The 252088-nt window shown below is 45.9% G+C and overlaps 1 protein-coding gene and 2 long non-coding RNA genes across 12 annotated transcripts; all 3 read right to left on the reverse strand.

Moving 5' to 3' along the window:
• Window positions 1–9308: 9308 nt before the first annotated feature.
• Window positions 9309–11045, reverse strand: LOC120755386 (uncharacterized). Of its 2 annotated transcripts, XR_005701749.1 has the most exons (5): window positions 10981–11045; window positions 10641–10788; window positions 10203–10282; window positions 9924–9980; window positions 9309–9650 (listed from the first exon to the last, which is right to left on the reverse strand). It is a non-coding gene; the product is annotated as an uncharacterized LOC120755386 (long non-coding RNA). The 2 variants fall into 2 exon arrangements; XR_005701748.2 differs by having other exon boundaries at window positions 10641–11030.
• A 56117-nt stretch (window positions 11046–67162) lies between these two features.
• On the reverse strand, window positions 67163–71206 carry LOC120755329 (uncharacterized). Its single transcript, XR_005701738.1, has 3 exons — window positions 70653–71206; window positions 69798–69967; window positions 67163–68070 (listed from the first exon to the last, which is right to left on the reverse strand). It is a non-coding gene; the product is annotated as an uncharacterized LOC120755329 (long non-coding RNA).
• A 19661-nt stretch (window positions 71207–90867) lies between these two features.
• IKZF2 (IKAROS family zinc finger 2) lies at window positions 90868–206270 on the reverse strand. Of its 9 annotated transcripts, none has more exons than XM_040070026.2 (8): window positions 206096–206270; window positions 203257–203305; window positions 202435–202539; window positions 144611–144877; window positions 134684–134851; window positions 111388–111525; window positions 103707–103850; window positions 90868–98775 (listed from the first exon to the last, which is right to left on the reverse strand). In XM_040070026.2, the coding sequence occupies exons 2-8, from the start codon at window positions 203288–203290 to the stop codon at window positions 98051–98053; spliced, it is 1581 nt and encodes a 526-aa protein (XP_039925960.1). In that variant the 5' UTR covers window positions 203291–203305; window positions 206096–206270; the 3' UTR covers window positions 90868–98050. The 9 variants fall into 9 exon arrangements, 8 of the variants coding, with proteins under 8 accessions (XP_039925960.1, XP_039925958.1, XP_039925961.1 ...); XM_040070024.1 differs by lacking the exon at window positions 206096–206270 and adding an exon at window positions 204904–204942; XM_040070027.1 differs by lacking the exon at window positions 206096–206270 and adding an exon at window positions 204641–204647.
• Between the last annotated feature and the right edge of the window lie 45818 nt (window positions 206271–252088).

The following is a 252088-nucleotide window of genomic DNA, read 5'->3' on the forward strand; positions in this document are numbered from 1 at the left end:
GAGAAGGCTGTGAAGAGGCAGGTTTGGCATCCACCTGGAGCTGTGGAGACCAAGCCAAGCACCTTTGGACAGTGGTGTGAGCAGAAGCATCTCGGTCCAGCTGCGAGCCCCTAAGCTCTCTTTGAGAGCTGTGAATTAAAAGGCTTTTGCACACACGCTTTTCACATCTTACCTGTCTGCTGTGTTTCAACTCTTGGCAATATGCATTTGCCTCTTGCTTACTGGATGCTGCTGTGGCCCAGAGGGTCAGCACAGAGCTGGGCTGTGTGGGCCAGGCAGCGTGGAGAGTCTTGGCTGATCTTGGTGTGTCCCTGGCCTCAGAAAAGCCTTGGAAGGTTTGCCTCCCAAGGCGGCCTGCTCTTTGGCTCTTCCTGTGCATCTTGGAGACAACAAGGTAGGCATTTCTGGCAGCTGGGCATTAGCAGGCCTTCAAATGGGGGCGTTGTTGTGGAGGAGGCCCAGCTGAGGTACCCAGAGAGGAGCCCAGCGCTCCTTGCTCCTCTCTGCTGACACGTGAGCGTTGTCTGGTTTGGGGATGACCCTGGCTGTGTGAGGGGGTGCTACGTGGACACGAGACAGCCGGTCCTGTCCTGCTGCGTCCCAGCAGGGCCTCGCAGCAGTCCTGCATCCACGTCAGGATGCTGGCCAAGGGAGGGCCTGGAAGCTGAAGCAGCTGCTTTTAAGCTTGCGCAGGTGCCTACAGGTCAAGGCCAATGGTGTTCCCTCAGGATACAGCAGTCCTGAGGGGTCTCCCTGATTCAAAGAAACCATCAGACCAATGCATTGTCCACCAAAAGCTCTTTTATTCAACTGTCAGGAGGGTAGGGGTCTGCACCCCACTAAGATGCTTCTCTGCCATGTATAAATTTCAACGGGTTTATGTAGGAATTCTGTCAACAATACCTTCCATCTGTCTTTGTTTTGAAAGACAGTTGTCTGCCAAGGAAAGCTAGAGCCTCCCTTGGAATGGAGAATGTAAACCCCCTTCCCTCCAAATTATGATAATTTTGCAATTAGGGGCTTTCAGGCAAAGAGATGGGAATAGGAGTAACAGTTCTTTACTAGGAATATTAAAAAAGGAAAATACAAATGTAGTAGTACAAAAAAACAAGCAAGGAAGCAAACAAAAATCCTGGAAAACCCTGACAGAGTCAGGGATACAACCGGACACCCTGTTGCGCAGGGTGTTGGAAGCAGTCCAAATAAATCCTCCTGGAGTAACAGATGTGGTTCTGGGGAGTAGAGATGGTCCTGTAGAAAGACCAGTGGTGACGAGATGGGTCTGGTCTTCCTCTGGGCATCCAGTGGAAAAACCGGATCCCTTGTGTCCTTCAGCCCCAGTTTTTATCTAGCTGGAACAACTGGCTCCTCCCCCACTGTGTGGAGCATCTCCCAATGGGATGATGGAATGTGTCATGTCACTGGTGGGCCCTAATGGCCCCTTATCAGAAGATGTCCCCCTGGAGGATGGAGGGGTGGTGAAGGAGATAAGAAACACTGCCCCACCTGGGTTTAATGGCTGGGCCATTATCAGAAGGCATCCGCCCCCCTCCCCCCTGGAGTTCCAAGAGAAGGATAAAACATCTCCCAAGAGACAGCTTTCAACGGATGAAACAGAATACACATTTTTAGGTCACATAACCCAAGACACCATCTTTACTCTGCTGAGGTGATTCGATGGGCAGGGGGTTAGAAATCCATTGTGTCAGATCCCTAGGCTTGAAGTTAATGTCCATGCACTGGACAGGAGCAATCTCAGCCCACCAAAGCAGCGCATCTTCCTCATCGCTTCCCTGCACAGGGCTGATTCGGTGCTCACCCTTAGGTCTTCTGGGAGGCTATGTCTAAAGCTTTTGGTCAAGTCACTCTCATGTCAAGTTAGGCTTGCCAGGTTGTTTTTTTATGCTAACTGGTGCTAAGCACTTGTGTATATCTGTGCTAAGTACTCCTTTACTCATGTGAATTGCTTGTGCTTACTCCTGTCAAACAAAGGCCCTGTGTCATTCTCCCCTTCTCTTTATCCTGGTGCAGATTCTTTCTCAAGATCCCATCGATACTCCAGGGTACACAAACCTCTTGTGCTGCTATTAGGTTCATGATGGTTAAGAGGAGGGTTAACATTCTTTCAATTAGAACTGGTTGGCTGAGGAAGCTAAAAATCTGAGTAGCTGTTGGTGATTCCAGATTTGTCCATCACAAGAAGACAACTGACTCATAATATTCTCTTTCTTTCTCTCTTTTGGTGATGATTTCGGTAATTTCTTTGATCTCTTAACCTGACTGTCCAGAAGGCTCTGTAAAAACTCCCTTGGTAAGTTCTTCAAACATCGGACATGACAAAAGGTTATCCTAAAAGCAACTACCCATCCTGATATTAGATTCTGTGTATACCTTCACATCTTTAATCCTCAAGTTTCATTGACACTACTAAATCATTTTCTTTTCAAACATGCATTTAATTTCGGTATAATACTGTGTAAGATTTGAGAATTTTGGTTTGATAAGTTTCTTCCATATAGAACTCACAGTGGTTCTTCCAGGTGGTTTTTGCTCTCAAAAGAAGAGGAAATAATAAGGTATTTTTGTCCTCTTCCACAAATCTTAGCATTTCAGTAATGGGATTTCCAAATCTAAAATTAAGTTTTGTTCTCGGTGCAAGCATATTGTTCAAGCACGGGAGCTGTTGACTATTTTGGTTTATCTGATGATTACAAAACCTATAGCAAACCAGACAGACTTACAATAAAGCTTAAAAGGTTCTTGAGAAAACACCAAAAGGAAACCTATTAAATATGCTTGTAAAAAGAGAGTCTCGCGCACATCATACTCATACCATATTCCTGATATTATTCACCTTGATTTCACCACCTTATGTCTGACTGGACACACTTTGTAATACCTCTCAATAAGTGCAATATAACACTTAGTTTTGTCACCTTCAATCTGATGATTATTCATAAATCCTTCAAAGGAAGAGTGGGCAGAAAAAAGCCCCTTGCAGAGCAAGACCCAAGGCATAGACTTCTAATTCCCTGTACTGTGCTATATATCCCCTGTAAATAATGTCAGCCTGCAAGGATAATCTTGTATGGAGTCTCAAAATTATAAATTGTAGAAAACAAATATATTATGTGGAAGTATGAAAACCTACAGTGAAAGTTTGAAACATGTCCAAAATAGAAAACACTGGGGTTGGGTGTTTGTTTGTGGGTTTTTTTTTTTGGTTTTGTTTTTTTTTGTTTGTTTGTTTGTTTGTTTTTTCATTTGACCTTTTCTATTGTATTTGTGCAATTCATGTTGTTATTATCCCTAGAAGTCTTTTCAATTCTTAATACTCCAAAGTCACAAATCAGAACATGAGATAAGTACACAGAAAATATAAAATTGTTGAATTCTACTCTCTATCTGCATAACATAAATATTTGGCACAAAGGACTTGTCATGGGTTAGTACAGTTTGGTTTTTTAGTTATAGAAAAATGTAGAATAATTCTCCAGGTCAGGACCTGGGAATTGCTTTGGAAGAGACACAGACCTATCAGAGAGTTAGCTGGAATATTGGCATCTGTTCTGACCACTGAAATTGTTAGCTGCGACTTTGGGAAGTACCATATAAAACCCTTGATTTCCTGTAGGTGGGTCCTTTTTCTTCTTTCTTTTGGCCAGAGAGAGACAGGTAGCATCGAGCTGGGCCTGCTGCTCCCCCCTTTTGGGGAGGAGCTGGCCTGAGGCCTGGCCAGATTCCATCGGCTCCCGGGTGAAGGGGTGAAGGAGAGGTTGCTGTTTTACAACAGCTACTTTCTTCAGACTTCTCTGGAGCAGGAAGAAATCTCTGCTGCGCCCCTGATAAGAGCTATGGGCACCATTTGGGCCGAAGCCACACCGATTTACAGCGAGGGGTGGGCTGAGAAGGCATTTAAGATCCTGCCTGGTTTTCTTTGTGATTCTGGACTGCCTGAGTGCTCCGATCTCTGATGTTTCTGTGAGTTCTTCCTCTCTCACCACTGCGGCCTTGAACATCTAACACCAGGAGCTACAGAGAAAGGAACAAAGACTCCAAGCAGATTTAACTCTTTCTTAGCAACATGAAGCTTCCAAAACTTAAATCTTTCTTAGCAACATGAAGCTTCCAAAATTTAGCCCTTCTCTAAGAGAGTAAAGAAAGACAGAGTAAACATAAAGAACAACAGGATGAAGTCAGTCAAGCAAGAGTGAAAAGACTGCTAGGACAGAAAGTTAAAAAGTTGGTTATTCTATTCTTAATTAAGCCATAGAAATGAACTCTATATTTAAATCATTCCTGTAAATCATACGAAAGATATGCATTTGAGGAACTAATTGTTTTAATTTATATGTAGATTTAAGCAAAGGCGTTTGTGATGAACTAATAACTGTCGGGGCTTTCCCCGTTTTTCAGGTGGTTTCAGAGTCTTTTGCCCCCCTGCACAGCTCTGAGCCAAACCAAAGGAAGAGACGAAGTCTTCAGGTTTAGATTTTTCAAGGTTGCATACTTCATTTATTGTTTCTTATCTTACAATTTTCTCAGTGTCCAGCAAGATGTTTGCAGCTGCATGGACTTCTCACGTCTCCCCCTGAGCTGGGTTGTCCTTATCTTTTATACTAATTGCTACATATTTTTTATTTACTATTTCTTACCCATGTCTATCGCTATTACTAAAAAGGTCATCTTTACTCTGACCCAATCCTCACTAACTACTTTGTGCCACGTCACTGCAGAAATGAAGTGAGGGAAGGAGAATGAAGAAGAAGGAGACAACGCCCCAAATTCTCCATCTTGCCCCCATTCACTTCAATGCTACGAATCTAAAATTACTGTTTTTTCACCCTGTGATAAGCTAAACTACTATTTTTCACACTCTTGTGGCCTGTAAACCCTCTCTCAGTGTAGGAAGTTTCTCCCGTGGACTGAGATCAAAGCCAGTGTCTCTCTGAGCTCTGGGCTGGGGTCCCAGACCCCCCTGTCCAGGTCCCTGACCCTCCAGGGCAACCAAAGGAGTGCCCTGGACTCCAACAAGTAACATCCTATAAGATGCATGAACAGAGATCAAGATGAGAAGCCCCCCACGCCAGTAAAGAAGTAAGAAGATATCTCTGTACCTTAAAGTAAAGAATCCTTTGCTTTAAAGTTATTCATCTTTAAAAAGTGACACCCCAGTATGCAAAAGTCTAAGACACATAACCCATAAGCAGCTTAGAAAACTGCTCCTAAAAATGTCACAAAAACAAGTTTCTCCAGGCAGTTTTTTTGTGACAGTTTAAAACCCACAAGAGAACTGTTCTAAGTTGTCAGTGAGATACACAACTCTAGAAGATACTCTTCCCCGAATGAATGGATAAAAGACTATTGTCAGATAGTGAAACTAACTAAAAATTACAAGTTTTGTCTCCTTATATTGTTTTGTAAAAATTTGAACAGTTCAAAAAAAGAGGGAAAAGGGTTTTTTGAAGTTTCATTCCATTTTAGGGTTTTCTTCCCAACTTTCTTTTTTTTCTATTCTTTTAGTATATGTTAATAAAACTATTTGTTCATTTTAAAGTTAAGCCTGCTTTGTTTTTCTCCTAGTCTCTCCCCCACAGAAAGAGTAAGTACCAAACCCAAAATTTAGTAGACGTAAAACCACTACAGGACTAAAGTTCATTAGGAGTTTAAAAATAGATCAAATTTGATCCATTACAGTCTTGCCATCTCTAGATTGCAGTGTAGCAAGTTGCTTTAAAAGACATTTTCTTGCTAAGAAATAAAGGCAATACCTCTGATATTTTAATACTTCAATTCCAACCATATTACAAGCATTTCCCAGTTATAGTCTTCTATAAACAGCTGTTCTGTGTTACACAGGTACTGCCTTTTCTTATAAATCTACACTCTGAATGACCCAGTTGGTGGCCCGGTGTGGGCGGTGGCCTACATGGTGTTGCCAGTCCCTTTCAGATGGAAGGCTGAAACATTAAACTTGAAGAATTAGGGATTTTAGGAAAGGTAAGATAATAAGTTGCTGAATTACCTGAAGTAGATAGGTAAGCTTTGTTGGCAGTTAACAGAAGCCGGATCTTAGATAAGGTATCCCGGATTTAGTAACTCATTGCTTGTCAGCTTTATGTTTATGGCGCTGTGCTTGTAACGAAAAACAAAATGTGGTAAATAGGACATAAGGTGGCTGCAGATTTCCTGCTTAAAGGACCCACTGAACACAGGAAACTGTAAGTTCTACCAAGGATTCCTTTGTCACGAATGCATTGAAAAGGTAGAAAGGTCAGGACAAGGAAGACTCATCTTACTTCCTCATTTTGGGTGACCCCTCCCCAGAATAGACCCCCGACTCATTTTAGGAAACAAAGTACCCATGCTTAATAGCCTTTTTGCCAATTAGCATAGGAAGCGAGGAATGAGAAGTTACAGGGGTATGAACATGTATTTGTATTTTGGGTATTCAACACTTCTGTAAATAAAAGGCTTTGTCATTACCTGTGAATTTTGCAGTGGGTGTTAGGGAAATAATCCCGCATGCTGCCCGGCCGTAATAAACATACACTTTCTAACTTTAAACTGTTAGAGAGTTTTTGTCTGTCACAGTTGGGTATCGATACTAGATCAATACCCATATTTCTTTAATAAGTCAAAGCAACTTCACTGAGATATGGACTTCCTTAATATTTGTAGCATTTTAGAATTTAAAAAATGCTGCTTCATTTAAAGGCCCCAAAAAGAATATTTTAAGATGACAAAAGCAAAAATAAAGACACTAATTTGGTTGAGCAGAGAAAGTGTTCGTGCAGTTGGACAACAGCTTGCAAGTTTATATGTCTAGGGGGACCTTGTTTAGAGACAAGGAGCACAATGTGACCTGTGCATCCCGGGCACCATAGTTAAGATCATACGCCTTTATTTAAAGGCATATGCTTTAAATGCTTTATTTGCAATCAGAAGGGAAGCGTATCTGGGCTTGTTGGGATGAACAGGTGCTTGCAAATAGACTGAGAGAGAAACTTAACAGCTTTTACCAAATAAAATTCCAGGGTTATAAAGACAAAGCACCAATTCTTTTCATTGCTTTAACGGATATTTCTTTGATGTGATTTGATGCGTTCTAAAGGTTTTGTTAAATTTGCTTCAAAGGGTTTTCAGAGTACTCCTACTGCAGGAGTAGCAGTGACATTTTACAGTTCCTTTCAACAATGCTTGGTTGTTTCTTTTGAACATAACTCCTAAAACTCCTTTCTTTAGAACATGATTTAATTTATACAAAGGAACGTTATTGTTTTAATCTGTAATATTGACTTTTGCAAAATAAATGCTCATAGAAGTGCTAATTTGACAAGCTGAAGTACTGCAGCATTCAAGAGGAAACCAAGGCCCAAAGCAGGATGCAGGTTTGTATTCACTTGTCTAATGAGGCACCATGAGGTAAAGTAAACTGAGATGTGAACCCCTTTCTATCGGATATTGTTGTCCATATTTAATTGAGCCAGCATCGTGTTCACCTCCTCTGAAAATGACAAGGATTATGTTAAAAGTTCATCTCTTACACTGATTTTACACTATGTTATCAATAGTGTGGCTTTACCAAAGGATTCTACAGATGCAGCTGAATAGTGTTGTTAGCATCCTACAAATCCATCATGACCAAGAGAAAGAAACCTTCACTAAAGAGGTCCAAAGGCTCTGGATGTGCGCCTTAAACCACCTATGAGACCCTTAGAGTGACAATTCACTTAAAACTTTACTCAAATACCTCGAGAAAAGACATTACTAGCACATGGATATATCATTCCTAAGTTGTGACTTATAAACCTAACTGAGACATGGGAGGTTTCCTTTAATAATTTTGAATTAGTTTAGTGAGTGGTACATTCAAAAGCAGATGTGTACCTCACTAAACACAAAATAGTTCCTCCAGCTCTGCAGTGTATTCCCCACTCAGTAATAGAAGAGGCCATCACAGACCCTGCACACAGCACTTTAAAACGTCTTCTTTTTAAACAGAAAAAGGAGGAATGCCTGGTGCTATCTATACCCTAAATCACTTGTCACACTTAGAAGGATTTTATATATTTACAGATAGGAGGACTTAAAGATTTTACTATATTTAAGGATATGAATTATAGACCTGGACTAAGACAAATTGTTTTCCTTGTTGTTTGGTTTTCCCAGGTTCTGAAGTTGAAATGTTTCTTGTTTATAGCGTTAAGTGCTAAGTTTGTAACTTCCAAGTAATAAGAGCGCAGCATGCCATTTTAAAAACTTGTTTTGGTGGTCCCACCTGACAGCTCCTGGGAGGGAATGTAACATCTTCCATGAGATGTGAGAAGCATCACTGGCTGGCAGAAGTGGAGTTATTCGAGCAGAAAGGGTTATTTGGGCAGAAAGGGTTATTCGAGCTAGGTTTATCATTTGAGTCATCGTGCTGTTAGGGCCAATTTTATCCATGCAGCTTCAGACCAGCCGCAGCTGTCACACCTTGAGAAGCACGTTCCTTGGGAGCAGCAAGGTCCTTTTCCGCAAAGGCGTTTCCCCAGACGTGTAGTTCTCCCGGGGAACACCAACACACTCTTAAGAAACCCTGGCAAGGCTGAATTACTTCTGGTCCTTTCAGGACAGACACTCCAGCTCTAGCTCATATTCCCCCAAGTGCGTTTCCAGGTGGAGGTTCAGAAGTGCAGCGCCAGGCCCTGAACAAACACAAGCTGCGCGCTGCCTCTTCACCTGCCTCAACTCCTGCCTGCGGTCACGGCAGCAAAACCAGGCTGTTGCCAGCCAGAGCCCAGAGCCCAGTTCCCACACCCAGGATCCCAGCACTGCCTGACAGTGCTGCGGGCATTGGCACGGTCACACGTCTGAGTCTTGGCCTCCATGCTGCTGCTTCGCTTGCCCTTCGGCACACCCAAGGCTCGCTGTTAAGCCCGGATGGTCTCTGGTTCTGCCCACTTCTTCACCCTGTGCAGGGATGGAGCACTGCTGAGCTTTCAGGAAGCTATTCTTGAAAGCTTCCAGCATTCCAAGCTCCTTTGCCCTTCATGGATGCTTGCCATGGAATCCCTCACAGCTGGGTTCAGAGCATACTCAAGCTGGCTCTTCCAAAATCCAGGGGCTTCAGGGTGCTCAGCAAGAATTTGAACTCCACAATGCTGTAGAACTGGACTTTCAGCAAAGGGACCTTTCCAGCCTGATCTGCCCTCCTTCCCCTGTGTCTGTGCACAGAACACGGAGCAGGATAGAACAGCAGGAGGGGCCGTTGTGTCCCAGGGCTCTGGATTTTCGCTGCTTCAGCCCCACAGAAAAGCAGGTAATGTGAAGAAGCCAAACTGTTTATTGATGGCAGGCAAAGCAAGGGGATGAGCCGGAGGGGAGAAAGGGGATGGGCAGGGTCTGAGGGCTGGAGGGAGGGAAGTATCCGCATAACAGGGAGAAGAGGCATGAAGTTATGAGAACTGTGCCCAGCATCAGCTGTTCCTGGAGCTCCAGCAGCACTGAGAGATGGCATCCTCTTCAGTGCCTCCTAGTGTGTTCTCGGGATGCTGGTTCACTGGATTCAGAAGATGTCCCTAATTCTTTAGCTCTTCGGGGAAACCAGGCTTGATTTTGCAGGTTAGAGCACGATGGGCTGGCATCTTGCCTCTGGGCTTGACGGGCTGGAAGAGAGAGCAACAAAGGCATGGTCAGAGCCCGGATCTGTGGGAATCCTAGGAGATTTTCCTGCCAGGGCCATCCCAACCAGAAGGGAGCAGGAGACATTGGGATCAGCCCTAAGCTGCTGGCCACAAATCCACCACGTGTCCCTGCAATCTCTGTGTGCTCTGCCCACACCGCCCCGTGTCTGCACAGGGAGCAGAGCCCCCCGCAGCCGGGCCAGGGCTTGCAGCTTCCCCCGGCAGCCCCGCTGACAGCCCGCTGCCCTCACTCACCTTTACAGACGAGCTGGGGCTGTTCCCGCTGCCTCCTCAGGCTCCGCCCGCACATTCCTGTGAACACAGAGCCTGTCAGGGCCCCAGCGGCACAGCTGCCGGCCCTGTGGCCACACGGCCTCCTGGCCCTGGCGCTTGCCGCCTGCTGCCGCCCAAGGGCACGGCTGCGAGAGGGCGGCAGCACCCCCGAGGCCAGGCGGGGCTCCAGGGCGCCGGGCCCGGACGCCGCTGCCGGGGCAGCATCCGGGGCCGGGGAGGGAGCTGGGGCTCGTGGCTCACCGATGAACCTGATGGCCGCCTCTCGCAGGGGCTCCTGTGGGTTCTCCTGGCGTCCATGCTCGGCCCCTGTTCTCTTGCAGCTGGAAAGAGGGGCAGGATGGAAGGGTTGGTGCGGGCTCAGCCCCCAGCCGGGCTCTTGCTGTGCCCAGCCCCGGCCTCCTGTGCCCGGGCCCTGAGGCCCGGCCAGCAGCCGCTGGCGCCGAGCTCTGGAGGGGGCAGAGAGCCGGGTGCTGCCCGGGCCCGCCTCGCCCATCGGCTCAGGGCCACGGGAGCCTGGAGAAGAGCCCGCACCGCCCGGGGAGCAGAGCAGCATGTGGGGCGCAGGCCGGTGCCCCTGGGTGCGGCACTGGGCAGGGGCCAGCTGCCAACCCCACACACTGAGCGCCAGGGCAGGGCAGGAGGCTTCTCCTGCTTGATGCTTCATCCAGGCCTCCTTACATTAGACTTATCACTCTTCAATGGCTGCTCCTTCAGCACCTGCTCGAGATCTCCCCTATTCAGAAACTTGGCCAAACAATGCAGTGTTTTCCGATGTCCAGGACCCGTGTGTTGTCATCGTCGAGATGGCCACAGCACTCGACTGCTTCTGTAAAAAGTTCAGGGGGCTCCAAGCATCAGTACCTTGTTATCTAAAACATTTCTATGTCACAGTCCCATGAGTAGCTCCACACAGCTCTGACTCTCTCCTTCTTCTACCTTCCTTCTGCATTTCCAGCTCACAGCTTCCTGTCCCTAGCACAGCCACCTAACCCTGTCTGTCCCTTATACAAAGTCTCACCCCTTCTGGCCCTTGCACAGCCTCCTGTGCCTTCCTCCTCAGAGCACAGACAGCAGACTCCCACTGACTTCTCCTAGCTAATTCACTCTTTTATCACACCCATAGCTGCGAGGGCAAGGCTGCTCCCACCCTTTGATAATTAACACAGCTGCAATGTATGGGAGGCAAGATTGCCTTTGGCACTATCTCTATCTGTCTTCCCACACCCTTAAGTCCCTCTGTTTTCTGAGCCTGCTGCCAATGCTCCCTCCCTGCCCTTCTGGGCACCGGGACTCTGTCACCTGGGCGCCCAGAGCTGCAAAGGGCATGGTAGTTGTCCTAGGGTAACTTAATGATGCTTGTATCCCCAATCGTCTGTTCTGTTTGTGCTGTATATTGAGTCCTGTACCTTTAAGACTAGTTCTAAGAGCAAGGAGAAGCGCGGAGTTTGTTTTGAGGAAACTGCCTGACTCCTCCACATTCTTCTGTGGACGGGGTGTTCGGCGGAGGCTTGGAGAGACTGCAAGACAGAGATCTATTTTGCTTTTAGTTAGTTTCAGCTAGCTAGGGCAGAGAAGTTCCCTGGACTGTTTTTTTTCTTTTTCTTGGAACTGTTTAAACCTGCTCTGGACTGAAAACCCAGGGGAGCACTGGGGGCTGCACCTGCGGCCCACCGGGGCCTGGACCTCGGCATTTTCCAGCAGCGCCGGAGAGACTGGGACTGAGGAGAGACTGAGAGAGAGCCGAGCTACACCCACGGCAAGGACTTTCTCAATTTGCCATCTCACTTCAGAAGGAGAGGTTTTATTGTTTCATATTATTCATTCTTTATACTTGTATGCACTTCATTTGTTTAGTAAAATAGTTTTTTCCACTTTTCTCCAAAGAGGTTTTTTTTTACCGGATCGGTTGGAGGGAGGGGCCACTTAGGTTTGCTTCCTTAGAGGGATCCTATACAAGGGTTTTCTCCCAAATTTGTCCCAAACCAGGACAGTAGTGTGACTCAGATGCCCCTGACACAGAGCTCTGATCCCACAGAGCTGCTGCAATGATGTGGAGAGCCAAAGGATCATTGGGACCAGCAGTGGAGAAAGTGCTGCCAACCTTGATCTGTGTGATGCAGTGCTGGCCACTGTGCAGCATCTGCACCTCCGATGAGGACAACAAGGAAGTTTTTGCCCTGGCTGTGAGTTTCTGGGCCTTTGCTCACCCCAGGTCAGCTCTGCGGGAACTCTCCCTCCTCTCCCTGCCTCAGGAGCCAGGATGAAACCTGGGCTAGGGGCAGGCTCAAGGGGCACCAGGCCCGCTGCTCCCCCTGCGTTTCCCCTCGGGCCCTGCCACATGGACACCTCGGCACTGAGTGCTGTCTCGGGCTGCTTCTTTTGCAGGCCACCCTGGCGGTGTGGGTGATTGTCCAGGTGCCTGAGTGCCACGAGGCGATGATTCTTTATTCCTCCTGCCTCTTTGTGGCTCTGCTCTTCCATGTGGTCATCACCACACAGCAGACACCTCCAGAGGAAGTAGTTAACTTCTGGAGAACATGCCAGGAGGAACATCACCTTCCCAGCGACTCCAACGGGTCTCAGTCCTCCTGGCCTTCCCATGCCACTGTGACCAGCACCCGTGCTCCCAGTGTGACTTGGGCCTTGTTCTGCCCACAGGTTTGCAGTGGGGAGACAGGCATGCCGCGTGGCGCTGAGCAGACGTGCCGCCGGCCGGAGGGCCGCGATGGCCGCTGAGGGGACGTGGGCGCGCCCTGAGGCAGACGGCAGGGGGAGGGCCGGGCGGGTCCCCGCTGCGCCGCCGCCGCCCGCTCCCCGCCGCAGGGGGGCGTTTCCCGCCCAGGCGCGGGCGGCCCCGGCCCGCCGGTGCCCTCAGCCACGGGGCGGGAACTCGAGCCCGCTGGGTCTGCCCCTCTGGGCCAGGCGCCGGGCCGCCTTCCAGAAGCGCACTGTGCTGCTCAGCGCTCTTGTCCTTTGGCACCACAGCCTCTTCCTAAACGGTGCTCATTTTTGTTCCCGAGGCTAGATGTACTAGTGCATCTGCTTTTTACATGTACTTCTCCCTGTCTGAAAAAGGTACAAGTTGTTTAGAGCACTAAGTGCCCAGATTGGTCCTGTCCACCTAGGAACGCAATTATTTGACCTCCCAAACCATGAAACCAAAGCCCAGCTTAGATGAAGAGCTGACACGTCATTGTGCCCTTCTCTGTGGGGGTAGCAGGTACCCCGTGTGTCACTGAGGGGGCACTGAGGGGATGTCAGGTGCCCTGTGTGTCACTGAGGAGACATAAGGCTCACCGAGGGACATTCAGGTGCCCATGTGTTCCATGCCCTGCGTGTGGCTGTGGGGATGTGACGGCCTGTGAGGGAGAGTTGGGTGCCCTGCATGTCACTGAAGAGACATGCCTCCCTCATGGCACCACCTCCCTCACCTCCCTCCCGGTGGTGTCCCGGCCTTGACGGTGTGGAAAACAAGGTTCACTTTCTTAGAAAAATGGATAAGTTTAAGAAAAATTTTAAAACAGACAGTTAGGAGGGACAAAAGCAAAATACAGTTTCTCAGCTGAGGATGCTTGGCACCTAGCCAGCAGCATACCTGTGAACAGAAAGTATGCTCCTTAAAAGTATCAGCATGTTGCACATTTATAAATTCACATGCATGATTCAAGCATTCCTTTTGAGTGTGAATCTCTTTGTTTGGTTTCACACACAAACACACACCCACCCACACACACACCCCCCAGTCATTTTATCTGGTAGATCCATCTCTGGGTGGCTCCATTCTGTCTGATAGCACAGGTCCCATCAATTCTTCTCCCGGGGTTTTGGTCATCTTCCTTTGGATAACAGAAGTTCAGTAGCTTTTTGGTCAGCAATCTTCATGCAGGAATGAAGGATGACTCCCCCTACCTTCTGGTTTTGACAGTTTAGATGTTACAAAAAAACAAAAAAAAAACCCCACAATCTTTTACTTTCCACTATGTTACAATCATTAAAAAAAACATACATTCATCACATTTCCAAACTCTATTAATAAAAGAAAATACAGTACAGTCTTCCCACATTATGCATACAGTATTCATTTTAATATTTGTGAAATTAGGATATTATCATCCCTTCCTAGAAAAGCCTTTACAAACCAAAGAAAGGCCTTTATTTTGCCTCTGTGTAGTGATATGTTTTTTAAAAAGTGACCCTCAAAGGATGACCTTAAGGCAAATGAGTTGCTGCTTTGAGATGGGCAGCAAACTTCCAAATCCTTCACATTCTCAGGCCATCCCTATTAAGTTGGGAAGTTTGCAACTTTTTGGAACACTTGACTTGAGCGATGGGAAGAAAAGCTTTCCTGAACTGAGGATTCTTAAATGCCAGATTCTTCCATGCCTTCACGGCAAAGATGTTTTTGTGCTGCAGGAAATGCAGCACAATGAGAAAATAATTCCAGCATGGAGTCAGAGCTTCTGACAGATACCAAGAGTTGCCAGCAGTTGCTGCAGGTGCTCCTGCCCACAGCCCCAGGAGAAGGAGCACAGCCCCCAAAGCACCTTGGCTTTGGCTCCCTCCGGCACAGAAGCCCCTCGGGGCACAGGTCTCTGGGGCAGGAGATGACAGCAGCGCTGCCGGGCCTCAGGATGGGTGGCAGGTCTGCTTGGGCGGGGACTCTGCCACACCCGCCGATTTCCGTGCTCCCCGGGCCCCAGGGGTCCGAGCAGCATTCCTGCCCCGGCCCACACGTGCCTCGTGTCTGTGTCACACCCGCGGGTTTAGGATGGCCACCAGCCAGGACGTGTCCCGAGGAGGCCGTGCCAGCTTCTGTGGAAGGCCCCGTGCCCTTCCCACGGCGGCTGCGTCGGCAGCCCTGGGGGCTCCTTCTGCTGCCCTGAGCCCGCAGAGCAGGGCAGCATTTGCTTATGGCTTGAGCCGCTCCTAAAGATCCTGTTGGGCTGTCTTGGACACCCGGGCTGAGGGAATCCTTTCAACCTGGGCCACTTTGGGTGGGCTGAGGGCAGCCCCAGTGCAGGTGGCAGCGTGTGCAAGGGCCCTTTGTGACACGGCGCAGCGTGGTCACCGTGGGAGGGAGTGGGACAGGGTGTCAAAGGGCCCTTTGTGACACGTGGTGACACAGGTGCTGACGGTGACGCAGCCACACCACAGTGCTCAGAGCACGTGACGGGACCAGACGGGATAGAGCGGTGTCGTGAGGAGCCCCCCCACAGCACCCTCGATTGTGTCTGACCCGGAGCTTTTTCGAGGCGTTATTCCTGCAGGTGACCTCGAGGCCAGACCACAGGGCTTGCTGACCCGTGGCCTTCCCGAGGCTTCTCTTCTGCAGGTGCCCTTGAGGGCAGACTGTGGGAATTGGTGCCCTGGAGCTTTTCCAAGGCATCTCCCATCCCTGCTGCCGGTGCTTTCGAGACCAGAGCACAATTCTTGACGAGGAGACTCCTGTCCTTGTGGCAGGAGCCCTTGAGACCAGAGTGCAAGACTTGTGGTCCTGTACTCTTCCCAGTACTTCAGACTTGCAGGTGCCTTCCAGGCACAACTGCAGGACTTGCTGACTCGGAGGTTTTCTGAGCCATCTCTCCTGCAAGTAGCCATAAATCCAGTCACTGACATGGAGCAGAGACCCCCAAGAGTGCCCAAGCTGGCCTGGCTGGAAGAGGAGGAAGAAGGCCCTGGAGCTGCCCAAGCACAGGAGACTGAAGAAGTGCAGCAGTTCCAGCCACTGCAGGAGGGTGAGTGGCAGAGCTGGGCCACAGGGCTGGTGTCTGCAGCCAGCTTGGCCACATTGCATTGCATCGCATCACATTGCATCCCATTGCATCCCATCCTATCCCATCCCTGGGGATATTCCCATGAACAGGGCAAAAAACGGATGGAAAACAAATGGAGCAGAGACCCCCAAGTGTGCCAAAGTTGGCCTGGGTGGAGGAGGAGGAAAAAGGCCCTGGACCTGCCCCAGCAATGGAGACTGAAGAGGTGCAGCCGTTTCAGCCACTGCAGGATGGTGAGTGGCAGACCTAGGTCACAGGGTTGATGGCTGCAGCAGGCTTGGTCCCATCCTATCCCATCCCATCCCATCCCATCCCATCCCATCCCATCCCATCCCATCCCATCCCATCCCATCCCATCCCATCCCATCCCATCCCATCCCATCCCATCCCCTAAGGACATACCTCTGGACAGGATGGAAGAGGGGCTGGGGCTGCCCCACGCAGCAGCCCTGCTCCATCCCCTGAGGCTTTCCAGGGCTGTCCCTGCCTGGGGAGCGCAGGGCAGGGCTCTGTTCTCCGGCCTCTCTCGCAGCCCCTCAGCTCTGTCTGTGCTTGCTCTTTGCCAGATGCAGCCATGGACTGGACACAAGAGCACAAACCCGCCCACGGCCGCTTCCGCAGAACAGCACAGGTACCTGCAGCCTTCCCCACCTGGGCTGGGCCTGCTGTCACTGCTCAGCCCAGCACCGTGCTTGGAGCACTCCATGGAACATCCCTGGCTTCTTGCCCTTCTCCTCCAGCTGGTTTGCAAATTGATTAAGAGCATTCGGCAGGAAAGGACCAGCATCATGGACACCAGGGTCATAGCTTACTCAGAGATTTTCAAACATGATATCCGTGCTGCCCTGCTGGATATGCTTGTGGAGATAGGTGTTTCCAGTCCAGAGCAAGTAAGCAGCCTGTGGCAAGGCTTCAATTCCCCAATGAGTGATGTGGCATCGCAAGCCATGCCTGCTGGTCCCTGTGAGGCTTTGAGGCCATTGCAGTGTGGTGGGAAGGGAAACACTTCTCTAGGGAAGCCGGGGACATTACTCCCTCTGGCAGCTTTCCAAGTCTCCCTGTGCCTTCTCCAGGTGCCCAACATGGTGAGGTACATCCACCAGTGGCTCATGGCCAATGAGTCTGCTGAGCGCAAGATGGACAAGACCCTGCTGGATCTCACTGACGCACAGCCCGATGACGTGGTGATGACTCTCCTGCGTGTGGCCCCATCGTGTGACAGGTATGGGGCCCATCTGCCCAGAGGGCTCAGGGCACCTCAGCCCATCATCCTGTACAGCCTGCCCCAGGTGTGTGACCAAAGGAGAATTCCGGGGCCCTCTGGCTGCTCCCTTTCCCAGCCCTGGCATGTCAGGCCCCGAGCCTGCTGCCATACTCCCTCCCTGCCCCTCAGGGGCATGACCCCACAGGGCTGGGCTGCCTGGCTGCTGCTGGCGAGGGGCAGTGGGCAGAGGCAGAGCTGGCAGCCACCTCAGCTCCCTGCTGCTGCCCAGGCCACAGCGCTGTGTCTGAGACTCCCCTGAGACCGAGTTCTGACCCCACAGAGCTGCTACGTCCATGTGGATGACGATCATGTCCGCACCCAAAACTGCAGAGAAGGTGCAGCAGATACTCCTTGATGTGCTGGGGAACTGGCCAGAGTACAGCACGTGCACCTCAGATGGGGACAAAAGGGATGTCTTTGCCCTGGCTGTGAGTTTCTGGAACTGGCCTCTGCTCACCCTAAACCCGCCTTTCCAGCAGCTCTCCACCCTCCTTCTCCCACCGCATCTCTCTGCCTCAGGCGCTGGGATGAAACCTGGCCTAGGGGCAGCTTCAGGGGCACCAGGCCTGGTGCTCCCCCTGCGTCTCCCCTGGCCTCTCCTGGCCACACCTTGGCAACGAGCACTGTCTTGGGATGTTTTGTCCTTTGCAGGCAACTGTGGTGATGTGGAAGATCCTCCAGGAGCCCTGCTGCCCACATGTACTGATAGTGTTTTTCCCTCAACTCTTTGTGCATCTGCTCTTCCAAGTGTTCTTCAGCACTTTGGATATGCCAGACGAGGTTGATACCCTGTGGAAGAGATGCCAGGAGCAACACAGCCTTGCCATCAGCCCCAACAGGTGCTCCATCCCAATCCTCCCATGCCTGCCACGTCCCCATGGTAGGAGCCAGTGCTCCCAGCGTGACCCAGGCTTTGCTCTGCACACAGGTTTGCAGTTCAGACCCTGAAGTCCCTGCTCTGCCTTGTCCAATGTGAGCATGTGGTGGTGTCAATGGAACGCAAGCGTGGCTGGGACACGCTGCTCTGTGTTGATACCCACCACTATGCCGTGGGTCTGCTGGCTAGGTGAGACCTCCTTCACTCCACTGCTTCTGGCATTTGTGCTCTGTGCTTGGGGTGCCCCACACATTGCTCATGGTCGTGGACCAGTAGGCCTTGTTACTAAGGGACAGCCAAGGAGACTGGAAAAGGCTGGAAGAGGGTGCCCAGGAGCAGCCACATCTCAAAGGGCCCAGGTCCCCTTGCAGGGCGGTGTGGAAAGACAAGAACTGTACGAGTCACTCCTAGGAGAGGCTCTGCCCTTGGCTCAGGGTCTAAGTGCCATTTTCCGCTTCCCAGAGAGATGGGCCATGCATCTATGCACCTGTGTAAAAGCATCTTATGCTGCCTCCTTGAGATGCTCAGCAAAGACACGCAATACTGGGATTTCCCTACGCTGGCGTTCCTTGTGGAGGTGAGCCTGAATTCCAGCGCTGCCTGGCTGAGCTGCCTCCCAGCTCTCTGCCCTCTCGTAGCCGCAGCTGCCTGGGACGGTGCCCGCACCCCGCGCTGCTGCTGCTGCTGCTGCCTGGGCCCGGCCCTGTGCGCTTCCTGGCTCCTGGCAGCCGGGTGCCCTGTCACTGCCCTGTGCCTTTCAGGTCCTCGAGTGCATGGACTTGAGTGGATGCAGTGACAGCATAATGAATGTCTTGTCACGGCACCTGCGGAGCCAGCGCACAGAGACGCGTCGCCAGGTTCTCAGGGCCCTCCTCCTGCTCAGAGATGATCCCTCATTGGTGAGAAGAGAGCAGCAGCTGAAGCCATGTGTGCAGTGTGGGGTTGGGGAATGCAGTCACTTGGGCTGGGCTGGGTTTTGGGCACTGAGGCAGCTGCTCCCAGCTCTCCTGACTCCCAGTTCAGCTGCCCAAGGGCTTTGGGACAAGCCTTTGGCTTCTGGGCCCTGCAGCAGAAGAGTGGCATTTCACAAACTCCTGTTCCGTACAGACCCAACGAATGTGGACCCTGACTAAAAGTTTTGTGGAGCTCCTGCAGGAAAATGATAGCGACGTGATCAGGATGACCATCTTCCTACTCAGCTATTTGTTTCTGGATAAGGACACCCCAATACCCAGTCCCATTGCCTTGACTCTGGCTGAAGTGCTCCTGCCACTCTTTGACAACGTAAGGCTCTGTGCCCCCAGCCACGGCCACTGGGTGCTGCCCCAACACTTTGTGCCCTGTGGATTTGCAGACCTGCACCAATGTGCAGAAGCACCCAATGCTGATGTGTTTTTTCCTTCCTTTTATACAGGATGATAGCCAGGTGCAGCTGCTCTCAATGTTTGTCTTTCGAACATTGATGTCATTTGTAGTAGAGGAAGGAAGAAAGCCCCTGAAGAGACCTGTGTGCCAGAGCCTGGTGCCACTGTTCTTCCACTGCCAAGATGAGAATCTGCTTGTGGCAGAGGTGAGGACTCGTGGGCTGTTGGTGTCCCCCTGGGAGGGGGCTCAGCTGCCTCCTGCTCTGCTGCCTCGTGGGCTGCAGCTTCCTCCAGCCTCGGCACAGGGACGCGGGTCCTGTGCCCTGAACTGTGGGGCCATCTTTGTGTCTCTGCTGTGCTCCAGGCTTCTCGGACAACACTGCTTCGTGCAGCCCAGTTCCTGAAGAAGCGGGATCTGGAAAAACCTGTGAAGAAGGAGAAACTCTGGAAGTTCGTTGAGGTCTTGGTAAGGACAGCCTGAAAGCCCCAGGCTCAGCCTGAAGAACCCCCTGACTGTGGTGCTCAGTGTGTGGGGTTGACAGCTGTACGCCTGCTCACTGCTGCACCCAGGGGACATACAGGTTCTTCTCCAGACTCCTGTGGCCACGAGCCGGGTGCCGATGGAGCCCTGGCCCAACGGGACCACACGTTGAGGCAGCACCGTGGCTGCCCGGGCAGCACTCGGCTCTCTGCCCCTCCAGAGCCCGGCACGAGCAGCTGCTGCTGGGCTTCAGGGCTGTGTGGGCACGGGAGGCTGGGGCTGGGCACAGCAAGAGCCCGGCCGAGGGGTTGAGCCCGTGCCAACCCTTCTATCCTGCCGCTCTCTCCAGCTGGCAGACGACAGGAGCCGAGCGGAAGAGCATGTGCGCCAGGCCCTGCCATACCTGGAGAGCCCCCAGGAGCCCCTGCGAGAGGCGGCCATCAGGTTCATCGGTGAGCCACGAGCCCCAGCTCCCTCCCCGGCCCGCCGTAGCTTGGCCCCAGCCCCGGATGCTGCCACGGCAGCGGCGTCCGGGCCCGGCGCCCTGGAGCCCCGCCTGGCCTCGGGGGTGCTGCCGCCCTCTCGCAGCCGTGCCCTTGGGCGGCAGCAGGCGGCAAGCGCCAGGGCCAGGAGGCCGTGTGGCCACAGGGCTGGCAGCTGTGCCGCCGGCAGGGAGCTGTGCTGCTGGCAGGGTCGTGACAGGCTCTGTGTTCACAGGGATGGCCGGGCAACACCTGAGAGGGCAGCAAGAAGAGCTCCAGCTGATGTGCAACGGTGAGTGAGGGCAGCAGGCTGTCAGCGGGGCTGCCGGGGGAAGCTGCAAGCCCTGGCCCGGCTGCGGGGGGCTCTGCTCCCTGTGCGGACGAGGGGCGGTGTGGGCAGAGCACACAGAGATTGCAGGGGCACATGTGGGATTTCTGGCCAGCACCTTCCATCTCATCCTTTTGGTCCCTGCTCCCTCCTGGCCATGGCAAGAGCAGGCTGGGATGGCCCTGGCTCAGGGGCTCTCTTCGGGTCCCTGCAGCTCAGGTATGTGACCTTGGCTCTGTTCCTTTCTCTTCTAGCCCTTGAACACCTTACAGAGGACATCAGCACTGTCGTGTCAGACCTGGCACTTCAAACACTCTATGTCCTCCGGGCACTCCAGAGTGGGCGATATTCTGTCTTCCAGAGGCTGCAAGATCAATTCCGCAGGGCATGGAAGATGCGGCCTCGTCTGTCAGGCTTTGGCTGGCTGCACTGCTGGAGGTCTGCTGAGAGCTGATCTGGGAGGCTCTGTCTGCTGGGGCCATCTGAGCCAGCAGCAATTATTCTTTCCTTTAAGAATTTTCTTTTTTCCATTTTTTATAGAATGTAAATATAGAATGTGTTATAAGACACTGACTCTCAGGAGATTTCTTTTGCGGCCCAGGGTCCCCAGTGTATCGGGAAAGAGGTGGAAAAATATTGCATGTGCTCAGAAAGCTGCCCAGGCATGCAGTGTTGAAGAGAAAATGGCCAGAAGCCCCTTGGCTTTTGGTAGTTCAGCTGAAGCCTTTGTGCTGGTGACAGGGTGGCTGAGCAGGGGCCAGAGTTGCTGGAATCCCTGCGAGACCAGTGCCTGGAGATGTCCACAAGCCCTATGCCAACCAGGAAGCGCCATCTGTGTCCTCCTGCCCGTGTGCTGCTGGCTGGATGGCGGAGGGCTCCGAGGTGCCTCTTGAACGGGCTCCTCTGGAGCTCCTGCGGGGCTGCGCCACTGCTGCCAGGCAGCTTGGCCGGGCTGGGGGAGACCCTGAGGGGCTGGGGCAGTGGGCCATACGTAGCCCCCAGGAAGCCGCCTTGTTGCTGCCACCCAGCTGCTCTGGTGCTTCCTCAGAGGGCAGTTGGAGGGACCCCCTGCAGTCAGCCATGGAACCCTGGTCCCGGCCTTTCAGAGGTGTGGGCTCAGGAGTTGCAGAGCTGGGTGTGTGCCCTCCCTGTCCTTAGGACTCGGGCCCCCAGCCCCTTAGGCCTTGAGCTTGACTGCCTGGCTGTTGAGTCCTGTTCCTGCTGCAGTGGGGGATGCTGAGCTCTGTGGCTTTAGGCAGGACTGAGTGAGAAGAGCAGCAGGTATGAGCCCAAGAAGGGCTACCGAAAGGCCCACTGGCTCAAGGGCATTCCTGGCATTCCAGGGGCAGGGGTGGAGCGGTGGGCATCTGCAGGGTGCCACGGCTGGCTTTGCGCTGGGCGGCTTTCCTGCGTGCAGGGCTGTGTCTTTGCTTTGCTGTCACTGGCCTTTTGCTGTTGTGCTCCTTTGGCTGCCTGGAGAGAGGGGCAGCCCTCTAAGGAGGGTGAAATCTGAGCGGGAAAGTCTCCAAATCCTGAGGGTGGAAGTGGAGCCCTCCCAGCCCTCAGCCCATGCTGTAAGCAGGCCAGAGCCTTTTCCCCAGCCCCGGTGGCTTTTTGCCTGCTGCTGGCCCCTGGCCAGCATAACCTGCTGGACTTGGGGTGAGTCACTGCGGGGCTGGCTGGTGCCCCTTGATTTGCTGGTGGGACAGGAGAGTCACTGAGGGAAAGGTGGGTGTCCCAAGTGATGCTGAAGGGACATGTGTGTCACTGAGCGGATCTCAGGTTCCCAGAGCAGGTTGCAGGTGCCTTCTGGGTCACTGAAAGGAAGGCAGATGCCCCGTGTGTGGCTGAGGTGTCATGGCAGTCTCTGAAAGCCAGGCACCTGCATGCCACTGAGGGGATCAGAGGGTCACCGAGGGGGAAGTGGGTGGCAGGTGCTCTGGATTCCACAGAGCGGTGACAGGGGCAGTCACCGACGGGAGGCGGGTGTCTGTCGTGTCCCCCAGGGCACGTCGGCTTGCTGAGGGAACGTGAGCGTCACTCGAGGGGGAGGCAGGCATGCCGCGTGGCGCTGAGCAGACGTGCCGCCGGCCGGAGGGCCGCGATGGCCGCTGAGGGGACGTGGGCGCGCCCTGAGGCAGACGGCAGGGGGAGGGCCGGGCGGGTCCCCGCTGCACCACCTGGGCAGCTTTCTGAGCATAAGCACCCTTTCCCCCCTCTTTTCCTATGCCCTGGGTAGCAAAAGAAATGTCTGTGCATTACAACACCTTCTATATTTATCTACTAAAGAAATAAGAAAAGAACAATCTTGAAGAAACAAAAAATCTGCACTGGCTCAGGTCATCCCAGCAGACAGAGCCTCCTGGATCAACTCTTTGCAGAGCTCCAGCAGCGCAGCCAGCCAAGGCCCAGCAGACGAGGCTGTGTTTTCCATGCTCTGAGCAGATGATCTTGGAGATTGTTGAAGATGGAATATTGAGCTCTCTCTAATGCGCGGAGGATGTAATCTCCAGGGTACTGATGGCAGGGCTGACGTCATCTGCCATGACTTCAAGGGCTGGAAGAGAAAGGATCTGAACCAAGGTCACATACCTGAGCTGCGGGGACCCGAGGAGAGCCCCCTGCCAGGGTCATCCCAGCCTGCTCTTGCCGTGGCCAGGAGGGAGCAGGGACAAAGGGGATCAGCCCAAAGCTGCTGGACACCAATGCGCCACGTGTCCCTGCAATCGCTGTGTGCTCTGCCCACGCCCTCCTCGTCCACACAGGGAGCAGAGCCCCCCGCAGCCGGGCCAGAGCTTGCGGCTTCCCCCGCCGGCCCCGCTGACAGCCCGCTGCCCTCACTCACCATTGCAGATGAGCTGGAGCTGCTCCCGCTGCCTCCTTAGGCTCCGCCCGCACATTCCTGTGAACACAGAGCCTGTCACGGTCCCAGGGGCACAGCTCCCTGCCAGCGGCACAGCTGCCGGCCCTGTGGCCACACGGCCTCCTGGCCCTGGCGCTTGCCGCCTGCTGCCGCCCAAGGGCACGGCTGCGAGAGGGCGGCAGCAGCCCCGAGGCCAGGCGGGGCTCCAGGCAGCAACTCGACTTTCGTCTGATTTCCACCCCCCACTCCCCCCTCGCCTTTTCTTCTTAGGGCATCACTCGATCCAAAATACAAAAACCTGGTGCAGCTCCGCTGCTCCTGGGGAGGGCGGCTCCGCCAACGGGAACGGCAGCTTATCGTCGTCCCCCTGCCCAGTGCGCGGAGTTAACACACAGGGGGCGGCCGGGCCGATTCCTCTTGAGCGAGGCGGCAGCGGGTGGCTGCGAGGGGAGCCAAGCGGAGAGCAGTTTGCTTGGTCCTTCCCCTGCGCCCCGCCCCGGCCTTCTCAAGACATCTTTGTTTACATTTCGCAAAAAGGTGCTTGTTTTAAGGTTTATCTATATTAAGTGCTGTTTCATTTGAAGTTATTCTAGGTTATATAAGTGCAAGGATGTGAAGCTTGCACCTTTGCAGGTAACACGGAAAAATTAGTAATAATTCTGTATAGTGTTGTCTCAGCTTTCTAAGATAGTTATTACTGATCTATTGATGGCATGATGTGACTTCCTTGCTTTTATAATAAGTATTATTTATGAGATAGTATTAATGTATATATAGCTGGCTTCTTCTAATATACTTTGTCATCTGTTTGTGTGTAATTATCTATAAGACAGGTGTCATTCCAGGATTTTTTCCTTGTTTTCTAGTTGTTCATGCTGGATTCTGCACTGGCTCAGTGATTTGCCCAGTGCTGTCTCATGATTAAGTGTTTTTCAGATTTCCAAGAAATGTTATCTGAGCTTTATAAGAAGCCTCCTCTACACTGCGGGATTGGGATGCAGTTCCAGTTCTGATCACAGATGACTCCGAGAGCTTGCTGAGTTCGAGGCACCCTTATCCTGACAGAATTCCATAGGAGACCAGTTATTAGGGGTTCATTTAGTCTTTATCCTGAGATTCTTAAGAACCCTGTTTTATACCTTGTTTAGGGTATTCTCTTCCAGTTTAAATTTGGGCAGTGGCCAGGCCTTAGCTGTTCCTGAATGAGAAAATTTGCCAATAGCCCCAGATGTTTTTTGCATCAAAAACTACATACGAGTTATTTGGCTCGGCAATTTGACCTATATATATAACAGCTGAACCAAATATTGGAGTGAACTTGGCACTCTTGCCTGGGAAAGGTGTCCAAGCCTTCACTGGAAGTCGGTTTATGAGCTGTTTGCAGTTTCTGGGCTGATGGTGCAGTTTTAGTACTTGATAGTTATTTAATTTTGTATTTGCTACTGATTGTGTTTATTACCTAAATAATTTCTGTTTACTAAAAGTTTTGTTTGCTACATGTATTAATAATGCAAAATGTATATTAGAGCTTTAGACAACAGATGAATTTGAACAAAGCAGCATTTATATTGGAAATTTGAAAAAAATTATTTATCAAATCCAAAATTGAATTGAGTAACAACGTAAGTCAACGTAAAGTCTTAATTGATTTAATAACTTGAGGAGAAGAGATGCCTGTGTTTATCATCAACAGGTTCAAGCAGTCAGATCAGACACCTTTGAGGGGTGAAAAAGGACACATTACATAGCCTTTGTGGCTAGAACAACAGAAGATTGACTGCAAGAGACAATCACGTGTCTTAAAATTATACAGACAACTTGACCACAAAAGCCCTGTGTCAGCATTGTAGTACTGTGTTTTCACTAACTTTATCCAGTTATTCCCTATTCCAGGATTTAAGAAGATATCCAGTGATGCCAAAGATCAACATCCTGGCACGATGGACTTTTCCCTGAGTTTCAATTATTTGGAGTCTAAATCAAAAATAATTTATCTTAATTTTCCTGAAGGGATGTAATTGTACCTCATGTAATATCTCCCGTGCCTTTGGTGTGCCTTGCACGTACCAAATGCTGTGGGTTTTACTTTGTGGTGATTGGGATCATGCAGATCTTTGGGAATTAGCTCCATCAAGTATATCCCTCCATTGATATTACTGTTTTCATCATTGATTCAGATTTGCATCCTACGGGTATCATTGGCCAATTGGGTGAACAACGGTCTGATCCTGAACAGCCTGCAATGGGTCTCTCTGCCCCTTAAAAATATATATATAATCTACAAAGCCCATACAGCTCACTCTGGCATTTTCACCACACTTCCTGCAACAGTAAAATAGTGTTAGTGCAAATACACAGATTTCCAAAAGCTTTAAAAGTGCTTTGGAGATTCAAAGTAAAAATACAAGACTTGGCCTGTACAATCTTGCAGCCTTTATCGAGGTAGACCTTCTGCTCCTTGGGTAAGTCAGTCATCTCATCAGCTGCTGCCTGAACAGTCCATAGCATGGCCATGGGCTGTCATTTCAGCCCCGACACACATCTTCACATGCCTTTGCTTTTAAAAAAAAACAAAAACAAAAAAACCCAAAATCACCCAGCACCCACGTTGTTTGAATTAACTGTTCATTTGATAATTAAATGCTGCTAATGGTGTTTGCAGTTAATGGCAGCTGATCCTGCAATAATTGTTCTTCCAATATAGCAGGAAGACTTTTAATGGAGCCTTGTAAACAGCGAACAGTGGTCCTTTGTAAAATGTGCTACAAATTTTCAGGGCAGATTGATTATCGCCTGCCCAGTCATAAATTATTGAAATTGATAAATTCAACCAATTTGTCATTGTGGGTGCCGCTGCAAGGACCACTATCTTTTTCTGATGGTTCAGAAAAACAGGGAAAAGCCATTGTTACCTGCAAGGATGAATCTCACTGGCAAATGCTAGAGGTTCACAAGTCAGGCTCAGCCCAATTGCTTGAATTGAGGGCTGTTGCCATGGCATTCTAACAATTTTTTCAAGTACCCCTGAATTTGGTCATTGAATCTGCTTATGTAGCAGACATAACCAAATGTTTGAATTATTCACTTCTGAAAGAGGTCAATAATTCAACTTTGTTTCAATTATTGAAAACTTTGTGGTGTGCAATTCAAGTCTATATATTACGTCCTGCATATTCGAAGTCACTCCAATTTACCAGGTTTCATAATAGAAGGTAGTCCCAGGGCTGACAAGTTAGATCCTAGATGGGTAGCACTTGAGACTGACAAAATTGTACAAGTCAAAGTGTTGCTGGATTTTCCATCAAAGTACACATACTCTGCAGAAGCAGTTTCACTTAACGCCAGCTGAGGCTTGTGACACTATCAGTTCTTGTGCTGACTGTCATGGCCTTCCTGCACCTTTACCAGCGGGGGTAAACCCTAGAGGCCTGAAAGCCCTGTGGCATTAGCAGACAGATGTCACTCATATTGCTGAATTTGGCTGACTTAAGTCTGTGCACGTGTTTTATTGAATTTTTTTCCTCTGCCATGTGGGCATCTGCTCATATTGGAGAAAAGGGGTTGTCACGTTATGGCCCATTGGGAGATGGTTTTTGCAATCTTGGGTACACCTTGCATGAAACTGATAATGGTCTCGCCTACATCTCGCAAAAGACGCAGCAGTTTCCATGGGTATAGGGAATGTCGTATGAATTTGGCATTTCGCATTCTCCAACTGGTTAAGCCAATGTTGAACACGCTCATGACATCCTAAAATTCTGTAAAATTGTGTTCTGTTTAAACTAAAAAAGGGGGGTGCCTGGAGAAATCCAGCACAGTCAGTTGGAAAAGGTTCTATATGCAATTGATCACCTTGCAGGGCCACAAAAATGCAAACAGTCTTGTCCTTCTAAATTACTTCCTTTTTTTTGCAGTCATCAAGCCAGGTGCACCTGCCTCGAGTGAAAATCTGGGTATGGGATCTAACCACTATGAGTGGGAGCTTATCACTTGCGGTTGCAGGTATGCCTCCACTTCCACAGATTCTGGAGCACGGTGGATACCCACAAGGTGTGTTTGCCCTGACCTGCGACACCAGAAGCAGAATGTGGCCATCAGGCAACATTCGAGTGATGATCAGGATGCTGATCATCACTCAGGCGATTTTTCTACAAGCAGAGAATGAGTATTCTGTCCTTTTTGCTTCTAGAGTAGGGTTGACAAGTTAGACTGCCATTTTTTGAGCAGACTGATGATGTTTTGTTTACTGTATTAGAGTTAATACTTGACTCCTTGCAAGGATGAACAGTGAGACTTGATGTTGGTGGATGGGTGTGATTGTGAAGAATTCGATAGCATGTGCCAGAGAATGTCCCTGACCATTCTAAGTCAGTGTCTGATTGAGGTCCAATCTAGTAACCAAGGGACCTCTTGTGCCATGTTTGTTCTTCCTGCAAGGGCCCTGCAGGAAATTACAAATGCCGCCTTCCGCCTTAAAAACAAAGAGGGTGAAATGTGGGAACTGACAGTGGTCAAAGAGGAATCTCTTAGGCATCAGGCAGCTTGTGAGAAAGTAAGTCAGATAGACTTTCCCAGGGATTGCTTTGGAGGAGCTGGGAGAAAACATTCCAAACAACTTCTAATCTTGCACCTGCTGTTCTAACTGACTTGTTTACTTGCAAGATGTTTACAGAGAGGCAATAGTCTGAAACAACCAGTAATATCCATTGTACCAAAATACTGTATAAAAGACAAACCTTTGCTATTACACCCTCCAAAAGTACGTAGAATACTGGTTTTGTTATTTCAGCCATCCCGAATGGCAACAATACACACCCCCCCCAGGTGCCTGATGTCAGTTTGTAGTAGGTGTTTGGCACTCCAAGGGCAGCCAGGGTTCCAACTCATGGCAGCTTGGATCTGGGAGAAATCCTGCTCCATTTGGAACTGTAGCATGTAGAAGCCTGGTGCCAGGCACAGGGCAGGCCCTAGGCATGAACAGTGGCCCTTTTCCTTGAGAAACTAAACTCACACCCCCAGATGCCTGATGTCAGTTTGTAGGAGGCATTGGGCCCTCCATGGGCAGCCTGGGTTCCACCTTGTGGAATTGGCATGTCGGGAAATACGTGGTTCTTCTTTCTTTTTCTAATGTTAGCCATAGCCTCAGAATGGATAGATGACATTTTATTGTGCATGCATATATCCATACTTAATTACTGGAGCCTAAGGAAGAACGTTATGTCTAATTCCCTGCCTGAGTGGCTTTATTGCACTTGAGGCACAAGCACACAGCTACAATACAGACACATCTAGAAGCCTTCCATACCCCTCAAGATCCTGAGGACATACAAATCCAGGGGAGAAATGGTCCCTGATCAAGGATTTCACAAACAAAGGAAAAATAAGGATAATGACTGGCGCAGACTAGGAGTTCCACACCAACATCTGTGACCAGAAGCAATATCAGAGCACCAGTGACCTGTAAATAGGAGATTTCCTCTACTCAGAAGATCCCCAAATGCAAAATACTGCTTTATTTCTAGGTTTGGGGCTTATTCATCTTCTGAAAGAACAACTTCCAGGGAAAGAAAAAGTAAAAAAATGAGGTGATAAAACAACAAAAAAGAAACAACAAACCCAAAGTGTGTTCTGGTGATTGCCCCAGACTATAATTTAGTCTTGTGCCTGCAAGTTTCAGGTTTTGTTCAGGTATATATTGATGTGGTGGAATGCTTCCCAGCAGTCCCCCAAAACATCCTCTGTAATAACAGAGAGATCATTTATTGGAGAGAATGAGCAGATTCTTGCATAAGCCTCTTTTGTATGAGAAGTTTCAAGGATATGAAAGCAGCAATTATTCTCACCTTGGCTAATGCAATTAGGAAATCCTGAAGTACTGAGAAAACTGTGGAGCAATTAGACTTTGAACACCAACTGTCTATGAATTGTCATTTGCCAGTGAGCTATAGTTAGATCGAATGAAATTGGAGATGATCTGAAAGCACTCAGAGGCAGTGGGGCAGGGTTTTCCCTGCAGTTAGTTACAGAGCTGGATCCAACCTCTGTCAACTGTGACCATGAGTTACAAGCACTTGGCCAGTTTTTTAGAGCACTAATCAGGTAATTTTTGCTCAGATAGAAACATTACATTATTTTAGTGATAACTGCAGAACTAATTCTACACCCGGTTCAAAGTTAAAATGTGTTAGGTAATAAGAAAAGGGCTGCTTAACTGAAATCTCTCATGCTGACTGCAGCTTTTGTGGAAGAAGAGGCTGGTTCTAACAAGAGGATCAAAATTTGAACAATCTTCCTTTGATATGAGGTAGAAGAAGCTCTTGCAGGATTACTGCAGCTTAAATATCATCATTAAGGTACAAAGCAGTCCTTGGATAAGTGCTGCATTGACTTTAAGGCAAAGATAGAGACTGCAGAAGAGCACAGGCAAGAGCATGTGTCCAGAAAACAAGACCTGGGAGTAGCGAGGGGAAGGTCAGACCGGAGGAAGAGGAGACAATATAAAAATCCCTTCTATTGACAGGAAGGAAATTACTTCTTCAAGATGCTCATGAATGTGGAAGTATCCAGAGGTTTAAGCTTACATCAAGAAAAAGATTGATGATGATGACAGGGAGAAATACCAGGTGTCTGGGGAGGGTGAGAAGCCTTCTTCAGATCCACCTCTGGTAGGAGTTTGATCTGACAGATCTTCCCTCAGCAGAGAGGGAGTCAGTGACCCCTGAGAAGGCTGTGATTTCAGCATCCTGTTTCTTGTGAGCATGATACTCTTGAATACTTTGAGGATTTTGTTGTTTCTCCCCACACTGCCCAGAGTAAATCAAACCACCTTCCCCTGAACCTACCAAACAGGACAGGGGTGACCTAATTGTGGCCTTCCAGTATCTGAAGGGAACTTAGAAGAAAAATGGAGCAAGACTATCTATGAGATCATATAGTGACAGAACAAGGGGGAATGGGTTCAAATTGAAAAAGAGTAGGTTTAAATTAGACATGAGGAAAAAATTTACTGTGAGGGTGGTGAGGCACAGGCTGCCCAGGGAAGCTATGGATGGCCCCATCCCTGAAAGTGTCCAAGCCCAGATTGGTCAAGGCTTGGAGAAATTTGGTCTTGCAGAAGGTGCTCATGCCCATGGCAGGGGGTGGAACAAGATGATCTTTAAGGTCCTTTCTAGCCCAAACCAATCTTTTTTTCCTGTGATTCTGACTGGTCAGGTATTAACAGGGTCCTAACAAAGAAGATGACTTCACAAGCAGCCAGGGTCATGGAAGTAACAGGTTCACGTTTTATTCCTGCACCCAGACCTCTCCTGGCCTATTGTGTCTCAGACTGGCTTTTATAGATTCACACAATTATCTGGGTTGGAAGGGACCTTGGAGATCATCTTGTTCCAACCCCCTACCATGGGCAGGGACACCTTCCACTAGACCAGGTTCCTCCAAGCCCCATCCAGCATTCAGTAACTCCTGCAGTTACCACTGGGCAGCCCTGCACTCAGCAGTCTGAGAAGCTGAACTCTTTCTCTTCTTACTACTAAGTTTCCCATCACTTACTCCTCCTATCGCACGGTCAAGCCTTCTCAGGCAATAAAGCATGGGGATAAAACTTCTGCCATGCTTCAACCCCTTTGAAAAAGAGCTTGTATCTACAGTGTAAAACAAACAGTATTTCAAAATAATTTTGAAAAGACAATTCAGTGAAAATCCGGATGAGTCCTGTCTCTCAGTTGGCTTAGTTATACTTGATTGCATTTGCTATAGTGTGGATGCAATTTCAGATTTTGCTGGGGAGGTTCAAAAGTACAACACTCCCTGTTCCAGGCTGCTCAGCTCAGCCCCTGAAAGGATACCCTGTCCAGAGGGGGACAGCTCAGCCAGAGATTGTCTCAGAATAGTTGTCACTCCACCTGCTCCGAGGTCTATAAGAATGGACAACTTGATGTGTGCTAACCCCAATTTTCTTTGGAATGAAAGCTTCCCTTAGTGAATGGAGAACTCAAAGTATGGGGATATCACTCCATCCAGACCTCCCATCCTGGGAGCTGCTGACACCGTGCTCCTTCCCCAGGATCTCGGTGATGACACAACTTGTGTAAGAACATTACTTCATCATTAGCAAGAGAGACCCAAGATGTCTGCAAGTTTGTCCTGGATAATCTCCCTCCTTAACAGCACACTGACACAGATATTGATTCACCTGTAGTTAAATATGTAAACTGTTTAATTTACAGCAAGGGATTTATCTGGGAAAGAAGGAAAATAATTTCATGCCCCATTGGTTTTCTGTGATCCTATTACACCAATGGATGACACTTCCTTTTTATCAGTCAAATATTAAGTAGGGGCTTAGGAGCTAGGGAGCAGAGAAGGGAATGCTCATAAACTCATGCCTAGGGAAGGATGAAGGATCTGGCCCAAGCTTAGTGTCAGTGCTAAATATCTTCTTCCTTTTCCCAGAAATCTGAGGATCTACAGATTACAGTCACCACAGCTGACAAATATATAGCATCCAAGCAAAAAAAGTGCTCCTCAAAGCACCTCCTTGTTCCTGCTCCCTGTGAGTGAGGGCTCCAGACACTTCCAGGGGGTCCTCCTCTGTTGCAGCAGACCTCTTGCTAGAGGGTAGAAATGAGCCAAGGCTCAGACTTCTTGTTTATCACAGCATGAAAAGGGCCCTGGTTTATTCCTCTTTCCAGCTCAGCCGTCCTGACTCCAGCCATCCACTGTCTGGCTGCAGCAAGCTCCCACTGTAGGTTTCCCCTGCAGCCTCTGACTGCTGGTTATTTCCTGCTAAACTCTGACTGCAGGGATCAGTTTGGAGACTCTGAGTGCAGGATTTTACCCAGCTGGACTGTGACTGCAGGTTCCAACAACAGGCTCTGACTGCACACCCAGACTGACCTCACAGGAATGAGTCTCTCTCCCCAGGAACTTTCTTCTTTACAATCCTCACATTCCTGCTCCTCAAGGTTCCTGCTCCTTCATAATGCCCCCTCACCAGCTAGCCCACTCCCTTTTATCACACTTATCTTTATTGGATACAGCTGTTACTCCTCAGGGGTGAGGCTGTATTGGGTAATTAACACAGCTGTTACTTACCAGGGGCCAGGTCACTTGTGTTCCCTTCTCCTACACCGCTCCACCTTCACGAAGCCACCATTGTGAGCAGACGGGCAGGAACAGAGCGGTGTGGAAGACAAAGGAAAGGCACTTCAGTAGTCTGAGCACTTCAGTAGTCTGAGGACTACCCACCTGCTCGAGTATCAAAGGCATGCTGCAGAGGGGAGGTGTGAGAGCTTTTCACAGGAGAGGCTGTCAAGATCTTTTTATAAATGGCGTTTGGCATGGAGAGGCTCTGAGAGGATTTGTCCTCCTGGGCATCTGTACAAACAGCTCAGTAGTCCGTTCCATGAGCAGCAAAACGGCTGATGTCTCCTCTTCCCTGCTTTAATGTGCTGCTGAAAGAGTTGGAAGCTAGTAACAGGTGAACCTGTACCAGGAGCTGGTCCCTCCCTGAGGACTTTCTCTGGGGAGTGTTTCTTCTGCCACCATTTTTTCGTAAGGCCTGGAGGAACCTCAAGAAGGGACAGAGATCAGCCAAAGAGATCAAAACTGCCCAGAGAATGACCAAGTGGTTTCATACAGACACAAGACTTCTCTTTGTTCACAAAAATCATAGCAGCAGCCGTGGCACAAATGCTGTACTCAACAGACAACCTCTCTTTGAAATTAGCTGATGTATTGTATGCTAACACAACACCATCTTGTGCATCGATTAGCAGAAAAAACAGCACCTAATAATGGGTCAGATAGGAAGATGTCAGGTTTTTAACTCATTTATGAGGTCTTCTTGCTGGTGATCTATGAACAACACAGGAAGGACTGATATTCCCCAAAAATATCCCAAACCAAAGTCAGTGAGAAAACCCTCACAGCCATGTAATGGCATGGCAGCACTGTGGGCAGGTGGCCTGGGTACAGTCCTGGCTTTCCTTACAGCCTGGGTGCAACTGGCACCTCCATTTCCACATGAAAGAGGGAAGCTGGCATCACAAACCACATTAAACCACAGCTGCTCTTTTTTTTCCCTGCAGGGATCTCTGCCAGTAGCCCCATTTCTCAGCTGGAGGTGACCTGGGGGATAATGCACATATCTCAACTGACTTTATTTCATTCCCCAATAACTTACGATGGATGAATTCCAGTTCTTGTGCAGGAGGAGCACTGTCCCAGCTGCAGCGGGCAGATCTGTCCCTTCAGGCTGAGGAATGAAGTTGAAGGCAGAAACTGCTGCTTCTGAATGCTGTCAACCCTTCAATCCAGGCTGTCTAGTTGGGATCCTAAGGAGGACAGGAGTGTAATCCCGCGCTGTATCAACTAATACACCTAAGCCACAGGAATTAACTATAATTTACAAGTCTTTAAAGAGCCACACAAGAGGCCAAGCCTTTCAAAAGCACCCGAGGCTGTTCTGAACAAAGCCTCATTGACTTTGGGCAGCCATTCTGCTGCTATGTGCTGCGGGTGTCTCCAAAAATCCTACTCAGAGACATAATGCCGCACAGTCCAGGCAGGAGCTGCTTTCTGCTCACGGTTACCTTCAGCACAGCAGTTGGATGCTGCAGGATTTTATGCAAAGGTTTTCCTTTATTTCTGACACATCTTGGAGCATGACCTCCCTCTGGCGAGCTCTGCAAGGAGGCATCGGTGTGGGCAAAGACAAGGCTTCAAAAAGAAATTAATCCACCACTGTTCCAAAACTGGGTGATTTGACGTGAATTCAGTACAAACATGGTGACAATTCGACCAGGGTTACCACTGAAGGGTCTCAAAAAAACCTGTTTGGTGGGCTGGTTTGGCACCTCACAGAGGCTGCCCTTGGGCAGTGGTGAGGCACCAGCCCAACCTGCTCTCAGACTTTGCCGCTGCCTCTCCACTAGAAACCTTGAATTTTGAGTCCCAGGGTGCAAGTCCGGAGGAATTTTGGTGTAGTCAGAGTGGTGAGGGACGGGTACTACTGCCCTTGTTTGGAATAAAATGCCGGTCTGTATCTTCAAAGTGGGTCTTCTGCCACAGTGATCCTCAGAAATGATGGAGCACTTGCACTAACAAACTTCTTGCAAAAAAAAAAAAAAAAGGAAATGTTGCTGGTGTACCTGATATCTGCAGGTATCTGCAGATGGAGGCACAGGTTCCCACAGAGCATTCAGGGGATATTCCATCGCTTTGCAGCAATGCCATAGTGAAAGAAAAAAGGAAAAATAGAGTGAAATATGCAAAACTTTCCTCTGTAGCCTTTTCACTCCCCCTCCTCATTTGCTGCTGCCAAAATCCTGCTTTGACTCCTTATCCTGTGGACAAAGTTCTTCCCTGTCTGTTGGCTCCACACCTCTCCCCCCGCCACTTCCCCAGGGGGAATACCAGGGGGACAAGGGGTTTTCTGCAGCCGAGCAGGAGGACAAAGGCCTTCCGAAGAGCAGCACAGCTCTCCTGGCAGGCACATGCAGCCATCACTGTGCAGCACAAGATGTCGTTGTTGCGCTACTTTTGTCCCTCCTGCCCATCCCTGCTTCCCTCCCTGGGAAAAAGCACCAAAAAGCACCAAAAAGCACCCCCTTTCCCACCCAAACCCCAGCAGGAGTGTTCCAGGTTGTTTCCGGGGGAGCACCCCACATCTCCTCACACCTCCCGACAGTTCTGGACAGGTTTTTCTTGCTAAAACACCAGCCTGGGAGAGAAGTATCCACGTTCTGCTCTCGCCACTTGTCCTCCTGTGTGAGCCTGAGCACGCAGGACTTGCAGCAGCAACATGAGACATGAGCTGCGTTGTGCACGGACTTTGTCCTGCCCGGAGCTTGAGAGCAGGACTCCCAACATAGAAAGACTGCTTGAATGCGATTGCTGGATGCTGTTTCATATGGAAAGCAGCATTTAGGAATAAAACCCCACCTGCCTCACTGCTGTAGCTGGAAGTCCATGATTGCGCAGCACCAGTGGGGAGGGACACATCAGTGCTCTTCCCAGCACCACACTGGAAATGGAGATTTTTAGAGATGTGGCTAGTTCTGTCTCTTCATCAGCCTCTGAACTTCATTGAGCCAGGAGGAGAAGGAGAAGAGGGCCAGCTGCAAAGGTCAGCAGCTGGCCCAAGCCCATAGAAGAGAAGACAAGACAGGATTGTTGCAAGGGCTTCAGCTGAACTTAAAATCTCCTGAAGCTGCCACAGGACCTTTCACATCCCACCTCGGGATAAAATCTCCAGTCTTTTTCCATGGTGTGAATTTAAGACACGGAAGTTCCATTTGGCAATGCCTAATTTAGCACAAGCTCTTTTGGGACTGCAGTGCCATACTGTAAATTACCAGACACTGGCCTTCTGCATGTGTGGCAGTGGCCATCCTTTCAAAATCTATTTGATTCCAGAGGCATTTCACACACTCCAGGACAAAAACTGTGCTGCTGTTTCACCATACCACTGCTGGTCTGACAATATTTGGGATATCTCTTGCTCACATTGATGGGTTTTCCCTCTATAATATTCATACCTTTCAATGTTCAATTTCTTTGCCAGAAGCCCCTGTATGATGTCATTATCTACTTTTAAAAGAATACGTGCAGCAGCTACAGTAAATCCCAGCAAGAATTTTCCCACAAAATGGAGTTTATTCATGAAACCCCCCCTTTTTTTTTTTTTTGGTAGGATGTAAGGTCAGGGAAGTTTTCCTGCGTGGATATATATCCAGTTGAAGGGATATAAGCCCTTCAAGTCCAGCCCAAGAAATTGACCACATGGTGGTGTTGTACTTGTACCAAATTCACACCAAGGTTTCAAACTGTTTTTTAAAACCTAAGTGCTTCTTCTTGGATGTGAGGCAGAGAACCTTCCCTGAGAGCTTTTGTGGTGGATGAGCCTTAAAGGCCAGCGCAGGGTTGGGATGAAAAATAAATTCAGGTATCTTGCAGTTAGGCTTTTCCCTTGACTATTAGTGAACTCCCTGCCAAACCCTTAGTGGTGCCACAGTTCACTTATTTGTAAATCTCGCTTATATCTGGTGAATTAAAGAGTGAAACTTTAGCACATTCGCTTTTGGAAACCCAGAAGTCCTTTACACAGTAGGAGGAAGATTTGTACCCTCCTCACTCCTCTAAATCCCCACTCACAAGAAATAAGCAGCAATTCAGCATCCTTTTTAACAACCTGCCAGAATCCCAGAGGCGCTTTACATCCCTGGTCCCCACCCTTGGGCAAATGGCATGAAATAAAACAGCCCATAATCTCAGCCATGGCCCAGCATGACAAGGAAGCCAGAATCCCTCTCAGGTTCAGCACTGCACTGCTGGCAGCAGCAGCCACCTCTGAAAGCTTTTTTGGAAAGAAATGAGATTCCCTTACTTGCTTTGCCAGAAGCAAGAGGTTCATGGCACCAACTGCAGAAGCTCCTCTGCAAAGCCACCCGACACACAGGGTGGCACACAGGGGATCCTGTGGCTGTCCTGGAGGTGCTTTTTGTAAAAAAAAAAACCCAACTCATGTAGAAATATGAAATCACACCACTGCCTGTGTGACGGTCCCAGACCAGAGAAGAGTATGTTACAAATACTGCCAGCACTTATTAAGGGGTTTCACTTTACTGGATCTGGCAAACACAAATAAGCATTTGAGAGCTGAACTAGCTCACAGAGCTTTAGCCTTTGGATTACTTGCTAATGAACTCCCCACAGTCCAGCCATTTAATTTCATTAAATTGCCAAGACGGTTCCAGTTAAAGGCCTGGGTCAAGTGACACACTGCTGTTTTTGCAGAGACCTCATAGGGAAAAGGCACATTCCTCTGTTTAAACAGATACCATTTTATAAATATCCGCTTTGTGCAATTAACCTAAATGAACTATTTTTCCCAGTGTACCACTGGAAAACCCAGCAGGAGTCACAAGCAAGGAGCGTGCTTTTGATTTTGGAATTTTCTGTTTGAGGCCAGAAGGTCCTATCAGACCCTGCTGACACAGAAATACTCTCCCAGCCTCAGTTAACTGGCCACCTTTTCCTCTCCTCTCCTCTCCTCTCCTCTCCTCTCCTCTCCTCTCCTCTCCTCTCCTCTCCTCTCCTCTCCTCTCCTCTCCTCTCCTCTCCTCTCCTCTCCTCTCCTCTCCTCTCCTCTCCTCTCCTCTCCTCTCCTCTCTCCTCTCCTCTCCTCTCCTCTCCTCTCCTCTCCTCTCCTCTCCTCTCCTCTCCTCTCCTCTCCTCCTCTCTCTCCTCCGTCGCTCTCCTCCTCCGATCCTCTCCTCTCCTCTCCTCTCCTCTCCTCTCCTCTCCTCTCCTCTCCTCTGTAGGATATTGTAACGGGGATTTGCACCTCAGCTCAGGAAGGGACGCTTCACCCTCTGGCTGATTGCAGCCCCCTCCCACTGCTTCAACAAGATGTTTGGGCTCCATGGTCCACTAGTTCAGCCCTTTTGGAAAGGCTAGGATGAACGAAAATGGAAGCCAGATGGGCTCCAGGAAAATACTACCCGTCCAGTCCTGCTTACAGCAGCAGGACATTAGGATCAGCTCCTGCATCTCACAACATCCCATGGTTTATGGCAGCCAAGGAAGGGCCTCAGTCTCATCCCAGCCCTATCATCCAGCATGAGCTGAACCCCGCTCCTGAAGCACCCAGCTCCTTCCCGGGGCTGCTGAAGCTTCTCTGGCCGAATCTCACAGGTTTGGGACTCAGCCCGCAGCAATGTGCACGATCAGCAATCCTCTGTCGGGAGCGTGGGGCCACAGCCCAGGCCAGCCAAGGGAGTGGAATTTAATTTCCAGAATGGATGGCTGTCAGAGCCGCAGGACACGCTGGTTCCAGGCGAGGGGCTGCCGCAGCCCCAAATCCGCTTACTCCTCATAATGCTGATTTGTCTCTTCTCAGCTCCAGCTCCAAGACATTTCCTTCAAACAGATTCGTTCCTTCTTGACCTGCTTTGGTGACCACCACGTTGCAGTGCCTTTCGGAGAGGAGGCGACCACTTTTGCACAGCCCCCTTGTCCCTCGTGATCCCCCGCAGCCAGCAAGATCTTTGCTCTGCTCTGCCTGCAGGGTGCAATCTCATCTTTTTTGGATGCTTTTTCCTGCTGGCAGCTCCCACTGCGACAACCAGAGCGGCTCCTAGAGCCTGGAGCCAACAGGAATTGTGCTGGGAAAGGGAGCAGATGGATGTTGCAGCTCTCAACAATGCCAGGCCAGTGAAAAACAGGGGCACTGCAGGGTATCACTACGTGTGGACGACGCAGGGCAGAGAGACATTTATCCCCATGCAGTAAGGGAACTACTAAAAGACATGATTTCATAATAGAAAAATTGCAGGTGGGAATCGCCAACAGATAATTTTCACGCCCTTGATTTCATATAACCAGAAAGTCAAAGAAACAAACAGCAGCCAGCACCAGCCAGACCTCACCACTGATGCACTCACTCAGACAGCCAAGCTCTCTTGCTTCATTGGACTGGATTTTGGTTAAGAACCAGACAAAATCACTCTTCTAGAGCTCTCTGCAGGTGCTCGTCATTCTCCGAGCAGGTATTGCTGCTCTGGTATTGCAGATTGCCCTGCATTGTGGGAATCAGAGAAAACAAGGGAAGGTCAACAGTAGGTTGCAGTGAGATTATGTTTTTCTCAAAGATATGCCCTAGTTCAGCCACAAGTTATTTGGCTCTGTGCAGGGATCACTAAGTAAAGCTTTATTTCCTGTGTTATGTGGAATAGAAACAAGCTAGGCCATGGTGTTTCCTTCTACCCTAACAAGACACAGGGTCTGTACCAGCGTGGTACACAGGGACTGCTGCCAGCCATGGGAGAAGCCCTGTACATCCACTGTCATCTGTCCCAGACGAGGATATGCCCCTTTCAATTACAAATTTACTGAAAAAAGGAGAATGAAAACTTAAAATAAATAAAAAATAAAAAGTCACAGCTTTTCCAGATCCCTCTGGAAAGTGAAAAATTGATAGCGGTTTAAAAATGAACAGAGGTGAGATAAGGAAGCTGATGCTGTTCCAGCCATCTTCCATCCCAAGCCCCAGCATGGGGATTGTCACTGCTGTGGAGCATTGTCAGTGATTTCAGAAAAACTTCTTGAAAAGTATGGCTTTGGGCAAAGAGGGCTGGACAAGCCCAAGCACAGAGACTGGTCTGGACACATTCACATCACCAAAGCGTATCTTTCAGTCCCGCTGAGGCGGGGGGGGGTCTGTTTTGATTCTTATTTGCACCTGTCAATTATTCCTATGAAAAGTGTAAGGGTTTGATGTCTGAAGATGTCCATTCTCTATGCATGCCCTGTTTGCATTAAAAAAAAAATAGTGAAGCCCTCTGCAAGTCATACTGAGCCTCCATATAATAAGTTTTATTCAGTCAAACTAGGAAGGAAAACAGCAATAAAAGAAAAAGTTTGGAGGCTGCTGGCAATATGTATTTCACCAAGGAGTGATTTCCATACAGTGACATACTCAGGCCCTCTTGTAGTGCAGTTAGAGATTAATACTCTGAGAAGGATATAACAAATGATTAATACACTGGGACTTGACTACTTGTAGCAAAGGAAAAACTATTTATTGGGGATTTTCTGCCTCTTCCCCTCTCTTTTTTTCCCTTCAAAGTAGGCAACCTTTTAAGAAGGCACATCCTGCACTCTGTGCAGCATCTTGGTATGCCTCTAGCCTAAGAGGAGAGGCAAAAGCCTGGTTTGTCCACTTCAGCTTAACAGAGCTGTTTAACCAAGGTCTAGCAGCAGTTAAGAGACTTTCCTCTGACAAGTCTATAGAGCAGGCAGCTCCTGTCCTGGCCTAAGGAAAGTCCCTAACCTATCGTTCACTCATCTGGGGCTGGATTTACTTCATTAAAAATAGTTAATGGAATGTTAATGGTACTTAATTGTATTCACTGCACCAGTTTTGCTGAGATTTCTTTTCCCCCTCACTTCACAAAGATGGGACTAAGTGCTAATGTATTGCAAACTTATAACCTGCGGTCATGATTTTAAACACATGTAGAGGTGCTAATTGCATTCAGTTGACACAACTGTAGATGGGAAGATCATTTTTCACACCTTATCAGCGCTGGGGAGGTGATAACTGCATTCAGAAGATACCACTGCTGTTACAAAGGTAATTTCTTGCACTTCATCAGAGCTTAACACATGCTCAGCAATGCAACCAGCCAAAAATACCACACCATCTGAGTTAATGAGGTGCTTGCACGCTTTTAACAAAGGGGAATTGTAAAAAAACTTTCCCCGTTTGTTTTTAATAAGGAGTAACAAACTCCTGCAGCTGCCACGTTGTTGGAGTTGGTGGCTGCCTGCCTCTGACATTCCTGAGCACGTTCCTAGTGCCTTCTGCTGGATGCATCCCACAGGGAGCAGTGCAGTGGAGTGGCTGTGACCTGCAGAACAGGTGAAACTGAGCTCTAGTCCATCTTTAGCAAGTGTTGCTGGTAAAAAAAGCTGAAGCTTTTGGCCACATAGCTAAAGATAGTTTTGAGATATGAAGTCACCTTTTCATGCAATTTCGGTGTATTTGGCTGTGCTATGAGGGGTTCTCTTTCCCTCCTCCTATGCTTTGAGGAGCCTTTGAGTCTTCCCTGAATGTGCCTGTGGTCTGTGATGGAAAATCCTGTTTACAAGGTGCAACATGCTGAGGTTGTTAGGCTGTCCAGGGTAATTTGGACATGCCGCAGATGTGAGGCAGGGCTGGTCTGAGGTAAAAATTCCTACTGAAAGAACTTTCCCCTTTGCTTTAAATAAAGTAATATATGATAAACCTTTCTGCTGGAATAAAACTGGATGGTGGGAGAGCATTACAAGGGTTCTCTGGCAAAGTTAGGCAACTAAATACCTTTGAGAGAAACTGTTTCAAAACAAAGGAAAAAAAAATGCATTTCTAATCCCCAAAATATCTTCTTTGGTTCTTGCCTTGAATGACGTGCCGAAATGATGTTAACAAGAAGGGGAGATTTTTAACTAATAGAACCATGAATATCCCTCCACATTACCTCCAGAACTCTTGAGTAAATAAAGCTAATCCAGAGACACAAAGGTAGATTTGCAAAGCAAATTTACCCTGGCAATACCCACGTGTTGCTCCTGGGGAGATGAGGGCAATCATCCCAAACAGATTACCTGGGAACTGAGGCACTGCAGCTCAGCACTGCTGCCAATGTATTTTTCTTACATGTCTTTTTATTTATTATTAAATTGAGACTTTCTCAACCTCTCCATGCAGAGTTGGTCAGCTTGTGATCTCTTTCTGTGGTTTTTTTTTTTTTTCTTTTTTTCTTCTTCATCTTTCTTTTTTGGTTTTTGTTTTCTTTTTAATAGCTCCTTCCTTTAGAGAAAGAATCAGAGCTTTTCGTTAACATAATAATAGAGAACCTCACTGCTTGCACATTAAAAGCTGGCTGCCAAACAGGCCTTTATAGCTGCCCTACTGCAGTTACCAGGCTAAAGGCTTGAAACCCCAATTTGTACTGGCAGTGGCAGGAAATGGGTTGACTTTCTTGCTCAGAGTGGTTTCTTCATGCCCATTCCTTTCCCCTCCGAAGCTCCCTTTTGTCCTGTGTCCTCCCAAAAGACAAAAAAAATCTCAGCCTTCCCAAGCTCTGGAAGAAATAATAACTTCAGGGGAAAGACATTAAGGAGAATGTCTTCAGAGGCTTTAATTTTATCATTCTCTGTGATGAGTTTCCAGCAGAAAGGAATGGGTAGCTGACCCCAGCAATTTTGAGGTCTAGCAGCAACTCATCCCCACACACATCCTGCTCTCCCAAGGGTCCCCACACACCCTGGACCACTGCAGGTAGCCACAATCAGAGCATCCCTCCTGCACATCCCTCTTTGCCTCTCAAGTCTCCAGGCCGTTATGAATTGTATGCGATATGTAATTGCACATAGAGTTCTATACAATATGCACTTGTATATACAATTCTATATTGTATATAATTTTATATACAATACGTACAGTACACAACAGTCCAAAGACACGGAGGTTTGAGTGTGGCCACGGATCGGTCAGAGTTATTTTGTCTCTGTGATGCAAGAAGCAGATAGAAGAGTTTTGCTCTGTAGCACAAATTCACATGATCTTAAGGCAGCATTCATTTGCATTCAATGACACACCTTCTCAGGGAAACGCTTTTCACATTAAGCATGTTTCGGGTGGCAGAGCTTGACTAGCGCTGTATGCATGACTCTCAAGTTCAGATGCAGATGGGAAGATGCCGTCATCCCGGGAACGAGCCGGGAAACTCTCCGCTGAGCCTACCCACGGTGAGACACGTCTTGCAGCTGCTCATTTCTGCAGCACGGCAGGAGAGATCACACTTATGGGGAACCCGTGAGTCATTGCCTTTGACAGCTGAAGGGGATTCCTCGTCTCCTAAAATGAAAGGTCACACTTCTGCTGGGCAGTTTCCATCCCTGTCAGCCACAGCCTGGGAGGGTCTCTTGCCTCTTCCCTTCGTGGTGCTCTCATAGGCGATCTTGCAAAGAGCTTCCCTTCCCCGCCAGCCCTCTGCGGGTCAGTGTCTTCCCTGGTATTAACCTCAGGAGAAAAGGTGTTTTCTGTGCCAGAGTCTGGGAACTACACATTCAGTCCCCTCCTCTAGCAGCACCTGGCCTCTGGTTTTAGGCCAGTCACACAATTTGACTGTGGTTCTTTCCCCAGCTGTAAAATGGGGAGAAAACTACTTCCTTCCTCAGTTACCTTTAGCCACAGCTACATTTTACATCTATTCCTTATCTATTTACAGTTCAAGCCAGAAAGCAGGATTGTTTCTGAAGCACCTGCAGGCTGGGCAGCCCGACCTCTTTAGGATAGTTAATGAGGCCAGCGCAGAGCCGTCCATGTCAGTGGCTCCACTCAGGGCCTGCCAGCCTTCCCTTAGCACCGCTAGGATCCAATAATGCAGGGGGAGCCGAGGACTCTTCCTCTGGGGGAAGAAGTATAACCCAGCTGACTGCAAGATGAAAATTTACTGCAATATGAAGGGATCACCATGGAAACCTCTTTATTTTATTTCAGCCAATCTTTCTGTGCTGTCACAAGCAATATCACCTTCTCACTAGCCATAAAGAAAAGGTTCCCAGAGAGGTTTGTAATCCCTGCTGGCTGGCAAAGCCATCTGCCAGGAAGACATGTTTTCTCCAGGAAAACCATTTTTTTGATGGTTCCTCTCCTCCCTGGGTGTGACTCCACCAGTAAGGGATAAGACACTGCTCTGTCCTACACTGCTCCTCCTGCAAGGGTGGTAGATTTTAACTGTGACAATAAGAGCAGCTGCAAGCAGGAAAGCCTGCTATGTCACTGCCACCACTTTCACCGGTCCCCCTTTCCCCATTTCCAAAGGAAACTTCTGTTTTGCCATGCATCTGCCCCTGAGCAGGTGCCTTTGAGGAACTGTGCATCTTGAATGACAGCTCCATCCAGCAGCCACGCCCTAGTGCTGAACTGACAACCTCAGTGAGCAGGGAAGCAGGATAAACCCAGCAGCTTCTCCATGGAAAACCTAAAATGAGACTGAAGTCCCACCAAGTGAAGCTCCACTTGAATCTCCTTTGCAGGAACCTAAGACTTGGAAAAAATGAAATAATTGGTTTTGGTTTCTAGCTGTGGTGACAACGATGAGGAAGGGAACTGCTGTCTCTTTGGAGAAAACGATATCTGCCTACCAAGTACTTCTCAGAAAACAAGCTCTTTGCATGACACGGACCCATCCTAGTCCTCTGCCTGACAAAAGCAGCAGCTTCAAGCTCTGCACGTCTGAATGAGAAGAGCTTAGCTTCTGGAAGATCACCGTGACCTGAATTGCAGAGGGAGATAAATAGGTCAGGCTTTTCGGTGCGTCACGTCTGAGTTTCACTTATATCCCGTACAACGAAAATCTCAATTTGCATTTACACTCATGGGGAAGAAGACTTGAAAACACCTCCCTGGTCATTCAGAGGTGTTTCTAAAACGCTCGGTGGTTTGAGGAACGCTGGTGCTGTCCGTGGGACATGTGACAGCTTCTGTTTCCCCTCTGCGGGCGCTCGGGACCCTGTGAAAGTTCACCCCCCTTCAAGTGGAGCACAAACTCTGCTGGCAAGCCTCTTGCTCCAGAGAAGGCATCGCCCATTCTCTCCTCACTCCTGGATGAGCACAAGCATCTCTTTGCAAATTAGCAGCGTGCCAGAGCTGCTCCCACCCCTGAACTCTGCCAGGCGGGTGGGTGATGGCCACCTCGCCCTCGCAGGGTGCCCGCATTCCCCCGCAGCGAGTGCCGTCCTGACTCCTGCCTCCTGGAGCTCCAGCTGATTGCTTTAGCCACCAGGCAGCTGCACATCCCGGTGACCTGATTTGCCCCACCAAACACGAGTGCCTCCAGCAAGCAGGGCTTTGTCAGCAGGCACGGCACTCGAGCAGGGAGAGGGCTGTGATTAGGCAGCACCCCCCTGCCTCCCGCTGTAAAACTGCCTTGCCTCCAATTACTTCATGCCAAGAAATAGCCTCGGATACACCCGAGGAAGCAGAATCCCAAAGAGAGCTTGCTTGATGACAAAGCCCTCGCACACACTCAAAGAACAGCGGCTACTAAAGAAGCATCGTCTTGTCTTTTAGGCAGGGAAATACTATTTGAAAACTCTACGTATTCCCCAGGAAAAAAAAAAAAGATAAAATGGCAGGGAGATTACAGCTGCAAAATGACCCTGGGCAGAAGAAGCTGATGTCCAGAGCAGTCGCATGGAGTGGCACATGCACCTTGAAAAGGGCACTAACAAAAAAATTAGCAACACGTTCCAGTGCTTTGGAAAAACTGCGCTTCTTCAAATTTTTCTTCCCTTTTCTTTCTTTTCTTTTTTTCTTTTTTTTCTTTTTTTTCTTTTCTTTTTTTCCCCCCCCCCCCCCCCCCCCCCCCGAATGAATAAATTACAATAGGCACATTTAAACAAAATGAACCTGCAAGCCAGCTTCCTTTCTGAGCTTCAGGGTGGATGACCTCCTGGAGGAGCAGCCTCACTAGCCATGCCTCTGAAGCGGTAACTAAAGCAATCCCTCGGGCAGGCGGGGCAGCTGGACCCTCACACCTTGCAGAGAGGCGTCTTTTCAGATGTACAAGTGGATTTTTTCGGTTTTTATTTGCTAAATAGCAATTTGATAGCCCAAGTTTTTATGATGGATCAGTCATCATGGTTTTGCAAGACAGGAATGTCCACCCACTGACTGAATAAATTTAGTCATCTTCATTCCCCTATCAGCTCATCTTCAGCTGAGCTACAGGGTATAGCCCGGGACACTTCTAGATCTGCTTCCTTAAAAAGCTCTTTTCTCAGCACAAACACTGAAGCAAAGCAGGAATTTTTCTACCTCTTTTCACCAGGAGCATATAGTTCCCAGCCCTATCCTGGCTGCCAGAGAGGAAGGATGGGGAGGTGAGATGAATGAACAGAAAATGGTGGGATTCTCTGGAGAACGACTCAGGACTGCCTGTATTCCGCCATCACTTCCACGTGGCAGTTTTAGGATGCTCCATTTGTCACCTTCTCCTTGTTTGCCTCGTCTCCTTCAAGAGCTGGTTCTTCAGTGAAGGCCCCTCTCCCAGTGCAGTTCCTGATGCAGGAACAGCCTGTTCTCAGGCACGGCCATTCAGTACTTCAGCAATATAAATAATAAGATCTCATGTCTATTTTTGACACTATGTTTTTTGTGAAGGAAGCCAAGGAATCATTTTTCCTGATGAACTGCGGTTAAGTACTTTTGAGAAAACATTACACTATCACTTGCAGCAAACATCTGGTGGAAGAGTTCCTGCCTTAAGAATATGGCAGGCATAGGCTTGTCATAAGATCAGGTGGAAAGATCTGCCCCAAAACCATTTTTCCAACAAAATAAACCTTTTAGGGATAAAAATACAGGCAAAATGTTTTTAACAAAGAAGCCCAAACAGGTCTTAACAAATCTGACATTTTCAAGAAACTGCAAATTTCCCTTGTTGTTTTGTTTCAGAAATTTGTGGAATTTTGCATTTTGGCACCCAAATCTGTGTTAGATTTTACTGCAATATCACGTAAGAACTTTTATAATGAAAAATGGATACTGCAAAACATGGGCCAATGTACCCTTTCAGGAGATTCCGACATAAATTCGGATCAACGGATCATGGAAAATTTTAAAACAATATTTTGCCTCCTCGATTTAATATGTGCTGAATGGTTTTGATGTACCTCAATCATTGTTCTACAGAGGCTTCAGAAAGAGAAATCAGTAGAATAAAACAGAGCCACATAATGCATTTACTTACTACTGTACTTACACAGTGGATTTATAGTGCTGTTACCATAAGCTTATTTTGCCGTTGGTTTCTTTCTGCCTTAGAGTGTAGAAGTTCGTTAGGAAACAACCTGGGGATAAAATCGGCAATAAAGCAATCCATAATAATAATGAAATATTCAAAAGCATGCTTTAAAATCAGAGAGGATTGCATATATTCATGAGGCCTTCACACTTTTTTTAAGACAGAAAAATGGTGGAAATGTTATTTGTTAAATGTTTTATTTTAGAAATATTTGCTAAATTATGCCATCACAGTTAATCTATCATCAGCAATCTGGATGCTATGAATATTAATAATTATTCTTCAATAAGTGAATTGGTAATTCAATAATTAATGGGAACCTTAATATGTATTAATACTTTCATCACTTTTGCCCATTTTTCCATCTGTCTGGCTGTCCTGCACAAAGCTCCTGCAAAGCAAGTGAGCAAGAGCCCAAAGTGATGCATTTCCCGAGGGCAGGGGCGGAGCACACGATCTCAAATCTACTCCGAGGCGCCAACACGAAGAAACGTTCAGCTGTGCTCCTGACTTCAAGAGCAGCAGAGCTGCCCACGTGGGGGAATATTCCAGTATTGGGCAATACTCCTTCTGCTTTCATAATGGGAAAAAGTTGTCTGAAATACAATTTTTGGGTGCGAGGGCCACAGCCTCACACAGGAGCTCGTCCAGAAGCGTGGAGAGGAGCGTGCAAACGCTGCGCATCCTTAGCAGCTGCGTCCTCACTTTCAGTCTCGCCTTTGCTGTCTTCCCCTGCCCATTTAAGGGCCACTCCTGAGACAAAGCAGCTGAAAGCTCTCCAAAGGTCTCCTGGGTCAAGTGCTTGCTAAAGGGAGCTGTCACAGAGGGCTTTCAAGTGTTTGCCCAGATCTCTTTTTTTTTTTTTTTTTTTTCCTGTCCCTCGCACATTCCAGGCATTGCAGCGGAGATCAAGGCCTCCAGATGGGATGCTTTCCCCATAAAGCCAACCCAACCGGTTTGGTTTCCCAGCTAAATTCATCTCAGGGACTTACAAGGGGATTTGCAAACTGCGAGAGGGAAATTTGTCAGCCTTCTCTTATCCCCCTAGAAAAGAGGAGGAAGAGACAAGGAAGCTCACCAAGCACATTAGGCCAGGGAGATTCCAAGAAAAGTCAACTCTGTCTCAACATTTTTCCATCTTTTCCCCTCCTTTTTCCCTTCCCATCTTTTCCCTTTCCTTTTTTCCCCTCCCCATCTCCAGACAGCTCTCCCGTGCATGCAAACCTTCAGGAGGAGCAGGTGCAGCAGTCCAACACCTGCCAAGTGGGTCTAGACAGTGCCTGGGAAACACTCCCTTCATATATCGCATGGAAAAAGCCAGATAGTACAAAATTGTCCAGTACAAAGACTATAAATTGCTGGCACCTTTCCCTCCGAACACAGCCTCCTCTCCCAAGCTGCCAATCAAACCTCTCCTGTACTTGTGCTCATCCCGTTTTCCCTCAGCTCATCCAACCGGACATGGAGGAACTCAGCTTGTACTCGGCATTGAGAGGTGCAAGTTTTATTGGCAGGCTGTTTCTGCTCTCTGCTTGCAAGGCCCAGGGCTCCTCTGTTTCCTCCTGCTGGCTGTGACAGCCTGTTCAATTCCTGGTCCTGGCAGACCTTGTCTCACCCAAATCTTTAAACCAGCATAGTGGCAGCACTACCACGAAGATTCATTGATGTCAGAGAGGTGCTTCCCATCTAAGGCATCACCCTTTGGCCATCCCAATATTCCCAGGAGTATCCTGGAGACCAGACTGAACAAAACATTTCTGAGACCCGTGTGCAGGGGGCTTTGGAGGGGTCTTGTGCCGTGGTTCAGCCTGGCTGCAGCTCCCGTCTATCCTTGCAGCACGTCACGTCCTCTCTGCGGAAGGCCAAGGGCACGCTTCCTGCCAAGGTCAGTCTTTTTTCCACAGAGACACCTGAGCTAGAGAAAGGAGGAAAGACACAGAGGAAAGACAGGAAAGAAACAGAAGAGAAAAATTACAGTGTGTAGCTGGACAGCAGGCACTCATTTGAAGTGAGAAGTGATTCGAGAAGAGAGATGCCATCTCATCGTGTTTAGCCACACGAGAGCTGCCTGCTGAGTGAAAGCCAAGCAGAGACCACTGGAGAGGGCTGGCCACAGTGAGCAACAAGTAAGGAGCCCCCCTAGGAGAACCACAGCTCCCCGTGACAAGGGTGAGGTAAATGGCCACTGGTCAGAGTGTGATGCTAATAATGGCAGGTTTAGGTTTGATTTCTCTATGGGCTGTTCAATTCAGCCTTGAACTTGATGATCTTTATGAGCCCCTTCCTGCTCAAAATATTCTGTGATTCTGTGAAATCGTCCCTGGTAGAAGCCTCTCTGTGTGTCTGCATTGCCCACAAGACCTGAAGGACTGTACTTAAAAGTTTTGTACAGCCAACCTGTCAGGGGTTTGGGTTAGATAGGTGTCCTCCAGCTTGCATGCCAAGGCAATATCCAATTATTTATAACTATTATCTCTCTCCCTGTCCGAGATTGATGTGCCAGACAGACAGCCCAGGAGCTCTCCCCTTCTGGACAGAGCTTACTGGTCCCTGTCACAACACAGCTGTTGCCACCATGAGATGAGGCAGACAACCAGATTTATTAGCAGGTGCTTGCTTTGCACTGAGGGACTCGTTTTCAGGCAGTACAAACCACTCCACTGGCACCACTCAAGGCTGAATCAACCCAGCAGAGCCATGAACATGGCAGCATTCCCATCCACGCCACCAGGTAAGGTATTTCTCTTTGAAACCCATCCCAAACATTTAATTTCAAGGTGGCAACTCAAAGCAAAGCTGCAAGGCGAGCACAGGTTAAAGGTGACAAGAGTATTGCCCTAAGCAAAGAGGAGAGAGCAGCCAGGCTGGGTGCTGTGAGCACCAGCGGGAAGGAGTAGAATCACCTGTGATGATCTGAAGCTGAGTTCTAGCAAATCAGTAGGAGATGGACACTGAAGTCACTGAAGATGAAATTTTATCCTGGCTTTAACCCTCTGTTGCTAAAGACCACGTGAAGCCTGCACAGCTGAAGCCGGGGAGTCATCTGACAAATTTATTTAAGTATTTATTATCCACCTCAGTCCCGATTTAATGAACAGATTAAGCACTAGTTGGATGTATACATGGAGATACAGTCCCATGTCTCTCCAGAAGAAAGAACATTTCCCAGTTTTAAATGTGCCCTGATGTTATAACGATCACAACTAAACTGGGTAATCATTCATTAAACATGAGCTAATTCCATGTCCTGCTACAATTATTATCGTTTCCTGAAACTATAACGTGTAGTAAAGTACAATAAGTGCAAATTGAAATATTGCTTTTGGAAGGTTATTTATTACTACCTTCAGCTGTAAACATTTATAACGGAAATTTATTAGTCCACGGCCTCTTCATATAAATATTTTATGTTCGGCCTCAGGGACATGTATCTTCTCCTTTGACTGTCTCAGTCCTGGTGTCTGTACCCGCAAAATAATCACGGGAGAGAAAGTTTGCTGCCCTGTATTATTTGGTATTACCCTGCTGATAGCATAAGGCGGCACCACAAGTGCTACACGTCACCTGCCCAGAGGTGCCCACAGATGAGAGGCAGCAGCATACCTGTTGAGTTCCTCTGGTTTACAAATTCGCTGGTGCAGCACATGGAGTGTTCCCACATGCCGCAGGACAGCTCAGAGTCAATGGAGATGTACAGAGAGAGATCAAGAGGTGCTTGTTCAATCCCAGCCTCTAAATTATAATAAATCATTTGGGTTTCCATGGCACCCATCCAGAAAAGTTGAGACTGAAGAAGCTGATCTGCTAACAAAAATAATGTGTTCTTTCCAATGATAAATTATAATTTCTACAGCGGAGGCACTGGAAGAAGGCCAGATCCATATCAATCCTTTCGAAATGAACTAATGGTTCTCCCAAGACTCCCAGTCCCTCCTCACACTACCGGGAAAAAGCACAGATCCTTAGGGAGTGCAGTAGAGCCTCTTGATGAATATAATATGTGAAGGGTGAGCCAGCATGAGTTTGCCACAAAAAAAAAAAAAAAAACCAAACCAAAACCACCTACCCTGTCCTAAATAATCAGAATTTACTGAAAGGAGAAACAAAGCAATGGCTGAGGGATAGGCAGGAGATATCATGTGGGCTCTCAAAGGAGCTTCATCTTAAGTGCCCCAGAAGACCATTAACCCTTGGAGCATGAAAGGCGAGCGGGTGCTTTCAGCGCTCACTTTCAATTACCTGCACCCAGGGACTGCTGGGTCTGTTTGCCTCTGGATTCCCCATTTCCACAAACGGATAAACACACACGCGGGTGCCTCTTCCCATCTCTGCCTGCTCACAGCCTTTCTGGCTGATGCTGTCTTCCCTCCAGCTCGTATAAACTGGGAATAAAACTGAGAGAAACCTGCCTGAAAGATTGCCCCCAGCTCTGTAAAGTAAAGTAAAACCCCCATGCAACAAAACGGGACTAAACCCACAGTGTTGGGGTTTGTTTTTGTTTTGTTTTTTTTTTTTTTCTCCCTCTTGTTTGATTTCTGAGCAGTCGTTCGTGGCAGGGTTTTTAACAGCCCTTGAGTACTCGGTGCTGCATCACTTACAGTATGTAAGGGGTATTGATCTCTCCGCGTTTATCCTTTTAAATGGTTCCCATCAAGTGCCGGGAAGTCAACCAGTTTGAGCTGTGTAGCTCATCTACAAAACTCAGGATGACACAATCGAGTCTACTCAGAAAAAGGGGGGTTATTTGTTGGTTTGTTTTTGTTTTTGTTATTTTTTGTTTGTTTTTTCCAGAGGGAACTCGACTGTGCCTGTACTCATTAAAATACGATGTTTGCATGCCCTTAAAAATCATTTTATAGGTGCACTGAGTGTCTCCAAACATTAAATATGTTTTATAAGTAGTTGGCTAACTAACTGGGTGTGCTGTAAAGGCAGTAGTAAATAAAACAGCAAGACACTAAATATCAGCTGTATTTCTTTTAGGGATACTTTTTCAGCCATGCAGCAATTCCCAACGTTGAAAACCTTGATTTTTGTTCTTCATGCTACATTGTGACTAGAATTACACCTAATCTCTTCAAGTTATGCTAAATACTTCTCACCTGTTAATCTGATTACCCTCCCGCAAAGAGGGTATCATGACTGATATTGAGCATGTAGAAACATTTTCTGAGGTTGGAAATTCACTTCCCAGGCTTATACACCCAGTAATGTTGTTAAAGCTGGCGCTACTTGGTTTAGGTCCAGGTGACACTAGAAATCCGTTTGTTGTCGCTGTAGGATTGCGAATACTGAGGCGGTTTTTGTATCACCAAACTCCCTGGACAGAGGTGATTTTCCTGGCAAGCTCTCCTCACACAGCTGGAGAAATGTCTGCTTTCTGCAAGGAGAAGGGAAACTGGTGGAGTGCTATGGGCAGCTCTTCAGGTTAACCCTTCCTAAATATTTCTGTTCATGGCACAGCAGAGGTTGGAAACAGAACCATGCCCTTCACCCCATCTCCGTGCCTCTGACACCTGCTGGCTTAAAACAAGTGTTCATAAGGAGTGGGAAGAGGAGAGAGAATAAAGAAAAGAGAACAAAAGAGAAAATATCACCTATGAGATAATTTTATTTATTCATCCCCCCCCCCAGTTTTCTGTAAGTATTTCAGGATTTTTGTTTTTATCACCACGTGACAGGATGAGATCTTGGCAGGAAAAGACACATTCCTCAGGGAGCGAAGGCTGCGCTTCTGCCCGTTGCAGTGCCTGTCCCGTGGAGCAGGACACCCAAATGGAACACAGCCCGTTATCCGGGAGAAGGAGCCTTTCTGCCTCCTGCTCCGACACTGAACGTCTCTTTTTCGGTCATCAGAGGTACCTGGTGATGAAAGACCCCAGGCCGTGAGGGAATCCCAACCCAACAGACCAAATCAACTCAAAAGCATGGAGCAGTTCTGACAATCCTTCTGCGGACAGTTTTCCTTTATAATCATGGAATCATTACATTTAGAAAGGACCTCTAAGATCCTCATGAGCAACTATTATCTCAGCTCCAACCAGGACCCCCAGTGCCACATCCTCCATATTCCTCCAGGGATGGTGACTCCACCTCTGCCCTGCCTGTTGCAGTGCTCAACAGCCCTTTGGGAAAAGAAATATTTTCTAATATCCAATCCAAACCTCCCCTGGTGCAACCTGCAGCTGTCTCCTCACATCCTGTTCCTTTTGTCACATCAGAGAAAAGACTGATCCCCACCTCACTGCAACCTCCTTTCAGGGAATTGTGGAGAGTTGTGGGTCCACCTGGAGCCTCCTTTTCTCCATGGGGAGCACTCCTGGCTGCCTCTGCCCTTCCTCATCAGACTCGTGCTCCAGGCCCTTCCAAGTGGCTACCAGCTATTTCTGCTTCTTCCAGTACCAAATGTGTTCTTGCCTTCCCAACAATGCAGAATTAGCTCGTTTCGCACTGCTGTACCCATAAAAATATTGTTCAGATGGACGTTTACTAGAGGCCAGGAGGGTGAGCTGGGGCAGGACAGCAGGATGTGACACCTGGCCACCAAAGCACTGGCACAAAGAACGTGGCACTGGCGTGGCTAAACGTGGCTGAAATGTGCCAGCTGTGCTGTCAGGATGAGCTCTGTGCTCCCGGGATGAGAGGCTGCTGAGCTGCCCTGCCGTGGAGCTCTGCTGCCGCTGAACCCCATCCATTAATCAAAAGGGGAGGATTTAAACCGGGACGGAGACATGACTGCAGAGAGCCTGGTATCTGAGATCAATATTAATTTTACAAACCTCTCCAGAAGAGTTCTTTAATTAATTGTTGGAATTAAAATCAAAATTGACCCCTCAATTTGTTTCTGTGGCCTTTAAGTCAATTTTCTTTTCTTTACAAATCATAATTTTCAGACCGGAGAATGAAACAACACTTTCTTCTCTCTTTTTCGTGTTTGTGGGGTTTTTTTGTTTTTGTGGGGTTTTTTTTGTTTTTTTTTTTTTTTTTTAATTAAGTATGAAAAAAAGGTACCCACACTCTGAATATGTTCTAAGGAGGACTCATGACCAGCATCTCCCTTTAATTTGAAAGAGGGCAAATATTTTTCCAACTCCAGTCCAATACAAGGAGTTTACCCAGCTCGGCTTACAGCCCCCATGCTCACACTGCTCCCCGCTTCCTCCCTGCCAGCTTTGGTCCCCAAGGCCCCACTTCTCAGGCCACTTATGAAGCGCTGCCACCACCGTGGCTCCGACTGCAAGGAGCAGGAATGCCTGTGCACCACCTCATCCACGGCTGCCTTTGTTTGGCCTTTCTCTCCCAAAGCTTCAGGGGCGGCAGAGCCGTGTCGCCCATCACCGAACCACAGGAGTCCCCTGTCTCATCATGCACCTGTGTACCTGCCGCAGCTTCACCCTTCCACAAAATTTATCCTCAAGGCAAGGAAGAGTGAAAATGGGATTCGAGGGGATTTGCTTGATGACACTGACCTCCCAGTCTGTGTGGGCTGCAGTTTCCCAAGCTCTCAATGTGAGCTTTGTAATCCACCTGCCACCTTTTCCCACATATGGTCCTGCATTCCCTCACGCCCGTTAGTTTGCTTTCAAAGAATTGCTAAAAATCCCAAATTAGATAAAACGGTGTTGTTTTCCTCAGAGCTGGCGCGGTGAGTGCACCCTCCCAGCATTTTACAGCTTGGTCCTTACTTGGCATGTTTTTCCGGGAGTGCAAGCGGCTCCCTCCAAGCAGCTGGGAATGCGCGCTCACGATGACGCCGTGTGCTGCAGACCCAGGACTAGATTGAGCCATATTATTTCCCAGCCAGTGTACCCCAACCAGGGGAACTACCTGTAGAGCCCCAGTTCAGCCTGGCCAGGATGGTCCTGGCAGCGAGAGCAGGATCACGCTGTGCTGGATCACAGGCTGACAGCGACACGAATCTTCCTTGCTGGCCTTCAGAGCCACGTGCAGGTAGATCACAAGCTGGGTGCTCGTGCGCAGGGCCAACTCATCCAAAAGCCCTCACAAAACGCAGGATGAAAGGCATGTGAGCGCAACACAAAGGATTTTCCTCTGCAGGAGTGTCACTTGGCAGAAAGATCACTGCAAATCGATCTCTTGGATTTCAAGGATATTATTCAGAATACACTTAGTTGCACTTCCCCGCTGCAATTAAGAGAATTAGTCAGTAAACAGACACACGTCTTCCAAGACGCATAAAATTTTCCAAGGCTGCAGTGGGGATGCCAAGGGGACTCTGAAGACACCTGGAGGTGTGGGCAGGTAGGACCAAGTCACCTCGTACCTGCCCAGGCACCACAAAGGGGGCAGTGAGATTGGGCAGATATCATGTCTGCATTTTAATGGCACACTCCCATGCAATTTTTCTAAATTGATAGCTCTGCACGGCATCCACAGATGAATACCATCTGGTGTGGTGATTTATTGCCCCTGAATTTCTCAAGTTACTTTTTTTCTTTTTTCCTTTTCTCGTCTTACCTTTTCCTTATATTTTCCCTCTACAAAAACATTTTCCATAGAAATGCAGTCGAGAGAAGCATTTCCCTAACACGCTGTTTTATCGGAACATGAACAGCAGCCTGTCGCTGGACAGACCGACAAACAAGCCACGAATGTGATCTATTTAATATCTCTGCAACTCCAGAGCCCTTCTGGTCATATAGGCTGCCCTTTTCCAATAAGAGGTGCCTATAATAGGTCGTACAGAAAAACAAATATATGATGTTTGCGTTAAAGAACGTGTTTCAATGCACATACAGGGAGAAAGAAAGTAAGTTGTACAAATATCCCCAGCCCTGTTCCCTCCCAACTGTTCGATGGCTGATCTGGAAGAACATGGAAGGCTTACTTTGTAACATTGTTCATTGTGTCTTTTACTGTGATTTAAGTGTAACCTTTCTAACTTTGCTTAATGTTGTGTTTCCAGCTCACATCTCTCAGTATTTGTGATGTTCATCGCCACTGCTGCCAAGTTCTCCAAAAGTTCCCTTAATTTGACTTTTTTTTTTTTATTTTTCCATCCTGCAATGATACAATGAACAGGTTCTAAGCTATCTGTGCAATTGGTTTTAGACATCTCTTTACACATACATTTAAACCTCCCCACACATCCAAATCACCCTTCTTACTCACTAGGAAGAAAAGTTTCCCTCGTTTAAATAAGTTTGACTGAATGGAAAGCAGACTGCAGATTGTCTGTCCTTTTACTCTTATGAAAGCATAATTAAAAGTCATGTTAAAGTTGGAAGATCAAGAGGGTTTGTGATAGATAACAAGCTAGGAGCTGTCAAAGCTGTCAGGCCATTAAGAAACTAAATAATTCACACCCCAGTAATTGCTTTTATGTGCATTTTCCTATAAAATCCAGGAGACATGAGTCACGGGGCCTTACAAAAGAGCCTTATTTACCAGCCTCCAATACGCCGTACTGCACTTTTCCTTTCAGGGAGTTTTTGACACAGGTATCATCCTCTGAACATTTACAGACAGTGAAAGCAGTGCTTGGTGTCGCTGCAGTGTCCCTGGCTCCTCTCCCTCCCCCTCCCATTCCTGAGGCCGGGCTGTGCCCACATCACCCTGGGCAGCAGCAGATTTGGTTCTGGCCACCCGTACCACACTAGGAAATTTCGGCTCTGCAAAACGGCGCGGGATGGTTTTTCTTCCTCCCACCCAGTTCTGAGATTTCCTTGGTCTTTTTAAGCTGAGATACAGCCGAGCTGAATAAATCACACGATCAAAACTTATGGAGCAGGAGAGGCCCCCTCCAGACTGGTGCTAGCACCCAGGAAGCCACAGTGATGTGTGCAGGGATGTCAATAGGCATCGGTGCCACGTGTTCAGCAGAAGGAGGACTGATGTCACCTGCACAGTTGTGCTTCTTCTCCAGAACAGGTGTTTCGGGAAGGGCTAGGGCAGAACGGATATCTTTCACACCGGACTGACGGCAGCATCTCTGCGGGCGTTGGTTCTGGGACGGTCCCGTGGGTAGGAGGAGAGCCACTGCGCCGCCCGGATCACTCCTGCAGCATTCAGCCGCTAGATGCCCCTGCAAGCCACGCAGTCTGCTGGGCAGTGCCGGCTGCCGCAGGCAGGAGAGACAAAGCTGAGGCAAAACCCAAGGAAAAGATGGAGTCTGTTCCTTACCAGGGTTTTTTTACAGAGGTCACTGCAAACGTTACCTCTGTAACCAGACGAGGGACACGGGATCCATCACCCGAGCGGTGATGGATACCTCATCCTTGGAAGCATTCACGGTCAGGTTGGACTGGGCTCTGAGCAGCCTGGTCTGCTTGGAGATGGTATTGGAATAGATGGTCTTTAGAGGTCTGTTCCGACACAAACTAATCCATGATTCCACGTGTGTGCAAAGGGACTTCAGAACCAATCCAAACCCAGTGGCTCTCGCTCGATCTGCCCCTGTGCCGTTGCACAAGTGAAGGCACATGTCCCTTTGAACTGGCCAGCTTACAGTGCAGAAGAGCCACGCAGGGAGACAGGAAAAAACAACAAATGCTGCAAGAAACTTCGGATATCCTTTCTTGCACTATGGGGCATCACTTCACTTCCACAGATGCTCTTGATGCTGCCTGCCCAGGCAGTCAGATGTTATCAGATGAGCTGGTCATTGCTCCCAGCTCAATGCTCTTCAGGCCCCCATTTATTTTCCATACCATTAGCAGGGTAACCAAGGCCCTTCAGCTTTTCCATTCATCTCTCCTTCATAAGGAATTACTGGCTCCATGCTACAGAGAGAAAAGAAAGAGAAAGAAAGCTTAGACCTGTGTGCACAGGTATTTCTGGCCCTAGGTGCTGTGATTTTTAGGAGTGAAGCACTCCGGTTCGGCGCATCTGTGGCCAGGTCAGACCAAGAGCGGGGACAGAACAACACTTCCACAAAGCCTGTCTTGGAGGGGGGCTTGGGTTTTGTTCTTTCTTTCGGTGGTGCTGTTTTCTTTTTCAGTTCCTTTGCAGATCTCGGCTTCTTGCAGGGATTGGCCGAACCTTGAGTGTCCCGGCGGGTGGGGCAGGCACGGGTTTCTTCTATACCAATCGCCCTGGGAGCAAAGGAGCTGCGGCTCGATGGAGGGGCTGGGCAGGAAGAGCCTCCTGACTCATTTGGGTCTGTCCACGACGCTCCTGGCGGGATCATCCCTCTCTCATCCCTCTCTCATGCTTTTCCCACGGTCCCACACCTGGAGTCGCTCTGTCAGGACCCGGCGGCGCCGTGTGTGCATTGTGTCCTTGTCCCCAGCACCCTGTCCTCTGCTTCCCTCCGCAGCCTGTGGGAGCACGGCCCCGTGTCCCCGGCACAGGAGGGTGACAGGGGACACGCTGCAGGGACCCCATGGCCAGGCCATGCCCCCGCCCTGTCCCCGCCAGCACTGTGAGCCCCCATCGCCCTCCTTGGCTCACTGCCCCCTCTGCAATGCAGCCTCGTGTAAATATTTGCCAAAAAAAGATCCTCTGCGATAAGAGAGCCCGAGGCTTCTCAGGGTGACTGCAGAGGGAGGATTAGGGCTGTCTGGGCAGGGACGGGCGCTACGGGAGGCTGTTTCCATGGGGAGCAGGAATCCGGCTCCGCCGGTGGCCGCGGGAGCCGCGGGGATCCCACTCGCAGAGACGCTGGGAGCCGCGGGGATCCTGCTCCAAGGGACACGCGTTCTCCTCTGGTTCAGCCCACCCCGGCTTGCCCCCGAGCTGAGCAGAGCAGGAGCCCCGGCCTTGGGGATGGCAGCTCCAAAGGGAGCCCTTCCCGCTGAAGCAGCGCTCCCGGCACCGGGAATAGCCCAGCGCGTCCCCCGCAGGGTGATTGCCGGGGTGGGCTGGGAAGGGACCTTTCCCTTCCTGCTGCCCCGTACCGAGGATGGCTATGGAAAACACCTCTGGGAGAAGAAAGCATAGCTGTCGTTCCTTCCGCCCGCCGTTGCCCTTTGTTTTCGCTATTTGTTGTTTTTCTGTAATCCCGCTCCCTGGCAGAACCTTCCCTTTCCCATCCTCGCGTCCCGCCTTGTCCCCGGGCTGGCGCTGACAGGGAACAATGTGGCTTTGAGGCTCCCGGTGTGTGCAGGGGAGGGGACGGGATGCCGAGCTCTGAAGCGGCTGTAATCCCCCTATAATTGCTGGATAAACACAACCAGTGATTTCCATGGATTGGCATAGCTGGGCGCATTGTTTTCTGACTCCAGGAGGAACTTTGCGACTGGAAAAAAAAAAAAAAAAAAAAAAAAACCAACAACAACCCATTTTGTTCTGAGATGGACTAACATACACCCAATTATCAGTACGTCGGCAGAGGTGCTGTAATTTACAAAACTCAGTTAATACCAGAAAACCACTACTGTGGTAACAAATATATATATATATATTAATTGAACTTTTAAAAAGTTGTTTTTGATACATTGGGTCAGGTTGTTGAAATCCCACATAAGCCAGCTACTGGGAAAAATTCCTTCCTGTTATAGGAGTAGACTAGACTGAAAATAGGAGGAAAAGGTATTTTCATCCAGAAAGTGGTGATACACAATTTTGGTTTTATCAGAATTTCACACAGGAGAAAAATAGTTTTCTGCAAAGTAACGTGACTCAAAAATGTGCTGCTGGGCTTCATTTTTTTGCCCCTTAAGGCCTTTTTCTTTTCCACATTGTTTTGCAACTTTAGGGTTTTTTTCACCCAAATTTATAAGACCTCGAAAACTAAAGACTCTTCTAGCTTAGCACAGCCACACTCTGTCTGGAAAAACTGGGAGCACACCCTGGGAGCGGGAGGATGCAACAGAAGTTGGTCCTGAAAGGAGAATGGAAGCAAAAGGTACTGGAAAACCACAGTTCTCATGGGAAAAGGTAATGCTTTTTGCACAATAATACTTTGGTTTTCAGCCAGAAGAGCTTGGTTGTCAGTAACCCAAGATCTGGGGTAGAAGGCACAGATGTGTAAAAGGTAATTTTTAGTGAAACCCCCCCCCCCAGCTTTGCACCAAAGGAAAAAGAAGAAGCTACACCATAAATCTGATGAGCTGCATTTCTGGGAGAGTCCTGTGAAATCTCAGCTTCATGGGGACTTTGCCATTTTCCACATCAGACTTCTCTGATCCTTGAGGGGCCCTTCCAACGCAAGTTATTCTGTTCCTATGGCGCAGAAGGGCATGGATGTGGCACTTTGAAAACCTACAAATGTTGTGCCCAGGATCTCTCTAAGGCAGGATGAGAACTCTGGGTTTCCTCCAGGGCTGTGGCAAGACCAGCTCAAGCGCACGAGGCAAGGTACAAGGTGTTCCCTCTCCACTTGCGTTATTCCAGTTAAGTGCTCCAAAAGAAGCTGAGGGCACACCCATTTCCATGAGTCATGGTGAGGAAAAGCCATTGCATGACTGGTCTGTACGACACCACGTCAAGCCGATTCCAGGTCTGGCCCTCAGACTCTGCAGCAGCATTGGCTTCTGGGCACCTGGGAGATGGATACAACACCCCAGGGACGGGATGTTAGTCACCAAGACAGAGGGATACAGGCTCTCCGACAGCTAAGGATGTAGCTGGTTTGTTATGAAAGGACAAATTTTCGTTACCCTTGCAGTAGGTTTAAAAAAAGTCGTATTTTTCCTGTTGTTGCACCCAAGTTTCACTTATTCTGAAAGGTTTAAGGAGATTGCTGGGGAAAACCTTGGTGAATTCCTGTTTGTGCACATACCTTTCACATGCACATAAAATTCATTAGAAATTCCCAAATCCTTTGGGCAAGCAGGTAGATTACCTTCTGGGGATTCTCCTGGTGGCCTTGCCATGCCTTGGGAGACAGGGCTGGGACTGGCTTTATCGTGCAGGCTGCAAACAAACCGCTGCCGTGCCGCAGAACTCACTGCACTCCAGGCTGAGAGCAAAATGTATTCACTGTCACCCCTGCCTCTCGTGGAAAATTGTTAAAAGTGAGAAGCATTAAATCATCATATATCATTAAACCATAACCAAGCCATAACCATTAAGCCATCAGATTCGGAGGGGGTAAAGCCTCTCTGTGAAATCATTGAGGTGAAGGCACAGCCCCGAGCACTGCCCGTGTGCTGAGGGCAGAAAGGATCCACGTGGGGGACAGCAGGGTGTGCTTTCCTGACCCTCAGGAGATGGGCTGTTTGGAAACGCTGGGCTGCTCCCAAGGAACCAGGCACAATGGGATCTGGGCTGTCTGCATCTCACACAGCCATGGAGCCTGGAAACACCTCTTTTCCACAAGGTTCATCCTTTTTACTTTCCTTTCCCTTTCCCTTTCCCTTTCCCTTTCCCTTTCCCTTTCTTTTCCCTTTCCTTTCCCTTTTTTCCCCCATAAAACATGCCCAAGCTTACAGAATGTGCTTTGCTGAGCTCAGACGGATTTTGTGGCTGTTTTGTGTTGGAGGTTTTGCTCCTCAGCACCGCCACAGCCCCATCCCGCCCGCAGACGCCCCTGTGTGCCCCGAGCCCATCCCAGCAACCACAGTGGCTCATCCCAGCACACGTCCCAGCCTTGGGATGGTCCAGGACCGGGCCAGGTGAATACAGCTGACAGAGTATTTGGTATTTGGTGTGGGCTTTCTTTGGAGAAAGCGAGTGGGGAGAGCGTTGTTTGTTTCTGGGTTTGAATGTCAGATCACTGCGGCCCATTTCATCGGTGCATTGTCAAATTCCTTTCTTTCAGGTAACAAGGTGCAACCAAATCAGGCCTAAGAGGATTAATGAAGATGTGTGGCATCTGAGCCTGAAATAAGCTCAGGTGGGAGCAAACAAAAATTCATCACCTAATGACCAGATATCCACAAAGGGCTCACTATTTCCAGAAGAGCAGCCAAAACGCAGCGTCAGGTGCCATCAGCAGCCCATATGAATCATCCCTGCAGTGAGCCTGTAGAGCAAGGTGCTGGTTTGCCGTGTTCTTGCTTGATAAATCACAACCTCACAAATCCAGGGAAGGCAGGAAAAGATCAAGATTCCTTGACACAGGGGTTGGGGTCTGTCCTATGGAAGGACAGACCCCAAATGGCAAGGATGGTCTGACCGGACAGGAATGGGGTCCGTGAGTCTGGACTCACCCACAGTCTACCCCATGACATGGACAATTGGATGCTTTTATCCTTTTCCTGTGGAAATGGAGACAAATTCTCCAACGTCTCAATGATTAATATCTAATACTGACCACAGGGAACCTCGGTACCATGGTGATGTGTCTGCGCAAAACACAGGGTGGAAGAAAGATGCTAAATAAATAGACAAAGAATTCAGTCCAGAGAGAAGCAGAACTGTGGAAAACATTGATGGGGGGGTCACTGGAGAAGGAGCAAAGCTGTTAGCTGAGCTAAGGCAGTGGCCATGAGGGGACTGTCTTGCTGGCCTCCAGGTAGAGAACTTGACCCGTGGATTAGACAGCCACCTGTGGAATCAGGAAAAGGGAAGAGAGCTGGGATTTTAAGGGGGTGAGACCCTTGTCCCCACCAAGCACCACCTTTGCAAACAAGGAGGGAAGAAGGGTCAGAGGCACATGGGCTTGGCCATTGTGTGATCCAAAAGGCTGGGAGCTGTGGATAAGGAAGGAGATGTTAATTTACCCTGAGACTAGCAGGGACCCACCCACGAAGTATCAGGTTGGTTTTCTGAAGGGATTAAGGAGTCCTCACCCTTTTGGGAATTCTCTGTGCTGTTTTTGTTGCTGTCATCCAACAAAGGTGTGGCATCAGAGAGGTCACAGGAGAGGTGAGCAAACGTGTTGAGTGCTTTGCTTCCCCCAGGATGGAGCAACACACAGCAACCAGAGCAGGTGAGTCAGGAGAAGGGAAAGATAAGAGGAAAGATCTGGAATATGCATCGGCGCTCAGTCCCTTGTAATCTTTCATACTAAAAATCGATGTCAATAACTTCTGAATTCTCTCTCTTCAGTTTTGGTAGAGTAAGCCACAGGGAAAAGCAAATGAACTCGTTCTCAAAGAAACAGTTTGCCCTATGGATTTACATGGATTGGACATTCCCACCCTTCCCTCAGGGCTTGAGCCTGGTGCTGCCCTTCCCCAGCTGGGGAGGTCACGGCCACAAGAAACCCCTTTCTCCTTCAGTAGCAGTGCCAAGGAGTAAAAGGAGGGATTCCTGAAAAAAAAAACAGTAAAAAAAAGGGAAATTGGTGCCAAATTCTACAGGCTGCTGTCCACTGGATTTGGAGGAGGGTTGCGATGATGACAGGGACACTCCTCTTGGTATTGGCAGGAAGGGACAACGACCAGATATTGTGGCTTACAAGGTTCAGATTGGATATTATGAATGAAACTGGACCAGGAGGGCAGGCAGAGCTGGGACAGGTCACCTGGAGAGTGGTGACATCCACACTGATCAGCTGACATCATCTGGTATTGGAGACAGTCCTGCTCCAGATGGGAGGCTGGATTACAGAGGTCTGCTCCCACCATCACTTCTGCGAGGCCCTGGGGAAAGGAATAAGGCAAAAGCAGCATAAAAAGAATAATACTTCCCATTTCAAAGCCTCTTGGGATTTTGCAAGTCACCAAATATGTATTTTCACTGAAATGAGGAAAGTCACCAGTGGGTGAGTGCAGCTTGGCCTACGGTTCTCTTGCATCCCCCATCTCATATCAGGAGGCAATGGAGAAACAGCTCCTTCCCAGTAGGCAGAGGGGTCTCCTTTGATAAGTAGACTGTGCCTTCTGGAGAACTGCTGGAAGGGGCAGAGTAGCCCATTTTCACTACAGACAGGTCAGAGACTTGGGTGTTTTGATTGCCAGGTGTCACCCATTATCCTTATTTTTGATCCCCTGCATGGAGCCTTTTTATGCGGCACTCACTGACAGAGGTCTCGCCAGGCAACTGAGAACAAGTCCTGATTAGAAGCACAAGATGACAACCCAGTTTTGATGCTCCCATGGTGATAGTCCAGATAACCCACTTTGTAACTTCTAAAGATGCTCCTGTGTTGCTGCCACCAAAAAGCCACACTTGAAGCCTTCACATGACAGGGAAAGAACGGTTTCATTATGAGAAAACCAGTACGTGCAGCAACAAGTGACTGGGCACACGCTCAGCTGTTAGCAGCTCTGCCGGTGCCACTGGAAATGACTGTGGGATTTTTTAAGGACACATCAAATTGATTTGGATCTGTTAAAACCTAACGCCTTGATCTCCATCTGTGTTTTGAGTGTCCCTGCTGGAGGAGCAGAGGGAAGAAGAAGCGCAAGTAGAGAACAGGATTTTCCTTGCCTCATCCCCACCGAGTGTATTTGTTTAAACAAGATGGGTGGAACCGAAGCCATGCATGGGTGACGCTAAAAGGAGTCAGTCTCTGCGCCTGAACACTTCTTACCAGCTACATTTGCTCAAGTGTGTTTTCCTGCACTGCAAAAGCCACTGGAGTCCTCATGGCTCACTCAGGGCAACACCTTCTTCCCTCCGAAAAATTGTCCTTGCCACCCAGGTTTTTAAATTTACTTTTTTTTTCCCCCCAGCTGCTGGTTTAACTCTTCCCACCTCTAGTATTCCAGGCAGTGGGTTTCCCTTCCTCACAGCTCCCTTTGAAACCCTGAGTCTGTGCCAGCACTCACAGGTAACACCGCAGCCCCAGCCCCATTCCCCAGCCCGTCCTCAACGCTCTCCTCACAAAGAGGATGAACAGGTCTGTAGCTCATCCCCTATTCCACCAAAGCTCATCCATTATCCCACCACGTTCACAAATTCCACCTAATAAATGGGTTGGGTGGGTAGAAACCTTCACACATTATTAGTGTGCTTATTTTCAGCAGTAAAGTAATTCTGCAGGAATTCAGCCACGTGCAAAATGTCCTTTCCGTTCCTTTGTTGTCTGTGAGCAGATCTCTGGACCGCATTAGGTACCTGCTTCACCCTTCCTGGACTGAGGGCTGGAAAACCTCCCCTTGCAAAGAGCATCTCAGATGTTACTGACAGTGGGAGGAGATCCACCCAGTGCTGCTGGATTCTGTCAGACGGGAGTTAATTGGGACTTCTGAGGTCACCGAGCCCAAGCTGAGCCCACGGGTGTCCAAGCCAAGGCAGACACAGCTTTACTAAGACCGGAGAAACTCCCCTGGAATAGTTTGTTGGTAAATGGGTGACGTGTGGCCATCAGGAGTCTGACAGCATTGCTCCAACGTGACTCAGAAACACTCCAGCACTCGCATGTGCCTCCGTGGCACATCCTACCCCAGCAGCGAGGAACCCTGCTCCCACCACCAGCCCCACGCAGAGCTTTACAGGGATACGTGGCATCGTAAAAACCAGGGCTGGTGCGGATGGAGAGTTTGGAAACAAGTCCTTGGTGAGTAAACACTCTTTTCCTTAAAACAAAACCAACACCAAAACAACAATAAAACAATTTATTCACACCCTTGGGAAAATGCTAATTAAAGTTTACTTTAAAATACTAGCAGACACGAGTGTGGGCAGTAACAGGAACATACTGTGAAGTGACAGGTCTGCAATAATCCCGTCCCTCAGCCAAGTCTAATTCATTCCGATCACACGAAGGTCCGAAATCCGAGGAGGCTCTTGGAGCACGAGCATGTGCACTTGTGGGAGGTGCAAGAAGCGTCTGGGGAGCGCCGCAGGAGCGGGAGCGAGAACAGGTGTGAGGGCAGGGGTTAATGGTGGGGGCGCCGGGAGCCCAGCCCTGCGGCAAGCACAGGGACAGCTCTCCCTGCCCCGCCACGGCGGCTTTGCAGAGCCCTCCCTCACGCTCCGGCTCGGGGAAGGCACCTCCTCCCAAGCTTCGCCTTAGTCCAGAGCGCGGAGAGCCGGGAAGAGCCGGGGAAAGGCTGAACATGGCTTGGTACTGGAGGATGAGATGCCACCACTGGAGGATGCTTTGCCTCTAGGAAGATGGGCACAGAGTGAAATAACTCTTGGCCTTTACCAGCTGACAAACCCCTTGCTCCTCAGCGAGTTCGACGCTGCCTCGAAACCCGTGAACCAGGCAAGGAGGTTACTTGTCTCCTGCTTCAGCAAGGTTTGAACTCCTGTCAAGTGACGCTGCAGCCACCTAAACAAGCCCAAGCCAAGCTTTCCAAATGGGAGCAGAAGTCTCCTGTGCTCCAAAAATTATCTGGACCCAGGTGTTAGGTGATACACCAGGCACTGGCAGAGCAGGAAAAAACCATGTGAGGGCAATACTGAAATGAAAATTAGTTTGTTCTAGTGATTCTCAGGTCCCCTGTGCAACACCACGGCATTTATGCACAGATAGGCAAAGGGTGTTGAGGAAAAGGATGATGGACATAATTTCCATGGCTCCATACCATGTGCTTACCTGTTCCTTTAAACTCCTATAATGTGCTCCAGTTTGAGTAGGGAAAGCTACAGAATGGGATGCATATGATTTTTTGTTTCTATGAGGCTATTTCTTAACTTTCACAGGTCTGCTGCTGAAGGACTCAGCATTGCCTTGATTTCAAGGTCCTTCAGTAAAAGAGGTCAAGAACACTGCAGCACACACAGGTCACTGTCCCTTGAGCACTGTCCTTTGGCTAAAACGTGTTTTCCAGCTCCATGAATGGCTCGAAGATCACACCATGAGTGCCACACTGCCCTGATCCTGCCTGCACTCACTGGGATAGCAATGAGGAGAAGCATGCTGGGTGTAAGGAAATCATTCCACCCATTTCCTGCAGCCGGTGTTATTTATCCCATTTCACTGGGAACCCACCTGCACTCACCTGCAGCACTTTTCTCCTGAGGAGACTTTCATTAGATGGGACCAATAAACCATAAGTCCAATGGGTGGTTTCACTTTTTATTTTCCAAAAGGTTTCAAATAATTCCATTAAAGAACAAACGAACCACCAGGTGCTTGCTTGTCAAGCCTGGTGTCTCTTCGCCTCTTGCAAGTCGTCCTGCTTAGTGCCCCACCAGGTTTGGGAGCCCAGGTTGCTCCTCACAGCCTTCTGCACACCTGATCCTGCCAGGGTCTGACTCACACCCCCCCTGGGCTGGCTGTGGACGTGTGGCACTCTGCGTCTCAGGTGTGGCGGGTGCTCCTGCTTTAACTCACTGACAATTTTACCAGGCACCAAAAAAGGAAATGGGAAACATCCCCTTAAGTTATTGTAGGATTGAAGTGGAAATGATGATTCTGTTGAGTGCTCAGGAAAACTGCACGCTCTGTGCAGGCTTAGGGCGTGCTCCCACTGGTGACACCACCAGAGTACAAAATGTCCCTTCACTGATGCCTGTCATCCTCTCACCACTGCAGAGAATCACAGCTGTGGATGATGCTTGTGGGAAACCATCTCCACAGACACCGAGGGGAGGACTCACCTCACCTCTCCTCCCTCATGCAGCACAAAGGCTTTGATTTCCCTGCACACCACCCTGAGGTCCCACTTCACCCTCCTGCCCCATCCATCTGTGCTCTGGACACAGCAGTGACAGGTCTGTGCTCTCTGGTACAGCAGAACTGGGCTGAGCTTGCTGGCTCCCCAAGAACCCCCTCACCTGGCACTGAGCTCCTGTCCATGTCACACAGAGGTGCCCTGAGATATTTCCCTGATAAAGTTTCCTGCTTCTGAAATCCCCAGTGCTCCCTGACAGATGAATGCATATAAACCCTAAAAACTAACCCAACAGATGGGAAGAAATATAATGAAGGAGGATTATTTCCTACAGAACCTCCAGCTTCCTCCTCGGCCCTCTGAAGAGTTGAAAAACAAGGTCAGTGTAAATACTTCTGCATCCCAAAGCTGTTTAATAAAAACATCCCTATGTTTACCAGACTGGTGCTTAGCTGTGCGCTCGCTGACATCTTCCTAATTGGAGAGCAGGAACTTCAGGGTAGCTACTTCACTCTGATCAGAGTTTCTGGCCAGAAATCTGGGTCAGATCCACTGTTGCCTTCACTGGAATTTGACTTTTTCCATATTAAAGGTCTCCTCTTCGTGCTGAAGTGTTGCATTTGAAAATAAGCAAACAACATCAAGTGTGAGCTGCGAGCCTCTGGGGGTTCTCCTTAGAAGTGTGGTTGGATCTGTGTCAGAGAAACAGTCCTGCACAAACCTTGTGGCCATTGGGTAACACGGACTGCCACCACCAAAACCCAAAGGAGTTTGATCCATCTCTGCCATGAGCCAGTGACACTCAGGGGCGGACAGTGTGACCACTCAGCTCAGAGCACAGCCAGAGACCATGTGGCCTGACTGCACTGATCTTGCACAAAAGATAGCAGCATTTGCACCACGACCCCTGAGCAATGTGACTCAGACTGGAAAAGCTTGAGAAAAAACTCAGTCTTGAAGTTTAACAAACAGATGTAGTGTCTAGAAGCTGAACAAGAACGTCTGCATCCTGTAAGCAGATAGCGGAGAGAGCTGCCATCAGCATCCAGGGATGGCACTGTCTTGTATTTCCCACTAAAATACCTTTAAATAGCAGCTTCCATTCAGTGTCCTACAGAAGATAACAGTGCTAAAATGTCTTAATATAAGGGGATTTTGTCTTGGTCCAAACATCTTCATTTCAGATTTAGCAAGTGGCAAGCTGTGTGTCAGATACAGCCCAGACAAAACCTGTCTTAATTTAGAGTTGACACAACACTTCTAACCTCAGGAACAACAAAACCTCCTCGGTTACTGTCAATCTGCATCTTCAAGACCAACGACAAGCACCTGAAAGGGGGCACAGACCCTCCTGCTGGGGCCTCAGAACAGGATGCTGTGTTTTTAGGGGCATTGATGGGTGGAAAGCTGGGCAGCCTGCTTGTCTCTTCCCACAGGAATTCACTGACATGCCGTAAAATAATGACTGTGACTACCCCATCTTCCCCAGCTGCTTCTGGGCTGGCAGAGAGCAAGGAGCTGCTCCCAGCCTCGGGAGGGATGGCTTGCATGTCCCCAGGGGTTACGTTTTCAGATCTGCTCTGCAGCCCTGTGGCGCTTACTGAGCACCCAGAGCAGCGTTTTTGGCACTCATTTATCAGCTCTCCCCTCCTCCCTGCCAGCCAGCACAGTGCAGTGCCCCAGGGACACTTCAGGTTTGTCAGGCAGCCCAATTTGCCCCACAGTGCCACAGGGCCATGTGCTCAGTCTCTTTGTGCCCACCTCGGTGCCACCCCAGGATCCAGGTTTGGATTGGGATGAATGCACCATGGGAAAGGAGAAGAGGGAAAGAAGAGACCTTTGTCCCAAACTTGAGAACCCCTTGGGAAGGTGTGAAGGAAAGAAAAGCAAGGGGCTGCCAAGTGCCAGACCCCGCATGCCTAGTGCAGGGCAGGTGAGTGGAGCACAAGGATTCTTGGAGGGGAAAGGAGCTTGGGACTGATGGATTTTGCTGTAAAGGAGTGGAAAAAATCCTCACAATCCTCCCCCCCTCCTCCTTCACACACTATACACGTGTTATAAAGCTACAGAAACTGCTGGCCAGGGCAAGATAGCTTGGAAAGGGATTCATCACCCAAATTCACACATCTTGTCCCCTTCCCTCTGTGCCCTGAGACAGAGCTGTCACCAGCTGGTGCCAAACACCCTGCACTTCTCCTTAACGATGAAAACCGGCCACCCTCACCCTCTGCACTGCCTTGAAAAATTCCCCCCAAAGCAGACACAAACCTTCAGAGAGCACAGATGAGCTGGACCCTGCTGGCGCTGGACAGCAGCCTGAGGGCAGGGCAGCAGCACCCCGAGGCCACAGCCTTTCACCCAGCCGGAGCTTCACTTCCAGCTCCCTCTTCCCCCCCGTGTGCACCAGGGCAGCATGGCCCTAAGCATGGGCTCCTCTTTGCCCCCAAGCCCTCCTGAAACTTCCAGTCCTTTCCACCTTCATGGTTTTTAGCGTCTCCAGGATGTTTATGGCTAGTTATGACTGCCTATAGTTTGTGATTTTATAGCTTATGACTCCAAGCCAGGTAGTGCACCTGCCTTCAGGCACTTCCAGCAGTGAGGGGACAGGATTTCAAGGCAAGGCTATCTCCAGCTTCCTTAAGCAATACTATTGCATTCCAGTGAGGAATTTTCTGAGTCTTAGTGAAGAAACACATGGGGAAATGCCTTTGGGTACAAAAGTAATGAGTTACACACCTGCATGGATTTCTGAAAGACAGACATCACTGCTCCAGGCTTTTAAAAGCTGTGGTCTTCAGTTCAAGGGCAGACCCCTCAAGTAATAGAAAAAGCCCTCATCCTCTCCTTCAAAATCATGGACTGCTTGTTCAGAGTAGTAATATAAGCCTTCAGATAAAGGTGGTGTCCTGCAAATTCAAAGGACAGAGCAAAGGCTGCAGCTGACAAAGTATGTGAACTGAACTTCTGCAAACTGTGGCATCTTTACCTTCAAAGGATGACTTGCATCCTCCTAAAAATTTCATATCCATTGGTTACATGTATGAACTAGCTTCAAACGTGCAACCTTGCTCAAAATCCAATTATTGTACATATTAGAAGGAAAAACCCCTCTGTGTGCAACCCAAATTATGCACGAAAACTCACAGCAAAACTAATTTCTAACTAGGTTTAAACAGCACCATGGGGGAAGAAAGGCAAAAAAAACCCCTTGACATTTTGCTTAACCTGTGGCTAGAGGTAAGTATTCTTGGCTGACTTTTAACCATTTGCTTCCAAGTTTTGTGAAAGGACTAGGAAAGTCCTCACCATGTCCTTTCCCTGTCTGGGAAGGTGCTCCTCTCAGAAGAGGAGGAAAAGCTCCGTAAAGCTCAAGCTGCGGTGGCACGTGAGTGTGTGAAACAAAACACTGCACAGGCCACACAAACACTGCAAAAACATTCCTTCTCAGTGTCACAGAACCTCCAGATCTCTGGTTCTGCGGTCCTTTCAGACCAGAATCCTGTGCTCTAATATTCCACTTTTTCTAGCTTGATTTTCTAGGTGATTTCCCCAGCTCGGGTATTTCCTGGCCACGGTTTGGTGAAGGCTTACCTGGCTTCCCACTGTCCTTTTCAGGGAGTAGGGAAGAAAAGGATTGGTCTGCTAATTCCCGTTGCCAAAGTCTGGAGCAGGAGACAGGAGACGGTATTTCTTCGGTAACGTCCAATGGCAAATCTTTTTCCTTAACAAAGCCTCCCTGAATATTGTCTCTGAAGATTTCTGCTGTGTGCTGGCATTCCACGAACCTTGGAGGTCCAACCCCTTCCCATTCCGTGCGCTGTCCGGGCTCAGTACCCTGAGAGGAGGTCCCTCTTGGAGAGGCACAGGAAGGCAGAGGACAAGGTTCTCTTCCCGAGGCTGTGCATATCCCACAAAGGAGTCACAGTTAAATGCCGACGGAAACAAAAGCCGCTCTCGGAAGGATGTTCTGTCCTCAGTCCCATCAGAGAGGACTGAGCGAGCAGGGTTTGACAGAGCAAGAGGAAAATCAGGATCACCCAAGTCAGACAGAACGGCTGGCAGCTATTTTCTTCGTACTTTTGATGGCTCTCAGCTATTGTCGTACCTGGAACCAAGTCAAAAGCTTGCTTATCCTGCTGTGCAAAGCTGTTTCTCTCAGCCTCTCTAATAAATCAGGGGCACCAGCAAACCCTTAGGCAGGCTGCGAAAAAGCACCATCCCATATTTAAAATGCACCAACTTCCAGCTGAGATCAATCACTTCTCCTTTTAATTTTGATTGCTTTATTTTAAGGCAGCTAAGCTCTTCCCTCTTCCAAGACTGCTCATGCCAAGCACCTAATTCCCTGCTCACTTCCTGGCCTCAGCAGGATGGAGAAAGCTCCCTGAGCACCAGGCCCTCAGTGGCTCTGGAATGTCACCTGAGGATCTGCTTCTCAGGGAACTGGTCTCCCCTGGGATCCTCTCTGCACAGCAGAGATTTCACAGCAATGCCACCATGCTCCTCACCTGGACATCAGAGGGACATTTGAAGAGGAGCAGTGTCTAAAGGCAACAGGCTGCAAATCTTCCTCTCCACTGACTGTGCCCCCACGAAGTGCTGGGCTTCATTTTAAATATATATATTTGAAACAACATTTCAAATCAATTTTCAGCCAATACAGCTGTTTATAAACGCCTATACCTCCCTACAAGTCATGCACTCCTGGGGTAAAAGAGTTCATCAGGTCTTCCAGTCAAGTTTAGGAAGCTGGAGCAAACCCTTTGAGGGAAGTAGGAGAGTTCTGTGTAAATTGAGAAACAAACAAACAAAAACCCCCAGAAGTTTGCAATTTCTGCAACGGAGGAAAATCTGGAGGATCTAACGCCAGTTACGAACAGTCAAGAAAATACTGAACGGTTCTGAAAAGTGGTGAGGGATAAACCTTGGACCAAGATCAAGATCAAGATCAAGAGGGTGGTGAACATCCCTTGGGATGGTGGCAACCACCCCCTGCTATTGCTCAGACCTGAGAATTTTAAGTGAGCAGAGAAATCTACTGCTCAAGATAAAATTAGACAAAATGGCTGAGGAGAGTCTTGACCTTTTTATGTCCGTTTTTCTGTGAAATTTGCACACTTTATTGGAGGCCACTTCCTGCATTCACAGAACACTACTTTTCTTCGTTAATACCCCAATAAGTCTGCAGAACGATGTCAGAGCCAGAGCTGCTACAGACCTGCTTTTAACCATTTCCTTTCAGGTGAATGTCATCATCAGCTCGAACACAGTTATCAGAAATCAGCTGAAATCTCTTGCCATCTTCTCAAGGGCTCTTTCCCCCCATGAGGAGCAGCACAATGAACAGTCACGTAACCAACTGCTGACAGTAGGAGATGAGGTCTTTGAATAGATTGGCTATGTCATTCCAAGTCCTAGCTCCATAGCACCAACTTTAATTGCCAGATAATTTCCACCTGCTCCTCTAAATTTTTTATATGACTATACAGGAGATTTCTGCTATGAAGTAGCTTTCAACACCATATGGGAGACTGAGTTATTCCCATTTCAGAGATGAGTTTGTGAGACCAAGAAAAACAGCTTGTTGACACTTGAAAATTGACTAGAGGAACTTTTCTGGATGCTCTTAAGTTAGAATAAGAAAATGTATTAAGTCAAGTTAAAATAAATCAGCTTCTATTCCAGAATGAGTGCTATTATACTTTATTCAGTGCATCAGTTCTTGTGGTTCTGTTTTATACCTGTGTGAGTCCAAAGGCTCTCAGAGGCCGTGGCTACACTTTAATTGGCTTTACTAGGTCAGGCTCTGGAAAAGAGGCTGGAGGGCTTCAGCCTTGAGACTTACTGGAGCTCCCAAAAGGCTGATCCACACAGCAGGGACCTGTGGAGTGGAGAGAGGATTCCCTGGGCTGTGGACAGGCAGGAAGAACTGCACATCTCAAGACAAGATAATTTGAAGCATCACACTGAGGGGCAGTGGCCCCAGCTCAACAAAAGGACCAGGAAACCATCACTGAATGATGAGGAGGATGGAGGTGTCTTATCTCACCTCCCCATAAGTCTGCAATAACTCCTCAGTGCAGCACTTTGATCTTACAAATCAAGATCTTGGATACTGAAGGATTTCTCCTTAAAAAAGGAAAAAGCAAACCCAAAAGCTTTCATTCAGCATCCCCTTGGTTAAAGTATTTTTACCCAACATGGGACCTAATTTCAGCCTCTTTCTGAAGACGAGGTGAACCTTTCCTGCAGAGCAAAATTGTCACTTGAGACTATCTCATCCAGGAGAAAAGGCTGCTTTTCCTATGGAGCCACCATCCCTCGGTGAGACCTGGCTATCTAACACAGTTACTGGAACGTGAGCACTCATCATCCAGACAAATGATGTCAATGATTGCAGAAGGCTGAGAAGCCCAAAGCTGTCAGAAAAAAATGAGTGAGACTGTGGTGGCCAAGTCCCTTAGACATTTTTCTCAGAGGAAATGCCCCATGGATGCGCAGCACAGCCTGTGAACACTCTGCATTTTAACCACCTGCCCAGCTAAAAGCCCTGAGGACACTCCTCTTCAGATCTCATTTGTGTGTGGCCATCAAGCACAGTCTGTGTTGATGGACTCTGGATCTTCCTCTCTCCAGAAGGGAAAAGTGTGATGGATTTTATCCCAAGACACTTGAAGCCAGATGCTCCACAAATGGCAGAATCCCCAATCACATCCACCAAGACCTATTACCTTCCCTTCAAGTTTTTATTTATTTATTTATTTTATTTTAACAGCCCGACATTTACCCAGACATGGTTTTCTGCCTGGACCAAAGCTTGGGCTCTCCAACACAGTCATGGCAGCTTCCCTGCCACAGCCACAGTTCCTCTGTCCCCAGCCCAAACTGCAGCACCCAAAACCCCAGTGAAGACCCCCCCTTGGCTCTTCTCCTCCCAGGGGATCATGGAGAAAAGCCCTCCCTCGGTTCCAGGTGATGCACAGCCCTCTCTTCACTAAGACACTACACTGCCATCCCTTGTCCAGGCCCTTCTACAGTCATGTCCCCCTTCCCATCCTTGGGAATCCCCAGCCACAGCAGGGAGCTCCACACCGTATTTCACCTTCAAAGTCAGACCCCAGCCTTGGCCATTCACACCTGCCATCACTTCTGCCACGAGGGACTTTGAATCTTGCTAAGCACAAACAAGACAATGCTAATAAAATGCTAACACTAGAGATGAGAGACTCCGTTTGGAGCCCGGCTCCTTCCTTGGTAACCACCTAAACTATCCTCCCCCTTGCAAGGTCTGTTCTGTGTTTCCTCCACCCAGTGCAGCTGACAAGGTGATTTCATAGCTGTCAGAGCTGGGATCCAGTGCCTTGGATATCCCACATCCCCTGGGCATTGTCTCTGCGGGCACCCCTGAGTGCAGCCATTCCCATCCCTGCAGACAGGTCCGGGACGGCTCAAGAGACACCTCAGCTTCACAGGCACAATTGTTCTGGGGGGAAAACTGATTCTGGGCACCTGAATCTTCTTTATCCCCAAGAATCAAACTTAAGCAGTGCTTCTCATCTTTCTCCCTAGCTGGACCCTTTCTCTATGTGCCCGGGAGGCAGATGAGCTGGGGAAACCCACATTGCCCCCTGAGCTGTGTCAGATTTTTAGCCCTGGCCCATCTCTTCGTGCTGGGGGGGAGAAGAGGGTTCTCAGCACCCTGATCTCCCTCTGAGCGATGTTTTCTCCCCGTTTAGCGCAACAGCACCGCTGACATATTTCACGTGACACACTCTGCAGCCGGATGCCTCAGTTTCCCATTCGCTGTCACAGATAATCCCCTGAGTGGAAAAAAAAAAAAAAAAATAAAAAAAAATTCCAAGAGGCTCGGGGAGAAATTAGCCAGCAAAGCCTGAAGGGAACGGAGCAGGGCGTGCCTGGGAGGAGCAGCCGGCAGCGGAGGGTATCGGAGCTCGGAAAAACAGAGGGGACGCAGGTGGAGTGGGACTGCTGGGATGGCTCCATCACTGCCCCTCGGAGAGCAGCAGCCCAGCGCGTCCCCAGAGCCTTGCGAGCAGGGAGATGCCGTCCCTAAAGCCAGCCCGGGGCTCGGCACGGGCTCGCACAGGCAGGAGCAGCGGCGGCGCCGCGGGTTCAGCCGCCAAATGCGGGGAAATTCACGCCGAGAGCGCCTCGCACTTTGCCTGGCTCCAGGCAGTGCTATTAGTCTCCGTGCTAATGAGCATTAACCACCGGCACACAAACAAACACGCCGGGCGTTTCCACACAGCCGCCAGCCTGACGGAGCCATGAACGCCAGCCGAGCCGCTCCTCGCCTAGGGATGCGTTTTGGGAGGGGACGCGGCTCTTCTCCCCTCGCAATTTTCTGTGAGAAATTACAGGTGTGCTTCCCGTGCTCAGAGAGAAGAGTGATAATTTTACTGTTCCTGAATTAGGCCAATCATTCATCCATAGGGGTGGGGACAAAAAATACTAAATTTTAAAAAAAATTAAAAATTGAAAATCCTGCCGAGGAAGCTTCTGCCTGACCAAAAAGCAGCCCCTGTGCTGAAAGGAGGTAAAAGAAAGCTCTTTGTTTTCTGGCTGATTACTTTTTTTTTTTTTTTTCCCCGAGGCTAAATCCCAGGGATCTTCAGCTGCACGACAGGTAGAACAGCATCAGCTGCGGCGTTCCCATAGCGCAGCCAGCAAAGGATCATTTCTTGGATACCTACACACAAAGCAAGGCGGCTGCTGTCCTAGCGTGCTTGGAACATTATTTGGAGGCCTGAAACTGGAACATCTCAGGGTTGGGTTTAAGTTTTACCTATTCATCTCAACACAGCAAAGCACAGACGTAGCTAGAAAATATTGCACTGCCAGTTTCATTGCCCCTTTTGCTTCACAGGGATCTCAATAGACAGGGGAAACACTAGGCAGCAAGCAAAAAGGAGAAACAAAGCCATGGAGGGAAGCAAATCAACAAGCACATTTTTTTTTTTTTTTTTTTTTTATTTTTTTTTTTTTTTTTTTTTTTTTTTTTTTTTTTCCTTCCTGGGTGAATGGGAAAGAAACAAAACTCCTAAGTCAACACTTTTTAAAAGTCCGGCCTTTTAAAAATGCTGCGCATTTCTGTATCTGCAGAATAAAGCACCAGCTCGAGCCAACCACAAAGCAGTCTGATACGATCTGCAAAATTATTTTTCTAGCTATCTTGATGAGCGCTGACTAATTAGCATGGCACCACCCGAAAGTACCCGTTTGTGTTATCCCAACCCCTCCGCAGGCTGGCTCCAACACAAACCCTGGGGCCAGCTGGGCCACTCACCCCTCCTGCCCTGCAGCAGCGTGCCCTGTGCTGGGGGGACATGGGGAGACACAAAGCGGGGGAGCAGAGCGTTCCTCAGGGTGCTGGCGACGTGAACCACACACTGCCAAAATTTAGTCTCCAGCTGAGCCAGGACAGGGGGCTCACCTGCCTTACCCACTAAACCTCCCCCGAGTGTGATCTGCGTGAAGACTTGAATAAATGTTACCCTGATTGAAGCTTTTATTTTTTATTGTTATTATTATTTTTACCACGGCAGTTAAACTGGTTGTCTCTGTGTGGTGTTCTTAGACTTCTTGGTCTCCTGCAGCCCATTTCAGGTCTGCGTTTCTGTGCTTCTAACTGATTAGTGGAGATAGATAAAACTCGTGTGGGGAGTGAAGGTGGCGGAGGAATTTTTTTCACCTTTTATTTTTTGGTCAATCAAGTTATAGAGATGACTTTACTCCAGTCAAAACCTGCGCTGAGCCAACGTGGGCTCCTGGCTGGTGCCTGCACCTCTGAGCGCGTAGCAGCGCTCCCCAAATGTGAAGCATGACGTGACGCCTGTCCTCTCCGGGCGCAGAGCAGGTTTTTCCCCGCTCCTCGCTGTCCTCGGTGACTCTCATGACACATTCCCATGCCATCACCGCTCCTCATCGCTCCCTTCCCGGTGCGACTGCATGCATGGCTGAATTAGCAAACCCCACCCCATCTGCCTGAGCGCTCCCAGCTCTTAATCCCCCACGGCTGTTCACTGAGCTTTGGGGAATTTGACCGCTTTCCTCCTCTCCTCAATTCCTTTTTTTTTTTTTTTTTTTTTGGCCTTCGTGTGCCTACGCCAGAGATAAACCCAAGAAACACCGACAGACCGACGGCCCCTCTGCTGCTCCGCATTTCAGCAGGCACGGGGAAATCCATCCTGCTCCTGCCCCGGTCGGTGTCCTGCTCATGGGGGCACATCCAGAGCCGTGCCCAGGGCCAGGCTGGGGCGGGCTATCCCGAGAGATGCTCTCTCATTCCTGTCCTTTGGGACTCGGCATCCGGACGCTGCGGGATGAGCGCCAGCTGAGGCACAGAGGGACGTGGTGAACACCTGGCACCCTGCCCTTCTTCTCCGGCTTTACCTGCGGGTAAAAGCAGAGGCTAGTGAGGAAGAGACACAAAAACCAAGCCCCGTGGTGGAGGCACACAGCAGGTTATACTGGGTGACAGGAACAATCATTTTTCTCTTCATATTTGAGGCAATTTAACCAACTTTTGCCCATCCCTTAGCTGGTGCACCTCGATACTGCAAACTTGCTCGAGCTTTACAGAAGGTTTCAAACGGCAACAGAAGCGTCAAAACCTTCACAGCTTTTCACAAGAGCTTAATAGGGGCCTTTGTTGTAGCCCTGCTTGTCACTGGCCATCGAGGTGGGGCAGTGAGCCCCATGCCAGGTCTCAGGACAGGGGCGTCTCAGTCAGACACAAGGCACGACACGGACACAGTGATCCTGCACACGTGGCACCATCTCCTTCCAGCCCAGACCTGAGAGGCAGAGGAAAGGATGCTTTACTGGCATGGGACGACTTCAGCCTCAGATGCTTTGCTAGAACTATAAAAATTAAGGTTCCCATTTGCCTGGGGAAGTAAACAAAAATGTAACATTACTCCTAGAGTTTAACCAGATTCCAGAATATTTCAGCCAAAGCCCTGAGCACACCACCTGATGGGGAGGAGGAGGGTCACGTCCTGTAACAGGAATCATCACACATGCTCCACTTCCTCTGCTCACCAGATCTTTATCACAAGAGATCGCTGCTCATGTTGTGCTGTTTCCTCTTCTTGTTACGATCTCCTGCACAGCAGGGACTTCTCAGAATTTTAATGCTTAATAATGTATTTGACCTTTTCATTACTCCAGATTTTGGTTGGTTTTCATGTTCACTTCATGTTTTTTGGGTGGAGACATGCACCAACACCAATTCATGTTAGAAAACAGCTTAAAAGCCAGATTAACATAGTCTGCAATTAGGTTCCAAAGAACTCAGGAGTCATTACAATTTGGGTAACGATACCACCTTTTTCAAAACAGAAGTAGTGCCAGATAATCCAGAGATGACTAAGTTCTGAAAATAAACAAGCCATACTTCTTACTTATTGGTAAAATTCACAAAATTGAATAGAACAGTATTATTTGACATTGCTGGAGACCGAGCTCTCTCTGCTAGTGCTGCAGAAGTTAAGGGCAAACAGCAGCAAAACAAATGTTAGTGTGTGCTGGGATTCAAACACCACCACTTCTCAAATCACCCTTCTTGACATTTCCCAAGAAATTTGCACTGTTTCTTTGCTTTTAAATCTCTGTTGCCTGTTTTCATTCTGTGATGTGATACCCTTGTCCAGGATAATCTGAATTTATCTGACAGCAATATTTCATGCACTGGTGTATCAAAATGCTTTCTAAGAACCTTCTGAAAACAGATGTTAAATTGGAGGAAAACAAGATACATTTATTTATGCTGTTTGCATTGATTCATACTGATTTGGGTGCTCGTTTGGGAGTAAAGTGGATCAATTTCGTTTGGAATTCCGCAGCTTTTTACACTATCTCATTCCACATGGGGGGGATTTTTTTTTGCTTCTCTTCCTTCCGTTCTCCAGGGAGATTTAACACTTAGTCCCTTCTTTCAAGGATGGCAGAGAGCAGCTGTCAATTACCTGATCGCTCACCAGACCAACCCAGGCTGCCACCTGAAGAACCCCTCCTGCACCACACGTTGCATTCTCTGGGCTCCTCGTAACTCTTGGGTTTTCCTGCACCTCCTCTGCAAGCAGAAGGCCTCCTGTGAACTGAGGAAGGTGCTGTTTGCTAGGTGCAAAGATATTTGGCTTGAGGTCAAACGCCAAACAAGCCTGGCAAAGCTCTGGGCCCTGAATGGCACCTGAGACAAGGCACGTGACGGAGGATGAATCCTTCTGCAGACTTTCGTGGCTGTGTTTCCTCAAACTGTGCACCAAAAATCACCATTTTAACGTGTGCACACCTGCAGACCCTCTGCATACACATGCATTAAAAAATAGGTGTGCACACACATTACATTAGGAACCAAAATGGCGAGGAGAGCTGTGAAAGAGAACTGTCCCTGTTCCACCGCATCCCGAAACGAAGGGATTGAAATTCCTTGCTGTTGCACCATTGGACAGGTTCAGAGGATGAGCGGGGTGCCTTTATCTTGTCTTCACCGGTCCACAGCTACAAGGGCCTATCCTTCCCCCGCAATGTTTCCTCTGGGGTGACAAAAATCTGTTTCAAAATGTTCCCAGCCGTGGTTTGAGGCTTCCTTGCTGGGGCCCGGCAGATGAGGCGGCTCCTCGGAGCCCAGAGGCCGGCGCCAAGCTGGGGGGGAGCTCTGCCCTGATCTTTTCCACCCTGCTCCACAAGGGCATCCTGTTTCCCAACACCGCCAGGAGCTCTGCACCAGAAAAGAAATGTTTGCAGCTGCGAGGGCGGTCACACACCAGCACGGGCTACTCAGGGAGGGGGCAGTGACTCCACACTCAAGGCGTTCAAAACCCCTGGGCAACCTGCCCTGCCTGAGCAAGGAGTTGTCCGAGTTGTCCCAGGTGATCTTTCGAGGTTTCTGCCAACCCCAAGCATTCTGTGACTCAGAAAACTCCTGCCTGCCTCAGAGCACAGCTGTAAAAAAGAGGGAGAGTGACTTTTTAACACAGGCAGATAGCGGTAGGACAAGGGGGAATGGTTTCAAACCAAAAGGGAAGAGATTTCGATTCGATGGTAGAAAGGAATTCTTTACTCAGGGGGTGAGGCCCTGGCACAGGGTGCCCAGAGAAGCTGTGGCTGCCCCTGGATCCCTGCAAGTGTCCAGTGCCAGGCTGGACAGGGCTTGGAGCAGCCTGGTGTGGTGGAAGCTGTCCCTGCCCATGGTGGGGGGGTGGAACTGGATGGGCTTTAAGGTCCCTTCTTACCCAAACCATGCCATGATTCCGTGATTTGACCAGGAGGGCCTTAAGCAATGGCACTGAGAAGGTGGCTACCCTTGGATATAACCATGATTAATGCCAATTTCCCCCAGTCATCCACCAAGAGCTCGAGTGCAATATCCCATACAAACTTGGAAAAAAATATCTCATTACTTTTGTCCTTCTGTTCCCTTGTATAGAAAAACTGCACTGCAGTACCCAGAGAAGCAGTGCTTCAACCAAAGAGCTTCATTATTCACACTGTTCACATTAAATTTTGAATATGGGACAAATTAATTCTTCTGGTTCACGGTGCAATTGTCAGCCTTTGTTTGTCCCTCCCTCCATTCTCCCCAAATGAAGCATCAGGTAGTGCCTTGCAATTGGAAGAGTGTGGGTGTCGTCTGGGTGGAGTAAGTGATTAGCAATGAATTAATTTTAGAGTGGCAGGGAATAGTGAGAACATGGGAGATGACAAGCAAAAGATCTGTGACACATGGCTGCAATGCAATATGCCAGCACAGTGAAATCATAGCTCCACGCCGGCCGAGTATGGCAGGCCTCACTCCTCCTCTCCGCCTGTGAATGAATGCATGGAAAAGAAATTCCAAAACCAGAGGTGATGCGGTGAAATTGTCCCTGGGAAGCAGCAGGTGTGATGGTGACACCTCACACAGCGGCAGCCACCGAGGTGAAGGCAAGAGCACCAGAGGCTGTGTGCCCTGTGTAGACTTCCACTGACTGATTTGTTTTCTGCTTTTGCCATTTCCCTGCAGCAGAATCCAGGGACAGCCCTTGGATGTGGGAAAGGGATCACAGCCTTTTCTTACTCTCCTTGGAGCTGAAACTATAAAGGCAAGCGAGAGTCTGGTCACCTGTACCCTGTCAGGGCTCGGCCTCTCTAAGGCACTCACCAGTGCCTTAAACTGGTGTGGGCAGGAGGGGGAAGACCCTTGTGTCAGTCCTGATCATGACTGCAACTGCAGTGTCCATGGTGTCCTCTCCAGAACTCCATCCTGGAAGGCCCAGAGTCCCCACATCTGGCAATCTTACTCACAGCGGCCGGAATTTTCATCCTTCCTTCTTTCACCAGACCATCCAGTGGCAGCAAAGGAACAGGACTGTTCACACCAATGGACTTCTTTGCACACGGATTCAGGGAGAAGAGCGTTTCCTGAGCACACCGTAAAGAATGGAGGCAATCAAAAGAATTAATATTCAGACAGGAAATCAGACTGAATTCTGCTTAACTACACACATGCTGGTTCTCCAAGAAACTATCTGAATGCACATCAGTCAGTTCCAGCTGATAAAAACGTTTTGATAGATAATCGTTCACCAGGAAATGGCTTAAAAGCATCAGCTTAATTCCAAATAAATTAACGAACAAGCTTGCCTTGGCTGTACCTGCTGCTGAAATTGGAACGTGAGAGGCAACACATTCTCTGCTTTGACTGACTATATTCAGTCCTTGTCTAATTTTTGAAGCTCAAAAAGCAAGCATTAGCTTATTGCTATGCTTGCAGAAATATTGATTTCGTAGAAATTATTTTGGATACAGAAAAGAGACAACACAGTCTTGGTTTGTTTTTTAAACAGGCAAAGAAAAACAAGGTGACGAGTGTCAAATGATGTCATTGAAGTTCTTTGTCAGGAGATTCTGAAAAACTCTCAAAGCCCAATAACTTCTATGAACCAAAGCTACCTGAAATACATTCTTAAAGGCCTGCCCATAGATAATTTATCAGCTGATTAGGAATAGAGATTTCTCTCCTAATTATGTGTGCATGGACCGCTTGAAGAGTTTTTGCATCAGAAGAAAGTGAATATTATTCATTAATCAAGACTCCCTGCCCCCACCCCAGCTCTGCTGAAAGCAGAAAGTTAAGTGGGTCAGGAGAGGGGTTATGGGTGATGCTGCAAGACCAGAGATAAGGCATCAGGCAGTTGGAGGGGAAAGCATTTTATCTAGAAGAACAGGCTTGACTTTCGTTCCATTGAGATAAGCACCAGAGCTTCTCGATGTGGGGAAATAGCCCAAAATAGCTGTTGTGGAATACTCCTGCCCGAATACCTCTGGACACAGATAGGCAGTGCCTGCACTAAACCCTCGGCCGGGGATAAGCCAAGTGGTGCAAGGGCTCTGGGAATGATGAGTTACAGGGTAACCTGTCAGGGCAGAAGTGTGGGAACTACCGTGCTGTAGAAATCCCCCTTTGGCTTATTCCACCATTATTTTGCCCTGAAAAGAATCTCCAGGTTCGGGATTCTGGCTGTGTGCAAGCTTGGCGGTGGAATGGGGCAAATGACTAAAGGTAAAATTACTTCAGAGGTCATCTGTGGTTTATTCAGCCTTGCCTAGACATGCACAGATCGGCCTGAAATAACAGCAAAGGTTTCTCTATTGACAGCCTGGGTCTCAAAGAAGTCTTGGCAACGCAGTAATTTATACAATGAAAATGAGGTGTGTGAGAAGTCTTACAGTCATCTCAATTTGGCAGGACAGGTGAGCCAGAGATCACTAAATTATCAGCAATTTCACGTGAGGCTGAACGAGCTGGCGAGTGACGTTATCCTCAAAACCTCCTTTTCTTAAGAGCTTAAGAGTTCCTTCTATGGCTGAGTCTGTATCAAATGCAGAAAGTCCTTTACATTTCCTCTTACATGAAATTGTCTCCTAAGAGCGGCTGAAGTGTCTTGTACGGGTTGCACCACACCAGCTTCAGCTCAGAAATTTCCTTTCCAGCAGATAAGACCCGGGTAAAACTCGTATCCATTTGACACTGTTACTGCTTTCCCCCTCTCTTTTGCTTTTGGACAAAACAAAAAAATCAGTGCTCACACGTTAAAAGGATCAAAGCCCATCTTTCTATTACTAAGTTTCAGTAGGACCCACGACTAGGACATCATCCAGCTGCAGTGTTTTGAGTAACGTAGATGTGGTTTAGACCCAGATAATTTAATATCTTATCAAAAGATCTAACAAAAAACCCCAGAGAAACAGAGCCAGTAACGCTCACAGATGAGGCAGATCTGATAAAGATCAGGATGTCAGTTATCCAAAGCCATCCGGATCTGTTGGGCAGCTGGACTCATTTGACCAGCACGTGTTTCAGCACATCCCAGCCTCTGATCCGGCACCCAAGGCCCAGGGAGGCAGCTCATGTTTATGGGCAGGGTGTTCTGAGAGCAGGGATGTGTTCTGAAAGCAGGGATGGAGCCAAGGCTCAGAGCTCAGCTACCACAGGGCACACGGGCAGGGCACTGCTGGCAGCTGAACTCACTGCTCCACGCACCCTGTGGAGCTGCTAGGGACACTAGGAGATCCATCTCTGTGTACAGCCACATGGAACTACACAGGGAACAGCCTCAAGAAACAGCAAAATGTCAGAGGGACAGTTAGGGGAATACTGCCTGCAAATCTGATAACCAGGCTTGGACAAATAAAGGAGCGGAGCAGGACAGAAAGATCTTTGGACTTCTGAAAATGAGAAGGAGCTTGATTTCTTTTTATAATTAGATGCTAAATACACTAGTGTGAGCCAGGATTTATTTTGCTCAGTGCTAGAACACCACCTAGCTCGGAAAGGGCTTCTAGAAACAAACATCGTGCAAATAATATTAACCTGCATTGACTTAAACCTTGCTGTGTTCTAATGTCTAATGACAACTTCTTTTTTCTCACTGGAAGAAATGGGGAGGAAAGTTCAAGGCAAATCGAGAGAACACTTGACCAAAGAAATAGTTTTTTAAAAAGAACTCCCAAGAAAAAGCACTTTAAATGCCTCCTGATGGCCACAGAGCAGCAGCATAGCACTCGGTATGTACTGCAGACATCCCAACCACGCACTCACTGCTTGAGAAATGCAACCCCTGCCCAAGCACTGCACATTTCTGCCACTTCAGGGAAAGGAGAAGCCTCTCAAGCTGCAAGGACAGGGGTTGTTTTCAGGTCAGCCTTCAAAAGATCTTTTGGATAGAGAACAATATGCAGAGGGATCCAAGGACACAATTGTATTCTAGGCTTTTCGTAGCGCGCTGGCCGGAACGGGCCATCAGCTTGGAGTGTGCAGCATGTGACACCTCAGCTTCAGTTTTCACAAAGACCATCCACTGGTTCTAGTCACAGCCTCAGGCACAAGGATGCTACAGGCCTCAAGCCAGCCATAAAAAAGAAATAATAATAATAATAATAATAATAATAATAATAATAATAAAAAATCAGCAGTGATTGTACTCCTAAAGTCCAGATTTATCCAAGAATGAGAGAGACCGAGCTGACAGCTAGAAGCCAAGTTACACTAACACAGGCAACTGCTGTAACAATGGTTTTGGCTGTCATCACCAGGACAGGTACACGGGAGGGGCTGAGCACAGAGGAGAGCACAGCCAGAGGAGCTCCCACAGCAGCCCCAGGGGCTGAGGGAGGCACTGGCATCTTGCAGAGACAGCTTCGCTCCCACCAGGCTGCTGAGGCCACGCGGATCTGCGGCAGCAGAGGGTCTGGTCCCATGGGTCCCCCTGGCACAGCCAGCAGCTCATCCTCCCCTAGGCAGGACCAGCTGGGAAGGCTTTGGAGAGCCGGAGCATCTGCGGTCCTGCTGCCTGCGGCTGCCAAAAGGCCCTCGCAGCTTGTGGGAAAATACAGCTGTGTTCCAGGCAAGGCTGCTACGGCTTGTGTGGAACTGGGAACAGCTTGGCGTCTTCGCTCGACTCCAACAGCAACTGCAGAGCTGCCTGTGGTAGCTCAGCCCTGTTCCTCCACCATCCTGAGCTGCGTTCCTGTTAGGTTTCCTGCAAACCTTTTAACTTGTTTTTTTGTTGTTTTTTTTTTTTAAGTCGGTTATCAAGAGACAGCCAGTGGCAGGTTATCATGGGAGATGGGTTTGAAAGGCGAGGCTGGTCAGATTTTGCAACTAGCTGATAAAAACAAATCAACCACAAAAACAAATTCCTCAACTCATTTCAAACAGGGGAAAAAAAAAAAAAAAAGGCTTCAAGGAAGATTTTTTTTTCCCCCCGTCTTGCAGATTTCTGAGAGTGCTTTGAATTATTTTAGCAAGGAATAAAGTGTCCCTGCTCCTGATAGATTGCAGTGTTCTCTGCTCAGAAGACAAATCAATATTACAGATCACAAATAAAATAGTCAGAAGAATTGAAAACAGGATTTACAACTGAATAGCTACCACACCTACATGAAAATAATAATTTACATTCCTCACCACACCCTATCAACTACACATAGGCAGTCTGAAACAGGAAAAGTAACAAAAATAATGGGAAAGAGCAGCAAAGAGTGTCTTGACATTATTTGAACTGATACGAAAACAGGAGTTGAGGGCAGGGAAGTATTTCCTCTTGAAACAAACAAAAAAAAAAAACACAAAAAACCCCCAAACCCACAGAAACCTTCCGAGGGTTTAGTTTCAGGCTTTCTTATTGAGGGAAAAAATCCCCAAATCCTCCCAAATCTATGAAAAGCATACGCTTTCCATAGAGAATGGGTTCATTGAAAAGCAATTTTCTGTTAAAAATCAGTTCTGACAGGGCAGTTTCATCCAGCCTTGGATGTTGGATACCACGGGAGCATTTGCCAGGAATAAAAATAGGCATCTAGCTCTGAAGGGCTGGGTTGCCAGGTTTAAAGATGACTCCTTGCCTAGGGTAGAGGTTCCTCTGCCTCAGGGATGGCCAGTGACAGATCAGAAGGGATAGAGGTTCACGATTTGTGTGGGAGTCTTGAATAATCTGTTCCTATTTTAATGTGAACATGGGTGGTAACATGGAATTACAGCGTGTGGAGGCGGGCTGGTGTGCGCGGATTAATGAAAAATAATGAGATAATATTGAGCACTTCTATAGTCTCATTACAAGGGCTCAGTTTCTCCAGTGACAGAAATCCCTGGAAAATACCGTACTCTGGGACTCCATCCCTAATCTTCGTACCAGGAATTAACAGGAAACACAAAGGCTGTTTCACAAGTATATTCCTTTGAAAAGAGCTTTCCTTCTTAGTCTAAAGTTTTAGGCGACTCTGCGCTTACACAGTAATCCCTTCAACTCATATTTCATTGAATCCAGAAGTCATTGTGGCTCCTGAAGTACTCTGCTGTGAAAAAATCCAAAACAAACATTTATAATTGCATGCTGGAAGTTATGACAATGTTTATATGATGCACCAAGAAGAGACAAAAAAAGCACTGAAGGGCACAAGGGTAAAGCTGGGTTTATTGAGGACTAACTACATTAGGATCGACTAAAAAGAAAGAAAAAAACAACCCAAGCATGTTCAAACTGCAATCCAAGCAAAATTTATTTTTAGTCCCTCGATTATTGCGAGTTTCATAATGGGATTTTGAGGCCCTGCTGTTGTCTCCCATTAACAAGGGCTCTGTTATATATTCCGCTGCGTCGTGGTGGGAAATGACTCATGGCAGGGCTGAGATTTGACATTTGAGCACAGAAATGGAGGAAAACGTGCTTTGATGCCCCACGTCTTAAAAACAAACTCACCCTCAGAAGGAACTCCAGTAAGTTCTTGAAAGTACGGCAGAAAAATAGAAATATTAGCGCTGTAGAAGCCAAAGCCAGGAACCAAGGCTTAACCTTTATTAACCGTGAAAATGATACTGGTTTTGGTAAAGCTGGAGAACACTGCTGGCAGCATGCAGGGCTGGACTGGCAGGTCAGAAACACAAACGCTTACCTGGCTGCAAGACTGATCCAGTCATCCTCACCTCCAGTGAGGTGCGATGCTGCAGCTCAAAGAGCACCGCGCGTGCATTGTTTGACGCGGCAAGAAAGAAAATAATTCAGTATTTTTAAACCACTGGCCTACCATAGACCAAAGGAAGATTGGGCGATGGCAGCGTGGCCGACACTGGTCACTGGAGTGATTTTTAAGCACCTGTTGCTATAAAGAGGCAGTTTCTGATCCAGTTAAGAGTTTCCCAGCAAAAGCTGTGCAGAGGAGGGATCAGACATGGTTCCCTGTTGCCTAGGTAAGAGCTGAACGGGTGAGGTCAACCTGCCCTTTGCTTGCAGCTGCTGCCAGGCTGATCTAAAGGGAAAGGCAACGGCACCCCATGGTGGGACTCTTGCCCAGACACAGGCACGACCCTGTGCCGGCCCTCAATCAAGGCCAGGAGATCTCTAAGAGTCGCCTCCTTAGTAACGTGAGGCCACACACAGTCTCACCCCTGAGAATGACTCAGCAGTCCTAAGGATTATAAATTAATTTAATTTCTGCCTATGAGCTCTCCCCTGATCACCTCAGACTCTCAGCTGAAGTCGATGGAAAGAGCATCACCATCTCCAGTGAGTTTTGGGACAGGACCCTGAGTCCATCCAGCCAGTCATTTCTGTCCTACAGTGGCACAATGGCATTTCTGCTCCATGCACTAAAGATTCAGACTGTCCCATTAGCTGAATTTTGAGGGTTTTTTAAAGTAAAATCAGTAATCCAGCAATCCCGTGTGTAAGGAATCGGGAAGTTCTCCTCACTGAACAGAAGCACTCCTCGGAGACAACATACATTAAACATGACTTAAAGGAAGATTAACTTTTATTCAGATGGTATCTTAAGGAATTTCCATTCTCATGTGAATGATGAACACTTTTAATATGGGGAGAGGTTGGTTAACCTTTAACCAAGAATTTACAAGAGATTTGTAAAACAAGCAACAAACAATTTATGAAGCTTCATGAGATCTTCCTTTAATTCTGAAGAGTTTGTACTGCGAATGCTACCAGGTCTATAGCTGCGTTATGAAAGGAAGGACGAGTTGGGCAATGTGAAATGCCCAACAAATCCCTGCTGGGAACATCACCTCTGGACACAACAGAGGGAACTCGGCCAAAAATCCATGCTGAGGGAAGGGAAAGGAAAGGTGTGTGCAGTCCAAGTGTTTCCAGAAAAATCGTAGGCCACTAATTCATTTCAAAACCACGACAGAGCAATTGGCAGGTGACTGAAGCCACCATTTGACACAGTAGGACCCAGCTTCTGTCGCTGATGCTGATGGAAGGCATTTCTTTAGCTGCAATGAATATTAAAAGCAGATCTGTGCTCAGCTCCCCCCTCTCATATAGCCATGCTCAGAACCCCAGCTCATAACACACTGAGTCTCTCTAGCTAATAAACAGGATCTGTGATCAGGTAGAAATGCGATTCCTGCGAGGTGCCAAACCGCCGCGTGTGTTTCCTGCTGCAAGAAAGAAAAGTGTATGCATACACCAATGTGTCCAGAAAGCTTGAATGGAAAACCCTTTTGTGTCAGAAGTTTATTTTTATTGGTAAAATATTAAATAATATACAGAATTAAAAACTGCACTTACACTTCTGAGAAGAAATAATTCTTGGACAAATTATATGCTTGTTCCTGAGATTCCCTACATTTATTCCAGTAGCTGTGCACTCAAGACAGTACAAACCTTTATAATATAATCCTTTTCACAAAGTATTACAAAGTTTCTGCAGCTTCTTTTTTATACACACACACACACGCACACACACACAGACTCCCACTCTCACATGGCTGTACAACACTCACACAGGTACAGAGCACACACACACAGATGTGCAACCATATGTATGCATGTATGCTAAGAAGAAAATAAAAATAACAACAAGTCCCATAGTTCAGTCTATAGCGGCAAAACTCTTTTAGCATGGGGATACGGGTTTACATTAGGGTTGCTCACATGCACCACTGTCAAAGGGATTGTTTCTGAACTCCTTTTATAAGAGCACCTTCCAATGAACACATAAAGAAGTGGGACAATTTCCAGTGTCTTCACTGGCTTGAGTAAACGCTGATGTATTTTTTTTTTCTTTTTTTTTTCTTATTTTTTTTTTCTTTTTTAGTTTAAAAGATCCCTCAGATTGAGCTCTGAAGATCTCTCACAGAACTAAAAATTCTTAACCTGGGAGAAAAAAGGGGTCATTCCCCAGGTTATTCGCCTGGCTGTGGTGAGGAAAAGAGCAGGGAGGAGGGCAGAGAAGAGCTCCGGAGCAGCCGGGGAGGATGCCGCAGCGGGAGCAGAGCAGCCCACGGGAGGATCCCGGAATGCGGCCCGAGGAGCGAGACCCAGCAGGCACCGCCACGATCGCCCACAGAACGCGTCGTTCTTCTTCCCCTCACACACCGGGGGCTGGGCAACGATTTTGGCAATCAGTCAGAAAGGGATACGGTCTCCTCGCCTTTGTTATTATTAAAAAGAAACCTCTTAAATACAAATTTAAAAGACAAAAGTGGCTACTGTGCATGCGCAGTAACTGCCTTTCCAAGAACTCTCAATGGGATTTTATTCTTTTTTTTTTTTTTTATTACGTACCTAAATACATATTTACAGAACAGCGGCTTCAGTCTACTGGGGGGGTGGGAGGGAAGGCATTAAAAATACACTATATATAAATATGTATGATATGTAAAACAAGTCCCATCTAAACTTATATAAGACAAGGACAACTCTAAAGAAGCTTTTCTGGTCTCTCAGGTAGATAAAGGACACGAGTCCTGTAATTCTTACGCAGGCAAATCTCTCCCTAGAGTAAATGGCAGTTTTGCCCTAGCTAAGAGCTTAGGCCTAATCCAAAATCCATTGGCAAAGTCAACAGGAGTCTCCACCGAGTGGGTTTTGGATCAGACCGAAAGACGTTTTAATTTTTTTTGTCATTTTTAAAAAACATCAATATTAAGTGCTTTTCTTAAAAAAAGCTGCAATTAGAAAAGAAAAGGAAGGAAGAGTCAAGAACAGGTATGTCCTTAATTCTGGATGTGGATGTGTTTCAATGCCAACGACAAGCAGGAGGTAAATCACAAGCTTTAGCCTTAATTTACAGTTTATCATCTTTTGTCACCATCAGTCTACTTGAACCGTATCTTTAAATGCATTTAGGGCAGAGCATTTTGTTTCACTGATTTGTGTGGACTGAGGAAGGAACACAGAAACCACTGTAGATTAATAAGATGTCAGGGTAAGTATTGCACTTGAACAGAAAAATAACCCAAATGTCGGTGGTTTTTGTTTTCAGAATTAATACAGGCAAATTATCCGTGTCTGCAATGATGATGTTTAGAAAGCAGGATCCAAGAATGAAGCATAAGAAGCAAATTTGGGGTTGGTAACCCCCACCCTGGAATACAACAGTAGTAAAACTTTTTTTTTAAAGCATTTTCTTCCAACAGGAACAAAAAAATTATATGACTTTTTTTTTTTTTTTTTTTTTTTTTTTTTTTTACTTTACAATTTTAAATCTTTCTAAACATTTGCATTAAAAGTTTCCAGTTTTCTCATAAAAAGATATACATTTTAGGAAAAAAAAACCAAAACAAAACAAAAGAAAATAAAACCAACTAAAAAGAAAGGCAAATATACAGTATTATAATTACATCACTGTAGAGTCATCTCAAAGGTACCCTAGATCTTTAAAGTGTTACAAAGAGTACGTACCTTTTTTTTTTTCCTCAAATCAACTATGGTTTTTTTTTCTTTTTTTTCTGTTTTTAATAAAAAACTACACTTGAGTACAAAAATATGTAAACAGACTGTACAGCCAATGAACAAAAAACACCCCAAAACCAACCCCCCCAACCCCCTAAACAGCCCAAAGCTACAGGAGAGAAGAGCGGGCCCAGACTTAAAGCTCCAAGAAGGAAAAGGGGAAAAGAGGAAAGCACAGAAAGCTAGAGGAGACTGCTACATGGTGAGGAAGTGAACATGTTCAAGCTCTGAGGACACTTGACAATTTGTCAAATAATTGATCACAGTTTCAGAATCTGAATGACTACAAAAAACAACCAGAAAAAGTCCTTCCCTTGTTACGGCGTGTTCAGGAGCGAACATCCATTTCCAGTAAGCAATGTCAAATCCCAGTAAGTGCATAGTAGGGATTCAGTGACCTCCACCCCTGCAAGAAGCTTTACTTACTCGGTGTCACTTGAGGTAAAACTAAATGGCCCACCTGACTGCAAAGTGGCCCCGCTGTGCCCCTAAGGAGCCGTGCTCCCCCCATGCCTTGCGGGAGGCACCCGTCCTTTCTCCAGCCCGGTGACGCAGACCAGAGCCTGCCGAGCCCCGGGTACCACCAAGGGCCAGGGATTAAGGCTGCTACACAGAAAAAGGGAACGTGTCTTCAGCGCTGCCAGCGAGGCCTGCCCAGAGCTGCTGTGCTGCACCCCGATCTCACGGGGGACACACGGCCAGCTGCAGAGCTCCTGTGCGCTTCCAGATCCAGCCAAAGGCGTGGAACGAGGCTGGTGGTGCTCAAATGTTTTCCTGGGCTGCAGTGCAGTCACTTAAACCAAGACCCGCTGCGGGAAGGAAGCGCTGGCCCCGGCTTTGGGCCACGCTGCTCCCTTTCTCCCAACAGGGTCCACACGGTACCAGCTCCTCTCACGACATGATCCGATTAACTTCACTGTCATTCACTCCCTTGAAATACTACGCACACTGCTAGTCAAAATATCACAGGGGTTTTTTCTGCTCTTAGGTTTTTTTGCAACTGTAAAAAAATATTAGTTTTACTATGACCATGCAGGTTTCCGTTGAAATGGTCATTTCTGTCCACTGATTAATTAGGCCCCAAGATGAAAAGGAGAAGTTTGTACAGAAGGAGACAGCACGGGAAGTTATCTTCAAAGATGAGGACACAAGTGAGCACACTGAAAACCAACCACCTTTCCAAAGGCTGAAAGCGAACAGGAACTGGGAATCTGCATGATCAACTGGGAAGTTGATGATTTAGATGAATTAACAGAGACTGCTTTTATTGTTTTCTTGGCCTGCTAAGCATGCAGCATGGCAAAGCCTGAGCCCACCCCTCCTCCTGACTGTCCTCTGCACGTTTCAGAGCCAGACAGCAGAAGGACACAACCCACCCTTTCAAGTGGGGTCGTAGGAGGTCAAATTAGAAACCAAACTGGGAACCAGTGATGTTCTTCTCTGCTTGTATCTCAGAACACATCATGGGAAAAAAGGGAATCTATTCACTATGAAGCAAATTCCAGCTCTTTTCTACCTAATTGCTCTCCCCACCACCTCTCTTTGGCTGCTGTGGCCTGGGCCCAGCAGAGTGCTGCCAGTGGGGTGGCTCTGAGCTGTTGCTGGGCTCAGGGTGTGCCCAAAGCCTGCTGGCACAGCCACCTTGCCCACGGTGGCCTGCCCGCCTTGGCTGCGCTGGCACACTCAGCTCTGCAGCCCTGCAGGGGGAACAGCTGCACCTGAAACCAGGTCACCAACCCGCAGGGAAAGTCCCAGAACCGGCCCTGTGCTCGTCACAGCAGAGCTCCAGCTCGTGAACCCCCTGAACACCTCCTGCTGATGAGCTTCCCTCGTCTCTACACCAGCTCCTGGGGTGACAGCAGCGTTACAGGCAAACTTGCAAAAACTTCCAAAGGACTCGCCCCATCTGTTTTTCCAGGCTGAAGCAAGAGGCCAAGTGCTTTAAAGTCTGCTCCCAGTCCAAAGCAGGAACTTTAAAGCAGAGCAAAGTCCACTTCCAAGGGTGCTTTACTTAGAGCACTGAGAGGGAGAAAACAGAAGATGCTTCCCTGCTCTCTGTAGGGCACGGTGCAGCTGGGGGCTCCCACGGCAAGTCCTGGCATCGCGCTGGGGACCAGCCACAGACCAGCTTGGGCTGGATAGCTGGAATGCACTTGGCTAAGGGAATTTTCAGCCCTTCCCACTCCTAAAAGCCGTGTGACTCCAGGAAATCTCACAGCAAAGTACGGAACAGGGTCCTCTCTCCGGGTCAAGCTGCCAAGGAGGGCGCAGAGCAGGGGAAGGGATGTTTCCTTTGGGTTGGTTTTTGTTGTGCATTCTAAAAGGGTCTGTTAGGATATCACAAACGACATCGGGATCTCCCAAAATGCATTTGGAAAAGGCACATATACAATTAAGCATATATCTAACTACACAATACCATATATATATATAAATATGCTTTCTCAAGCTCTCCAGCTGCCCCAGACCACGGGCCATCCATTTTTGTTTTTAAATGCTATTAAGCCAAGCTAAGATGCGAATTACTAGCAGAAAAGCCAATTTCATCTCCCTTTTCCTAAAATCCCACACTGACTTTCAGCGACTCTGGCAGCCTCCCTCCTCCCCCCTCATTACATTATAAAGCACAGCAAGAGTTAAGGAAAGGAATTTATCCAGCAAAGGAACTCCATTACTGTAGCTCCTGCCCTTGGCTGAAATAAGCACTTTTGCTGCAATTATCTCCAAAGTTTCTTTCTGGAGGAAGGAGTGTCTGTTGCCTGGCTTATTTCAAATCAGAACAAGCTAGCCCAGGACCTGGGCAACAGTAATAATGCCCCATTAAAGCCCAGTTTTGAAGGGCTGGGTTCCATTACTGACCTCCTGCCTTACAGCACAAATTTAGGAAAGCCCTTGTAAACAGAAAGAAATTTTGAAAGTCTGACAACTGAGAATTTCTTCACCTGGCAGTAAACATATTTTAGGTCCACATGGTTACTTTGTGAGCTGGGTCCTCACATTGCAGAAACCAGTATCACTAAAAATCAGGCCAATTAACCCATTTAAAATCGCTCTCTCTACTATAGACCACCACAGGTTAATGCCTAGACACCCTGCACATCACATCGTAGATGAAAGCACTTTTTAAGGAGAATAAAATTGTTTTAATCCCATAAGTTACTGAGTAAAGAGCAAGCTTTACTGAAAAATGCTATATATTTTGAGGTGCACTCCTAACTGATTACAAAGAGAGGTGGCTGTAAAATTCATCAGTCATAACTGCAGATATATAGATAATGCCCTCTGCTCCAAGGATATGGATCACACCAAGAGCAGAATAAGCAGACATGCTTCTCTTCAAATTAACAGGCTTACAATCCTCTAAACAGAGTCAGAATATTGCCTTTTTTAATGTAAAAGAAGCAAAAGGGTTTACTGGCAGTGGTAGAGAAGTGCACAGAATTTTTTTATTCTTTCCTTTTTTTTTTTTTTTTAATGAAAATGGGGAATGCTCACAGGAAGCCAATTCTAAATTTGCAAATGCATGTTTCTAACTGGAAACCTGATTCCAAGAATTTCAAGAGAGTCCAATAAAAATCAGCTAGGTCGATTTCCAGTACCAAATACTCAGAACAAACGGATTCGGAGGCCAAGGATTAGCCACTGAAATTCCTAGTACACTATGAATGACTAATGAACTTGACGAAACTCAAGAGCTTTTCTTAGAAATCCAATTCTTGCAGAGAGCAAGCAAGAAAAAAAACACTCAAAGAAATCTCTGCTGCCCCATTTTGCTCACTTTTGTGCAAGGACAAACTGCACTACATAAACCTCTCTAATAATTTTCAGTAGGAATTGAATCCTAAAGTACATGTTAATTCAAAATTTTGTTCAAAGTTTGAACTAGAATTTAATCTTTCTACTAGAATTTAATCTTTCTTCTTCTCCAAACTCTAGGATAAAAGCCTTCAGTGAATGTTTAGAGAAGGACATTGATAATAAAAAATTGAAGTGACCCCTCAAATTTCTTCCTCTCCAAATAATGGTAGTTTCTCTAAGATAACTCCCCAGTGCCTCCACAGTTCCCTGTACCCGTGGTACCAGGGCATACAGACCTCACCTGCTACCATTAGATCAAGAAGCTGGACTTAACTGAAGCCAGGTCCAAAATCAGCGGGCCTCCCCACCTGATCCTTTGAACACCTACAGAATACACCCAACCGGAGGTATCAGCCAGTCATCAGGGAACCAAAGTGCACACTAACGAACTGCAGATGTAATTGCTGCCAACTGATTTGTGGATACACAAGAGATTCTCTACCTTTCCCGTATTCTGGTGCTTTCCCAAACAAAGGCAGAAATTTTAAACACTTTTTCCCTAGTGCCAACTGTTCCAAGAAACCACAGCCCAATATTCTTTCACTGACCACAGAGGGGAGAACGGAGTGTTTCCCTCAGAGACTGAAAGGATTTGCCGGCAACCTCTCTCTCTGGCTTGGGCATGTTTTTTTCTGGAGGTCAAGGCAAGCCCAGCAACCCTCAAGGCCCAAGAACCTTTCCCTTTCCACCTTGTTCTTAAAGGACCTTTCCTGCCTCAGCAAATCACAACCACTCTTTTCTCTGCTGAATTTCCAGGCACATCCTGACACAAAGCAAGGCCGGCCACCTCCTAAGCCCACCTCCCTGACTGCAGAGAATCAGCCACACGGAATAAAGGCGATGCCCTCCAGCACCTCCCTGCTCTTCTCCTGCACAAACTCTTTTGACTGTACCAGGCACAAGACAATGAGAATAGTCTGGAGGACAGCAATGGTTCATTTGCCCCAGTTTCCTCTATAGTAGGGTGAAGAAAGAAGGAGGGGGAGGAACCCAACGACATTAAGAACAATGTTGGGAATAGATCTTTAAATCTGTCTCTCCAAAGCCTTGCATATTCCCAGCCTTGATAGGTCTCACATTACACAAGATGACATTTCTGTCCATATTGTATTATAATTAATAGGCTACTGCAAGACTTTACCAGCTCCTACTTAATAGCATTGCAGTGCTGGGAAGCAGTCATCAGGTAATCTGGCCATGATCTACTGTATTCTTTCTAAACACAGGTTCTAGCTGCCAAGAATGTCACCATAAAAAGATTTCAATCAATACCACTCAGCTCCTACTTTCAAATGCTCCAGGTCTAGGAAGAGAAGAAGGAAGAAAAAAAAAACCCAGTACCCTCAAAACGAACAGCAAACTGGCATATGCATCAAGTGCACAGATTGGAGGGAGCAGATGGGAATTCATTATGCCCTGATCTTGCTCTCTCTTTTATACTTTAGTAACTTTATCCTTTGGAAAAGGTCTCCCCGAGCGCACAGAGACCATGCGTGCGGAGGGGGTTAAACCCATCCAGATCTTTCCATTCTCAAGCTGTGCTCTTGTTGCCAAACAGCAACATTTCAATTGTGATTGGTACAAACAGTTGGGTTTCAATGGCAATCTGTCCCCTAGGTTTAAGCCCAGTTTTTACTGATGCAACTTGCTGGGTGGTTGCTGGCTTTGTTATTTACTGAGAGAGAAAGAAAGGAAACAAAATAGATCAGTGGACTTGTTTTCTTGTTCAGTCTGTAGGTCAAGGACTCTCTCTGGAGTGTGTTTCTCCATTTGCTTTCCCTACAGGGAAATTAATAAATTAGGAATAAAATTGAAATCTTTAAGTCCAAATCAATACACAGCACCTCCACCTCCACTTATTACTTTTTGAAGAAGTAGGGAAGGTCGTACGTGACCTGTTGGTTGCATGTATACCACCTGAAGGTCGTATATGACCTGGGCTTCTGTGCTCACCAGGACCCAAGGCCACCCAGCAAAACCCACTAATACTTTCACTAATACATCAGCAGAAGTGATGATGTACAAACAAAAGGAATTCAGTGGTTCAGCAGATTATCAAGTAAGAAGTCAACAAGAGAAAAAACAGTCAAGGTTTGGATCCTGATGTAGCTGAAGTAGTTGAGGCAGCTCCATTAAATTCAACGGAACCAAGAGGAATAATGTTGGCCAAGGATCTGGCTCCTAACGCTTTCCCAGCTGCAAGTGTTAGTTTAGGCTGTTGCCAAGAGGTTAACACTGTGATAGTAGAATGAGAAAGTATTTACACAATTATATATCTATATATACCTATATTTAAAGAACACTTTGCTGCTAGTACTTTCGTCATTTTAAAAATCCGTAATTTTAACCCAAAGGTATTCCAAAAGAGCAGCAGAACCTCTTGAGTAAACTACAGACTCTCACCCACTCCTAGGCCACTTACTGTCCTAGAAGCAAGTTTAAATGTTATTTCTAAATGCTCTTGTTTAAAACTTAGGGTGCAACTAAAGAAGTAAGGCTCCCAAGGGTCTCTAAGAAGCCAGTGAGACAACACATAGGCATGGAGTAACAGAATATCAACAATTCTAAAAAAAGGTGCTTCATAAGTTAAGGAAAATAAAAACACAAAGCCTCAAACTTACCACAGAAGGCCCTCAGACTTATGAAACTAAACTGCTGTAATGTGGTACAGTGTTAAGACATACATTTCTTTTTTTTCTTTTTTTCTTTTTTTTTTTTTTAAATTTATTTACATTCTAGAGGGGCAATACACACTGAACCCAGGAAAACAGCTCACCCTTGAAAGTAATTTTGAAAGGAATATTGACTTTGATTCATGCTCCTAACTCCCTACCAGTTTCGCTTTAAAAATACTTGTTCATTCTGTGGAACAAGGTTCCCCCCCTTTCCTCCAGCCACCGAAAGCTCGCACCACACCTTCACATTAGAAAAAGACTCTCCTCTGAAATGTTTCTACCTATTCCTCTGAAATTGCAAATGAGTGGCATCTCGTTGGGACTTGAAAGCACCTGGCACGGTTGAGCGATATCCCGAAAGGGGACACGGTGTACAACTGACTGAGACGGACACAGACTGCCTTCCGATTCCCACAGAAAGCAAGGCGGGTCACTCCCCAAAAACTGATGGCCACAACAAACCCCTCTTTTATCCATTCCCTTCCTTCTTTCCATTCTTAAGCTGGGCAGAGCAAATGAGGTTGGGTCCACAAAAAATAAGGTTAATAATAATAATAATTAAACAACAGCAACAACAACAACAGCAACAACAACAAAATAAGCGTCTCAATGTCTGAGGAAAAGTGGGATTGTAAGTGCAGTATTTCTTCATGTGCAGTTCTTCTACTTCATACGAGTCCCCTTTGGATGAGAAGGCCTAGCGGAATGTGTGCTCCCCCCGGACTATGTGCGACGAGAACTCATAGCGGTCCTGGCTCCGGTAGCCACAGATGTTGCACTCCAGCGGGTCCCGGTAGCCGTGGCAGCCCATGTGGATGGTGTACATGACATGGTCCAGGAAGAGGACGCGACAGTGCTCGCACTTGAAAGCCCTAATCTGCTCCCCTTCTCCGTTGATCACCTTGTACATATCCTTTAAAGAGCCCTTAGAAGCTTTTGTGACATCCAAAGGCTTGGCCTCTTCCTTCACGTAAGCCGGGTTTGGCTTTATCTTGGGGGTTAAGGCAGCGTTTCCTGGGTAGGACTGGCGGTCGTCGTGGCTGCTGTCTGAGTCAGTAGAATCCAGGCAGCTATTGCTGGGGGAGCCCTCTCTATCCTGGATTCGACTCTTTGGTCTGATGAGGGAGATGGGACCATCCATGTTGTTCTCGTGGCTGTCGGCTGTTTCCCTGCTGATGGGCCTCTCTATCCTGCTGGGATGATAGACCTGAGCGTAAGCTGAGCTGATGACCGGGGCCACCTCTGCAATTGTGCTCGGTGTGTGCTGCATCAGGGGGTGAAGTGCCTCAGCTCCAAGGTAGGTGATTGCATTGGTGATGGCTTGGTCCATCATGTGAGACTGCATCAGCTCAGCCTCCTTGTCATAGCTTAGGTTCATATCAAAGGGGATATCTGGATAGCCAAATCTCATGAACTTTTCACCTAAGAGATAAAAGCAAATGCATGAGCAAAATCAACATGATCACTGCAATGTTTCACTGTAAAAGGGGCAGGGGGGGACAGAAACCCCCTGACTTAGGGTGAAATTATTCCAGAATCTAAAGTTAACCTCCTTCTAATTTACTACTGGCCTCCCATAAAGTTCCTGTCCTGAGACAGGTAAAACAGTAACCTCACCAAGAGCTTTCTTTTTTTTTTTTCTTTTAGTTTATTCCACGTGAAACATGTGGCTGCAGAAACTTCCAGAGCAATTCCGAATCTTCAGCTGGGCCTGATCGTGCCTGGACGATTGGACTGAAATATTGAGGCCACTGAAGTTCTGATGGAATACAGAATTAGACATACTCTCCCCAGAATTCAAGAGACCATTTCACAGGTCCCCCACGACCTGAGGTGCCTCACACCTACCTTACAACAGGGCTGAACAGTGAGAAACCTAAAAAACAGGTACAGGGGGCTTGTTATGGTAGCGCCTTTAGAACCACAACATACAGATCCTTGAGCCAGCAGAAAAAAACACCAAACATTAAATGAGAGCATGTGGCCAAGAATGAAGGATGAAGCCATTTACAGGAGCACTGGAGGCTGATCTTTGCAGTTTTCCTCCTCCTCCTTCAGAAAAAAAAAAAAAAAGATTCTATCCTTTTTGGACTGAGGGAAAAAAACCATGCACACCCATCCTGTCCCAGTGTCAATTTAGGCAAGAAAACAAATAGAGAAACCATGGGTATAGCTTAGTTTCACTTGGCAAAAGGCAAAAGCACCTTTCATTGACACAGGAAAAATTTATACATAATGATGGTGAAGCTGGCTGATTCATCCCTGCGAATCCTAACTCACATCCTTGTAACCTTTTTACATCAATGACACGACAGATGTGCAAAAGCAGAACCACATGCTGGTACATTCTGGCAGTCACAGGGCACCACGTAACGCGTCACAGCTCTCCCTGGAGGGAACAAATTGACCACCGTTTGCACCAGGGCTCAGCTCAGCAGCACTGCTTTTCCAGTGATGGCTTTGGAGTGCCAGGAGAGGCAAAACTCATGGAGTAACTTCTTTTTAAGCAGGAAAGGTTGCATGTATATGATACACAAGATACACGTGTTCCTATGTGTTCACACATGCAATGAGCTAGCTGTTGACAGCTAACTTTTAAAGCAGATTTTATGAAGTCTGATAAATAATTTTGGTTGGTTTTCATCATCTTTGTTACTTCACTTCCTTGGTACATAAAACCAGACTTTTTTTCCAGTAGCATAAGTAAGTAAATTCAAGAAGTTACCACTTACAAGTGGTTTGGCTATTCAAGAATCAATTTACTCAAGAATCTTCTATCACCTTTTGCCAAAATTGCTTGGAACATAACGCGTATAAACCACTATAAGAAACAGAACTGTAATCCCAAATCTCTTCCAGATTGCATTAGTACATTTCAACACAGCTATCACTCAGCATTTTATTTTTGAGTATAATAATTCATTCCACTTAGTGTGACTTGTTCCAAAGTGATGCACAGAGAAACACCCATGTTATCCTTAGAGATGTGCCCCACTTCTGCAGGGGAACTTCGCCTTGATTGTCAAGGTAATTAAATGTAAGTCTAAAGTGAAGCACATGAATATTCCTACTCTGTTTAGCAATACTCTTCACATGGCTGGACACCATACCACGTTTGTGTATCTAAGATGTGTACTCAAAGATGGTCCTGGCAATCTAACACGACCTGTGGAGGATTCTTGCCATCAAACATCCTCTTTTCAGTGTTTTGCTGTGCTCTGGCAGCCTGTGATGTGCTGCCACAGACAGGATGGACAGCTCTACACTGGACGTGGCTCAAGTGGAGCCAAAGAGGGGCTGGAGGACAGCTCCAAGAGGCAAGTGTGTCTGGTGCCCACTGGCGCCTGTCACTTTGTCTGGCCATCTGTGCCATTCTTGTGTTTGGATAAAGAAATGGATCTGGTGAGGGTCTGATGCAGCTGCCAAACACACTGTCAGTCCTTTGTAGACTTAACAGAACAAGAAATACTACCCATCCTTTATGGGCTACTTGGATAAATGATGCAAACCCTATTTTGATTCCTTTCATCATCCATGTTTAGTTACTCCAGCTCAGACAGCAAAGAAAGCTGTAAATTGCCAGTGACCTGAATTATTTATTCCTTTAATTATGAACCAGTTCCAAAGATGTCAGAGCCTGAGAAATGGAGTGTGACATAAAAAAGTAAAATAAATGATAACATGGGAAGGAGAGGGCGTAAAACACAGAGCTCAGAAGTAACCAATAAACAGTCCAATAAACCAGCACAATGTGGTTTCCAAATTAAATTCCCCTTTAGCCAATTCTACATTTAAAATCAGCTAATCAGACCAATCATTCTGAATTTTCATTTAAACTATGCTCAAAGTCTATTTATCCTTGCCCTACATTAGTGAAGTAGAAGAAAAAAACAGTCTCCCCTCTGGCCATATGACATTCAAATAAACCCCGAAACAGGTATTTGAAGCTAGATCAAAGGACACAGGCACAGCTGTCCTGTGATACCTGTAGTCCATCTCGTCAAGTATCTAAAGCAGCTGGGAGAAAGCTACAAGAAACCTTGGAGAGAGCTGTTCCAGCATTTCCCCCTGGGGAAGCTTCTCCCTGACCCCCATTAACCAGGAGCTGACTGTAATTTGGCAGCTGGCTGATCTTCATCTGTTCTGAGACGCCCGTGTATTTTTAATTCTTACTCTAACAACCACGGTCTTATCGTAAGCCACATAAATGTCTCCTTTTGCATCCTGCCAGTTCTTAACCTCGGTGACATTCTGGGAGTAAGCTCCAAATTCCAACTGAAAATACGTGGATCTGCTTCACGTGACCAGCCTAAAGAGGGCTGCTTTTAATTTGTGTCTGCCTCTCCCTCATTGAACAAGAAGCAAAAAGAAGTACTCACACTCCTGCACATCACAAATTGTACCTTCTGCCTCCACTATTTCAACTGGTTTGCTAAGACTAGTACCTCAAGAGCAGATATACAACCAAGTCTCTCACACTGAAACAAATTAATTCTGTTTGCTGTACGCTTCTTCCTTTCCTCCTGAAAATTCAGCCATAGGAGAGACTGTGGTCCATAACCACGGTCCCTTGGAGATTGCTGAGCAGAACGAGCAGTAAAGCATCAATAGATGTAGCATGCAAAGATTTTAGCTCATGCTTACATGACCTTCTCATAAACACCATTAAGTTGTTTTGGACAGGTGCCACGCTTGCAGTATGCACAGGAAAATTTCCTGCAAGCAACAGAACCATTACACATTCTTCCTGATAGAGCTGAACAATATCTAATTGGGGAGAAAAAGGGAAGAAAAGTGAGGTCATGGTGTAGGGGGAAAAAAAAAAAAGGCAGCCGAGTGAAAACTGCTGTTATTCAATCTAAACACTGTGATGCCACTAAAGATTGGAAAAATAAGATACGATAAATATGAAAGGGGTACTTGTTTCCTACACATGGATAGTGATATGTTACACCTATAGAAAAAAACCCAGATTTATTTAACAACAAAGTAGTATAACCTGCTGAAGAGAATAATAATGTGGTATAGCATCTCTCAGGCAAGGATTTCCAATCAGTAAATCTACCTCTGAACACAAGAACAGTAAATGGTCAAGGGTGCATGAGTGGGCAAGTAAAATCACCTTGCTGGTCTAAAAATATACTGATACAACACAGGAAATCATGATGTCTCCCAGCATTCCCCACGTGGGATGGATCATTGCTGGGGTAACCTCGGCTCAGCACCGATATTTGGGAATGGTCAGCTGACTGAGAGCAGCCAGGTCAGTGTGTCACTCCCCCCAGGTGAGCTGCTGCACACTGCTGGCCCCCTGCTATTCCAAACCATGTAGCTTTCCTACTGCCACCTTCAGGGGTGATTTAACAAATCCATCTGAATCTGCATTTAGCTGAGGGGCAACAATTTTTCTAAATGGCTGTGCTAATTACTTACAGTGCTCTGATCCTCTCTGTAAGTGTCCTCAGTGCAGGCAGAATGAGACACCCTTGGGTTCTGTGTGACTACCCTTCCACGGAGCGAGCATGGAAAACTCCTATTACGTGACTTCAGAGTCTGACACACCAAACAATTCCCTGTTCCTGCTTCCCTCCTAAGAAGTTTTGCATTGCTTCAGTGGCAATAAAAAGAAGCTTGAAGTTACAGCTCAAACCAAGTAAAATTCTCCATACTGTCACTTGTTACAAGCTGAATAATATTAATATGTCACGACACAAAGCAAAATAAGAATTCTTGACCTAGGATTCTAAATCTAGTAATCAAAAGCCACCCAATGCTGTTCCATATTCATGCATTAATAAGTTTATTGTGTGCAGAGTGCTGCACTTGGAACAAGAACTTCTTCCAACTCAAGGGATGTGATTTACTTCCTCATGCCAGTATTATCAGACCAGTTGTTGCCAAGTGTCAGGAATTTAATACAATTTAGAAGTCTTGAGTTACTTGTTGTTTGTTTTTTAACACATATGGAGACAGATAATTACATGACAGTCTTAGCTTCGTTTTTTTTTGTTGTTTTTTTTTTTCCTCTGGAGCAAGGAGAGGGAAGATGACAAATCTAAATCTCAAAAGGGCTAGAGAGAAGTTTTAAAAAAAACCCACAAACAAAACAGTGTTAAGTAAAAGGTTTTTCCAAAGCATTTTTGTGATAGTGGACTTCACTTTTGAATTCTCTGGACTGCTAAAATGAATTCAGTAATTATCATGATTTCTTGCTGTGATTTAACCACCTCCATTGTTGTACCAGAACCAATTGTAAGACTGCTACCTTTCCCCCTTGTTCTTCTGACTATTACAAACAGCACATAACCTATTACCATGCACTAAAAAGAATAAAAGGCTCATTTCCAGCTTACCCACAAACTTCTGTGGGGTGGAGCTTTTACGCTTTCCCATGTTGCTCGTCAGCTTCTCTATAACAGCAGGTCTCTCAAAAGGCACCACAGAAATATTGTTGTCCATCACAGGCTCTTGTTCCTTACAATCTTCCAGAGCAGGTACTACATGAAACCAAAAAATAGTATCAGACAGGTCTGGTCCACACTTCACAGACAACACAAACCATCTGAGCCCTGCTGAATGTGCAACAAGTGCAACACAACAACATAAAGCAAGGTGTGAGAACACTCTGGGCATCGAGACAGCAATCACCTGGAAGCAGAGCCACATTCATAAAACGTCTCTCCTCAGGAAGATGTTAATTAGCAGAAACCCAACTTTAAACATTTATAAAAGGGCTCGTTCTGTTCTGGACACTCAAGATCACCAGTGAGGAGAGGACGCTTTTGAAAACTTACTCTGTAGGTGATATTTTGTGTTATTCTCTCTTCAGTATGGTCACCTGTCACCAGCGTAAATCATCAGTTATCATTCTTGGTGTATTCCCTTCACATTTACCATACAGCATAATTACTCTTATTATTATCTTTTTGCACTAATCTCAATGATTAAAAATCACACAAGGCATTGATGAGTTGCATTTGCTGGGCCTGGCTGTGTGCTCCCTAAGACAAAGGGTTCTCAAATGAAGGATCAATTTGCTAAAGCATATTTCCTCTCTTCACACTGTAATGAGTCAGTACGGGAATTACAAGATTAACATCACATGGAAATTCCCTTCAGAATCAGACACAGAAACTACCCATTTTTTGATTAATATTTTATCCCCTCAAGCACAGATCTAACAGTGTGCAAACAGAGGTTTTCTGCATCTTACTTCACATCATCAGGAATCAGGGATCAGCAGGGAGCATTCCTGCGCTAACTACGGAAAGCTCATACACTGTATTTGAGACAAAAAAACCAGAAAAATCAGTAACTTCTCCTGTCTTCACTCATTTCACTCTTTGTCGCTTGTAGGTTTAGGGAATAAGGTGCTAAAGATAAAACGTAGGAATTGCACAGGCTTCTAACTAGGGTAGTGGGCCACCTGGACAGGGTTTTATACCACTTGCTGATATAGTCATTCTTAGGCACTAACAAAGTACTTTGGTTTTGTTGAGCATCCTCTTATAATCATCCTTTTATAACCAGCGGTACCAGACTGTGGATCAGGCCTGGCGAGTCCCAGTCATTTGCAATTTGTATCAAGTGTGTACTGCTGCTCTGGTGCTGAGTTTAATACCAGGCCTAATTGTCCTGCACTCATCCTCAGAAGGCAGCAAGAAAACCCTGAGAGGGATCAGCCACTAGTCCGTGTGCTAATGGGACGGCTGGGGCATACAGAATGGATGGCAGAAAAACAGAAACCAGGGCGATCTGGCCCAGAGCTCCTACAGTTTGTAACCTGAGAGGAACCCATTGCATTCTCTGCGTAAGATCAGGCTCCCAGTGAAGGGCTGGGTATTGCAGAGGTGGCAAAGAAGTACTGCCAGCCCTCCTCCCGTCTCTCACCATGGCAGCCTTTTGTGTCACAGACACCTTCTCCCAGACAGTGCCATAAATGAACACCACCGGCCCACTTTCCTCCCATGTAACTGCACTACCTTCAGGATCCCAACATGGAATAATCACCCCCCTGCTCCTAAACACAGCTGTTTGCTAGCACATAATATATGAGAAATGGGGTGATAAAAGCCTTGTCTGTGCCTTCTTTCTAGTAAGGAAGAGCAAATACCAGGCAATTACAAAACAGAGTATCTGCTCAGGTGAACTTCTCAATTCAGACATCCATAATAAGAAAACATGGCAATTTATTCATTTGATTCCATTTGTGCCTCTGCTGCTGTGGAAAGCTGAGTACTTTGAGGCTTAGAATCTACCATATGCTGTAAAATGATTTACTCTGCTGCTTTTTTATTTGTACAGGATGCTCCCCCTGAGAAACACAATGGTTTCTCATTTACAAGGCAGTCCTGCTGGCATCACTGAAAGGAAGGGGAAAAAAGCATAAATATGAAATGAATCTAATGTTGCAACAAAATAGGATGCAGTGTTCAAGTGGCCTAATTAATGCCCAGCGCAGACTGGGAGCCTTGGAATACTTTAACAGCTAAGGGTAAAGTTTTAAGGTTAATTAAATACCGTGCTTGGTCAGGAGCTATCTGCGCTACTCAAGTATTTACCAAGGAGATTTGGGAAGAAAGGGAAGACGATGTCTGCTGATTTTCGCCGACTATTGGCATCTGACTGTCCTTTTTGGCTTACCCAAGCTCAGAGGATGGATGCACACGCACGGTGTGGATCCCAGGATGTGACTGCCATGGGCCACGTCCACCCGGGTGCCACTTCAAGGATTCCCAGCCCTTGGTGCACAGGACACACAAGGCTGGTGGTGTGGTACTAGAAAGGTGCTCAGGCCCTCCTAGGAACACCTGCTCAAGGCATCCTGAACCAGTTCAAAGCTCCTGATTACTTTAAAAGCCATCTGAATAAGCCCCAAATGTAGTGACATTTGTATGGTCTTATAACAATTAAGTAATAATTAAATAATTCTGCTGCTGGGCATATGTGTGTAAAATTTCCTACACATAATTTGAAACCTTTCTTCCATGAAAAATGAATAGTGCTAAAAATGACATCTGCTCTTCTCTAAGTCAGGCAAAAATCCTGCTTGGACTCATTTTGAAACTAAAATCAACAACAATGAAAGCATTTTCTTTTCCATCTTTCCTGCTGAAGGTACTTTTTCCCACCTCAGAACCCAAGTCTATAATCCAGGGCACTTCTCTTTTGCAACAGAATCACTGAATCATGCTCATATTTGTGTTCTGATGGAAACATCATCAGAGTGTGTTTTGTTATGCACATTTCCTGGGAGAAAGGAAAAGAAGGAAATAGTCTAGTTTCTGAAACCATTTAAATGGCAAGCAAAACTGGACCAAACAGATGTCACAGTTCAGAAACCTGAAAAGTTAAATAGCATGCTGACAATTCTAGATATAACTATTTTCATTTCAATTTAAAAACCACACAAATAAAGTCTATTTTTTTTTTTTAAGGAAAAAACAAAATAAGAAAGGGAAAAACCAAACTGATCACACACAACTACCAGTTCCCAACAATCAGCTGCTCTGTAGCAGAAGCTCGTGTACACATTTACTCAGCAGTAAATGCAATTCCTTTTTTGTTGTAGTACATCCTACTTCATTACCTTGGTAGTGAGAGCAACCAAAGAACAGCTGACAGCATATAACTAGCTCAGATACAGCAACTCATTTTATGCTGAGCATTTACCGTCTCAGCTCAGGAAGACTTTTTTATTCCAAAAATCGAACTTCCAGCTAACGAAAAGCCCACGCTTGAGTATGTGTCTGTTCAGGGATGCTCTTCATCAGTTATCAGCGTGTGCTCCTGGATTGCCCATGGAAAAGTTCACCACCTCTGACACTGTCAATACTCAGCTGCAGTTAAAACAAAGTGTTGTTTCTAAGCTTAAACCCTTAATTCATAAACTTGGATAGTCTTCAGAGCAGCCTTTCTTTTCCTGAAGACATTGTTTTTTCACAGTGAGTATCTTTAACTTTTTATTTCTTAATTTGTAAGAAACCACATGAACTATTAAAAAAGTTTATGCTGTACCAGTGAGGAAAGAATAGAGGGAAAAAGAGAAGTAAAAAAAATTACCCAGTGTGTGTTTTGCTGATAAATATTTTGTGTGCAGACACCAGACACTGGGCTAAGTCTCAGCTGGTATAAATTAGTATTACTCCATCAACCTCAATTTCCTTTCTGAAGCTCACAATATTGCTATTTAAAAGAAGTGTGTGTGTGCAGAGAAATGACAGGAAATATTCCCATGGACCCTGGTGGGAAGTGTCCTGTGGGACCAGCATTTTAACGATGTTTTAAGCAACTATGTAAGAGGGAAAGACACAAGGCCATTGTGTGTTTTATGTGGAGCTGGCCTTTGAGCCTCGCACAGCCTAGGGCTAGGCTTCTTTCTCCTTCTCCTGAAAAGAGTACCCTTCTCCATTCCCCTGGAATAATTTCTCTGGACTTTTGGCTTAGTGGCAGCGGAGAAGAAGACATAACTGGGTGTAAACCATAGCTAGCCTTCAACATTTCTCCCTGTTCTTTCCTGCAAAGGTCATGTTCTTGGCATTCAGGGACTGTCCCTTTTGTCACCCCCAATACACTGCTAGCTAGGAGACTGCAGATTCATTTCTCCTTCCAGAGGCAGCACTGCTTAGCTGAAAATTTTCAACAACAAAATCATGGGATCTCTCTTGCAGCATCTGTCCTGCTGAGCAGGGAATAAGAACACAAGGAGGGGCAGCTCGACAAGCAACTGGCACCCTGCAAGAGGATGGAGTGAGACCCAGATATTTGTACATTCCTACCCACCCCCAAAACTAGCCCTCCTTCCTCCTCTCCCGCTTCTCCTTGTGGCTTCAGTTAGGTGATCTACCCATCTGCAAGACAGAGATAATTGAAAGCACCAAAGTTGATGTCTGTGGCATGCCTGTAAACTGATGGGCTTGAGCACAATGCTTGAAAAAAATCCAAACCCTCTTACGGGGCTGCTTCCAGTTTTCTGGAACAATTAGTCTCCGCAGAAATAATTTGGATCAATGCTTAGTGTTGGCCAATGCTGGTGCTGTTAAAGCAGGAGGAGCTGGATGCTGGTAGGGATAGGAAAATCCCCACGCCTCCATATTCCGTGTGCAAAGGTGAAGTTGTGAGCAGAAGTCACACCAAAACGCACTCCGAGGCTTCAAAATGCCCAGCAAAAACAAAATGCCAAGTATTTGGAAAGAGAGCCAGGAAAGCTCGACCCCAGTGGGATGCAAAATAAATCTCCAAAATATACTCTTAGTCATCCTCAGGAATATCATTTCCATGTGTGACATGGGAGACGAGGAAATTAATACAATTTTTTCAGGGTTAGTGTAAGGCCTAATGTTAAGCCTAAGGAATCACTTTTGTGCTCCTCCCTGGCGTCTCTACAGTCCCAGGAAAAAGGACTTTGCTGCAGACCTCTACAGGTTGGTGCTCGTGACCCTCACATTGAGCTTCACAGGTGTGAGTGCTGCTGGGATGTGAGCTGAGATTTATGACTGGTCCCAGCTGAATCCGGAGCTCCCCTGTCGCTGCCTGTCCTCACCGTGCCCTCACTAAACAACTAAATGAAGCCAGTGGATCAAACATCCCCTTAAACACTCACCAGGGGAGGCACAGACATATTTGCCTGGAGGAGAAAGAGGCACTAGTTGAATTCAAAGTGCTGCTTTAAGCTAATTTTGTTGAGAAAAGTGAAGTGGTTGTGTGAACGCTTCTATTTTAAGCCCGAGCAAAGTCAGTGAGGCTGTAAATAAAAGAACTGTCCACATGGGATTTGCACTGGTTTAACTTCAGGTGGTAGAAAAATCAATGCAAGGTCAATCACTGCAGCTTCTCTGGGCAGACAAGGTTAAGGACTTACCCTTCTTGTCATGGCATTAGGCAGCTCAGAAAAAGCTTTAGATTTCCTCAGAAATGTTAATTATTTTAATTTATTATTTTAATGAATAACACTGTAATAAACCCTGCCATTGAGCGGCATTTGGGAAGCTCCTCCACAACAGAATCTCAAACATCCTGGGTGTCACAGCTATGGGCAGCTCCTGTTATTCCCTAAGGAAAGGCTGACTGAAGGCATCCCTCCCTGGATAACAAGACAGGCACGAGGAGTGTGTATTTCATTGGGAATCAATTCAGTGGTTCAACTCCTACCTAAGTGACCGAGCCCACAACAGGTACCTCCGAAGAGCAAAAGCCCTGAAATCTGCCTTTTCACTGATTTTTACCAGAACAAAACCACCTCAGGCACATAATCACTTGCTTCAATATCTTTAAAATATCCATGACATTTTAAATGTTGACTTTAGTCTCTAGGGTATCTACAAAGAGAGCAATTACTTAACAGAGCTGTAGGAATATTTTGGCAATGTGTACTAAAACTGTCTAATGTGTCTTTGTAAGCATAAATTGGTGATGGGATAGTAGTATTTAAAAAAAATTGGAGATTTCTGTCACCAAAATATAGCCTATATGCTGAACAGATTTTATTTCAGCTTGCATTTTCAGGTTTTTAAGAATGATTTTATGGAAATAATTTCCAGATGAAGTCATATGACTCCACTCAATCATGATAAGTAAAATGGAAAAAAAAAAAAAAGTGGAAGTGCTCTTTTGCCTTTTCATTTACCCACAACCTAACTTTTTTGGTGTTTGTAGGTATATGGTAATTTTAAATCAAAATGGAAAACATACCATTTTTATATTTTCTGAATAGTAAAAAAATTGAAGACTTCAAGTACCAAATATCTAAAGACAACTTTGGGAAGTTAGAAAAAGCTCAGTTTTAGAAGAGTTTGTGAGACACTAATTTTGAATAAAATTATAACCATTTTTGGACAGCTACCATTTAGCATTTAGTGCTACAGATAAGCCTTCAACCCTGCAGTCTGAGACATTATGCTCATTATCCATACTAATAGCTCCAGAAATTTCTGAAAACAAATTCACAGAGTTTGACATTTCTTGCTTTCAACAATCTTTTTGGCAACCTTCAGTTCTTATGTATATTAACACATGCAGTGTTAGTTAACATATTAATACCAGCAAATGCAAATGCATACAAACATTTTTTTGTTGTTGTTATAATTACTTTCTGCAACACTATTGAACTCCATTCTGCTCTAGAGATTTTTACAACCATCCCTCCCTTTTTTGGAGGGATAAGATAATATTGCAGAGGGTAGAAATAATGAATTCTGAATACCTCTGCCATCCTTATCTTTTCCAATTATCACTCACTATCAGAAAGGAAGGGGAAGAGAATCGTACATTTTATACACGGCTTCAACTCCCAACATAAGAAGGACATGGAGCTGTTGGAACAAGTCCAGTGAAAGCCTTAGAGATGCTCCAAGGGCTGGAGCTCCTCTGCCGGGACAGCTTGGGGTGTTCACCTGGAGAGGAGAAGGCTTCAGGGGGACTTTAGAGCTGTTCCAGTGCCTAAAGAGGCTCCAGGAGAGCTGGAGAGGGACTGGGGACAAGGGATGGAGGGACAGGACACAGGGAATGGCTTCCCACTGCCAGAGGGCAGGGACAGGTAGGAGATTGGGAAGAAATTCCCCTCTGTGAGGGTGCTGAGGCCCTGGCACAGGGTGCCTAGAGAAGCTGTGGCTGCCCCTGGATCCCTGGCAGTATCCAAGGCCAGACTGGCTGGGACTTGGAGCAACCTGGTGTAGTGGAAGGTGTCCCTGCCCATGGCAGGGGTGGCACTGGAAGGTCTTTAAGGACCCTTCCAACCTAAACCATTCTATGATTCAACTTTTTGGGTAATTTTGAACAGGAGACTTGCCTTTATTTTCATGTCTGCATATGTGCACATTCTAAAAAGTGAAATACTGACTTAAACAAAATAAGCACAACTAGGGCTGTTAAACTGGACAGAGTGAGGATTTTAGCACATCTTTTCTTCTCCTGCCTCTCTGAGTGTAAGCCCTCTCTAAGACGGAACAGACGGAAGGGAGGAAGAAAAAGAGATGGAAAGAGACCCGCAGGAGATACCCCGAGTCCAGGGGAGCTCCGGAGGCTGTGTGCACCCACCATGGTGACTCATGACCTGCCCAGCAGCCTCCAGACTGACATTCTGCAGGTAGTTGTGGCAGCGTTCCTTGTGCTCCTCCAGAGAACTGCGCTGCTTGTAGCTCCGGCCGCAGTAGTTGCACTTGTGAGGCTTCCCCACTGCGGAAAGAATGACAGCATCGGGTCAGATCCACGGCAGCCCGCTTCTGCCATCACCAAAGCTCACACCCCCGCCACAAACAACTCTTGTGATGGAAAGACACCTAAGAAAGGTTACTGAAGCCCCAGGCCTTTCTCCCAGCCCCATTTTCCCACCGTGCACGCCTCCTCCCACCCGCCAGGTGCTTTGCCCCATCCGTTTTTCACACTAACGCTGTATCAGCAGAAGGAAAAGGAGGCGGCCTTGGTGGCAAAGCAAATAAACAGATGCCGAGAGGGGGAAAATAGCAACCAGCTGAATCACACCCCAGCACCAAGTCTCGTGGGAAAGAAACTTCTGAGGCCTTTGGCTCATGGCACAGTTGGCTTCACAAAAATGAGCTGCCCCAGTGGCCTAATTCTTCTCCCAGCTGTGGGGAACCTATTACGTGGCTCAGAGGAGTTCTTTCATAGAGAATACTTTGCCAAAATTACTCAGGGAGGGTTGGAAAATAAACTGAAAGTAACTTTGGTAACAGCACTGTCACATGCCAGAACTGAACAACCACCAGTAATTCAGAGACCAGATAATATAAAAAAAGTACATAATACGAATATATATACATAAAAATACAAAAGGCCACGTACAACGAAAACCAAGCCAGATAAGTGCAAGACGTAACTCAAGTTTTTAATCTTTTTCATTTTGCTCAGCAGCGTTGAGCACGAACGGCAAATGCTCCTTAATACACGCAAAACCTGGCACCAAATTCTCATAAATTATATCCATTTCATAGTATGTCATTAAGAAACCACAAGAATGGCCTAGCCCAAGGCCAGAAAGCTAGCCAGAAGGTATTGTGCCAAGTGGTGCTAATAAAAGCTTTTAATATAATTTAAACTTGTAGAACATGAACATTTATCCTCTAATAACTAAAGAGCTATTAAGTCAGTGCTGCAAGTCTAGTAAAACACCATTGGCTGCAAACTTCAGAGCTGGCTGAGGGAAGGGGAAGGTCAAACTTCTTCCAGAGTTTTGAAAATCTTAGGTAAGAATTTTAGTTTCTGGCCAAAGAATTTGAGAACATCCTCTGTTGGGTAATCTACATGTTTCTATTGGGTTTGTCCCAACATTGAAAGCTTTTCACAGTCATTTACCTAATGAAATCTGAGCTGTACTAGTTGCAGCCAAACTGCACCGTCACCAATGGGATGCGAAAACACAGGGAAGCTGTGGGGGGAACAGGCACAGCCAAGAATGAGCTGGGCAGAAGGTTCAAACATGAAAAACCTGAGTCAAGGCAACTCTCAGGGCCCTCAGCAGGACCAGCATGTGCCACATCCTATAATGGAAGAAGAAAAAGCCTGAGCCCGTGGTATCAGAGCTGGTCCAACATTTTCAAATGTTTCTGTCTCAGAAAAAAGGGATTTGATGGAAAGAACGTGCTTGCAGAAAGCTTCGGGTTTTCCCAAAAAGTTTGTGTGCACAATTTAGAGGCACAACCAAATTTTCCATCAAGGGAAAAAAACCCTGCTTTTAGTAAGCATCCAAACTGTGGATTTCTTTGTTTTGAGACAAGTCTTATCCTCAAGAAAGTGTGTCTCAGACCAACGAGTTGTGGCCCTTATTTTAGTTTGCTCACTTGCTTACACTGTTGCCCTAACTGATGCTGGTAATGGAATTCTCAGTGGAGGCCCAGTGTGAGACTCATTATCATTCCCGGAATAATTGCCCTTGATGTGAACGATTTGGATCGAGCCTCAGCCCTTAAACATAAACCAGCCAGGTCATTCTGGAGGCACCTTTAGGAAAACACACCAGAGGTTCCCCAGGATGGAGAGACTTCTATAATCACTATTACAATGCTTCATCGTGCACCTAGATGGCATCAATGTCTGTCAGTCCAACGCCCTCATTAGAAGCTAATGTGGTGTCTAATAAAAACATCCAGTGCAACGGAAGGAATTATGTTAACTGAGCTGAAGCACGGCTGAATTAGCCCACCCAGTTTGGCTACACGAAGCTATCAAGCAACCTAGATGGACTGCAAGACACAAGGAAAAGGGGTGACTGCTTGCAGCTATTTTAGGCAGCTACAATTAATTACATTATTATCTTTTAACACAGGGAGGAACATTCCACTATAAGCGCATATTATAAAAAATTAATAATTAACAGTCAAAAACGAGGTTTTATTAGACCTCTTCAAATGGTTGCTCCCTGCACTGCAACCTATTCCCATACAACACAGCAGAGCTTTTCCAATGATATCTCGGATGGTCAGCTACCCTAATTCCATCAAATTTGAAGGTTAATAGAGAGGATAAAAGTTAATGATAAAGACATGATTTCTACAGGCAATATGGGATTTGAGGAATATAATTCCTCAAGGAAAGAAATAGGCCCAGTACACACGTTCCCTTCTCTGGGGGGAAGAGAATAAACAACATGTGGCAAATGTTGGTCATGTTGCTCCATACACAACTGCAAAGAATGAAGTTTCTGAGTAGTCAGTTGAGTAGCATCAAGCACAACTCCCTTGGGTTCATTTCCCAACTCTGTCCCCCCTGGCTCTAGAGATGCAATCACATCACAGCCCCAAAAGTGTAACATCTGATTTACACTATAAAATTACACAAAGTGACTGTGACTTGCGTTAAAGAGCAATTGATCAGGTCAGACCACAATGGAATCAGTTCTGATAGCAGGAGTTTGTGAGCAATTCTCACAGCCCGTTTGATAAGAGGTTCAGTGAGCTGAGGCAGCAATTATAGTCAACATTTCAGAAATTGCATCATTGTGACAAATGTCAAGCCACTGAAATAGCTGCAAATATCCCCTTGTATTCGCAAAGAAGTTAATGACAAAAAAAAAAAAAAAAAAGGAAGTGAATGTTGCCAGTGGGTGCACATTTCTATGTATTTCATATTACCTGACAGAAAGCTGCAAAAGCCTTTTAGAGAATTCAATTTCAGTGATAATCTCAACAGCGTACTTTGTTCCACATAACAACCTGACATGAAACCACATGACTGACAAAAAAATTTCAGCCTTTGTCAAATACTTGAGGGTAGGCAAACAGCGATATTCAAAATTTGCCCCCAAAACATGGAGCTCACACTACTGGGCATAAGCAGTCTCTGACTAAAGGGCATTGACTTGAGGATAAGGAGTCCAACAGCACTACGCCTACCAAACCCTTCTCAAAACCCCCACTAAAGACCACAGAGCCATTTTCACTGTGAAACAGCTCCAGGTTTGCTTGCTTTGAAGCTGTCTCCTCCAAGATCCACACGTACACGGACACCACATTTGGCATCGTACGCAACCACCGCTTGCCAAGCAAAGTCAGGCTGGAAATCCCTGGTATGGGGTAATTATTCCGTTATCAGCTTTTCAGGATCAACAACCACATCAAAAATCACCGTCACTTCTTCTCACAAAAATGACACGGCACAGTCAATGCAAACGAGCCCAAAAAACTTGAGAAATCTTCAATCTGTTGTTGAACTGGGAAAGACCTGAGTGCTGGGCAAAACCCAGCGGCCACACCTATGAAACAGCTAACTTGAAGAACATAAAAAACACACTTTATATTTCTTACTGAAATGTCAGAATTTCCACGCATTTAAGCTCAGATTTGGGCAGATGACAACATGGCACAGAAAACCCACAGTGGAATCTCAGCCTCAAATGGAAAATATTATGACACTCACAGTGAAAAAGACATTTAAATTTGAAGTACAATTTTTACCCTGGAAACAGGTGAAGCACTCATCAAAATTCACAGCAAAATGGATTTTGCTTGTGAAATTAAAATGCTCATGTGGAGGGAGGAGGGGAAAGAGGAGGAGGACATAAAACCAAGGTGTTTCTGTGTTAGGAATACTTTGAGTCCTGTGGGTGAACTTTGATAGCTGAGAAGTCTGCGTGCAGCGACAATGAGATGGTGTAACTCGAAGGTCAATATTCAAGACAGAAAGCAGACTTGGGCCTAGGGAAACTTCTTTACAGACATTAAAAAAGGTCAGTGAAAGAGAAAGAGCCTGCAAGGCATTCACACAGCATTTTGCTCCCAAAAGATATGGGAGTGCATAGCAGAATATAAAATAAGTCAAAGGAAACAACAAGGCATCCCAGGTACCACCTTGCCATAAGCATATAAAATGAGAAAGGCTTATGGAATGGGTTCAGAGCTGCAATGCACTTTAGTGAGCTAAAATCCTGCCTCCCTTAAGAGCACCAACACTACACTCCCTGTTTCAGGTAGCACTTTGTCCTCTGCAGCAGCGCAGAGCAGAATTCCTCCCTGTCCATTCGCTCATGTCCATGGTCACAGCTCGAGCACTCACACGTCCTGCTCAGGCAGGGCTGGGCATGGCTGCCCATGTCACCTGGGCTGGCACAGTCCACGGAGCAGAGGCTTTGCCTCAGATTTCCATTACTTTTGCTCTATTGCCCTAGGCAGACCGTGCAAGTGGAGCCAGCAAGGATTTTTGCACTGCATGGCCACCTAAGACAGCTACTTTTGGCTCAGACCAAGAGACCCTCTGACAGCAGCGCAGTGAGTGGGGCTCATTTCTGTACAAACTGAACTCCTGCTCTGCCCCAGCACCCCAGCGCTGGAGCAAACATCAGTATTCTCCAACTGAAGCTTTCTGGAGCAGTGTTAAAGTTCAAATGTTCTTTTGAGCTGATACTTCACAGAATCACAGAATGAGCTCGGTTGGAAAAGACCTTTGAGATCATCAAGTCCAACCGATGACCTAACACCACCTAATCAACTAAACCATGGCACTGAGTGCCACGTCCAGGCTTTTTTTAAACACCTCCAGGGACAGTGACTGCACCACCTCCTTGGGCAGCCCATTTCAATGCTCACGCACTCCTTCTGTGAAGATTTTTTTTTCCTAATGTCCAGCCTAAACTTTCCCTGGCGCAGCTTAAGGCTGTGTCCTCTTGTCCTATCAGTGGTTGCCTGAGAGAAGAGACTGATCCCCACCTAACTACAACCTCCTTGCAGGGAGTTCTGGAGAGCACTAACATCTCCCCTGAGCCTCCTTTTCTCCAGGCTAAGCAACTCCAGCTCCTTCACCCACTCCTCACAGGTCTTGTGTTCTAGACCTTTCACCAGCCTTGTTGCCCTTTTCTGGATGCACTTGAGCATCTCAACATATCAGTGTGTCCCCCATCATAATCATAACCTTTATTAATTAATTTTTTTTTTTTTTCCCATCCAGCTGGAAGATGCCCGAGTGAAGGGAACTGTTCTACAGTCGCACAGTGCCTACAGAGCAGCCCTTTGCCTTGACTGGGACTTAACAGAGCACAAACAGCTTTAAAACAGAGGTGGGAAATGTGATTTAAGGCGCTAGGTTGGGACTAGGGCGCATACAGTTCAACTCTTGGTTACACTACTAATTTGTGACTGCAGGCAAGTTACTCTGATTTCCTGGGCTTCAATTATTCATACATATGATTAAGGTAATAATTCCCTTCTTCACAGCATGTAAATGAACTTGTGCACTTTGCCAGATGCACAGAGGCTAATTTTGTGGAGCACTCACAAGTAGGGAGACACAGAAAAATAGCACTGGTACCTCTACTGAGAAATTAAGGACTTAATAATACACTGTGATTATATTAGATATGGGAGTGAACATTAAAGAGCGGGAGGAGATACTTAGGATGGCACAGAACAGAGGAACAATAAGAAAATCAAATCAGAAATAAAACAACACGCGGCACTGCGAGGCTGCGTGCTGCACGGAGTCCTTTCAGACTGGGAAACAGCGAGTGCAGGGGGATGTCAAATGCCCCGAGCTTGGCGACACTTACCCCACATGGGACAGAAAAGAGAGGGTGCAATAGCTGCAGAAAGGTGGCTGTAATAGCTGCTGTTGTCCTTCCCACCTCCAGTGCCCCGTGCCAAGGATGAAGAGAGCCAGAGAGGGCCGAGGCAGAGCTAAGACTGCAGCAGGAGGGCTGAGGCTGTGGAGATGCAGCACGGTGGCTGTGCCTCGCTACTGTAATTAAACAGTGCACCTCGGCTTGTCTGGAGCTGCCTGGCTCAAAGCCTCACACACAAAAATATTTACATGAATAACAGACCCCTGAACGAACTAATCACAAAAAAATTAGAGTGAGACCTAAGCCCATGCTGGCTGTGAGCAGCACGTAGCTTTGCAAAGGGAACAGCCTCCCACTCTGAAGCTGTATCTCACTGCTGTGCTTAATGACTGTAAATGTGTTAATTGAAATTCATGGGGGCTCTTTGATGCATTGCCTTTTCTTTTTTTTTTTTTTTTTTGCCTGTGAGATTGCACACACACAATACTCACATATACTGGAGTTCAGAAATAAGGTCAAGTCCCACAGCCAGCCCAAGGTTGTCCAAGACAACCTGCATGCAGAAGTCACAACATGTAAACATCTAAAATAAAGGCTAGAGCACACAAACACTCGAACTGGAGACACCCAGTGTCAAGTGCATCCTCTCCTGAGGGCCCAACCTGTGACATCCTAAAGCAATCTAATTTTCAGAAAGAACAGAATCTCTTGTCTCATTATGAAAACTTCACACTAATTCTTTAATCTTCCCAGTCCAAGAACAGGCAGCAATACCTGGGGTACATTTCAAGGGATGCAGATACGTTTCTAGACCTCAAGGAACTCTGACGTCTCCATTTTACAAGGACCTTTTAGGTTAACATATTTTGGGCCAAGTACTAGGGTTCCTGAAGTCATGTGGTAAAGGGCTGGGTCACCAGATCACGCGGTAGAGAAGATCACACCAGTAGATTTGCGCTTAGTGAAGGTTTCTGGACACCTCACAAGGTTCAAAACTCAAAATGTAGCAGTACAACAGGAGAAGCCTACATACAGATCTTGACTTGGAGCTCACAACAGAGCACTCGACTGGCTTCACAACCTCACAGCCCAATGCCTCTTAGTCAATGCCTCTTAGTCAACGTTATGATCAATTGCAATTGATGCATACATGGCTGCTCAACAGCCACCACATCTTGTGAGATTCTCAGCAAATGAAAAGCAGCTTGTTCCAACTTCTTGCACAGCGGCAGTCAATGACAAGTGATTTCTGTTGGCAGCTACCACGTCCTATTAGAGCTGGCAGCGAAACACAGCTGGACACTCGTGGTACTTCAGCACCCAGTGAAACCACGGCAAAACCTCGCACCTCCAACCCTGGTGTTTTCTAGACACACCTGCCTCTCCCATAAACACCTCCAGGGCACAAGCCAGCAGCCTGACACCTGCATCTACCTGCCAGCTGTTTACAGCACTATCAAATGAGCAGTAAGTACTGTACCAGTGTTCAGCTCTCCCTCGACAGGCCACAACAAGCAGTGCTAAACACCGGATTATACATAAACCCTGAGGACTTCATCCATGCTGTGGCTACAAGTAAATGCACCAGTCAATAAACTTTTCCTATCCATACCCTGTCTATAGTAACCACACAGCCAGAATCTAGAGTCAATCTGTAAATATCAGTGCTCAGGTACAGCATCTAAGGAGTTGTGTCCTTATCTGTACCCTCAGGAACTTCTGCCAGCAGCCTGTTATTACTTTAATAGATGGTTCAATTTATTTTGCAGCTACTAGTGGCTGTGTTATATAATATGACTCATTAGATTGTATTTATTTATTAACTAACCACCAGAATTTTACAGATAAAACAATGTTTCAATCTGCCACCAGGGTTATAAATAAATAGGTGCCCTTTTTGTGCCAGAAGTTAAACAAACAAACAAACAAACAAACTCACTCCTGTTTCATTGGCACAATCACAGAATTACAGAAATCTTCCAAATTGTCCAGATATTCACACGGCTCCTGCTGCAATCTTGCAGCACCCATTCAAACCCAGAAAAAGCAAGAATCCTACACCCCATTTTTCTCCTTTGCAGCACAGAAGATGCAGCACATTTTTTTTCTGCAGCACCTGTTCACTTTGCAGGCTTGTTTGCTGCATCTGTGTTATGTGCAAAAAAAAAAAAGGAAAATGTACTTGTCTATATGAAAACATGCAAATAAATTATGCACCAAATCAAGGAAAACACAGACAGGGACAATAATTTGCATTTAGTTTTGAAAGAGATGAAATCCACGGGTACGTGCTCCAATTCTATGTCTCAAGAAACATATATTGCACTGCATAGAAGCTCTCATGTATTTCTCATGGTTTAACTGTTTCCTTTATTCAATCTGGCAAAAGGAATAGGACACTCAGTTTTTAGTTTACATTAATGCCAATGAAGCATTCTGATTTCCCTCCCCACATATATCTGAAAATTTCAAGTGCAAATGTTCTGCACTTAATGCTGTGAGGCCAGTGACCTGGATGCACTGCCCAAGTCGCACGCCAACATGTCCAAGGAGGTCCAGACCCCCAGCACTGGTGGGGTAGCTAGGAATTCTACACAGACTCTGAAATGTTTAAATTATATTAGAAAAGGACTCTGTTTAGATTGCACTGTGGTGCTGAGATGAACTAACACAAACCAGGAAGTCCACAAAAGAACCGGTGTTTTATCACCTGGCTGGCTTCGAAGTCACTTACAAGCAGCCAGGTTTACCAGGACTCACTTTTAAATGGGTAGAGGCCGTCCAAGGAATACAGGAGGTGACTTTGGAAAGTCCACCCTGCAATGTCACCATGCTGTCTGGATGTGGGAGGGAACGGGCTGAAGAAAGAGGTTAAACCTTAACTCTTTGTACCAGTTCTGTACTTTCCACTCCACTTCAGACCTTTAACATTATATAAAGCTGACTTGATAAGTGGAGTGTTCATTGGTTCACAAGGCAAACCTTCCAAAATGTGCTTGTTGGCTTCTCTTCATTTTAGCCCTGCCTCAGCAACAGCGTGAGCAGGTAAAATGAAAACAAGTTTAGGTTGGCCTGTTCCTCTCTGCCCTGTCCTGTTCACTCCCTGTCAGCGCCACAGCTCAGCAGGAATGTCAGGAGGTGCCTGGAGATCCACACGTCATCCACTGCAAACTGAGCTCTGACTGCAGGTGGGAAGGAACAGCTCCCAGGAGCAGCAGGGTGTGGGTACCTCGGTGCAGGTCAGGAATGCTGCTGGACAAACACTCCCTTCAAGAGAGCTTTTGTTTGGGGGTTTTTGTTTCCTCTTTGGGTAAAACAAATGTAGATATTGGGCCAGATTTCTCTATGGAAGCAATACCCTGAAGCCAATTCACATCAGCTGTGTGCAGTTTGCATTTATTCCAAGTGCAGCCCCTTTGCATATCCTGCAGAAGCCCCAAGCATTAAAAAACCAACAGAATTTAAGAATTATCTAGAGCAGGCAGTACCAAAGTGCTTACCGGTTATCCTATACTATACAAACAGGAGATAGAGAGCCACCATGTTTAGCTTTCGCTATTAACACGAGATAAGTTTTCTACTGCATAAAATCACTGAGCAAGCCCTTAATTCCTTTCTTCTCATCCCGTGGCAACGATTTTCCCTGTTCCACCTACATGCTCCTATGTGAGGAAAAAGCATCTTTTAGCACCTGGCACCTTTCAGTTTTATGTCCTGTATTAGCAGGTAGGAAGAACACACTCCCTTTCCTGTAAGTTTTCCCCTTCCTTGTCACTGTCAGAAACAAAGTTTTGGAAACAGACAATTAAGACCAAGCTGTCACAAAGATAACAGCAACTCGGGAAGAGTAATACTGACAGCTCCTCTTCTTTTCCCAACCACTGATGTTGGGAGTTTTCACTTATTTTGATCAAGGCCAACATTGAAGGAAATGTTGCTTCCAAAAGCAGGTCAGGCTGTGAAACTAATGGGCTCCTTTGGGACATGAAAATTGTTATTCACACTTTTCTAACTGCCCAAGAATCAGCGTGGCCAAGGCCTTCGTGTTACTCTCATCAAGATCTGCTGTTCAGGCGTGTGGTTCTGCCATGTCTTGCACCGGTGTCAAACGAGGTCAAACAGCAAGAGAGCTGTCACCTTCCACCTGTGCAGCCTGCCCGTCCCGTGCCCTTGCTCTCTGCCTCCCAACATGTGTGCTTATCACCAACGATGCAGGGCAGCTCCAAATAAAGGTGGGACTTTTTTCACTTACACCAGTGGTCTTTACTGCTCCACAGTCAAAATGAACCACAGCACTTGGCAGGAGGAAGTCATGGCCATTTTGCAGGAAAACAATTCTCAGCACAACAAAGTTAACAGTAAAGGTGTCTTTTAAAGGATGATGGGCTCCTTTAAGAGAGGAGTATGAGACAGTGGACAGCTTCTGTTTTAGCACAAGCCTCTACATCAAGTATCTAGGTCTGATATTAAAGCTAGAATAATCTTTTCTAGGTAATAAAATTCTGCAATTCCCACTAGTCTCAATATTTTTCCTAGGTTTTTCTTTTTTCTTTTTTTTTTTTAACTGGTTTGGATGGTTGGTTTTTTGGGCAGAGGGGGGTGGTTCACTGTTTGTTTCAATACAAAAAAAAAATACCAACAATTTCAGAGCACCTCTTAATACCCAGGATTTTTTAGGTTTGTTCAGTAGAGAGAATGAGTAGAAAGGGAGGAAGGAAGGAAAGATTTGGGGTTTTAGGATGTTTCCTTCTTGGTGCAATTAACTTTGCACTACAAGCCCTGAATAGATTCAGAAACTAATTGTGACTGAAAGGCAGGTAGACAAAATGTAAGAGAATTAAATATGGGTGCGAAAATAAACCAAAAGGAAGAAAAAGAAAAGAAGGGAAGAAAAAGCAACTGCTTAGGCTGAAAGTAAAGACAAAAAAGCTGGAAGACAGAATACAGCTCTTTAAGCATCCAGAAATACCTTTAAAAGGTTTCCTGTAAAAGCAGGGAATTTAGGAAACTCCAAATATACTTAACTACATTCCCTGATTAAAAAAAAAAAAAGAAAAAAAAAAAAAAAAAAAAAAAAAAAAAAAAAAAAAAAAAAAAAAAAAAAAAAAAAAGAAAAAATCACACAGAAGGCCACACTAGGCTCTTTGAAATAGGTGATTTCACCCAGAAGTATGAATCAAGAGAGAAAGGATGTAAATTTTCTTGTTCCTCAATACCTGGAAGAAAAAAAAACTTTATCTTTTTTTCCATCAATTCTTTTAATTTGTGCGGAAAGTCTCGTAACTGACTCAGTAGATGGGAATTTAGAACATCTGGGTTCATTCCCCCCTCTGACACCGATGTCTTGCCTTTTTGTTGGCCCTCTGGGTTCCTCCCCTGGTGGCTGGGCAGTAAACCTTCCCCTCCTCTTCTCTTGGGCTGGAACTCCAAGAAATTACTGTATCTCACCAAGAATCAGGTGTCATCACCTGACACAAAATGGACTTTCCCTTCTCTTCACCAAGCTGTGATCCTGTCCCAGGGCCTGCACTCCAGCACTTGATGCTGATCAAGGCAAAAACCTCGTGCTTCTCAGCCAGAATTGTATCGCAGCCTCTCAAAGCTGGCTCATTTTTAGCCCTTGGAACAAACTGGCTGCTTGTAGAAGACCATATGAACATAATGGATACATTTTTCACAATATAGCTAACACGGACATTTCACTATGGCACGTAAAAGTCCAACAAAGCACTTTTCCTGGTGAATGATCTGTTCTTTGCAGCTGAACAAAAATGAACAGCTTCAATCCAACACAAGATGCCAAAAATCAAGGCTTTGGTGCTGCCTGATGGAAATGCAGCTATGGATAGTGAGACACACCCGACCCCTGCAGCACTACCAACACCTGCACCTTCACCCCAAGTTAGACACCATACCTTGCTTTCCTTCAGCTCCTGGCTCCTGGAGTCAGCTGACCAAAGAGAAAAAGTCACCCTGCATGTTTGCTCACTCACTCCCTTTCCACTCTTGAAATAAATATTGCAAGGTAAATAAAAAGGCCGTTTTTCATCACCTTGCACTCTTATTTGTAAGTATCTGATATGGGAACCCAGATTCACAATGTTTTAATTTCTGGGGCCAGAAACTCATCAATAGTGTAAAGTCTGAGGAAAGTGGCAATATCCATGGAATTTCTTCAGATTAGTAAAACTATAATTGATACCAAAACCATCAGTCATAACTACTTCCATTAACTACCTGTTTTCCCACTTGAAATTTTCCACTCTTCCGTTGCTTCAAATTTCAGTGGAATTAAGATGGATTTTTCTCCCCAGATGTTCTCCAATTTATGCCTTAAATAACTTCCCTGTTCCATCCTAATGTTTTGTAGGAATAAAAATAATTTTACATATGAATCACAGAATAAAGTGTCTGCTATAAATGATATCACTCTGTTAGGAAGTCATTTGAAGTGGCACATGCTGTGTGCATTTACGCTACGGGCTCCATACCCAGTGCACCGACTATAGCAGTTTTTGTTTTCATAACCTATTCCTGACACCCAACAAGAACTGGGAGTGCTGCTCCAGGATTTGGCAAGAAGGAACAGGCCGTGGATGAGCAGGTTCCTCTGACTCACCTACACGGATCAACAAGGAAAAATAAAAGGGAGAGGGTGGGGATTGCAAAGGGCAAACAAAAAAAAAAAAGCGAGAGAGAGAGAGAGAGAGAGAGAGCGAGAGAGAGACGAGTGACGTGTTCCTTTGGATACGGTGTGTAATGCTGCTTGGCAGACTGCCTGCTCCGGTGCCACAGAGTTCCAGACATGCCAGTCCAGCTGACTCAGCTCTTTGGAAGAAGGAAAGGGAAGGGAGAAATTTCTCAAACATTTCTGATACCTGAGGGACAGGGATCGCTGGACTCTCCTCGAGGATCTTTGAACCCTGCTCTCACACCAGGGACTTCAGGGGTGTCCCCAGAGAGGTATTAGAGATGCCCACATGATAACCCCGTTCAGAATTGCTTACGTCTGTGCCAAATCCTGCCTCTGTGGTTCTTGGAAAATTCATCAGCACAGCTTTATCCCACAAACCAGAAATGTCAGGCCTTTCCTAGCCAAGGCTAACTGCTCTCAGACAAGACACCGTCTCCAAGGAAACAAGCAAAATGCAGGCACATGAAGGGTATCCAAGTGAGAGAGAGTCTATGGCCCATGTCACTTTTCTATATAAAAATCTCAACAGCAGATTCTCCGCAGTGTATTTTTTTGCATGTGATTTATTTTTTAGAAAGACCTTGAAGCCCTTAAATCATCTGGGCTCTGGCTACCTGTGAGGCCAGCTCTATCCCAGGAGGCAACACCTGTTAGGAACAGCCTCAGTTCTGTTTGGCTGGAAGGGGACCCTGTGCTGCTGTCACAGAACCACAGAATGGTTTGGGATGGAAAACCATCCCATTCCAACCCTCCAGCCATGGGCAGGGATACCTTTCACCAAACCAGCTTGCTCAAAGCCCCATCCAGTTTGTTCTTGCACTCCAAATAAATGAGGCAGGAGGAAATAAGTACCTATTTCCTGGCAAAAGGAACCGGAACACAGGCTAAGGCTTAGGCCCCTAACTCTGACTGAAATCAAGCCGACCCCACTGCTTTTAAAGATGAAAGCCACATTGAACTAGTGCCAAAATGAGCACTGGGATGAGCCTGTTTTAATTTTCCAGGCAGGATTCTCACTAAGAGAGGTCCTTGGCTGTCTCAGAGAGATATTTGTGAACATGAGAACATTTATGCCTCTAGCTGGAATAGAAGGAAAGGACATGTGCTTGGGGAGCACATTCCCTTAAGACAGAGCAGCTGGCACCGATCACTCGCAGCCCTTCCCAGTGGCAGAATGACTCTTGCACCTCTGATACAAAGAGCCCAAGCAACTTCTAAGTAAAGGCTCTTCCACAGGGATAGCTCTGTGCTGCTGGGCACTGTCCCATCCAGGTGCTCTTTGTCAAAGGTTCAATAGTCGGGGCCTCACCAGCATTTCTCCAGCTTCAGGAATGAAGATAGAGATCTTGACTCGCTGTTGCAAGGCAGGCAGGGAACTTGGGGCACCCTGTCTGAAATCAACACAGCACAGTTATGCAAAACATGTGTGCAACTGGCATCTCTTGTGCAATCCTGGCTGCAATCCACCACTCTAACCACTCCAGAAGGGAAGGAGGGGCAGAGGGTGGAGAAAGTTCACACTTAGATCAAATAAAAAATGGGAAAATATCCAGAGAGCTTTAGTCAGGTAAAAACACAGTTCCCTCTCATGGGAAACCTCCAGGACAAGTTTCCTTGAACTTCACACAGGGTTATAAATAGGAGGAGAGTCACACAGAGTTCAGTACAGGTTCACTGTAAAAAAAAAAAAAATCTAGACATTCTCATTTTCCTTCTTGAGTGATATCCATCAATATCTTAGCTGTAAGCCAATTCATAATTACAGGCTACTGAGAGCTCAGGAGAATATATCAGTAGCAGCTTCCCTCAACTCTGCTGTGGCGTGGGTTACGGGTTATTTTTGTCCCCCTTTAGTTTCTCCTGGCTTCCTTTCCAGATGACAAAAATACCTCTCTTACACCTTAAAACATACGCTGTAAAAAATGTCAGGGGCGGTTCTCCCTTTCACACTGCCCTGTAACACAGCTCCGAGAAATCAATGAAACAAGGCCTCACACCATTGCTGGGTTCCAAGCTCAAACGCTGTCAAGCTGAAAGGTTTCACAAACTCCTTCAAGAACTGACAAAGGCCAGCTCCAAATGTCGCCTCTCCTTTCCCCAGAAATGATATGCAGAAGCTTCTTGCCCTTGAAAATAATTTTCTCAGGGGAAAAAAAGAACCCAACGCTTGTTTCCTCCTCATAGCTGCTGTGGTATTTGCTGCTCAGAGTATGTGCAAGAAGCGCTCTCGGCTTTGTTGAGATGTGGCGTGGTCACATCAAAACCATGTTTGTATCTCAACAGCACAGAAAAGTTTTCTGTCACCTCTTGAATCTCTGTCTGCAAAACCCACTGCAGATACCTCAGTGGCTGGCTCTGGAGCAGGAGGGCTCCCGGTGGGCTGCATCGTGTCCCTCCAGCTTATCCTAATGCAATGAGACACCCAAATCCCTGCCCATGCAACACCTGCGCCTTAAATCCTGGGTTTGTATGTACGTGTGCCAACTCCAGCATAAAAATACCGCGTGTCTGAAACAATCCCTGGTGACAAGGAAGACAAGGGAACTGTTTCTAGCTGGTACTGAAAGGAGCAAAGAACTACAGATCTTTAAATACCTGAGCTACTGGAGTCTCACCTGCCAGCCTGTCCGTAGCAGTTCTGGTGCAGAAAGACAAGTGATGCACACAAAGCTACCTCGGTGCTTAGGTCCCTGAATCTGCAAATTGGGTCTCATGGGGGTTTTTCCTCTTTCATTTTCTCGTCACCGAGAAACAGATAACGAGGAGGCAACAACGCATACCTACTTCACACAGGCTTGGGGCTGATGGAATAGATAGGGGTTTTTAAAGAAATGACGCCAAAATTGCAGGCTAAGTTGATGCCTTATCAAAGTAGTAAGTCCTTTAGTATTATTAATAATCACCTTACTATTGTGTTTGAGATAATCATGCTGGTATCGGGGTCTAATACCTCAGTGGTTATGGTAACAATACAAAGTTATTATTCCTTCCACTTTGTAATTATCTCATTTCAGTAGTGCACAAAGGCTAAGTAAAACTAAGGAGATCATGCACAGCGCTGTGCAGCTGGGGCACAGCACCACTGAGTACTCCACGATGTACTTACATGACCTTCATCGCAGCAGTACGTTTGTGCCTTGCTGTGATTCTCACGTGCTGCCCTCTCACCATCTCAACTAGATGGAGAAGTACTCTTTATTTCCATTTTACTGGCAGGCAACTGAGGCAGAGATAAGGTTAAGGGGTCTGCATCTGTACTGGCCCCTGTTTCCAAAGCACCAAATGACTTTGTAATTTAGGTCCCTCATAAATGAGTGAATAAGGGTAGCAAGACCATTCAAAATTAGTAATAAAAAAGAGACGAGAGGATTGGAAGATAAAGACAGACTGGAACAGAATCAATGCCAGACATAAGACTACAGCCTTTTGTAGTGTAAACTGAGCACAGGAATTACTCACAGTCACAACAGATAGTGTTAGAAAGAGCAATAATCCTCACCAAAAGAAAGAATAGTTAAGGTTAAATATCAGGATGAGAGTCACAGCTATAAAAAGCAGATGGGAAGTGGAATTGTCTCCCCAGGGAGGCAACAGAAACAGTCTCTCTGGATGTTTAAAAAACAGGTTAGGCATGATGTTTAGAAGCACTGCTGCTCTATATGCAGAAGTCTTTACCACATTCATGCTTTTTTGATGCCAGTGAAATCCCACATACAGCACTGTGGCAGAATAAAAGCCCAGAGGAAAATGAAAGCACTGTCTTGTTTGCTGTGCCAGAACAGGAAGGCTGGCCTAGGAACTGGCAGCACCCAGCAGCAGAGAGGGGCCTGTGTGCTCTCCAATTTGTAGCCCAGAAGGGCAGGACCAGGTGCTTCCTTCCATTCCATGTGGCCTGAGGCAACACAGAGAGGGAGAGAACCTGGGTAATGATGCCAGGATGTGAACTGCTAACCATGGAGGGGTGACAGGAGACACACAGAAACTGCTGTCAGCGGTTTCATCCCAAACAAAAAGCTTCCATCCTTGTGTGGGTTATTTCATCAGGAATGAACCTGTGATTAATGAGGGATGACTCCATGTGAATCTTACACTGTGATGCTCCTGCAAAACAAGACCCTTGTTAACTCTAAGCACTGCAGAGGGCCTGGCATTGCAAAGCCATGGTCCACTGGCAGAGGCAGCAGGAGGGACCAGTCTCACAGACATCAGGACAAATCTTAGCACCTGCTGATCTTGCTGTGAACTCACATTAAGAACAAGAAGCTCCCATGGTGTTGGTGTCTCTGATCTCTAGGAGACAGGGAGAGTCTTTCCCCGTGCAGCCAATTCACAGGGAGCACCCTAAAAGAACACAGCTCCTCCTCTGCTTGCACTGGGGCTCCACAAGACACAGAGAGCTGCAGGGCATCTGCTCCTGCTATCTCACCCACACACTCCAGACAGGAGTGGGGGGAAAAGAAAAGAAAAGCTGATACCTAGACCTAAGAGAGAGAGGGACTCGTGAGGTTGGTACACAGCCCTTTGCTCGCCAGGATGACTCCTCCTGTCTCTCTGTTTTATCTGCCCAAAGCAGATTTCCTGCATTGAACAGTTACAGACTGATTCCTAAACTACAGCAGATTAGAGGGAATCTTTATGGAATTTCAAGACCAAAACATGTAAGTGAACACTCCTTGCTTTGGGTGGAACCATATCTTTTCACAAGTTTCCCTGAAAACAAAGACCAAATGTACTTGTGCTGGAATGATCAAGATCCTATAGAATCTTTAAATCAAAGATTTCTTTGATTCATGATTTCCAAGTGGTAATTATGCTCTGTAGAAAAGACCAAGCTTCTGTACTGAGATAATCTTGAGCATAAAAGATCATCTTTCCATATAGTCAATATCAGCATTTACCACCGTAATTTTCTGGAGATGAGGATGACCCCTTCACTCCAAGGATCAGGTGTAGGTGGGACTCTAGCAAGGCATGGCATAAAACAGGGCGCCACAAAGGATTAAATTTTAAACAAGGATCCTCAGGGCATAAAGCCCTGGCATAGCAAACTCCTACCCCATGCACATTTTGAGCTTACCGCCAAAAACACACACAAAACTAAATGGAAAATGGAATATCAGAGATTTGAGACTCTCTCCAGCATGGAGGGAAGGCCTCTAGGTGCTGGAAGCACTAATGAGAAGCAGAGCTGCTGCAGGATTCTGCACATGCTCACGGCGGTTTGGAACCCGCAGCCTGATAAGAAAAACCCAAAATGATTTTGTGACGAGGGTAATTCCACTGAGTTTAACTGAAACAGCATAAGAAGACCTGAGAGGAAGAGCAGCTCTGCCTGATTAAGTAGAGTTCTAAGTATCAGATTGACAGCATAAATACCCACCAGCTCATCACAACCAAGGGAAGATGCTATTTGCTAACCTATTTGGCATTTGTATGCAGAATATCTCTTTCCCTCTTCACATACACGTTTGATTTTTCAGATAGTATCCTATGTGTCTGCTTTTAATTTTTGTCCCCATTCACAAAGTGTTTGAGTCAGTCCTGTTCAGAGTGTAATGAGAACTTCAGATCACAAGATTCATCTAATTACAACATTCCCATCCTCAAAAACATGGTTACAGAGTAGATACCAGGCCTTTTAAGAGTGAAGATCTTAATAATGGCAAAAGTTCCCTCAAGATGAAAAGAGCAGTTTAAAACACTGACTGCATTATTCTTAATAACCATCCTCGCCACTGTTTCAGTAATTCTCACTGGTTTCTGGCAGCCAGGAACTCATGCACAGCACTGTGTATTCCAGCACTTGTTCATCCAAGTTTTCAGCCAAACTGAGCCACTCAGAAGCGGGACTGTCCCAAAGGCGTATTGAGGCAGGCATGTCATCAGGATCAGGGAACAGGTTCCTTCCACCTCCGAGCACAGCTGCACACACAGCACTCCTCAGTTCCAATTCCAGGCGTGTGGACACCTTGGATGGCTCAGTGACACCCAGGCAGCGCTGAAAGGAAAGTCCTTACGGACAAGAGGATGTGAGGAAGATGGAATTGCTAACCAACAAGCATGGAAAGAGTTTCCCTGAACGGGGCATTTTCCTTTTTAATTATACATGCTTACATCTCGCACACTGTACATGGTTTGCTAAGATTGTGCTTTTGGGAGTTTTTGCCTAAGCCTTTCTTTTCAAAACAAAGGCTTTCTGCTTTTCTTTAGCCAATAAAGGGGTACCATTAGTTCAGTGCTATTGAAGAGCTGGGCAGAAACAAACAACATGCAGCAGCAATGCAGGAGGCAGAGGGGGAAGAAAAATATTTCTTAAATGCAAAAAAAAATGTTTGGAGGGGACACTTTCTGAGCAGGAAAGCAGTAGCTTCAAAGCAAATTTTAAAATGTATTGTGAGGACAATCTTCTGTGAAAAAATAATAATCTGACTACCCATTTTTTAAGGAAGAAACAGACAGTAAAACTGCTTTCATATATGAATAACACTTACATACTCCCACAGTAATGAACATGACTGAAGCAGCCAAGTAAAAACAAAAATCAGAAAATTCCAGAATTAATATCCATGTGGACTGTTGTGTGGACACATGATGAGAGAGTCTTTGAAGCACTAAACAACTGGCACACAGGACCATCCTTACTTAGTGCCATGGATGGATGGTCCTCACTTAGTCAAAACCTATTGTTTCCTCCTTAGCAAGTGATCCTATTCCTCGTTTCTGACTTACTGCCCAAGCCCTGCTCTGAAAACTGAGGTGCCTGTGCTTGTTACGGGCTCTTCCAGATTGCTCATCACTGCAGCCTTGGCTTTTTCAAGCACTGTCAGAGCATTTATTGTTTACAGCAGCATTATGAAGGGAGGGGTGACTCAGCTCCATTTTAGACACAAGAGAAATCCATGCCAACATCTAACTGCTAAGTTTATGTGCCCTATCTGAGGATGCCTGACTTTTTGGGGTAAAATAGCATCAGTCTGTCACACCTTTCAAAGTAGGGAGGTAAAATCTGAACCATCAGATTGACCTGTCGGATTCAGCCGCCTTCCTTAAAACTTCTGGGGTTCGTTCGTTAACTGCCTACAGCAAAATTTTTCTCATACAGTTTGTCTTTGCCATCATCTCGTTGTGCAACTCCAGAGGGGATGGAGATGACAGGCACGTCTCAGGGTGAGATAGCAGGTACTCTGTGAATGCCATCAGCAGATTGGCTTTGCCTGGATGTTTTTCCCTTTAGCAAAAGCTAGGCAAGGTGAAGCCAATCCCTGCTTTGTCCAGTGCATCCTGCAGGAAGGCGCTACCGACTTCTATCCCAGCACTCCACAGTGTGTCCTTACATTACAGTCCCGGAAGCCCTCTCTGGCACCTCTCTTATACTATCCAGGTTGTGGAATTATGGGGTTAATTCTGAAAACAACACCTGAAAGTCCTGCAAGTACCTTGAGGTACATGCCCACTCTTAGTGTAATTCTGCACATGAATCTCTCCCCAGGCATAATCCTACTGATGTCCTGAAGGCATCGTTATATTCCTGCAACCAAAGCAGCTGCATGTGGGAGGAAAATAGAGACATAAAGTTCATCAGAACTCCGTATGTCCGTAAAAGGTAAATAATCACAGGTGTAAATCACTGCCAGGTAAGTCCTTAATTATTCAGGGCTAAACAGCAGTAGCAGCATTACAGATGCGAAGCAATATTTTGTTAACCACTCAGCCTGGGAACACTTACACGGTAAGATAAGATTCTGCACAAGAAGAGGAGGAAAAATGTAGATTGTGATGCTTAGAAACATTTTAAAATCAACAGGAAATAACAACGAAAAGCATCAACAAACATCAATCCAAAGGGAAAAAATGTCATTATTTTTAAGTTACTAGTAAGTATTGGCTATTTCAGATATCTCAAAAACGCTTCTGCTAATTTTTGTTTGCATCCACATTTCCTTATTTTTTTACCTTTCCTGATGTACTGTATGAAAACTTCACTAAGCATAGGAAGAACTGACTAAAAAGCAGCAGTGAGAAGATGCCACTGACTAAGCGGTGACACAAAAGCCAGTGCTCTCAAATCCACGAATCAAACTAACTGAGAGGATAAAAAAGAGACAAAACAGAGTTCTTCAATCCCTTTATGGCATAATTTGCTTTCCATAGTAGTTTAAACCTTCTTGGGAAGGAGAAAAGATTAAGGGGCTTTGGTATTTTTTTTTTATTATTATTAATAGAACTCTCTTCTTTAAGGAGGAAAAGAATATACATACATACATTAAATAAAAAAGGGAACTGGTGTGGCATTTATGAAATTGTGCACCGGATTCTCAGCTGGTGCAAAACAGAAGTACTTCCCTTACTTAGGGGATGTAATTCCAAACTCCATCAGCTGAGGATCTGATCTAAAGAGCTTTCCTCTTACAAAAATACATTCAGACTCACCTCAATTTAGGCACTAAGTGTACCAGATTGAAATTGGCTTGAAGTCTCACACTTCAAAACAGTTTTCAACCTCTTCTTTCTATATTTTATCTGATACCCTCTTTTCTGGTGAGAAATAGCAGGGGATGTAAACATTGACAGAATCATAGCGTCATTTGGGTTGGAAAAGACCTTGGCTACAATTGCTGGATCTTCTCTACCTTCCAGGCCTACTTACAGACTTTGATGTGTACTTCATGAAAGCACAGAATGCTTGTATAGCACACTGACAGGAAACTGTTTCAAGTCCCCTGGGGACATCTACCAATCTTCTCCAGGACCCAGACGTGCATAAGCCAACCCAGCTCACTTGATACAGCAGGGACAGACACCTTCCATGCCCATGGCCAGAGCAGCATTTTCACCTTTCTGCAGGGGGGTGCCCGGTTTTAGGGCAATAATCCAGGTTTTAACTCTTCCTCTGTTAATGCTGAGAATTCTAAGAACTGCCTTGGAAAGTATTGTGGGAACACCTGTCTGTTCCTGCTGGCCCCCTGCTGAAAGCTGCTGTACCTGACTGCTTAGAGGGGTGACACGTTCTCCACTGAAAGCAAAGCCTAAAATTACAAACTGAGCAGAGCTGAGCACAGGCTAAATCAGCTAGGGAAAGAGCTCCAGGGAAACTCGAGCTAAGCAGCTTAGGCGCCTTCTGAAAACCCAACACCTTTACATTTCATCCTCACACAGAACACAGAACCATCAGTTCTTCACACTGAAAGAACAATCGCTGTCAATGACAGTATCTAGGTAACAAAATCTATATTCATATTGTTCAAAGGTCTTCGACCACAATGTTTGCACTTGGTAACATGGGATATTTTTTTGTCACAACTCCCATTTTGTTTTAATTGTGAACATTTGTATTGTGTTCTGTTTTCTTTCTAAATTTCCAGTTGAAATTATAGTTATTGTCAGATGTGTGAAAATTGCAGCTCACAGTTCCACAGACATTCTCTGTAGTGACTTTCAGATCAAATGCAGCTCAAGCAAATCTCTCCCAGCCTAGTCCCAACTCTCGTACTCCCCTGGAAGTTCAACCGTTCTGTCAGCATTTTCCATCAATACAGCATCTTGCATACTTCCAAATCTACTTGAAGAAGCTTACTATCTTACCCTTTCCTATTCTTGGAAATGCCAAAGGAATTCTGTATTCGAAGACCAACTCAATGCTCCTAAAACAGAAACACCTACTGAAGTGAGGTAGTTGACTCTGTAGAAGAAATACATATAAGGATTTCTGCCTGCAGTTGCACTTCCACCACTTTGTTTCAGTAGTCACACATTTGCTAACACCTCAAAGAAGTTTATCTGCAATGCTGCCACTTGCAACCAGTCCAATTATCTCTGCTCATTCGACAATTAAACACACAGCCTCTTATAAATGGCCCAGACACACAAGTTGAACACTCGGGAGATACAAACGCAGCAAGCTAAGATGTTACTCAGGAGTCCTGCAGAGATGAGTGAGCGGGCAGAATGCAGCCCCCTGGTGCAGGGACAGGGACTAAAACCACAGCTGATCCCACTGCTGGGGCTCCAACGTAACTACCAGCACGCAGCTACCAGACACGTATTTCTCACCAACTTATCAAGAAAATGTATCAAGCAGACTTGATACAGACGTGACAAGGTACGAGAAACCCAATCTCTCTTGAGCACCTTCAGCTCTAGGGTGAGTGCCCTGGCTGCCATGAGCTAGGACTTTACAGCAAGATCTAACTGAATCAAAAATACAATTTAGAGGGCTTTGAAAGATGAACAAGTTTGAACTCAACCAGCATATGGCATTTATTAGATGAAGAAATGGGTATGAACTGCAAAGCCGGCTTCCAAGAGCCCACAGTTATTCTTTGTGATCTCTGGAATTTCACAGCCACTTTGGGGCTCAGAGTGTCAAAACAATCTGCCAGCGAAGGATACACCCAAGGAGACACTGAGAGGGAAATGCGATAGCATCAGCAGAGGAGCTCAGTTACACAAAAGGAGAGGTGTGGCTGAACCACAATTTTTCTGATTCACATCAAGGCTTTCCCAAAGCTGAGAGCTGCACTCTCTGAAGAGGACGGTACAGACCCAGAGCTACACTTTATTCTCACTGCCTGCTGCACTGGGACCGTAGTGATAAAGGAAGGAAGAAGTGTGAGGAGAAGCCAAGGTGGGCTCACCAGAGTGTGTCCTGAGGTGTCCTGTGAGGGCGTCCCTCCGCCGGCAGGCGTAGCTACAGAAGGGACATTTGAACGGTTTCTCCCCAGAGTGCAACTTGATGTGCCTCAGCAGGTTCCCCTTCTGGGTAAAAGAAGCTCCACATTGGTTACAGTGGAAGGGGCGTTCACCTGGAAGGGAAGGGGAAGGGAGAGAGCTGTCAACACACATCGGAGGATGCACAGAGGCCACTTTCCCACTCTGTACCAGTGCCACTGCACATGGGTACAGTCCCCACCACCACCATCACACGGCACTTCCAAAGTCAGAGGCCGTTTCTTTTGCACAATGGGCAAAGCCTCCAATAGTGATTTGAGGCTCTTTCCTTGAGGTGATCGATGCTTCCTGGTTTTCTTGAAAGTTCTTCACCTCAGAGCTTCTATCCTTTATAAAAGATGAGCTCTGCTGAAAAATTTAGATCCATAGTCGTGGTTTTGCAGTATTTACTTCTATGGTTTTATTTTTAGTATAGGTCCAATCCATACGAGTATTCAGAACTGATCATAACAACTGGACCTTAGCAAAAGTGTTAAGGTCTTTGGTTCAAACCAAACCTTTTGCTTGCATTATACTTTAACTGACAGCCCTTTTCAAAGGCTGCTTTGCATTGCTAGAGTGACATGGAGGGCATGGATGCGAGTGAGGATCAAGGTTGCAAGCTCTGGGCAGTACTGAAAGTTGAGAAAAATCTTACACTATTAAACTGTGAAACGAGCGAATTGGCACTCTACATAAAACAAGCTAAAAAGACTGATTTGATGAAAGACTAACAGAAACCCCTAGACCTTACCCTATCACTTCATCCCATGTGCTCACTCACACACACACACATCCAAAGCTTTATTTTTATGTTACGCCTTCATATTTGCCTTAGAGAGTTGGGACTGGGTCCATTAATTTTTTTTTTTTTTTTTCCTAAATATTATTATTTAGAGGAAAACCCATGATGAACTCACACAGGCTTTCTGGAACATTATCAAAACCATACTCTGTATCAACAACTGTTGAGGACAGTCAGACTGTTCCAGCAGTCTTGCACAGTCAGTCTGCTCTAATCACCTGCTTCTGTCCTGCTGAGCAAATCAACTGAACACAAGCATTTACTCGTGCTAGCCATTGTCCAAGCATTTTACTGCGGCTGGACTTTAGATCACAGAATTCCATGGGCTGGAAGGGACCCTAAAGCCCATCCAGCTCCACCCCCTGCCATGGGCAGGGACGCCTTCCAATATCCCAGACTGCTCCAAATCCAATCCAACCTGGCCTTGAACACTTTCAGGGATGGGACAGCCAGAGCTTCTCTGGGCACCCTGTGCCAGGGCCTCACCACCCTCACAGGGAAGGACTTCTTCCATATATACCTGATTTAAATCTACCCTCTTACAAGTTAAAGCACCGCCCAATGTTTACACCAAGCACGGCCCAGCTCAACAAAGTCTTGATCATCAGATTTCAGATCTGATGTGGACCTCATCCACATTTTTCAGTGTATCACCTATTGTGGAATCTCGGCCAAATCCTGCTGGGACCTTCTGAGTTTTAATTCAGTGATCTGAAGCACAGGTCTTGTGAAAAACAAACACATTCTGTGATCTTTCACATCTCTCCAAAGCCATTTACAATAGCTATAAAACAATTACTCCCTCGCTGGACAAAACGAATGCCACATTTGTATCAAAGTAGTTCCTGCGTCTGTCTAGGGTGAAGTTCAAAACACGTCTGGAGATTCAAATGGAAGGAGAGGGAGGGAGAGGGCTCTCAGAGACGTCCACAAGCAATTCTTGTGCCAGTGGTTCAAATCACTGCCAGGACTACGATGCTGTCGGGAGGGCAGCACGAGGTGTGCCATGTATATGCCATACTCTGCAACGCTATTTCACACGTGGGAGATGGAAATCACATTGGAGGCTGCCGCAGAGGTACTCAAGGAGATACTAAGGTTGCTGCAGTCTCACCAAGAACATTATGGAGTAATAATAATAAAAAAAATCACAGCATAAAGCTCTTCTTCCAATGCACTGAACACGAGCTCATTAGAATTGATAAAGAGTTTGTGGTTTCCCTTTCAAACTCCCACACTATACTTAAATGATCTGATTAGCCATTATCTTCTTTTATATCATTTCAAAATGTCCATAACAGAGATATGTAAAGAGACTGCAGTAGAAAAATACATGGGTTTTTTTTTTTTCCTTTTCTGTTTTGCTTTCACTGTCTGAGAAAACAGGCAAAACCCCTTCCTTTGACACGTTTCTGAGTATTCAGGAATGATAGCTTCAGTTTCAGGATGACAACATGAAAGAAGGTAGCATGTTTCTTACCAAGTCTAAAGTCCTTCCTTTTACTCCTGCTGCCTTTAAAATTATGCAGTTACTGCGTTTTACCCACTGTATCACCCACTTATCTCTGACATTTTGGAGGCCACTTATGAGCAGGTATTACTCCTCCAAAACCTGGCTGCTTTAGAGATGCTGAAAGCTTTCAGTCAGGAATTCAGAGTCACTGCAGCACAGTTTGATGGCAAAGAGGACATGAAAACACTCACCACAAAATCACCCGTAGTCTGCTCCTCTCTTGCAACAGACAGAATCTGCTCCAATAGCACACTTTACCTTAAGTAACCTTTGTACCTATTTAAAGCCAGCCTGAATTCATTTCTCCTACTGGCTTCATTCCGCGTAAATAGCTGCTTTGATGTGTTTGTTACACTTTTGTCCAATCACTCGATTCCAGCTCCTTGTTTAAGCCCCAGGTTTGAGGGATGCAATTTTGGTCACACCTTCGTGCTATTGATTAGCAGCTTTTACATTTAGCCCAGCTAATCTGAGAGGCCATTATCCAATAGAAACGTGCACAAAGAGAAGTAAGGACTGCACAGCAAGAAGATTCTGTTGGTTTTCCAAGAACTGTGCTGTCTGATGCCCACTCCAGATAGCAGCAAACAAGCCTTTTTTATCACTTCAATGCCTTGAGAAGACTGTGTTCCAATTATTTCTCCTGCTGCCTTTTCCTGGTAGTTTTGTAAACTGTTCTCCAGAATTATTACTTCCCAGTAACAAAATAGCAACCTTGACATCCTTATTCACCTCCCTCACTTTTCTGTGAAAACTCAGAGGTTTTATCCGTAAGCTGAAATCAATCGTACTTCAAACTAAACATCCACTCACAAAAAAAAAAAAATCTTTAAACACAGCTTTTCTCTACATGATGGTCCCTGACTGTGTTTAAAGTGTTTTGGGGGGTGATGGCAACACAGACATACCCGGGACTGTGGACCTATTAAAGGTAGCACACACGACTCCAAAAGAGCAGCGACAATTCTAAGCACAGTGTGCTTCCCCACCACTTACAGCTATGCACTTCCTGCTTGAATCTATGTACTTACACTGATTTAATAAAACAAGAACTCTGCTGAAAGGTGACTAAGCAAATTTTGTGCTTTTCAGCACTGGAAACGACGTGACTGCATCGTAACTACAAAATACTTTTAGCCTGCTTTAAGTATTAAACCTCTTCTATATTATTAAGCTAAACCAGGGCAGAAAACCCTCCAACCAGTGACTTTCAGAGTGGCAAGAAGGGGAGGGAGAGCCAACCAAGAAAAAAAAAGATGTTTCTTTTCAACTCCAGATTTAGAGTCTAAAGCCAGACAAAACCAGGAATGCCTAAAACCCCTGCCCTCCAGCAGAGGGAATTTAATTATCTGTTACTTCAGGAATGGACAAGGCAAGGTAAGCCAGAGCTGCCAAGTATTATCTTTCCTAAAGGCTTTGAAAGAGGGGCTTGTGCCAGGGTATAATTAAACTAATAAATAAATACATCCACAGAGTTTTATCACTTTATCAGTTAAATGTAATATTACTTAAAAGGTATGATTTCAATATTTACCTCTAAATTACAGTAAAATACCGCTGAAACCTCACAGTTCATTGTTTAAAATGTATCCATTACTGCTATGTCTCATCTAGGAAAAAGAATAATCATAATGAAATATTACTGCTCTTGAGTTACACGACTATCTGAAGCACACAGGTTAACTTGCTCTCGTGTAAACGAGTCCTGAGACAAATGGTGACGTGAGCCCCCGAAGACAGGACAGGCAAAGATACTTTCTTTCACAGTATCTTTAATACAGGACAGCTGGATGGAGACTTCACTGCATAAGCTGCCAGTGCTGCCTGGCTGATACAACCTGAAACCAGGCAAATGAACCGATCAACTTCCTACTAATAGATTTCACAGATGTCAAATGTTGTTTTAAAAAGCAAACCAGCTCCTTTTTCTGCTTAATTGGAAGCTTCCCTGCACAACAGCACTCCTTTCCCGCCTCAGCACGGAAGTGCTGTGCAGAAGTTTCACTATGAGTTAACTTTCTTTGAATCTCAGACCAGTGCAAAACACTGATATTTTTGCTGCAAAGCTGAGATATTTTCTGTATTAAAACAGAAATTTGACTGAGGATGTGGAGCCCACAGACTTGGCAACCAAGGAAACTTAGATTTTCCCAGTCCTAAGCTGGTAACATTCGTCCCTTTGAAATTAAAAGACGAGGGACTCACAAATTAATGCACTGGTTCTCAGTAACACAGTCAGGGTATTCCTACAGCAGCAGTCCTGCTACATAAAAACCAAGTCCAGAGGGACTTCAACATCTCTCCTGGTTAAATGTGTATCTGGGAACTCAACCTTTTTTGTGTGGCAGATACTTTCAGTATACAAAATACTGCTTAAATACTTCTCAAACGGGATTCTTTTCTTTCCAGCCTCTTAACACAAAATTACTGCGCCCATCAGAAAATATTTGCTCTCACTAATAACACCGATTTTCACCCTTCCACAATAGGCTTTTTGTAAATATTCACTTTGTTAAAGTGAAACATTTCTCCCGATTCATCAGATGCTGCAAGTGCTGCGATTCTGCTCTGTCCCAGGAACACAAGGGAATTACCAGCAGCGCTCTCAATACAGCGACAGCGGTGAGCTCCAGCCTGTGGTTACCCAAGCAAGACACAGAGCAGCAGACTCTGCTCCATTTCTCCATTTGTTATCCCAGGGACCATAACTAGTCTGCTTACCTCCTTACTGTTCTATCTGATTCATTCCACAGCCTGCACATCATATGAAATCAGTGATTTTAGTAGGGTTTTTTGTTGGGAAAAACCTGCTTCCACACAGGGCAATTTATTATAAAACAGTAGTGACAAATCTATCATGAAAAATTCCTGGGAAATCCTGGGTGATTTCCAATTGTCCCCTGCACAAATTTATGACTGCATTCTTAAGACAGAAAAATCTTTTAAGTGAACTTGGCAAAACTATCAGAAGAGTTTAGTTATTGAGTACTTCAAGTAAAACACATCCTTCTGCCCAGAGCAATTTTAAAAATCTCAGCTCCCCTTCCTTAAGTAGGGAGAGATGACTTTTCAGAAAGTTAGACTTCGGAACCTAAGTGGAAAACTGGACTTTCAGAAATTTATCCCTGAAGTTTTTGATTCAGTCCCAAATCTATTAACATTGCAAGAGACAGGAAGGCTGCACTAGGTTACAAGTTAGAAATTAAACCAGAAAAACCCTTTCTGCCAGCAAAATGAAAGAGGCAGTCCAGCGGAGTTCATCAAGATGTGTTTATATGACCGTTTATTTAAATTTACTCCTGGTTAGCTGCTTAGGCACAGAAGTCTTTTACATGGAACAACACAACTGGGTTTTTCCTCATTTATTACTTCTGTCCTAAAAACTTCAACTCTGCATTGAAAAAAAGTTAAATTGCATTCAGAGTTCCAGGGCTGCATATGTTCGATTGTAACGCTGTGGGTGCCAAGGCAGAGGTTGAACATCTCCCTCGTGGGCACATAACTCGTTTCACTGACTTACATGTAATACTTTATGTATCAAAATGCTTGTAGAGTCTAAGCAAAGATCTCAGACCACCCTGCAGCTAACACCCCCAAAAAAGCCTAAAAGTAACAAAGCAGCAGCCCAAAGTAACAGTGGGGTAAGTGACATCCCCACTGCCTCTGCCCAGGCTGTGCTTTGCTGCTGCTGCTGCGTCCACCCAGAGAAAGCATTTAACCTCTGTGTTTTAGAAAACAATGAGGATGAGAAGCTGAGGAAGCCCAATCCCCAGAAGTGTCCAAGGCCGGGCTGGACGGGGCTTGGAGCAACCTGGGCTTGTGGAAGGTGTCCCTGGCCATGGCAGAGGGTGGAATGGGATGAGCTTTAAGGTCCCTTTCCACCCAAACCATTCCGTGATTCTATGATGCCAGCCTCCCCTCAGAAATAAAAAGCATTTCAAAATCTAGCAGTGAACTAGATAAGGGACTGGATGTTACAGCAGAGGAAAAAAAAAAAAAAAAGAAAAAAAAATCACAATTCACAGCAAAAGGGGGAACAACACATGGACCTCGCAGAGCACAGAAGTATCAGCATAGCTATAGCAGAACACAGTTCCTGCTTTCCCAGAAACAAGGAGCAAGGAAATTTTAATTCAAGCCCACAGCAGAAAGCATAAAGAGGTGAAAAATCACTGAGGTTCCTTCTCATATTCTCAGAAAACCTGGATTATTGGCCTCTTCTCCTTCCATCTTCCCTCCACATCCCTAAGCACAAATCCCTGGAGCATCCAACGGCAATATTCTATGACCAAGAAAAAACTGATAGAGATCCTGCAACTTGAGGAATGTGCTGTGGAGTATGAAATTTGGACCAAAAGAACACAGTATGCGAAAAGAGGAAAATAAATCCAGTTCATGCTGTTTTTCTGACACAAGGATGTGGCACATGAGGGAGGGGGTTACCCAGCTCACTAATGCAGGGATCGCATCATGCTTAATTCCCACACCAAGCATTTTATTTGTTTTCTGTTAGCAACGACAAATAAATAGAAAGGCCTTCTCCTGGTGCCCAGGCAGATCACAAGAACCCTTCACCTCAATTAGCAGTTTTTCAGAAATGCTGTGCTGGCCACAATCAGCAGCGCCACGGGCCCTGCGACGGAAGGGCCGCAGACCAGAGCACCCCTAGCACTGCGATCTGAGGGATGAAAGGACAATCCCCAGCTTGATCTATCACAGGATCGGAGATGGGACACCCAGCTCACGTACTCTGGCCTCATCCATGACACAGATCATTTTCCCCATCCCTGTTATCTGTTTGACTGAACTACCATACCGTGGCAGGGAAAACAACTGCTCTTCAGGAACAGAGGAATAATGGCTGGAGAAATGCCCCTCTCTGTGCGTTGCACAGCCAGAGCCCACAGCACGGCTTCTCGCCAAGCCTCCATCCCCTGTGCAAGGAAAGCTGCACTCATCCCAGCACACACACAAATTACAGCCTCTGCTACGGACCACAGCCATTCTGGGTGATTTACATGAAATGCTGACAGGTTTTCGGGGAAGGGAGAAGCACTTCAGTTTTTGCCAATGCAAACAACTGGCCAGATCATTCTTTGGTTGTGTGCACTTGAAGAGGAGAGTAAAGCGGGACTCAGCTCCCAAAACATACTTAAATTGGCTTTGAGAGGTAGGGATGTACATGCCAGTTGGATTAGCTGATAAAGAATGTCATCTGTTTCCACTCACTAGGGACAACCTCTCTCCTTTCCACCATTCTCCCTTGGGCTGCAAAACCAGACTACCCACAGGTCAGGGCTCATTCCAGAGCTGGGGCCAGCCCATCACGCCCCGCTGCTGGGGAAGTGGCAATACATTTTAAAATACTGCACTTTACAAGATAGATACCAGTATGTTAAAAATAAGCCTTAAAATCCAGGATGTGGAAATCCAGGCAAACTTCTCCTTCTGTTGTGGACAGCAAAGTAGCAGCATGTATTAAAAAACAAACAAACAAAGTGGAGAGGAAAAAAAATCCTCCGCAAAATTTGCCAACCGGTTTACCGAGAACAGAGCACCGAGCTGCACATTAAAAGAAATGCCATTTCTATATGCTTGAAATCATCTGTATAGAAGAATACATTCCAGCTCCTCTGCTCTGATGGGAAAAGAGTCAGAGCTCTCCGAGGAACCAGCAGTAGCCCGAAGGAAAAAGCTACCAGTTATGCAATTGCTGCCCATGCACCCGCGGATGGCCGTCTCGCCCGCACGCAGAGGAGATTTTGTTTCTTTCGCTTTGAATTTACACATCATCTTTAACATAAAAAAGGCAGCTTGCCTGCATTTAAAAGATGCACCAGCTATTTGGTATGTCAGAAATGCAGACCATTTAATTAAGTACCTAAATCTAAATTTAGCACAGCTAGTTTAGCTGCTCGAGTTCAAATACATGGACTCTGATGCACCTACAATACATATGCTCAGATACGTGCAAGCACCAGTGAAAACTTTTCGGGACGTTGAAAGCTGGAGAGTCAGTCTGGTACATTCTTGTCTCTCTTTACCTCTTCTGGTAACAGCACGTCAAATTGCTAATCAAGGTTTTGATTCTCCAGCTAAAGCTTTTCCCCTCTCATAATTCCTGTCTAAAATCACGAGTGCATCATAAACGATACTGCCACGCTTTGCCTTACACACTTAGGTCAAGCTTTTATCAATACGACTCATATACAGGAAATTAACTATGTAATATATATTTATTATTCCTCTGTACAGAAATTCTATTGATTTCTTGCCCATCAAGAGCACACTACTGGACTGCAAACTACCAGGTTTACAAAGGGATTACACAGTCTTTCTTGCTCTACTCTAAAACTCCACCGTCCTTTTTATATCTTCACAGATCTCAGCCAGCGTGAGTCTCTCACCCCACTAAATAATAGCAAAGATAAAAAGCAAAATATCCAAAAAAAAACAAACACCCGCTGAGGCTCCACCACAAAAAACCTGTGCTTAACCTTAATAAGATTTAAGTGTGTATCCAAAGTTAAGCATATCTTGAAGCCCTTCAGGTGACTTACAAGTGCTTAAATCTCATAAAAGTTAAGCACAAGCTTAAGTGCTTTTTTGAATCAAAGGTAGACTGCTGCAAGACCAGAGAGCATCATCTGCTGGCACCACCCGCACTTCTGCAGGAGGTGACTACTGCTCCCACCGGAGGGGTGGGCAGCACAGGGGAGTGAGTACCAGCTTCCTGGGCACACCCTTTTACCATGTTAGCCTTAAGTCCCCTGAAATACCCCAGTTGAAGCTCAAGGCCTCATTTTTCAAGCCACAAAGATCCACCCAATCAGCAGAGGTATTGCAGACATTCCCTTTGCCTCTTAAATTCTCCAACCCACAAGCCTGATAAGTTGTTTGGGACTCCAAATGGTAATAAAAATACAAGTGCTGGGAGAGACCAAGCACTGAAAGCTGCCTCCAGAATGGTACTGAGATGGTGTGGGGGAGCCAGGTGGGTGGTTCAGCTGAGGTCTCCCTGAGGGAGCTGTCACACAGCCAGCAACAAGCCCACCCTGGCATCAGGATCTCTGGGTAATGAGATCCCAGGCCCAGCCACTCCCAAAAGAAGTGTGAGGTCCCCAGGAAGCTGCTGGTCTTGTCCACCTGTGAACACCTCCAACGGAAGAACATCTGAGACTCCTCTTAAAGGCCCAAAAGCTTTGCACTGCACACACACGAACAACACGACCCACCTGCCCCCATGCCAGAGAATGGCTCCCACCGTCCTGCTCCAGTCAAGAACAGCAAGTAAAGCAATTTCCAGACTTTTGCACTTTTGTTTTTAAGAACAAAAGGCTGGAAATCAAAGTAAAGGAAGAACCATGCTTGCCAGCAAGAGAGCATCACCAGAATTCAGACAGCAGGAAGAGAAACAAAACCAACGAAACCCATTTTCTCCCTCCCCAGCCTCCTGCTGCTCCCCAAGAATGAAAAGGGAAGAGAGAATTGTCAGGTAATATCAACATTGCCACAGATTTTCTTTCAGCTGCTTACCAGTGTGGCTCCTTTTATGTACCATTAGCACATTGGGCCCAATGCAAACCATGCCACAGACGTCACATTTCAGTTTACCATTCGGAAGCCGGATTCCTCCCTCGCTTGATAGCTCCTGGATCTTTCTGTTATCCACCATCTCGTTACTCCCAATGAAGGGATCTTCCAGGCTGCTTCCTCCATCGTGAGCTCTGATAATATCTTCATGAATCAGGGGCTTCCTGTCAAATTCCTCATCACTTTGCATTTCTAGCTTTACTGAATTGGCTGAAATTAAGAAAAAAAAAATCAAAGTTAAACCCATGTATTTTTCGAGCTTCCAACTACTAATATCGTGATAAACTTTTTACTGTTATCAATATTAAACCACAGCCTTGAAGCTCAAACCATCATGAGAGTCTCATGGTGGTAATGGTATCACAAGTTACAACTGCTTATTTCTTTAGGCCTTTGTTTTGTTTTTTCAATTTCTAATTTCTATCCCTATTTTAAAGCTTAAGAACTCAGGTACAGTGTGATACAGACACCTGACTAAAGTTGCAGAGATGTAGCAGGATTAAGAACTGACCTCCTGCTTCTCAACTTGAACCACAAGAGTGGCCTTCTTCTCAAGGAGCCAAAGTCACAGGAGCAAAGGACAAAGCCAGAGCTGCTTCTTCCAGGCTCTCCTGCCCAGTGCCCCAAGAGGCAAGGTTCCCAAAGGCACAGTACAAGGAAACAAAGCAGGAGCGTTCCAAATGCAAAGATCTAGCGAAGCCAGGCTTGTGGGCTGTGCCAGTAATCTCCAAATCACCCTGCCTGCACGGACAGGTTCCCTGATGGAGGGGAGACCAGTCTCTGGATGAGCCTCCAGTGCTTTTTTGCTCCCACCTTCTGATTCACGTCAATGGGACACTGCCAAGGCAAACAGGGCTGCAGCGAGACCTACACTGCTGGATTATTTATATTTGCAAGCGAAATACGTGCAGTTGAAGACCTTGCACATCTGCCTGGGGAGACTGGCGGGCTCACTACTGATCTCTGTGATCCTCAGGTGACAGGATAAACCTCCTCTAACCATTGAGAGCTTGTGGGATCAGCGAGCCTCTAAAGGAAACAAATGTCCTGGGCTTTTTCACAAAGGGGGGGTCAGTGCAGGGGTGTTTTAATCACCAAGTGCCCCCATTTCAATGAGGAAATTGAAGAGTTGGTCGAACCTGCAGAAAGGCCCATCCCAGAGTCAGAGCCTCCATCCACAGTGTCAGCCAGAAGGCAAGCCCACGTGTCTGCTGCCCTAAGCCTTGATCCTGCTGAGGGGTTTAGCAAGAAGGTGATTCAGCCTTCATATCTAAGCAGTCTTTGACCTCTGCACTAAGGCCATTGGCACGAGCGCCGCCGACAGCAGCAGACCTGGAGCACAAATCTGTGCCCTGGGCATGCCCGGTGTCACCAAACCCTGGCCACAAGTGCTTGGCAACTGCCAAGGGGACCCATCCAGGAACCCAGTGACAGAATAAGTAAACACTGTGAGGCATCACAGTTTCAAACAGCTGGCCTGGAAATGTCAGAAGAAAAAACCCTACTATTTAGAGTTCCTCCTTCATCTTCCTTTCTTCTCCTTCCCGGAAAACACAAGGTTCAGAGACTGATGTTGACGTTGCAGCTCTAAATCACTGCTGTTACTACCAGGGAAAGCAAAATGAACGGGGTAAAGGAACCAGAGACCAAGCAATGGTAAGATGTTTCTTTTTGATCATAAAACTGTTGAAACATCTTTCACTACTCATCAAGGCACTAATGGGAGCTAAGAAATGAAAAGAAAGTACTATTATGGCAAAGCCCATCCACAGCAAGGACGCTGCTGTATCAGATCACAGCCGACCAGTATCAGCACAGGCACCGCCATCCAAATGATCTCTAACTACAAAATATTTGAGTGCACCACTTACAGAAGGGAATTAATATTTTTGTTGCCACAAAGATGCGTTTATTGTTCTTAAAGGAGTGAGAGGTGAGCTAGGACGTGGTCCCAGGCAGTGCACTGGGGTAGAAACAGGTCAAGAGGAGGCAGTTTGCACGGGGAGTAGGAGGGGATTGGCCCCACCACGGCAGCAAGAGAAGCCATGGGAAGCCATCCTGCCCTGGTACCGAGCCCAAGTGGCACAGCCAACAGCCTTCTGAGCGGGAGGATCTACCCTTGTGGAGGGGCCGAGCAGAAAGGAGCAAGAGCAGGAGCTCTGGCAGCTCCGTGGGCTGTCAGGGAGAGAGCTGAGGTCTCACACCCACCTCCCCATAGAAAGCACACACTGCTGATTTATGGACAGCCCACTTTCAGAGCAAAGGAATGGCAGTTCCCTCTAATAATAGCAGCCTTTCGGGGTATTCAGCAAGTCTGAGAATGAAGCCCAAAGAAACGGTTCACTGGCTTTAGGAGCAGGATTTAATACACTCCGCCACACAAGTAGCTACAGCAGAGCCAGAAATAGTGCCCAGTGCTCCTCACCTAAAACCCCAGGTTGCTGCCACGAGCCTGCACGCTGTCTTGGCACAGTACTGCACAAAATATCCAAAAAGCCACATCCCAACTGTGCATATTTACATGTACTCACAAGAGAAAATCCTGGCTCTTACATGTCTTATGTATATAAATTTTTGTCCGTTTCTCTGATTTAGAATAATAAACACTTGAGTGCAGTTAGTCCTGTGCACCACGATTTCTCATTCACAGCTGTGGAGCTCTGCCTGCTCAGCACACAGGAGACAAGGCATCGAGAGCTTAGAAATGGGAAGACCACTTACTTTATCTTCCTTCCCCTAGCACTTCTTTCTGCTGAACGACACTTTCATGCAACAGGATAAGCAGCACGACCAAGTGGCATGAGTCGTTTGCTGAAGCACAGCCTCCCCACACACACAGAGCTCACAAAGCCCAAGGAATTCACGCTGCATCCTTCAAAACATCCCAGCTGTTCTACGAGCTGTGCAGGCTGTTTGCTCTTCCTCCTTCCCTCACCTTCATGCACACGGAGAAGTGCCACTGCCAATTTCAGAAACCCTCTGGTAGCTGTGGAAAGGTTTCCTCCAGCTGGGACCAGCCACAGGTCTCCAAGGAGGGGAGCAGGGATCTCCTCAGCTCGTTGCGAGGGCTTTGCTAATCAGGTCATCTCTGCCTTACATCGTACGGGTGTATATATTAGGCTGTGTGGTAGCTTGCATACAAACAGGCACTTAAATTGCACATAGTTTGTTTTCTCTGTTCTCAGCCAGCCTTGGAAGCTGCAATCATTTGGTAGTGGCACTGTCTGTTTTCACCTAAGCACTGAGGGAGTACAATGAACTCTGCTGCAAAGGAAAAAGAAATGTTCAAGGGATGTTGATGGCTATCCTGCATCATACACAAGGCTCCACATCAAATTTCACCCTGTGTTCCCTTGCCTTTCTTGTTCATGTGCTCGATAAAAGCATAAATAAGGAAATGGATTTTGTTGGGGTTTTTTAAAGTTTTTGGGACACTCCTAAAAAGAAAAAAATGACAGCAAAAGAGATAGCTGGGATAAAACTCTAATCCAGCTCACTGCAAAAGCATGAAGTCAAACCGTTTCCCTCCATTTAACATAAGTTCCTTCTACTTTTTCCAGTCCAGCAAAACAGCTTGTAGGGAAAAACATAAGACAAGCACCACAAAAGCTTCCACCTGGGAATACGAAGTGAATGGCACATATTCACTGGTCCATGCATTAATGTTGCTTTCTTTTTCATTTTTCGTTATTTTGTTGGGTTTGGTGGGTTACATATATTTTTTTTTTCTTTTTTTTTCAACACACAAATCACCTGATCCAGAATCACACTTTATCCTGAGTGGCCAAATTGAATACAATTATTGCTAATGTCTCGTAAGTGCCAATTAAACTCCAATTCCCTGTTAAACAGTTTCTTGGGAACTTTTCAGTACAAAAATATTTCCTTCACCCACAAATTAGTGTGGCTACAAACCAGAAGTTGGAAGGTCCACCAAAAAAAACCTTTCCTGGTATTTCATCCTCTTTCATGGAAATTTTTCCCTCTAAAGTGAGATCTGGGGAGGAGAAAAAATCCTTCTGTCTTGCTGAGAGATTTATCTCCAGGTGGAGCGTAAATTAAAGCACTGGACATCTCCTTAAGCAAGCAACAAGAGTGCAATTCCCACTAAGAAGCAAAATTCCTCTTGTCCAACACACCAGGGAGAAGACAGCAGGACTGTACCCCTCTGTCTCCTCCACTGTCTGCTGTCCTAGGTCAATGCTTATTTTATCTGTGGCCTTGGAAAGCCAGGCTGGCCACTGTCACCGAGGGTTTGTGGTCTCCAGCTGGAGGTTGGCCTTTCCTGGCAGCAGCCATGCACCACCAGCCTCTTCCTGCTGCCCCCGGAGCAGCAGCAAGTCAAGCCAGACCCCTCGAGGCCTCCCACGCCTCATCCCCCATCGTCCTTTCTCTCCCCAGCAGGAAATGAAGCTTTGGCCCAGCTTCAGATATTCATCCTTGAGGAGGCAAAATTCAAACCTGCCACCCCCGAGAAGCCTTGGATCGCTCCGTGGGCGAACACAGTGAAGGACATTCACAGACTCAACGTGCTCTCTAACCAAAGTGGCCAGAGAGTGGGAGCCAGGTGGGGCATCAGCAATGCCAGGGTCTGCTCCAGGATCCCTGCACAGAACGCAGCAAAAAGCAGTGTTCAAAGCCCGGATGACATGTCTGTCTTTACACCCAGATGCAAAGAAATGATGAAATTGTTACTTCCTTCTGGAAAAATGAGGCTGAGCCCTAACTATAGCAGCACAATGACGGGCAGCTACAGCATAGCCTTGTGCCTATTGTCCTGTCAGTGGTCAGTGACACCGTCTATTTTAATAGTGCACTTCTCCCAGGCAGTGGATTAATGACATTGCTAATTGGCAGCTACAGACAAATAGAAAATGACCCTGTTTCAAACAGGTTTTGAACCCAATTCTTACACACCACAAGCCTTGGAGTTGGTGTGTCTCTATACTATTAAACTCCCTGTTCCTACGCTATCAAAAGCACTCAGCAAGGGTGAGTGTAATACAGTTCATTTTAAGAACCGGAACGGCAAACCGATGAGTGTTTTGTAAGATGAAAATTAAAGGAGGAGGGGGAAGAACCCTTCTGTCTTGATGGATTTTGAAAGTTCAAGGTAAGGAATGCCAGAAGTTAGAAACAATGATCCCTGGCTCTTGTTCAGTCTAAGAGCACTCTGGTAGTAAAAAGGGTCCTTAAAGAGGGTGTTTACATCACTCCAGAAGAGTAGTGAGACTTTAATGCATGTTCAAACACACTTTCCTCCTGAAATAGTACAAGGTAGTCTTGGGTGAAAGAAAACCTAATCTTTGAGTTTCTTGTTGCTGATAGAATTTGGGTCTTAGTTAACAACACTTTTCAAGTTCATTTCAGCTTAACTGTGAGCTATTAAATGTGTAAACAAGAGAGCACCAGCAAGTCTCCCCTTTTTAAAAAGGCACACACACACAAGGGTGAGGATGCCAGCCAAGCAGTGGCAGAACAGGGCACAGGATCGGCTCTGCTGTCACCTCATAGCCACAAAGTACTTAGCCACCAGGCTGACATTAAAAAGTCTCCCCTTCTCCCGAGGAGCAGGTATCACTCCAAAGCTGTGATGCTGAGGAAAAAGCAGAGTGAGATCTGCTCATTTCACCGGCAGCTCATCTGCTGCTCAGGACAAAAGAGGACATCTCTTCAATGGCACCTGTGGGCAGTGCTGTCCTACCAACACTGAAATGGAAGATGTTTCAGTCGAGGGTTAGAAATGTGTATTTCAAAAGGACCCAGCTTCGCTTTCACAGCAGACTGAAGCTTTCGGAAGGCTTAGAGAGAAGCGAAGCTGAATCTGGATGGAACAAATGAGGGTGAATGTCACCTGCAAAAGAGGGAAATTACCTAACTCTTTTCTTGACTCAAGTACCAAAATGTCCAGTCACAGGCCTTCCCAATGCTGGATGTTAAATTTGTTTATTGCAAGCTGCAAAGATATGGCTTTTGGCCACTGAGCCAGGGCATATTGTAGATGGTGATACCATCTTGTCATAAGTGACCTCTGCAGGGTTCTGTTCATTCACAACAGTTAAATCAAACCAAACAACTCACAACTAATAAAAAAGAGAAAGGAATGTTTTAGAAACTCTGTGCCGAGTCCTTTTCTGCATGTCACAAATGGGATTCTTCAAGCCCACAAGGAGATGGTTAATGCGCCAGAAATTCAGTGAGAACTGATCAGCTTATTTAGGGATTCTTAAAAATTTTTAGTTTTCACATTGAAGAATCTCAGTTTAAGCCTGCTACATCTGAAGTCAATTTAAACTCTCACTAAATGCAACTTATTTCATATCTTCTGGAGGTGGTGTGTGCAGTAAGTGTAGACTAACAGGTCTGTTACACCCAAGTTTAGTTTAAATTAGGATGCTGTTGCATAGCTAAGCCAAGCTTCAGTCAGGTTTTAGCTGACACAAACTGTGGTTGCCATCTCTCCTTCAATCCCCACCCCTTCCATCTTTAATAATGGCTCCAGTGATCATGGAACTGGGTGCTACACCAATCTGGTTGAAAACCGATCTTCCTGAGAAAAATCAACCCTTTTCAGCTGAATCAGGCTCCTGACCAGGCATACTGTGCCACTACAACAACCAGCTTTGGTTCACGTGGAGCAGCACCCCAGATGGCACCACACACTTTCAGCAGCAATGGTTCTCAATCACCAGGTGGCTTCTCTCAACCCAGCTCTCCAGGGCCAGACACAAGGAATGAAGACTGCAGCACAAAAACGCGTGAAACAACTTTTATGTTCAAATGGCCATACAAGCTTATGCAAATGTGAAGCTAAAAAGACCACAGTTACAGCTGGAAGGGCTCTGATTTAAGCAAACAGCATCCCAGCAAGAGCAGCATTAAGAGCTGGGATCTCTTTCCTATCACAGGGCCCAATTTTGATTGGTTTCCGTGACACACATTCCAGAAACGTTTTGAGCAGCAATCCTTCCAATCTCCCACAATGTCACATTCAGTGAGATTCCTGCTGAAGTCCAAAGGCAGGGACATTGAGTAAGGAGTTCCTTGGTGTCACTAAGCATGGCAGCACCTAACCCAGAATCTGCCTCAGATGCCCAGCCTTCAGGCATGACTGTTTGCTCACCACAAGTCACCTGTGCTGCATACCTCCATCTGGCAAGAGTATGAACTCCTAATTGAATGTATATGATTGCTCAGTGTCGCAAGATTCCTCTCCAGAAAGACCTCAGGCCAAATTTCACCCACAAATGCATCTACGCAAGCGGCACTTACACAAGCCAGAGTCGTGTATTCATATCCCAGGGTAGGAAAAGTACTCCTGATGACCCAGCCTCCCGCTCTCTTTGTGCCTGCACTTACAAAGTAATATAATGCAACAAATATTGTGCTTAACACAAGGTTTCTGCCAATTCCCTATAGGTGCAAGGAGAAGTTTGCCTTTCCTACTCCCCCTACCCTTTCGCAGAGCCAGAACCTGATCCCCAAGGCAGGATGAGTGAGCACAGCAGGACTCTGCTCCTAGCTGCTGTCCCCTCTACAGATGCTCAAACTAACTCAGATGATAGTCTTGGACTCATGGATTTTTCCCTAAGGTCAAACTAGGAGAAATTGTTGGATGTATCTTTATCTGTTCTGGTTTATTATTATTATTATTATTATTATTATTTTGATGGGGTGAGAAACAGCAGGATTTTTCTTTTACCTCTCCTTTTTCTGTTGTACAAGACACGGTTTTCTGGACAAACGTCATCTGGCAAACTCTGCCTTTACACAAGACCTGCCCAGCCCTTGTGCTCCCCTGCTCTCTCCTCCTCCAGGCTGCAGCCATTGGGACCTTCTGCCTTTGTGTGGATGATTTTCCACTTGTTTCTGAGGGCCAGGTGATGCGGCGGGCAGTGGTGCTCAGCAGGCGTTCTGCAGGGCCCCCTCCATAGTGAAGTTCCATGTCACAGTGGCTGTACAGTGCAGGAGGCAGGTTCCGTGCTGTGGGTGGTCTCCCACGGCCTTTCCCTTGCCGACCTAAAGCAAGTCTCTTACTGTCTGCAACGTGTTCGTTAAATACTGTCAGTCTTCTCTCCTACCACAGCTCTTTTTTACTTCAGTAGAGCTATTTCTGATGCGCACGGAAAAGCAGAGAGAGGAGGAAAAATAAAGGCTCAGTCCTGTAGTGAAACATGCTGTCTCTCAAAACATTAAACCATGAACACTTTTTTAAGACCAGTTCAGATTCTAATGAGGGAGCAGAAAAAAAAAAAATCACTCATTGAGGATTGACACAATATTCACCCCTAGGAGTATTTACTAAGAGACTGCTGAGAGCTCTATATGGTACAAAAACTAAAAGTTTGTAATGGAAAATGCTGCTAACGAACTACAGCTATATATGGATCATCACTTATAAACAAAAATAAAGTGATTGATAACATCCATCTGAAGAGACCAAAACCTTATTGCTCACTCATTGTTGTCTCTGCTCCTTAAAAAGTGCAGGACTTCCTAAAATGCTTTCCAGCATATGCAAAGGGTACTAATTTAAACAGTAATGATTATTTCATTTATAAGGAAATGAAAGGAATCTTCCACTGGAGATCTGCACTATATTTGAAAAAACACCTGAAGAAATTGTTTGAAGCCAGTGGAATCACTTCTCTGGGTATGGACTTTGCTTCATTTTCTGGCATTTTGACCACTAAAGACACCTTAAATCAGTGAAAGGCTTTCATTACCAAGTTACATGTCTTCATCCACAGCTTTCAGGAAGAGTTTTATTTATTTTTCATTATATAAACTCTAAATCATCTTAATGCAACCTGACCTAGCCATGTCCTCCTCCTCTAAATAAGGCACCTCCCAAACTCATCAACCCATGGAAAATTATAGGATAAGCACCTGCCACAAAAATATTTTCTGTCTTTGTCACTATATTGTAAAAAAGCAGACGAACAACAAAAGCTGTTTCATTTATTTGTTCGAGCCAAAGCCTTGCTTGCACCCTGGAAGGCAGGTGGCTGCTACAAAGCAGTGGGCAGGTCCCCAGGTCCATGTGCAGCTCTGGATCTTTGCAAATGCCTGAGCGCAGGGGCTTCTCCCTGTGCACCTCACGGTCACTGCTGGGCTGGGCTCCTGCGTGACTGAAGAAATAAAAGGGAAAGCAGCTTTGCCTAACCACAGTATGGCTACACAGTGTTGGAGGAGAACACTTAAAAGCCAGTGTCTTTGTGAAGGCTGACTTCTGCCAGCATGGTGCTACTTTGAGACATGTATTTTAACCTGAGGCAGCTAAAAAAAAATTGTATGTCCTTATATATATTTATTTATTTATTTATTTATTTTTAATTAATTGAGATGGCAAATGAGGACAGGGATTTAGGGATCTGGAAATACCTGCTCACAGTTCAGAGACCCCAGCGATACGGACTGCAGTCCATTAAGGCAGAACTTAAGAGCACAAAAATGCACCCACATCTCAAGAAGCACATTGAAAGGGCTATTCCAGGAGCCACTAATGGTACATTACAAGGATCGCAGCATCTGGTTTAGTCCCTTAACTTTTCCAAAAATCCGAGTAGAGTTTATAGTTATTTTCCATCTACATAAGTCACATCAAGAATCCAAATCTGTTTAAACTCAAACTTTAATATAGTAAAAACGGGGGGAGGGTATCTCTGTTGCCTCCTTCCCACAACTTAAAACACACCAGCTATTAAAGCAGCAAGACATTTAAATGACTATTCATTCTGATTTTTTTTTTAAGCAGTGCTAGGCTTTCACCTGTATCATTATTATGTAGGCAGTGACAGATGGCAATGGAAAAATATAAAATAACTCTTAGTGTATTAACTTTTTTCAGTACCGTATGTGTCAGATTCTTTAGCATAAATAAATGGCATTACACAGTCTCATTAAATCTATACATCTGTGTAGTAACTTGCAATTTATGGATATTTTCTGACACAATGTTCAAACCAACAGGTTTAGCTCACATGTTTCTTTTCTCACCATGCCATCTCCAAGTCACCAGAAAAGCAAACAAAAGCAAAACCCTACACTCAATATTCCTGAAGAATTCTATGAGAAGATTTGCTATTCATCATCTACACATATTTAAGGGAATGAGAAGAGAAGAGAAGAGGGTGGTGAGATCATTGAAGAAAGGGACCAGAGAGGGCTGGCAAGTACAACACATAATTAGACACCTAAAACTTACATCTTTAACGAGCAAGGAATGACTCCCCAAGTTAGATGAAAACAATAACAATCGGGACACAAACAGGCACATTTTCTCCTCTTGCCCACTGAAGCACAAAAAGCCCCCAGAACATTTTCACCAGAGCACCCAGGAGCCCTGAGCAGATCCCCCATGGATTGCTGTGCCCAGACAGAGCAGGGACTGCAGGACTGAACGCTGAGCTGGAACAGCTCGGGCTGCTGAGGAGCTCAGGCCACCACCAACCACACAGAAAGGTGCTGTGAGTGGCTTTGAGCACCACTCACCATTATCCAGAGGAACCAGGAAGTCAGAGACATAAGAGCTGCATACACTGAAGCATCTGATACTTCCTTAAGCTTTTCCCAAACGTGTCTCATAAACTCAGCCGCTCTATGGGAACCACGTGTCCACTCACCCCGCAGAGCCACGCACACAAACTCTGGGGGATGGTGGAAGGAGCTGATGCTTCTGCAGCTTGGGTTACACGGGGACAGCAGGGAAATTGCACCTCCTGGACACAGGGCCCTGAAGAAGGCGGGATGGCAGGAGAGGGCTGGCTTGTACACGCCAACCCACTCGTGGGAGCACTGCCAGGCCCACCTCCATTCATCCTTGAACAGGAGCGGGGCAGCCATGCGGACCTCACAGCTGTCCTAGCCCCAGTTAAAAAGAATCTTTGTGGGCAATAAGTTGTGTTTGGGAGCCCTCACTTCGACTCAAGAGTCTGCTGGTCCAGGCTGGTGAACAGGATGCAGCACCACTTGCTGTAACCCAACATTTATTAAAGATGTCAACAAAAGATAAAAATCTGTAAATGCAGCCACAGCCCCAGAACGAGGAGCCCAGCAGCCCCACAACCCCAGTCCTCACAGCTGTGTTTCAATAGGTACCTCCCCTTTCAACTCCTCTAGCAGTGCCTCTGGAGATGTTCTCCCAAGGATCTGGGGAGCTGTTCATTGAGTATCAATGAACACTCCTGCCTGAACACCAAGTCACACCTTCGACAAACTCAAACCCAGGTGACACATTACCAATGGAAAGATGAAATCTGGCATTAGCAGCAACTCCTGCACGTCACACCCTTTTGTCTGCTTGGGTAAAGGATCTGTTGGGAGCTATTTATGGACTGGCTCTTTTCCTCTAGGAGGAGCTGGTATTTCTGCCTAAAATTAAGATGGCTTGACACTTCCTACGATGAGGCCCTGTTTTTTACTTGCTTATCACTTTGCCAAAAACAAGTTAGGCTGAAATGTATAGACAATATTTTAATTTTGTGTGTGTGAAACTGCAAATCAAAACAGCTGAACTGGCTCTGACAAAGAGGCCAGAGAAACCGCTACCCCTGGTTCTTAGTGTTCAGGTCAGGTGATTCACAATCAGCCAAAATAACAAAGCCTGCTTTCCTATGGATTTGTACCCACAGCCTCTTCCAAGCCCTTTTTCCTTGCAGGAAGTGCAATTTGGGTACCTGCTGCCAAACAGAATGAGTAACTTTTAAGTTCCACTTGCCTTTCCCCTCACTAATGAGGATCAGCAATCCCAAGAGACCCCCCGACCATGCAATTTCATCTCATGGGTACACTTTTACTGCGTCAGTTCAAGGGAAGTCAGACCCAGACACAAAACATCACTGACATGACTTACTTTGGTCTTGAGGACAGGTCATGTGCATTTAAAAATCATTACTCGCTGCAATGAAAATAAGGAAAAAAAAAGAAGAAAAAGGGAAAGAAATTGGCATCCTAAGAGGCTCACTAAAGCTCTTTAAAGTGCATAATTCCATCATCATACTGTACATAGCACATGATCTCTGAGGGGTAATTATCCATGGATTGGAAGCCAGTGTGAATATACACACAGTCAATATGATGTGCTTGCTGCTGCTTCTCTTTTTCTTCCTTCCTTTTTTTTTTTTTTCTTTTTTTTTTTTTAATCAATTTTAATTGTTGTGGATCTATTTCTGCTAATAAAAGAGAGTGAACTGATTCTGGTCGGATAGATTTCTGGATACGGAAAATGAGTGAGCAAAACATGTGAGAGTACTTACTGTATTACCAGAAATATTTATAAATGGCTCTTCCCTCCCTCAGCTGGCAGAATATCAAAGCACTGAGGAAGCAGCACGGATGGCTTCTGAAGGGATGGAGAAAGCAAAGGTCCACTCCTCCATCACCAGCCCAGGAAAACAATGATACAGAGCTTCAGCAGAAGCCCAGGCTGGAACAGCTCCAACAGCAACATCTCCCCTCTTGTTAAGGGGCGAGCGCTCCTGTGAGTGCAAACTGTACCAGAAAGGATCACAAATGAGACCCTACAGGGAATATATAATGTGTCCACTGGGTTGGAACATACGCAAACTGAAGACCCAAAGTTTTTTGTAACTGAGATGTGATTCTGAGGAATGTCAGTCATTTCATCTGAGGACAATCGTCTTCTCTGAAGGCTTGATGCCTCCACATACACCAAGCTCAACCCAGACTCTTTGGGTTTGACAGTACTGAAATGTTTCCTGTAAAACACGGCACAATCACAATGCAGCTGCATTTATACCAGCAAAATAAAACCGTGGAGATAAGCACATTTACGAGGAACACCTACAAAATCACGCCTACCTTTGCATGAGAACCTGGCTGAGCCAGGAAGGACTCTGTCCCCCAGAGCTCCTGCAAAAGGGTTTCCTGCCGAGCTACACACTACACACACAGCAGTACCAGGATGCAGATTCCTTGCAGGGATATGTGCTTTTGTGTAACTCCCAACTGCACACAGAGCAACTTTCTAGAACTGGATTAACACACGCTGAACTTTGTCTCATGTCATGATTTGTTTCCATGTATCCACAGGTTTTCCTGAGGGAGATAAGGACCCTGTCGGCTGCCGTGCTCCAGGCTGTCCCCAGCCTGCTCTCCATTCCCAGCACCATAAGGTGCACCAATTCCCAAGTTAGCCTGTGCATGTGAAAATGCCTGGGGGTCCTGATTCAGTGCAATACTTAAGCAATCACTGATCTTTAATGTTAAAGTCAACAGGACCTCGGTACATCCATAGGTAATTACATGAATTCATCACTGGGCTGAGCAAGCATGTTCCAGCTCACAAAAGCAACGAAAGGACAACGTGCAGGAAGAACGAAAAGCCTTCAGGAAAGGATTAGCAGTGTCACAAGTTAAACATCTCCTCCCTGATGACATACAGGATCGGGTCAACTGTGCAGGCAAGCGAGAATGCTGTAGCATGAAGTCATAAATGGTACAGCCCGCTCATACTGCCTGTCGTAGATCTGCAGGTAAGGGATACAGAATACTAATGTACAATAAGCAATACTTTAATAGCTCTACTCTATAGAGAAGGTAGGGGTTTTTCAGAATTTAACTGCACATCATTGCTATTCCAGATCTCCTACTTGGCTGTTTTAACCTACCTAGCAGATTTAAGTGTAAGAAATAACAATAAACCTCTCTGTAATCAACACTGAAACCCTGCAACTCTTGCTTTACGGTTCTAAAAACCATAACCTAGGAGGGCTATAACCTAATAGCGATATGCTGTCATTAACTGGCTACTGAATTACAACAAATAATGTGGAATGACCTGAGCAGCAACTCCACCCTACCATTTTAAAAATAGATTGTTACCTATTTGGTGACAATATGAACTCATCTCAGTTGTATAGTACTAAACAACCCAGCACTAGTTACGATCAATCTTGGGCTTTAAAAAAAACAAGGCGTTATTTAAAAATCATCTTAATCCACACTAAATTTACAAGTTCTTCAGATGATTATGTCTTCTCATAAGTAGAGGAAATATTAAGAATTTACAGTACGTCATTTGAGTTCCCTCATTTACAGCAGGCAGAAAGTAGTTCAGCACCTGCTGAAATAATTGCCAAGCAAGAAAAAGATAAAGATATAAAGCAAATTTATTTGCTGTCTAGCAGACTTTACATTCAATTTTCCCTTGTCACATTCCCATCAAGTGTATGTACCTGCACAATTCTAGTTGTGAAGGCTACAGTCACAGTCGTGTGAGATTCAACCACCCCTGTGCCAAATGTGATCTGAGGGGTTCAGGAAGGCAGTGTGAGTACTCCCAGGAGGGACCTATAATTTTATATATCACATGCCATGCTTCATTTATCTGCCTGCATGCGTACAGTGAGTTCACTGACTTCTTTTAAAGTTCTGGAACATTCACAACCACCTTTACTCCTGTGCATATGCTAAAGACTCTTTGCAGAAAGTGACTTGCTCACCTAACAATGCCTTGTTACTACTCTGTTGCCAGGTTTCTGGCCTGGGGCTTTGGGATCAGCAGCTTCCTTAAAGATACCATCAACAGGGGATTCTCACTCTAGGGTAAGAATAAAGCATCTACACCATGAGGCAGAGCCTGAGATGTTTAAAACGTAGAGATTTATTTAAGGCAGCTGCACCCCGCACACACGGAGGTGGAATATTCCAGTCCCCGACTTTCAGTTCTGGTAGGAGACATAAGGAAAAGAGTTTTCGCAGTGACTACCAAACACAAAGAAATAATCATGTGGGTCAAACAACTAGAAATGTTTCATTTGCTCTGAAAATCATTTGAGTTGACTCTAGACATTTGTTTGGGCAAAAAGAAAATAAAACCTTTCTGAAGTTGTGTCATCTCCCCCTTTCAAGTGCTGGCCCTTTCGAGCTGAAATACACTATTTTGAAACAAACATGGAAATGTTTTCTACTTTCAAACATCAAAAGCCATTTTAGTGTTGCTGAAGCATTTTCTCCCCCAACATTTTCATCTAACTTGACTAAAATTTCATTCTGGTTTCTGCTTACAAGCTGCCTTTTCCAACAAATTTATTATTTGTCTTTTCCAACAAATTTATTATTTGTCATTTCCACCTAGTGGCTTCCACAACAAGCTCATTCCTAGCAGGCTGTAAGGATGCAAACAAGTCTCAAGTCAGTCTTCCGCATCGGGAGCTTAGGAAGCACTGAACTAATTTAAATTAAAGAATTTCTGAAATGGGCATTGTTTAATTTTCTTTTTTTTGATTAAAAAAATAAAAAGGTAAACATTTGAAACGTCTGTATGTCCTTAACTATAGCATGACAATTACATAATACTTTGGAGAGTGATACAGCTAAGCCTCCCATCCCGTTCTTCAGCGAGGTGACAGGACAAAGCAGCTCTGCAGTCCCTACACCTCCATGGTCCTGGGGCTGCACCCTCTGCTGTGCCTGGAAACAAAGCATCTGGAAATGACCCTGGGGTGGGAAGGGGGCAGTGATGCAATGACAAGGCTGGGAGCAAACAGAAAGGCTGTGTGTGTCTGTGAGCAGTGCTGTTCCCAAGCACAGCGCTCAGGCTCTTCAAGGCCCCAGCTTCCCTCTCCTATTGCCCCTTCCTGCTACAACCCTGGGTTCACTTGAGCTCTGCTCCCAGACAGGTGAGACCAGGGAAGTCAGCACGAGGCTCCTAAAGATACTCCAGTGCCTTGCTGAATTTATAAATCCCTTTACTTCTCTGGGCTCTAAACTTTCACTCAAGATCAGTTAAGACACTTTCATAAATCTTACTTGGCATCTAGTTGCATCCTTAGGTGCCTAAACACATGTTTAAACAGGAATCTGAATCTCTGCAACTCAGTTCATCTACAAAATAGGGATTGTAATTCTTTATCTTATGGGGGTTCGGAGACAATAAATTGATTAACGTTGGAGATTAATGTTTGTGTTTTTAAGTCAATGGAAGCAGAAACAAATCCCAATTCAGGTTGACACAGAGCACTTACAGACTCCCAGCATTCGTAAAGCCAGTACCTTCTCTGTCACGGACAAGATACATCTGCTTGCAAAGAAACTTGCACAAGCTTCACTCCATATATTTTGGCTCAAGCTAGAAGTAGCAGTCTGCCTCTTTTATGAGCCCTTCAGAAAAAATATCTCCATATAGCCCTTAAATTATCTACTGTTGGGTTCAATGAATTTGATGAAGAAAAGCTTGGAACATAAATCCAAATGACAACTGAAGTTTAACACAGACTGCATGGAGGAGAAAGGCAGGCAGGACTTTGCATACGTTTGCACAAAAGAGAAATTGTTTGGGCGAGTGGGAAGAAATTTCTAAGTCTGATGCCTTATAATATGACCCCATGCCAGTTGAGATGTCTTTCACAAAGACCACATCACGTGCTGTTGATTCCATGACTCATTATTTCCAATGTTAAAAGTATGACTGGATACCATACTAAGAAGGAAAATTATTCTGTGTCGGTACAGTAATTTTTTCTTATACTGCAAATGGAATATATTGATTAAAGCGCACAGAATCTAGACATTAATTTAAGGCAAAATAGGTAATTAATAGTCATTTGGAAAGAAGAAATGACATCCGCTAAAGTAGCATCTCTTTGAAGAGACAGGGAACAAAATCTTATCTAATATCAAATATTCAATCCATTTTATCCTCTATAAACAACACGACGAGCACCAGCTTTAAAGGGGATGTGCATGAACAGAAAATATCAAGGCTGACATTGTGAAAGTCACGGAGATGAAGCAGACCTTGATTCAGGTGGAAGGAAGAACCTCTACCTCCCTTTGGCTTCTGCCAGACACTTTGAGCACTTACTGAGGCTGACGGAGCCCAAGCTCTCCATGGCGCTGCTGCAGCCTCTGCTTTCTAAGCTGCCAAGGGTGTTGATCACGCATCTGTTTTCATCACAAATTCCATCTGGATTTTAGAATTCTCAATTTAGATCTCATCAAGACTCATGCACATCTGCAGAGAGCTTTGATTTCTAGACACCAAAGGCTTCCAGAGGGAAAAAGCTGCTCTGAATAGTTTCCCACCCACTCTCACAGCAAGACTGATAACAGTGCATTTGTGCCAGTGCTTTTGGATAGAAGGGGTACGCATACACATATATATATAAATGCAGACACGTGTGCTGCTGCTGGTGAAGCTCTGCTCATTTCTTAGCTTGGTTTTTGGATGTCCTTGACTGAAAAACATTGCAGCAACCTGAACTCATCAGTCTGCCCTGAGCCCAGCAGCACAGGTTTTAATGAGGAAATATCTGCTGATAGCTTTTGTTTCTACTGTACCTTTAATTGTTGGCGGGAGAATTCAGGAAAGGACTTGGATGTCAGCCGGATACCAAACATCACTGGCCACTGGTCAATCATCAAGCAAACAGCAGGGCTGAATAGAATGGATTTGACCCAGAGGTTACCAATTTTTCAAAATATTACACGTGACCATTTCTTTAACAGATTAGATGACACATTCTCAGCCAAACGTACGCCAGGAAATGCAACTGTAATCCTCCGATTCGTTCTCTTTTTGGAAAAAAGCAGAGGCAAACTTTCAAAACTTTCAACCTTCTTAAAAAGGCAGTGAGCTTTCTGCATTCCTGACCTTTCACTTGCAGAGGGAATGCTGATTTCTTGCTGAGCTACGGCTCTGATCATCCCTGCCAAAGCTAAGACATACACGAGCTGGCTTACCCTTGTTTCCACTGGCTGCTGGAGCACGCCAAAGAGACTGTGTGCCCTCCTGCCTCCAGCACCCAGCCAAGCAACGTGATACTTTTCAGAACCTTATATAGCGCTTTAAGAGCTGTATAGAGGAGCTTGAAACAGGATGACACAGAGGGCAGCGGTGCAGGGAAGTTGAGAAATGTCTTCTACTTTTGCTCTCAAGCAGGTCGGATGGTCAGTTCCAAAGTGGGGCATGATCAACTCCCTAACTTTTTGGAGGCAAAAGCTAGCTGAAAGACTAGAATAACACAGAGTAGGAGTTGAAGTGGATGTGCTCACCCACAGACAAAAAAAGAAGGTTTATTCAAGCATTGCAGTATGACAATCATGCAATGCAAATGCCCCAGTGAAGTGAAAATGTGCAGTCAGCCCTGGAGCCCGAGGTTTCAGCATTCCCAAGGCAGGGCAGCAAACCGCAGCACTCTGGGAGTGGCCTTTGGTCGTGTCATTTCTCCCAGTCAGCCCAACAGGAAACGCTAGTGCTGAACAACTACTTCTGAATACCCAAGCTACTGCTAGAACATCAAAGCTTGTGCCTACAGATCCTAAACAGTGCCAGGGTTCCTTCCTGGCCAGTGCTGTTTTACTCAACATGAGGAAAAAGTGAGACAAAAGAAAGGTCTGTCAGGAGGTCTGTACCTGCGCTGCCTACTCATCTACGCTGTTACTTACTGTAGTGCCTAAGATGGGCCACAGTCCTATGACACTACTTCTGAACAAAGAAAAAGGGATCAGCGTTTTACTTTACAAGCACTGCAGCAAAGATCTGGGGTGCTCCCTACCAGTATCAGCACAGACAGGCTACATCTTCAGGCCCGAGGAGAAGAGAATTTGGCCCAAGATGTTAAAGGGTTATTTTAAGGAATGCTTTTCTCTTTCTCCCTTCTCTCTCTCTCTCTCCATTTGTTTGTTTTGGAATTGATACCAGGAAAAAAAAAATGTAACTAGGAAACAGAATACATAACCGCCTGAGGTGATGTACAAGAAGTTTCTTAGCATTCTCTGACTTTTTCCTGGTTAAAACCAGTTTGCCTGGGGATGGGCCAGCTCAGTTTCGGCTTCTCCTGCTTTCCCAACATTCCACAGAATAGCATGACCTTCATTAACTCAACACAGCAACTGGATCCAGCTAACAAAATCCAACACATGTAGGCACTTGTCCCCCTCGTCCTCAAGGGTAGAGAAACACGGACACCGTTGTTCCAAAACTGGCCTTGTCATTTCCAGTCCTTATCCTCGCACAACAGATGCTATCAGGACTGCTCCTTGCTGGTCAAAGGCTGCAGCAGCTTCTCTGCACTCTTTCTGCTAAATGGATTAACACCCAGTTGTTCTCTTCACTGTAGATCTAGTGAGAGAACTTAGAAAAAGATTATTTTACAAAAAGTGGTAAATAACTAGTAGCCAGGGCTCTATACTTGTGTTGGCTGGGTGTCAGGGCACTTGTTATTCAGAATATGGACTTGTTCACATTTCAGAAGAAAACAAACCCCCAAACCAACAAACCAAACAGTAACAGAAAACTTCAGAATTGTAGCAGTCTGGACGTTATTTGATGGGTTAGGGGGCGTGGGGAAAGGAATGGTCTAGTCAGCCTGCAATATTACATATCTGGAGATACAACAGAGATTGTGGGGAACGCACTGAAGGTACCAGACAGGCCTCGTATTTCAGTGTTTATTCAAACTTTTTATGTTTCCAGACAAAATTCCATGTAAAGAAAAAAAAATACAATAGCTATGGGCAGCAGAGACCAAGACACTATTATGAGCTAAAATAAAGCAAGCTCTCTACCATTCACACTCAGGACCAGCACTCAAAAGCCCAGACTTGACAGTGGGCAGCCTTGCACATCCTCAACATCCTGCTACCTTCAGTTTTTCTGTATTGAAAGTTAAATGATCAAGAGAAGGCTTCACACCTAGTAACTTCAAAACTGGACTGTGCATCTCATCTAGGGCAGAGAACTCAGCAGAGGGACCGCATCCTTTTATTCACAACGCTCTTTGCCAGGTTGCACTAGCACTTGTGACAACCCCGCAAATGCTAAATTGGCTCTTAACCCACAAATGCTCCTTGAGTGAAGCCGGCCCTCTGTGAAGCAGCTGTGCTGCCCAAGGACAGGTCCAGAGGCAGCTGCTGCAACCTCGAAGCCTAAAGCCACTGTGACTCAGTTGAGCTGCAGAGGAGTATCTGTTCTAACCAAGGGCGTGGTGCTGGTCCAGTCACTTCCACAAGGAGATGCAAGCTGGCACAACTCCTCCTCAGGGAGGTGTTCTTCCACCTAAGAATAAGGAAGACCCTTGACATTATTCTGGTGTAAGTCGCAGTACTTTCCAGACTGAGACCCTTTTTCCCCCTTTGAAAAAGTCACACAAAACTCCATGAAGTCCACAGACTAAGAAATCCGAATGGAGATGGGCAATGGGAGACAGAGGAGGAATAAGCCTGAGCGAAGTGTTGCATAAGCAGTGTTAATGTTTCAGGGGCCTCGGTTAGTTTAGTTCATCATATCAGCAAAATAAGCAGAGGAAAGTGGCAATATTTCGTATTTATGAAATTCCATAAATAGTTCTCAGGACTTTGCTCCTTGGTAAGGATTCCAGGTACCACAGTAATACCAGAAGGAATAAAAAGTACTATCAAGCCTGCACAGCACTCACTATATCTGTGCTATTTGAGCAAACAGACAGCAGTCTGTCATTTTTATCCCCAGTTTAATCTCAGACATAATCATCTGGTGGTGTGTATATTTAACCAAATTCCTCACTCTAGAGCACAAGAGTCCCACTAGCAGAAGCACCCTGGATGCTGCTAGAAGATCCTTACTGTTATGAGCATATATATCAAAACAACCACTGCATTTGAAGTAACCAACATGAGAGGTGGCCTCATCATACTTGAATTCCAAAATGGTTTTGGGCACACATTCCCATCTGTCTTGGTCCTTCCCCATGGGGAGTTTAACCATCACTTCACCATTTACTGCTGCAAGGGCAAATTTATGCCCCCTAGTTTTACAGATCTAACAGCTAGTTATCCAAGCCCCTGCTAGCACTGTCTATGTTCCCTGTGAAGTCAATCCAAAGAAATAAGCATCTCCAGAGGGCAAATAACTTCATCCCACTTGTTCTGTGAGATGATGGTTTCTGGAGAAGCCTACAGTACAAGATAAAATGACTAGTTTGGACTAGATGCTTCACCTCAGCAAGGCAGCAGTTCCTCGAAAAGAACTCCATGTGGATGGCACTATTCAGTGCAGAACTTCACAGACCCTTCCACATTGAAGCTGGAAAATCTTTTATCAGCCATGTCAGCTGAAACCATTTATTACTAAGACAATGGTCCTTAATCATCTTCAGAGCAAGTAATTCTTTGCAGATAACAAGTAAAGCTGGAGCATATTGCTGTGCTTCCCCAGCTTTGGGGGCGGGGGGACTCAGATGGACCACCATCCCCTCTGTTCTACTTTCTTACTTATTTTGGTCCTTCAAAAATCCTAAAATTACATGGTTTATCTGTGCCTTCATTTCCATGTTTTACACGTGATATTCCAAGTCATGGTCTTACAATATTATAAGCCTTGTCTGGCATGGAGAAAGTTTTAGTCAAGAGTGTTTTATGTTACTGGAATTGCTTATACAAAATTCCCTTTTACAGATTAATTCATGAGAGAAGAAAATCCTGTACTTATCTTAATTACTTTATTGATTCTTGGAAAAAGAAATACAAACTCAGGCTGGGAAGAAGGAAAGATAACATGCACTTGTCTTTCACATACAGTCAAAATCTTCCCACTGATGCTGTTTCATAATGCCCAAGATCCACTCTTCTGCTCTAGAGTGGTAAAAACTGACCCTTTTCTTTCCCCCATTCCTATGAAACAACAGAGAAACAGCAGGAGAGGAAAAACAGAGAGAGACAGACTAAACCATGAAAGCTTTCACATACTACAACTTTAACACAAGGTTAGGTGCATTCACTCAGAGCATCGTATGGCAAGGCAGAACCTACTGTTAACTCCCTGTGAAACAGCAACAGGAACACCAGCACTAATGAAGGGGGTAGGATGGTTTAAGGAGTCCAGGGAATGGCAGGATTTGGACACACTAGGATGAGGAGAGATTGTTAGGATCTCCTGGCCTGACCTGCCCACCCCCTTGGAGCTTCTCTTGCCCATGCCTGCACGGAAGCCACAGCTTGTTGGCTGTTTCCTCTTCCTAAAGCACTGATGCTCTCTCCACTGAAGACAAGGCAGGGAGCTCAAAGGTTTCTGATCAGCTCTTTTCACTGCCTAGTGAACAACAGGCCTATTACATACCCAGCTCTTCTGGGGACAGGCCTGAGCTCCAGCGGTGTGACCACAGTGATTAACTCAGGACTCATTACAGGCATGTTGTGATCTGCCCCAAAAATACCAGGACACACGGCTGCACTCAGTCATCCATCATACAAAGCCTCCCTTCCCATCAAGCTTCCAGCCAGGACACTGAGCAGAGCCAGGTTTAATCCCAGATTATGAGTGTTCATGAGAGCATACTGCTGGAAAAGAGTGGATTAGCAGAAACTGGAGTTCCTCCTCACTCCACAAGTATTGCTAGGGCTGAAGTCCTGCAGACTGACTCACAGAGTTCCCCACCCGCCCTGAAAGAAACAATCTTCTCAAAGACCTATGAACTGAAACAGAAAAGAAACCCTACGGGTTTGCTGAGAGGCAAAAAAATCCCAACACCCTACCCCACCCCTCTGCCAAAAAAAAACCCCAAACCCCCAAAAAAAACCTCCCAAAGAAAAGATCCTAAAGGAACACATGCTTGGATATTTTTTAGAACCTTTTTTTTTTTTTTTCCCAAGTAATGGAGAAGAAGCATTTTCTTAAATTTAAAAGATTCTTACTAGGTAATTTTTATAAAAGCTAGTTACTGCTCAAGAGAGACATACTGAGTATGTTCTAGACCAGAGCAGCAACATAAAAACTGGAAAATTAAAAAATCCTCTTGCAGAAAACATTGTGGTTTAGCTTTGGAATTCTGTTTTTTCACAGCTCCAGGTTCTCATCTGATTTTTGAAGCCCAGCTTGGTCACACAATTCAACCAGAAGAACAGGAATGCACAGCCTGTGGCAGCAAGGACAGGAGAACAAGCAGGCAAGGGATGAGGCTCCTATCCTTTCCCTGCTGCCAGGAATGGAGTTCCACCATGGCAACCTGATGAGAGCCTGGGTCCTGATCTGAGGCATGGAAAAACAATCACATCTTCCTACAGCAAAACTGTGAAGGATCAACAGGTTTTCTGTGCTATTTAAGGAATTAAAAAAAAAAAAAATAAAAAAGAGAAGACTAGTTGGTTTTTATTAAGAACGGCTGTTCCCAGATTAGAGCTTACTCTAACAGGCATTTTCACCAATTGGTTTGAGTTCTTTGGTTGCTACCTGAGCAGAGCTGGAAAACAGATTTGTACTCCCTGCAATAAATTATTGACTGCTGTGACTCTCAGGAAGGCCAAGGCGTGGTCCTTGCTGGCAGGTGAGAGGGTGTTTGTTTGCCAGCCTTTGCCCCAACTGGAGGAAAGGTGCTCATAAAGTAAAACTGCAGAAGAAAAGCCAAAAGTGAGAGCCAGGATTCCCGTAAGTGACTTTTTGGTGTGTTCAGTTGACCACGCTGAACCACCTCCTGAGAGCACCAGGACACCCCGCGAGAAAGCTGGGGGTTGGAGACATCTGTGTGAAAATGCACAGAGCTGGCTGACCTTTGCTACATCTACTTCTCCAGGGCCACAAGTCAACGTGATCAGGAATGCAGAAACCACAGATCACACACACCACACGGAAAGACCACTGTGGTTGTACCAGGCCACTATTAACAGCCTCTAAAGGACATTCCGGCCCTGTATTCAGGTGGGATTTAATCAACCACCTATCCTCGAGGCAGGCATGGAAACATCCTTTACCCCTTTACTTCCTTGGGGAGGAAAATGAAACAAGAAGGTGAAGTAGCTTACGTTTTCCCTGTGATCCAATTGTAGATTTCACCACCTTCCAACCCAGTTGTCATTCCTGCAGGCCACAGCACCTCTCAGATCCGCTCCAGGTGGGCAGATAACACTCATGTACTTGATATCCCACAGAAGGAAAAGTCATAGAGAAAAGGGACTCAAGGATTCAAAGGTTTGGTGTGATTTATAACCAGCACCGTGGGAACGGTCGATGCTGATAATGCTTGAAAGAGAGCAAAGTAAGGGCATAAAATTAGAACTGGAGTGAAGATGCTAAGTGTGATGACCTGACTGCAAACAGCAACTTCCTTCACACTTCCCCAGTGCCCTCAAAAGCCTTCAGACACAAGGCAATTCAGATTTCATTCATGATTCCCTGGTACTACAACAGTTAACATGTCAGCACCCTTTCCCCATAGTTTTCCTCCTTTTGCAGCAAAAGATTAGCTGTGAGCTTCATGAAAAAAATCCCAACTTTGTCAGTGGTATCATTCCTTATGGCATTGCCAGTGCAGAACCTCAAAGGATGTAAAATTAAATGCCTGGTGTCCTTAAATCTTGTAAAGTATTTTCTAGGGGGTTTGGTTGCTGAAAGCTTCGAGGACATCAGGCTGTTCAGCGTTACCCTTCGTGGGTGTTTTCATCATTCTGACCTCCTGTTCTAAAACACAACTGCTAATTCCTCCACGTTAGAGGAAGGACATTTTTAATAAACCTGACAGCTCTATGTTGTATCATTATAAAGTAATGCTCCTTGCTAACTCCTGGCTGTAAAAAGTTGGACATGACACTAAATCGTAGGCTCTGGAAACAAAAAAGACACCACAACTAGACTTACAGCAGTTAGCACAAAAATTCCCAGGTGAAACACCCCACAGTCAGAGGCTCTCAAAAAGAGCACACTGAACTTCAGAGCCCTGGAGTTGCAGGCTAATTTCAGTACTTGGTGAATCTTAAATAAAGCCTCCATGTGAGTGAGCCTTTTTAGGATTGTGGCCCTCATTTGTTTCTAAGTGAAGAAATGAAAACTATCATTATATAGCTCTGGAAAAGGCTTATTCCCAAATAGATCCTATTTACAGGTCAAAATTCTACCCTGTCTTGTTTACATGCAACTCCCATTAAAAAAAAAAAAAAATTAAATACCATCCCCTGAAGATCATGGGATTGTGCAATCCCACAGGCTCCTGAGCAGGTTCAGCCAGGAGGTTCTCTGAGCAGTGTCTGTTGCTCCCTTGCTCTCCTGGAGTGGGAGGGTTGATTCTCAAACCCTGTGCACTGCTGGCCCTACCTGCTCATTCACACCAGCTCATTTAGAGCCGGCCCAGAAGCTGCATTCATGTCTCTGACCACAGTGCAGATGTACTCTGAGAGGAGCAGAACAACCCCAGAAGCTTTTGAAAAACTAGCCCTTGAAGTCTAATTTCAAAGTCAAACTTTGTGCCTATCATAGATCTGATTATATGAGTGTTTACAGAAAAATGAGTTTCTACTGAAATAAGAAAGGTGTTGCACTTTAGTTAATTTAAGAGCTAAGGCTTTCAAGATCACTGGCATTTTTCCTGTCTCCTTGAAAACACCGTCTCAGCCATACCCTGGTGGGCCAACACAGGTGAAACCAAAATATCAAATTTTTAAATCAAAATCACCTGTCAGGACAATGGAGTGCAGCATTTCTTGCTGAAAGTAATTTTCAGTTTCTTTTGATAAAAAAATACAGGTTTTGTTTGTTTTAATGCTCCTTATGAGGGAGCCAATCTGGCTGGCAGCCTCCTCCCTCTCCATGATGCTGCTGAATTTTGATTGCGTGGGGAAGATGGGATGGCTGTTAACCTCTGTATCATCGGGTCAGCATCACAACAACATGCTCCTCCAGCAATCCTACACCTCCTGTCACAGCATTCCTCTACCTCCGCTTGTTTTTCCAAGTTTAATTAAAATCCACTGCAGTTTTTTTTTTCCATCTGCTCTGAAGGGTTGAGTGTCTCAGCCGTGTTTCTGCTTCTAGAAAGCAGCAGGAACAAAGGGGTTAATACTCTGTATTCAGAACAAAAACCACAGAGCTGAGGCAGATCTGCACTCATCCAATCCATTCCCTGACAAAACTTGTTGCTAGTCCTGTCTGCACCATCCTAGATCTCCCAGGTTTCACTGGCTTCTAGCCAAAAGTGTCGTTTTACTCTCATAATGAAGGGGGCCAGAAGGATTTATCTTTCCCAACCTCTCCCCACATTATGTCCATCCCTGCAGAGCAATCTTCTTGTTTTTCCACATTTTCTTGCAGTCTGAAACCCTCCCAAGGGCATATCCCCAAGGATCTGCTGAGATGGAGGGCTTCTCAGCTTACAGCTTCTGCCTACGGTGCTGTATTTAGCCCATTAAAAATCCCAATAAGGTTACACATAAAAGCTCTTTCAAAGTTTTGGCCCTGACACTTTACTCGTCACCTTCTAAATCAAGTTATGCCTTATTTGAAAATCTTCAGAAATTGTTTGGAGGAGTGAATGACCTATTCTGAGGCTTTAAAATTAGATCAAAAGTATAAAGTTTCTTCCTCCCAAGCCACTGTATTACTAAACAAGGAAACGGTCACACAATAAAATTTCCACAAGAAGAATGGAGTCTGTAAACCGAAGCTGTTGTAGGTGAAGGAGCGCAAAAAAAGGAAGAGAAAGAAAAAAAAAGAAAAAAAAAAAAAAAAAAAAAGAGCAAAGGCTGACACTGTAGTATTTATTGTATTTATTAAAATCCTGCAAGCTAATTCAACAATATACAAATTACAGTTCCCATCTTTCAATTTGCTTCAAGAACTGCCTCCCCCAAAACAACCACCCCTCCCCAAAAAACCCTAACCTGCACGGCTGAACATTCTCCCTAGGCACTAAGTCAGGCTAAGAGACTCAGATTAAGGGGGGAGATGCCAGTTTTGCCTTGAACTGTTCAAGTTAACTGCTATGCTGCTGAAATCTGAGGCTTAGAGACAAGCAAAAAGTCTGACCACTGAATCTCTCCTTCCCCTTTCCAGTCTCTTTTCCCCCTATAACACATCCTGACTAAATTAGTCACAATATTCCCACTGACCTACGAAAGCCCTCGCAAAGCACGAAAAGCACACCTGAAAAGCAATCAAAAAAAAAAAAAAAAAAAAAAAAAAAAAAAAAAAAAATCCAGCCCTGTATAATATGTCAAGTTTCTCTGAAGGGTTTTTTGCTCTGGGCCTGGAAGACTAATTCAACATTAAATTGTTCTCCTGCTGGCCTGTGAAGAAAACTCAACAGGTAAAAGATCAGCAGCTGGAATTTAACAAATAATCCCACTGACAAGGAACAAATACCTGTTCTTCTAACGTGGCCGCTGTGACTCCACTGGCTCGGTCACTACTAAAGTTGGAGTAGAAACCTTCCTTACTTTTAGGCTAAGTGAGCAAATACAAATTTGAAAGCAGGGGGAAGGATCCTGAAGCCAGGAAGCACTATTTTTACACAATAATTGCTGATAAAACCACACTTAAGGAAAGAATGAACATCCATTGTTCCCCACTGCCATGGTCTACTGAAGGGAATCTCAACTAGATCAAGCCTGCCTTGAGTTTTACTGTGTGTTTTGATTCCAGCTTTGATAAGGTCACACCTTAGAAGAGCCATGCATAGTGTAACAGATGGGGATAAAGCTTTCAGCTACTCCCAGACTCCGCTAATAGCAGTTCTAAGAGAAGAAAAATCAATTTTTTTTTAATATTTATATAAATAGGTATGGGTTTTCAAGTTACTTTGGCTCCCACCTCATCCCAGCAACCCACACAGGGATGATTCTGCTGCAGTGGAGGCTGCGGCGACAGCTGAGAGTGCAGGGGAAAATACCCACTCAGGCAGGAGGAGCACAAACAGCTGCCTCCCCAAGGACCAGGATCATGCCTGGTCCCTGCCCAGCCACAGTCCTCAGGGAAGCAACTCCAGCCACGAGCTCTGTAAACCCCCCAGAACCCCTGACCTAACCGTGACACTCCTGTGGTGCCCAAGCCCAGTTTGTGCCCAGACCTTTTCTTCTGCAGTAAGGCAGCCATCCCCCGCTGCTCTGCACACCTGGCATCCATTTCACACTCTGAATTCACCCCTCTGAAGCCTCACTCTGCCTTCAGGCCCTTCCTACTGCCAGCTTGGGATCCAATCCATCTTGGGTGTCACTGGCAAGACAGCACCGGTGTCAACTACAGGATATATGCTACAGAATTAAAAGAAAGAAAACATAGAATAGTGAGGTAATGGTGACCTAATTTCCTAGACTGGCTGTCTGCTAACCACAACTTTAAGGTTTCAGAGACTTTGGCTCACTATCAGCTTGCACTAAAAATGCCTTCTCTGCAAACCAGAAATAAGCCTATTACGTTGTTTTCAGATAATACCATCAAAAAGAGAAAAAAGAGAAAAAAGAAAGAAAAAAAAGAAAAAAAGGAAGGAATGCCACAAACTTGCATCCTTATGAATAACAAACCCCAAACCTTTTTTATTCACATCAACTTTTACAAGGAATATGACCTGTTGTATAGAAAGGAGCTTAACTCTCATCTACCACAAGAATGATGCTGTCACAAAATGACCCCATACCAAAATTTCCACGACGCAGACTTAATTTCCAGTGAATTATGTTAGAAAGGCCTTCAGTTTAGTATCACTTTCTATCTGGTAAAGAGATAAGAGGTAGCATCGTTAGCCCGAATGCAGAAAATGAACTGCAGTGGGAAAGTTTTGGAAAGCGCATGCCACAGGAATGAAACGCTAGCATAATGTGGACAGCAATGTGCTTAAGACTGCGGCAGCTGGACCGAGGCAGAAGAGGTCATGCTTAGCAAAGCCTCTGGAATTCCCAGGAATGGCTGTGCAGAGACATGAAGGAATTTCACAGGATATTGTATACTCAGAGTGCTAAAAAGCAGAAAATTCTGCACCAGACAGCAACAGCTAAGGCGAAAAGTTTTGGAAGATGATCTAAGGAGGAGCCTATACAGTAAACAGAGATAAGGGCAGGAGCTAAAGGGTGCCAAAAGTGAAAATACTTCAGGTTGGAATAAAATAACAAGAACACTCCAGAAGTCAGTTTAAACCTCTGTTTAGAAGTCTATAGGTAGTTATTTACTTACAAAAGCACTTCTTGTCTGTTTTATGTGTTGGACAGAAGTACAGCAAGACCAAAATGTGGTTGTGGTCCCCTCTCCCCTCACCACGCTTCAGCGTACAACATTTGCACATTATTTTGCAGTTGCTGAAAAGCAAAGTAATGAAATTAAATTGAAAGAGGACTGGATCAGTGAAGGAACAGAGCCACCGTATGTCAAGTGATGTTTGATAGATGTGAGCTTGAAATAGCTTCATCAGTTTACAGCCATATGTGCCTACACTGTTCATGCCTGGGGGTTAGTTGTGCTCAGAACCACAACTCAGCACACCAGACAGAGCAAAAAACCCAGATGAGGCTGCATTTACATCGGTCACAAGACTATGCAAAGATGTTTGCCCTGGAAACTAAAACAGTTATAGGAAAGCTGCAGAGAAGAGAAGGACAGAAGTCCAGCCAAGTTTAACATGGGGGAAATTGAGACATAGTTGCCGCCTCCAGGACTACGACCAGCGAGGCTCCTCTATTCATAACCACAATGGAGGAATGGCAGAAATGTAGCTGAGAAATGCTAGAACCACACATGGGGAACCAGGAAGGAAGTGAAGTATGGGGTTAATCCATTTAGAAAGCTTCATTCAATGAGGCTCTCAGGTACACACTCGTCTGGTTCTAGCCCAAGGGGCTTGCTAGTGTCTTCAGACCCCTGGGGAATGAGGAGAGCTTTACTCAAAGGTAAACAAGCACATAAACATTAATATAATCAAAGAACAGCTTGTGTTGTTCCTCTACCATAGCAGGGACACCTTCCACTATCCCAGATTGCTCCAAGCTCCAGCCAACCTGGCCTTGGACACCTCCAGGGATGGGGCAGCCACAGCTTCTCTTGACAGCCTGTGCCTCACCACCTGCACAAGGAAGAATTTCTCCCCAGTATCTCATCTAGGCCTGCCCTCTGTCAGTTTGAAGCCATTCCCCCTTGTCCTGTCAGGCCCTCCAGGCCCATGTAAATAATCTCCCTCCATCTTTCTTGCAGGCTCCCTTCAGGTACCTGAAGGCTACAATTAAATCACCTGGAAGTTTCTCTTTTCCAGGTTGAATGATCCTAATTCTCCCAGCCTTTCCCCACAGCAGAGCTGCTCCATCACTCTGCTCATTCTGGTTTCTCCTCTGGACTGGCTTCAGCAGCTCCAGGTTCTTCCCGCGCTGGGCCCCAGGGCTGGAGGCAGCTCTGCAGCCGGGGTCTCACCTGAGGGGTGCAGAGGGGCAGAAACTCCCCCACACTTCTGCCCACGCTGCTTTTAGTGTGGGCAGATCAGATCCAAGACCTTTGCTAACACTGGTTAACTTGTAGAAATCCCAATTCACTTTCTCAAGGGCTATTATTACTATTCCTGAAACAGTCCACTAAAAAACAGTCAGGTAAATGCCAAATACCAAACCCTATTCATTATCAAGAACAACCGAAGGAGGCAGGTTGATTCCCAGCAGAAGAGACAATTTTGAGGAGACCCTTTTGAGGTTTTTCATCAGAACAGGAGGGACAGATACCATTCACACGCCAACTGTTTCACAGGGCTAAAAGGTCCAGAAATGAAGCCGCAGTGTAAAAAGAAGAACAGAAGTACACAGATTTGTTTCAATGCCTGGTTAATTCAGGCAAATGTAACTTGGAGAAGGAATCTGAAGTTTTTACATGAGCTTAGAGCAGACTTACTAAATGGTAGTCCTGGATGAATCTCCCAAAGCTCCTGGATCTAGTGGCTTGTGTTGGACCAGTTGCTGCTGAAAAGCCAGCCAACAGCAAAAATTCCAGATCCAGGAGCTCAGAAAGAATAAAAGACAGTGAGCATAGGCCACCTGATACTCCTTTCAGAAAAGTGAAAAACAAAATTATTCCCAATACTGCCTCCTTTCCCTAAAATGTCCTCAATTTTGCTAGTTACACTACCATCAAGCAGACAAAACCATCCACTTCGCTCATTTGCACTGAGCTAAGAACCTCAAATGCTACAGGTCACTGAGAGGGTTTAAGAAAAACAGGAAATTTACCATTCTTATCACATAGCATGTCCTATATCCAGCAAAATATAAGGAAAGCCCTTGGTCTCTCAAAATATCCCAAATCTAAATGGCAATCATGAGCTCTTCTAATGTGTCACAGCTGCTTCCAAAGCGATTATTCTGCAGAACTACCAAGAGAAAAAAAGGAAGACACTTCTCTGTTTCCTGGCTTTTAAATACATCTTTCTCAAATCAACTGTTCTACTTTTCCCCAGCTTTAATGCAGAAAAATCCTGAAGCCATCGGGTTGTCTCAGTATTGCTAATGCGATATTTACAGGATGCTTCCTTACACTGAAGTGTGTTTGCACACATGGATCCCAGGTGCCATTTTTCAGACTACCTCCAGGAAACAAATTCCTTGATAAGAAGAAAAAAGATACGTGATATTCAGTCTTTCATTTCAAAGAAACAGGTAAAAAGTCAGCAATATTTTTCAACCAGACTTTTCCTTCCTCTTGCCAGGCAGCCCTTGCAGTGATAGTAACCCAGCAGCCAAAACAGGTGCAGACGTGGAAATGAATTTGCAAGGACTGATCCCCATTTGTCACATTATCCATGAGATAATCAATTATCACATGCCAAGAACCCATCTTGGGGTGAGCACGTACTAATCTGTGGTGAATCTTATGCCCTCAAAAACCCACCAAACCACCAAATTATATTCAGTGCACATCCACAAACAAGTTCGTATTGTTCAGGTCTGACAGACAAGATATCTTGAGGTAAGGGTGGTTGGAATGGCCTCTCCTGATCAGCACTATAGACAGATGTTCCTACAGAAATACATCTCCTAGAAAAACCCAGCTTTTCTAGGCCATACATCCTAAAAAAGTCTCTTGTAGTAGCTCCTTCCAGTATGTACCTCAGATGTGATCAAAGCTGAGAGCATTGGCAAATTCCTACTCTTAGCACTTAAAGAATTCAATGAGTTTTAAATGTGCATCCAGAAAACTTTTGACACTTAAAGGTATGTTTTCAAAGCAGCTCATGGGAGGTACATGCACAAATCCCATTATTTGATAACAGGATTAGTGAACTGTGCTATGAAAATATATCCCAGACTGTTATGGCATTAACAGGGACATTTACAGGTCCCGAAAACATTAAAACTTATTCTTGCTACTAACTACTGTCCAAAAATTCCAGATAGCCAGCTCCAATTAATCCCTTGTCTCATCATCTACCTGGGCAGCATACCTTGTTTGTCTGACAGAATTCATAATGGAGGAATGACCAAACAGAATTTTGATCACTGGAGTGAATTCTTTATTTCAACCGCATTACACAAGAATGGCATTTGTTTTCTTCTTATGATAAGCACATGGGAAAAGTAAGAAAGCAAAGTTTTATTATGGAGCTTTACATTAAGTAAAAATGACTGCACATTTTAAAAAACCCAAACCAGTGGTTAGCAAACTAGAATATCAGATGTTATAAATCAGAAGCCCTTATTAGATCTATACTTATGGCCCCTTACACCAAATGAAAATTTGGCACTGAGGAACGCTGCGGAGTTTTGATCTGCACAAGCACGTTCCATAAAAAAAAAAAAAAAAAATCAAAGCAAACTTGCCAGCATACTAACACAAAACTTGCAGGAGGTTTTATGAAAAATCGTACGTGGTTCAGCCAAAATTCCCACAGCCATGAGAATTCCAGTTAGCCAAGGGAGAGTTAAATCTCCAGCGGTTCAGATGTAAGTCTGAGCATTGATTTCTGCTGCTACTCATTCATCTGAAATGCAGACCTCTGAAGACTTTCATTTTTGTGCTACCTTGCGGCACAGCAAACGTAAAGAGAAACAAACTTTTAGTCCTCACTAACTGCAAGCTACCCCAGCTCTGTAGTAAAATACAGAACAGCTCATCGAGCTAAAGGGAGGTCATAACCATGCATTCATGTATCCCAGGGTTTCCTATAGGCAACTGCTTCCTTGCTATAGACCTAGCATAGTCTTGCCAAGGAAAATCTTGGTTTTCCTACTGAAGCCCAGGCCAATCAACAGGGTAGCAAACTCATGCTGGAAAAGACATTTCTGCTGCTGCACAACTGCACTGTGACCCATGGAAAGGGAGTGCTGGTGTACGTGTACAACCTTTGCAGACCCTAGCTTGGGCTGCAGAGTGGAGAGGGGCTGCCACCAGCCTTGGAGTGAGAATTTGAGATGAGGAAGGCGTCACTTAAGGCTCAGACAGGCACACAGCTGGTGACCCCTACAGGGGGGTAAAAAGCGCCTCATTGCCCTACGTGACTCTCAGCCCTCCGCCGTCAGGCCATGGTGCCATATGATCCCATTCAGAAATGTGTCAGACTCCTGCCCACATTCTGGCAGAAGCAAAAGGGTAACTCTGCTTCGTTCCTAGTCTGCTGCTTCTCGTGACAATTTTGTAAGTTTAAATAGCTTTCCACCCTGCCTGGTATTTTCCCCTTCCTGTACTGCTCAATGGGCCCAATCCCATATCCTTTCAAAAGGTTCAATTTATCAGGTGGGCTGGACGTGGCAGAACAGACCTTTACTTCCTGACAGAGATGAGAGATTCCCACACTCATCTGAAAAGGGAGCTCCTGAAAGGGAAGATGCCTCGTGGTTGAAGTGCAGACCTCTACGTGGGCCAAGCTACCCTGCTGCTCAGGCTGCCAAACAGCATCAACATTTCCCTTCTCCACTGGAAACACTTTACCTACAAGATCACGTCATAGCACGTGCCTTTTTCCTAACTTCATCGTGCTGCTGCCCAAGAGACGCCTCATATCACCTAAACCCAGCTTATTCCTCCTCTGTCATTTCCAGGTTTCCATAACACAGGTTACAGTGGAAATTCGGTCCCCGGCCTCCGACCCTGCCCTCCCACGTTTCATCTTATTTTCATTGTTCCAGCCCAAATGTGGCAACTCTTCCTGTACAGTCTTCTGAGGTTTTCACGCTGATCTTGTCCTTTGACGTGAACTGGAAGAGACATAAGTAGCTCCCCATTTTTAATGGCAATTCCTTAATGAATATTTGAAACAAATCTGGTTTGGGACTGAAGGAGCTTGCCACCTTCTTGTAGCCTGATAAGTCCCATCTTTTGTAGCCTTCCACAATCTTTCATGTAGACATTTTCTCACGCACCTTGAAAAAGCTGTATCAGTCTCTATCTTAGTTAAGCTAACAACTTTCTCAGGAAAGCATACCAGCTACAGTACCAAAATGCAGATAGATTAGGTATACTCTAGTCCTTATTTCCAAGACAAATACATCTGATTAAAGAGGAAGACATGGGGAATCAATTCATAATCAAGTGATGTTATCATCTTTTAAAGCTGGAGTTTAATAAAGCAACAAGGAAACGTCAATTTAAATATTGTAGCTAATCTTGTATTTGGACTTCTCAGCTGTTTTCTAAACAAAAACTATTAGCCACAGAGACCAGTGATTTTGCAAATAAGTGGAAGCTTTATAGTAGATTAGGCACTTTTTATTACCTCAGGGGATAGACTGTGCACTTATTTAAAAAGCTTAACATTCATTTATTCACACATTTGTTTTACATGTTAATACATTAAAGATAATTAACAGCTTCATTTTCTAAGTGATTTTTAAATTCATTACTCATGTCAACCTTATCCTGAATGCAAAATTAAATTGGCCTCAACCTCTCAAACCAGTTTTTATTCATCAGCTTCCAGAGGAGAACAAATCTTTCTGCTTTTCCACCTACTAGCTGCTTTACCCACTTTGACTGAACTCTGAATAAACTGAAGAAAATATCCCCACACCAACAGAAAAAGCAACAGCTACAGTAATAAAGCACTTTCAGCAACAAGCTCTGCTTTTAGGTGCTGATTTTGTGACATCTCCAATTTTAGTAGCTAGACACTCTAACATTTCAGCAGCAAATATTTAAGCAGCAGTTTTGCTGTTATTTAAGTGATTTTTCTGTTACTGTTGATTTATGTTTTAAAATAGACCCTCTCAATTTCAAAGTTAAGCAGGATTTTAAAAGGTTTTTGAATCAAACCTGAAAATCCAATTGACATTTTAAAACTTCCTTTCTAAACTAACGGATATTTATGTACTCTGGTATTGAGCTGGCTCAGCCTGCCTTTGGACAACTTTAGTTGCACAGCTTCCTGAAGGCATCTTAAGGCATTTTCCCCCTCATCCTCTGTCTTTTCTCTCCACAGTTCTCTCTACTATTGAGGTCACACTAATCCAGCTATAGTTGCTCACACGACTTTTGTTCTGAGAGACGCCAGTGGCTACTGTACCATCCCCCTGAGTGGTACTTATTAAACTACGCCTCTGTAGACATTGATTTATTTAAAAAAAAAAAAAAAATCCCCAGGCTTGTACAAAATAAGTGTTAGCTAAGAGGAAGTACAGAGAGTTTAATGGACAGGGATGGGCATGTTTTGCTAAGTCGCTAATCAGACTCAGAAAAGCATAAAGCCAGATAAAACTTCCTGGTAAAACTTGGTGCTGTCACAACCAGCCAGTCACTGGAGTAGAGAGGAGTCTCTCTCCATGCTGTCCTCCTTGCTCCAGCTGCTGCTCAGTGGGCTCCTGTTTGAGGCAGTGTTTGAGGCAGCGTTTGAGGCAGCGTGAGCTGCGCTCGGCTGCATCTGCCAGCCGGGTCAAACAGCTTCGCAGGGACACGCACCGGCCACGGGCACTGGAGGATAATCCTGGAGCCCAGCCCAGCATTCCTGCTCCTGCTTTCATAATCACACAGAAATTACCTGCCTCTAATGAAACGCTCAGAACTGTGCATGGAATACTGTTGCGTGCCTAATGCCCATCTTCAGGTGCATAATTAATTGCTCTGCAAGGCATTTTAAGGCGGGGGAAGAAAAGCTGAGCATAAATGCTGATCCAACAGTCTGTAAAGCCAGTAGACTAGAACAGGAAGGCCTTCGAGAGCAGCAGCTTTCAGCTAAGGCCCCTGCTATCCTTATGCAGAGGACTAATTAGGATATTATTTGTTACCATTTGGAGGAACAGCTTCTGAGTTTGGTTAGAGGTGAGCACTAATCAGCTGCTGAAATCTAAACTGATTATGTCTGAAGTGTCGACAGATGCAGAACTCCCTGAGTGAAGAATTAACATGTGTCAGCTTTTGAGACAAGCTAGGGGAATACTTGTTTAACAGAAGAAAAAAAAAAAAAAAAAAAAAAAAGGCACATTATTGAATACTGTGCAACAATTATACACAAATAGAATGAATCATATGGAGAACAGTGGGATAGAACCTACCAGTCTAACACATAAAAATCATTACGTCAAATGTCCTTTTTCTTCCCAACATAACTGAACTCATTTCCCACCGATGCTATTCTCTTAATTGAGTTGTCAGGGGTAAGAGAGGGAGGAAAAAAAGGCCAAACCTCCCAGACTTGTCAACAAAGCATCCTGGTTCACTGCACTCTAGAATGTACATTAACACTGTTGTTCAAACAGGCATTATAAAAGAGTTCTCCATTCCTCAAACACGTATCTCAAATCCTTCCCCTGATCCCAAAATGATCTGTGCACATTTGCACACAGTAGCCCACCTCTACCCAATATTATCTGCACGCAACAAAACAGCAATCTTTGCCCTAAGGAATGAAGAAGGGAATTTCATAGTAACACTCCCCTTCCTGCTCCACGGCAGTCCCAAAGTAGCAGAAAGATCGTAGTTTTAACCAGGACAGACACAGCAGCCAGGGAGGACTGCCTTATTTGGAGGGCCCGAATTTTTTTTAGATTTTGCCAGAGGGACACTCCATCCTGTTTTCAAAATGTCATGGGACTGAAAGGGAGTAAAACCTAACCAGTTTCCTTTGATCTTCTCCCCAGAGCAGCGAGGTCTCATTCAATGTATTTATAGAGTCAGGACTGAACAGTTCAGCCTCTAAGAGGAATAAGCATCAACACTGCACTGAATACAAGTTATGCAAACACATTAGTATTTACAGGACTGAGGCTTCAAAGACAAGATTTAAGAAGTGAAAAGAACAGAGGGATACAGAATCAGAAGTGGCACATTTCAGCATAATCACCTGCTCACACAATTACCAGATACAAGACAAAGCGGCCGCAGTCATCACGCTCATTGCATTAAGCAAGGCAACGACTTGCACACTTATCCCTGTCTGCACTTTGCTGGGCCACATGGCTAAAAATGTGCAACAGTTCCAAATACTCTGTAATATGATGAATTATAAAGACACTGCAAAAGCATCTAAACTACATAAGGTGCTGAGCATATATATGGAAAGAGACAGCCCATATCCCAAAAAGCTTTAATCCTCCTGAAAATTAAAATCCAAACAAACGTGTGGGTTTGAAATGTCATTGTTCAGCACCAGCCAATGAGATACTCCAGACTGAGTTTCTGAACCATCTGGTAAAGCATCACAACAGCTTTAAGCATCCAAGGATCTGTCAGGGGCTTTAGTTTAGAAATACTAATAATCCCATCATGTGCAGCTCCTGCTGAATGGAAGATATACCTACTCAATGATTTACTCTCCTTTACCCAGACTCACAAGGGAGAATCAGTCTGAACAAGACCTGTTAACATTTCTTCATCTGAATGCAGCATTGCTCAAATTATTTGAGAACTATTACCAAGAATCACAGTCCTTTAGCTTACAAGTCACAGTGAGGACCTTTGGTGGGTCAAAAGGGAAGAACAATTTCCAGGAAAAGCATTAAAAAGTATTTTTCTTTGAACTACTTAGTTCTCCAGATTTTATGTCAGTGGTTTCTTCCTTTCTTACCATTTACCTTGACTTCTACAGGCGACATTTGGGTTGAGGGAAGAAAAAACACTAGGGAGGGAGCTCCATTAAACACATTTAACAGCTCTGCACAACGCAAGAAAGACTCGTCTGGTGAAATGAACTCGTAGCTGGAAGACAGGCGTTTCGGCAGCTGTGCGGCTTGGTTGCTGTCCCACCGCGTGCCACTGACAGAGCCACTTGGAGCAACTCCTCCAATGTCCAGCTCCACATATTCTGGATCCACTCAGACATGGGCTAGCAATCTCTGCCATCTCCAAAAGTCAGGCCTACAACAGCCCAAGGGAGGCAATTCAAAGAGACAGGCGGCTCTTGCTAAAAAAGGAAGCTCTTCCTCCACCTCCAGTCTCTGAAGGTTCAGAGAATGATACCTGTTCATCATTGGAGAGGGTTTGGAAGGCTTGGATAAAATATCCTCTTGGAAATGTATCCATAACCTGAGGGTACTAATAAGGGGGTTTGGGGTTCTTTTTCCTTTTAATCCCAGTAAGGGTTTATGACACCTCTACAAGCATGAAGTTGAACTATCAGTTTAAGACCGTTGGTCCCAACACGTGGCTTGTGGTGAATGTGTTGCACTTGGGAGACTGATAAAGCTGACAGAAATAGAAAACTGAGGTGACACAGACACCTGAATACAGCACATTTGAAGTGCTGTTATTGCCCACGGGCTGAGAGCAGCTGCTGACTGCTTTTCAGACCAGCAGTCTGCAACCACTAGAACATGGGATACTCCTAGGAGGGCCCATAAACACAAAGGAAGAAATGGTGTTATTAAATAGTCTTAAATTCACTCAGGGAGACCCGTATGCAAGATGGCATTCAGCCTGGAAATTAGAGAAGAAAATATTGAAAAAGAGCACTTTTTAGGAGAAACCAGCGTTTGAAAATAGCCTCACTAGAAAGGCATTCTAAGCTCAATACACAGATTCTTCAGGGAAGTTGTTTAAAAATGCTTTGTACACAGCCAATTAACTCTAACTTATTGATTGAGATGGCATCTCTTAATTGTTTGGTTTGTTAAATATTTCTCTTTGAAGAATTTTCTTTCCGAAAAGCCACTTACACCAATTTCTGTAACGTGCCACTCAAGCTATCAGTGGACACATAAGAGTTACATACATGGTGAGGAGCTTTTAGTAGTTAAAAAAAATAGCAGCGACAACAATAAGAAAAAAAGCGGTTTGTCTTTGAAAACCACACTGGAAAATAACCACTTACAGGTAATTCTAAATAGAGACTTGTGAAGTAAAGACAAATGCAACCGAGAGCTAATAAAGCCCTATCTGTTAAAACTTGGCATCCTGTGAGCTGATACTGGGCTTTTAGTGCTCAGTGTTCTGCAAACCACTGGAAAAAAAAGGTAATGGGTAAAACAAAAAGATGTGATAAAGTCTTCCTATTTCACTGAAAAGCCACATGTCATTGGCATGAACTCTTCAGCAAAACATTGCAGAAAAATCAGCTGTCAATTAGCTGCTGCTTATGTATCACAAGTTGACCGGAGAGGAGAAAAAAACAAGATAATTTCAAATTTAAGCATTAGTGCTGTATAAAAGCCATGAATCAGTATGAAGACCAAAGAAGTGAAGCCAGTTACAAGGTATTGAATTAAGAAAAGTCAAAACCCATAAAGTGTCAGGCCTTGCTAAACTCATGTGCTACCAGCATCTGAGCAAGAAGGACAGTTTTAAGTAAATGAAGAACTACTCTTTATTGAAAGTACTCAGTATAGAGTTCATGGCCTTAAGGAAAAAAACTCAATTTCACCAGATAAGAAGTCAATGATGAATGAAAACCTACCGAACACAGTTGACAAGATCTTTCTTTTGCTGCCATCTGGGTCTTTTCCTATTAGCATCCAAATGTTGCACTTCCCAGCGAGAACCAGTGAAAGCAAAGTCTCTCCAAAGTCAAGCCATGTGTGAAAGCTCTTTCCATACAGCATCAGAGTGAGAGAATTTACCATGACAATAGCCTTGGATTATTCTAGAGCAACTACAGAGGTGAGAATCGGTGTTAGACTTCTCAGTTTCCAGTTTTGTTCACCACCAGCCCACCCACAGTCCCTGTCTGCAAACACTAAAACACATGTATGATTCTATCCATGTGTATATTCCCACACAAGCCAAGGCACACCTGTACCAAGCCACACCCAAAACTCGCACTTCACACTTGTTAGACCTCTGGACATAACCTGAGATTCTCAAATCTCAAAAGCAAAGATGTGATAAAGACTGTTTTTTCTCCCTCTCAAAGCTGAAGAGGCTGGTGACCCCCCATGAACTGGATGACAGTGTTCTCAGAGGAGGAGAAGGCATATCTGAGTTACCTATACCAAGACAAGCATGCTTTTTTTGGGGCAGATGATAAAGAGGGAAATTAGGCCTAAACAACTATCATGGGTGTAAAACCTCTATCATTAACAAATGCCCCTATTTTCAACCAACAGCGGAGCTAGCTAAAAATAATAGTAACTCAAACTGAAATGGAAAAAGGAGATTTTTTTATTAGAAATGATTTTTCAACCAGCTCTAACAAAAATAAAGTAGAGGAATAATAAAAGTAAAAGACATGGAAATGTAATATTAGATGTACTCCATGTTTTGTGGCTCTTGCTACAGCAATAGCATCTCCCTGCTCCATCCAGTTTTCCTTGCAATATCAAAACCAGGCTGACCCAGCACCTCACTCCAGATAATTTATTCCTCCACAAAGAAAAATAAATAATACTCTCACTCCTCTTTGCTCAGCTACTATTTATCAGTAATAATCACCTTCAATACTGTATAAAGTATGTTTCCAGCTCCCTGCATCAGGGCATAACTGACAGCAGCAATTCAAAAATGTGTTTGCCCAGCTAGGGAGAATTCAGAGCAAAAAGGGAAGTCCTGCAGGATGTTCTGGTCTCTGATAGCCAAACCTCTGAACTGTTACATGAAGAACCAAGTCTAAACGAGGAGGAGTGAGGAAAAGGAAATGTACACATACAGCAACTTTGCACTTCTATAATACTTCCCCTCCGCTGTTCTCTGCAGAAGAACAAGGCATGAATCTTCACCATCCCCATCTAGCAGGGATGAAACCCTGGCAGAGGAGAGGGAGAATTTCCCTGAGATATAAAGAGTACTTTCGGTGGGAAAGCAAAGTTCACGCTAAAAGGCATTCCTGGCTCTCAGGATCCTGCCAATACTACCAGCCGTGTTTCTCCTGACAGAAGAGTCCCACACATAACTGCTTCTCCAACACAACAAAGGGCATTGAACTTGGAGTTCAGGGAAGCAGGAGAAAGGGGGGTGGAGAAGGGGAAACCGGCAGAGTTTCAAATCTTTGGTGTGTATTTATAATGTTGTAGAGAAACTGCATTTCAGGATGAAATGATTATTGATTTCTTAATGGATTACTGCTGCGCAAATTTACACTCCCCCCAAAAAACATCAATCTTAGGATAATAATTATAAACCTATCACAGTGCATAGAGGCTTCTGACTGAGTAGAAACTTATCGCTATCTGCCGGGAAATGGTCAGTTTTCTAATTTCTCCCACTCCAACCACATTACAGCATGGCAAGGAGCTACTGAAAAATACATGCTATTATAAAGCAAAGTTTGTAATAGCCACAGGACATGCCTCCAGTCAACCGTCATTAAACAGATTCTTTTAAACTACTGCCCTTAAGACAGTGCCTGATCCATTAGTGAACAAGTTAATTAGTTATTAGAATCATTTTATATTATTTTTCTCATTGTAATGAAGCACCCAGCATTGAGTGAGACTCCTTAATGGGCAACATACATTCACAAACCCACACACCCTCACTTTTTCTGCTTACCAGCCTACAGTCAAATGTTTCTGTAGCTAAGTAATTTTTTAGCAAAGGCATCCATAGAACAGCTTTGCTACAAGCAGCATCATGTTGCAAAAATGACTTAAATACCACCAAGACACCCCTTAACTACAGGAAGTGTCAGACCAGATCACTGGAGATGGGGCACTATGGAAATTTAAAAATCATTCTGAACCAACAAACTCAATACCCCAAAGTTTGTGCGAGGTGCAGGAACGTGGAAGAATCAAGTCTGCCTCTGTTCCTCCACTCCCACCACCACTACTGTTAAACTAAAGGTCTTACATGAGGTTACAGTCCAAATGTGAGCTGTGAGCTAAAGGCAACCTGCAAAAGGGCTGGTTGTGAACCCAGCACCTCTGAGCTGCCAGCCCCATCCCTCTGCAGGAGGCAGCCACCCTTTGCACCGGGTCAGAGGCAGCAGAAAAGCCAACTGCCTGCCTTGTGGACCACTCAGCTGATGACCTGTGCGAGGTATCAGCACAGCTCAGAGTGCCTTTTCCTCAGCACAGACAGAAAAAGAGCGAGGAGCTCCCATCCCTGCTCAGACACCACCCTCTCACTGCGTGAGACCGTGCACTAAACCGGATCAGCAAATCGATCCAAGCTAAAAATACCCCTTTTTGTTATTTGGTTTTTCTTTTTCAGAAGAAAATGCTGGCATTGCCACGGAGAACAAGGAATGCTGAACTCTGCTTTGAATGCGTGCCTTAGGAATAGTCATCTCTGCTAGAAGGGCATCTGGGGCACCGGCCAGTCATAACACCTTTAAACAGCCCTAACTAATGACAGCCCACACAGCCAGAGCCATTAAAACATGTGCAGGTTAAACCCTGCACACAGCGGATTTCCAAGCTCCTGCAGCTCTGCTCAGCTGCAGGTTGCTCCAGAGCAGCGCTGCACTTACACCCTGCTCAACACCAATCTCGCTGCGCCCAGTGCTGAGCCTCACTGTAAGCAGTGGGTAATGGAACAGCTTGTACAAGCCAAGGGCTGGAATTTTAATGGAAAGCTGAGGTACAGCTCGCTGGCTGTAATGTGGCTGGAGCCTTCCATGCCTAAAACAACTCCAAATACAAATGCAGCCAGTTGATGCTCCCCCAGACAGCACCTGTCACTCCCTACAACAGGCCCCCGTGCTAGGGGTCTGCTCCACAAGTGTGTGGAATTAGAGAATCTCCCACAGAGTGCAGTGGGCTTTGGACAGATCTTAAACTACTCACGAGAAACCTTGCCAGCTACAGAGCACAGGATCAGCACCTTAACTCTCGTTTCTCTAACAGGCTCCAATTTAATTAGCACGACAACTTCTCCCCTTTTCCATAACCTACAATTCCATCCTTCCTCCTCGGTCCCAGGAACTACTTAGAGCTGCTGTAGGACAGCAAGAGCGTCTCCAAAAATCCTCAACTCGAAAGGTGGTTAACAACAACAACAACAAAAATAACAGCCAAAGAAAACAGCATTCTCCAAGGAACACAGGCCACATAAAAAAGAAGCAAAGGACCCAAAATTCAACATTTGCCATCAGCTTCAATTAGCAGCAAAGTGGGGTTTGGGAAAACAAGGGCCTCTTCAGAGCTGCTACAGGGCAAAGATGAAATCCCAGAATTAAAAACAAAATCCCCACATGCACATTAATATTCAGAGGCAATTACCTTTCAGCTTAAAGTCAGCCAACATGCATCTTACTACTGCAGCTCTTAAAGCAATCTTGTTTACAACTGGAAATGGATTACATTATCTCATCTCCACCTATCCACATAATGCAGAGCAAACTGTCAAACATAAAATTACAAAATGGTTATTGTAAGGTATCCCCTTCAGCATAAAAATTAATTTGACCTATTTTATTACTAAATTATTTCTCCCACACAAATTCTCTATCATAGATATCTATCAGCGCTGACATTTATATTCCAGTGAGGCACTCTCAGATGCCTATTTTCTTCTTCTCCATCTCAAAGGTGTATTGAACAGATTTGATGTAAACAGCCTGCCAAGCTAGTTAAAATCTTTAAACTTTACACATACAATTAGATTGTGACAATAACCATTTGCTTAAAAAGAGAGAGCGAGAAAGATACCTACACAGAGTTTCAGATTCTGAAACAGAATGCTTCAGGAATTACAGAAATGATGGATCTAAATTTAAGAAGGACCTACAGGTATTTATACTACGGCTCTGGCAGGTTGTTCTGATTGTCACCGAGAGACATGATTTGACACAATGGCCCTGATTAAGAATGTGCTTAAGTCCTATTAAAGCCAATGGAAGTTAATCATCTGTTTAAGAGCTTTGCTAAATCAGGACCAGAACAGGAGACATTTCCAAAAAATCTGGGCCTAAATTGAACACACACTAATTAGCTGCACACACCAATTACATGATTATGGATGAAACACAGTTGTTTAGCATTTACAACAGCACACTTTGTGTGGAATCATTTAGAAATAAGGTCTAATTATCATTCCATAACAGGTCCCACAATGCATTATAACCCACATACAGCATATTAATTTTACTTAAAAGAATAGCTTGAAAAGAAAAAAAAAAAAAAAAAAAGAAAAAAGCAGAAATCCTTCCAGTGATATTAGTCCAAACTCTCAAGTGGATCAAGATCTGACCCTTTTGGAACTTCACTGTGTTTACAGGGAGAATGTCTGAGCACTCTTGCTCGGCCCAGTTTCCTTACTGCTACATTTTGCTTACAGAAAATATTCACTCTTGCATTTCAAAATGTAACATTCGTACTGGATGCTGCCTAATGACTTTGCCCTGCACTCAGAAAACAAACAAATTGGCACAGAGCTGCATAGCCAGGGTAACAAATATCAGCAAATTATTCCTAAAAAATATTTGTGCATACAACCCAAAAGTTGTTATAAGTTCATTCATTTGTGAATGATCTCAATCATTTGAACTGTTTGACTTTAGCAAGGACTGACAAGTCTCACTTTTATGTCCCTTACACTGACATTTATTAGTTTTTCTTAGTAGCAAGATTTTCAGTTAAGTGACTAAAAAAGTCTCCACTTCCATTAAATTAAGAAAAAAAGGCATTCCCAAAGCCAGAGACTGCTGAAAAGCCATGCTTCAGTGCAAACACAGCTCAGGAATGAGAAGACCCATTGAGAGTTACATTTATTAAACAAACACACATTAAAAATAAAAAAAAAAAAACCCTCATGGTATGTAAGGCAATCTTGAGATTTAAAACTTGACTCATGATTGTGAAAGTTTGGAGCTGGCATGCCAACTTGGTGAGCCATCTGCTCACCAACAATTTATAAACGAGACTGCTGCCAAAGCCACCCGATTACTCAGTTCTAATATTAGTGATGTAACTAAAACATGCTCGTAGGGTTTTTCTCCCTATGGACCAGGAAGCACAAGAGAAAAAAACCTCCTAGAGAAAAAGTTAAAAATAAAACAGGTAAAATGTATTTATTCTATATTCCCTTCAAATCTGGGAAGTAGGAACATTAAAGATTAAGTCGATACTTTAGTTCTGTAATTCCCCCTAAACCAAGTCAGAAGGGAAAAAAGATAAATCAGCAGAGTGATTACAAATGATGGGACAAGGAGGATCATAGAATGGTTTGGGTTGAAGAGACCTTAAAACCCATCTCAACCCACCCCCTTCCATGGGCAGGGACACCTTCCACCATCCCAGGCTTCTCCAAGCCCCACTGTCCAACCTGGCCTTGGACACTTCCAGGGATCCAGGGGCAGCTACAGCTTCTCTGGGCACCCTGTGCCAGGGCCTCCCCAACCTCACAGTCAGGAATTTCTTCCTGATGTTCAATCTAACCCTGCTCTCTGGCACTGGGAAGCCATTCCCCCTTGTCCTTCCCAGGTTCCTCCAGACCCTTGTGAATAGTCTCTCTCCATCTTTCTTACTACCATTAGGTCATCCCAAAGCCTTCTCTTCTCCTGGCTGAACAATCCAAATTCTCTCAGCCTGTCCTCACAGCAAAGGTGCTCCATCCCTCTGATCAACTTGGTGGCCCTCCTGAACGATGTATTCTGTACCAAATGCCCATTTTGTTAATGACTGAAATGGTAGTTGGCTAAAATCAAACATGCTGTGCTCATTTCATAATAGCATTTAATACATTTTGAAAACAGAGTAAAGAAACAATCAAGAAATTGTGCACATAATCTACCAGGTACAAGTGCTGATTTTACTTGTGATGCTAATTTACCATTAGAACGGGGCAACATGGGATAAAAACATTTTCCAATCTAAACAAGTCCTTTCTTATTAAAATTCAGCATTACAAATAGCAGTGAAAACATGCTGGAAGTTACTCTACAGTAAATAATCCTTGGGGCAAAAGATACTGTAATGAAACTGCATGGAAAATTACTCACTCAATCATTTTTAAAACGTTGAGTCACAATTCAGTTTTGTCGGCCTGAAACTCCAGTTCCATCTCCATGGCAAGTCAGTAGCAAATCCCAAAGCACAGCCACTATTCCCAGAGGCCAGCCACGGGGATGTGCTGCTGCAGGAGGAAAGCCAGCAGTGTGCAATGTCCTACAGCACCACTTCCACCCTGTCTCCTGTGCCCACAGAGGTCACAGAGCAGTTTAACCACTGGCTTCAGCACGAGCAGAATCAGGACATTTCCAAGTGCTCTGCAGGGGACACTAATTAGATTCAAAACACAGGCAGTCCTGGTGGCATTAATTAAGAGGACAACGACAGTGACAAGCACTCTGCTTCGTTTCAGAACACCTTGCTCTATCACTGCCAAAAGGAGTAGCTTTTAAATCTGCAGTTTGAAATTAAATGCATCATCATTACCCAATTACCACTCTAACTAGTTTCCTCAACAACAGATCAGCTTTATTTACAATTAATTTTGGTTAATGGGCTAGTTGTAGTTTTATCTGATGATAATGGGAGAGAATTAATAACTACTTAATCCACACAAAATTTTGTTGTTCACATAGCACACAAAATTTTGACAAATGTTTCTGAATCCCAGCCAACAACCACCAGCACATTTTCACCATCTGAAAGCAGCCAAAGCTCAGCAAATGTTACCATTTTACGTTATAGTAGGTTAAACTGTTTATATATATAATTAGAATTATTATTATGAACTACAGTCATAATTATAAATTGAAATTTCATCACTGACTCATAAGGAAGCTTCCCCCCTTCCAAAACACCTGCCCAGAACAATTGATTAAGGTCATCTCTTCGATGGTCTACAAAGATTTATTCCATCTATAGCTGCACAAGAAAATGCTGCGGGAGAAAATGGAGAATAAACTGCCCTGTGCCCATCGGCTGCGCTGTCTATCTCACACCTTTGTCTATTCCACTCCAATGGACTTAAGCCTGGCTCCAAAGCCATTTTAAGCGAAGTCCTATTTTTTTTTTTTTTTTTTAATTAGGCATTGGTTTTAAATGGTTTTAACCCATCGTCTTCCGTTGCCACAGCACCACCCTCTCTCAAAAATACTTTCCCCTTGCCAAATGCTGGGAAGGGCTGGGTTTGCCTCCAGCCAGTTCCATTCTCTTCTAGTGCAGCAGTCTCTGGCTGATGTAACATCAAACCTAAGGATCTCCCTGTATCCAGTCATTAAGGAACCTTGGATAATTATATGGCAATTACCATTCACATTTCTACAGTGAAAACACTTCTGCTCTTTTCCTAAGGCTCTGTTGTTCTAGGCTGTTGAAAAGAACAGCCAGCGTTCTGCGACAGGAGTGGGTGAACTGGGACACAGATAAAACATCCTGACATGAAGATGAGGAAGAACATTACTATAGAGCAGCACTATAGATTATTTCCTGGAATGCACTGCAGTTTGCTTTGGTTTTGAGTACATACGTGATATATATTTACTTGAGCAAAAATCTCACTACTATCGATTTCTCTATAAATATTTAATGGTTACCAGTCAGAAGGTAAATTTAAGTAACAATAGCGCTAATGACATTAAATTAATGAATCACTTTAAAAGTGAGGAAAAAAGCAAACACCTCTTTACAGCATTTCAGACCAAGAGCAGTAAGACAGCAACCTGAAACCAAGTTACATGCTGATAGCCTGAGTCATGTCTGGTCTCTCAGGCAGACCAGAGAGGTGATTTTGCACAAACATCTCTCAAAAAAAAGTAGGTTTTGCAAGAAGCAAACTTAGCAGAGACTGGCTTCCAACAACTTTTTCCCATGTATTTGACATTTGAAAAGGGCGGCACTTAATAGTTTTTTCCTTCAGCCAAGACACAATTCACATACTTCTTTCTGCTCTTTCTGGCTTCCTCGTTTCATAACAATTGCACTTTCCTAGTATTTTTCAAGCCCGTACTTCTCTGTTGTATGTGACTGAAACCCTTCCTAAGTGCCTTCCATCTGTATTACTGCACTACACATGTACAGGCTTGTCAGAAACCAGGGCTGGACACATTTTCCTGTCTTTTTCTTTGGCTGCCAACCTTCTCTACTTGATATTAGGTGATTTGGGGGCAGCTGACAGGTCATAGCGTTTAGACTATGAGAACACTCAGGGATTCACATGTAGGTACACGGGATTTTGGCAAAGTAACTTGTGCAATTCATAGAATACAAATTTAAAAGAAGGCCAAGAATAAATTCACAGAGCTCTCACAGTCTGCTAACGTCATATACTACTTGGCCCTTAAATACAGAACTAGCACATCATTCTTCTGGACTTTTGAGAGCTACCTATACTCCGACAATCTGCAGTCACATACACAAATTATGAAACTGATTGCCTCCCATCTCCCGGAGCTGAATTCTTCCTAAGATTAATTTCCCTATTTTTTCTCCACTCTTCAGCCTCAACTTTTACCCACTCACTTGTATCTCTTCAACTGGTATCCTTTGTAAAGCTATTAAAACTGAAAAAAGCATGATATAACAAGGAGATACTGTAATATTACTCTCTAGAAGACTGTATTATCCAAAGGGTAATACCCTACAGTGAGAGAGAGAGGCCTGTGCATTTAAGGTAGGGGAAAATTTCCAGTGGGGGTTTCAAGTAAAGCTGACACCCCAGACTGTTCCACACAGCTGCACAGAGACGTCTTATACTCACCCAGGAACTACCTGTACTGGTAACAAGGTCAAAACAACTGGTAAGGTTGACCCAGTTTGGGGAGATTAAACTGTAAAACTATTACTTACAACTACATTTAGGACATGCCTAAATCTGAAAGGTGATGAGGATTAAGGCACTGAGTAAATTTAAGGCCCAGTGGTGTATTCTGAAATATTTCTATACTTGGGCAGACTCTGCACTGGTGCCAGATCCCTGCAGACTCTGCAGGGATGCAGGAGAGAGACCCCGCACCACGACAGCACACGTGCAATACAGAGCCTGTACCTAGGAACAGACAATTAAAAGCACTATGCAAAACTGCTAATTAATAAGATTTATACTCCTTCAGGGGCTGTTGTCTCGACAAGGCAAACCCTGCAGGATATCAATTTCTCAAGAAATATGATTAAAAACCAAATGCCATTTTATTCTTTTGCCTGAGCTGTGTCCCTCTATCACAGACCTGGCTGTTAACCAGAACAAGGTCTTCAGTCTACCACTACTCTTTCCTGGAAACTTTTAAACCATCCACAACTTTAAGAGAGCAGCTACTCTTCCTCAAATGAATAAGCCTCATATCTCTTCTGGGTAAAAAGCCTTGCTGTTTTCATACAAAAAGAAGTATGGCTTTCATTTTCAAAAGAAGGGAATTCACACCATCCTGTTTGCTGCTCCTTGAACTAAAGTGGGTATTTAATTCTCACTGCTGAAGTTTAAATGATGCACAGACAGAGTTACCAAAAACTCACTCAGTTTGTGTTTTATGGCTAGATCATTACCTAAAAAAGCAACTTTGCTTGCAAGGGGAATCATAAAATGTCCAAAAGCTGAGCTGATGTCTAGGAAAGATTAGGTGTGAATTCTCATTGAACTGCACATAGGCATTCCCAAATCAAAGAGTAATTATGAGAAAAATTACCATGGACTTGAGCATATCACAAGGCTCTGCAGCCAGCTTTCTGTGCCACTCACCAATATAATTTTCGGGACTGAGGGAACACATGCCCCTTGAGAAAAACCAGGACAATATCACTTTCTTCTGATGGAATTGGGAGGTTTTAGAGGTTGGGGGGAAATGCAAGGAAAACATCACTGAGAAGAAGCTGAGCAAACTCCAGTCTGATGCCGAAGGTCACAGCACAGGTATCTTTAGTGTAACACTTGTTTTGGTCCAGTGGAGGAACAGAGGGGTAAACAAGAAGATCCCCCCCGCCCGCTTGGAATGTCGAGCTTTGTCATGTATGCTGTTTAACTGCCAAGGGAGCATCTCTGCCCTAAGCCCTGCCCACATCTGACACTAGCTGGAGCGGAAACACAGTCTGCCTTACCTCCTCACACGAGAAGAGGTTCATAAGAGAAAAAAGATCCTAGGTGGGACAGGCAAGGTGAATGGATTTTCTGTACTTCAGGATGTCCTACCTCCTTCAAAACCCCCAGGACAAAGGGCCTGACAACAGCAGCACCAAGGTGTGGACGGGTCTTCTATCTCCACTGCATGAAGTTTCAGGGTGGACAGTAACACCAAGTCCGCCAAAGGCCTTCTCCAAGCCACAGACAGGGCAGGGACTTGAATACTCACACTGATCTTTCCCTTCTCTCTCCCCTACTGCAGTGACTACACCTGTGCCCAGAGCAGAGCAACCTCACACGTGGTAGGTACCAATACCACAGCAGGAAAAGAGGCTGGAAAGAAACAGTCTGTGCAGCTTCTCCAAGTAATATGAAACCATGGTGGGGAGAGCAGACAGGTTTGCAGTGAATCAGATTCCTTGGCTCCTGCCTTGTGCAAAACCCACAGTCTGCTAAGAAGAGGGGCTCCTACCTCTGTAGGAGAATGATGCACTTCAACTCCTCTTTGTTTTTTTTTGGTTTTTTTTCACTACCAGCTGGTAGACAGAGATATTCACACCATCCACACTGGGGGTGGGAGCATGGTTTGGCCCTAGGACCGACCTCCCCCCATACCTGAGAGGACACAGGGATGTGACCACCAGCCTGAGCTTCACCAAATGGAAGATGACGAGCCCTGCAGCCTCTCTGGACAGGACAAACACAGAGCAACCACGAGGTAAAGGAGCTGACATAATGCACGCAGAGCCCGCTACCTCTGTGGTGCTATGCCTCGGCCACACAGCATTACAGGAATAAACCCCCAAACTGGAAAGATTTTTTAAAAATAAGAGGCAGAGAGAAAGCAAAAGTCAGTTAAAAAACCCAGAAAAGACATTCTAATTCACAGAAGTTGACGTGACCTATCAGCACAGAAATGAGGGGGATCAATCAAGCCCATGCTCTTCCAGGAACAGTGTCTGCTGTTTTACGGTATTTTTGAATCTAACACCTGTAACAGCACTTGCAGGTGACCCTGCCTGCCAGGGCCAGGCTCAGAGCAGGAGCCTCTGCCAGCATCTCTCTGCCTGTGAGGGATTACAGTTCTTCAAAGCCGCAGGCTGACACAGAAGTGCCAGCAGGAGCTGGTAACGTAGACCTGGCTTCAGATCAAGGGCACATTTTGCTGGGCAGTGTGAGTAGGGGCTCGTCCACACACAGACCTGGCAATGTTCAGTGGTTAGGGAAGAGTTAAAATTCTGTGGTTGCTCTAATGTAATCACACCACAACAGGGTACTTTAGGACCACCACAATTATTCCTGTGCAGCACAGGAAATAAGCTGCACTTATATATTAAGGTATTTCTGAATGCATCTCATTGTGGGGCTGCAAAAATTAAATGCAAAATAACCCCTAAGCAAGGAAGGTATTGTAAAAAAATCCTACTTTTGACAAAGGCTAACATGTACCATCCAAGTCTCCATCCTAAGTGATCTACAGCTTCTGTGATTCAGAAAATAAAAGGCAAGAGCGGAGGAAAAAAAAAAAAAAAAAGCACAGAAACATGAAGGGATTCCCCTACATTCCCTACAATGAGCAGAGTTTGGAGAAAAACCTGGGCCTCTGGTCACCTAGCCCAGAGCCATATCCATCATGTTCACTGCTTCTCAGTGATAAACCAGCTCTGCTTGCTTCCATGGGGATGCAGCAGGCACAGCTGCCCAGACCCCAAACAAGTGTCCACTATCCCAGGGAAGGGACAACACGCTGTGGCACAGGCTCCTCACCTGGGCTGGTAACGGGTCTTGATATTACACAGAACAGCAGCTCAGCCTTCTCTTCAATTTTCTACTGAATTTTAGAACAGGTCAATTTTAGACCTGTTTCAAGGAGGATTCTTCCCGGATTTTCATTCACTGGGATTACTGAAGGTAAAAGCAGAACAGAAGGCTTTGCCTTTTCCTCCCAGATAGAATAGTATCACTCCTACAAGGTGCTCTCTTGGCACTGGAAGGACAAGCGCTGCTCACCCTCAGTTCTGCACAAAGGGAGCACGGGTAGCTGCATTTCCCCTTGAAACACTTAGTCCTGTCAACTAACACCTAGCTGAAGGACTAGACACAGCCTGTGGCCCACAGGAACTGGAAACAAGCCTTTGAACCAATTTCCTGGGAGAAGATACCCACTGATTCCAACAGGAGTAGGACCTTCCCCCAGACTCAGGGATAGGAAACACAGAACACTCTCCAATGGGTATCTTGTCATCCAGCTGCTATCAAAGTGTCATATTTCATGGAAGATGAGGATTGCTCTTTTCGTTGGCATGTCTGAAAAGGAACTGAAATTCCAGAAGCAAACACTGAAAACTTGCTGACTACAAAGCTAGCAAGAGCAGAGTGTTGTAACAGGGTGTGTACCAGGGAAAGTTAACTGAACCTGACAGTCCAAGAAAATAAAAGAAGCTTCCTAAGAAAGGTGAGTGCTGCAACAAAGCCCTGGCAGATGACCTCTCAAGAGACTTCCTTCAGAATGAATAAAAACCTATTTAATGAGATTAACTGATCATTTCACTCCACCCTTGTTATAACACTCACTGAGAGGGAGGAATGTTTTTGCAGCCGAGTATGTGGCTCCATAGGGAATGCCAGGACTGTGACAGAAGACAGGAAAAATACACAGGGGAGCCCTTCACCATTGCAGTGTGGGCTACAGATACTCAAACACCAACTCACTTCAGGGGCTACTCTGTGTTGGTTTGCATACAGAGTTCACATCAGAGGAGCTATTCCATGATTTTAACCATACCAGTGTGAAAAATCTGAGCTGATGTGGATAGAGCTACAACAATTCAAGGTACATCCCAGGAAATGCTTAATTTCCAGTTAACCCCTTCCTCTGTTTGGGTTGTGTTTTTTTTCAAGAAAACACAGTGTAACACTACTTTGCAGAGCTTTAGTTTCTTAGGTGTGGAAAACCCCCTCTATTTCTGTTAAAATTCTGATGATCACCTTTCCATTAATATTTTTTCCTCCTCAAACTCCAAGAAAGCTAAATGCATTGGCTAAAACTTTGTCAACTACTACTGCCCTGGCAATTCTCAGGAAGTCTGAGGATAAAAGGTTCAAGCAAAGACCGTGCTCTTGTAAGTGTCAAAGGAGCTCACTTCTTACAGTTCCCTGCCACACTTTATTGAGCTCATCCCTCATGTCTGAGCTCATCTTGGCAAAGTCCATCTTCACTGTCCTTCAACCTGCCAAACCACAGGTACATCTGTATTGGGCATCATCGTGCAATTCCATAGCTGAGCTCCAAAAAATCAAAGTGTCAAGACTGCAAAGTCAGACACAAAGGACTGGAGGACAGTCTCAAGTGACTGTCACAAGTCCACCTCCCTGCACTGAGGCAGGAGATACCCACACCAATAAATGCTGCCTACCTTAAATACTCCTTAAAGGCTGCTGAGGAAAGAGGATTCCTCAGAGGCGACCAGGTCTGAGTTTTTCACACTTTCCAAGATATTTGGAAGAAAAGGAGACCTGAATCCCCAGTTCAGAGCACAGCAGTTTGGCTGCCAGAATTCTTCATGCCTCAGTGCACACATCAGGGGAGTGACTGCCTCAAAGCACTAATTCAGCCCCCCTCCGCAGCCCAGCCAGCTTCAACCACCCTTCCATAAAGGAAAGCCTCCATCACCTCATCCAACTAAAAAGCCCACAACACATATTGAGCCAGGAAAGAATCCCAGAGCAAGGTTCAGCCTCACATACCTGGGAGTAAATTCTGGTGGTGACAAGGTTTGTTTACCACGGAGCAACTTTTAACTTTATGTGGTTTCAGTCCAACAGTCAGGCTCCAAAATTATATTTCTTTATCCCTACAGATGTGCTGATACAGCTGTGGTACACGTAACTCTACTCAGGACAACACAACTCTGACCAAACAGGAGTTGTATGACATTCAGGCTGGAAAAACGAAACTGATCAGGAAAGATTTGGGCCTTTGATGCCACAAAAAAAAAAAAAAATGCAACTGATAGTCCACCCTGCCCACCTGGAATATTGTGCTGGCTACATTATAATAAAACCTGGCCCAAGTTCTCTTTAACCACCACTGCTGAAATCATTCCCACTTAGTGCTGCTGTCCCAATTAGTGATCTCGTCAGGCAGCACAATCATTTCCCACCACGGAGAAAATGCAATCGCCTCATTATTTTCAGCAGCAGAGTCAGCCGACATGCTTTAGTCTCTTAATGAATTAATTCTCATAACTTACTAACACTTAAGCTACTATAAACATCTCCTGAAAGCATACCACAATTTTAATCGGTTTCAAACATCAGATGTTGGGTTTGATATTTATGATTGTTCCGACTCTGTTTCATTTAAGGGCTCCTTTTGTCTATGAAAGAAAAGATAAGAAAGTTAACTGGGACACCCACTGTCAAGCTTCCAATTTAAGGGGAAATTGCCTTTGTCGCTGACAGTCAGATGCTAATAGCTGCTGCTACTATTTTCCCTATGATACCAGGCCAGTGATCTTAGAGAAGTGTCCTTCATCCTATACAAAGCAATGATTGAGTCAACTAATTGAACAACTGTGCCCCTGCAGTTTCTAAAGCAGGCATTCCTCTAAGCCCATTTTAACATACAGGAAAAAAAAAATCTCTAATAACTGTAGTAAGAACTCAGTGTGGTATTATAGGGAGGTGACTGGGAATTATTTCTTTTTAAAGCCTCTTTTATAAGGATTCCCCATTAGCCTTTAATTAGCATGCCAGTTCCCATTCGGAGGTTTCGGATCACTTATAGCCCAGTTCAACACTCACGGACGGGAACAAGACAGACTCCCTTGAACTCGGTGGGGTCTTTGGGCGGGCTTAAGGCCATGAAGGGAACTCTCTAGTACCAACACAAAGTTAATTGAGCAAGCCTGTGACACCCAGCTCTGGGTGTCAGCCTTTGTAAGAGTTTTTCCCGTGGAAGATCAAAAGAAAATCTGGACTTCCAGATTTGGGGCTATGTAAATGTATCATCTGTACTCAGCAGGTGTAACACTAATTCTCTTTTGCTGTAGAGAAAAGTGAGATGATCCATCAACCTCTTTGGTTCGACTATTTACATGTATTTTAAATCTTTGCTTACATAAAACTACAGTGAAGTATTTTAGAACACAGCACCTGCCAACACACACGCGGTGTTCTGCGAAAGGCAGGTATATGCAAGATCATCAGTTAGCTCTGACAGGTGACTTAGTGTGATTCAACTCTCAGGGTCATCTCATTCACAAGGAACACTGAGCGTCATCCCCATCCATAACCTACAAATACCATCTCGATACTTGAAAACGATAATAGGTTAAAGGATGCAGTACTCAAAATATTCGACCCAAACCCTTTTGGAATAGAACCTGAAAACATCAGTAATCCAGACAGAACTACTAACTAACACAGATTGCCAGGGGCTAATGAACACAGAAAACTCTTCACCCAGCACATAATTTTGCTGTTGCTGGGAGAGCACTACTCAGTCATTTCAGCACAGATCCAAGAAGTTTCCTTCTTTTGGTGTTTCTCCTTCTGAGCCAGACGCAAATTCCAACTAAATTAGGAGCTGCGGTTGAAAACAATTCAATGGAACGCAAGGAGAACAAAGGTCAAAACTTCGATCTCCACCTTGCAGGTGCACATCCAGAGCACACAGCCAAAGAGGGCCACATGCTTCTGGCAATGACTGGCACCAACCTGGGAGTGAAATATTTGGGGTCTGCTCCCTGCATCACCTCCTGCATGCCCAAGTCCTACCCAGCCAGGATGACATGCCCTGGGCTTTGCTGTAATGGCAGCCAACACCACCTCATCTCCAGCAACCCACTGGAAATCAAACCAATCTGAAATAGAACACGCTACTTAAAACAATGGATGATGGGTCAATCCACTGGGAGCTACTAAATTCATACAAAATATTTCAAACAGCTATTCCACCTCCGTCTTTCCTTTTAAAATACCAAAAATAAAAAAACCCAAAAGAGTTTTTATCAAGAGGTGCAGGCCCCTGGGTTACCAAACCTTTCAAAGGATTCCCTGTGCCCCACAAAACAGGTGGAAAGCTCTAAAGCCCAGCCTGGCGATTTAGCCTACACATGCCAGATTCAAGATTTGGCCAAAAACCTTAAATGAACCAATGTAACAGCTGCCACGAAAGCCAACAACCTCTGATCAATATCTGCCACGTTTAAGGCAGCACAAGCCGCCTCTCTACAAAACAATCCTAAGCCTTCAAAAAGTAAATAAATTAAAATAAATTTAAGAAGCTTGAGTTTTGTTTGGCTTGGGAAACCCAGGCAGAGCCCTTTATTTTTCAACAGCAGCACATCTTTAACACTGAGCAGCAATGATGAAAGCATTTGAGACACCTGTGAGAGACCAAAAAAAACCTCAAAAAAAAAAAAAGAGATATTCACTAAGGCTGCAGATACATATGTGTTGCAAAGAACTAATGAAACTTAAAAACCATCGAAAATGTTAACACAATGAACATGAAAATACTGAGTGTGTTAACACCTTTTGCACTAATTCATTCCAGATCTTTTTATTCCTAATTTGACTTTGGTTTTCAGTCTAGATTATAAAGAAGATTTAAAACGCAGATACTTTTTCCCCTTCCAATGAAGCCTTCCCATTAATAAAAAGGAAACAAAGAAAATGAAGAAAGAGAGTAGTAAAACTTTTACAACATAATAAAGTATATCAGAATCCCAGTGCAGCACAATTGGAATTGTCTAAAGATGCTGAATTATGGGTGGTTGTCATATAAAGTTCAGTCCACGGTATTAGAAATCATATTCTCCAGCAACATGTATATAATTGAGAGATCTTCATAATAACCCTCAGTTTAAAGGCTCATAAAACTGTGCTTTACCCGTAATTTGCAAGAGGAAAGGAACCTCTTTTTCTCAGAAGGACTTGCATTTTTAAGCACACAACCCTAGAAACTCTCTTTCTTTCTTTCACAGAAGGACATTACACTAACCCTCGGTTTAAACAGATAAATATGTATCTGTAGTGCACACAAACCAGAAAGAAAATTAGTACCACACAGAGAGGAACGCTCTATAAGTATATTGGAAGCAAAGCACATTACATTTTTTCTGGACTGTAAGCGCAGAGGTTACATTAAGGTAAATACCTTGATGTAACACTCTAACCAACACTTAAACAAGGTAGGGCACTCACACACACAGAAAATGAAGATTGTTGCTTTTATGAAATCACCTACACTACATTCATCCACCTCCCATATGTAACAGGTGAATAATTCTATATATATTATCAGGTCTTGACACTCTCACTGTGCAGACTCACAAAACTCTCAGTTTCTACCTGACATTCCAGACAGAACTCCTTTCAGTTTGTCATAATCAACTATAGCTTTGTAGATACAACGTTTGTTTTCAAATAAAGCTACTTCAAGCTGTTTCGGGAAGCAAAGAAAGCAATAGTATTAATAATAACAACAACAATCTCTATTTGGATTTCAGAGGAAACAAAACCAGCACATGTTAAGCCTAGTGTCTTCCTACCTGGAGCAGGTAAGGACCAGCTCTCAAATGCCACCTTGGGATAGCTCAGACTAGTAATCCCGTTCATGTTTAGATGAGACACCAGCACGAACAAGAACCAAAAGAAAAGAAAATCTCCCCTGTCCTCCTCTGTTACTAGCAATGCCAACAGCGGCGGCTAAGACCTGGTAAGCAAACCAAGGACCACGAGGACCAGACCAGCCCAACCCTCAGCTAGAGAGAAACAGGCTTAAGAGGAGACTTACTGCCTGCCATGTGACAGGGCGAGGTGTGCTGCCCATTGGGAGTGCTGGAGGTGAGGTCGATGGCCATGCCGCAGTGCTCCCTTTCGGGCGAATAGTCATTGTCACCTGCGAGCACAACACAGGTCCCCCGTAAGTTTTCACCTCCTTCTTCAGCAGAGACACGCAAAGGTTGAGAACCACAACCCGCTCGCGCCCTTCGGCCCTGCCCTTCCCTCCTTTACTGGGGGGTCTTCCAGAGCCTGTCAAATCTCGACTCTCAGCGGCCCCAAGGAAACATTTGGCTGATTTTAAGAGCCCCCTCAAAGCCACTGTCACCAGTCTTTTACACGCGCTCCTGTGGCAAACCTTGTCCGAGATGCTAGGTTTTAAGTAAGTTAGGATTACTTTTCCATTAGGGAGAATCCTGGCTGGGGAGGGGAAGACTGGAATAGAAATCCACCAAAGAGAACTTCCCCCCCAAAGCTCTGGGTTAACTGACAGTTAAACAAAGCACTTACACAACCCCCCACATAGAAAACAAGAGAAACACATAGGGAAAGCATAAAAAGTTTTTGGCCGCAGTTTGAATTTCTGGAGACAAACTCTCTCTCATTTGCAAAGTTCATTCACCCTCAGCGAATATTTAAACCTAGAGATACCCACCCATGCACCCATCCCCGTGCATTTCTCAGTCATACAGAGAGTTTACATTTAAATGCTACTAATTCAGTGTCAATGCAGACGCTGTACACAAGGAAGCTAAACTTTCAGGTGTCCGCATTATACAAAGGACAGCAGGAGAAGAAAAGTAATTCAGAATAATCAAACAAAATGACTACTTACATGTAATATATCCATCAACAGCCTCTGCTTCCATAGTCAAAGTGCAGTGCTGCAAGGCAGAAAAGTACACCCTCAGAGACGCCTGTCAGTATCAACCATTAAATGATTAAACTTACTTAAAGCCCTAAGTAGTTGCCCATTTTATTGCTGTTGCAACCACTGCCTAGAGAAACACACAAGTGCACCGCATGTGCTCGTTTGCAAATCACTGAACTCTTCCCGTCAATTATGTGAGCAGACATGCAGCTGCCTCCTGGCCAGGTGGCACCTGGATCATCCTGGTCTGACCGTACCTCTCCCCCTGTGCCCCACTCACATTCTTGTCTGATCTGAGAGTTTTTTCCCTGACTTCCCGCTTGTTTGTCCGAGCTGGGATGGTAATGCTTTATCTTCAATTTAATTAATTACCTGCTCTATCTGCAGCCAGAACAGACTTTGGGGATATGGATACTACTAACAATTGCACTTTTCTCAAGCACTACGAAAAACTCCCTCCTGGTCTAAACAAAATAAACCCTCCCATGTCCATTCCCCTTGGACAGAGTTGTTCCAGCTTTGTCTCACACTTGTGTGCACACACCTGTACACACACCTGTTCACGCTAACCCTATTTATTTGCCACAGCACAGGGCCAAACATCACATTTCATACTCCCAGATCACACATTTTGTGGTGTGAAGCAATCTTAAAGTTTCTGGAAGCACTCTGCTGACACAGAACAAGCTATTACTTTCCCGAAACCCAAGTAACTGTATAGAATGACACCCCCTAGCTATCATTTGATATATATTGTTGGGGGGGGGGGGGGAAAGGAGAGATCAATAATCATAACTATGTTCTTTTAAGTGGAAAAGTTAAGAATCTGACATGACCAGAGGAAAATTTTATTTCCTCTCTCTCTCCATGGTCTCTTTTTTGCCTTTAGTTTCAAAACTCTCACTGCACAAGGCAGCTAAATTATTCACAATGAGCCATTTCTGTATTGATCGCCAAGTATATTTAGCCCTGGCTCCTGGAATTTCTCCATTACTTACTGGAAAACAGGCAGCTTCACTTCTTGTCTCCAAAACCACTTCCCTCCCCCTCCCTTAACCCTCTTTCCTTCCCCCCCGCCACACTCCCTGCCTTTCCCCCAATAAATAAATACTTTTCTCTGTGTTCTTCTTTGGTATAAAGCAGATCAAATTCCCAAGGCATTCAGCACATAACACTTAAATTTCAACCTGCCTAGCTGCTACCAAACTCTCTTCAATTACTGATTTTCACAACTCTTAAAAAGAAATCTAAAAAAAAAAAAAAAACCCAAAACCAAAAGAACAAAAAAACAAAACGCAAACAAGTTTTCAGAACAGGTAAGTCACTTCCTCAAGCCCTTCAAAATTACCTTATCTTCCCCCTAGTCCAGGTAGGCAGGCACACACTGAGAAAAAGAAAGAAACATCAGAAGCAACAGGGAAAGATCATCCCAGCCAATGAAGTGGAAGGAAAGAAAGGGGAGGAAGGGAGGAGGAAAAGAAAGGAAGACAAAAAGAAACACAGAAACATCCATAACCTAAATTAACACGGGTTGATTTTTATTTATTTCTTTTTTAATTTCTTCAATGGGGAGAGGAGGAAGATGAGAGGGGAAAGAAAAAGTTTGGTCACCATTTTTAGGCTGGTGATGGCAAATCCCAGCTGCTGAGCCTTCCTCTCCACAAGGAATGGAGGGAGAGAGTTTTGCTCGAGCTGAAGACACAGAAAGATGGAGAAAGTTTTAAAAAATGGTTTTTTTTAAAGGCGGGGGGAGAAGAGGGGGGGAAAGAGAGACGGGAAAGGGGCAGAGGGATAGGGGAGAGAAACTCGCCCCCGCCACTTACAGGTGGGGCATGCGGAGCCGGGAAGCCCCGGGATGAGCCGGCGGGGAAACTCGCTCAGGAATGGCACATACTTTGAAGGAAGATGAAGAACAAAAAAAAAAAAAAAAAAAAAAAAAAAGACGGAGAGAGAGGGAGGGAGGTCAGCCGGTGCTACAGCAATGCGATTAACTAGCGCGGAGAGAGAGAGAGAGAGAGAGGGAGAGAGGGAGGGAGGGAAGGAGAGAGAGAGAGAGAGAGAGAGAGAGAGAGGAAAACTTGATCCACCGGTTCCTTACGGATTCCACGGGATCGGGGGGGAGCGGAGGGAATGCGGGGCGGAATGGCAAGAAAGGGGGCCCGGCGGGCGCACTCACACCCCGCGCAGCAAAGCCGGGCCAACTTCCCCGGAGCGCCGCTCCGGCCCTGGGCGACGCCGGGCTCCGCGCCTCATCTTGCCTCTCCCCGCCCCTGCCACAACCTGTCAAAGTCATGGAAGTCCTCCTCGCTTGTCATTTTATTCCCTTTCCCCGCTTCTCCCCGCCGCAGGCCGCAGCCCCCCGGGGGCGCGCAGGTGGCGGCGGGCGCTGAGGGAAATGGCAGCGGGGCCGGGCTGGGTAACGGACCGGCGAGACCCGCCGCGGCGCTTCTGCCCCTGCTTCTTTAGTCTTCGTGGGGGTTTTTTATTATTATTTTTTTTAATTTGGTTGGGTTTTGGTTTGGTTTTTTTGTTTTTATTATTTTTTTTAAAATATATATTTTGAGCTAACAGCAACAAGTCATCGGCGCCCGCGGGGATGCTGCACAGCCGCGCTCGGCTCGGGGACCCTCCGCACACACAGACCCGCACGGACGGACCGAGCCCCGCGTCCCGCCGGCCCCGAAGCGGAGCTGTCCCTCCTCCCGCCGGGGAAAGAGGGACCGGGGAGGGAGAGGAGAGGAGGGGAGGAAGGGAGGGGAGAAAGAAAAAGAAAGAAATAATAAGAAGCCAGGCGCAGATTTACCTCAGCCGCGCAGGCAGTGAGTCAGTTCCATCCCCCTTTTGTTTGTGTGTTTATTAGTGTCGGCTCCCTCGGCCCAGTGGAGGTGTGTTTGTGCACGGCAGTTGGCTGTGGGGGGGACTAAGGCGGCGGAGGAGCCGTAGCTAAGGGTAATCCTGTTTTTACTTCCTCCATCTTCAGAGAGCAGAGGGTTAGCCTGGGACAGCTGGTCAAACCCCGAGAAACCGATCCGGCGGCGGCGACGGCGGCCGCTCTCCCTCCCTCCCTCCCACAGACACACACACACACACAGACACACAGACTCCCTTCCCTCCCTCACACACAGAAACGCGCACTCCCTCCCTCCCCTCCCTCACACACTCATAGATAGGCGCACGCCCTCACACCCATACACACCTCCTCCTCCACACACACTCCCTCAGACACACACTGTCCCTCCCTACGGCTCAAACCCACGCACACTCATTCACTCCCTCACACTCAGTCGTCCCCCTCTCCACGGACTCACACTCTCTCCCTCACGCAGTCCAGCCCCTCACACACTCTCACTCCCTCACGCCCACTCAGCCCTGCACACGCACTCACGCACCTCACACTCAGTTCTCCCCTCAAAGTCCCTCACACGGACACACTCGCTGCCTCACTCGCACTCAGTCTCTCACAGACACACACACACTCAGTCCCACGGACGCTCGGTCTCACACTCACACACAAACACCTCCACACCCCCATTCCCATTCAGACCCTTCCCCGCCCCGCGGCTCCTCAGCCCCCGCGGGGCCGGCGCGGCGGGGGGCGGGTGCCCGCAGCCGGCGCGAGGCCGCTCAGCGCGCTCGGCAATCGATTACAGGACAAGCGCGGCCGCCGCCGCCACAGTGCGCGCCCCGCGCCTCACGCGGGCGGGCGCGCGCGCCCTCAGGGCACGGCCGCGGCCCCTCGGGGCGGCTCCGCGCCCGGCACCCCCCGCACCCCGCCGGCAGCCGCCGCCCAGGGGCTCCCGCCGGCCGGGCGGAGGGACCGGCGGGGTCGTGATTCAGCGCATCTATTTATAACCGGCCGGGGGGCGGCCGGGTTTGTCACTTAATTAAACATTCACGGCCGATACGAGTGGAATTTCCGCGTAGAGACGGACCGGGTGCAAGTAAAACCTCTACGTGCCCTTCCACCCCGCTCCCGAGAAGTCGGTGTGCTGGGAAAAGTGTAAAAACCAGCATTATTGTCATGAGAGAAATCCTGGCGCTGCTCTGCAGCCGAGGCTGAAGGAACAGCCCCGGGTATTTCCCACAGCGAGGAGACATCCCCACGGGCCCACTCAGGGGCTTGACCCAACCTCCCCACACTTGTCCGAGGGTGAATGCTTGATGTGCTTCCTCACAGAAGTTTTCCTTGCTTTCCACAGGGGCTGGATCAGGTGCAGCACCGCTGTCCTGCTCTCTTCTCTTTGAAGAGAGCAGCTGGGTGCTGGTGACCGTGGTAGTGCCATCACTGGGCACCAGAGTCCACGGCCCCCTGAGAAGCTGAGGTTGTGTCTATCATAATGGACACTGTGAAATTTCAGTTTGCAAAATTAAGCAAGTAATCACTAGAAAGCATTGGGATTCAGGCTGCCCTTGAGCCTTTTGACCCAACAGAGCAACCGATGGGAATAATGGAGGAGTTATCCTTGATTTTCATTGGTACCAAAAGGGGAGTGTGCATTTTGCCACCGAGTTTCAGACAAACTCCGCTGGAAAGTGCCACCATCACTGCATACCCACATTCTTTGTATATCAAAGGCTCTAGGTACTGGAAAAATTTGCTTTGAGGCAAAGTCTTAACTATGAAATCTTGAAGCAAAAGCCTTAACTCTTGCTCTCGCTACACACGAGCACAATAGTGGTGTTAGAGACAAGGTAAACCCCGGGTTTTATTAGCACTGCCACTTCACATCAAATGAGATTCTGCTTAGTAGAATAGCAGCAGAGCCACCCAACCCTGAGAGAGGGAGACAAACCCCACTTTGGAAAAGACACTAAATGATTCAGCCAACCCAAGACACTAAAGTTAATTGATGGCTCTCTCCCCAATACCACAAATTTGAGCCAATTAGTCATTATGCCACATCTGTGAAGTCGGTTTAACTTAACTCTTCTCATTTTGCATAGGAAGAAGGCAGAAAGGTCAGGGGACTGGCCACAGAGAGCACTCAGAGCTGAGCCTAGAAAGCAGACTTCATGTTTCCCACGCCTACGTATCAACAGCTAGACTTGGCTTGCCTACACCAGAAAATAGACTGGCATAGCTGGAGCTGGATAATTATACCGTAACAGTTTATGCCGGAATAAGTCTCCTTGCGGACACTCTCCTCCAGATGGAAAGTGACTTCCCAAAAGCCATCCAAATGAATTCACTCAACAGCACACACTTGGAGTTTTGTCTTTCCCCCCACCCCCCTTCCCTTCTTCATTTTGGGGGGGTAAAAATTCCTGAGATGTGGGTCTCGGCAGCATTTTGAAGCCTTTGATCACTTTTACAGACCATTAAAAGCGGGGACAAATGCAAAACATGTCATTGACATGCTACAAGTCTTGTTGTCAAGATTTTTATGGTACTTTTCATCAAAATGTTGAAAACTGAAAGCTTCCAGCTGGCTCTCCTTACAGGTAATAACTTAATAGCTAACAGCTTTTCTCCCAAAGCTGCTGGAACCTGCTTGAGCCATGGAAGCTGATGGGAAAAGCCAGACCCATCCTCTACAGTAAATATTTTCTGATTTTTTTTTTAATCCTGCTGCTCTTCAAGCCTTTGAAACCAAACAAAGCTGTGAAAACAAGGAGGAGGGACCGAGGGAAAAGTACGGGGCAGGGAATAAAGCGACAGGACTTGGCTCTGTAAATCAGCTCGCCAATTCCAAGGGCTGCAGAGATGAGCGCATCCTCACTACAGCAACACAGGGCTGAATCATTGGTTTCAAGGCAGAACTTGGCTCTGGGCTGTAGCAAGAGCTCCACAGTGATCTACATTGCCCGACTCAGCAGAGCTGCTGTGGGGATCTTGAGGGCCAAGTGACGGCTTGGGGATCAAGAGAGCCAGATTCACATCCAGCAATGACCAGAGGTCCTCTGCGTGATTTTGGCCAAGCCATTACTGCTCTGCGTTTCAGTTCTGCATTTCTGAAACGCAGCAATTAACGCAGTGAGAGCTTTTCTTCTGCCGAGCGGTGTCCCAAGAGCAGTTCTCGGCTTTGCCACATTACAGAGGTCCATCTGGCGCACCTCTGAAAGAGCCATTCCTGGAGCTCCTGGGAGCCCCTTTCCATTGCCATCCACAGGACCTCAGCCCTGCCTGCCCTGGGACAGCGTCCTGCCACACAAGTCCGGCTGTCCCTGGGATCATAGGCTGTGCCAACAACCACCTGCTCAAGAGCTGTGATGTCCTCCTTGGCACCTGCTCAGCCTCCCTGAGCCTTGGTTCCCCTCCTGCGTGCTGGAGATAACAGAGCTCCCTGGTCTCACAGGAGAGATTAATTTCTCATCATTTGACAGCAGTGTGCTTTGATAGGTTTGATGGGCTCAGCCTGTTTTCAGCTAAATATTTAAATATTGAACCGACATGTGTGTGTGTGTGTGTGTGGATATGCACATGCGAGAAATATTATTCAAAACCTCCATCATGCTTTTTATGTAAATTCTGGCTTAAAGTCTCTAATTTCCCTTTTTTATATGCTCGTATAAGGTCAAGGTGCTCTAGGAGTTCACTCCCAAAACCTTCTGTTGGGTATTCACGTAAACAGTAGCTCAGCACGGTGGAAGCTCCAGGCTTAGGTATGCTTAGCAAATTAAAAAAGACTGATGTGCCACACTGCTGCCTTGGACAGCGCTGAGCACGGCGGAGAAGTGGACCCCTGTGTCGGCTCTCTTGCTGTTGGACTGAGCCCTCTCTTCCCTTCCCACAGAAGGGGCACTTTGAAGACGAACTGGATCCGGTCCCAATATACTTTGAAGAGGACAAACACAGACCTTTCTTTACTTAACTGTGCGTCGGGCAATCTAAAAACCATATAAGCACTAATCTAGTCGTTATTCCATCTTCTCCTCTTCCCTACTATGAAGCACTGTTTTATGCTTATATGTATCAATAAATGGACCTATAAAGAAAATAATGAACATCCTTGAATATCTTCAGAGCATACTCTATTAGTTTTAAAAGGGACGCAACATACTGTACCCCTTGTATTTCACCAAGATAAAAGCCTACAGATTAATTCCTATTAAAACAGTTGGTATTTTCAGGACATGCAGATGTAATTTATGGAGAGGAATAACACTCATATGAGCTCAAAGGCCACAGAAACTGTAGATCTGTGTCTGTTACTGTAGTTGTACAGGCATTCATTGTACAGAGAGCAGTTGAAAAGGCAGAGTATGTAATCTGAATACTAAATTTGTGAATAGTTCCTCACTTGGGCTCGTTGGGCTTTTCAAGCTCAGCGGATGCTTTGTGGGGGACTTTGTAAAACATTCTGCTAATATATCACACGGTTCCTGTATTTTCTTCTCTTATCTTTACTGTCGGAGCTTTATTCATGAAGACACAATATTTGATTCTTAAAAGGGCACCAGCTTCTGCTCTGTGCTCTCCACCTGAATTCAGTGTGCTCTGTGTGAGACTATTTTTACAACAAATACTTCTTCCTTTCTCTATAAAGTGGACAACTTTAGGTGTGTATAACTCAGAATTATACAAGAAACAGATCTTTTCCCGTACCCTCACACATTCCAATTATTGCTATATCCAAGTTACTTGGAAAATAGTATTGTATTTTCTTTTTTATCATCCACAATAAAAGTGTACAGATTTTGTCTTTTATTATAGAGATATAAATGTATATGGATATTTCATTTATGAAGAAGGGAAATTCTAAAGTGTCCTAACAAAATTTAATTATGACACAAGCTACTAAGAGAGAATCCTTGAGCCTGGGATCATTTTTATTCGTTGCTTGTACAGCACCTAGCACAATGAGGATTTATGCATGACCTAGCTTCCTACTTAGTACTTCAACAAAAATAAGAATTAACTCTTGATCTGCTTATGGCTGGAAAACACAGTACAGACAAATTATATGCATCCCGTGCTGCACAGAGAACACCACGGAATGGAGCTCGTGAAACAGCCAATACAGAAGTGTGCTGGATCTATTTAAATTACTGGAACTGCTGGAGGCATTTCGGCAGACAGACAGTTGTTACTCAAGCTAAAATTTGGCAAAAAGACAGGTGTCAATTACGTTGGGAATTGCAAAGTACCAGGGAACAATTCAGTGACAAATGACCAGGCTCACAGCTTTGCAACAGCTGAAAATTTGGTGGGAATGGAGTTCTTTCACTTCTCTATGACAGGATTACCGTGAATGTTGAATGTCAAAAGGTCAAAAGTTGCCATTTGGGTTTGAAAGGGCTTCTACAGCACAGAAGACTTCTACCAAATTCGGCTATGAACATCATGGGAGCAGGTCTTGTAGGGCTTCCAACACTAACCTGCTGGGTTCAGCCTGCTCTATTCATGCCGGATGAAATACGGAGTAGATACAGCCACCAAATGCACACATATCTGTACTCGAAAAGAGTTTCTTCTACAGATCTTTAAATCTTGGCAAGGAACTGAGTAATAAGGCTGCAAAGGCTTCAAAATTTTCTCCTGAATCCAGCCTGCCTGTGAGTGCACAGCACTGGCCAGCGGCTTCCCAGGGCCCAGGGGCCACAGGGGTGCCTCAGGCCAGCCTGGCAGGAGCCTCAGCAACCCAGGGTCCATCCCACAGCACCCAGGCCAGAGAAGATGACCATTCTAACCAAGAACCCTCATTTTCGGGCAAAGCTGTGGCGATGAGGCAGCTCAGAGGTCAAGCCAAGAAGTCAGCCTGCAAGTCAGGAACAGCAGGGTCCATGGCTTGCCAGGGACACCACTATGGCCATGCAGGAGACCAGCCCTCCTCAAACAAAGCCCAGACTCTGGGGCTGGGCTTAAATAAGCTCCTGACCCACGGTAGGAGCATGGGTGAAGGCCCTAGCTGTGGCTGATCAGGGTCATTTAGGTCCGTTAGTGCCAACCCAGCTTGAACGCTGAATAATATGGAACAACGAGGAAAGTAAGAGTTGGCCTGAGTGAGGTCATGACCTCATGAAGTGAGGTCTTTTTGCTGACCATGCACGCTCTTGCTTCGCAGGAGCTGGTACAAAATCATTGAACCATTTAGGTTGCAAGAGACCTCTGAGATCGAGTCCGGCTGTTGCCCCAGCACTGCCAGGCTCACCACCAGCCCATGTCCCCAAGTGCCACACCTCCATTAGTCAGGTGTCCCCCTCCTCCTTTGCCGCCAGAGCGGTGCTGTGCATGAGGGGTGTAACTGATGTGTTGAGCTCACATCACACCTTACTTTGCAGGAGCTTGCAGATCTCGCTGCAAGTTAAACAGGCAGTTTTCCCTGATTCTACTTGGGTGGCTGCAGGGCCTTTCTTCAAAGCACCTGAAGGATGTCCTGTTTAATCATTTCGGTCCTCACTCACCACATTTCCAAAAACAACAACACCCCTGTTCAGTGTGCATAGCTACAAAAAAGTCAGCACGATTCTATGGGAACGTATTTTACCCTCATTAGTTCTTGTTCCTCTTCCTCCTCTGCTTTTCCAGTATCAAGCCAGTGCTTGTAGAGAGCCAGGAAGAGGCTAGGTTGCTAAAACTGGTTTCTGTGGATGTCAGGGACTGAACAGGTAAAGCATCTTTCAGCCTGGCAACAACTCCTGCAGGTGTGTGGCTCTGCAGTCTGACCTGATTCGGGGGGTGGGCGCAGCATTCCCAGGTCAGGGATTAGTCCGTGCCTTCCGAGCTGTTCAGCACCAGGCATGGACTCAGAGGGAGCAGTGCAGTGTGAAGGATCACAACTGCATTGAGCACTGGGGCTGAAAAGTTGTCATACAAACCAGTATTTAGATCCTTGCAGAAACGGTGTGTCATGAGTCTCATGGATAATGAAGTCAGAACACAAAATAGTCTGAGGAAACAAAAACACCCAGCCCTCCACCTCCAGAAGAAGCACAGCGGAGCCAAAGGCTGACACTGTCATCGCAGAGATGAAGGACAGCCTGGGGCCTAGGCCCGAGTCTGGATTGTGGGTGACTAACTTACAATGCTTTCCTTTGGAGGAGGATATTAATTTCCCCTCCATTTCCAAGGGCTATTCTGCCATAGGCACCTTGCTTAGCCTTCTATTCCTCATCTGCTTCTAGAGTCCATGGAAAAGACTGATGTGTCCATTTTGCAGCTCAAGCACCAGAATTAGATTCCTGCTTGTAGTCACTCTCCAGAGGAACATTTCTTTCTCCGGTGACTACAGAGGCAGGCGGCATATACCAGCTGGCTAAATGAGTTCCTTACAGTGGGTGAATATCCCTGTCCATACTTCATCTTCTTCACTGAGAAAATAAAGCTGATGGCACTGCTTCTCCTCTGTCAACTGTGTTGAGAATCAGCAGCATCCCAGGGGCAGGGACTTGGACACAGCTGGGATGGAGCCATGCCAGTGGGCAAAGGGACATTTTAAAAAGCGTGTTTTATGCCTCCTTTGTGCCTGTAAGCAAAGTGTCATCCTAGAAATGTCCTGGGGCTTGGTTGTGAAAAGAGACACCTGAAATTAACTGGCCACATAATCAGATCTAAGCAGAGCTAGGTTAATTTTGCTTAACTGCAATTAACAATTTAGATTGTAAAACATTAGCACCTTTCTGTGGTCCTCTTAGCACTCCATGAAACAAGGTGTGACCACAGCCTTTTAAAGTTGCATGTTAACTCTTACTGCAAAGCTTTGCTCTGTCTCGTTCCAGTAGCAGAGCTGACGGAGTGCTCCACAGCCCTTTTGAGGAGACTGATTCTTTTAGTGGTATAAGACCTCTTGATTTTCCAGAGTTTTATTATTATTTTACTTGAGGAAAGGAATAACATTTCTCTACATCCAGACATTACCCACACATAACTGTGCAAGCAAAGAAAACATAACTTCATTCTTGTGGTTTGAAAATGCCTCCTTTTTCCTGTTTATTTTTTTTTGTTTGTTTTTAAGAGGGAGCCGTTTCTATTTTTTAGTTTTCCTTTGGAGATATAAATCAATGAACACATCATTTGGTCTCTATATTAAAGAGACAATCTTTTGCTCCTGGCTCTATATGTGGTCATTTTCTTCTGAGATGTGTGTTTCTTTCTATTAATTAGTAACCTTAAGGGATTCCTCCAAATAAAATTCTGGGTGGTGGAATGATGGCTGAAGAAGACATTATTTTCTCAGGTATCTTTTCTTCAATGCACAGGCCTGAGCTTATACCACTAACATGAGCAGATTCCTCCTACTGACCTCAGCTGAAAAGACTCCATCTAAAATCTATGAAAGTAAAACATAAAAGAGACAAATTTTACAGCATTATGAACGGGGACACAAATAGAAAAAACTTTTTCAGATGCTATCATTATCTTTGTTTTCAAAATTACTCTCCTCGTTGCTTTTGCTGGTTTATTGCATCCATACACTAGTAAAGAGCGTTATTCTCAGAACATGGCTTCCTCATGCCGAACACTCACAGAGTGGATTAAGAAGTCCAATGGAAGCCCAATGTCTTAGTTTAATCCTTGCATTACAAAGGCAAATGCTTTTCCTAGTGGCTTGCTGCCGGTTTGTTGGGCTGGTTTTTAACTCAACAAAGGTATAATTTTACATTCAGCTCTGAAGTTTCGTTAAAAATAGCTGTTGAAAGAGATCCTTAAAATCAGACAATGTTTTCTACGGAAATTTTATCCAAACTAACTATAGGTCCTTAATGTTGACTTGATCTTTAAATGATTTCTGCACTACATTGAGCTAGCTTAATTGGCTGGCAACAAAATCACAACCCTCCAATGAGGTTATCCAAGAAGGCTCATGCGAGACTTTAGCACATTTACACGTATGACCCTTTAAATTAATGCATTTGTCTGGCTGTAGGTGGTGGCTTCCTCTTTTGTGGGACAAAAGAGCTCTGTTGAAAACTCTCATTTAGTTGTCATTGCCCTAAAATCAGAGATACCAAAAGAGGAAAACTGACTTGTCTAAGAATTACTGTCTGTGACTGCTCTTAAAGTAGACAGAGGATGAAAAAACAGAATGCCAAGCTGTGGGGCTGACCTCATATTTCTCCACGGCAATGGTTTTTTCCCACTGCCTCCTTTAAAAGATGGTTTTTTACTTTAGATAAGGGAAGCTCCATCAGCTGCTTCATAGAGCAAAACTGACACCCACTGGCCACCCCCAGTACTTGAAACATTTGAGCTATCGAGCAGTCCGGCTTCAGGGCGAAGCAGGACAAAGGAGAGGTGGGACAACCTCCCAGCTCATCTCAGCCCTTCTTCCTCACAGTGCATGACCTCGGCTTTGTCAGTGGTAGCCCCAAACCCCCACTGCCACAAAGTGGGGAGACACACCATGTTACACTGGGGATCCCTTTGGCTCCTTAGCGACTCAGCCGTAAAAACTCCTTCTACATGACAAATGTCAGGGCTCCCATCCCTTTCTGTTTGGAGCTGGACCAGCTTAACTGACCATTTTTTCCCCTGAAATACAAGCAGATAGTTCATTTGATCAGTCTCAGACTTGCTGTGCCCGCAGTCCACCACACTTCCCCTCATCAGCTCTTTGCAAGCACCCAATCCATGTGCTGGTGGCCACTCAGCCAGACTGGCTCAGTTGTGCTCTGGCACAGGTCTGTCTCTAACGCATCCCAAATTTCTCTGCAGAATCCCCCCTCCTCCTCATACCCCAGTCAATGGAGTGTTATTATCAAGGCTCCCAAGGATAACGTTTCCTACCAAGTGCTGTCACCTGTGTGTTGTGTGAGGAAGTGTCTCCTCCAGCCTCCCTGTCACAGCTCAGGCCAGAATTGCACTGGCATTTAGACATCTGTTTTTCAGTCACATCCCATGTTCATATCTGATTTGTACCCACTTTAGGCACTTCCAATGGGATTGCCTTTAAGTAGCTCCTTCCTACCAAATATCCTTGATTTAGATTATATTTGTCTTCTCATGGAGAACTTTAATTTTCTGTGAGATTCCATCTAATTCTTACTTCCTCCTCATGTCATATATATCATCATGTTCTACTCTCTGCTATTACTCCTTGCTCCCATCTGGGCTTTGAAACTCTGCTCTGCTCTCTTACATGTTACTGATTTCCTGTAGTACATAATACCCTACATGGAACATGTCACTGAGCTGAAGGGTATGTTATTATATTTTATGTAACCAGCACAGCTTTTATGCCTGCGTGATCAGTTTGCACTTTAGCTGTTTTAGACATCCTGGTAGTACATTATCCAAAATTCAAAGCATGGTATCTCGACAGCACTGTCCTGTTTCTTATCACAGCTTTCAGATAGTGTAGGGTAACTTAGGGCATTAGACAGGGAAGAGGTTTTTTTTAACACTGGGCATCTTCGTCCATGCACACTCTTCCTGCCTGGGCTGGGGTTGGATCAACCTCAAGGGAAAAAGGAAACTGGAGCAAACTGTGCTCTCTCTTTCTGAACACTTTCAGATCATCCCAAGCTACTCTAATATTTTAATACTTTTTTAAATCCCTCACAGAAATTAATACTCTGACTTGATTTTACAGTTCTCCTTTTAGCTTTTAACTTCTCCAGGCAAGCAAAACAACCCCATCCATTGTCTTAGAGGAATTCGACAAAGTTACAAGTTTATTTTATGTCACATTATTGATGACACATTATTTGATGATGTTTCATAGTGGGCTAATTAAGAAGTTGAAGGCAACATGTGACAGCTGCCTCTCTAAGCGAGGGGCACAGTGTTGCTCTGTATTTCCCTAGTGCTATATATATATATATATATATATATATATATATATATATATATATAATCTCCACTTTAGCTTCAACAAATTCCTCTTGGCCCCTGCCCATCTTCAGGACAGGCTGCATGGAGGCTGGGAGTCCTTGGGGAGAGCACAAACATGCCCAGACAGAGCCACGGCGGGGAGTCACCCAAAGGCTTTAGGGACACTCATGGCCACGTATCCAGCATCACTACTACAAGGGAGGAAGATCCCACCCTGACTTCCCAAGTCCTGTGTCTGAAGAATTGCCCTTTCACAGAGGCCCCTGAGGGACAAGGAAGAGAAAACTCCTTGGCCCAGGGCTGTGTGGTGCTCTCTGTGGGCACGCAGAGGTGCCCTGCCAGCCCCAGAGCTTGGGAGCAGTGAGAAGTGGGAGGGACAGTCCCATCCAAGCACAGACCCAGCAGGAAGGATTGCTGGCTTCAGCCCAGTTTGTACAGAAAGTGCCAGCCTGTCCCTCGCAGTACAAATATTCTCTATTGCGTAGCACTTCAGTTCCTGGTCTTGCCTGAATTACAGTTTCCACCAAACTACAACGTGCAGCCTCATGGCCAGAGATTGAGGTGGTTCCTCCTCTGCCTTCTTCCTGCAGCAGTAACACATTAAAATAATGCCAAGCTGCCATATAAATGGCTGATGGCATCACATCTTTCATGGATTTTCCTTGCTTAAAGCTTAGCTGTGATTCCAGGCATGCAAAAATTCACAACATCAGAATTATTTGTCCATAAATTGCTCTTTATGTTAAACAGGGAAAGGGCCGGGGGGGGGGAGGGGGGGGGGTGCGGGGCGGGAAGATGTTCAATGAAGAGTCCTGGGATTTTCAGGCTATGCCTTAAGGTAATTATGGGGCTGTGAAAATGCAGGTAAGTCCCCACCCCAATTCATGCCCACACAAATGATGCACTTTCTCTTCTGACTTCTGTTTGAAAATTCTTTTCTTATTCAGACTAGATTTGTCTCTGTATAGTGGGACTCCTAAGGGAGAGAATTGTTTATAGAGATGAACCTCGCACTGTTTAGCTTTCAAATTTCACTTCTCAAAGCAATTTCTGAAAAAGGACCCCCTCATCACCCTCCTGAGTATTTGCTTATTCAAAGTCCACAAAGAGGGATAATTTGCTCCATTTGGGAACTGCACACGAGAGTTGTGTGCCCTCAGCAACATCAACACTTCTGAAGATCTGGATGCTGTGAAGTCCCTCAGAGAGGGAAAACATGGAGACCATCCAAAGTCACCTATCCATGTATTTCACTGGGATCACACCTGCATGGAAACAGTCCCCAGCCGGTCAGTGTTTCTGGGTAAAGACCAATCCCATATCCCATATCCCATATCCCATGGGTTACTGTGTGTTGCTATGCACTCACCTGCTGGCTGAGTGTTCAGCCTTGCTGACTTCCATACCTTTTCTGGGAGAGCTCAAAATCTACACAGAGATCCAGACATCCAGTATAATCCAGATATTTTCTGTGAGTGATAAGAATTCAGAGGGAAAATCCCAGGAGCCGGTTTTAACCATGTTTTTAATGCAGCCTTGTTTATAGACTCACAAGAATAATTTCTACCATTTTACCAGGTTTTTCTCTGTTGTTCTTTTACTTTGATGACTAAGTACTGCATATGTGGCTGGGGTTTTTTGTCCTGTTCTTCCAGTGTTCCTTTCAGTGGAATGAAATACATAGATTGATTTTTTTCCTTTCAGTTTTCATGTTGAGGTCTCCATTCAACAGAGTACTTAAACCAACATCTCCATTTGAATCTAAAGCCCTTTTTTTCCATCCAGAGGTTGAATGAGCTCCATAAGTGCCTCTTCCAGTTTAATTTAACCTTCCCACGCATATTAATAGTTACAGTACTTATATTTCCTGCAAGAGTCTCCCATGGCCATCACAGAACAGAAGGGCTGAAAGTTCTTTTAATCCACATATGCAAGAAGCAAGGACAGAGCAGAAGGAGCAATATAAAGTGCAGAAAAGAGCTGGTTTCCAATGGACTAAGAATTTTTTGTAGACTTGCAGCTGTCAGGGAGAGACTTCAAGGGAAACGGCACTCACCCCAATTTTTCTGCCCTTCAAGAATATTTAAAATCCATTGCCAATTTCCCATCTTGCAGTGACTCTTGTGTTTTGGGTGGTTTAATATTGTCTTTAAAGGTTATTAGAAAAAGAAACGCACTGATCAAAGGGTTCTCTGGAAGTGCAGCTCGAGTTCTACCTGTTCATAAATAATGGGAGCACAGAGCCGAGGCACAACGAGCACGTGGCCAGGCTATTTATTGCTTTTCTCTGGGGCACCATTTATCTCACAACCACTCCAGTTCGCTTTTGGAAACGTGTCTGAGTGTAACACTTGCACAGGCACATTTTGAAAGCCGGCTGTGATAATTTATGTACTTTGTGTCAGGCAGCTTCCAGATCCAGTTATTTTTATAGTTCTCTTTGCCCAGCGATGTTCCCCATTTTCACTAAAGAAAAGCACGGGGGACAAAAAGCACACCTGTAACAGACCTAAAGGAAAACCTGTGTAGATGGAGAATAAAATTTCATTCATATCACTTTCTACATCACATTAGTCCTTTTGGACCACAACTTACTACACTAAGATTAACAAAAAAAAAAAAAGGGAAAAGTTAGGATTTAGTACAAGCTACTACAAATTTGTCAATTGATCCAGAGTAGGAGAAACAGAAGAAAACCAACCAGCTCTGCAAGTTTACTGTAGTGAAGGCATGTCCTTTACAATATACCTTGAGAAAATATGTTCAATTTGTTAGAATCTTTTCCATCAAAACTCTGCACTGTTGGGTTTTTTCCCTTCATTTATATTTCTGCCAGTCAAGCTTGAAAAACGTCCACCTGAACTAAAGTTTGCTACTTTTGGAAACATATTTTATGATTTTGGGTCCTCAGTCTTCTCAAAGAAAATAATAATAATAAAAAGGTTGGTGAATGGTAATTAATGAACTGGTAATTTCTTTTTTTAAATTCAAATTTTATATTAAAATTTTGCTAACAATTTTCAGCTAGTTATAATCTTTATTCTTGCTGTTAATCTGTAGCTGCAGGCATGGCAACAGAGGGAGGAGAGGACAGAAACAAGAAGTACCCATCTAAAGCTCTATGAAAGGAGAACATGTGGGGATAATTAAGCAATAATATTATTTGCTTACTCTGATCAAGTTTCCAATCATCAGTGATTTTTTTAACCACAGTATTTACAAAATGAAATCAGGACTACACACGAACGCCAGGGTGTTCCAGATCATTTTTTCTCTGTGTATTTTACCCCCACACATTAACTCAAGTTCACATGGCTGGGCATGAGCAGTTCCCAACAAGTGGCCCTTGTGCACAGGGAATCATCATTTTTCTGGCCAGTTTTTTTGTTTGCCTACCTCTGCCTATTTGTGTTAGGGTGGTGTAAGCCAATTTTGGCACAGCAAAGGCCACCTTATCATGTTTTGATAACAGGCCAGGTTACCATTTTGTGTAACATCAGCTACTTCTCAGCAAGGGGATACACCTTAGCATTTACACACATACACCTTGGGGAGGCTGGCTACCCCAAAATTAATGATGGGCATTTTTAGGTGTGCTTTTTTGAAAGACCAAGAGCAGATGACGAACTGCAGAAGTTGCCTGTGTTTGCAGGGGATCTCTTGGAAACCTCCCAAGGCAAAGCACACTCCCCATCTTCCCACTGCCTCAGCCCCCAGCGCTCTCCAGATCCCCCTGTGTATGGCATCCATCCTTCCCAAGCCCTTCACCATCCTCAAAACCCCCAAGCTCCTCTCTCAACCCTGGGCAGGCGTGGGATGCATGCCCTCTTCCCCAGCCTGCAAACTTTCCCCAGTAAAGGTTACAGAGCCAGCAAGCAAGCGAGGGGTAATTTACACAACAGCCCCCAAAACTTTCCACCACACTTGAACTTTCTGTTCTCTGTGGTAAAAGGCAGACAAGTTTGATGTTCATGATCAGTTTTTCCTATTGTCATTGCAGAGTGATGGCAACTGCCATGGCACAGCACTGCACAGCTGCTCTTTGAAAGCGCCGGGGGTGGCAGCTGGGCAGCGTTTGTGCCGCTCGTGGAGTCTCAGTAATTAACAGCCCCTTGCTTTACTTACACGGTGAAACAAGACTTTAGAAGTCACCACAGAACACACCAGAAAGGGTTTAAATTGTAGGGGGGGGGAAAAAATAAAAATAGAGGCATCATAAAGATCAGGCAGCATTTCAGAACCTCACTTCGGGCACGGTAAAGTTTAAACCCGGGGGGAAATCCCACTGATGGGAATGAAGCAAGAGATGCCCAGGCTACACATTGGCCCAGCTGTTCACTGAGGCTGTGGACTAGAGACACCTGAGCTACTTGGGTTCCCTTCTGTTCTCCATTTGTCCACCTTAAAGCTTGTTTTTCTGTCTTTTTTTTATTCACACAGCATTCTGTTTCATTAAATGTTTATGACCCTATCACAGGATACAGTTTTAGATTACTATAATAAAAGGGAGTTGATAAAACTTCATTATCCGTGGTGGCAGAGAAAGAATAAAATCTTACACCTTCAAGTTTGTCAATAGCATTGGTTGTTATAACCGTTTTAAAAGCCAAAGTGTGCACACACACACGTACAAAAAACAAAAATTTGAGAAACCAAATTCACTGTCACTGAATTCAGCATCAGAACATCACCACTGGAAAGTGGCATATCAAGCAACTTTACTAAAGCCACTGTATCTTTGTCACTGCATTATGTTATTTTGAGGCAACACCTTTTTGTTCCCTGTGTTATTAGGGTAGGAAGTGTATGGGGAGTAAAATACAAGAACATCATCTCAGTAAGCACAAATTTATACCTGAGCTCAGAGATTCCTGTGGTCTTTTCCTTTAAAAAATAAATTGCTGGTACTTTAATCATGTATCAGGAGGAAGGGAACATTTGTTTCAAATGCACAGAACGAGGGCTTTAAAATTAAACTCTGCTCATTTTCAGCTTCTGAGGGAATGCGGAAGTATCAAGGATTTTAAGATCTGCAGGAATGTTCCTTTTTGTTCCACAGGTTAAAAAAATAAATAAATCTCTTTTCCTCCCTCTTGCCAGGTGTGCAATAAGGGCCATTCTGATAAAGCTCAGTCCTCAGATTATAGTTTTATATAAAAAATACTAAAATACACCAATGCAAAAAATGCTGTATTAACAGCTCCTGGAAAAGACTCCCTTCTACCCCTCCCATGGCATTTTAAGAGTCTCCTTTTGTTTAGAGGATGAGCTTGGCTGGGCACTGATGCTGAATCACCTGCTGCTGGACCAAAGTACAAGCTCCCCATGGGCTGTACTGCACCTCGCCATTGTCTGGGCAAGGCACGGGGAAGGGCTTTGAGATGCAGAGCCTGGAATTCCTCTGGGATTCAGGCTGCAGCACCCCAAGGAGCAGTGCTGCAGCATCGAAGGGGCACAGCCGAGGGCAGGTTGCAGAGGGAGGAGAGAATTGTGCTGCCAGGGTTTGGGGAAGGTTCCTGCAAGAGGCCTGGCTGTGTCACACCCTGCAGAACGTCTGCCCAGCACCAGTCTGGAGGAGCATATTGGGCATGAAAAGCAGATCAGGGGGGTCCTCTGAAAGCAGAGGGCTGGGTGAGCTGCCAGTCACCCCAGAGCTCGGGGCCAGCCAGCCTGGCTGCAGAGGGCTGCACAGAAACAGGAGGTGTTGGCTGCACCTCCTGCCCTGCTCCAGCTGCACCAAATCCCGTCACCCTCTCTGAGCCTCTGTGCATTTCTTGCACTTCCTTCATCTTTCCTTCTCGCTCCCTCCACCCCACAAATAAAACACCCTTTCTCTGCAAGGAAGAGCTGCCTCTATTTGAGCCAAGTCCGCTTGGCAGCTGTGGCTCCAGATGTGCTGTGGGGTGCAAACCCCACCTGCAGGTGCCTCCCCTCTGCCCACCTGCTCCCAGTTGCGAAAACCGAGGGTGCTGCTCGTTCTGACAGTGGTTACCCCTCTGTCAAACGTGCCCAGAACACTGCCAGGGCACCCAGGTGGGTGGGAACGGGGGGAGAAAGGGAAAGGGAGATGCCACATGGCTGGGGCATCCCCTGGGCCCTTCCTGTGGGCAGAGCAAGGCAGCCAAGCCCAACAGAGAGAGGCAGGTGTGCAGAAGAGGGGATGCACAGGGCAGGAGGAGGCGCTGGGTGGGAAGGGATGCAGTGAAGGAATTGGGTTTGTATCCGAGACAGGCAGAAGGAGCACACAGCCGCTTCCCTGCTCATGGCACCACGGTCTGTGCGCAGGCACTGGGAGAGCCTCGGCCTCACCTCCTCTGCAGCGTGCCAGGGGAATGCCAGGGGGATCTCTGCCTGATGGAGCTGTCCTAGATTGAATGCTGGTTTGTGTTTGGAGCAGTGCTGGCAGCACCAGGGCTGGGAGGGCTGGTTCTCCCTGAACCCACATGAAAAGCCAGCTTCAGCTTATGGCACTGGTCCTTGCTACCCTTCCAGTTTGGGGACCTGGCACACACCATGCTGGCCTTCCAGCTGTAAGCACAAGGGCTAGAAAAAGCTCTCATTCCAAACCCTCTTCCTGAAAGTAAAATGCTTGATATTTGGGAAAACCAGGAACTTCCCAGCTGTCCCATTATTTTTCTTTTATTTAGACGTCAAAAGGGAAACTTGGAACATTCCTGATCTTGAACTTCTCGTTTTAAAAAAGCCCTGATGCACACACAGGATCAGAGATGTAAAACCAGAGCAGGGCCAGGCTTTGGCTCTCCCAACCACTACACATGCAATTGTCCCACTGGTGCTAGAAACACAGCAGGGCTGCATTTCAACAAAGACTTTTGTTCCAACCCATGAAAAAGATCGGGGGGGAAGGAGGAGGCCGAGGGGAGAAGGGAGATGTTTAAAGAGACTTTGGGAAAGATCTGTTTTCTGAAAGGGGAAACAACCAGCTCGGGTTTGCTTCTTGATGGCTTTGTGCAACCATCTCCTGCCCTTTAAGAAACTAACCTCAGGCACACTTGGTACATCAAAATGAAATTTCAGTTCAATGTCTTGGATGGAAAGTGCTCGACATGAAAGAGGCAGTTTCATATAGATGTCATAAGGATTTGGGGTTTCTGCCCACATGCAAGAGAGTGGAAAGCTGCTTTTAAGAAGCTGGAGAAGCCCCATTTGATACATCAGTTTGTGGGATGGACTGTGCCTCCCAGGGTTTGAACAAGGTTTTAACTTAGCAAGACTGGAGCCCTGGGGGTGGTTCAGCGAGCGTCTGCCAAGGCTCCTCAAAGGTAGAAGTGAAGCTGGCGCCTATTAGTCAGAAACCACCACAAAGCCGAGCAGCCCGAGGATGCCGGAGCCCTGGGTGTGCTATTTAACACCTGCCAGCTCTCAGCACAACTGTATCCTATGAGGCTGTTTCCACTTGCACTTGTGGTTAGCAAAACCAAACCCCAGACCTTCAGCAATTAACACTTTTACTCTAAGGCTGCTGCTGCAGAGGACTGTCCTTGCACGTCCCAACCTCTCTGAGGAAAAATGAGCACTGGAACAGGTTGAGTGCTTCAACTGTGTGGGGGTTTTTTGACACTTTGCTTTCAGGAAAGCCAGATGTGGCTCAGCGACGGGGAGAAAGAGATCAGCGAGATGAAAAGATGGCACAAGAAAAGGAGACTGCTGAGAATGCACGGCCCGTGCTGAGTAAAAAATTCTTTCTGGATGCTCAAATTCCTTTGAAAATCCAAAGCCATGGGGATAAACCAGTAAAGTGTCTTCTTTTTAGCTTCTTCTAAAATACCCTCCAGCCTGCGATCATTTAAAGAGCAGCTAAGGAGGGGGATTAATCCACATTCCCCTAAAGCAGATGCCTGCCCGCAGCCGTGTCTGCTCCCTCCTGCTTTGGCTCCCGTAGCCCAGTTCGTACCCGAGGAGAGAACTGCAGCCTGAGCTCCGTCCTTCAGCCCGCCCTTGCTGCAGCAGCGCTGTCTGGAAATACACTCCCAGTTCCGAGGATGCTATTTCACTGCGCTCCTCTGTGAATTTCGCTGCCCTTAGGATGGCACGGGGCTGCTGCCAGGAGAAAGCTGCTTGGGAAGGGGAAAAAAAAATAAATAAATCTACAGATCTTGGCTTGCTGCCCTGGCTCCTGCCAAGCCAGGGGGCAGGGAGGGGAAGGAAACAGGTAACAACTTTTTGGAGGGAGGGGGTCTCCTCTGCACCGTGACCCAGGGAATAGAGGACACGTCAAAGAGCTGCTTCTGCATATCCAGGCCCCTTCTGGCCCCTCTCCCTGTCCCTCCCCCACAGCGATACGCGCTATATAAGGTCCTTAAAAGGCATTGGAAGCAGAAATATTTTTAAACCAAGAGTCCCGTGGGTAGCCCTCTCTAACAAGAGGAACTAGAGGAATCGTGCATTTGGGAGAAGCAGCAAATATTTATGTATGAGCTGCAATTATTAAATTCTCTTTCATGGTTGACCTCCTTTATTCCTTTTTTCTCCTTTTGAAGGGTTAACTGGCTTAGAAGCAAACCGGCTTTGGCTGAGTGTTTGAGGCTGCTCTAGACCAGGCAGCCCCAGTAATCCTGCGGTGCAAGCACAGCCCATCACAGACCCGTTCCCCGCCAGCCATCTCAAACTTCCTGAGCCTGGAAGTGCAGTTAAACCTGCACAGTAAAATGGGGGCAGAGAGCTGACCTCACCCACCTGTGCCAGCCCCGGAGCAGCCCGGCCCTTCAGGAATTCAGCCTGCCCTGGTCATTAGCAGGGGGCACAGGTGGGAAGGGAGAGAACGAGTAACAACACGGGGCTGGGGCAGAGAAGAAAAACACCTGTACGCAGCACTCATGGCAGGGGAGTCTGTCTGTCTGTCCTGTCCCTCCAAAACCAGGAGGGCTTGGGTGAGATACCTGCATGCTGGGAAAGAGGTGAGACACATTAGCTGAGCAAAAACTCAGATACAAGCTGCATGCATCCAGGGCTTTTGAGGATTGCTGTGTTGCAAATGATGCAAGGGTCTGACTTAAGTCTCTGGTGCAATTCTTTGCTGCCTGAATTAACTCAGGGCATCTCCATGGCTGCTGTGGGACATGCTGGTGCCACAGGGAGATGGCTGCAGGGCTGATATTGACACTTTATCAGTATATGTTTACATATATATGTATGTAGATATATATGTAAATTGTAATTGGATTATGTAATATATAAATAAACACAGATATATGTAATGTATGTTTACATATATATCTCTCAGTAATACAAATTTGCGCGCGCACGCACACACACACACACACATATATATATATATATCAGTGATAAATATTCACATAAGGCCTTCCAGCTGGAATGAGCCACTGGGAGAAAAAACCAAAACACTGTATTAAAACAGTGATGAACAAATTCAGGTGCCTTTCAGGCCTGTTTGGACTCCTGAGAGCAACTGGTGGTCCCCAAATTATTTTGATGGTGGCATCTGACCTCCAACTATTGCCCCTCGCTGACCAAACAGGCTGGGCCTTGCATACACATCCCTGTGGGTGCCTATGAAATAATGTTTTGAAATTATTCTGAATTTATCATAGAATCTTAGAATAGATTGGTTTGGAAGGGACCTTAAAGCTCGTCTCGTTCCACCCCCTGCCATGGGCAGGGGCAGTGTCCAGTAGACCAGGCTGTTCCAAGCCCCATCCGCTGTCACCTTGAGCGTTTTTCCCATGGGATGAGTTTCACCTATCCCATAACCACGGGAGGTGACTCCAATGCTGTGCTGGGAATGCTTTCCCAGAACGTCTCCCTGCTCTGCTTTCACTGTCCCGGCAGCGAGTGGGTGCCAGACCTCGACATGACAGATGCGAACAAGAAATCAGCCCTGTCATATTCCTGCCCAGCTGACGTGGGGAGTTCGACTGCATTCCTACCTTTTCAGTTGTCAGGAGAGTGTGGAAAGAAGATATTTATCGCATTAGCCCTGCATGATCAAGGAGAAGCCTGGCTGTTTAGGGATGCTTTATTAATGAATGCTAGAGGACATCTACCCCTCCCAACGTACAAGTGGCTCGTTACTGAAAAATGCAGGGAGATAAACAGCCAAGTCCTCTGTCTTCTGTGGCTGTTCAGTAGGTGTGTTACACTTGACATGGGTTATTTATGAGCCTCAGATAGTGCCCAAGGCTAAGCCTACCATTGCCATTAAAAAATAAAAGCTTATGTAACCAACGGTAGCGTTCCGCTTCTGCTTTAATAACGCCAGTGTCTCTCTCATGACTTAAAAGGCGCAATCCAAAGCGTATCAAAGTCGAGGATAATTTTTCTATTGACTTCAAAGGGTTTGGGATCAGGCTTAATAACGCAGCTGGTACTTCAGCCCCCTCCCTCCTGGCCTCCTCCCCCGGCACCTGCTCTGGCTGGAGGCGCACTGATACCTCAGATCAGCCAGCGCTGCTGACCTGCTCCACTTGGAACACGGGGCACCACTGAACGCTCCCCCAAAACACCCCGTCCTTCCCCAGTGCCCCTGGGGAACACTGCCTGTGGGAGTGGAGAGCCAGGGGAACCTTCTTCCCTGGCCGACTCTTTCTCAGCAGTACATTGACAGCTTGCTTGAAGCGCAGAGGGAGGCAGCTCTCGCGCCTCTCCCATGCTGGGGCATTGGAAACTCCTCCCGCTCCAAAATGTGAACACAGAATTATAGAACGGCCTGATTTGGAAGGGACCTTAAAGCCCATCCAGTTCCAGCCCTGCTATGGGCAGGACACCTTCCACAAGCCCAGGTTGCTCCAAGCTCCAGCCAACCTGGCCTTGGACACTTCCAGGAATGGGGCAGCCACAGCTGCTCTAGACAAGTTGTACCAGGGCCTCAGCACCCTCACAGGGAAAAATTTTTCCTAGTATCCAATGTAAACCTATTCTCTGTCAGTTTGAAGCCATTCCCCCTTGTCCTGTCAGGTGCTCCAGGCCCGTGTAAATAATCTCTCTCCATCTTTCTTGCAGGCTCCCTTCAGGTACCTGAAGGCTACAATTAAATCGCCTGGAAGTTTCTCTTTTCCAGGTTGAACGATCCTAATTCTCCCAGCCTTTCCTCACAGCTGAGCCGCTCCCTCCCTCTGATCATCTCAGTGGCCCCCCCTGGACTGTCTCCAGCAGCTCCAGCTCCTCCCTGTGCTGGGCCCCAGGGCTGGAGGCAGCTCTGCAGCTGGGGTCTCACCTGAGGGGTGCAGAGGGGCAGAATCTCCCCCCCTCCCCTGCCCACGCTGTGGGATGAGCCCAGAACCCGTTTGGTTTCTGGGCTGTGAGTGCCCATGTCCAGCTCACGTCCAGCCTCTCACCCTCCACACCCCCAATTCATCAGGAAGCTGTGCTGCCATCAGGGAGACCTTTCCCCAGGCTGCCTGCCTCTTTCCCTCTCCCCCAAATCCTCACACACCTGTTAATTTCAACACACAAATAACAGGGGGGAAAAAAACCAAACCATCTCATCAGCGAATCACACTTTGTGTTAAACAACGAGACCTATTTAGATCCATGGCATTCCCTGTGGCTTATTCAACCCTGCTACAACTGGACAAGGGGAAGCACACAAGGACCCTACAGCCATCCTATACCATCCCATGGCATGGAGAGAGCCTTTCCCCTGCAGGAAAAGGGAGCAGAGCAGGCAGGGGAGGTCAGTGGCCTATGGTTTCCATACATTGCTCTCATGTTGCTCGCTTCCTCTGGATTTTTACAGCCAACCCTAATTTCCATAGCAAACCACAACAGGGAGGCCCTGGTAACCGCAGAGCTCTGCGAGCTGTGTCGTTAAGGCTGCTAATTACAAGCGGAAGAGCTGATGGCTCCGAGCGTGAGGCTGCTCCAATGGAAACCCATCCATGGATCCGGGACGAGCCTCTGCAGAGACTGCAAAACTCCTAACGCCAGGAACGGCCGGGAACGCACGGCCGGAGTGCAGCCTTTGGAAAGAGAGCTAAGGAAAGTCCGGTTCTGCATGAGCTGTTGGCATTTTAACCCTGCTAGCACAAGGCAAGGCATCCGGGCACTGCTGTGTTCCACAGGAGATGCTGCAGAGCCGTCCCCGACCCGCGGGGGCTGCGGTGGCGGCAGGGGAGAAGAGCACGGCGAGGCACAGGGCTTTCACAGCACCGCAAAGCTGCTTTTGAAATGGAACTACCGAGAGAGCTTCTCCCCGCTTCTCCGCCCGTGCTCACCGTTTGCTGCCAACACGTTGCAAGCGCTCTGCAAAATGCTGCTCACTTGCTCTGTGGTTGCTCACAACAGTTTGATTTGGATAAGACAATTAACACAGTCTTCTGCAGATGAACAACCTTCATCCAATGCTACCTCTTTTGTTGTTGTTGTTGTTGTTTTTAATTTTTCTTATTTTTCCCTTCCAGAACAGCAGCATCCTTCCAAGGGCCAGGCCCTCAGGACACCCTAAGCACCAATGCATTTTCCAAGAGGCAGTGGCTGCTCCTCAGCTACCCAGCGACACCAAAATAAATTCATCTACCACTTCTGCCAGCTCCACACCCTGTTACCCTGGTTTTTCTGAGCCTTTTGCTTTTCTTAAATGGAGTCAGATCTTTTTAGTTATTGTACAATATTAAGAGCAGTTTTCTACCTTTCCCACAGATGTAACATAAACAAATCCTTTGTTTTTCATTCTCTGTCCTTTGTTTGCATATTTCTAACCTGAAAACAATTGTAACTGACAATTGGTCTGGCCACTGAGGCTGAGGGGTAGAAACCCCAAAAAGCCAATCTTCTGCTAGACCCACAAATGTATAAAAAGTAAGAAATAAACAAAGGGGTCTCTTCTCTCCGCCCTTTCAGCTGGAAGCTGGATCAGAAGAACCTCTGTGAAAATCTCTTGTCTGCGTGTGATTGCTTTGCGTGTCTCAGTGACAACACCCTGTGGACACATCACTCCCTTATGAGCACCTTCATGCAAAAAGCATAAATTTGCCCTGAAACAAGTGGTTTTGGCAGCACCAGAATCAGGTGAACCATGCTGGATTTATTCCACTCTGCCAAGGTACCAGCCCAGGCATGGGTTAAACCAAGCCTCCGTCCTTAAAACAGGGGAGAGCTTTGCTCCCGTGAACGAAAATCCTGCAGCACACGCAGACACTTATTTTAATGACTACACTTTGTTGTAATGTTACCAGATATTTTAAAGAGCGTATCGCTCCAGCAGAAGCCACTGCCATCTGTGCTTCCCCAATTAGGAATGCAAGCAAATATGTATTTTACAGTAACATCAATAAAATATAATGCACAAGTGATGCGTCTTTGGTTTTGTTGTTTTTTGGGTTTTTTTTAAAGACACAAATTAGGGAACCAGTCAGTCTTGAAACTGCAGAGTTCCTTTGCAGGAAGAATGAGGTTTGTAACCAAAAGAACAATCCAAGCCGGGCCTCTGTCGCAAGGATTTTGGTTTTCACAGCAGAATAAATGGGCTTTAATATCTTCTTTTTTAAGCGCATCATCAGTATGAGAATACAGCCTACACTAGTGTTTAAAAAGAAACCCTGCTTGCCAGGCTATTCATTAGTGAGCATCCCAGAAGAAACGCCTGAAACCTGCCTCCTGTCAGAAGACAGGTGTTGAGCCTTCTCCAGACTCTCCGCTCTGTTTTCCCCCGGCTGCTGGCTCAGATCGCTCACCCTCGAGCTGAGCCGCTCTAAGTCAGCGATTAAGGGAGGAAAACACTTCTTTCCCCGTTTCTTCCAGCTAGGAGATCTGGGCGCTCTGCAGATATTTTTGCTTGTTTCCAGAAGGTCCTTTCCCTGACAGAGCCGGCCCATTTGTGTTCCCGCAGATGGAAAGAGAAGCTTTCAGAGGAAAGCGCCAGGGGAGATAAAAACCCGTGCAGAGGAGAAGAGAGCACGGGGATGGTCGGAGCGGGGCAGGAGAGCCCAGCCCCGGGGGGAACGGGGGATGCCCGCGGGGGATGCTCGCCCTTGAGGTCTCTCCTCTCAGGCCGTCCTTGTCAGGCTGCAAGCCGCAGGGCCACGGCTCTCTGCCTTTCTTCTTCTTTTTTTCTTTCTTTCTTCCCTTTTTTTTTTTTTTTTTTCCCTTTTTTTTTCTTTCCCCATCCAACTGTGTCTTAAACTATTTCTCTAGAACATGCAGCCCCCAGAGGGGAGGGGAGGGGAGGGGGGGGGAATCAACCCAAACAAAGTAAAAAAGCAACATATTGTCTGCGGCTGCCAGCAAGGCATCCCCTCCCTATCTCGTACTTAATGCGATAATGAATCTTCCCGTAGGAGCTTTTGTGGTTTAAGGCTTACTGAATAATAATGTAATACAGAATACACACAAAGCCACATTTTTCTTTCTCCTCCTTCCCCCCCCTTCAAAATACACATCTGATCAAAAGCCAGGCTGCAATTAAAGCGTAGCATAGTTTGGGTTTGGTTTTTATTTTTTTTTTTCCACGCCACTGGAAGGTATTTCAGCACCAAACAAAAGCTAAGACGCCGTAAATATTTTCTCCATAAGGGTAATTATGAAGGTTATACTTTATAAGTCTTTAGCACTTTGACCTTTTAAACACATTTTAAATTAAATTGCTACGCAAATAGCTAAAAAATTGTCACACAGGAAGTTCTACCTGCTTGACAACACGGAGTGCAGGACCTGCCTTGCTCCAAGTTTCCCATCCTGGCACTCCCTGAGCCCACGTGCAGTCACGCTGCCCTCGCAGGAGCATCTCCTTCACCAGGCTTAGCCGGGGATAACTCACCTGATGGACACCCCAGAGCATCCCCGGTGACACTGGGGACACCAGAAACAATGCACCCTTTAATGGCAGGGAAAGGTGCTGCTGTCCTTGTCCAGGAATTTCAGCAATGCATGGCAGTGAGAAGAACAGAGTAAAGTCCTTCTGTGGCCTCTGCTCCTCCCTCTCTGCTGCAACTTGCTCTCTGCATGCATTACTGTTCTCAGGAGTCCCTGGCATAGCTGGAGGCTGCACACCACCTAAAGGAGCAGAGACAGCGTGAAGAAAACCCAGCTGATCCAAGTGAGCATCCAAAAAGTCCTCACATCTCACCAGGGCGTGGCTGCAGTCAGTCCTGGCCTCTGAGGAGAAAAGGCTTTGTTGGGAGCAGAGTTTTAATTGAGTTTTCTGTCTCTTGCTGTGCAAAGCCAAGTACAAGACACGGTGCTCCTCGCTGATGTGCGGAGACCTCTCCAGTCCCTCGGTGAAGAGGCTCTTTCTCAGCAGGAGCTTCTCCATTTCCATCAGCTGGAAAATCTTCAAACATGAAAAAAATCTGCTCTCTCCATAGACCTTCCTATACAGGAATAGTTATGGTCTTCCTTGTGGGACAGAGATGCACTGTCCCAGTTGAAGCCCTGACAGGAGTCACTCACTCACAATTAAAATTAATGACATAGCTGAGAGATGGCCCCGAGCCTTGCTAATAGAGAAATAATTCATTTTGATGGTCATCTTCATTTCTTAATTTCATTTCCTTAACCACAGCATATAAGACTGGAAGAGCACGTGTTTCACTTCAGTGAATGACCCTGGCACACACACAGGTCCACAATTAACTAACCAGAGCTCAGTGAGGGTGCACGCTGCTGTTTGGCTCTTGCTTCTCCTGTGCCCATTTGGGAGGCCTTTCCAAGGAGAGGCAGGGACTGGGGTTTTTGGTGCTCTGGCAGCCATGGGAAGGTGATGTGTGCCTGATGGGGAGGTCGGGTGAGGAAACCTGCCTGCTTTTGCCTCCTCAGCCACCTCTGATCTCTCATCAGCCAAAGACAAAATACCAGGCAAGAGGGAGCTTGGGTCTGGCCAAGTGCAGCTGCTCTGATCTCCTTGGGTAGGAGAAGAAAGCCTTGGCAGCTGGAATTAAATCTTAAGTGCCTCCAGAAAAAAAATTTTGCATGGGAGGCAGCCCAGAAGAGCTGCAGTTCTAGAGAAATGCCTTTGCTGCCTCAGCTTCTGCCCTCCAGAAATAAAGAAAACAACACTTGCATGGCTTCCTCTGGCTGCTTCTGTTGTGTGCAGCCTGTCAGACCTCCTGGGGAGAGCTGCCTCCTCGCTGGGCTTGCCTGTGGGACGGGGCAAGCAGGAGGTGCCACCTGCAGCAGCTGAGGCGTTGAGGAAAAACTGCTGAACACCACGGGGACACAGGCATGGGAACAGTCCTTTGGAAGGCCCTTGAAGCTGTGATGTCTTTGTTTTAAGTGCCTGCTAAGATTGAAGAGTCTTCTCTTGGGTGACCTAGGCAGCACCTGCAAGTCTCAGGACAGACCAAGGCACCTTCAGGAGTCAGCTCTGGCCAAGCTCCCGGGGATTCCCAAGGGCTTCTACCTCACTGGCACTCGGACGCTCCCCTACGGAGCCAACACAAGCTTTTAGGAGCTACTCAGGAATTTATTTTACATGCTGATGAAATCAGAATTGAAATCAAGTCCTGGGTGCGAACAAGGATCAGGACATGACAACGTCCACCACGGAAATTCATGGATCCCAGTGAGACCATGCCGAGCTGCTGCATTGTGTTTATTTTGAATTTAGAGGCTTGTGCTTAGCGACAGGTTGCCAGTGTCCATCTGTAGCTTGTTTTTTGTTTTCATCCGTGCTGCACATTTGTGTGACAAGACGTGGGCACGCTCAGCGTGGAACAAACCTGCTTGTTTTTCACCTCCAGTCTACCCACAGGGAAGGCTTGGCGGATCTGAGCCAGCAGCACGTTCCTAGAGGCACCTGGAGCAGCTCAGCATCCCCATCCACTGCCTGTGAGGCCAGGCAGGAACAAGCTCTGCCCGGTGCAGGCAGCCTCCTCTGGCCAGGAGTAAAAAATCCACCGATTCCTGATGCTCTAGCAGGGCTGGGACGGCCTCTTCCAGATAATTCAGCTGTGAGAGACCTTAGCCCACTACACGCCTAACCTCGCTGAAGCAGTAAAGCTTTTGCACAGTTAAATAACAGCTGGATCCATTGACTCTGGTACCTTCCCTGCAGGCCCGGAGCTGGGCATGTATTAATTATCTTGGTCAGCTAATTAGGGATGCAGATATTTCTTTTCCCCCTGCCGAGGCCTTTCCCGGCATTTAGGAGGAACATTTAAATGTGGTAATGGCCCATCCCTGAGTGCCCCCAGCCGTTTGAACTTCAGCCTGCCACAAGCTGCCCACAGCAGACAGGATGGGGAGACCAGCTGGCTTAAAAGCAGATTTAAGGATTATCACAGCCCTCTGAGCAAATTCAGAAGTACACATGCATGCAGCTAACCAACAAGTATGTTCCAGTGACAAAAGAGCCTCCTTCAGTTAAAAGGAGAGGAAAAAAAAAAAAAAAAAAAAAAAAAAGTAGATTATTTTTAAAGCAATTTCCTTAAGAGAAGAGAGGAAGAGCTGGATGTTATGCATTTGCAATGACAAATAAGAGTGAGATCTGCCTGGTCTCAAAAATGAGAGGTAAAACAATGCCGGTATCCCCCTGCAGCCACTGAAAGCAAGCTGGTGCATGCACGGCACATCTTGCAGAAACCTGATTTTTGGTTTTCCTCTCCCGCGCCCTCCTCTGCAGAGAGGAGCTCCTGATGATGAGGGCCCAGGGGGAAGAAGCCCCAGGTGGGATATCACACATGAATCCAGGGCTGCTGCATGCCTAAGGCAGGGCAGAGCTCCACTGCTCCTCACCCCAAGGCGTGCCCAGCGCCACACAAGGTGCGTGCTGCCGTCAGATGGCAACGTAGGAGAGCCAGAAGTTGTGCCAAGGCTCTGGCTGGGCTGGGGAAGGAAAAGAAAAAAAAAAAAAAAAGGCAAGAAAATAAAATAATCACCCACACAGAACAGCCTTTCCTTGCAGGCTTGCTGGCAGTGAAAAAAATCTGTTGGTGTGCCCTGAAACAGCACCTGAGCATCCCAAAAATGGCAGAGGGGAGCCAAGCAGGAGGCTGCTGTGCCAGCCGCTGGCCTCGGGTGCATGGGCTTTCCTTCTGCCACCTGCACTTTCCAGGAAAACCTTAGAAGCTGCAATCTCTTTCCCTGGACACGGGAGCTAACACTTTTGAGGCTCTTCTCCTACTAAATTGAAATTCTCACAGCAATTCAGCTAAGGGAAAAAAAAACCCCAAACAAGTCAATGGCAGCAATTTGTACGCAAGACACGGGCAGGGGCCTTTTGGGGAGCACACCTGCAGGAGGCTGCAGCCTGTGCTCCCCAGGAAGGTGTGTGGGAGGGGAGCAGGGAGGCAGCTGGCACACAGGATGGGTTTGGAGGGATGAGACCAAAGGTTGGAGCCAGCTTGCCCCACCTGCACTAGCACCAGAGAACTGGTGCTTTCAGGGGATGTCAGAGAATCCCAGAACGGTTTGGGTCAGAAGGGACCTTAAACTCATCCAGTACCACCCCCTGCCATGGCAGGGACACCTTCCACTGTCCCAGACTGCTCCAAGCCCCATCCAACCTGGCCTTGGACACTGCCAGGGATCCAGGGACAGTCACAGCTTCTCTTGGCAACCTAAGTCCCCTGGGGAATAAAAAAGTGACCAAGAAGAGGTGAAAAAAGAAACTGTAGGTTATTTTTACAGCTGCTCCTGTTACACGAGCTACACACAGGCTCTGCTGGGACAACTGGCATAGCCCATGTCGTAGCTGTGTCTTGGGCTGTCCCAGAACCTGGAAAAATTCCCTTCCTCCCCATGCAGCCTTGCTTGAGCAGAAAGAGGCTCCATAGATACATTTTTGGTGTGTACAGCACCCGGGGGAACAGGGCTGGGGGGATATCATCTCAGATCTGGTGTTTTCCGTGACAGCAGCAGTGCCTGGCTGTCACCCACCTGAGTTCTGACACAAGCTCTGACAGCGTGGCCAGCAGTCCAATTTACTTGTCGGCATCCTGATAGGCCCTGCCTCGTCACAGAGAGCTGCTCCCTTTGATCGACACACTGGAAGACTCCAGTCGTTTCAGAGGCTCCAAGTGAACTCCTCAGAAGGTCAATCACCCCAGCACAAGGCTGGGGAAGGTTTAGGACCTTTAATGACCTTATTAACACAGGCAAGACTTTCCTGCCAGGTCTGGGACTGCTCTGAGATTGGGCTCTGCAAGTGTTCTGCTGCAGAAAGCTGAGCACAGAGGGCACATTTGTGGAAACAAAACTGTGGTGTTATCTGTTTAGAAACAAGCAAGGCAAGAGGAAAAGCCAAACGAGCACAGACAAGGAATATTACTGTACTTGTACTTGTTTACACCCAAGAGGGTGAAGTTAGGACCCAAGTCACATTGTAAAAGACAGACCCCACATGGTGCAGGCAGCAGCCCCCAGTGACACTCAGTGCCAGGCTCACAACACCAACACAGCAGAACAGACCTCCAAATTCCCCAAGGGATAATTACAACAGAACCCATCCAACACCTCCACAGTCACACACAGCCAAGAACTCAAACTTCTCCCCCCTTCACTCAGGACACGCCAAAGCGGGGGGCAGCAGACTTAAACCAAAGGCACTGCTCTCTTAACAACCCCCACACCTCCAGCTGCAGCTGATGGTAGCTGGAAGCTGTTAAAGCAACCACCTCCAGCTGCAGCCAAAGCCCAAAGCCTCTCCAACATGGGGCATTTGTCAGCAGCCCAAGTGGTTTCGGAGGGTTTTTTAGAGGAAAATGGGCACCTCTCATGGTTGTGGAGCACCCTGGTTCAGCAACACTCAGCAGGCTGAAAGACCCAGAGGGAAAACAAACAGATCGATAAAAAGTCCCGCTTTGGGGTGAGTTTTCTTTAAAATCAACAAGTTTAAAAGTGAACTTTAAAAGTAAAGCCAACTTTAAAAGTTAACCAAGTGAGTTTTCTTTAAAACCCCCAACTTTGTTTCTGCAGGATTTGGCTCATAAATTTTGAATAGAGGGCAGAAGCCTCTGCACTGGGAGTTGTGGAATCCAAACAAGGGCAAGGCATTGGCAGCACCCCTCAGCCTCAGGTGCTCCTCTAGTTCCACATCCCTTCTCTTTGTCCCCCCCAAACTCTTTTCAGCTACAGCTGTGCTACGAGGCTGCAGTCACCACTCCTCCATAAGAGCAGGGCTCTGATATTCTTTGCCTCAGATATTCTTTTTTAGGGGTTTGTGCTGTTTTTCAGCTCTTGCTAGTGAGGAGTGAGCTAGAAACACATTGGGTGTTTTTGTGATTGTTTTGTCCCCAGTGGGTTCAATGTATTGTCATCGCTCGTGTTTGGTACTTCAGCCTCTGTCTGGGAAAAACACCTTGTTTTCTAAATGTGCCATTGGAGTTGGAAAACTCCTGTCTTGTGAGTAAAAGCTCATGGTGGTGGGGAGGTAGAAAAACGTGGAAGAGCCCTAAACACTGACACTGGCAAGAGCAAGAGTTGGGGATGAGGGTGACCTGTCAGGTTTTCTCATTTTTAACCTATTACTGCTTGGGCAGTTCTAACTTGGCTTTGATGGTTATGGTTTTAATGCCTGGGCTGGATTGTACACTTTGGTTTGCTGTTCTTGATAAAAGATGGGACAAAACCTGCTACTCGTTTTCCAGAATTAATACTTAAAGAGTGGGTTGGTTTTTTTTGTAGTGGTTTGTTTTGCTTTGCCTAAGGATGGTACACTGAACTGAGTTTTAAGAGTTTCAAACATTATTAACCTTTACTCACAAATGGTATGAGCTTAGAGAGAATTGCTGTGGGCATCGAGCTTCGATTCCTGCATTCTCAAAGGTTTTGCTGCCAAGTTTACAGTACAAGGACAGAGGGTCTTCTAAAAGGCTTTCAGCAGCCCCAAAAACTGACATTTAAATGCAATGACTTGGCTATTTGAAGAAGGAAGACTCCCCAGCAATAATGCTTGCAAAGTCTGTAACCCTGCTCATGGGAGAAGCTCATGCAGGGATGCATCTGTGCTGTCCTGCACATCTTTTTCAGACCTAGGAAATGAAAATAAATAAAACTCACAGATAAATAAATAAAACTTGTGCTCAGGCTTTTGGGAAGCAGCAGAGGTTGTGTGTCAGCAGCATCCCAGCTTGCAGAAATGGGTTTGGTTCACTCCTGCCCATGGTTCATTCCCAGGAAAGCGACCACCACCCCATTGTAATCCTCCTCCTCATCCAGCACCATCTGACAGCACCTGCATCCTGGCACCTTTCAATTCCACTTCACCAGCTAGAATATCCTGCAGTTTGATTGCCACCACAGTTAACTATTATTTGAGAAGTCTGGCCAAGCTGAGGAGATGGGAACAGGCCCCTGGGTTAGCACTGATGCAACAGCTTAGGAAAAAACCCAAAAACCTCTCCCTCCTTCCACCCAAATTGTTCCACTTGTCAGGACGCTCGCCCCTCTTGTCCCATGCCCAACCCACTGTTCCCAAGTCACACTACAACGGCAGCTCTTTCTGAGCCCCCTCCCAACATTACACGTGTTTTGAAGGACCTGGGCCTCACCTTCACACCAGTGAGGTGGTTACAAATGGGGCCTGAGGGGAGCAAACCCCTTCATTGCTAATTCTGTCCCCAGAGGTACCCCTCTCCTCATTTTCCTGGCACGTCTCGTTAAATATCTGCAGGAAATTGCCTGCTTCCCTAGGACTCTGCTCTCCAGGGCCTCATAGAAATGGAGAACAAGGATTAAACACCATCATTGGTCTAGCCTGTCTGTGTTTTCCACGTGCCTGCTCTGGTAAAAGGGGCTGCAGGTGCTGTAGGGCAACAGACCCAAGGTCCAGCTCTCATTTCCGTAGTTTCCACCAACAAGAGGCAGCATTCTCTTGAGAAGGTAACCCTGGCTGAGGCCCAGAGGAAAACTGGAACAGGCACTAAGGCTCATTGCTGATCCCATTCTCACTCTTGTGGGGATGCTGAAAGACAGAGCGGTGTTTTATAGGCAGGAGCTTTGCAAACATATCTCCCTTCGCCTACAGAAGCAGCACATCTTCCCTCACCCACCAGCATGATCCAATGGCTGCTGTAATTAAAATGAAGCCAGACTGAACCAATTTGACACTCAAGCAGTTCAGATTTAAAATACTCTCTTGGAAAAACTGCACTTTGCAGTTGAGAGGCAGCACATATGTTTGTGTATGGATAATGAGCCTTGCTGGCAAGGACAATTAAGTCTCCTGGAAGCATCTGTGGTCATTCTCCACCTGCATGTCAGAGGGAGGCTCTCTGTAAAATATTTGCTGTTCTCTGAGGCAATTGTACCATCCCTCGTACTTGGCCCTGGTGGCTGCTGTGCTGATTCTACAGAAGACTCTTCCTTGCCATTTTCCTGATGTGCCTTTGCATCTCAAAGGGGGATGGCAGTCACCGCCCAAAGTTAAGTGTATTTTATTTTTATTTCCATTTTGCATCATATTTCTGCCTTGGACCCAGTCTTGTGCTTAATTATAAAGACAGCACAACCTAGAAGACTGGATTGCCAAGTGCAATTACAATTTATCCAGTAGCAATTCCATTCAGACAGGTTTTTCCAGCCTTCCCACATGTCCCAGCTGCCAGCAAAATAGCTCATGGGGTTTTGTAGGTGTGAAAATCCAGCAAGAGCCCGATAAGAGCTTTTTCCATACCCAGTGAGGCAGGATGGGGCCAGCCCAGCTGGGTGACAAAAGGTCCAAACCAGATCAAGTGATGTCACCCATCTTCACTGCCAAAAATGACCACATTTCTGGGTATTTATGAGAATTTTTCAGCCCCCTGGGCGGGAAGCTCTTTTCCTTACCCCTGGAAAAGAGTGCTGTTGCCCTTGTTCCCAGCAGCTGGCTCCCAGGCTGCCCCAGCGGGCCTGGGAGAGGCAAAGGTGGGGATTCTGCAGTGCCTGCAGCCCCACATCCACATGCAGCATGCACAGCAAAAAACACAGCCCTGCAGGGAGATTTGCTTTGGATTAATTAATTTTTTTATTAAACCTCCCCCTGCTGCCCTATGGAGCCAGAGCAGTGTTAGTGTCTCCTGGGCTTTGTTCAGGCTGGAGCCATTTCTGCCACCTTTCCTGACACAGGGAGTTTGCCAAGCTCTTTGCCTTTCCAGGAATTCCCACTTGCTCCAGTTCTGGGGCTGTCATGGGGCTATAAATAAACAGCTCATGTTGCAAAGATGATGCACAAGTCAGAAGTTCTGGGTTGTGTTTTGGCAGGATGGTGATGCCCAGCTATCAACCGGCACCCACTCCTCACCTAATCCTTTAAAGGACAACTCAACAGAGGAGTAGCAAAAGAGCCCCGTACCTGTTGCTTCATAAAATTTATATATATACACACATGCTTTTGGGACAAAGAACAATACAGCATGGCCCTCAGGAATCCCCTGCTGAAAGAGTCTCTCCTCTCCACTCACAGCAGTACACTTTGGTGTTAAATATAGATTACTGGGGGTTTTAATAGAGTTTTTTTTTTTAAAATTTCTTTTCAAGAAGCACACTCAGGAACAATTTCCTAGCTGGGGACCCACCCACCTACTTACACTCATCTCCACCCATTTTTCCCCCTGTTTTAGTCATCTCTAAGACATGTGAAATTCTCAAGAGGAGAGTAATAGTCCTGAATGAGAGGCTTGGGAAGAGCAGACAGAGCATGTTATTAAAGGACTAACTCTGCAGCACTGCACTTACAGAGCAGGGCTGTTTGGGACATTCATACCAAGCAGTGCAGTTCTCCCCCTCAACAGTTTTGAGTTTTGTTTTTTTTCCTAAAAGAATTCTGCTATTTTTTCACTTTATGAAAGTTGACTCTACCCTAAACTCAGGTGAAAGCAAGAGGCAGCACTAAAGCATCATTAAATGTGATAGAAGGTTCCAGGTCAAGTTGGCTATTGCAGATAAAGCTGCTATCATCTCCTGTTAGTGACTGGGACCAAAAGCCAAGGGTTTTCATTGCACACCACATAAGAAGTACTTTATAAATCACAATAACTCCTGACGTGCAATAACATCCAGTCTTATTAATATAAACTGCAGGGATTTTTTTTTTTTTTAAGTCTGCTGGCAGTAAAACCACCCCTTCTATAAAATGTTGTCATTCACACATGCCCTGCAGCTTCTCACAGCACCTTTAAGCACTAAAGATGTTCATTACCTCATACACTGAAAAAAAGAGAGTGGGATTATATCGTTGCTTCAAAATAGTTCCCTCCAATTCTCCTTAAGCTGGAAGGTGCCGGCTGTGGGCACCCCCAAACCCTGTGGGGGTCCCTGCCCCAGAGCAGCCAGTTTGCTGTTTTGGGTGCCCTGGCACACAGGTAGGGCTGGATGCACAAGAACAGCACTTTCTTCCTTCCCCTTAGGCACAGAGACGTTTTATTTTGTCGCTGTGCTAGGAAGCGCTGCATCTCCCTCCAAACAGCTTTTCCAGCCAGGCCGTAGCCTCCCCCAGCTCAGGGGTTGCAGGTGGGACCTCCTGTGCTGCAGGGAAAGGGTTGGAGCTTCCTGGGAACCATCCAGACCCCTTTTATCACCCAAAGTGCTTCCGCCAAGATGACCAGGTGTCAGCTCAGGTCCCCATTGCTGAGGGGTGGCCTGTGGCCACCAGGATCTCACAGACTCCTGTCCCCCACCTTGCTGTCTCATGCAGTCCTTCCTCCTCCTCCCTCCCACCTACGTGGGGGCGATTTGTGCCCAGTACCCACAAAACAAAGTTCTCCGCCCTGCAGAGGCTCTGCAAATGTTTTCTTAATAGAAGCCAGCATCAACACAGAAGTCATTTTACTCCTGTAAGGGGGGGAACCTGTGAGTTCCTGCAAGGAAACAGTCAGAACCAAGCAGGAAGATACAGCTGGGATACTGACAGCACCATGACCCCACTTTTCCAACAAACAAACAACTCTTTATGCTACATGTGTACAGTAAACACATTGCAGGAGGCAGATGGTGTTAGAATATAAACACGAGGAAAGAGAGAGTCTAGCTAGATACCACTTTTCTATCTTGAAAAAGGGGGAGCTTTTTTCCCAAGGTGCCCCGCTTTCTTATTCAAGGGAACATAACATTGTTGAATCAGGGGAAAAATGCTACTCCTCTAAATTGACCAATACAAGAGGAAGGAGCAAAGAGATTTGAGCCCAAACTGAGCAACAGAAGGGGGTTAGCTCAAGTTTTCCAGCATACCAGAGAGCCCCACCACCACTACCAGCCTGTCTGAGGAGCTCCTCTTGATGAACTCTTCCATCAGAAAAATTCTGACCAGCCCAGTTACTGTTCTCCGCCCCAGAGTCACAGCAAAGCCACCATCCCTACCCAAATACACCTTGTATTTTAGTTAAAATGCTTGTGGGGTGTTGATCTTACAGAGTTTTGTGCCAGTGCCCTCCAGCTGGGCCTCGTGCATACCAGCACAGAATATAGATAAGGATGGGAGAGGAAAGACAAGCCCAAAGCCTCTTTTATTTTCAAGTGACTTTTGATGAGACATGTCAGAAATAGCGGGATCTTTTCCAACGTCTGTCCTACTTTGCAACAATAGCTGCTTGTTGTGCACAGTGAGTCGAGGAGATGCCAGCAGGAATGGTTGTAATACCACTTTAGAAGTCAATTAATTGCTTCTAATTAGACTGCTCTGCTAAGATATAAGTAGGAATAGCTCATCTTGCAATAAACTTTTACAACCTTTTGACACACAGCTGAAAGCCACTTTGCCTGCTTTGCTGTGCATGGAAGGAGCGGGTGCTGCTTATTTCTCCATAACAGATGCACAGGCATACGCAATTTTCTCTGCTTCTAGTGCAGTTGGTTTGCAGCTCCAAGGTTTATTCCTCCCCCCATTGGTGGTTCCTGTAAGGTACAATAAAAGGGATTCCTGGATGTCACTTGTTCTTACAGAAACAGCGTTCAAGTGCTGTAGCAAAAGTACAAACACCTTCACAATCTTAATTTGTAACCTTCAGGGCTTTTTTTTTTTTTTTTTTTTTTTTTTCTTTTCTTTTTTTTCCCTTGGCAGTTTCTTGCTGCAGGGAATAAAGCACGTTTTCTATCTGCACCATGATCAAAAAAAAAAAAAAAAAAGGAAAATTTTAGTACTAATTGGATGAAAGGAATAGTGTAAAACATAATAGAGAAAATAACCCCAGAAGGGGGAATGAATTAATGCACCAAAGTCCTGTGGGTGTCCTAAAGACAGCAAATGTTTACCTGCTCCAAGAATATGTACTTTGAAGGCACCTTAGCCCGGTAACAAAATCGAGAGCCGTGCCATACGCCCTTCTATAAGCATTTGCGCTTGAGATCACTCTTTCTCCGGGGCTGTAACATCAGGGCCGGGGTTGTATTTCCTTGGTTTATCGGTGCGTGTGCTCGGCCCCAGCTGCAGCCGGGATTCCCGGGCTGCGGCGGCTGCGGGCGGGAGGTGCGGGCGGTTCGGGGCTGCCGACAGTAGATGTCAGCATTGCCTTGCGCCTCCCCGCTGCTCCGGGCACCAGTTACCGAGACGCGCACGGAGACAAAATGTTCAACTGATAGGCAGCAGCATTTATTCCAGCTAGTCTGAATATTTCTAGGCGCCCTTTTTTTTTTTTTTTTTTTTTTTTTTTTTTAACAAAAAAATCATGTTTCCCAATTATTTAGGATGGATAAAAATGACAGTGGTCTTTCCCCCATCGGTTTAATGCTCTGCCAGCTACGCTTTGAAGGTTTCTCTTCAACGATTTTTCACGCCGTTATGACTGTGAGAAGGAGCATATAAGAAATGAATACTTCTTTGTTTGACCACTCAGGGGCTGAGAAGGACGAGCGGCCTCTCTTCCCCCTGCTCCCCATCAGCCAGGGCTGCACCTCTAACACTGTGCGTCCCCTCTCCCAGCCTGGGATGTTTTTCCGACAAACTCCCGCGCCTTGCAGGAGGCTGCTGATGCCCGTTCTTAAATATCTGCAAAGGAGCGGACGAAATGCCCTCCGGCCATGCCCTCGGCTTGGTTCAGGGACAGGGACAGAGGCTCTCTCCTCCTGCCCGGCGCCGCTAATTCTCAGCTTTGCATTAGGGTGGCAGCATCGGCCGTGCTTTGGGCACTGCCGGCGGCCCCGGGCGCGCTCGCAGGAGCTGCGCTTCCCATGGGAGCCGAGCTGCAAGGGCTGGGCACCGCCCAGGGACAACTGTGCCGGGGGACACCTGGAATTAGGTGTCCCGGACACTGCTCCCGGACAGCTCCGGGATAGCTGGTGGCCTGAGATGGCCCCAGGCAGCTCACATGTGCTCGCTGGGCTGAACCCGAGCGTGGTGAGGAACACGAGCAGCCAGCCCTGCTGTCACTGCTGTCCCCTCCTGCTTGCAGTGGCTTGGAAAGGGGAGAGAGGGAATTTGGCCACAGAAAGTTCCTTCTGTAGTGTGGGGCAATGATGCAGCTTCATCCAGAGAGCAAAAGGAACCAGTCATCCACCCATGCTGTGTTCCCACAGCCCCTCCTGTGCTTCCCCAGGCACAGAGAGAGGACTGGGAATGTTTGGCAGAAGAAGAGGAGCGGTGAAATGGAGGAGAACCAGGGACGGCATTCAGTGGTGCTTTTATTTATGTTGGAGGCTTTAAAATTATGATGGAGTGCAAATGCTGGTAAGGACGAGAAAGGATCATTTATCTTGGAAGATTTCACCCATCCCAACTTCTAGCACAGCCCCTCTCACAGGGAATGTTTTCAGGAAGGCATCCCTCTGCTTGGGGGATTTCAGGCTTTTGGGTATGTAAAAGTTTAATGGCTTTCAGAGAGACACATCCAAAGTCTTCCAGTCTTGCTCCACCAGAGCTCTTGGGATCCTAGAGTGGTGTTGAACTATTCTGCCAGAGCCACAGTCTGCCATTTCTGTATGTTTCATTTTAATTTGCACACCCTGGAGCAGCAGCATTTATGAGCAGTGCTTCACTGGTGGGAAATATATTTTGAAGATTTTCATCATCACCTTAAAAATGTACTTGCCAGCTACAGTTTATGGAGTAGCTGACAATTTTGGGGGGACCGCAGACCCACAGAAACCACAAGCCTTTGGATGTGAGAGCCTCCATACAGTGCATTTGGGGTGAAATCCACAGATCAGAACTTTGCATTATAATTACACACAATTGATCTGTGTGTAAGGACTGATCGCAGCATCCTTCATTTCTGTGGTAATTACACTGGCCTTGAGTGCCATGTACTGACATCCCAGTGTCTTCCTGGTACTCAGTAACTCCTTCTGATCAATGCTGATGTGAACGAATTAAAGTTAATAATATTGCCTCCTATTAGGGCAGCACTTGCTGGGCTCTAATTCAATGCTGCCAGCTGAGAGCCAGCCCGGGCAGGTGCTTTTACTTTGGATGTGAAAAGAGACATGATTTAAGGCCCTGGTGAACAGGCTGAAATATTTTTTTGTCCTGGGAAGAGGGGGGGTAAGACTTGTATCTTGGAGAAATACCTTACAAAAGTATCACATTAAAAAGTATCACATTAAAAAAAACTGATATGTTTTTTAATGGCTGTTTTATCATGCTTGTTAACATGATAAATGGTACAGAAGGGATTTTAAGATTAAAAGCTTTACTTGGTTCTGTGTTTCTGCACCAGAAGGAAGAAAAATGCTAATTTAAACTTATTTCTCTGTTATACAATGGCTTATGTTAGGGTAGGTAGCTCTATATAATGAAAAATATATCTGTATAGTGCACGAAGTCAGCATCAAAATGCTTCAAAACTCCTGTATGTGTGTTTATACCACTCTACAAGCCCACGTTCACTGTTGTCTTGAACTTCTTTTGTCTCATTGCAAAGCAGATGCAAAATCTAATTTGTTTTTGCTCTAGATGGTTGAAGTTAAAGCAAAGGTGGCAGTGAAAATGACAGCATCAGACAGCTGGCTGTGGCTCCTGCTCCTCACTGGTACTTTCCTTCTGCTTACGTCCCCTTGCAGAATGACAAAAGATATATCCGTGCAAATAATTTTGTAGCCCACACATGTGTTTAATTAGTCTCCAGCCCACATGAGGAACTGCAAGGAGAAAGATAATTATGCAGGCTTCATGCTGTTTTGAGCTCTTGTGCTTTGCATTTTCTTTTCCAGCGTTCAATTAAAAGTTAAGCACTTTTTGAGGCCATCCAAGTAGACAGCTATTGATTCTTCATTCTGTAGAAGAAGCCCTTCTTAGTTTGTCAATTTTTGAAGTTGCTGGCTGGGAGAGAAACTGGGTAGCACATCTTTGGGGAAATATCACAATGAATGCAAGGTGTGCGCTGCAAGATGGCCTCACGCTTAAGGCCAAAATATCTGATAATTTAAAAGTGCTTTTTGGTTTTAAAGTTTTCAAATGTTAAACAAGAATAAATTTAATTGATCACTAAGAGGACATTCTGGGATGCCTGGAGAAGTTTTGAAATGGCCTGACTTTTGTAAGCGGATCACTGCCTTTCCTTTGGCCATGGACAACATGCATGTGCACTTAGTGCCGGGGTTTATCACTGCCACAGGGGAAAAGTTGATGTGGCAGCACCTGACAATACAGGAAGGGAAAGAATTGTGAATGTTTGATTTTTCAGTATTAACAGGCAGCCTCAACAAGGTTTGGTCGGTGGAAATTTACCCTGCCTTGCCAGGAGGAAAAATTTTTCACGGGGTGCTAATATAAAGACCATTGACACCCATAGGATATTTTCCTTGATTTTAACAGATCTGGAATCCTCCCTCTAATAAAGGATCAGACAATTTACTGGCAGAGGAATTTACATGGTTGGAATATAAATTCTCTGTGCAGAAGTAAGGATCTTTATGTGGTGATGGCTAAGGAGTAAAGGGGATGGATCAGACAAAGATTATAAATATCCCCATTAAGGGTTCTTATTATTGCTGTTATAATTACAGAAGAGCAGGGAATTTTTATGGGCAAAGCTGGCAGTCCTTACACAGGCATTCAGCATTGACAACGGCACGTGGCTCAATGGTGGCGAAGTCAAATGGCCCCTTCTGTAAGGTTCAGATCAACACCTCCTGTCCTATCGAGTTTTCACATCTGTCTGATCCACTGCGCTTTGCAGCAGAGGGGTGTGAGTCTTGGAATTGAAACCAGCTGAGCTTGTGCTTTGTCCTTCCTCCTGGACAACTCTAAGGGGGAGGTGTTAAGCAGTGACTATGGTCAGGGAGGGTGCTATGGAGACTGTTATGTCTTTGGGAGGCTCCTCTCAGCCTCCTGTGTTGGGTATGAGCTGCTTGTAACATCAGCATTTTAGAGCTGCAATAGCACAGCTCACTCAGCCCTAATTAGCTGTGACCAGTGAAAGCATCAAGCTGACACAGTGCAGAGAGTGAAACATCACTGAACCCATGCCTGGGAGGAAGGTGCTGTCCAAATACCATAGCTGGAGATGTGTTTCTCTTTAATTAGCAGATTTATGGTCTGGTGGGTGCATGATGAATTGAGACAGTATGGTTAACTGTGGTGAACAAAGCTGTACCCTAACAACCAGTTCCTCTATAAAATTATATTGGCAATGAAATGCCATCATGCTTAGTAACTCCAAAGTGGAACTGCAGAGCTGAGATCTACATTTACATACATGTGCAAGAATAAACACTCAGACATTGAGGCTTTGGCTGACTTTGTAAAGTCCATCCATGAACCCGGAACCAGAGCTGGTTTCCAGCTCCCAGTGTCAGTGCACTCTGGATTTTCACAGTGAGGCTTTTGGTCTGTGTGTCTGGGTACTGTTATCACACCCAGATAAGGGGACCAATTTCATCAACGCTGAGAATTGTTGCTACTTGTTAATATTAATTGACAATAGTGGGAGTGATAATCAAAAGCTAATTAAGCATTGTGCTCTGTGTAATGATGGAACAGGTGAAGTGTTTAAAGTGTTTAATGGTCACAAGACTTTTCGAATATGGACCGAATTCTTCACCTGGGCTTACTGGGAATAGTTCCAGTTGGCTGGAGGGCACTCACCTTCATCTCACAGGTGAATGAGAGCAGGGTTGGAGATGCCAGCAGATTTTGTCCAGTTCAGGTGCCATCCTGCTCTGAGCCCAGTGTCCTTCAGGGAGTCTCATGGTGGATTCTGGAAATTGAAGGAAGCGAGATGTCAAATCTGAAAATGTCTGGTTAGACAGCTTAGAGTCAAACAGAAAACCAATCCTCTGTTGTGCCTCTTGCTGCAAAGGCAAAATCTACAGGTCTGTTTTGTCACTGACAAAACAGAATTTAGTGTGTGAAGTTTAGAGGTTATTCCTGCATTTCTCCTGTGTTTAAAATCACTGTTCTTCAAGCACGGTTTGGGAGGAATCACAGTATTTATGAATTGCTGATATAGTTAGGAAAAAAAAAAAATGGACTGGTTGCTCCTACACATCATCCTTCAGATATTGGGATTTGGGCTGGACGTCACAATTACACCGATCTCACCAGCCATTCCCAGCATGAAAAAACAGGCTGGGGGAATGAGTTATGTCTTAGCACTTCCATCAGAGTTGCTCTTTAGCACAAATTACCCCGTGTAATCTAATTACCAAAATTTCTGCTGTTTTGTTTGCACAAAGTAAGGTAACCCATGGGATAGTATGCAGATGAAGGGATAGGTTCTCTGCACCATCTTAATAGTTTCATAATTGAGATTCATGCACCAATGAGGAAAAAACAGACTTAGCCGTGGATTTACGAAGTATGGCAAATCTCATTTTAAAAAGGAAGGATCAAGGAAACATTGCTGACAAAACTTTACCTCCTTTAGCCTTAGATTTTCTGTGCAATATCAGAGTTTAGCTATTGCTATCTTTATATGCTTTGTGGAAACCACTGTGCCCTGAGGCTGGTGAGTAGAAAATAACAAGTAGCTTCCAAAAGGCGGATCATTTTATGTGTGATGATGAGAGCCTGAGAACGATGAACTTTATGGGTTCAGATTATTAGATTCAGTTCAGCTCCATTTTAAGTTGATAGGAAAACCTCACGTGATTTCACTGAGGGCTGGGCCAACAGATTTCTGTTTGCCTTTAGCAGCAAGCGAAATCATGGGGTGATGTCTGCGTGCGCACATGATGATTTTTAAATTGCTCCTTCTATAGTCAACATGTCTTGCTAGGTTCAGTGTGTGCTTGTCAGAGACAGAGCCTGGGGTTGGGAAAATGGACCATGAAGGTGATTATTTCTTTCTGAACTATTCATTGGAGAATCTTCTGCTTGAAAATGAGATAAATGTATCTGACACATGACCTGACCACATGCCAGCCTGAGTAATTGCTGGTTCAGTGTGAAATTTCCCAGCATAGGCTAAGGAGGATGAAGACTTGGAAAAATGCTCTGCCTTGCCAACTGAAGTGCAAAAGAAAGGCTATCCAGGCTCGGAAGCGCTCCAGCTGATGGCTCACCAGGGCTCTGACATCAGGTGAAATCTCCCAGGACAGCTGAAGACACACGGGTACTTTGCATTGTGCCATACAGGCATGCTCCCTCCTGAACAGGAGAGAGGGAGAAGGAATTGGGGTCTGGACACATGGGTACTCCTTCAAAGATTCTGGCTCATTCAGAACCCCAGCTTCATGTGTAAAGATGCTTTTGTCCACAAGGTTGGCTTGGGTTTGGTTTTTTGGTGTTTGTTTTTGCCTTTTTTTTTCTTTTTTTTTGAACAAGAGATCTTGCCTTCTGCAAGAGTGGGAATTGCAACTGTAGCCACTTGTCATATGTTCAGACATAACTGATTTGTAGTCCCTAGCTTGTAAAGCTTTAGTGTTGGCCATGGTTTAAAAAAACTTGATGAAAAAAAGTGAAGTGAAAATTTCACATCTGTGATGGAAATGTCAAAAGAGATACAGATGGGTTACTCCACATACTTTGCTTTTCTTTGCATGCCTGGTTGTAGATTTCTCACTGCCAAAAGAATGGACTAAAAGGAGCTCCACTTTCATGTGGGGTTTGAATTGGGGAAGGGCAATACATAGGGAGCCACACCTTACCCAGCTGACATTGAACAGTCCCTTCTGACCAGAACCATTTCTAGAGTCACCACCCCTACAAAGCTGTCCTGGGGTGACTTTATGAAGCTTGTGTCCCCAGTGGTCTGTTGTGTTTATGCTGGATATGAAGTTCTGCACCTTTAAGACTGGTTCTGAGAGCGAAGGGGGAGAAAAAGAAACACAGAGTTTGTTATCAGGGATGGCACTTGCTCCCTCGCACCCTTCTCATGGACGGTGTTGCCTGCAGTGGACAGCAGGAGAGAGCTCTCCTTTGCTTTTAGTTAGTTTTTTTGGTTAGCTGAGGCAGAGAAGTTCCCAGTATTGTGTTTTTTCTTTTTCTTGGAGCTGTTTGAACCTGCTCTGGACTAAAGGCCTAGAAGAACATCAGGAGCTCACACCTGTGTCCCATGAGGCCTGGAATGCTGTATTCCAGCACCGGAGGGACTGATACCAGACTGAGTGAGCCGAGCTACACCTCATGTGTAGGACTTTCTGAGTTTGACATCTCTTCAGAAAGGTGAAAAATTTTGTTGTTTAATATTGTTCATTTTTGTGCTGGCAAATGCTTTCCCTGTTAAATAAACATGTTTCCACTTTTCTACATGGAAATCTTTTCCTGAACCAGTTGGAGGAGGGGCTGCTTGAATCTGCTTTCTAGAGGGATCCCATTCGGAGGTTTATTCTCAAATTTGCCCTAAACCAGGACAAAAGCCCAGCAAGGTGAGCTGAGGTGCTTATGTGAAGGAAAAGATTGTCATGCTGGCCTGTGAAGATGCTCACATCATCTCCCAGTAAAGTTTGAATACGTGTTCAGAAGTTTAAAGGTGAATTTACATGAGGAAATTCTGCATTTTCTCTTCTGAACTCAGCTGTATATTTTGAAGGGTCAGAAATGCCTTTACAGGGAGGTATTTGTTTTAAACTCAGGTTAATTTAAAGGGATAGATTCTGTATTCCTTACATAGCTATATCATCTTAACTTCCAGTGGAGTAAGCTGCTATTAAAAGCAAGGCTACATTTCCCTCTGTGCCTGACCAGCGGAGAGCAGTCAGCAGGCATCAGACTGCCTCGTAAATGCCTGTTTTGGACAGCTCACAGCCTCGGGAGGGGATGATAGAAATCAGCACAGAGCAAGGAGCTGCCTCCTCTGGTCAAAACAGCCCTGGAAAGAGTTTATCTGAGAGGACATCCTGCTCGGGGGCTTGGGTCCCTCAGCCCTGGTTTCAGGATGTGGACAGGACACCAGTGGGGGCCCAGATGCAGCAGGTCTCTCTTGGACATGGGCACCGCAATTGCCATTTTCAGAAAAGGAACAAGTTGGCAGAGCCAATTTTAAGGATTTGGAGTCAGTGAAAGCCTCTTGGGTTCAGGTTCCTGTAGGCCTCTTTAGATTCTCATCTTATGTCCAGGATTTGGCTCTAAAGTTACTGGGAACATATCTGAAGTATAACTATGAGAAAAATTTATATCAAGATAAGCTTCTAGTGTGTGAGCTAGTCCATTTCAAACCACTTTGGGCATCTTCAAACACAATGCAGGTTGCCCAAGATTGAGGTCTAGTTCAAGAAGCTGAATTACCACTATTTGCTCACTCTGTTCTATACAAAAATGAGCAAATGGCTTGAGAGCAAAAGTTATGGCTGGGCTATAAGTAGTATGAAGGTAAAAGGAAAGAACTTAAACATAGGATTTCCAGATTTCAATTTTGTGGCACTTCAATGTTTAAACAAAATATTAAAACCCCCATAAAGCAAAGCTTTGACATTTAGGAGTAGGGTACAAATATTGTACTATTGCTTTCATCAGAGGCATTTAAAAACGAAAGCCATGAAATGCTTCATTCACATCACAAATGGCAATCAGTATTGGATTCAGAATGGTTTTGATTTTTCTAAAAAAACATTCAAAACGGTGCATTTTTATGGAATTGTTGCCCGGAGTTCTATATTTCTATTAACAATAACAAAGCAAAGAGATGGCCATAAAGACAAGTGCAGTCTTCATTGTGTATTAACCTAGACAAATCAGTGTACACTGCCACCTTCAGCTCAGATAAGACAGTTTAGAGGTGGACACCTTGAAATGACTTATATTTTCATATTCTGTAGGTGAAAAAAATGACACTGCAATGAAGCCAAAGAAAATGCTAGAGGAACCTAAAATTCCATGCTTGGCCTCCATCAAGGCAACAAGCCTTAAGCAGGTGAGGAAAGAAAAGCTAAAAGCTCTGC

Source organism: Hirundo rustica, chromosome 7 (assembly GCF_015227805.2).
Source record: "Hirundo rustica isolate bHirRus1 chromosome 7, bHirRus1.pri.v3, whole genome shotgun sequence".
Taxonomy (NCBI): Eukaryota; Metazoa; Chordata; class Aves; order Passeriformes; family Hirundinidae; genus Hirundo; species Hirundo rustica.

Bases quoted from the DNA above. Each gene is read 5' to 3' on its own strand.
- IKZF2 (XM_040070024.1), bottom strand. The intron at 144,878-202,434 runs GTAAGTCTCCTC...TCTTAATTTCAG, and splicing joins GCCCTGTCACATGGCAGGCA to CCAATTCAGTAAAGCTAGAA. The intron at 134,852-144,610 runs GTAAGCAGCTGA...CTTCCCTTCCAG, and splicing joins ACATAAAAGGAGCCACACTG to GTGAACGCCCCTTCCACTGT.